Below are 286,748 nucleotides of genomic sequence, written 5' to 3'. Positions count from 1 at the left end.
GACGTTAACGTACTGGTTTTGAATGCTATTTGCACTGCGTCACTGCATGCTGACTTACCACCTGACATTGTTGAGGACCAGCTGGGAGCAGAAGTAGACGAGACAGGAAACGTCCTGCAAAAAAACAAGCAGCAACAGAGCACAGCGTGTTACACGCACAATAATAACACAAGTTCACGTTATCTAGCGAGCTGATAACGCTATCAGTAGTTACAGTGAGACAGCTCGGTTACCTCTTAGATATGATTACCTGTCATGTAATGTTTACTATAAAGCTTCGTTGGTAAATTGGGCTTTTCGCTTACGTTACCACGTTGACTACGCTGGTTTACAGTTAAAGTTGCAATTCAAAAATCCAGTTTAACCTCCGGAAACGTCACTAAAGTTTACCGTTAAGTTAACGGTTGTTACTTCAGTGAATAACGTTCGCTGTCAGCGTTGCACATGAATTAACAGAATACCCATTCAAGATGTTAGTTAGTAGAGACACTCTTTACCTTTGCTCGAGTAGGTAACGTTAGATTTTTGTTTCGACGTAACTGCAATTTCCTCAAAAGAAGGAAGGAGCCGCCCGCTTTGTGTGAGTGTGTCCTGTGTCGAGGGTTAGAGGTCCAAAGTCGGCACACACACACACACACACACACACACACACACACACACACACACACACACACACACACAGAATTGCTTCATAAGCCTTGTTTTACATCACCGTTATTGTAGAGCCAGTCAACATGCCAGCTTCATACTAAAAGCTTTGCTTAAAATTGGGGAATTAAACTGGAGTTGTCATTGGAGACCCTGATGGTCACCAGACTAGAACAAGGTTAAATCAGATATGTTTTATTCAAGTATACGATGTCAAAATATTACAAGTAAGTAATTACAAGTAAAAGTCCCATTATACATGTGTCTTAAGTAAAGTGAGCGTACAGAAGCTTAACCCAGTATTATAAAAGTACTACAGTATTTGTCATATTTGGTTCATAGTACTGATTAATTAAGGTGTAAGTATAATTTAAATGTTATAGTTGGAGAAGGTGGAGCTAATTTGGAGCTGTTTTGTATGATATTGTATAGTTTAATTTACTGCACAACAATGAATTGTATATAATAATGATCAGACGTTGTAGTGTGAGATAAAAATAGTGGAATGAAAAGTGCGATATTTCCCTCTGAAATTAGAGTAGAGGTAGAGAGTATTGGAAAAATGTAATTATTCAGCTAAAATAAAAGCCTAAGTTGTTCCTAAATACATTACAGACCAGCTCCCACTTGTTAATTCAACACAATGCACCCGTTTTTAAGAGGTGAATTAGCTGTAATTGGCCTTCCATACAATTGGTGAATTCCATTGATACAGACTGTTTGCAAAAGCAAACTGGAAGACTGCCAGTAAAATAAGAATGCGAACACATGTGTTTGCTGACTCGGGGCTTTCAAGACTGAAGTCCAACATTTCCTTAAAGCATGTGTGTCACTCGTGGTTGAAAACATTAACCATTATTTAAACCAACAGATAGAATGTTTGATATTTTAGTAAATTCTGTTACAATATGATCAGGATATGGTGATAATATATTCACTGGTACTGTACAATGTTTTCAATTTAAATTTTATATAAGAAGCTTTAAAAATAAGCAACATAGTGTTTAAAATGCCCATACTAACATCATCATTATGTTAAACAGTACAATAATTTAAATAAACTCAAAGATGGCTGTATTAGAAATCACCTTATTGATGTATTAGTTACAATGTAGGAAATAATATTAACCTTTTTGTGTTTGTAATGTTTTATTGTGCCTGTGTGTCTTATTCCTCTCTCAATGTTTTCTATTTCTCAGATCTCTCCTCAAGTCTCCAATACAATGTGCCTGAGAATGTGGTGGAAACAAAGAGATCATATTGTTGTTTTCTAGCTCTCTATGTCCTCATCCAAGTTTGTTGCTGCCACGGAATCTGGCTGCGACCCTCTTGTCCATCTGCTTTCACTTCTTTCTGAAAACCAGCGTCAGAAAAACTACTTGAGTCAATGTTTTTGTTCAACAACAGCATTGCCCTTACAGGACAAGGCCAATAACAATCACAGCTCATATGAGATTTTGAGAGAACAGCTTTACAGCGGCAGCAGATTACATCTCTCCTATGGTGTTCTAGCCACCACATAGTTAGATCTATTCTCCACCTTCTAATCTCACCTGAAGTTTCTTTGCGAAAACAAAAAGGGTAATTCAAGGATAAAAGTCTTAAAGTTTGAATGCAAAATCTAAAGATATTAAGGTTAAGCAATCAAAGATTACCAAGAAAAAAATCAAAGGTCATTCTAAACAGCAGAATGGAGAGGAGAGAGTTATTTCAGTTTACAGTTTGAGATACTCAAGCAAGCCAGAGGTTGTGAAAGAAATAACAACAACAAAAAAGTTAGCTCCGGTACAGAATGTATTTTGAGAAGTCTCAAATAAGGATGTCTTGTTGGATTCCCATTAGAGCACGCTCCTCCTCCCGCCCACTACAGCACTGAGAAATGTCACTAGGTAATAATTGCCATGGGGATGGCAGATTCTGGCGAAGCTGGGGGCGGTTAGACTGAGGTCCATGCTAAGGTGTGAGGCCTGTCACGCACCAGTGTCTTCCAACAGAAATCAATCTGTCTATCCATCCATCCATCCATCCATCCATCTATTTATAGATCCATCCATCTATATATTTATAGATCTATCTATCTATCCATCCATCCATCCATCCATCCATCCATCTATCCATCTATCCATCTATCTATCTATCTATCTATCTATCTATCTATCTATCTATCTGTCTTTTGACAGTTACAGGATATCTTTACTTTCTGATGAAGGTCATATCACTGGCTTTGGCCTTTTGAAGTTAAATGTTACCTTAAGGTCAAAGTGTTTGAAGTGTATCCTCCCACCCCTCTCTTTAATGGAATATGTGGAATAAATGTATTTGTGACATCAGCAGCCCCAAAATGTTGTTAAAATATGAGAGTGCATCCAAAATGTTTTACAAACATAGAAACTCTTTATTACAACAGTATCTCTCACTCAAGTTTTAGCCGTGTACTTTTCTAAAACTCATTCATATCATTGCAGTACAGTGGAAGTCATTCTTTTATTTTTTTATCACAGCATAAAAAAACAATCTCTGAACAAGTGAAAATCCTAACACAAACATACAACATCATTCACAGTTTGGGATATTTAGACGTGATGAAAAGAGGATTTTGATTTTGGATTGGCATTGTCACGCAAAAAATATCTTAAAAACCCTGTATCCACATTACATAAGAAAGTCGTTTCAATCAAACATCTCCACATATAGTTTATCGTATTTATCTGTGCAGGACTGTAAAATAATGATTATTTTTCCTGCATGTGAGGTACTGTAAAAACCCTGACAAGCAGGGTAGTCAAACTAAATCTAAATGTATTCTCCGTCCAGGATAAAAAATCTCCATAACTAAAAACCCCAAAAGGGTTGCATACCTATCAAAATACATCAGCCTCATTGCAATGAAATTCATAACAAATATGTGCACTCACTAAAAAAAGGAAAAAGGAGCATGCTGAGTGATACACACAACTCAAACAGGTTTACTAAACATAACATACAATTTGGTACATTTAACAAATGTAAGAAATAGAATAATATTTTAACGTAATGCAGTGCATCAAAAGAATACACATTTTTAAGATCTGTATCAAATAAAATGTGATAAATACATCACATGGCAGAAAGCTGGGTGACCCATAAGATGAGTCAAGTCAATCTGCATCCTAAACTGGGTCGAGATCTACTTTTTAGGAAATCAAATTAAAAGGAAATGTGTTTGAACAAGGGGAACAAAAAAATTGGTTATCTGTAAACAACTGGTAGCAATTCCATGAGTGTTAGGCCACAATATGTACGTCTGCTAATCGATTATCATCAGATTGGCATCAGGGTTAAGAGTGACATCACTGATGAAAGCACAGCTACCAATCAAAAGTGACAGAAGTGCTTTTCCCTCAATGAATCCCGTAAATACTCATAATTCTGTGTATTTTATTGCTGTTTTCTTCAATATTATTAAAAAATAATCAACTTACCGGAGTCTCAAAAATGATTGATTTGGCAGTTACAAATACAGTATCAGTTGGTTTTGTGCAACCGTTTCATTTTCATTTCTGAATACCAAAGGTTTCACCGCACAATAATGTAATTCATTTCAGCAATCGTTCCCTATTTTTCAGATAAAAAGGAATTTTCTTATAACATTAATTCAGTTACCTTCATAACATCAAACACATAATTAATGTTGTTTTTATCTTTAAAAAAAGGCTTTCACTAGTTACACCAATAGTAGTCATAAAAGTTGTTTACTGTACAGAGCTGAGTGGTTGTGTGGAAGGCCATTTTTGCCATTTTCAAAATCTAGCGGTAATTTCCCTGTTTACAAACAACAGTTTAAAATACATCTGAAACAACTGCATTTAATTGTGTAATTGATGAACTGATGAGGCAAAGTGCAATGATTCAAAACACAATTTAAAGTAATTTCAATTAAATGAGCTACCTGTTGGACAGCTTTCAGTATAGAAATAGAGAAACATGTTTTCACAGAAATAACTCCTGAAACAGTTTACATCTGAATGCTCAAAGTCAATCTTATTTTCAGTCATGAAAAACTTAATTGTCTGTATATATGTGGTTGTTTTTTGCCTGCTCAGACTCAACAAACTCTGAAGTCTCCTCCGCAATCTGTCCAGGGATACGGAAATCTATCGGTATGGACTGTGCTAGCTCCGGTGGTTGGGACTGAGCCACGGGGCAGCAGGCTTCCCCTTTAGGGCTGGAGGTGCTGTGAGAGTTTTGAGGATCCATGTTGCAGCCAGTGCCCTGAAGAAACTGGAGGAAATTCTCCTCTATGGATCCTTCACGGCTAGCCAGTCTGTCCTCCATCTCAACTCCTGCTCGATGAAACAGACAAGGCAGATGCTTGCCCAGCTCCTCCCGGATCTGTCTGTTGAGACAGCCATAGAAGAAGGGATTGGAGGTGAAGCAGAAGTAGCCAATCCAGGTGACCACCTCCTCCAGAGAGGCTAGTGTGGCTGGAGGGCTGGCAGACAGTGCTGAATACAGGTGGAAAGTAAAGTAGGGCAGCCAGCAACAAAGGAATTGCCCACCTACTGCTGCCAACACTGCTGCAGCCTTCCCTCCCCCAAAGGGACGATGCGGAGTGGCTCTGCCTGTCCCAGTCCCTGTCCCAGAGCTGGTAACCATCGTGGAACGGCTGCTGAGAGATTCTGACCGCTGCCGTCGAGGCGTGTCCATCCAGGTAGGCAGAGGCCCATGGTGCATGGCTGCTACCCGAGCCACTTTGAACATATTGCAGTACACAACAAGAATGACCAGTAGTGGACACAGGAAATACACTAAAGTAAACAGGGCCATGAAGGCCAAGCGGTTTGAGCCTCCCCCTGTCCAATGTAGTGAGCAGCGCCTGTGACCCTGAGCAGGTGGAGATGGGACTGCCCCACCTCCTCCTCCCCCCACCCCACCACTCTCCAGAAGAGGAGTTCTTCCACCTTGCAGGAACCAAGCGAGCAGCGGCAGAGCAGACATAGCCAGGGCATTGACCCATATCCCCACCAGCACTGACGCTACCAGGCCAACAGTCATTTTTACTTCATAGCGCATTGGGTGTATGATGTAGTAATAACGCTCAACATTGATGACGGAGATAGAGAGGATGGCAGCGCTAACCAGGCACACACTGAGAAAGAGGTAGCTCCGGCACAGGGCCTCCCCGAAGAAGGCTCGGTTTGAGATCATGCCAAGGGGCATCAGCACCAGGGCTGCCAGCAGGTCCACCACGCACAGGTGGAACACAAAGGCAAACTTGTGGAGCTGTGGGGCCTTGGCAATGACCGCCATGACAGCCACATTACCCAGCACAGCCAGCAGATCCATGAGCAGCATGGCCAGCAGGGCTAACGACTGGGACAGAGCCCAGCCCTCAGGCAGAAAGGAGGCAGACATGTTGGAGATGAGCTGTGGAGGTGGATGGGAGGAGTTCCACGTCGGCTCCATTGAAGCAGGCAGGCAGGAGCAGTCACAGGCCCATCACCCATCCTTCAAAGCCAGGAAGTACGACCAGAAAACAGCGGCTAGAAAATGAGGTCAAAAGCTGCCTTGTAGTCCGGATGATGATGCTGCATGAGGTTCAAGATTTTATGATTCCTGTCCATTTAGAAAGTCTTCATGTCTGCCGTCAGTCACAACCCACCCTAAAAACAAGAAGGACATATGGAAATAAATTGTGAATTGTGAATGAGTTTGCATGTGTATTCCCCTTATTTGCTCTTTCGGGTTAGATTAACTAATCCTTCCAATCAGTTGCTCATGCTGAGTTTTACTTTTGCCAGCTACAGTTAAGATTAATACACTCGAATTAGAAAATCCTCCTTAGCTTCTCAAATCTCTGTTAAGGCAATTTTTCTGTTAAGGTAATCCAATGCCATGTTCTCAAACCTTTTTAGCAACATGCTGAGAAAACTCAAGGAGTGAAATTATTTTTAGCTGTCATAAATCAGCATGCACAAGAGTTGAGCAACGTGATCAGATTATAGTTAATAAATCTGCAGCCAAATCATGATGCCCAAATCAAACATGTATGCTCATAATGATCCTCTCGAAAAAAAATAGCTTGAACTTTGAACTACCTTCTCTACACTAATTATGTAAAGACAAATCCAGTCTGCACCTTAGCTGAGAAGCTGCTGGTGATGAATGTTTTTCAAACAGACATCCTGTCAATGCACGAATGCATGCTAATTCCCCAAAACCAATTCTATCAACAAATAGGTGCCATTTCTACATCACATCTACACCTGCTGTGTTAGCTCTTGTTGGCTATACCCAGGGTGTAAACGGATTGTGTATGGCAAAAGAAAAACAACACGAAACACAACATTTTTACATGTACAACAGTATATCTGTCACTAAAGAAGCCCTGTATGAGTGAATGTAATGTTTCAATTGGAAAACTTGAGGGTATTCATGGTTTGCAGAGGCTGCGTGCATATTAAATATGCCTAGCTATTACAGACAACAAACAGACATGGTATGTGTCAGATCAAGGAAATCCAGTTGCTTACTGCTATAAATTCTCTCTGCAACAGATGAAACAAAAGTCCGGGATGGTCTGCCTTCTGTCTGCAGTGATTGAGGGTTAAAATTGAGCTCTAACCTCCCTCCTCACCTATGAATGATCGCCTTCAGTGAGCAACATCTCTAAATCACACATAGGGGTACTCCCAATTCAGTTTAACCCTCCTGCCAGGGTTAGTCATGACTTACCGCCTACTCATTTATATATTAATCATTAATGCATTACACCCACTGTTTAAGGCCCACATTCTATGTATCACATCACCATTGAATTGGAGTTATCGTTGCACTCAGCAGTATGTAACGAGCAGATTAGAAGAAGAAGAGGGTGAGAGCAAGCGAGAAAATGTGGTGAGAATCAGGGAGCGTGAGGGGAAGAAACAGAGAGAGAGCATCATGTACCTGAATCAGAGTATTTCCCGATGCAAGCTGTCTGCTGCTTTTGGTCTCTGAGGATGGAAACCTGGTGTAGCTCCCACTGCTGAGGTACACAGCGGACATCAATCATTGCACCTAGTGAATGCTGTTGAGGAACTGCCCACTAAACGAGCCTGTTTCTCTTCCCATCCCTTGATCTGCCCCGTGCATCCTCCTCCCTGGATGACTTGAGCTGTGGCAGCAGAGGCTTTTCTGAAACGATGCTGATGTAAATGCATGCAAAGGGACACCAGCTCACACTCTGCTTTCCCCCTCCACTCACACACAGTGACTGCAGAGATGGAGCAGGAGGCAGCTGGAAACAGGACACAGAGCTGCCGTCTCCACAGGGTCCTAATGCCCTCGATTGCTTTGTAAAATGTACCTTCAGAAAGTAGGAACTGAATATGATGGTGGGGAAATGTTATGTTGCCGCTGCAGTTATTAGCAGTGTAAGCTGATTTTTTTTTTTATCAGGGTGGTACGAGTGATGAAATATTCATGTTTGTCCAACACTTCTCAAAAACTACTGTAATATAAATATATGTGTTAATATATCTCAACAATTATCGGATTGTCATGAGTTTGGTGAGCACCTAATTTCCTCTATGAAAACATTCGTATAATATTATCATATATATTATTATTTATAATCTTAAATATAAGTATCCCTCAAATTCCACCATCAGGTCAAAATATCTTGCCAGACACCTTTCAAAACAAAGACCAAATTGCCTTCTTTAGCAATAGGCCTGTACTATAACTTTATCATATTAACATGCTAAATGCTGGTCTGTTACAATTCATGTCACATCCACAGTTAGAATGCTATACCATGCAAACTGTAGACCAATACATGTAATAAAAAACATGAGCAGGTTAGCATGCTGATGAGAACCAAACAGGGCTGGAAACCCTGACCGCTCCATTTTTCATTCACCCAAGGCATTATTTTCTGGTTCAGCCATGAACTTTTAGTTTTGTGGAACATCTTCATGAGGGATGCTTTAATGCTTCAGAGATGACCTCCTAACCTCTTTACTCAAAAATAGGAATATGCACGATTCATAGTAACTCACCCTCTCATCTAATCCCTTATTTCTTGCTCCTCTCTCGGTTTATTTATCTAAGTCAGCCAGTAATGATTTGGGTTGTAATTTCACGGATTTAAGTGCCCTCCAGTACGAGATTTACCGACACAGTGAGGCATTGATTAGGCCAGGCCTCAGCCTCCACAATCCCAGCTTCTCAAACTGGGGCTCTTGTTGCCACGGTGATCTTTTTCATATACAGTCCATCTCATTGCTCAATGGAGGACAATGAAATCTGGGTTATTATGGGTAAAGCTAGCTCCTCTGAAGGAGCAACCGTGGAGCTGCTTATAGGTGTTTTTTTCATTTTCATTTGTAAGGTTAATGATAACACACATAACATTTGCATTTCATAGAAATCACGTCTTGCACCTCTTACACCGTTGAAAAGCGTGTTTTAATTTGCAGCACCTCTCCTGAACTGACTGTTGAAAGTAGTTCCCTAAAAGCCTCATTATCATAATGCCACTGGTTAAGTCACTGTGAGAAGTGAGGTCCTAATATCAAACAGTTTGGTGCTTTCAGCCCACAAATCAGTGAACTTACTGCATCAGAACGTAGATGAAGTTATGGATGAACAATGGTGGAAGGCACTTGTTATTTGTGTTGCGAGCTTTGGTATTAACGCTATTTTATTTTAGCATTTTATTGTACAACACTGGATAATAATGCTGGAGCTGCAATCATTTGTTGATGCTTCTAAAGGCAAAAACTGAATTGGCAATTATTTTGAAAATTGATTGTTGGTGTCATCACAAATGTCAAAAATCCTCAAATAAAAGGATTTTCTGCTTTTCTTTGTCTTTTGTGATTGTAAAGTGAATATCTTTGCATTTCGGATGGTTAGTCGGACAAAATGCAAAAGAGAATTTTTATCATTCAGCCCAGGTAAATTGAGATGGGCCTTTGTCACTGTTACTGACTAATGGATTGATTAATCAAGAAAATAATCGGCAGATGAATCGATAATGAAAACGACATTATGATGTAACTTGCTGCCCTACATATCACTATGTTAACTTTATTTCAGACTCCAAATACCCTTTACCCTCAAAGATCTTACACATCACAAAAGTAGACGACCATCCCCATTTTTTGTAATCAGATTCCTCTATTTTGAATTTCATGCAAGCTTGTAGTAACCTATGATCTCTCAGACCTGACAAGCTAACAACGTCATCTGTCTCTTCCTGTCAACACTTCCAACACGCCTGGACGCCTGAACATAAGAAAACACAATGCAGTCGGGTGGAGATATTTAATGGACAGTGATTACTACTGTTGTCATGGTGAAGATGAATCAAGATATCTGGCACCGCTGAGGGGAGACGGGAAACATGCTTGTGTAACACATAACGCCTCTGAAACAGTATATATATATATATATATATATATATATAGACTGAAACAACAAAACAAGTACGTGGTGTGGTTTTGCGCATTGTGTGAGTGTATCTGTCTGTTTTCATCTGTATTCAGGCATGTACACCTGAGTGTGTGTGTGTGTGTGTGTGTGTGTGTGTGTGTGTGTCAGGTGTTGACTCATGACAAAAATAGCAGAGTCTTGCTCAGCTGGCAGCACCAATCGCTGCCACCACAAATACAATGGTTTCCATGGCAACCTTGAAAATAGACTCCGCATTCGCACTCAGAAATAGCAAACGGACGCCGCTGCACTAACCCCAGAGAGCTCCGACTGCCAATAATAACTACCCATAGATATGAGCCGCACTCAGAAATAATATAATGCCATCACATTTACCAAAACATAATTACCGCAACCTACACAAACAATCAAGTCCAATTGAAATGCACGTTTAGCACGGGTGTACCGAGGCATGGGAGAACATTAAGCAGCTCTGTGTTTAACAACATCAAAGCAAAAAGCACAAAGAGGTTGTTCAGTCAAGCTCTGCAACACCTGATTGAAGGACAGATTCTTTACAAATGGCTAACATACCTCACTAACAAACATCTGTCACATCATTCAGCTTGCATGTAAACGTGTTGGAGTGATGCTACTGGAGATAAAGGGTGAAGTGGTGCCTTGGAGAGACTTCGGGTGGAAGCAGATAGTGTGAGACAGTCACTGTGTGTATCTGAGGCACAATCGTATCTTTTGGGGTTATTCTTTTGTATTAGGGAGGCAACTAACGATTAGTTTCATCCACGAATAATCTGCGGATTACTTTCTAAATTAATCGATTGTTTGATCTATAAAATATCAGGCAACATAGGATTTCTTCAAATGTCTTGATTTCTTTGTCAAATCCCAAATATATTCAGTTTATGATCTAACAAAGAAAAGCAGTAAATCTCCATATTTGAGAGGAAAAACAGCTTTTTATGCAATTTATTTTTGCATTCGAAATTACTTTAATACTTTTTACACAATAACTTTAAACAATCAATCTATTATAAAAAATTGTTGCCAATTATTTCTCTGTCAACTAACTGATTAGTCGACTAAAAGCGCTACTTGTTATGCTTCCAGTTAATATTCACCAGCCTGGAGCTTTATGTATATTGTACATTGGAAATTATACAGGATGTTCTGAGTCATTCATAATGTTGCTGTATGTAATGTATTGTTTTTAGTATGATGATGGTACGGTTTCCTCTATAACAATCCAAAAATCTCCATTTATAGGAGCTCTTTGAATTTAGAAAGTTTGACACCAACAACTGCAATTCAGTCCATTTGTTACAATTGGTAATGCAGGGAAACAGGAAATGAACCCAAATGCAGACAGATGAGACAACAAGATGAATTCAGGTATTTGTATTCAAAAGCTGACAGTGATCAAGAGCCCAACTGGCAGTGTGTCCTGCAGAAAGGTAACAAGACACTGAATAGCAATGATGATGATCTGACAACACAACAAAGAGACTAAAGTCTTTGTGACACCATTAAAATAAGTCTGTGAAGCACTGAATTTACAAATGCTTCAGCATAAATAAAGTGAGTCCAAGTGATTGACAATGTGCACGTTTCTTTGGTTCTTTCAGTCAGAATTTATGATCTGATTCTCTATAAGTTTCTGGAGAGCAAAATATTTGCAGTAAGTGTTGAATGAAAGTACGTGTCATATTTCATGGTAACCGTGTCTCTCTGCTTCATAATATGTTCCAACAATATGGACGAGGGCGCGTTTATCGCTAGACTGCCATCTTCAGCAGCCAAAATAATTGCAGGAAGAAAAACTGCCCAACAAAAATATGTTTGAACTAATTAGACATTCTCCTCTTAGTCTGTCAGTCATTGCTGGCATGACGTCTGCTGCAAGAAGCAGATATACTGAGTTGTCTGGATAACAGCCCATGTTTAAGATGGTGCTCTGTTGTTTTATCCATATAAGCAAACCTGCCTCTCGATCAGGCCCCTGAACGTGTCGGCTATGCCAGATGGTGGCAGTGTGTCCATTATGTTGTGCATGCGCTACAGTAGCTGCCTGCTTCACCCAAAGTAACAGAGATTACAGTTATATCTCTAGCACCTGTTTTGGTAATGCATTATTATAAATAGCCTCATGCACTTATCCACATTAAAAAACTCATTTGAACATGCATGTACCTGAACACAACTGTGATACGCAGCTAGTTACCGTGTACATTCTTGTAAATAAACAGGCAATATTGACACATAGGACAAGGACATCCCATAAAAACACATGGAGTCACCTGCCAAACATTAAAAGATCATAATAACGTTTTACAACTGTAAAACTAGGATTCTATTGCTGGGTTTTGGCACAGATTAGGATACATTTTTATATCTTGTTCTAAAATCATATTTTGTGTGCGCAGGATTATACAGAACTTAATTGTTCTTCTCTAATACAAAGAAACTTAGTAAATGTTCTTGTCATGCTATTATTTTCTCACCGAGGGCTTTATTCATTTGTTCATCTCTCTGTGGCTTTGAATGAATTTCCGTGCGTGAAATAGAATTACGATGGATCGTTCAGGGAGGAAAATGAGCCTGAAAAGAAAAAAGTCTGATGACAAAATATGCATGATCTGCAAGCTCTAATATCTTTGTTGTTTCAATTCAGTGGAAGAGTTAAGATAAACCTACGCTCTAAATATATAATATATATATATATAATAATATAAGTCCATGCCAAACATGATATATGATACATATGAAAGCATCATGGCACATCAGCTCATATCATGAACAACATATATTATTTCTGCTCATCACCCTTACAGTAACAATGTAACATATCTAGTATCAGTTCTTACAAAACATTACATCCATTATTATTCCAGCTGTGAGCAGCAAGCAGCTCTTTTTGAGAAAAGACGTTGATGTCATTTAGCTGATGGAGCGTCGTGGGCTGGATTGAATATTGCCACAACATGCTGCCACTGCCCCAGAGCTTACCTCATTTATAATTCACAAGAGAGAACTATAAATCTCCAGAGAGAGGAACGCCTATCCACCAGGCCTCGGCCGAAATCAACCCCGCTACCTGATACCTCCTGAGCAAACGCTCACCAGGTTGAAACAGCCTTCTGAACATCGTTTCGGAACAGAAAACCACAACTGCCGAGAGACAATGATGAAGATGGAAATACTACATTCCTCATGACTGTATCTGTAGAATTAATAACTGGGATTTTGTTCAAGAAAAGGTTTTAACAGTTATGTCCTTTGTGAAGATTGTCTTCATAAATAAGATAGATGGATAGGAGAAGGGTGGCGATATGTTCAATTTTTTGTTATTGTCAACAAATCCCATAAAACCAACCTGAACCAACAGCACAGTAATCAATCTCTCAGGAGTTCTCAACTTCTCCAACCTGCATGTGGCTCTCAGCCTCAAGCTCTTCAGCTCCAGGATGCAAATCTTTAAAATGGGTCACAAATATTTAATTATGTTTATTAAAAAAGTGCAGTTATTTTCTAAAATAACTGCACTTTTATAAAATAGTGCTGGGCACTATAGTTTTTTTGGGGACTATTTTTAAAAGTGGATTAATACATATTTGGTGAGCTTGTGAGCATTTACAGCAATAAACTACAGTGCCCATGTACATCATAGGAAAGCAACATGTCAGCCAGTGCAACAATGTGACTCATTTACATGTTCTTAATCGATTTTTGGACAGCAATGGAGGTCTATGGCACAGAGGAAGAAGATATATTCGATTTTGACTGCACTGACAATGTTTGTACTGTTTGATTTTATTGTTTTATGGGATTCATTGACAAGTTGTTGGGATCTGAGCCTGAGTATATTGTACTTCCGAATTTTAATGTCAGAAAAATTCCAGAAGGCCACATTCCCTGCATCATAGCAGCTGCAGAAGTGGCAAAATGTGCCTGTTTTCATGTGCGTGTGTGTGTTTCTTGCATGTGTATTTCTGTGGTAATGATGGGTAATTACTGCTACTGAGACCCATGTCACATTATACAGTGGAGTTTGCAGATGCACTGCGCCTGAACAACTCAAGTGTATGTTTTTGTAGTCTAGTGAAAGCCATGCATTTCTATATTTGGTTATTTTCAGGTTTTCAAATAAGTAATTATAGGCTAAATGTTGTTTTGTGGCTTCAGACAATTCTCTTATGTCGTAGACTAAAACCTCGAAAAAAAAAATAAACTTGTTTGGAGAAACTTGCTTTCCATTCTGAAGTGGCGACTTTGTAGAGTGGAGTAAAACCTTGTTGTTCCAAGTTTTAAAAGCTAACTCTAAATTAATCATAATTTTTCTTTTAAATTTACACACAATGCAGCATGCTTTACACGTTCCCATAATGCTCAGCTGCTCCAGCATAAGAACAGTTGGATTCTCACCCTGAATGAAGGGCATTGCTTATGATGACGCACACACTGCAGGAGTATTTAGGATAAAAAAGATCCTGAGGTGTCCTCTACATCTCTCATAAATTCACCGATTAATCCTCAATGTCATGCAAACTAATTTAGGAGAGGATGTAAGCATGGACCCCTGAAGTCATCTGACCAAAAGATTTAATATATATATATGACATTCAGAGCATTAATATAGCAGCAAACAACTTGTAAAGATAAAGTGGAGGAATGTTTCCCTGAGCAGAGATTGAAGTCATTCTCCCTCTGTGTGTGTTGTTATCAGAGCTGCTCCTTGATTTGTTGTCAGGCCGGGCCGGGCCGTGCGCGCTTTTAGGGCATATAAGTGCATGTGAGCGTGCCCCCACTGGTTAGCTCTGCACTGCTCTCATACAGCGTCCATATATAATAACGCAGCCCTCGATCGACAGCGTTGTCGCACAGAAGAGTAGCACCAAACCTCCGGTTCCCCCTCAGGTAAACACTGTTAGCTCTATCAGCAAGTTTACTGTAGTGTGCTCCTTTACCGCTATTAGCATCGTTAGCTATAAGACGACAGCTCAGGCGTCGCCACATGTGGAGAGCTGTTGAGAGGCAATAGAAATGCTCCCAATCTCGATTTTATGCACCTTTAATGATGATAATATCAAATAATATTCCTCAAGTTGCAGCATTCCATGAGCTGATCCTTACACAGCATTCTCCAGAAGGACATGAAGGCTTTAGCCAATTTCTCATTTGTAAGAGTTAATAAAAGATATAAAGAATGTTTCAGAAGGGAGTAAAGGCTAAATTGTGCATTTGCTCGAGGTGGAAAGAATCCACATATACTTTTCCAAGATCTTTTTGTTTAAAGTGTCGTCATTCTTGCTTGTTATGTTAAAAGTGTTCATCCTCCATTAGTAGAAAGCTTCTAAATGTATTTTCAATGTAAAATGCTCATTTATCTTGTCATCTGTGGCTGTCAGTTTGACACTTTGGTCAGACAGATTTATTTTTGACTCTGAGTAATCTGGTAAATTTAACAGGAAAGCCATCATTTCTGTTATCACTGCAAGGCCGTCATGGCATTTAAATGTAAATAAAAACCTCTAAAAAATAGAGTACGAATTGTGTGACTTCATTTCCTTTACAAGTTAACATGAACAGCTTTGAGTAGAACTTTTCAGCCAATTCTGTAGATTGTTCATAACAAAGGAAGGTTTAATTATTATACAGTATTTTGACCTGTTCATTATTTCTAGTCCTGTAAGTGGGTACTCACAGTGTGACTCGATCCACCATTGAAATCTTGTCCAAAATCTTGTCCCAGTTTAATCCTTTTAATCACAGACCTGCATGTCAATGTCGAGTGCTGCACGTTGAACTTTTGCTCCCAGCTGACGTAATAAGGTCCCTTCTGTGTTCACTCTCTTCACCCATTACATGACAATCATTTCATACTGCACATTGTCTGCTTTCTCCACCATCACGTCCTACCCTTGGCAGCCATAGCAACCAGACCTGTGGACCATTTAATCCTCACATGTCTTCTTATGTGAGGGTGTCTCTCTGGTTTGACCTTGTGCTCAGAAGATTGATAACAAGGTATTTTAATGTCCATGAGCTGGATGGTCATATGTCATGTTGACTTCTGCATCGTTGCCCTTTTCACCTTCTTCGGCTTCAGACTCCAATCATAGTCCCGGCGTGTGTGTTCTGGCAGTCCGCTCGTCGTTTTCAGCACCAGTGCGTCGCCGTGCTACTTTATAGCCTTTCATGTTGATTTGTGCTATTGTGTCCTGCATGCTAATTTTCCTGTCTACTTGTCTGCCTGATATCAAATGTAACCCTCAACATGAGTCAAACTGCCTTCGACTATATGTGATGTGTTTTGAGTCTTCCTTACTGAATGCAAGTTATCTCATCAACACAATGAGTGTAGCCAGTTTAGTTGCAGTAAACGTGCACTGGACTATGTATAAACTATATCCCGGGCCAGCATGGTGTGAATAACATTGCACTACTATCACAGTCAGATTAACAACCGGGCAAAGCTGGCACCTGCCCTGCATGGGACCACAGAGGGCTAACTTTGTGTCACCTGGGTTGATATAATCTAATTCAGGACAATATCCACATATGTGACAAGGACCTTAATGTACTGTTGGTTCTGGTTTATTATATAATCTTGGGTTCTTGTGTCAAAATCAAATCTTAAAGCAGCTATATGGAGACGGGTTTATGGAGACGGGGAGTTTCAGCTCATTGTTTCGCTGTTGACCACAACTTTACTGATTTGGTTCATACTCACTGCTCTCATAGTGTCGTTTTCTGCAGGCAGCTGCCTGCAGAAAAAAAAGCCCTCAAAACCCATGTTCGATACCTGATCAGCACTGAACAGCAGACAGACACAGTTATCCACTAGATGGTGAACATAGTGGAGCATTTAGCAACAAACAACCAGAGCTTAAAGAGAGTGACGAGAGTGGACACAAACTCAGCTCCAAATGAATGATAATGTCAATAACAGCTGGATGTGTAAATATCACAACTGTTTGCTAACAAGTTCACCACGTCAACTTAAACGACGATGATAAGACAATGTTCAAAAAAAGACCTTCATTGTTTTGGTTTTGTGCTTAAATGTTGCTAAACTCCAACAAAGACAGGCTGGTCAACTCAAGGTGGAAAGAGTCTGAATTAATTAACTTAAATAAACGGTATACAAGCTATGGCCTCATGTATAAATCTTACTGATGTAATGAAGTGACTATTAAAAGCTCATGGGACAAGACCCTAAGCTATTCTTTAACAACTTGCTGATATTGATCCCTCGCACACTGCTGCATGCACATCACGTCCTGTGTTAAAGACTGCTGCGGCTGCAGTTCACACGCTTGCCCTGTCCTTCACCGGAGTGATAAGATGAACCACAGGGGAGGGCGTCATAGGTAAACACAACATCGCACTGAATGGGACATTGCTAGTTAAAGTGAAAGGAAAAAATGACATCATCCCTGAGGTCTCCCCTGTGTCTTAAGAAAGAGGCATCATGATAATGGAAACTGGAATAATGTAATGAGCACTGCATGGGGAAAGAAATAACCTACAGGGAAAACCCAGCCTGCATCGATCTGGAGCTCATCTCAAAGACAGTTCAGTCCCAGATGTTTACCACACTGCATGGGAATCATCATTTAACATTATATGTTGCTGTTATGGCTGTGAGCTTCATAACAGAGCACCTGACTATCTGAGGATGAAGTGTAGCCTTATATAGTCTATTACTTATAAATGCTGCGAGGGGCAGGGACACACCCCCTGCTCTGCTGTTTGCGCCCCTCAGATGTACTATCAGATGGCTGCATTTCCTCATCGGTGCGGACCGCACTGATTTCCGGTCATTCTGTGCGTTCTGGTGATCGCTGCCGCTGTGATGAAGAGGATGAGACATGTCCTGTAGCGGATCGCCTCCAAGACCGGACTGTTGAAGACTCCCCTCTTTTCTCTTCGGATCTTTAGAAACCAACAAAAGGTAAAGGAAACTAGCGGCGGCGGGACACCTCAGCCTGCTGGGACAAATGTCTCTGACACAGTGAGGAGATTTGATGATGTTCGGATGAGGCGGATCACACAAACTGCAGCATGTTATTAATCTTCCTGGATATCTATAGAATGTGTGTTTTTTTTTATTTATATGATGCAGAGATTAATTTCGCAAATTCATCAATTGTGTTATGACGACATGTTTTGCTGCCCTTCCATCATCCGTAACCTTTTGACCATATAGGTGCACCCATATCATTGTCAGCCAATTGAATGGGCGTTATCTAAATGCTTCTAACGGGCCACATTGCACCGAGCACGTTGTGAAAGTGAAACTTAATTGTGTGAATTGAAACAGAACAACTTTAGGTTTCGAAAACAAAGCTACCTGGTCAGGTTTAGGAAAAGATTGTGGTGTTGAAAAAAACCAAGTATGCTTGTTATATAACTTATGAATAAATACATTTAATTTAAATAAATCAACATCTGCTTTTGGTTTCACACAGGACCAAGCCCCCAGCCAGGGTCCTGTCTAGATGGTAGCCCTCGATTTTGTAAAACTCTGGCGAGATGGTTGAGGTTAGCGACTCAGGCGGTGAGGCTTACTTGAGTTTTCGCAAGATTTAGCAAATCTAACCGACAAACAACCCCAACGATGAGCTGAAAGCTGAAGCCAATTTGACATAGTGGCCAAAGCGTAGAATTACAACTTCAAGGCCCATCAAGTGTTGCCATTGGGCCCAAAAAGGTGTTCCCATAGACTTACTTCGCAAAAGAGACATCTGGTCCGAGAATGCCGAAGATTCGGGTAATTTTATACCCGGCAATTATGTTTTTTGGGCTTCATGCACCACTGTCCAACTTTCATTGAAGTGAACGGGGCCCCGCCTCTAATGCTGTATTCAGCTCCCTTTATACATTCATGCACAGGACACAAACAGCAGTCTTCAGCGTCAAAGTTCTGTGTTTGTTTCACCCATCCATCTCCCGTTTGTTTCACCCATCCATCGCTCCTGTCATAATTACTACGGTTTCAAGAGGTCGGCGGCATCTTCTTGTATCCGTATTGGTGATCAACTATCTGTGAATCGACGATAACGGCCTTCTGAACCTACTAGTAGGTGTAACAGGCTCCTTCTAACCCATATCTCTGAGGCTGACAGCCACTTATATCCCCCATTCAATCAGCTGATAACATTCAAAGCAGGTGTCTAGTGAAGAGCTTCTGAAATGCACCCCTGGGTGCATTAGAGCATGAGATGCAGTGAGCATTAAGGACAAAATATCTTTCATTTGGATCCTCTGTAAAACAGTGCTGATTTATTGATCTCATTATCCACACAGCTCCACGAATCTCCTCCGAAGACTAGAAGACATCCAGACTGCTATAGTTTATAATCCTGACACGATGGGGGGGTCACTCTGGATTTCCCATGGTGCTACTGAAGCGGTGTTCAGAGGAAGGAGCTTCATCACAGTTCTACCTCTGGCTTTATTGTTGCCAACAGTAAGAGTCAGTGCCCAATTAATAGGAAGCCCTCTGGACTGCAAGACTTGTGTCTGTGCCAGTAACATCGTCAGCTGCTCCAAGATGAATCTAACCAACGTTCCCACCCATCTTCCAGAATATACAGCTGTTCTGGACCTTAGCTTCAACACCATCACCAGGCTACGTGCTGAGTGGACCCCCGTCCCACTCAGCAGACTACACAGCCTGCTTCTCAGCCACAACAGCCTCACCTTCCTCTCCTCTGAGGCCTTTGCGAATGTGAAAAAGCTTCAATACCTGGACCTGTCCTCTAATTGCATCCGCCAGCTGGACGAGTTAATTTTTGAGCCGCTTGAGCACCTGGAGGTGCTGCTGCTTTACAGCAACCGCATCTCTCAGATAGATCGCACTGCCTTCTCTGGTCTCAACAGCCTGCAGAGGCTCTACCTGAGCCACAACCAGATCTCACGCTTCCCCTTGGAGCTGGTGAAGGAACGGAGCCGTCTGGACTCTCTTAGACTGCTGGATGTGTCCTCTAATCGAATCAAAGCCCTTTCCCTCAATGAACTTCAGGCTCTGCCCGCCTGGATCAAGAATGGCCTGTACTTCCATAACAACCCTCTGCCCTGCAGCTGTGAGGTGCATGAAATGGTGGCACGCTGGTACCTCAAGGAGCTCAGCTCTGCCACGGACTTTAGGGGCAGCCACACTTGTGTCTTACCCGGCCAGCAGAAAGAGAAAATTGCCATACTGGATCTGAACAAGGTGTTTTTGAACTGCAGTGAGGTCACGGCTATGGACAGAAAAGCTTTCCTGGAGCAGTTCCTAATCCTGGACTGTGACACCAGGGAGAGGAACATGACAAAGAGCTGGGTGCTACCTGGAAACATCCCAGTACCTCCAGCATACAAGACTGCTTTGATGCGTCCTGAAGATGGCAGTCTCCAGATTGGGCCCCTGAATGTGGAGGACTCTGGGGTCTACACCTGCTATGCCACCAGTGAATCCTTCAATGAGACCCTGTATGTAACTGTAATGGTGTTTAATTCCACAGAGAGTGGGGGGCTGGAGAACCTAAAAACAGCCTACACCACCCTCATAGGATGTCTGTTCAGTTTAGTTATGGTTCTCATCTACCTCTATCTCACACCTTGCCGCTCCGCTTGTTGTCCAGGTCAGGGTCTGGAGAAAAGTGACCCCAGAGACAGCCTCCACTCTTCAACCGTTAGCATATCTCACGCACACGTGGAGACGGGGCAAGAAAGAGGGGATGGCGGAGGCTTCGCCAACAAACATGGCGCCTTTCTGCAACCTAAGGACCAGCTGGAGCAGAACGGGAGGTTGAACCCAATAGGCGAGGAAGACGAGGAGTGGCAGGGGGACAACAGGGAGAGAAGGAGGTCTGACGCAGAGTCTGTCAGCTCTGCGTGCTCCGATACCCCTATGGTGGTGTAAAAGTCAGTGGCATCGCTCGGAGGGTAAGACAGTGAGGTCTCGACCCATGTGGCTGCTACGCAGAGAAATCTATGCTTTGATTCAAGATTCAAAAGTTAAAGCTTTAGTTGTCTTTCACCACTGATGGCATGTACTGTTGATAATAAATATACTGTCAGAGCGATGTCTTGATAAAAAACAATTTAGAAACGCCACAAAACATTCTGATAATGCGGAGAAATGTGGTTAGAATAATTTGTGACTAAAATATTTTAATGATTGCATTTATCTCAGTTGTCGTAGAGGATTGCAATTGTTTGTTATATTACTTCACTTAAATTGTCTTTTAAAAACGGCAACTAATGCTCTTAATATTTTCAATAGTGTCACTATTACAGCAAACTGTTGGCTGGCCCTGCAAGAAATTGCTATGCGCGTAAGAATGCAAGTCCCTCAAAAGAAATAAACAAATAGTAACTCTGAGCACTATTTACTCAGAGAAAACAGCGTGCTACTACTTAAACTGAGGCTGCGCTTTTTAATGCACTGGGGATCATGACACTACAAAGATTGGAAGTTTTGAAGATGTTGGACAAAAGTTGCTACTTGAAAGAGAAGCTCTTTTTATGCAGAGCTTGCAGAGCTCACCTAATTATCACTGCAAGATGTTTAAAATGTATGCTATGTTTTACATTCCGGTTTAGTTTCGTCGGCCTTTACGGGAGATGATACTGTAAGGATTACTCCTATGCAATTAATTTCTGATTTTAGTGTGATTCAATTAATAATACGTGTGTTTGCAGTAACTGAGCTTCTGTTGAGGTGCTTTCTTTTTAATAATTATTTGTAGTCTATTTTAAGTAATTTGGGATTCAGAATCATTAACCCAGCCTTTTGTGATACATCTTACTTTGACTGTAATTCACTTTATTCAGAATTCCTAATTTCTATCAAGAGTTACAGTTGGTACACAAATATTTGGATTTCCTATTTGCAACAAATCTGCTTATTCTAACCATTCAAGGCCTAATTTGCATTTATGCCATTTCTAAAGAGATCTTATTCTCATAACCTGTGGGGTCTGCAGAGATTCACAGTTGGCAGCTGTCCACTGTCAGTGTGGTAGAGTTCAGCCTCTATTTTTCAGTTTGAACTGTTAAGAAAAGCTTAATCATGTTCAGAAATGCTATAACCCCAATTCTAGTTTAGAACAGATACATGAAAAAAAGCACACACAAACAACCCTACTTTCAGACTGCTAACATAAATGTACATCCTGTCACACTGGACTGTTAATAGCAGCCGGGAAGCATCACCCAAGGGAAACAACTGAGAGCGAGTACCATCTACTGAATGCTGTAGTGCCCAACCCTCAACAAATCAGCAAATGCCAGCCAACCAGCCACCAGTCTCATAAACACAGTCAGAAATAGCAACAAGAAGTGCAGCCAGCACGCAGGCCTCCTGACGCAGATAAACTGTAAATGAAAGGTAGCAGTTTTCAAACACGTCTTCTTTCAGTTACATTGCTGAAATACCTTCAAGGTGTTGATTTTAGAGGCTCACATCATAACTAGAACGCTGTCGAACAAAAGCTTGTATATATATATAAAACTAGAAATACAAGGAGATCCGTTCAGATGATGTTTTCACAAACTTAAAGCCCCTCTGGCTCTGTCGCCGATTAATTATTGTCACACAGTTTAAAGTAACACTGCTAATAATAAAATGTAAACATAATTATTCATACTAATAGAATAATAACAAAACACAGTAATACCAGATGATAGATGTAGCAATGCACTGTAAATGTACTTTTATTTGGAAGGAACTGTTACTTTTATCCTGTCACTTCTCATGGTGCTTTTTCAAGACAATTTAGGTGAATCAACGCCTTAATTCAATTTGTCACTGAAAACCACCATGACAGCGTGGTTTATTAGTATGATAACGTAGCTACATCATGAGCACCTTCATTGATTTATGTCTCTCAAAAGGGGAACATTGCTACTGTATGCTAATGTTGTACTTATTTCCTTTGTCCTCTGAAAGTTACTTATAACCAAAGACTGTGTCATAGGTTAGGAATAATAACCTACTTGTTCAGTGTTAGTTATATTGTCATTAGTATGTTGAGGTTACAACTGTATTTATTTAGGCCACAAACGTGTATTTTAATATATGCAATCCTGTATAAGGACTTATTGTATTGTATTATTTGCTATTATATATTGTATATTATTGTACTGTTTCTGTATTTCATAAACTACAAAAATATGTCAACAAAGAGTGAATGATGTCGTTATATTCCTGTAAGGTGAATGCATTGAATCTGTGAAACAGAACTGCAGTCGCAGAAGTTACAGGGATAGTTTGACATGTAGGGAAAGATGCTGAGTCGCTTTCTTGCCGAGAACTAGCTGAGAAGATTGATACCAAGTACACATGTATTTCCCAAAATGACAAACTATTCCTTAAACTCCGGAGTCTCCAGATGCGACAGAACAGATATGATGATGACCTGATTTTGAGATCTGTTTAGTATAAGATCATTTCTCAGCTGGCTGCAGTTTCTGTATCACACTAACGACACAGCCTTGTTTACTTGAGGGTGAAATGGGAGACCTCGCTGGAGCGGAAAGCGTTCACCCGGGGAGTCGTATTTTATTGCACCTGCTGCTCAGACTTACTTTCTTCTGGCGACATTCTATGCTGCTGGCTTTTCACCCTTATTTGGCTTGTGGGTCGAGGATCTTTTTGAGTAGAGTGAGCCCTCTGATCAGTATTACACTGGCCTTCCTGATGTTTGACGTCTAATTTAGGCCTCAGGTTCCAGTGAAAAAAATGTCCTCTTAATGTTGTAGTTGTAGCAAGAAGCATAATCATTGTGTGGAGCATGTGACATCACATTGCTTTACAAGAATGTGCAGAATCATTATTTAGAATTAATTCTTTGTAAAGAAGTCGGTCGATCTTTTCTGACAGACGCCGCAGTGTGAAGCCTCACCTGCAGCCCTGTCCGTGCTCCTCATGTTACCATGTTTACCCACCATACATGCGACACCAGCCAGGTGTGTGTATGGAAAAATGTACTGCAGCACTCTGAGTTTAAAAGTATTTCATTATTAAAATGTAAAATGTAAATAATAACTTAAATAAAAGTGTTCAGGAGGTATGAGAGGGTTAATAATCTGTGTGTTGGTGCACATGTTGAAATGGAAAAGAGCTGAATGACACATGCCCGTAAATCCCAGATTATAATTAGAACAAATGCAGAAAATCTCAGATCACTGAACATCACAGACACAGATAGCATGAATGTAAGCCGGCGCCTGTTGACAATGAATGACGGGCGGTCGGTTCTGTGTTTTAGAGACTGAATTCTAAGTATGATGACTCATCCTCTCCTCAGGCCACTCCCAGGAGAATCACATGAACAGTGAAGGACTCACTGAGTCCTCTGCCATCTAGTGGCCACCAAAGCACAGATCCTTATTGGAGTAAAACATTTGGGTTGATTCTTGCCTTTGCGATATTCTGCGATAGCTGTACAGGCATTTGAGTCCCTGAATTCCTCCCTCACAACAGAGAGATGCTGTCTTTAAGGTCTGAAAGGTAATATTTTATTAGATTCATTCACAAATATGAGTGCTAACATAGGATAGTTTGTTTTGCAGTGAATCATGGTCATAAAAATAAAGTAAATTACTTTAAACTGGCCCAGCTCTTCACATGTATTCACACAGCCTGAGCAAAGCCCACCCTGTTGTTGCTGACGTCGAAGGCAGTGTAGAACTGCCGCATGAAGACCTCACCCAGGATCCAGGTGCCGGATGCAAACCCTGTTCTGCACCCAGACGCAGACTGAGGAGAGTGGACAGAGAGCAGGACTGAAGGCGGCAGATCAGCTTAATCACCTCAGTATGTCTAAATACTAGAATATTAACATAAATCTGCTGAAGCTACTTCTTGAACTGTTAAATTAAATTATTAATTTCTTAAAACATGATTTAATTTACATTGATAAAGCCATTAGTTACAACTATTAACTCTTTAAGTATGCCTTAGAAAGTGGTTAAAACACAAACCTGTACGACGTAGGCAGATGGAGGAAGAGCAAAGCTGTAGCCGTTGATGTTGAACACAATGTCTGGCAAGAGATTTGCGATACCGCAGCTCACTGTAGCCTGAGAGGCAGATAACAACATGTTACCTTTTTTTTAACCCAGAGCGGTTTACTGAAAAATGTAATATAATACAAAACAATAAAAACACTCACATCACCATTCGGATTTGAGGAGGCTCCCAACCAACCGTTGATGTTGTTAATATCTCTGTCAGGGCCAATGATAAGAGAAGTACCAGAGTCCACTGATGCTGCACAACTCCCGGAACATGCAACGGTGTTCCCGTTGATGGTGATGCTGCAACATGAAGGAAGTATCGAAACAAATGCATCCGTTATATACATCAAAGGCAAGAAGAAGACCTCCAAATAAAGTGAATTGTGATGTGGCCATGTTGTTTAAAACACAACAGAGACATTTAAACCGGAAAAGGAGACTACCTTTGTATTTGGATGTTCCAATAGTTAGTGGCCTTATACAGAGGGATCCAGTTCATGGTTCCAGTGTAATATGAGGAATCCATTCCTCCCAGAATCAACACACTGCCCTCTGCAGAACTAGTGGCACAGAGATTTTGTTATAAGGAAATGAGCACTGCACTATTCATGAAAACACCATCCAGCACAAGGAAAACAGTCAGTAGATTTGCAGCATTTTTGTTATTTCCCTGTTCGTGACTCAAATGAGACCTCACCTGCTCATGTACATGGAGAAGATGTTGTGGGGGATTTTGCCCTGGTTCCATAAGTTGTTAAATAAAGGTGTGCCTCCCTCATGGGACAAACCAGGGAAGGCCAAACCAAGAATCCCATCCCAGGGCACAAATTCCAGGAAACCTGACTCTGTTTCAGTGAGGCCAAAGATCTGGTGGTCCACGTAGAGGTCGCTTATCTGATTAGGAAGTGCAAGTTGTAGAATGTTATAGGAAACAGATCACGTACTGCATGGTACATGTACATGGTGGATGTCAGCAGCAGTGGTGGAAGAAGTACTCAGATCCTTTACTTTTGTAAGTGCTGATATATTAATGTAAAAACAAAATTATAAGACTTTACAATTACAGGACTTTAATGAAACCAGGTGAGAAGTTTAGACCTACGCATAGTAACTCATAGACGTCTTACACGTGTCGAGGAGCCCCAACTACAAACTGCTAAAAAGTTATTTTCATGTCAAATATTAATCTGTAAAGTAACTCTCGAACAAATACAGTGCAGTAAAAAGCACAATATTTGAGTAAAATTATATTTTAGTTACTTTCCACCACTGGTCAGCAGTTGGTAAAGAATGCAATGTGAATGTTTTATCCTCACCTTTATGAGTTCATACCCAGTATTCCCTGATATATATCCGCTGTAGTACGAGATGGTGAAAGTCTTAGTGCCGGCCTGAAAGGTGGAGGATGCCGAGCTGTTGAACCTTGAATGTTTGTCTGGTCACAGAAAGAGAGAGAGAAACAGCTGACAGAGAGTTCATCTCGTTACGCGTTGCTTCATACACAAAGACATCTTCTGCTACAAAGACTTCAGAGTGTGCACATACTGTCAATTCAGAAAATATAGGAAGAAGTCATTTTTGTAAAGTAAAATTATGTTTTATCATGAAACTCACCACAAGCAGAGCTGGTGCAGGTCATAGAGGGAACCCACAGGTCAGAGGAACCGGTGTCAAAGAGAACCTTAAAGATCTGAGGTGGAGTCCCGATACCAATCTCTCCATAGTATGTTGTCTTTGCCCAAAATAAGATTATCTAGTTAGTTCGTGTATTTCATGATTGCACCGGGCAGAGTACACAGTGGTATACATGCTACTCACATCTGGGTCGAAGGTCATGGGCACCACACTCTGCTCCTTCGTGGGGAGAAACTTTGCTGCAGGGTTGTGTGGAAACTTCCTCCTGTACTCTTCGAACAGGCCTCTCTCCTCCAGCTCCTGCCTGGCTGACTTCCCTCTCATCAGAGGAATCCTGAACAGGCAGTTCAACAGTTATCTGGACGCACACTCACAGACATTGTTTTGAGAATATGTCAGACCTCACAACTTATCCTAAAAAGGAGTTTCAGCCTGAGTGATTTAGGGAAGTAGGACGGGAAAATAAACGAAAGAGTTCTGAGCTAGAAAAGGTCAAGAGTTTGTCTGGGAGGGGTGGGCTGATCATGAATGCTGGATTTATTAAACGCTTTTATCCAAAGCAATTTACAGTTCGTTTCTCATTCACACACTGATGGCAGCAATGCAAACAGGTGCAGTTGCAGTAACAATAACTAATACTAACTAATGCAGTAACTAATTCAGCATATGGACCAAGTCAGAGTGTCACATGATGAAAATAATTAATCAAGTCAAAGCTTGATGCCTGATCATTTTCATCTTAAAAATTGCTGTTTTAATGTGCATCCAAAATAATTGTAATACCACAAATATGAATACTGCTTTAGGTTGTTTCTAAAGTATTATTTTTGTCTTCATTTGTGTGAATGCATTTCTTTTCAAAATATTAAACCTTTATAAAAGCCATCAAAGAAGTGAAAGAAAGTTATATTTTTGAGACGTGTTTTAAGTTAAATTTTACCTCTAAATTGTCTTAAATTCCTAGCAAAGTTTACCAGGATTTCATTACTTCATCTAACATTTAAAATATTCTTTAAATAAATCTTAGCGAGCATCATCACTCTATTCTGTACTAATCCGCTCTGAATTTCATCACTAACTCTGACATTTTACATCTATTGACATCGAAAAACACCTTCAGCAACAACACTCAAAGATATGGTAAATAGCATGTTTTCATTTGATCATAAGTGACAGTTTGTTGTATATCTTACCTGATAATCCCCTGCGAGACAGCCAAGAAGGTCAGTAAAACAAAGGCAGACTTCATTATTTCTAAAGCGACCCAATGAAGATCTCACAGAAGTGCACGTTGTTTTTATATGGAGGTCAAACTAGACTCAACTCCTCCTTCGTACAGTAACACTCAAAACAGATGAACTGATAAGAAACCACTTTCCAGAGGGCTGAATACGTGAATTCAGATAAAGGAAACAATAGAAGCAGAGTTCTTTTATCCCAATGCCTTTTAATCTAATGTCAATCAATTTAGAGTTATGCAAATAATAGAAGTTTACTCAGTTCTTTAGTTAAAGTAAACTTGGACCAGAAATCCACATTAAAAGTCAACACACTCAGCAGATAATTAAATAAAGTTATGTGTCAACAGTTTGTTTTTTTATATAAATGACAAAAAAATACCTTTCACCTTTTCCATTGACTGTTTCTGTTAATAATTCACTAAAATTAAGATCATATTTAAAAAAAACACAACTAAACTCAAATAGTTTCGAAAACGTCTATTATATTTACAGGCCTGTCTTAAGCCAACGTGTATAAACCTCACTGATGAAAACAAACCTTCAGCATCATGAAACATTTGGTCGTCTGTTAGTCTGTGTGATAAAAGGGAAGTCCGCTTCTGTGTTTCAGTTTCCGGTGGTGGAGAAACGGGCTGTTTGGAGCAAAGTGCTGCAGGAAAAGATCAAACTGATCGAACAAAAAAGGTTTTCATGTGTCAGGCTTTAAGGTGGCATCAAGCTTACTTTAGCAGACAATCGGAGGGTTGAAACATGCATCCTTCATTTGATATGATCAACTAAAAAAGAAAGTTTCATTGGGCACCTTCTGTGTTTTATAAGTGGTGACAGACTGGAGAGCTTTGACCTTTCCCAGACGGCGTTCTGAATGAGTTTCTGTTGACTTTTCTCATCTACTGTGTGCACTTACAGAAAGAAATGTAAACTATTATTGAATACATAAAAGTGTAAAGGTCCCTCTGCGTCATGAAATAGTGGGCTGTCCCATCGAGGAATGTTTCAAGTATTAATGGCTTTTAAAGGATAAAGAGTAAATCCATGTAGACCAAATGTTATTGGCATTAGTGTGAAATAGGTTTAACATTTAAAAATAAAGTTCCTGAGCTGTCAACCTTAAATCAACTGGATAAGCTTATCGCATTACTTTAAGAAAGGAACACTGATACTGTATCATTTCCCCCTGAACGCACGTGTTGTGTTCATGTGCTCTGGTAGTTTAACTCTGCCCTCTAGAGGACAGACAGACTAACAACCAGACAAGAAAATGAAGAAAGACACAACGTCAGAATGTGTTTCAAGAAAAGCTTCTTTTATTCAAGTACAAACGCAGTTTATATAACAACAATAGAATACCAACAGGTTAAATTTGAGAAGTGCATATTTTAAAACATTTAAATTGTACTCACCGAGGCCTCGTTCCTCTTGTCTGATGAGTTCCTTGAGTTAGACTCTTAACTTCAGCGTTCACTAAAGCTGCATAGAGCTCATTCAGTCACACTGCAGGTAATTAAGAGTCTTTTCAAAGAGTTTTCCTCCTTTCTTGTCTCCATACTGAGGTGACGAGACGACCTGAAATACTCAATAATTTCAATTGTGAACAGATCATTTTATTAAGAAAAACGTTTAGGCGCTGGTGGAAAAAAAGGTTAAAAAGAGTGAAGGAAAAGATAGTTTCATCATATTGTGTTCACCATCACATGCTGATCTTTGGGTTAGCGCTACATGTAGGGTGTATATCACACACAGAGCACATTTCTAGTTGATTTTATGAAATACACATTATACATTTGTTTGAAGTGCTCAAATTTTGGAAAGTGTACCTAATTTTGACAACGCAGGTTAATAATACACAGTAAATACACCATAGGTTGTTAGTCTGTGGTATGTTTTAGACTCGTTAAGTTCATTGGCAGCTTTCATGTATAAAACAAGAAAGTCCTTCAGGTTGTTGTGACTGAAGGTAAAGTCAGGGGCGGGACACAGAACAGAGAAGCCGGCGCCGACTGTGTTCACTACACCTTGTACAGCTCGCAGGTTAACTACAGATAAAGCGTGACGTCACTAACTTCTACCGTCTCACTGACCTTTATTGCCCTGATTTCAGTTATCTCGTGCCGACTTCAGTGTTAGCGCTCCGGCTCCTAGTTTCTGTTCTCATGTGACTAAAGGTCATCTAAACCTATCTGACCTCAAAGCTTTTACATCTTTTTCTATTAATGAATTCTCATAACTTTAAATAGCTTAACTTAAACTACTTCTTCCTCACTAGTGCAGTTTTCCTCTGGTCTCTCGTGTCTACACGTCTCCTTGCGCTGCTTCTTATTGACATTCAGCTATGACCGGTGGTGGAAGGTCACATTTCATATCAGACAGATATGGTTACTATGGTGAAGCATCCGATTACTTCTTCCACCACTGACTCGGACTGGATGTGACCAACGCTGCAAAATCATTTGTAATTTGACAAACAGAAGTGTCAGAAAATATACAAATATACGAAGTCCTACGTCGACCCTCATCAGCACCGACTTACAGGATATCTGCTTCAACTAAGACCTCAAAAATGTTGCTGTCCCAACAAAAGCAGTGCATTGTGGGTATTAGTTTTGTATGTAATTCAGGGACATTCATTTAAAAAGGGCCTGGGTGTGTTTGCAGCAGTCTTGCGCACTGAATACGTACCCAGGTCAGTAGTTGAGGTCATCTTGATACTTTACCTGTGCAGCAGGAGCGGGTCCAGCAGGTGAGACTCAAACCTTTTACAGCACCAGAACCGTGGATCCCGGCCGCGGCACCGCGTGGATAGTCGGAGCTGCTCGGCTTCCTCGTGTTTGCAGATGAAGCCGCGATGAGCAGGAACATTCTTGATGATAAACGTCCTGACTCAATGACTTCAGGACACTCTTCCCTTTGCTTTCATATGCAGTTAAGTGTGTTAATCAGATCAACATATCAACAAATTATTTTGAATCCCTTGCACGGGACTGTGGCCAGCTTTTCTCCTCAGTTGCGTTTCATCTTCTCCGGCACTGGATGAGACGTCTGGCCCTGGCACAGAGATCTTCTTCAAAACTCCAATGCTAGAACAACAAGCAACTAGACAAATGAACTCTACTCCTTTCTTGAGCGGCTGCAGACGCTCAAACAATACTCTGTGCTGCTTGGAGCCGGATCACAGACCGAGGGCCTCCGAGCGGCGCCGTGCTTCCACCGAGAGGCTTGTCGCATCGTGATTTTGGCGAAACTTGGCGAGCGGGCGACAAACCAGATGGTTTCTCAGCCACACCTCCGGACAAACGGGCCAGAGGAGGCTGAGGAATGAGCCACATATCTGAAGAGAGAGAGTGACTCTGGGTTTGCCTTTGCAGAAGGACTGAAAAAAAAAAAAAAAAAGCATTCTAGTGTGGCCAATTTCACTTTGAATGAAGCTCCTCACAAAGAAGTCATTCAACAAATGATGATCAACAAAATGAAAACTCAGAAGCGAGAGGCTGACCTCCCATTGCTTCTCTCCTTTCTGCGGGGACGGCTCCTGCTGTCAAAGTGATAAAGCCTTTAGAGTTTGAGAGACAATTCCAAGAACAGAAAAGGTCACAAAAGTCGTCTTCCAAGGCAGTCGTGTTTCCCACGAAAGAGTAAATTTATTGAGACAAAATCTATCAAGTGCTTGTTGCACTTTGACAGTTAGGTATACTTCTTAGGCCCGTGAGCACTGATGTTCTCCATTTCTCTTTCCAGATATCCTGAGTATACAGCACAAATCATTTCTGTTCTCCATTTGAAACACAGTACTCAAATCAAAAGCAGGAAAAACAATTATTAACAGTCCTTTCAGAGGGAGGCGGGGCTAAGGCCACTGGAGAATGGCCTTCTCTCCTCTCATTCGTTCAGAAGTCCACTGAGAGAAGCGCAACGTGTTGATCAGTCATTAGAGATGTGCATGAATAAACCTACATAGAGCCTTTTAATTTATAGGTTATATCATCTTCATAAACAGTACATACTTTGCTGGGGTAGTAATTGTTATTAATGGATTATAACATAAGAAAATTGAAGAATTTGATCAACCAATTACTGTTCAACTAAATTGAATACGATGCCAATAAAAGTACAATATAAAAGGGGCAGACGCAGAAGCAACCCTGTATAATGTGATCAGAAATACAATATATTGTCTCTGCACAGCGTGATTAGTCAGTTGATAGATACTTTATCTGCAACAGTTATGATAATTGGTCAATCAATCAGTTATCTGTTGATATATCTCTGAGTTTTGGACAGTTGGTTGGACAATAAAATGCTATTTGAAGACATTAAAACGTCACCCTTTTTATAGACCAAGTAATAAGAAAAGAACCAGTAGCTTATTCAATAATGAAAATAACCATCAGTTCCAGCACTAAATATTAGTTTATGATGCAATGCAGTTCAATAGCACACCTTGGGGTCGGAAATGAACATAGAGCTTAACATCAGCGCTCTAAATAAAAGTTAAACCAAAACTAAACATAATTAGCTTCATACGGGCAGTGCTCTTTGCAAGGTTGTTGTGTTGAACTGCATTCTGATGTACAGGTGACTGCTGCGTGTGTCCACCCCGACATACATCTACCAATGTCTAGTGGAACCGTCACCGTATGTCACATAGACATCCAGATGTGGCCCAGACAGAAGCATTGATATTAATGTAATCTATTGTACTAAAACCCGTAATGCTGTATTTTAACACAATTTATTTCCACAATTGTCTTTAGCTTTAAGCAGAACTGGCAAAAAGTGCCAAAAATAGAAAAGCTGTTGTATAATGACACTTTGAATCAAAACGTTTACTTGGTCAACAAAAAAGTAATACAGATGCACATCTGGAGTAATCCTATTAATGAGCAATAGTAAAGCTTTAGAGCAAATGGATATACATCCTAAATCATATGCATGAGTTTGATTTCATTTTTTCAAACGCTGACTGCACAAACATCATAGCACTACAAATGTGTCGACACTGGCCGGTTAAATCCATGTGGATTACAGATTAATTTAAAGCAAAATACTCATTGCATTGTATGAAATCATATTGTGTGTCTATTTAAAAGAGATATGGCAAAATATAGCATTGATTCACAGAACTGTAGTTTGCTCTGAATTACTTTAGCAGAGTACCCTTCGAGTAATGTACATTAATCTGATAACTAAAGAGCAGAAAGCAGCGTGTCGTCCGAATTAATAATGAACTGTATCAACTCATCAAAACATTTGAAATTCAACGTGCCTTTCAACTCTATAAACCTTCAACAGGACGAGATACAAGCTACCATGCAGGTTAGGGAATATAAAGTTATCATTAATCATCATTTCCTGTTACTCTGTTATTACTTCTCCCTGTTTTTACAACTCACAGTTTAACAGTTCATGAGTGTGAAAAGAGACATTTAGATTTATTTTTTTTTCCATCATGACCCTCCTCTGATAAAGACCATCACCATGTAGTCATCATCTGATTTGGCAAAGGCTTTGGCGGAGGCATCCACAAACTGCTGTGAGAATTCACACGGGGGGAAAGCGTGCAGGACTCCTCCGTGGTCCTTGCCACGGCTGCCCCCCACGGGGAGGCTGATGATGCCGGCGGCCTCCTTCTGCTTCAGGTAGGACACCAGGTTCTTCAGAGGTCTCTCCGCCGAGCTGTTGTCGTCCTGGATCCCTCCGTCTTCACATTTCCCGGGCACAGCTAGAAGGATGGCGTATCCGCTGGAGCCGGCAGCTTTGATGCGACGTGATACTTCGTCTATCTTGGGTTGGTCCAGTCGCAGGCGCTGGCTGATCTTCAGCTGGGACGCTTGGCCCCCTGTGGAGCCCTGCTGCAGCAGACCAGTAGCCACCGCCAGGTCCCCCTCCAGCAGGTGCAAGGATGTGGGAAAGCTGCTGTTCTTTAGCAGGAGGACGCCCTGCCAGACCTGACTCAGCTTTTGTCCTGCAGCTGCCGGCTTTGACTGCTGTCCAGACTTGGAGGAATAAGAGAAGGGAAGATTTTCTAAGCGATCCTCCTTCTTAGCCGGGCTCTTGGATGAGTCACTCGCTTTGAGTTTGCGGTCCTTCTCCGAGCAGGAGCCTGGCGCAGCCGGGCTAAGCGTTTTTCGCCTCTTGTCTCCAAAGCCAGTGTTCTGGCGCTCTCTGACGGGGGAGTTTCTACCAGAGCGAGACAGGCGTTCGGGGTCACCGTGGCGTGCCCCATCTCGGTTACCTCCTCCAGGGCTGCGCTCTAATGAGTTGCCACGACGGCGCAGACCAAAGTCGATGGTGTCGGGTAAATGCTCCAGCCGACCGCCATCATCCAAATGTCTCCTTTTGCGGCCCAGATCTCTGCCTTGTAAATCACGCTCTATGGGCCAGGCCTCATGGGGACGCCTCTCGAGACGATCTAAGGGATCAAAGCCTGCTCCTCGCATCCTGTCGTGGACGCCCAAGCCGGACCAGTCAGCACCGGTGTACGGGCCCCTGTCTCTGAAGCGAGCAGGAAGTGGAGGAGACCTGTCCCTCACTCTCACAGAGTCTGTAAGGCGGTGGGCAAAGGGCTCAGGAACAAAGTCATAGTGTGGCAGGGGGAGCGGGAGCTGCACGTACTGCTGCTGCTGCTGCTGGTAGCGGTGCTCTGTATCCGCAAAATCCACTCTTAGTCTCCTGTCGGGGCCACCGAGAGGGAAGCCTCTCATGTGAGTACATGCAGCCTGAGCAGCATCCAAACTCTCATACTGGATGTAAGCCCACACTTCACCTTTCCTGTAGTCTATAGTCCTGATGGTACCAAAGCGGTCAAACTCCTTGGCTAGTGCAGCAAGCGGAACCCAGGGTCCGAGGCCCCCCACCCACAGTCTGGTCGTGGGTGTGGGTTTACCATAACCAATTTTAATTGGGTTGTGACCCACCACTTTCCCTGACATCGCTACTTTGGCACGATGAGCCATGTCAAGGTTCTCAAACTTGATGAATCCGTAGGTGTTGCCCTGGCCTCGCACTGCCCGCTTTATATCCACTTCTGTTATCATCCCAAACCTGTCAAACGCCCTCCGCAGGTCGCTCTCCGTCACGCCGACGTCCAGATTGCCCAGAAACAAAGTCCTGTTTGCTCTGTGGTCATCCTCAGGGGTCATCACGTCCTCCTCGCGGAACACAGCACACTCAGGGATGAACGGGGGTCTATTATTCCTGGCATCGTACACTGAAAAATCTCTGTCTCTTTCCAGATCTCTGACGTGAGGAGGTGGTGGAGGTGGAGGAGGAGGAGGAGGAGCAGGGAGACGGCCCAGAGCCAGCTGCTGTAGTCGGTAGTCTCTGAATCCCATAGCAGTGGGAGAAAGGTTCCTCTGAGAGTGGGGGTGCCTGTGTCCTGGAGAGAAACTGTCTTTAGAAACAGGGGAGCGGCTCCTGAGTCTGTTCGTGTAAACCGTCTCTATCTTCAGAGGCCGGTCGTACAGCACCAGCTTGCCGCGTGCGTGTTTGGCTGACCGCGCGTCGTCCGGCCTCCTGAAGTTCACATACGCCACCCTGTCGTCGTTCTCGCGACATATTTTCACACTGACGTCCCCAAACCTCTTAAACTCGTGGAACAACCCATCCTCTATCTCCTCGTCGTTCAGCTGGTTGCCCAGTTCACTTATTTTCAGAGTCTTGTACTCGTTTTCGGGGGTTGACGGAGGCCGCGGGTCGCTGCGTGAAGCGGTCCTGGATGTTTCCGCGTCGACTTCAGCGCCTCCGTACGGCTTGTTCCCCGAAACAACTCCGTAGTCGTAACCGCTACTAGTCCGACTGGTTGAGTTATGTCCGTCTGAATCCCTCATGTCTCTTTTCTCGCTGTGTAAACTTCGCCTGGATGCAGCGCCGTTGCCGTTGTTGCTACCAACTGTCGACAGCGCTCCGCTCTTCTTGCTTCCTCCTCGGTCTCTGCCGTCATCTGGCGCCCGAGAGCGTTTCTTCACCGGGGACCGCTCTTTTCCCTTCATTTCCAGAAAAAAAGCCAATAATCCGCAGTCCACAAGCTTACTTCTTTTAATCTCCTCTCTGGCACTGAAATACGAACGTACTGGTCGTAATTTACGCGGTTTCCACTACACTCTCAAGCTAGCGACATAACCGCCATGTTGGACTACTTTGCACTACTGTACAGGAAGTCCCGCCTACGCGCCTGTAGAAGAAGGTGATTGGCTGAGCGGGTTAGACACACGCGTGAACAGGAAGTCTGCTTGCCTATCATAAACATGGGTGCGGCTCTGCTCTGGGGGGCAGAGTGCAGGCAGGGTTGAATAATTAGTCTGTCAAAGTATTTGTACAGGGTACATTGTGACCTTGACGTAAGGACACTGACTGTTATTGAGCAATACATGACAGGAAAACAACACTTCATTGGAGGAGGGCTAGACAGTTAGACTCTATATACAGCTAGGATCTATCTAGCTGTTTGCATTTTCTGCACGGGGTGGACCAGGCCTGTGTATAAGTAGTAGTACATAATACGTGTGTCTGTACCATCAACTGTATAGGTCTGTAATGGATAGAATAAGATGTGGAACTTATGAACTTTACATCTAGTGCATAAAAGCGTTCAGTATACCCCTCTTTCTCTGCAGTAGTTATCCAAAACACTGTATTATCCATGCAAGTGACAGTGTTAATACTGTGTGGCTTTAGTTGATATGGAATGGATTACTACTGCAGATAAAATACACTGTATACTGTAGGTTTTCATGCTTTTCTCTTTATTTTAACTAAAGAAATCTTCCAAGTGTTGTAATTGGTAATATTAGATATGTGCTATGTTTGTGTATAATGTTTTATGTATAAACTGTGCTCCTGTCAGCCTGCTCGATACTGAACAAACACGTGTTTACCAAATATACACCAGTAGGGGGCAGATGAGATCCTCCTAACAACCACATCAGTAGCAGCTTGTCACTGAAACAGGAAAGTAAAGCACTAACTATCTAGCCTGACTAAAAACTTGTGTATCCTGATTATCGACTGGAAGTCTCCTGAGAAACAGTTCACTTAGAAATCTCAGCCAGACTGTCTCTCGTTCAGTCTATTTCCTGGAAGAATATTGCCCCATCACTACTCAGAATAAAACATTAAAACACTATATAACTTAAATACAAAACATCATATGTGATTCTACAAAAATATTCAAACTCGGTTGAATTTCAGTTACTTTGTTTAAAAAGCGTAATTTGTTAGCTAAACTGTCGAAATTAAACACATTTCCTTATCACACATTAGAATCCTTTACATTTTATAATACTGTTTATTTATTGAGTATTTTCTATATTTTATTAAATAATGTAATGAAATACAGAACAAAAGATACACACACATCAAATGGATACATTACAGTAGGTCACAAATCATGAAAGCTTTACATTGCAGCTAATATCATATAATAATATCATCATAATATCATATAATACTGAAATACATTTCCTTCCTTTTATGAAATCTATACAAAGTCATAATTTCTGTTACATTCTCTCACAGCATCAGTTCAAGAACATATATAATGAACCTGCCAAAGTCTCCCCATTTAATCACATGATGACGTGCCCCTCAGATAATTTTGAATTACATTTTTTCTAAGAGGCAACCTTGAGTTAACTTCCATTTCAATTAACCTTTTTGCTCGTGTTTTTCTTACAGTAATTACACCGCACCAACCCACGCTGTATTGCAGCCTAGGCCATAATTCATACTACACAAATCTGTGTTGTGGGGTATTTTTGGATGTGTGGGCACTTTTATTATTAATGATAATACACAGAAATAAAATGCTGAAGCATGAATGTAGGGCGCTCCCACGCGTAGGATTACAGCCTGCATGACAGCAGGGGTAGAAGTGGTCGTCCAATTAAACTGTGTTGCTTTATGAACAGAAAAGCAGACAATTCAGTAACTTTTGTCACACACATGCAAAGATATACACACACCAGTGCATGCAAAAGACTGTTTCTTCCTGAGATTCTTAAAAACAGGGTGGGGGAATCCTGAAGAATCCAGGGAAATGTTGTTTCCTCTGGCCAAGCTATCACACATTATATTAAATAATCACCTCTTGATAATTTTCAACAAAAAGGTCTCCTGATTATGTCAGAGTTATTTGAATTCTTTGTTTTCAAATAACTTTTAATCTGGATCCCTTTTTGTCTCGCTGACCCTAGGGATATTTTAAAAGGATTATGTTGTCCAAAAAAAATGGGGACAGAAGCTTTGCCCTCAACCCCGTGAACTGGACTGGCCCCTCTTTGAGAGACCATCTGGTGAAGTTCCTCTATAGACTGTCACATGCCCACGCGCAGGCCCAGCAAAGCAATCTGCCACCCAGTATTAACATGGGTTTAAGTGTGTTTATAAAGATAGTATGAGCGGGGAAATGTAGTCCTGCATTAAATCTCTTCCCAATATCCAGGTCAGTTGTTTGTCCTTAACCAAAGCATTCATCCATCAGTGTGTGTCAACAAAATTGGGCTTACGTATAAAATGGTGGCAAACTTATTAAAGGGAACTATAGTTGCTGCTGCTTGTTCACACCAGTGAATAACAAACAGGAAACAAACCTTCACACAGTAATGTTTTCAGAGACTGCAGCAATGAACTCACTGAAATATGAAATCTTGAATATACTGCAACAGAAAGGGGTTTCATCTGATAACAACCGTCAAATACAGAAAGGCATGTGAGGGTTTTTGTTAATGAGCTATTAAAAGGGGAAATCGGCAAAGGATTAGAGCGGAAAATACAGCTTTTAATGAGTTTCTATTTTTGTGCGTTGCATTAAGGTGAACAGCATGGCCTGACCCACTGCACCCTGGCTTTCATGTCAGACAGATGCTTCGTAACAGATCTGTTTGGGTATTTCTGCCAACCAAGGGACAACCAATCCTTCACGTGTCTCACCTGAACCGTTACACAATCCTTGATGAATTCCCCGCGTCATGTGTGTGAAAATATGAGCCACCTACAGTGTCACATCACTTTACCGTATCAAGGCACTCAGCTGGTTTTTATTCATCTGTTAAGTTCCTCATTGTATCTTCATTTAACGACAATACTGCTCATGCAGTACAACAGTTTCTGATTACATCCTGTGTAAATAAACACACTGTCTTGGAGTGTTGCCGTATGGCACAGCACTGCAGTGTGTGTCTCTCAGAGCCCGACATGACCCACTTTCTCCACTGTCTGAACACCTGCACAACACCAGCGTGTGTCCCTGTGCACTGATGCACACTGGGAGAGCAGGATATGTTGCAACAACGTGAGATGCATTGACAGATTAAGCAGAAAGCCAAGACAGTTGAGTGTTTTTTGACATTAAAACCAAGTTATGCATGACTTAAATAGCTTTTTGTTAATTTTCTCATCTAAAGGAAAGACGAACAATACATGAAAAGTTCTTGTTTTTGTCTTTCCTCAAAACAATATGTTTGTATTAACAGGTTTTGTGTGATGCTGATGAAGTAGTATTGTGAGAGAACATGCGTCAGTGAATTATCAGTGCATCGACAAATGTAGACATTGATCGCTTTGAATACTCCATTCGCATCCGTCAAAAGTGTTCACATTCACTTGCTTTCAGCAGGATTTGCCGTGTAGTAATACGTTTGTTCAAGTGCTTGTACTCAGAATAATGGACTAGATAAGTGATACCAAAAAGCCTAGTGCAGAGTGAATCTTTTTTTAGTTACTGAGCGTGACCCATACAGCACAAAACACAAGGGGAGAAACAGGAGGGATGGAAGATGGGGGGAGGAGAGCAAAGCGATGGAGAGGGCGGAATATAAATGAGACTGGAGTGAAGGAAAAGTACTGGGCGGATATGGTGGTGCAGATGCAGAATGCATGAGCGCACGTGAGTGAAAGTGGGCGTGGGGGAGCAGAAAAGAAAGCGGGTGCTGCAAAGCGGCGGGGAGACAATGTGAAGTTAGAGGCGACTGAAGGTGAACAGCAGAGACGAGTGGAAATGTGCTGTGAAAGGGTGCTGACGTCAGACACCAAGGACCATGAGATACAAAAATCATGGAAGATATTTGAAGTAAAGATTCCAGAGAGAAATTCTTCATAACCAGAGGGAGGACACTGCGTAGGGATGGTGACTGTGACTGAGAAAAAGAATGCGGATGATAGAAATAAATATAAATATCTAAGAGAAAAGAATAACTGCATCACCCAGCCTAGAAAGCTTGTTAACAGAACATGTTAAAGAGTGTAAAATCTACTCTGACAGGAAACAGAGTCACTCAAGCTTCCCTGGTGTTTAGTTTACACGTATGTTAAGATTGTTGGTCATGATAGCAGCGTGGCTTTATGGATAGAAATGATTGATTAGGCTTCTACTTTGAGCTTAACTGAAATGTCTCTACAACTACTGGATAGATTACCATTATTTTGGACTGCTACGGATCCCAGAGAATAAATCCTACTTGCTTTCATGATCTCTTGACCTTGAAACGGTTTAAAAGAGGTTGACATTGGTGGTTTTGAGTGACATATTTCAATAACATAGATTGCTCTCTAAGGATGAATTGTAATAACTTTGGTGATCCTCTGACTTTTCATCAAGCGCCATCATCTGGTTTGTGTTTATGTGTGTTTATGACCAAAATCCCGCTAAGCTAATGCCATTCACATTAACCTCAGCTGTACTTTGTGTTTATTGATAATTAGCAACAGTTAGCATCATGTTAACATGTTAAACTAAAATAGTGAACATGGTGTACCTGCTAAACATCAGCCTGTTGGCATTTTCCTTGACTGACATTAGCTTTAGCATTAGCTCAAAGCACCACGGTTTCTATTTAGTGCAGCCTCACAGAGCTGCTAGCATGACTGTTAACAGCTGGTGCTGAATAAACAAGAACCAAGAAAAGATTTGCGGTTTAAACATTTGTATAATAAATGCGAGTATGAGTAAAAGGACACCAGGTAAATGAAAACAAGGCTGCAGCTCCTCCGTCCCAGATGGGACTGTACGGTCATTTGCTAACCAGAGAGGGCATATAGCGCTGCAGTGCTAACAGTCCCACAGGCCTGCTAGGCTCCTGATGCAGGCTTAATAAAACACTTACAAATGATGCGAGTGTCACACCACTGTCCACTTAGCAGATGCCCTGCAGCAGTTGAGGCGGAACTGCAGTGATCAAGAGCACCCCAGTACTAGTTTTTGTGCAAGAAGACCGTGTTTACTATCAATGTTCTGCTACATGATTGTCATTTTTGTTCTTAAATTGGCTTCATCAGACTTCATCACCGTGTTAGAGTTGTTCACGTCGAAAATGGGCTGTCTTAGACATGTCTTCCCTTTTGATCTCAGATGTTAATTGTCAGACATTGTCATGAGACGAGGTGACAAAAAGGTTGTGAAAGAAAAAGTGGGGTGAGAAAACAGATGATCATCTTTGCATCTCTAAAACATGTTGCAACAAGAGAAAAGTAGAGCTGAGGAGAGAGAGAGTACACACAGTGGGAGGAGAAGTTATCTGTATAGTACAATTAAAGTATTTGGATTTAAGAAATATTAAAATCACTCTGTTATGTATATGATCCCACAGAAACTTCAGAGACCATAGTTTAAGTCTAGGTCACACATGTGTGTGTGTGTGGATGTTTGAAATGCATTTAGTTGTTCCCAACTAAAGAATGAAGCAATTTATGCAGGGAGGAGTGCAGACGGGAGAGTGCGGAGATGAGACGAAGTCTGTCATATGATCCTGAGGTTGCTGTGGCAACTGCTTCCAGCAGTCAGCTCGAAGAAGGTGCGTCAAAAGCATCACCAAGGACCGGATGCAGAAATACTAAAAACAGATCAGAACCTGAAATCGTCTAAAAATAGTAACATCATAATAACAACATCCTACTGCAAGGCCTAAATACAAAGAGAATGAGATAGGACTATGTGGTTCAAAAGTACGGGCGAGGTACTATATAGTCAGTTCAATCTGTATGAATGCTTATTAATTTAACAGGCTTTTGTTCCCACTAAGTTTAAAGCCTCTTGATTCCACATGTTTACTCTTCTATGTTCTGTATCATCACTTAGACCAATGTCCATACTGATACATACATTTAATGCAGATGAAGATGAAGAGAAACGTCAAGAATCAAGTGAGAACAAACACATTTGAGGCAGACATGTTGGAACAAACAACGAAATAAAAACCACAATGTCACGATGAAAAATGACCCCTCGACAATATCTTCCTCCCCGATCTCGGTGGTGTTGAAGAATATTCGGGCAGACGGTACATGATTTATGATCCCCTGGGTGTCTGTGTCTGCTGCAGTCGTGTCGCATGTCCAATGTCTAATAGAGAAACGACCACCTGGTGAAAGTCCAAAGTTTGATCAGGGAGATAAAGATGTAAATCACAGATTATTAGAGTAGTCATCAATGAAGAAAATTAAATGTGTATTCTCTTAGAGAGTGGATATCTGTCCCAAAAAAGTATGAGTATGTCCATGTTCTTCTTTGATCTTCTACTCCACTACATTTATTTATCAGCTGTTTCCAGATGAGACCGCTTTTACATACAACACATACTGCTTCATCGGTTTATTAAATCTGATGCAATCATATAGATTTAACTATCCACACTGACTCTGTCACCACTTCTGCACTTTTTCAAAGTACATTTGTGGATGTATACCTTTTACTTGTAATTGTTTTACACTAATGTTAACTTTATAATATGAGTAAAAATCATACATTTACAGTAAGTAATGCTGAAAGGTACAATACGATATTCAGAGCATTAATAAAGCGGCAAACAACTATTTGCAATATAAAGATATAGTAGAGTAATACCTGAGCAGAGAATGAGCTGCTCTCCCTCTGTACATGTTGTAAGAGCTACTGTGCATTGTTTACATAGCCAGGCATGTGTTTAGTGCATGTTAGCATGTGAGCTTGTCCCACTGGCTAGCTCACATTGGCCTCTGCACTGCACTCATATAAAGCTGTACGACTGACAGAAGGTAAACACTGTTAGCTCTGTCAGCACTGGTCATGCTGATACTGCTTTGAATCATGGATTAAATCACCATTAGTTAAGTATTTGATTTAATCTTACACCCTAAATGTAGGCCAACGTCTTACATCACAAGTGCAAAATGTCATTTTCTCCCTTCCACTATTATTAATGTATTGTTCATATATGTATTATGAGTGTTACTCATTTATTAATGCTCATTCATTGTTGAGCAGTGAAACATGGCGTGTTTCTCTTACAGCCTCACAACTGTTTTTTGGGGATGCTAACAAAACCTCAACGCTAATTGTGTTACCTACCATGTGTTTTTTTTATTTCTGTATCGTGACACACCAGTGTCTTGGCTTGCATTTTTTATCAATTGAAATGACGAAAGCTGCGTCAGACCATCACTTCCTCAGGTAGGAGTGGATAACCTTGACAAATCCCTCTTTTCTCTCTCAGCATCCCACCTTCCCGTGCACAGATGTTGTGACGGGCGGAAGTCTCAAACAACAAGTGAGTAGCAGGTGATACATTTGTGATTGTTGATGAGCAGCACTTTGTGCGTCACGGTGCGCCCCGGACTCTCCACGCTGCATGTTAATTGTGGGCAGAGCAGCATGTGATCCTCCGTCCTCCAGTAGTCCTCCGAGCGCTCAGTCCACACCACACCGACACACAAGTGCTGCCCGGCGGATGTACTCATGCTTCTCCACTCATTTTCTGCGTTCATAATAAACCCTGGATATTGTTGATCGCTGCTAAAGACTCACGGTGAGAAATAATTTATTCCTAACATCCCTCCGCTGTGCATTGCTCTCTTCTTCGGTGTTATCACCTGCCTCGAAATAAAGAAAGTTCACAGACAGCTGGGAAATAGTTTCAATCTCTTTGTTTTACGTCTTAAACGCAGCTTGTTTTGAAGTCATGTCAAGTTCTGTAGCCTATAATTTGCATCGTTGTCGAGATGTGGTGTAGTTTACACAGAGGTCACTGATTATCGTCTGTGACCTTGATTGCGCGTGTTTAAAAGTCGTCGCATCACTCGTGATGAGCAGTAGAAATCTGAGATGAAAACACTAGGCTCTCACCATCAGCACCAGATGTGCTGACACGCGGGAGCAGTGCTGTTGTGATCATAAGTGAGAGCATTCCTAACCTGCAGCTTCTCTGCTCAACTATATTTTACTGTTAAAAAGGTTTTTATGGAGAAAAAAAAACTCTTTAGATTTACACTGGTCCACGCCATTATTTTCTTAAAGCTGTGAGATCTAATGAGCTGTTCCCAGTTAAGTATGAATGAGCTGGTTGTTAAAGACTGTTTAATACTTCCCAGTGTGAAACAGCTGATTAAAAGCCTTGTAAAAGAGGCTGGTAATCAATAAATTGTCGATTAATGGACACGTGGACATTTAAACAGGACTGATTATGCTGATAGCTGCAGGGTTTGCAGTTTTTCATCCTGTTAGTTGTGTGTTGTATTGTGTTACTAGAAGTGTTTAAACGTCATTACTCTCTGTTCAAATATCCCTTGTCTTACAGTGAAAACTGATGGGGAGGATACACAGCTTTACTTTGTCAGGTGACAGGATATCTTTGGGTTTTGAACTGTTAGTTGGACAAAACAATTTGAAGGCATCAACTTTGGCTTTGGGAATTTGTGACAGACGTGTTTTCACGTTTTTTTCGGGAGTTTTATTTAATGAATTTAGAAAATAATTTGCAGATAATAAAATAGTTGTTTGTTTTCACTCTGCTCTGGATACATCCATTGTTAGAGTGTCATGTCCAACAACATGGAGTCACAACAGAAGATAGCTGCATACACACGTGACAAACTGCTGTACTGTACAATAGAAGACACTATTTCCTAAATTAAACCACACTATTGTTGTACAGAAAACGACTCTACGTTGCACCCTCTGGTGTTGATGTGACATTTTGTCCGAATAAGCAGGAGTCCAAGTCATTAAGAGATGATGTACATTATGAGGTATCTTTCCCTTGTTATGAAGAATGCAAAAGAATAAATAGGTTATGTAGGTTATATTTTTAACTCTGTACTAGATCTCATTTTGACACAGGAGAGAGATAACATTGCAAGCACGGCCAAAGATTAGTTTCCTCCTGCCATGAAAAAACATGTCTTTACTTTGGCATGAAATGATTCCACACAGTCAGACTCTTAGTATCAGCTGGGTTCATGAAAACTGTGTGTTGGTGGGGTTTTTCCGGGCGGATTATATGTTGGGTGTTTTCATCTCTCAACGTTGGCTGGATGATGCAGCCTCTGATTGATATTACGTGTCTTGTATGCTGTAGGATGGGATTGAATGACAAGACAGAGAGGCACTGCCGGGGGCTTTACAGTTAATGCACAGAGGATTATGAAGACTTGTGAATGGACATGGATTATTGCATCACAGGCTCATCTTGGCATGCACAGAGGAGGAAATCTGGTGTGGGATGAAAAATGCATAAACAAGTAAACAAAATGCACATTCTGAGCACGAATGAACTTCCAGTGTGTTTGTATCATTCTTGTTACCCTTGAGGAGCTCTGAGAGTGTTTGAGTGGAGGTCATGGTCCTTGTGGAGAATCTGCTGGTGGTAACAGAGTTGGTTTTAGGCTGATGTAAGAAGTGAGTGTTGTGACGATGAAGGCTTGTGTGCATCAATGCTGTTGCGTCACACTCGGGGTGGTGCAGCATCTTCATTCAGCCCCATGTTTCCTTAGTCACACATTTCCCCTCTGCTTTGACAGGACTCAAATTGTGACTTCGTCTGTATTCATAGCCTGTTGTTTTATTTATCTTTTCCTCTGTATGTGAAACAATGTTCAAACAACCTAAGTTTTGCAGATGTGCATGTCAGTGGATGGCAGATTTTTATAATGGAGAAATGACTCACTCAATAAGTAATGAGCCTTGCACAGGGGCTCGTGATGTGGATCAAGAGACCACATGACGGCACCTGCTTCATCCAGAGCATCATGTTCACTTCCTCCATTTCGTTTGGGTTGAACCAACCACTCCCTGAAAGAGGGGTGAGGCTGGATGTTGCAGCCAGGATTCAGAGGATTAAGGGAATTACAGGGAAAAAAGCACTAAAGTTAAGCTTTGCCGAACAGGGAAATTAAATAGAACAATTTGCAGGATTGGGTATTTTTTTTTTTAAACCAAAAACATTTCGTGAGAGACAAAAAGCTGTGGCGTAAAAATGTCCCTGCTGAGTTTTGTTGAAAGAATCGGGTTAAGTTAACACACAGGTGTGACGAATGGTCTCCTGTCTTTATGTTGACATCCTTCATGGCTCTGGAGAGGCATAACCAGATGTTACAATCCATTGTCTCATTATGAGCCTAACCAAGCACTAAATGGAGGAATAATTGTGTCAACGACTGTGTGAAGTGTTATTTCAGGATCACAACCAGGAAAAGAAAAATGAAATGAGCCTTGACATGAGCACAAACCCGACAGCTTATTTGAAATGGAGACTATTTTCTTTATCCAATAATATCCAAAGATTATTACATTTTAATTATTGATGACAATTTTCTATTTGACCTTTCTGTCTTTCTGATGCAGGACTGAGGCCCAAACCAAAGATCCAGCTGTCACTGCTCAGCATCTCCCTTATAGCGACATCCATCCACCTCTTCTCCTCTAGCTGTCTGTATCACCTCCTTCTGTTCCCAACAGACTCGCCCTCTCTTTCTCTCACCACCCCCACCCCCCTCCCGACCCTCAGCCTCCCTGATGCCTAAGAACAGCAAGGTGACGCAGCGCGAGCAGAGCCATGAGCACATCACAGAGTCGGTGGCCGATCTGCTCGCACACGAGGAGACGCTCGACTACAAGAACAGCTCCCTGAACGTTGTAGGGGCCGCCGGGAAAAAGGTCCCGCAGATAGAGGTGCCTGAAAACGATGGACGCCCCGCCTGGAACAGCAAACTGCAGTACATCCTGGCACAGGTTGGCTTCTCTGTGGGCCTGGGGAACGTGTGGCGCTTCCCTTACCTGTGCCAGAAGAACGGAGGAGGTAATATACTCGAAGTAGTCCAAGCTGCCGTGTTGCACAAGGATCATCACATTTATTGTACTTAAATTCACATTTTACAGAGTTCCGTTCCGTTTTTAGAGGTTTTTGATATCCATAAATTCATCTTAACTTAAAGCTATCACAACCCTTTTTGATAGTAACAAAAAAGACAACATGACGGATTGTAATGTACGATAGTGTCTCCAACCCAGGAACACTGAGAATAAACATATAGACTGCTCCAATTTTGGTGTCTAAATATTTAAAAGATAGAAGAGTATAATCACATAAATATTCTAAACATAGCATCTTTAAGTATGTTTTCCATGAGGTGGAACGTGTAATAGATGTGACTTTTGACATTTACTTTTGACCGTTTTGCGGATATTCATGATCCCCTTCAGGATAATTTGCAATAACTTTGATCCGCTGACTTTTCGTCTAAGGTATTCATTTGTCCAATACTTTATGACCAAACAGCTGCAAAACGCTACTAAAGCATGCTTTAGTGCGTGGCTACCTTGCGATTGACAGTTCGTTACCACGGCGATGTCCGGTCTCGCTGTTGTCCGTGTTTTTGTCCTACATCTTTTACCCTTCATAGTGTGTTTTTTAGTTCATTCTTGGTGGCCTAAAAATGTCCTATTCAGTGTTCGGTTTTGCTTCACTTCTGGTTACAAAAACAGTTTTGACGTCACGATGACTACGTCCGCTTCTTGGGTTTGAGTCAAAACTAATATGGGTTCACTTCGGTGTTCATCTTTCAAGCATTAAAGTCCTTTTGCAGCCTTTGATACAAGGGTTGAGCAATATTTCCATATTTATCTTTATCAACTATATAGATAGATAGATATCGATCTTGAGACAGATAGAAATCTTTCAGACAAACATTTATATAAAGTCAGCATCTGTTCAGCTTCTTGTTTAGCTTTTCAGCTGTGTTACAGTTACCCTCACAAACAACATGGAGCTTGCATTCAGGACAGTAAACAGCAGTGTCTAAATATAGCTGCACTATTGATTACTGCTGCCGACAGGGCAGGCCGGGCTCCACTGATATTCTGGTAAACAGAGAAAGGCTTGATAAAAAATGTAACTGTATAGTGATGAGGGTTTATTTTGGTCTGGGGCTGCATGTAACCAGAGGTGTACACAGTGTAAACCTGAGTTCACTATAGGTGGAAAAACATCTTGTCATCATTGCTACTTTTCAAATGACTCCAAGTCTTTAATGTTGTGTTTGCTGCCTGTGTTTGATTTATTGCTTATAGGCAGGATGTATTGCGTATAGGATTTACTGAGAGTACACTCCCAAACCAGTCAGGTTATGCGGCCTGATGAGCAGCCATTTTTCACTCTGTAATTGTGTGTGTGTGGCAGCCAATTACAGACACATTAAAGGTCTGTGTTGTTCGGGAGTTATCGCTGTGGGGGCTTCTCTCTCATTGATGGTACCTCCTCATGTCTTTCTCTTCTCCCTTTAACATCCTCTATCCTTTCTCCCTCCATTGTCACATCTTAATGCCGTATTCCACTTTATATTATCTGTAATGCAGTGGATTTAAATATCCTGGCAAACTCATAATTACATTTAACCTCACTATTCTCTCTATTTCAGCCTTCTTGATTTAGCCTTTTGCCTCCTCTCTTCTCTTTCTGCCTCATTACTTCACCCACTATCAAATGTGTGTGCTACTGTATGTAATTCCCACTTTTGACGTATTAGTAGTACATGTCTGCCTGCTATAAGTCCCAGATGATGAATCGCCCTTCACATGGAACACAGTTGCAGCCTGATTATGCCGCGCTGGATTAAGCTGCAGAGAGACAAATTTAGACTTCAATCAAAATTAAAATGAAATTCTAAGAATATTCGTCAGTGGAGTCGAGGACCTTACGTTTGAGAGCTGGGTGTGGGAGGGGGTTGGGTAAATATATCTCAATGGATCACATTTAGTAAGTGATGCAAAATAGTTGAATTATTTACAAATGTCACTGGTATTAAAACAGCAACGTTTACACTCACATTGTTAAAAGATTATATCAGTATGGTTACATATTTCAGCCCATTTACTACAAATACACTCATTGGATGACCAGAAAATTATGTTTAAAAAACGGTTTGATGTGTTGCGGTCCTTTTAAAAATACAACATATTACTGTTTTAGAAAGTCGTCATTTCTTAGGACTGTTTGTGATGGTTCTGTCATATTGGATTTCATTGTATTGAGCGTTTTGGTCCTGGCCTGTAAATGAGAGAGACAAATAGCAGTCTAATAATACGACAGCGCCACAGACTACAGACTCAAAACAAATGACGTACTGTAACGAGCAAACAAAGAAAGAACTGATCTCAATATAAGACGTGGAAGAAATTCTACAGCAATATGGTTCACTGTAAAAAGTGTTTAGCTGTAATGTAAAATATATGATATTCAAAGTAAAAGATTAAATCTGTAAGGAAAAGTCCACTCTTACATTATCTCGAAAAAAGAATATTCTTTAATTCCCACAGCAACAACTGAATTTCCGTTAATTAATTAGATTGTTTTGTTTATTTTTCATTAGAAACATACTTTTGCGTCTTTGAAATTGTCAGACAAATACGACAACAATAAAAGGCATTACAATGAAGGACGGACATCACTTTTCTTTCTGTGTTGGGTTACCAACCAAACATTAGTCTCCATTTTTGTTTTGCACAAATTTACAAATTTACACATTTGCCTTGAAATGACTATGCGGGATGCCATGTGCCTCCGTGTTTTTCAGGTGCCTATCTGGTTCCCTACTTTATCCTCCTCCTCCTCATCGGCATCCCGCTCTTCTTCTTGGAGCTGGCTGTGGGTCAGAAGATCCGGCGTGGGAGCATCGGGGTCTGGAACTATGTCTGTCCCAGTCTGGGCGGTATAGGGGTGTCCAGTCTGATGGTGAGGGGGGGAAAGGCACTCATTTCCATTTGCAGAATAATCTCTGATCTCTACAGCAGTAAGCCTAAAACATACACTTGATAACACTTTCTTTAGTGTGCTGTTCGGAAAAGCAGTTTGAAAGCAGCGTGGTGGAGAGAAAAAGTGTGTGTCCTCTGATAAGAATCAGGGAGGTTAATGGAGGAAAGCATGCAGTTTAAAAGAAGCACATCTGCTGAATGTGCACCGGTATAAGTAAAAACCAGCAACTCTTCTGTCTGTGTGATTTATTTATAATATTGTTATGCCTTTTACCTGCCTGACGTATGGTTTGTGTCTCTTATGCATGTTTATAGCATGTAACAACCATGAAACTGATATGGCAATGAGCAGGATAGAGTTACAGGAACATCTGGAGTCACCACAGCAACCTTCACACTGCCTCAGGCTTTCTTGGGTTTATGGGAGGTATTGACGTGCTTGAGAATGAAAGGTAGCCTCTCGTTAGAGTTGCACTGCTGACGCAGAAGTAGCTATAAATATCTCGAGGAAGATCAGTGTTGAAAAGAGAGCGCTTTAATTATTCATGCTTTCCTCAGCCGTATTTAGCTTGCGACTGTCCTGGCTGGCAAGATTGCTCTGGAGATTGAAAGCAACATGAAAGATACACAAAGCATGCTGCCTCATCTGCATACTTTTCTCACATTGTATTATACAGTTTAGTTGAGGTATGAAAATGAAAACCTCATACTGTAAAATGTGAAATATCTGTCTGTCTGTCCTTCTGTCTGTCTATCCAGGTGTGTGGCTTTGTAGGTCTCTACTATAATGTGATCATCGGCTGGAGCATCTTCTATTTCTTCCAGTCCTTCCAGTATCCTCTTCCATGGAGCGAATGTCCAATCAGAAGGAACGGGACACTTGCCAGTGAGTGACAGTAACTTAGAGACAGAGGAAAGTTACATGTGGAGCACATTTGAAACACAGAGGCAATTTACTGTAAGGTGGTTTGCATAAAACAAATAAAACAAAGACAAACGTTAAATCGATTGTAGAATAAACTGAAATATATTAAAACTCAAAAAAACTAAACTAGACCAATGACTCTACAGCCATGCTAGCAGCTGTCTGAGGATGCCCTTCGACACTGCAGTGCTTTGAGCTAAATGAAAATCAACGTATTTTTACTGCCCAGCATGTTATCTACATGCAGAAAAGGTCTATAGGGAACTACTGGGTTTATTCTTCATGGATATAAGAAATATAATACTGACCAGTTTGTGTATTTTGTTTTCAGTTGAGTCAAATTCCATTACAATAGATGATTGCTTTAACTGTCTAATACCAAGAGTGCGTACATTTTCAGGATTATGTTGTGTCGTTGTTATAATCAATCTTTTTAAAAGCATCTACATGGTTCTCCTCATAATTATTCCTCAATGAGCCACCATGCTACAAGCTTTAGGATTACATTTGCAGCCTCAGCCTTTCGACAAACCTACAGCAAGCAGATCAGACAAATTGCGTTAACTTCCTTACAACTTTCTGTCACGACTTCACGGACATAATCCAGAGTAAAACCCTCCGGAGTTCATTTGATTAGAGGCGATAATAACATAATCCCGGGGCCAGCCGAGAAACTGTGAGTCAGCGAGGCTGAGGCTGCTGGCAGAAAGACAGGGAGCAGAGTAAAACATTTCACTGTATGTGTGCTCTGTGTCCAGTGTGACACACACAGCATCGTGATGGAACAAGACAGTAATCAATTTAGCAGAGGCCAATAGATTTCATCAGATGTAGATCATCACACATCTGAAGAGAGCTTACCTGTATGTGTTTATGTGGGTTTTGTACGTGAATCTGCACCATCCATTATGTGGAGAAACGCAACACTGTTAACTCTAAACTCACACACGGTATATATATAATACTATCATTTCCCTGAGGTAGGAATGTACTGTGTGTTCAGAAAAAAATCCCAGGTGTTGTGAATTGCAAGTTCAGGCTTTGCATTCTAAGCACACAGACGACCTTGTTCAGCTCCCTTCACGTCCGAGAGGTGTAAACCAGCCGGGAATTGCGATATTGACTCGAGCAAACACTCATTATATTTCTCCCTCTGCCCTCTCCAAGACATCCAAACCTCCCTGCTGCATCTTCACACCCCGTTTCTCTTCCTTCATACTCATCAACACCCGAACTAAAGCTCCATCTCCCTCTGTCTGCCAAACATGCAGTTGTGGAGCCGGAGTGCGAAAAAAGCTCGGCCACGACCTACTTCTGGTACCGTCAGACTCTGAACACCACCAGCACCATCGCAGAGAGCGGCGGCCTCAACGTGAAAATGACCCTGTCTCTACTGGTGGCCTGGATCATCGTCTGCCTCGCCGTCATCAGAGGGATCGCCTCGTCTGGGAAGGTAGTGGAGAGGATAAGGCGGAAATGTACGATGTGATGACAGAAAACATATAGCAGACCACCGGATTCCCTGACCTGAATGTATGTTTACATTTTCCTCTTTCCCAGGTGATGTACTTCAGCTCTCTTTTCCCCTATGTGGTGCTGTTCTGTTTTCTGGTCCGAGGTTTGATGCTGAAGGGCTCAGTGGATGGCATCGCTCACATGTTCACTCCCAAGGTGAGACTTTGTTCCTCGCAGTGTTGTTAATCAACCATGCTGACAAATGTTCAACAATCTGACTTTGTCTTTTGATATCTCACAGTTGGAGAAGATGCTGGAGCTGCAGGTGTGGAGGGAGGCGGCCACCCAGGTGTTCTTCGCCCTGGGGCTGGGGTTTGGAGGAGTCATAGCCTTCTCCAGTTACAACAAGATTGATAACAACTGTCATTTTGATGCAGTGCTCGTCTCTTTCATCAACTTTGTCACCTCCATTCTGGCCACGCTGGTAGTGTTCGCCGTGCTGGGCTTCAAGGCCAACATCATGAATGAAAAGTGTATCGTGGAGTAAGTTCAACACCTGAGGAAGCTATTTATTTAGCACCATTCATGGTGTATGTAAACATCTTTAAGCCAAAAATATAAAATATGAGCACAAAAACAAAGCGTGACCAACTCAGCCACTTGTTTGTTAACAAGAAATGGTTTATTTCCTGTTGCGTACTGTAGATTAACCAAGAATTTTAGCCTGAATTTTAGCCTGAATTTTAGCCTGAATTTTCACAACATACCACTAAAATTAAATAAAACAACATCACGATAGTAAAGCGGTTAAGGAAATCCTTTCTGCACATACATTTCATATATATTACAGTGTTATATAAACATTGTGCAATAATATGTACATATTATCTTGTTATTGACATACTCAAGTCCAAGCAGACTTTATATACTGTACATACTCACTTAATATATGCACACCTCTGTAAGTAACTTATATACAGTATTTATTGTCTGGCAGGCTAACCCTTCTTTTAAATCTCTTCTTAAGACTCACTTTTATCTTAAGACTTTTAATTAACTGGTATGTTGTTATTTAAATTATTTTATCTTGTTTATGTCTTAAGTTCTGGATCTTAATTACTTTGATCATGTTTTTATTGAAAGGTGCAATATAAATACATGTATTATTATATACAGTCCGGCCCTTGCCTGTATATAATATGTACCTTAAAGTTTGCTTGATAATCTGTGGATTATGTTTATTTTATCTCCGTAGGAATTCAGAGAAGATCCTGGGATACCTCAACTCTAGCGTCCTGAGCCACGATCTCATCCCTCCACATGTAAACTTCTCCCAAATCACCACGTCAGACTACGCTGAGATGTACGGCGTCATCAAGACAGTAAAAGAGGGCAGCTTCGCCCAGCTAGGTCTGGAGCCTTGTCTCCTGGAGGACGAGCTCAATAAGGCAAGTCTTCGGCACAGCCCCGCTACAGCCGACTCCTTAACATGTTCTGTGTTCGACTCTTTTTCCACCTGTCAGTCAGTTACTTGATTTCAGTCCTCTGACCGTCTCTCTGCAGTCTGTTCAGGGCACCGGCCTGGCCTTCATCGCCTTCACAGAGGCCATGACCCATTTCCCGGCGTCTCCGTTCTGGTCAGTAATGTTCTTCTTCATGCTCATCAACCTCGGTCTGGGCAGCATGATCGGCACCATGACCGGCATCACCACACCTGTCCTCGACAGCTACAAGGTCCAGAAGGAGCTTTTCACAGGTAGACCTGCCCCACTGACAGGACAGCGTGTGCTATCAGTAGTTGAATATCCTTACTCAGCACTGCACTAAAGCACACCTGAATGGGCTTTATATTATTGCTCCGAGTGCACTGAATGCAAAACACTCACAGTAAACAAACGTTTTATTTTCCATTTATTTTCCTCTGAAGGCTAATTATTTGTCTTCTGTGGGTTTGTTTCAGTGTGTTGCTGCATTGTGGCCTTCTTCTGTGGTCTGCTGTTTGTTCAACGCTCAGGGAATTACTATGTCACAATGTTTGATGATTACTCTGCCGGACTGCCTCTCACAGTAGTGGTCATCCTGGAGAATGTGTCTGTCGCTTGGATTTATGGCACAAAAAGGTACAACTGGCTGTATGTTTGTGTGTATGTGTCTGAAATTCATCACGCTCAAAAATGAAATGAAAGTGGAACATAGGAGTGTTAAATCAGCATAACATTGTACAAAGGGACTTAATCATTACTGTCATGTTTTTGTTGTTCTTTCTCTGTCAGGTTCATGCAGGATCTGGAGGACATGTTGGGTTTTCGACCATGTATAATCTATTTCTACTTGTGGAAGTACGTCTCCCCTCTGTGTCTCATTGTGCTCATCACAGCCACTGTCATAGAGATGGCCATCAGTCCACCAGGATACAACGCCTGGGTCGAAGAGCTGGTCAGTCTGTTTGTTTGTGTGTGTGTGTGTGTGTGTGTGTGTGTGTGTGTGTGTGTGTGTGTGTGTGTGTGTGTGTGTGTGTGTGTGTGTGTGTGTGTGTGTGTGTGTGCGTGCGTGCGTGCGTACGTGCGTGCGTGTGTGTGTGCATTGCCAGCTGCCTTGTTTGAGGTTTCTTTTCTGTTTTGATCTACAATTTTTATATTTTCCAATTAAGGAGTTTTCAGAGGACCACCAAAGTCAGCCAGATTCATCCTCTGGGAACCATGAATGTCTTTATAAAAGTGCATGGCAATCCATCCAATGGTTGTTGAGATATCTCAGTCTAAATCTGTTGGGGCGACCAACCAACAGATTGACTTTGCCACCCCTGCAGAAAAAAACACTATGATTCTCCATTACATAACAAAACAACCTGCTAATTTCTAGTTTGGATTCAAAGGCAAAGCATTTCATTCTTATGCTCCCCTCCGTTTAGAGAAAAGAATTCTTTGGAATATAAATAATCACTAGACCCCCTCTGTGTGTGTGTGTGTCTGCAGGCCCAGGAACGCTTCCAGAGTTATCCTCCCTGGGCACTGTTCATGTGCTTCGCTCTCATCGTCGTGGCCATGCTTCCTCTTCCTGTTGTCTACATCGCCCGTCGCTTCAACCTAATGTCAGACGGCTCCAACAAGCTGTCTGTCTCCTACCGTAAAACCATGATGAAGGACATATCCAACCTGGAGGAGCAGGACGAGTCCAGATTCATTCTCGGCGCCAAGCCCGGCGAGGCACCACCATCAGCGCCAGCGAGCAGGGCCTTCCTGACTCCAGGAGGCACCAAAACCCTGGACACCAACTCCCTGTCTCCAAACATCTGCTACGGTACGAGCTACCAGAACGCTGCCATCAGCCCCACCACCCCGACTACACCGACCACGCCCGCCACACCAGAGTCTGACTCTTGACTGCTGTCCAAACAACCCTCTGACACCCAGTCCTGTAGCACAGTTCACCGTCTAGCCATGAAGTCTCTACCGAGGGTCACTGCAGAGCCGAGAATCCCCACCACTGCCCTACTAACGCTACAAAACTGTATGTAGCCGCCCAATTTATCTGAACACACTCTTCTCAAGGAGGTTTTAAAAAAGTCTAAATTCACTCTAAACAGTAGCTCAAACATATCAGAATGAGATTGACAGTGACACACTGTACATCTGTATTTATTTTGTATATAACATCAAAGGGTTTATTAAGATAAAGTTCTGCGATCTGCTTTTCTTTGCCTTAGTATAAGGATCCTCCGCAGACACAGCCTCCCCAACACACACACACACACACTCACGCAGTTTAATGCACATCCCCGTCGGCACAGTTCAGAATGAATGTAGAGGAGCCGGTGTGGTCCTGCTGGTTAAATTGTTTTTTTTTCTGTACACTGGGCAAAGGGAGCCAAAATGAATGTGAGTTTAATTATTTTATGGATTAAAGCCTGTCCTCCGTAGTGGTACAGTGTGACAAAGCCATACAGTTCAACTTCTTTTCTATGAAGTATTATGCAGAGATTTCAGTCAGTACATACATTATGTCTACACAAGCACCTCTGTTCTGATGTTTGAGCGAGAAAACACTTCTCATAGGGCGGATCTGGTTTCAGGGCTCTGTGTATTGTAAACTATACTAAAGGCTGCTCTCAAGACATCCATTTATGTCCAATTCCCATTTCCCTCTGTGTTTTGTGTGTAGCCAGTATTGTAAACAGTGGTATGCAGTATAGTAATATGTAAATTATTTCATCATCTGTTACACAAACATTATAACTTAACTATAATCCCTCATTTCAGTTTCTCCACCAAAGAGTACATAGTAGACAACATTTGAAATCTATTTATTTATGTGTTGAAAGTGAACCACTTTCCACGCTTGTTTTCAGCACGCAAGACTCAAAAACAAGGCACTTGTTGTCATTCAGTAACAGAAATGTTCAAATTTTTCAAATTTCAGAATTTTAAACAAATGTTGATTCCTCGCTTAATGCAGTTTCTTCCTCCGAGGCCACAAAAGCACAAAAGAGATTTCACACAATCATTGTGCACAAGTGAATTACTAACACTAATTGTTGACGTATTGTTTTGAAGACTTATGCACACCAGGAATTAATATGTTCCGTACAATGAGTCAGCAATAAATATTTATTTTAGAGCACAAACTATATTCACTTTGGCCCAAAAACATAATGAATAGGAAATAGGAAAATCAGCAATGGACCAAAAGATTTAGGAACTGAAGGAACAAAAATCCAAATAAAGTAATAAACTCATCAAATAACTGAGTATGAACTTCTGTAAGCCTTGGACGAACTGTACATACATGCACAAACAACACATTAATGTACACATCAAATGCACACCGTTTCTGTATATGTGTGGAATAATAGACCTCATTAAGTCTTGTTGAAACAGACAGACACCACCACGTTTTCTTTGTGATGAACATCTTTGACTCCTGGTTGAAATGATTCATTATCGTACACACTGGTAGCAAATAGTTGTGCAAAACTGTCAACAAGTTCCCACTGAGCACACTCACGTTCCTGTTACATGGAAGAGGATACCTTTATTTATTTTTTTATCACAATATTCAAAGCAATGGATTAAATGGACTATATTTATATTCCTGTATATTTGCATTGTAGATGTGATAAACAACAAAGATTTATCTTTTAAAAGTGACCAGTATATATTTTCATCTTCTGTGGTGGTTATTTAAATTGTATATCTAAAGACTTGTCTATTTTGTAGTCTGTGTTGCTATTTATTTTTGTGCGATGTGAAAAATGCTGCTGGGAGGTGATGTGTGATGTGAAGTGTAGTCTTTATGGACAGCAGCAGCTGGTTGTCTGTTGTGTCCATGAGAGCTGTGTGTTCTTCTGGCTGCAACTCCATCACTTTAGCTTTAGCGGTCTGCTTGTTTTTAGCCACACTAGCACCACCTCCGTTGACCACAACACCATCCAGCAAGTCAAACTTTCCTCTTGTGCAACACACAAAATTCCTGTATTACTTTTAGCCTGACAAGATTATTATCATACTAACTAACCTAACATGTTAAATGTTTTATTAAATATCACCAAGCTAACAAATCCATTAGTTACTAGCATACATGTCAAGATGCTAACAAGCCTCGGCTCAAATTTTGCAAAAACAGTAAAACTTCCTGTTATTCAGACTTTGGAGTATCACAATTTAACCCCACTGTTTGGCTTATAGTCATTTAAAAAGCTTGAATTAGCTGTTACAGTTTTGCATATTTGAGCGGTTCATTAACAGGCGATATCAGACACAAACAAACAGTGTAGCTGTCAAGTTAGCTGAATTTATTCAATCAGTGTTAATATTGGATTTGATTTAGATACCAGACTGGCTTGCAGCCATTTTGCCAATAGTTTGGTTGTTCTTTTTTTTTATCACTATTCCTGATATCTCAGACTTGGAATAACTAACTTGGAGGATGACATGAACCTTAATTTCCAACTCGGTCACTTTTTATTATGGCCCAACTTCAGCTGAGACTGATGAGTCAGCGCTTTTAGACTGAAAGTTGAGGCAAACCAGAAGGACCACATTTCAGACATGTTTATTTCGATAGAACAGCCATTGTGTTATGTGTGTTTTGTGTCCTTATTCCTTCTGTCACATTACTGGAGATGGACTGAAACATCGAGGCCCACATGAGCACACACCACGCTCATGTCTTAACTTTGTATACAATCACACGGCATCCAAAATTCAAAACTGTCCTCATTCTTTGCCCCTCTAGAGCTACATTTCTTCCTTCAGCCAATCAACAGTTTTGTGTTCTGTGTAAAGAGCATCCCTGTCTTACTGTTTAGTGTGGCTCTAAACTTAAAGTTTTGTTTTTTATCTGGTCTTGTTTTAGTCAGTGTGAACCAGGCACTTCCTGCTGAGAGTGTGTCACGTAGAGCTCTCTCCATTGTTCAAGTCTGTAAATAATCTTGTGTAATCAAGATAGATTTTACCCATGTGAAGTATATCATTGTCTCAAAAGGTAACTGTTTTAGCAGTAAATGCAATATAAAGTAATAATGAATGTGATTAATGCACTTTTTTTCACTCGGACTGCAAAAAACGTTAGGGTGTGTTTTGTTGTCCTCATTGTGTAAAAGCAATATCAACTTATTACTGCAGAACAATTTAAGATTGACACATTAGTGTCAGATAATAGCAATGATTAGGAGCCCCTTATAGCCAAAAGGATGTTACAACTTTTGCTTACAAGTGCTGGAGTGTGTGTGCGTATGTAAATATAGTAAACGTGTGTGTGTGTGTGAGTGAACTATATATACTGTATGTGTATGTGTGTAGATTCCTTCTTTTACCTGTGGGTGCAGGGCCTAACTGAGCACACATTTCAAGCACTGCCTGTACAGGAGACACGTTTATAAATGTCTCTTTACAGGTTCTCTCTCTCTCTCTTTCCTCAGTATTATGATTGTATCATACTGACAATTATTGTAAAAAAGAAATGTGAATCAAAAATATTAATAATAAAGTGTGGACAAGCTGCTGTCGGATTTTGTTTTACTGGTTTGAAATGTAGTCAAAACTGTGTTACGGATTAAAAAAATAATAATTATAAGTTTACGTTGGGAATGTGACATTGTCAGAAATGTTATTAAGCTAATTAGTTAAACTAAGATAGTAAACATTTCACCGGCTTAACATCAGCATGTTTGCATTGTTATGAGTGAGTGAGCGTGCTGACATTAGTAACAGACTCACACTGCTGCTAGCATGGTGTGGGAGAAAAGTGTTGCGTGTACAATCCTATTCATTGTGTGGAATTAAGCCATGTATCTTCACAGTATCGCAGTCATGAAGTTATGTATGGTCAAATTTTGTATGTTCTTCACGCTCTTTAAAATCATGTAAGTTGACGTCGAGGCCTGTAGCAGCATCGCCTACGCAGCGTCGCATAAGAAACAGGATGTCTGAGTGCGAGGCCAGATGTCTAGTTCAGGCCAGGAGGTTAACAGCTTCACGGTGATATAAGCGGTTGAATAGTACGAAGCCTGGAACTGATTCAGCTGATTAAACAACGCACGAACCGAAATTATCATTGTAAGGATTTAAGTTGTTAAACCGTCTCCATGACAAACGTGCGTGAACTGAAGTAAATCCAATCTCTCTTGTGTGCTGTGGGTGTTCGTTACTGAGTTCCTCTTAGTGGGATTCTGTGGTATCTCACCACCAGTCAGATAGCAAACAGTTATTAAGCCAGCCGTTAGGTATTGAGTTTTAATATAAGTCATAAAGTCAAAGAAGCTGATCATCGACATTGAAAATAGACCACAACAATGGCTAGCTCTTGTTTAACAACACTTTATACTATATATACATATATTAATATAAAAACGCTCCGATGCTGTAGAAGCATCTCTATTTATTGCAGCAGAGGGACAAACTCACGGGTCTAGCCTCGTGAACTCCATAAACTCTGCATGAACTCAGGACATAAGGGAACATTGCTCACAGGTGGAAAACAAACCAAAAGTTAACAATAATTCACGAGGGTATTGCAGCTGTGTAGATGAGTTTGGCCATTTGGATGAAACATTAACATCCTCGGACACATAGGCAAAGCATCAGGTTAAATAACAGAGTCATCTTTCAAATATATGTACTCTTTTGCAAGGCCATCTACTCTACCAAGCGAGTAGAATCACAATCCTAATTAATGCAATAATCAGATATATTTAAGCAAGATAAATGAGGAAAAGATTAATACATGTGTGTGGGTTTGGATGTGTGTGTCTGTGGATGTCTATGTGGGAGGAGGGCCAAAGGTCAAATACATTCTTTTATGGCGTTTTACTCTACAAGAGGACTAGACCTGGCATCCTAAATGTCATCCCGATATCAATATGTTATGTTAGGTAAATATGGTATTAATGTCACTCTAAGTATGTGCGGGATGAGGTTTAACAAGTGTATGTATATGTGCAACTGCAGCAGCAGCAGGCGTGTGTGTGTGTGTGTGTCTGTCTGTCTACAAATAGAACCGGCCACCTGCATGCACAGGAAGGCCAGCAAATTGTCCAAGGGAGGAACCCATGGGTTACATTCCTTTGGTTACATTTATATTTTAATCGTATATGTGTATGCGTATATACATATATATACAAATACACATATACCACCTACATTCCTTATAGTTTAAAAAAAACAACAGCATGCAGACATGAAAATAATATCAAGTTAAAAACAGTATGATGTACAACGTGTAGAGAATGCTGTGTTTGTTAATTCATCTGATCAGTTTGATTATCGACAACAAGCTGATTGTTCAAGTAATACATTAAAACTTTAAGATGGTGGTCCCAAATCGGGTCCGGGCACCTGCAGAGGTCCTTGAGGTAATCCAAGGGGGCGCTTATAAAACTGAGATTTACTTTAAATTCATTTTAGTTATTTACTTATAAAAAAGCACAATGAGATTTTTTGATGAGGGCGGTTACGTTCTTCACTTTCCATTGTATTTCTGTTACTTCCAATGTCCACAAATATGTCATTTTGTCCCATTTCATCAACCTAACCATCTGTCAAGATGTGGCTCCAGAGGGCCTCAAAGGCATCTGCTGGGTAATGCAGACTATTTTGGGACTACTTGATGTTGGGAAATCCCATATGAAGACTACAAAGCATCAAAACCCAACCTTTCTACGAACCTCTTAGGTTCGTAGTCTGTCCGGTGTCAAATCACAGATACTGATGCAACATTTCTCTCCGAGCCAGAAGCCCGGATACAGAGGCTCTGTGAATTCAGCTTCCATCTTGTAAAGAAATATCATTCTGTCTGACACCTCGTAGAATGACAGAGCTCCCTCTTTAAAGTTCAGATAAACGCCGAGCCTGCGTTGACTGGGGCGTGTTGAGAGCTGGATGCTGTCAGCTCTGTGGCTCACAGAGTAGTTTGCGGAGCGATCAAGGCTCCAGGAATTGGCATTGGCCCCAAAAGCTGATCGTTGGGTGAAAGATTTTCTGTCTATTCCTTTGTAGGCGAGGGCGATCTCAGCCTTGTCTCCTTCCACCTCGATCTCATAGTAACAGCGCTCGGCCTGCAGTCCCTCCCGGCACAGCACCTGCCGTCGTTGGCTGAACCTCTGCGGGTAACGAACAGCTTGGCTCTTAAACTCGGAAGGGCTCAGCCTCACTACTTTGTCTCCTGCAGAAATAACCAGGTCCTCATGAGCCGTGGTGGGGTCCAGGCTGAGGCAACAGGCATCTGAGGTGATGATGACAAACATGTACAAATAAAATGAGCACTTTGGGAACACAGTTGTGGTTCACGAGGTCTACATACAGTAGTGGAGGAAGAATTCAGATCCTTTAGGTTAGTAAGTAAAGATTCTGACTACTTAAGTTAAAGTACAGACGTGTGAGAAGTACATGTTTCCCAGTGACTGATATATTATCATATATGACATTATTAGATTTGTAATACTAATGTATCAGTGTAAAAGGAATGAGTTACTGTTGCAGCTGGTCAAAGTGGAGCTAGTTTGAACTTCTTTATAAACAGTTTGTGGTTCTCAACTTAAGGGTCAACACGAAAAATCTGAGAGGTGAGATGATTAATGAGAGATGAAGGAAGAAGTTCTGCTGCAAAAATGTATATCTTTTGTTCTTCTTTGTTATTTTGTGGATTATTTACCTCGTTTATTCAGATTAATATCGTAAAATCATCTTTTTGTAGGATGACAAGCAGTTTCACAGTATGTTGTATTGTATAGGCTTATTATCTTTGGTAAAAACTGAAACTGAAAAGTGTCTACAGCTGTCATAAATGTAGTGAAGTGAGAAGACTCACACTGCAGGAACTCTGCTCTGGTTTTAGGCTCCACGTTGTGTTCAGTCAGGTTGTTAACTCCAGAGAGACCTACGAGACCATTTGAGAGCATCATTTAGTGTCACTGACAGACTCTCGACTTGTCATAGTAGGAAAAGCACAGGTGTTACTTATAACACTAACGAAGGCTCCATTCAAGTCTTTTTTAATTGTATTAATAACACCTGTCTAAAACATCTGTCACAATAAAAGCTTTTACCTTAAATAGGGTCAGTTCACCCAAATTACAAAAAAACAACAACAAAAAGGAAATTCAGCTTTTGGTAATGTTTTTTTCTTTCCCGGGTTTAGATAGATATAGGAGATATACTGAATGTCTTTAATATTTCTCCACCCCAAAAACTATTTGGATGGTTACAGAAAATAATTTGTTGACTTTTTAAAAAACATTTGTATTAAGTGGCCCTTCAAAAACCAATTCTTCCTGCTTGAATTAAGATTTTTAGTGATTACCATACTGATGCACCGTTTAACACATACACATAATGTAAATCACAAACAGCACAAATTATAATGCAAAACCTAATACCCCAAATCATCACACATATTCCAGAGGTTATAAATACGTACTGCATGCTGCACCTGGGGTTGACAGGATTATAATTTCCATCTATAACCTTTGGATTAAGTGTAATCATTTATAGTGTGGGGATTTCTGAAATAAAAATGCTGTTTAGACAAGTCCTGAAAGTGTGTTTTGGGCTTCACACCTCAAGCTACTGAGCCAATCAACAGGAGCTGCCTCCACTAAAGAAAGATTGTTATATTTAAGAATTGTAATGACTTTACAAAGGGCAGTGCTTCACATGGTGAATATGTTTTAATCTACAGACGAGGTTTACAACCTTCCTCTGCAGTTAAAGTTATTATTATAATAGTATTAATAATGATAATACTGATAATGCTATCAATACTATTACTACTAATAATAATAATAACAACGTTAGACTAGCAGTTTTAAATCCAGACCATGGGACTGTGTGTTACTGGCTTCACATCTTTGCTGCATGTCGTCCTCCTCTGACTCTTCTTCTGATTCCTGCTGCTCTCCACCGTCACCTACTGAATAAATAGTGAATAAAAGCCATGAAATATATAGCTACTGTATATATATTAAATGAGATTGATGTTAAATGATTTCCACATCAACAAAGACACACACCAGTTTGAGAAAGTGAAGCAAATTCTCTGTCGCAAACTTCCTCCAGTTCCTTCCCGAGCTGATTGACGGCTCTCTTTGTAGACTCAAAGGGGAGAAGAGGATCCCCCGAGTCCTCGTGGAGATGATGGAGATGGTCTTTTTTACAGAGGCGCTGCATTGAGGGCCAGTTCTGTGAAGAGAGAGGATTGAGCACCATCTGGTATACAGGTTCAGGTGACGTTTCTAGCGATTGTGATCAAAGTTACCTGCAAGAAATGAACATCGCTGTCAGTCTGTGCCAGACGATCCAGCTCAGCATCTCTCTTCTTTATTTCCTCCATCTTCACCTGCAGGGTCTGCAGGGAGCTCTGGACCTGAGCTGCTGCCTCCTTCTCATGTCCTCTGATCAGCTCCCTCACGGACATGTAATGTCTCTGGAGGGAGTCAATGATGCCGGCCAAGACGCTTTCACAGTAGTCCTGTGTCTCTCTTCCCTCCTCCTCCTGTTTTACACACAAGTGTGAGATCTGGGTCCTGTATCTAATCTATTTGTTCTCTGGGATACAGAGTACACTCAGTATGAAGCAGCCACATGTTCTCCTCACCTGAATCTGTTTGAGAGTCTTCACCATGTTCTTACATTTCTTTTCTTGTTCCTGGAGAATCTGCTTGGATTTTGCTTGTATGTCTCTCAGCTCCGTCTTCGGCGTGTGTTGGATAGAAACACACATTTGTTTAGTTTGATGAGCCTGGTGTTGTCAATATGGCATCCTTATCTTTGTGCCCATTGGAAGTGCATAATGTAGTTTGGAGGCCTTTTTTCTATGAAACAATTTCTACGCAACAAATTATACAGCGTGGCTGCTTCACAAACATCTTCAACCCGGCAGCTCAAGATCTGTACAATCACCACAGTTTCAAGTCAAGTCAGGTCTGTAATGAGCATTCTCTCATCCGTTCTGCTGTAAACACGGCATATCTAAGTAATTCAGAGCATGTACTGTATCATCACTCCTTTATCGGGATGATAAAACAACGAATCAATTCTGATATTGTAGCATACAGTATCAGAATTGTTGTTTTATGATCACTTTAAACAGGCTATTACAATGCAATGTGAAATGAAAACCTTCCTTTAAAAGCAAATAACTGTATTTTGCCCCTAAATATGGACATAGACTAACGTTACAGGGTTACACAAAAATATTGCTTACGTAACCTACAGTTAAGAGTACAAACGTATTGTATAATTACACTGGGTCTCCAACTAATGACAGTTCATAATCTACTGTAACTTAACACGTCCCTCAAGCCTCTCAAACCCAGAGATGCTCACAAGTCATTTTCTGAAAGTCAAGTCTCAAGTCACAATATGTGTGACTTCAGTGCGACTTGACTCCAAGTCCCAAGTCTCCATCTCTGTTTCAAGGACACCCGAGATTAGTGTCACCAGCTCAGTATCAGACCAAATGTGATGTATGATCACAATCTCGCCTTCTGTTCCTGAGTCAGTGTGACATTACATAATGGACAGAAAATAACATTATGACGTCACCGTGAGGTTGACCTTTCAGGTCCTTATGGATGTAAACTGTCATCACTTCATCCAAATATACATCTGTGTGAAATATTTCTGTTTGTTTGTTACACGTACCTGTTTCCTCCTCCTCTCCTCTCTCACACACCCAATTGTGTGTCCCGCGTGCTCTGCTGAAGGGCACAGCGCACATATGATCTGCTCGTCCGTGCAGCAGTAAATATCCAGAGGCCTGCTGTGAATCACGCACAGATTACTTCCTGATGAAGTGCTGGTCTCTACACAGCTCCGGGGTGCTCTCTTCGGGGTCTGCATGAACGGCCCCGAGTATTTCCTCTTGCCATCAAGCCTATGCATGTCCCTCACCAAGTCGGCCAGAGCGGTGTTCTTGATCGGCTCGGGTCTGGAGGGAAACTCGTGACCGCATTCAGGGCAGCTGCAGGCGCGGTTCTTCCTCTCGTCACGATCGAAGCGGTCGTGGATGCACCGCGTGCAGAAGCTGTGCCCGCAAGAAATAGTTGCGGGATTCCTGAGAAGCTCGCCGCAGAGCGGACAGCAAAGGCGGCTGGTCTCCAGGGTGATACAAGGCTCCGCCATGGATGAGTGGAGAAAAGGGGGGGGCGGCTGTCGAAAGTTTGGTTTCGATTCCTGCTTTTGTTTTGGTTTCCTGAAGTGAGAGAAGGGTGTGACTCAAATATTTGAGAGTGACAGAGAAAGGCCAACAATGGCGGTGTGGTAGTGCCCTGAGCCCTGCAGACAGCGAGGTGGTAGAGGATCACCTGCTGTTCATACTGTTATGATACATTTAGTTATGGGTAGAAAAGTTGATAAGTGTTCATTGACTTAATTACTTTTTTCATATTATCTCTGTATCCAACCATAATACTTCTTTAACCAGAATGTCTTCACAGCATCAAAGACCGTAAAGTACCATAAGCTGGCATTGAATACTCGGTGAGATCTTGTTTACATGTTCTTTGACTTGCTGATTTAACTTTGCCTATGCACGCGTTAAAGTAATAGTTCAAAGTTGTTCACCAGTTTCTCTTTTTCAAGTCCACACAAGTTTCACTCAAACGTGACGGTTCCATAATTGCTGAAAGGTCTGACATGTTGCCCTGAAAAGGCATGAAGCCAAAATTTGAATTGACAATTTCTGGCTGTTCAGAATCTACATCAGTTATTGAAGTTCATGTTTAACACGAGAGACTCGTTTTAACAGACTTAAACAATCCCCCACGTTTCCTGCCTGTATCTCTACTGCCACTATCAAACATCTAAAAATAATCTTTTAAAAAGAAAAACAAATGCTCCACGAATGACATCATTTTATTACAGTATTTAAGTCCATGTAAAACTAAGACAAAGCCATGATAAATAAGTTTCACAATTTACATGTATTCTCATTTCATTAACCTTTCTTATAAAACAAAAATAAAGTTTAAAAGAATGAAAAGACGAAGAGCGTTCAGTTCAGAGCAGCTGTCTGATGAAGCTCAGAAACCCCCGATCTCAAATCACAAAACTTAAATGTTTCTCTTTTCTCTCCCTCAATCACATCATGTTAACATGTGCAAACAGTTCTTCCACACAACAACGCTGATTAAGATACTAATGAGTTGAAAACAAAACGAGTTAAATCAAGGCTGTATTGTCATGTCCATTCAGCCTGGTGGTCAACGAGGGTTTCCTCCATGGTCCCAGAGTAAAGGTGTGTCGGATGAGAAACCCAGAATAATGCAAATCAAATTTAAATCATTTGCAAATGTAGCGCAACAACAAAGGGAAAGTCAGATGAAACACAACTGTGTCCTCTTCACGTGATAACTATTAAAAAGTAATGTTTTGAATTGTACAAACAGCAATTAAGACTAAAAAGCCCGGACCCCGTTCCTGTCGTATATATCTGAAGAAGATTAACTCATGAGATGTAAGCGAGTGGTATATTTATTAACATGTTAAATGTGCTGCCTCGACAAAGAGTTGAAACAGTTCCAATTTACTCCAAATAAATCTCTTTTAAGATAAAGAACAAACTGTCATGTAGTGCTTCAAGCTCAAACTTACTGACCTTCTGTAGCAGGTAAGAGGCACACAGAGCAAATACCTGCACATGTAAAGCTAGTAGGGGTCGGGTTTAAGTCTGATTGTAAGTCTACACCTTCCCCTTTAGAGAAAGAAATCCATCCCTCACCTTCAGTCCGTACACAACATGAAACTTAATGCTGAGAGCACTGTCGGTGTTTGTCTGAACTCCTGATTGAAACTTTTTTTTTTTATAAAAGTTCTTGATTCTCACTGTAACAGTTCTTCCCAGGAAATGGGTTTGGAGAAGACCTCCCGCTCCAGCCAGAGGTCATAGTTCATCTGGAAGTCCTCTGGCAGGTCCACCCGCTGTCCCAGTACGCTTTGCAGACAGTTGTCCACAGGCAGGAAGTCCGGGTTGATGTGGCTCTTGTCGTAGCGGCGGCTGTTGAAGCGCTCGATGTTGGCCCGCAGAGCGCACTCCTCGGCCTGGAAGTCCCAGGGACGGGCATCCAGATCTGCTCCAGGACAAGCAACAGCAGCAGGTCAGGTTTAGGGCCCTTTGGTTCTGACCTCGACTTTGACAACTAACGATTATCTTCACTACCGAATAATCTGACGTTCATCTTGTCAATAGTTTGGTTAATTTCCTAAACCCAAGCTTGTTTTGTCCAAAGCCCAAAGAAAACAATTTGATTTTTCTGCCATCTTTATTTTTTTAAACCCAAAAGATTATTTGATGATCTAAAATGTTGAGTAATTTTCTGTCACTCGACTACGTGTGTCAACTCTAATTAAGATCAATAATACAAATCAAAAAAAATTCTATAGTATACACACGCTACAATGTGATGATACAAATATATTTATCACAACTTCTATTTGATTGTGCTTCCTCCTCCAGGCTGAAGCTTCCATCACCACTGACCGTATACATACCGGCTCTTTGTTTGTGTTCCCACTCACCGTTCCCGTAGGCCCAGTCGTCGTTCAGCCGATGTCGGACCTTCTGGTAGATGGCGGACATGGTCTTCATGTTGCTCTTCCTCCACTGGCGGCCCAGGTATTTGGTCTGAACTTTGAGCAGCTTGAGGACGTAAAGCTGCATCATGGCCTGCTTGACCTTCAGCGCCCTCTTCAGGATGGGAGCGGACTTAAACACCACCAGCATCTGGGAGGGAAACGACGAAACGTTAGATTTGCAATTTGTGGAAAACATGATGCGATCTGTCACGATGAATGCTATCTGATGAGAAACGAGCTCACCATTGTTCTGGAGTGCTTCCACTTGGTCAGTTTGTTGAGGATCCTCAGCAGGTTAATACAGGAGAACAGATTCCTCCAGCAGAACTGATTATTGTCCCCCGCTTCCTGTAAAAGACAAAATGTCCACATTAAAGATGACTTCAGTTCTACTTTTCACTTAAAACTCTGCTTTATCAGGTGGTGAAAACTTAGAAAACAACTGAAAACTCACCAAACTCTCCGCTGTTAACTCCGGGAGCTCGTGCACCACACAATAAGGAAAGTCAAGAACTGAAATGCTATCAGGGAAAGGAAAAATAAGCACAGTGAAATAAAGGCCATTTAAGTACCCTTCAATGACAGTTATTGGTAATGAAAGTTGTGATTTTTGTCATTTAAAGAGGCCCTGAAAGTACCTGTTTTTAGCTGTGATGTAGGACATGATGTTCTGGTTGAAGAACTTCAGAATGAGAGGGATGCAGTTGGCAAACACCAGGTGCTGAGCCATGTACTCAAACTATGAGATAAGCACACAAAGACATGCTCAGTGGAGAAGGATATTTATTCATTTACTTCTATCAAAGTAAAATAAATAATGAGATCAAGAGGTGCTTTAAACGTTTTGAATATTAAAGGAAATATCTAATACGGTTACATGTAATCCTGACTTGTGATGTCTGTACCTGGTAGATGTGGTTAAGTTTGAAGTGCTTCAGAAGCAGCAGCAGGATGGCAGAGATGGCCTTCACGATGATCTCTTTGTGCCGATTAACATCAACACCAAGTTTCATGCTTTGCAACACTGTAGTCCTGCGGAACGAGATCACCAATGTTAAGTTAACCTATGATCCTCAGACGAACATCTACAAAGTATTTCACTGTGATGTGGTTTATTAAGGTCAGACAACCTTTCATCTCTTTTGTTCAAATGTCATTTTAAATCTTTCCATCACCATTAACCAGACCTTTGGCTATACGATCTTCAATCAGTATATCAAAAGTAAAGCAAACATTTAACTCGTTTTAAAGTTGTTACTGAAGTCAGGATGTTTTCCTTGTTCAGATGTTTTCCTGGAGACCAACTGGCAAAGCTGTTAAAGCCCTTTCAGAGGCCGTGCAGCACTTACGGCATCTCCTCCGGCAGCACGTCTGCCAGGATGTTGATGGAGTCCGTCTTGGCTTTGGAAGTCGGAGCTGCTGCCAGCAGGATCTTCAGCAGAGCGATCTGCCATTCAGAGAGACAAACCATGCAGTCAGTGACAGTCCGATGACATCGTGTCGGGGCTATACATCCAATGTCCAAATTGTCTTAATGCTATAACATTTTGCATTTGAGTTTTGACCACAGTGTATACTCGACCCCAAACAGCACTAACCATGTATTGAGGCAAACTGGGCAGAATTCCCTGATAGAGCAGCTCAGTGGAGGACATCTCCACCTCCTCTTCACCCTGATGATGAGGAGGGAGAAAACAAGAGACATAAAACACATAGAAATATGTTACCATGAACCCTCGGGACAGATTGGTCTTAAAACCTCTGCTATCCTTAACCTGAAGAAAGAGTAAAGACTTAAGTTACTATGAGGAACTTTCGTTTTGTTTTGAATTTGGCTGTGAATTTTCCTGTGGACAAAAGCACCAGATTCCATTTAGAAAACCTCTCATTCTTCTGCAGTAGGTCCAACAGTCTGCCCCGTACAGTCCTGGTTCTGGATCTCACTTGACTCCCTTCCCTCCAGCGGGTCCAGCGATACAGCTACATTGAGACTAACCAGTTTCATAACCAGTTAAAAGTTCCTCACAGTAACTTACTCTGTAGACATCGTCTACAGATATAATAATAATTCCAGGTTACGTGAATCATTAACGTGTTTGGTTCCACTTACTCCAGACAGAGGGGTTTTCTGAAACTCCTCCTCCTTTGAAATCTGTATCTCAGCAATGGAGACGTACTTGTGCTGAAAAAAAGATGAAAACTTGTGTAACTCTAGCAGCAGGATTGCCATTTAGAATATCCTCGAGGTATAAAACAGATTTCATGCAAAATTGTGGAAGGCAAATGCAATACCTGCTTTAACGTCCTTATGCTCTCGTGAATCGGCCTGGGCAAGCCAACGACTGTGTCTGTATCACTGCAAGACATGCACAAGATTAAACTCAGCACACGCAATACAGTCACAGTACAAAACATTTGTCTCAGGTTACTTTGTAATCAGAGCAAACGAGGAGAAAACTTACTTTCCAAGTGTGTAACCAATAAATTTACTTCTACTTGATTCCAGGAAATTTTCAATATCCTTTTCCCTGTTGGAGCAAAAACAATGTCAAGACAAATGAGACCTCAATCTTCTTATGGTTCTTTCTTGATTTGTGTACGTAAGGAAGGAATCAATGAATACCTGACTTTAGGAGCCCACGGCAGTCCTTTGGGGAAGGACACCCTCTCTGATGGAGGGTGTGGAATAGGCGGAGGCATCACCTCGTCCCTCTCTAGAGGGAAAGTCTCTGCCTCTATGGAGTTGTCATTGTCATCGTTGTCGTCCTCATCCTCACGAGAGTCGTCGGCCTTGTAAGGATCCTTTTCGTTGAACGCGTCAAGATTGTCCTGTTTAATCAACCCCTGTGTGAGAGACAAGGAGGACGTTGACAGGTAGAACATATAATGACATGCAGCTGTATTCAGGGCTCCACAAAGACAGTGGGAAAATCCACAAAGACAGTGGGAAAATGCACAACTACCACAAAGAAAAGCGTCAAAAGCTACTGAATGTGAGATGCTCAATATGTGCACACAAACACGGGCACTTAATGGCAGAAAGAAGGCTCGATGGCAGCATGAAGACATAATCAGTAACACAAAGATGTGCACAATGTACAGATTACTATATCAATTCATGTCTAAATGTAATCACTAGTCTCTCAGGGACTGAAATAATCTGATAACTGCCCTAATAAATAAGTACTCAAAATCTATTTTAAATGGTTGGAAACGGCTTGTAGAGCTTTTCAATTCAATACAATAAGAGGTTACAGATCCACCTAAAGCCTCAGATAGTCCTAGTCCAACTAACGTGCGTAAATGTCCAAAGTACCCGTAACTACTGAGACTTAAGTTGACTCTCCACTGCGATTGTATCAACGGTGCATTTTTTTTTAGCAGTAATGTCGACCTTGTGTTCGCGGCGCGCCCGTTTCTGCTGCTGCTCTATGAGGTCGGATGCAGACGCAGGAGGAGAAGCAGCCCTCATGCTGCGGATCACTCGAATGCTGTCCTCCGGGAGAGGGGGGAGACGCAGCTCCTCACGCTTGTGGACCTTTATGCTTTGGAGCTGCTCAAACCCTCCGAGTGTGAACTGAAACAGAAGAGAGGATTGGAATTTGTCTCTTGACTTCAGATAATACTTTGTTGTTGTGAGACCACGTGGAAGCATTTAATGCGTCTCACCAGTATGCTCTTCCACAACAGCAACAACACCTTCTTCATTGGAAAGTGAGGCGCATGACCACTGCAGAACTTGGTCACCATGCCGAAGAGCATGACAGAAATGGGCTCGTTGTTGAACAGAGGAGATCCTGGATTAGAGAGTTGAATTAGGAATAGTTCAGCTCGCAAGTTTTGTTTGTATCGGAGACATGACTGCATCTTTTCACACTTGTGAAACTTACCCAGCTCTGCTCTGAAGGTTTCCCTGATGACTTTCCATTCAGGCTTGTCGGCTGGGTCATCCTGTTGTATCGTTTCCACCATCAGGTACATTATGTTGAGCAGCACTCTGAGATCTGTGCTGTCAGCCAGGGAGATGGCTGGTTTCCTGACAGCACTACTGCAGGCAGCACTGTTACTGAAAGGGAGAATACGAATGGTTAAGATCATTTTACTATAATAATGTTGGTGGAAGATGTATACAAATGTAGCTTTGCAAAGCCAACCCACATATTTTTGTTATGTTCAAGCTCATTTTTCTAATCAACAATGTATCACTTTTGAATAAAAGTAGAAAACTGATGGAGAACATACTCAATCTCCATGTTGAGCAGCTCCAGCAGAGCAGAGAGAGTCCCCACATCCAGCAGCAGAAAGACGTTGTATCTCATCCAGTACTGCACCTCAGCCTCAGAGCTGCACTCAGCAAAGGTTCCTAGAGAGAAACAAAATGCCCCACAGTTACAAAGAGACAACCACAGATTGCCATTTTGATCAATGCCCCTCATGGTAAGAGTTCACTCTGTACAAAGTCATTCCATGCTGAACCAGTTTTAAGTAATGTGGACTTACCCTGAGCCATGTAAAGAATGGCTCTGGCAGCCTTCAGCCTCCTCTCCCTGGAAATCACCTCCAGACCATCCAAGAGGCGCATGGCGTGAGCTCTGTGCTGAGCAACATCAAGCTCGGTCCACTTCCTATCTGAAACTAAGCCACAACACGTACATCTCTTCTTAATCTTAGATGTAATAAATTGTTTATTATGAATTCATTACGATTTGACTGAGTGCATTCAAGTTGAACTACGTACCGTGTGTTCTGAATTCGACCTCAAAGCACTTCCTGTTGAGAGTAAACTCTGGTCCTTCAGTATAGCTATACAGCTCTGAAACATACATCAAATATATATATTATCTGAGCACACTAAATGTTGCAAGAATGAACTTCAGAGGAACAAATAGGAGTCAGGAAATCTCAAAGTCCATGACAATCTCTCACACACACACACACACACACACACACACACACACACACACACACACACACACACACACACACACACACACACACACACACACCTGAAAGCTCTGCGGCCCACTTGTCTGTATCAGCATATTTAAACTCGATGTCTGGAGACTCGGACAGCCCCTGCACACAACACATGACACATGTTATTCCCTTATGAATGAAGAAAGAATCACTATAGAGTAATAACCTGACTGACATCAAACTGCATTCATCTGACAGATAAACATAATACTACAGATATAAATATACGACCATTATATACAATATAATGCAAGGTTACACTATCTAACAGTATATACCACAGTTAAAGTCAAAGCCACAGGACCAGCTGCACTACGAATGATACAAAACTATAATATGCATAATAATAAAAACACAATGATGAAAACGTGCTTCACTAAAGCAACATTTTGAATGCAAAACGTTATCATGTATTTCCTTTTTACATTGCAGTGATTCTACTTCTTCCGACTGTTGATCATGCATCACTGTGTGGCACATAGAAACATCCCTCTGCATCACATTTACAGTGGTTTTAGATGTACGTTCTCATATCTTATGTTTGTGTCTGAATGAATTCAAAAGATTACATGAGGTCAAAGCAGGTAAACATGAATTCTGGAAGTGATTTTCTAGCGTATGAACTCGCCATAAACCTCCCACTGTCATGCTAGAATGAACTGGCTCACTGTGCTTTCGTTATAGGTATGTGAGGGCTCTATGGTGTTCATATAACTATATAATTAACTTATATTAATACACTAGAGCAGTGCGTTACAAAGCCCGTTTTCAACAGGTAGCAGCTGGACTCCTGACACAGCCAGTTCAGTCTGGCCTGTGACTAGCTAACATCAGCTAGCTAGCCCCTGCTAAGCTACCTCACTGTTCAACATAACACAAGTTAACAATGAACTAGAAGGGACACACTGCACACATATAGGTACTATACTTGAATACTACCAAGAACCGCAGTTGCTGCTGTTCGTGTACGTCGCCGAGTCCAATGAGGATTGATATTTAAGCTAGCCTGACAGAGCTAACGTTAGCTATGGTTGTGTCCCAGCAGCAGAAAGGGCCTCGTCTGTCTGTGATTAGTGAGCTGAAAATTAATTTTAAAAACTTCCGTTTTCGTACCTCTGAATCTTTTCTTGGGTTGCGGGTAAATTCTCCCCTGGCTTTGTTGGGTAGCATCGCTCTCTGTTTATTGTTTACAGGAAGCCCACCACTGTTCCCACCGACGTCCATCATTTCGTGTGCAGTGACCTCTCGCGAGAGGGTAGTTAATCCGCGAGAGTTGGATTTTATTCCGTCATTTTATACAGTAATTACATGGAAAATGCACACAAACACACTATTTGGTTGGTATTCCAGCCATGTATATAGTACTTACTTGTGTGTAGTACTTATGCATGTTGTACAAATCAAGAGAACTCTGTTGAGAAGTTTGCAGATGACACTATCGTCATCGGCCGGTTTACAAACAAAAATGAAACTTCACAGAGAGAGGAAATCAACTACCTTGCAGAGTGGTGCTCAGAGAACAACCTCCTGCTCAACGTCAGTAAAGCGAAAGAGGAGGCGCAGATGCACACCCCTGTCTACTTTAAATGAGCTGAGGTGGAGCAAGTTAACAGCTTTATGTTCCTGTGAATCAGCATCACAGACAACCTGACATGGTCATCACACACCTGCGTCCTGGTGAACAAAAGCTCATTACCGGCTGTATTTCTTAAGGAAACTGAAGAAGGCTAAATTCCCGTGACAAGTTCTTGTCAACTTTTACAGAGGAGTGATAGAAAGCATCCTGACTGGAAACATCACAAACTGGCATGGGATGTACGACACAGGACAGGAGGGCTCTACAGCAGGTGACTGCCCAAAACATCATTGGTACCCATCTACTGAGCATCAGTGATATTGGTGAGAAGATATTAAAAGACAATACCTACCCAGCCATAACCTATCGACGCTGCTGCCGAACCTTCAGACTTCAAAACAGCTTATTTCCTCTGGCTGTGAGACTACTTAACTCATCCTCCATATATCATTTTGTTTGGGGTGTTTTTCTTATGTAGCAAAATGGGACTACAATCTGAATTTCATTGTGCAACGACAAAATAAAATAACCTTGAACATATAGACAATGTATTTGCTCATAGGTGAGGCCTAACACTGATCATGTCTGTGAAATGATGCATCAGAGTCGTTTTTCAATTTAAACAGCATTTTATTAAAGGGATCTGTGCACAGAAGTTTAAAACGGTGTGTACACTGCCGAAATGATGTCCTTCAAACTAAAGATCGTCTCCATGTCAAAAACGTCAAACAATTAACAGTGTACATCAGTCAAATCACAGTGGTGCTTATTTATTTCAATTTGACAAGAGCCAAGCTGTTTGCTCTTGTAATAACACATTCATTTGTCTCTATAATAGAGGCAAAATGAGGGAAAAATGACTTGATTATTATACACATATTGTAGTATCCAAACCTTCTCAGAATGTAAAAGGCATCTTTTAAGTAACCAATATAAATGCCCGATTGTTACAAGAAATAAAACTGGGATGAAACATTAAAATCAATCAACAGAATAATGTCTAGAACCGTCATCTTACAGTAATGCATACATGTTGAGTGATGCTCTCCACCACTGGAGGTAAAGAACAGAAGAACCCGGAGTATGTTCTGCTGCATAGCCTTCACTGTATATTGCAGAATAACAACCTTGTTGGGCACATTCCCATCCTGCGAGAGGAGCACAGTTGTACATGTGAATATAAATGACTAAGTGAGTCACAAGGCACTGTCAACTGACCAGTAACCATGGTTACAGCGCTTTTCTCGCTGACAATGACGTCGTCACTGAATGTCTTTAAAGATGAAAACACCTCATATAGGAGCGTCCCGTGGGCTACTACACAATTAAACAGGAGTAAGTAACAGAAATGAATTAGCTAAAATTCACAAAAAATGAAATACAGGAATTAACCGTAACTCTGTGGGTACGGTTTGGTGAAGGGTGATGAAACAGGATACTGAGTAAACACATGTGGAACAACACCTGAAAAAAGGGTAACAAGGTGCCGAACCCTCGGCAGGTACAGTAGTACTGTCAGCAGTTTGGAGTAAGAGACCACCAGCGTGATAACCAGCATGTGGAAATGTGTCAAAAAGCTACAAGTTCAGCATAACACAACTACTACCTGCACACTACACTCTATAGTTTGAATGAAAAAAGAATCACTCAGCTAAGTTAACAAAAGGTGTGGTAAATACAGTAAGTACATATAGAGAATTAAAACTGTGCTAAGCCTTTTGAACAATGAAAAGCATCACGAAACCTAACTAAATATTGTGTTATTAGAAAAGCTATAATAATGGTGCAATGCTGCAAGATAAGACAGAAGGTAAAGCTAACACACGTGCCACGGTCAATGTGCTGACAATGCGTGTCCATGTCTGAGCATTTGTGGATTTAAGATGACTTTTCTGTTGTTAAAGTCTTCAACGGAAAGAGAGACAGCCTCTAGTTAACACATGACCAGGGTCCTGCGAGAAATCTAACAATGAACTCAATGTTGCACTTCAGCAAATACCATAATGAGAGCGGCTGGTCAGAGGCTGTAACACATACAGGATGTACTGCTCAACATCTATATGACTTGTGATATTTACACAGAATATAAATAGCTGCAATGGTCAATTAACTCTGAACAGGTGACATCGATTTTAGCATCAACATCTCCAACACAGTTGTACTGTAAATAATTATGTAATGAGAATGACAGTGAGACTCGACATGGACACTAAGTTCAGACAGTGCTGATCTGGTACAAATATATTTACAAACAATTTGAGGTATTTGAATGCCCTGAGGTGCAGATACTATTCTAACCAGAGACCAAAACCTCATAAATGGACACATATTTTCAAGAAAATAAATGCCAAGCTCTCCTCTAATGTTTGCTGTATAGTCAAAATATCCTGACGTTCCTCTTTTGCCCAGATGTGCCGATTGTTCGCAGTAATGTGGATGATACGAGAGAACATTTCTTCTCTATATTGTGGACGGAATGTATGAAGTAAGTGGACGCTGTCACATTGCTTTCAAGCTGCATCAAGTGATTTTTAACCACTGAGGGACAGAAACAAACTCACAGAAACACAGCCCTGATTGACAATCAGATCATCAAGTTGTTATGGCTCGTTTGTCAGCTAATAATTTTGCCTACTTATACCTCCAGCAGACACGCAACCACACCTAATTGGAGTCGGGCGTCTTGACACCTGACAAATTAAAGGTGATTCTGTTCACCTACACCTGAGAAACACAATTGGAGCTCGACTTTGTTCTTGGCTGCCAACGGTTCAATGCGAAAGGTTGATGAGAGAGACAAAACGAGGAGCTAACAGCGGCTAGGAGCTCAGTGAGCTGTATTCTTATAGGTTTGGAACTTCAAGTGGAGGAATTTAATATGTTGATGTCAAAAGAAACGCTTTGAGTAGGTTTTACTAACAACGTTAACCCTTCCCTGTCACAGTCATTTGGCACAATATATTGATCCATTGCTCACTATCTATCAGAACTCTGTAATAATCTAGGGGTCAGCAGATTTGGAAACTGATAATAATAATAATAATAATAATAATAATAATAATAATAATAATAATAATAATAATAATAATAATAATAATAATAATAATAGAAACAGAAAAAACTGAACTGCAGATATAAGGGATATATATTTAGGTGCGCTGACTTTTCATAGCCAGCTGGGTCTCATTTGCAGTTCTGAAGGAAGCAGCAAGTGAAGCAAAACCTGCTGTGGTCGGTAAAATACAACTAGATATAAGCCGTGTATCATATGAAGAGTATAAAAAACAGAATGCATAAATCGTTCTCTTGTCTTAGGGGTAGGTGATGGTAGAGTTCTTATTTAGGTGTGCTGAGCTCTGGTTCCCTTGCGGACTAATACCTGTGAATACCAAGAACAAGTTTAGTTATGAAATGCTTGATGGCTAAATGTTAACAGCACGCAATGCAGTATTTATTTCATAGCTTTTGGTTTTCATAGTTGCAACATCTTGCAGAATTGTACCTGTAGTAGTTGGGTTTAAAAGGGCCGTTCTTATTCAGGCCCAGGTATTTTGCCTGATCATCAGAAAGCTCTGTCAGGTGGGCATCAAAAGTGGCCAGATGCAGACTGGCGACATATTCATCTGGAATAAATGGATTTAGTAAGAAAGAGATACCCTGGGTACAACTGCCTGACTGAGATTACAAGTTACTAGTTCTGAGTAAGAACATTTTGAATTTCCACCTCTTGCTGTGAGGCGACAGTGCTAGCCACTACACCGCTGTGCAGCCCTGTCTTAAACATGTACTCTCAAAACTTGTAAGCTTTGAACATTTATACTGCAGGTCAAGGTCTATATATCCTCACCCATCTTCTTGGGAAGCAAGTAAACATCCTGCTTGTATCGTCCCTCAGGAGCGTTGTACAGCTCTATGAGGGCCAGCGCCTGAACACAAACATGGATAGATAATACTGTTGAAAATGGATGCACATTATGGATGAAATAGAGTATGAACTTCTGTAATAACGGCAGCAATAACTACTGTGCATCTTTAGCTGCTGTACAGTATAGCTGATTGCAGGCTGTCTGGTAGCATCAACTGGTACCTGAGTGGTGGCTGTGATGGACAAGACAAAGGTCGGAACAGTGGAGCAGCTCAGGTTAAGGAGACGCCCCTGTGGGAGAAGACAACGTGTAGAAAATAATCATGTTTAAGTATGTTCCAGTTCTATGAAACCATGCATACAAACATGTGGCCGAGTTCTTCACAAGCCAGAAACACTCAGTGAAGTCACTCAGTGTAAGAGACTCCATGGGCGGTTTTTACTCAGCACCATCAAAATGATTAAAGGAAGTAAAGGCAGTATTGTTATTATAAACAACTGTACTTATGCATCACACGTGTAGCCAGTTACCTCAGCCAGAAGGATGACCCTCTTGCCATCGGGCCAAATGACGTGATCCACCTGAGAGCGCACTCTCTCCCACGTCAGCTCGGAAGTCCTAAGACTTGCCTGCAATGTGAGGACAGGTTTATGCCCACTGTTTAAATATAGATCAAACCAGTCTGTAGGATGGTTCAACTCTGAATTCTTCCCTCGTAGCACAATTTACCACATCAATCTCGGTATTGGAGTGGCCCATGTTGCAGACAATAGAGCCATTTTTCATGCGGTCCAGCTGGTCTCTGGACACCACATTCTTGTTCCCTATAGAAAGACACCATCAATCAGCTTACATCGTCCGCCTCACAGGACATAATTAGCACAGAGCCCTGAGGAACAGTGCAAACGCCTGAGAACTAAAAGACGTTTGTTATGTAAGAAAGGTATAGATAGAAGGGCTGTATAATGTAATCCCTTGTCAGTACATCCCAATGAGCAGTTAACACCTGCAATGTTTTACCAGTGCATGTGATGATGACGTCAACCTGGCGAATGACCTCATTCAGCTGGACCACCCTAAATCCGTCCATGCTGTCAAAGAGAACAGAGGTTCAGCATTCCGCTCCAGGACACTATTTATTATTTACTGACACGCAACTCAATTCAGCTGCAGCGCTGGAGTCCCCGTTAGCTCAATGTGGCGTGTTGTAGTTTAAGCTGAACACCAGTCGTCTCACAATATGTTAGCAGGCTATGCTATGTTCATCCATCCTGCTGTCTGTCCTATTTATAGATTTTTTGACATTCAACACATTCAGCTTGGATCATCATAATCCCACTTCTTGTTTTCCTCACCAGGCCTGCAGGGCACAGATGGGATCAATCTCTGTAATACAGACGACGGAACCCAGAGCTTTCAGAGCAGCACAACAACCTTTTCCAACCTGCAAAGACAAGACAAGACAATACACACTGTGTGACCAGCAGACTCATCAGTATTTACAAGTCATCTTAACACAATCCTATCAAGTCCTGCAGATTTTTGATCCTTTAACATCATCTAGACTCAACAGTCAGACACGGTACATACTGTCCAATGAAATAGGATGACAGCTGTCTGTGTTATGAGTCCCCGGCCTGTGTTGTCTGAGGTATTAGCATTACAATGCATCATCATCATGAATGTTTTCACAGCTACACGATGGAGATTAATGTGGCATGAAAACGTTAAAAGAAGCATCTCACCTCACCGTACCCACACACGACCACCTGTTTGCCTCCGAACATGACATCTGTGGTTCTCTTCAAGCTGGAGAGGTTTGAGGCACAGAATTAGCACTTTTATGTGCACGTGAGAAACTGCCATTCTGAATCTGTAGGACTCCTAAATCTGTCATATTTACACCGATGTACAGTAAAAGTTCTGTGACAGTTCCACAGTTTTGGATAACACAACAAGTCTGTTTGGATAAAAGCTCTTTATTCAAACAGATCATTAGTAAATATCCCAGTGCATGAATCTAAAAGTCTAATGACGCCGACACTTAGTGTCGTAACTCATAATGGAACATCTGCTGCGAGACATCCGTGTGCCTTGCAGATTATTAATCAGAAGCAACAGCAATGATTTATGAACAGTCGGTGCAGAAAGCACTGACTCGATACAGAGATGTGCAGACGTTGTTAAAGAGTACTACACTGTTTATATGCTGCCGCGGTGATAATTAACAGGGCGGTAATAAATGCAATAGTTGTGTTTTTAGGCCGTTTGGCTCAGTGTTGAGCAGAGTCCAGAGAGTGTGCACAGTAGAAGAGCTCTTTAAAAAATGACTGAGATGTTATGCAAATGTGACCTTTTTTGGACCGGCTGACCTTTATGTCACTGCAGTGTCACAGTAAACAAAAGGTCTGATGTTGGGCATGTGGCAGCTGATAACCACTCGGGAGTGAAGGAAAAGTAATGTGACTCTTTCTTTGAATAGCTGAACTAAACAATGAATTGTGAATCTTAATTATTTGCAAGTGGCAAAACATTTGCTGACAAGTAATTGCTTTGAAATCATGAGCTTTTCTTATTTATCACTTGAGGGGAAAACACACTTTTAACTTGCATTTCTTTCAAACTTTTGTAACCATCAAGCTGTCCGATAAACAGTGTGCTAGAGTCTCAACATCAGTTCCACGTTGTTATTGTTCAGCCTTCCAACAACCAAATACCTGAAGCTTGAGCCAACTTACCCGTCCAGGATTGACTCTCTGCAGCAGTAGAGGTTGTCAAACTTCTGCTTTGTCACAGAGTCGTTTACATTCATAGCCGGTACGCACAGTTTTCCAGCTTTAGACAGCTGATACAACCTAGAGAGAGGCAAGAAGAGGAAGGTAGAAGCCTTTACCTTCATGCTGGTGCGTGTTGCTGTGGGTGTGTCACTAAATATTTTATAGGAAGTGTGTATCTGTGAAGCAGTAAATCACCTGTGAACCCCAGTGACACTCTCCTCTACAATGCCCCTGATCTTCTTGAACACATTGGGGTATTTTTTGTACATCCAGTGTGTCAAGTCTCCTCCATCATCAAGGATCTAACAGACAAGTGACAAATATTTACATATAATCATAGCTATTAATTGAACTAATTTGGAAAGCTATTTTAAGGCATTTGTTTGCCTACATCGTTCACATATCACAGTCTATTGCTAGATAAACTGTCCCCTCACTAAAGTTAGAAAAACAAACTCTTCCATGTACCATGTTAGGCTGCCAACCCTCAGTGTTGACACAGCGGTCAATACACCACCAGAAGTCGTCCTCAGACTCCCCTTTCCAGGCAAACACGGCCACACCTGAAACAACACAGATGGGCAATATCTTGAAGAATCTTACATCAACAACCCTGTATTTGTCTTTGAGCTGCACATATGACAGTGATTGAAACTGTGACGGTGAGATATTCAGGAAAACAGACCAACATGGTTCCAAATTCTTTGCACTCAATAACTCTACACTACATATAACAGTGGCAGACATTTAAGCTTTCTAAGTGCCCTATAGTTTCATGAAAATGTATGCTTTTTTTGGACATAAAACAGTTCAGTATGTAGTAAACCCACCCAAAATGCATGATGTCCTTAATCTGTTGTAACCCCCTCAGCTTGTCATGAAAGGTCTACAGTGGAAATTTAGTACATACTTAAACCGTCGCATAGCGACCACAGATAAAAGGCTGAAGTAGTGCTGCTCGTTCACTAAATGCCAAATCTTATGTGTTCCCATTATCTCTGCAGGGAGGATTCTTTCAAGAGTTTATTAAACATTTCCAAACAGTATCCTTGGATCTAAAAGACATGCTCACATGGAAAAACACATTAGGAAACACTTTATAATGGTCTGTTATAAACATGTTAAATATATAATATAAAACATGTATGATTTCGCCAAAAACAAGTGTCCACTGCCTCACAAAGTGAGCTGCTGTGTTTGAGCTCCAAAAATAAATGTACTTCACCGCATCTGCTGCTCACCCTTCTCGGACAGAGCAGAAGCCACTTCATTCTGTGTAGAGTAAATGTTACATGCAGTCCAGCGGCACTGAGCCCCGAGAGCCATCAGAGTCTCGATCAGCACCTGGAAACACAGAGGAAGTACAAGGAAAGGGTTAAATAAGACAAATCTATTCGCTGGTGAACGGCAGAGAGCAAATCAATCAAAAAAATCCCGTTTTCTAGACAGTAAGTCGTGCAGACAATTGACCTAAAACCCTATCCTGATTGAGAGGCACCATCACACTGCAGTCATTGTTTGGGCGTTGAAGCTCAGAGAGAAATCTTACTGCAGTCTGGGCCGTGATGTGAGTGCAGCCCACAATTTTGGCACCTGCCAACGGTTTCTCACTCTGCGCTCTCTTCCTGAGTGAGATCAGCGCTGACATATCTGAAAATTAGAGAAGATTTTTAAAAAAAGGGATGAGTGAGAAATACAGCAGATGATGAGAAAACTCAAGTTCTATAACCACCCTCCATTTTAGAAAATGTAGATAGATAAAAGCAAATATCTGTGTTTTTGCCTTTTACTATAATGATATTTTAAATGGTTCCTTTTTCTACACGAGTGGTGAAAGCGGTTTTATTTCTTTAAACGAATCAGTCAGATCAAAAATCTGAGGGGCACTAGCTAAAAAAACAGTAACTCAAGAGACAACTTTACCGATATTATCTAAATTGTGAATGTTCGGTTTATTAAATCTTACATAGTATGACAGATTATTTAGATTAAGATTAGATTAATTAGACAACATTCAAGAAAGAGTGGTGCCTTTGACCCGGCTGTGTCTCACCTTGTTCTGCGATCTCAATCTCACGTCTTCCAAATTCAGCCTGTTTGATGCTCTTGACACAGAAGTCGCTGCTGCCCCTGGAGTTCACCTGAGTTTTGTCCCGTGGTGAGGTCTCATCGTCAGAGCTATCCGTGTACGATGCCGCTGTAAAAGGAGACAAGGTTGTCAAAGAACTCGCTAAATTAAAGCCACCAAAGAAAACAAAAGTGGTTTAATGAATTTAGAGCTCCCTTTACCACTCTAAAGTTCAGCTAACATCTAGAACAACACCGTTTTTTATTTGAATTTGAATCAAAGACAGTCATTCATTCATGCAAAGACAAATTGAACCCTGCAGGTCAAGTGTTATCTTGCCGTCTCTCCTTCGTACCGGAGCCGTAGCTGTCTGTGGATGACTGAGAGATGGAGCGGGACAGGGAGCGACGGCCTGCTTTGGTGGGGAACCTGCTGAACTCCTGCTTGTCCTCCACAAACTGGATTTGCTACGTGAAAAAAAAAAAAAGTTACACGCTGTAAATGTTTTCATAGATGGTTTTAAGGTTCTGCTTTAGACTCGCTGTGGAGCTTGAAACACAGCACAACCATTCTTTCTAAAGTAAACAGGGGAGATGGACTGTTTGTATTTTTGTCTTGCTTGAGGTCTTGAGGTTGTTTATAGCCTTGACCAAATATGGAAGGACTGAAACTGAGAAAAATGAAGATCTTATCTTATTTAGTTGTGTTGCCAAAAACAAATTTCTATGTCATCATAGCCTTGATGCGATCCAAAAACTTTGACATTAACCTGAGAAACATATTATCATATTATATTTCAATGTATTACAGCATAAAAATGTTGCTGTTTGAAAGTGATGGCATGCACATCGGTATTGTAACTATTGATTGATTTCCACACTTATAACACTACCCGATTATCCTAATCAGAGTCAGCTTGTCTGTGTGTGTGTGTGTGTGTGTGTGTGTGTGTGTGTGTGTGTGTGTGTGTGTGTGTGTGTGTGTGTGTGTGTGTGTGTGTGTGTGTGTGTGTGTGTGTGTGTGTGTGCGTGCGTGCGTGCGTGTAAGAGGAAGGAACTGGTGTTTTTGTACCTAGCTTTATGCATGGTCAGCTAATCTTTTTGTTGACAGGGACTTTGCATGCATCGAAGCAACATGAGTGAGAAAAACAAAATCTTCCAGGTGCTGTAGTGTTATCTCCAGTTCAGGTATGGAGAAGTCAACAGGAAAATCTGTACACCTCAGCGGTTTCTAAAAATGTTTCTGGGTATTTGTCTTCACCGTGCCAGGTGAGATTTGTTTTTACAGCAGAAACTATATAAAGATATAAAGAATCAGCGTGTGGGAACATAACGTTAATAAATCACACAATCTGAATATTTTCCCTCCAGCGTACAGTGTGTCCCGCCCCCCCCCCCCGTCTTCTCATTATTGAAGAGGAGTCAGGTTCTTCATCCTGATGAACGGTCGCTCTCTAGCCGCCAGGTTTGGCCCGGTACTGAAAACCCTCCACATACCAGTGAAAATGACATGGCAACAAAGAGTACTGTGAAGCTGCTTTCTTAAGATTAAGATGAGAGACACCACATATTTCCCCCTGGACAGGATAGTGTGGGATGCAGGGTCTCAAAGCCAGACTCAAAGCCCGACTCAAAGCCCGACTCAAAGCCCGACTCATGCTGGTATTGGTTCCCGAATATCTGATTATTAAAGAGCCATATTGAAGATTGTGTGTATACACTGTATTACAAAGTGCTTCTTTTAGGTTCCAGGACTAATGAGAAACGATGGTGGTGATGTTGTTATAACCACTGATGATTGGCTTGAATGTGTTATGTTGTCACTTGATGTACATTCTTATATATGATCTGGTTTAAGCATTTGTATTAATATTCAATGTATTTACGTTATATTTAATTAACCTAATGTTTAGATGTGTGTGTGTTTGATGGCTGAAACTTAACTTAACCATCAATACCTAATTAAAAATACAGAACATCCTCAACATCTGCAGCATAACACCTTAACAGAAGCTAACCATGTCTGTGTGAAAAAGTCTTCCAGTGAGCGTTGACCCTGTATCCCTGAGCCACAACTTAATTCATTATTGCAGTCGTTGTTAGTACTGGAGGTTCTCAACTGTATTCCTCTCACCGTGTCCAGGATTAAAGCTTTGGGAAACAGTTGTTGAATAATTGAAATTTTACAAGGATCATACAAAAATAATGTGAATAATTATGTTAACTGTATTAGCATGAAGACACCTTAAACTATTCCACCAAACAAAACAAAATCAAACTGTTCTTTTGATCCATAGAATTACCCGCTCACAGCTGCTATAATTATTAAGTTCCTCCCTGAAGGAGAATGAGGATGTGAAACACTTCTATAGTGAGACTGTCAGGCTGACTAATCAATCCTGGCTGTTGAGGCTTTGCACTTGACAGAGTGCTGGTCTCAGTAAAGGGGTACATTTTGTCCGAAACTGGTATTCATTTGTCCGCTGCAACTTAAATAAGGTGTACAAATTCCGTTGTACAAAGTACAAATTCTGTACTTTCCGCTTTAAACCCCCAGGAATTCACGGTGCAACTCTTCCTTGTTCCTCGAAGGTGTCAGTTAACGTCCCTCTTTTGTGAGTGTTACATGGAGCAAATCATTCAGTTGTTTCCTTGAGTTGGATGAGGAAAGGAAATCAAAGATGTGTGCGTAACTGAAGAAAACTATGACTAAGAGGATAAACTGAACTGGTCTTTTCTGTTAAGAAGCACAATAGTGACTGAGGATTACAAAGAAACCTTCAAACGTCAGTCATTGTGCACATGTAGACAGTGGTAATGTGACTTTTCATTACTGATCTCCTATAATTTAATAATACTTTTCGGCTAAAGAAAGCTGCCAAAGCTGTCTCTTGTACTACTTCACAATCTGGGGTAAAGAAAAACAAACTTTTAAAATCCCATAATGTTTACTGTAGCATATATAACATATATCTAGGCCTATATTTCATACACAATATGAATCTGTCTGTCTCTGCAGTTGTACCTCTTTCTTGTGTATATCGGCTTTATTCTGCAACACAGATGGAGAGACAATCCACACGTGAATGATTATTTGTGTATAGTTTTGCTTTTAATGTGACATTCATTCAAATGACCTCATGTTGAATGTATTAATCTTGCAAAGGGAAGGTTAAGATAAAGTCTATTTCCTTTATTTACCAAAGGACTGGAGGACATTAGTTACAGCTCAGCATACTGCAGGCAGGTATTGATGTGAACCCAATTTATTGAAGTACACCTGACCCCGTGAATGAATACCACAGATACATGAGGTACTCTAACTACTACATACGAACTAAAAGCACTGTATACAGGTGACACACTAGATCTTACCTTTTTAACTGGTTTGTGAGTGGGCACCGCACTGGCGGCGGACGACAGCTCTCCCATGGTAATTTCGCTATTCTTGCTTACGGTCATTGCTGAATATTTTTCCGCCACGTTTTCGCTCTCTTTCACCTCTTTGCTGGCCTGTTTCACCTCCAGCTTCAGCTCCACGGCCGGATCCGACATGTTGAAGGTGTCTGTGGTCAGAGATACAACCACCGTCCAATGCCCTCTGGTAGTAAAGTCAGAGAAGCTAACGTCAACGATGTCCTCGCGCTGCTAGCTAACTACTCTACGACAACGAGCGGAAGAGAGGCTTTCAAATTAAGAACATGTAATAACTGTAGGTAAGAGCAACAATGGGGTTAAACTCTGTGTGTCTTCCCCTCTGATCTGTTGCAGACAGATGTCGTTATGCTGTGTGTTATGCTGCGTGAGTTGAGTCCCTGCTGGCTCAGCTGTCACCTGTCTGAGTAACTTTGTGGGCGGTACCCAACAGGCTGAGGGGGCGTTACAGTCTAAATATATATATATATATACAGCTGCGTTCAAAGTGGATGGGACAACAAAGAACTACAGTTATTGTATACGTCAACATTTCACTCGCAAATCAATCTCTGTGTGTCTGTGTGTGTGTGTGTGTGTGTGTGTGTGTGTGTGTGTGTGTGTGTGTGTGTGTGTGTGTGTGTGTGTGTGTGTGTGTGTGTGTGTGTGTGTGTGTGTGTGTGGGTATAGTGTGGAAGCAGTCATTTCCCAATCGTTGTAAATGCAGCATTAAACTCGTAGTAATCGCTGGAATCCTCATACACTTTTTACTTTTACCTTGAGATTGCAAATGATTAACTACTAAAACACTATATATCACGACACGGTGTATTTTTTTCAGCTTTTGTACGCAGATTTAACCCTCCTATTACCTTCAAATGTACTAACATCTTTTATCCTTGGGGTCAATTTGACCCCAGCAATTTAAACCGTTATGTTTGTTTGTTGACTACCTAAATATCCCTTTAAATAAAACCCCCCCCCCCCCCCCCCCCCCCTTAAACATCCAGAATACCTGTGTTACGCGACTATGGAGAAATATGCGGATCACCATAAACTCTCACTGATTGACCTAAAATTGGAAAGAGATATCTTTTTGGTGTTTTAATGGCTTTATATTATTTCTAAGTACATATTAGAATAAGTTATCTATAACATTTGGAATGAAGAAGAATTTATGTTATCAAGTAACATGTATTATGTTCGGGGTCAATTTGACCCCAGGAAAAACAAACACAATTTCAGTATTGTCTGAATGGACAGCGCCCACGAAATGCAACCAGACATTCATCCACATTCACATGAGGGCCTGGATTATAAAGAAAGGGTAATCGCTGAACCCACTCGTCCAATACATCCCATATTGCTACGAGTTTGTCAGACTCTCGTCGGCCCTGCCTTGTTTATCTGTCATCGGAGACACGGGAGAAAACATGGAATGTGTTTAGAGACATGGTGGCTGGAAATATTGCCCTTCCAGTGTCAACAGCCCAAAGGCTCGCTGTTGCTTCGCCTTTTGACTTGTACACTCCTGCCAACATGAGCAACCCAATAGGCCTGCAAGTGGGTCACATCCAAGTCTTTCCAACTGTCCCCATACACGTGCCTCCCCTCAAAATGTGTCATCTCAAGTATATCCTTTTCGATTGATGGTGTTATGAAGAGCTCAAATGCTGATTTTATGTCTGACAGTGCATCTGGTGGGGCCTGGAACCATTTTGATGAAATTAGCAGCACTAAGTCTAGTTCAAGTGGGGAGATGGACCATAATAATGTTCCATTTTTGGAAGGTATAGTGTGTTTGCTGCTGGTTGAGAGACAACAGGAGGATCAACACTGAGGGTCTCATTCATATCAGAGGAGGATGCCTCATAATCAGGGTCCTCCTCAACATCATGCTCATTCTCCTCTATGTCACTTTCATGGCCAAAGAGATGAGACAACACCTCATTGACAGAAAACCTTTCCTTACAATTCATTTTCAGTTCAGAGAGAGCAGAAAGAGAAAGCACACAGAGCACAAGAGAAATGGTTTAGAAGGCTGCTTTGCCAGTGTTTACTCCACCCCCATGCCGTGTGAACTATCAGTGGTTCTCGCACTACTACAGTTATGGTTATGTTAGGTTAGGGCCCTAAAGCTTTTTGAAGATTATAAAATTGCATGTGACCTCAATATCATCCAAAACAACCAAAACAAATGTGTGTAAAATGTTGATATTTCTTATATGTTTTATACAGCTAAAACAGCCTGGGGTCAAATTGACCCCAAAGAACACCGATGCGTACAGCATGTGTACAGGACATTGAATACATATTATCATGTTCATTTTATGTTTACCCAGTTGTCCCCATTTAATTAGGAAAAGTCATTAAATATGAAGCAAAAAAAATGATTTCAGTCATTTTTTTGGAGATGTTAAACATTGTATGGGGTCAAATTGACCCCAAAAGTAACAGGAGGGACAATAAACCGATTTGACACTGTTGGTTCTCACTATACTTACACTGTGCCTGTCTACCCACGGTCTAGAGCTGTAATGTAGTCTATCTCTACAGCTTGTGCGTGAAATGCCTACATGTTTATTTAAAAAAAATAGCTATTTAATATTTAGTTATAATATATCATTTAATAAATGCGTGAGAGAAGGGAGGTTCACATTATAGACTGTGGTTCACACAAAAATACTCTGATGGCCTGGGAGTGGCGCTAGCGGCAACGATCGCAGTGCATTGTGGGTGTTGTAGGTTATTTACCTTTTTTAAAAGCCCTTTTTCTATATTTTTCTCTGGTCGCGTAGCACCAATTTCAAACGTGTTTGCACTTGTGAAACTGCACAGGCAGCCTAGTTCCATAAACCGATCATATTTCTGGCGGTGAAATACTTATTTAACGTTTCCCCGCCCTCCCGAGAGCAGCACCCTAGTCAACCTACCGTAGACTGTATTCACCCGACCAACTGACTAACGTATGTTCCGTCACGCCATTTTCCATCGACGACCGAGAGGAACAAACCAGCCAGAGAAACGCGGATAGTCGGAGCTCTGAATTGCACCGAAAACGGTAGAGTTTGAACGAAATTCTAAAATGTGTGACATGCTGAAACTTTTTAAAGAATACCACATTTGCTTCGATTAATCGCATACATTTTAATCTAATGTTATTATGTTTGAATCCTGTGGTTGTTAGCAGAATGCTGCTCCTTAAGAGTAGGCCTCAGATAGGCGACAGCCATTTTAGCTACCGTTATAAAGCCGTTAGCTAGCATTAGCTTCAAAGTGTCTAAACACAATCTAATGTTTAATGTGAAACATTTATTGCATTAGTATACTTTTTTTAAAGGCGGGACATAGGCAGCAATGTACGGTTGAGCCGCTCAGGTAAACAGAGTCCTAGTACTTCAATCTAACGGTACTAACGGGTCAGTATTAGCTGAACTAACGTTTGCATGAATACTATTTCCTGTAACGCTAAAGTGAGCATAAATGACTCGAGGCCAAGCGTCTTTCTGTTGCTTTTAACATGTTAGATGTGTACACAGTATGTTGTTCTTGTCACGTGAAGTCAGCAACTAACAGAAAACTTTGCACATATTTTGACACGTTGGTGGAAGTTATTCTGAAAGGTTTGCGGGTGAATGCACATCGGCGCATGCCTGTTTTTTTATGCTGTAGTTTCTTGTGTTTGGTGGGTTGCTATGTAACGTATATTTCCACCCTGGTGGACAATATACATGTATTATATGTTAACGTTGCGGAAACGGGAGTATTACTATTATTCGACTGGTTCATGCTTATCTCATCCGAAAACAGGTGTGTAAGGTGTTGTGTTTTATCTGCTATGGGTCCTGTTTGTTGCATTAGCGTAGCTGTTTTTGTCAGATGAGATTGTAAACTAATGCTCCATTAAGATGTAAAGAAACCGGGACTTGAAAATGTTTCTTATTTGAAGGATAATCTATTTGTCTGTTGCATTACTAATCAATTTCCTTTCTTTATTATTTTCCAGATCCGGTCATGCATCGTGACTGTCCTCTTGACTGCAAGGTCTATGTTGGAAATTTGGGCAACAATGGAAACAAGACTGAGTTAGAGAGGTCGTTCGGCTACTACGGTCCTCTGCGCAGTGTTTGGGTGGCCAGGAACCCTCCAGGCTTCGCCTTTGTAGAATTTGAAGACGGTCGAGATGCTACTGATGCCGTGCGAGAGCTCGATGGAAGGTAGGCAGCCATTTAAATCTTTTTGGGATACAGTGAAGAAAGACCGGATTCATCTTGATACAGCTATGGTGGTTAATGATAACTGGTTGTTTTTACAGGACGTTGTGTGGTTGCCGGGTGCGAGTAGAGCTGTCCAATGGCGAGAAGCGCAGTCGCACCCGTGGCGCTCCTCCTCCGTGGAGCAGGCGCCCTCGAGACAGAGACGACAACAGACGTCGTAGCCCACAAGCCAGACGAAGGTGACCCATGTTATGATTTGACAGTGGCCAGCAGGGACAGCATATTTTCTATGTTGTTGTTAATTCCTGCTCGTGACCTACTGGTTCCACTCTCTTACCCAAAGTATATTTCCTGGTAATTGCTTATGTTTTTCCAGTGTGGGAATTTCTAGTGTTTATCTTTTCTGCTGATTATACATTTGTGATAGTTTCATCTTCATTGATATTATTTACGTAGGGAGTCAAACAGACTTTCATAACCATATGAAATAGGGCAATTTACTAGATCATGTAGTCTTTGTGTTGCAAATGCATCTTTAAATCTGGCCTGTAAAACCTCTGCTTTAGGTACTTGTGCTTATTTTTAAGTGTACATAAGTATGTGCACTCTCAAAAAGTTTTAAAGCTTTAAAATGACAAAATAGGTGTGTGAAATAGGAGGACATAATTCCTCAGAAAAAGTATAATCTGTTTAAAATTTTGGGGGGATAAAAGTGCCAAATGTGATGCATTTTTTCCTTTTGTTTGAGGATGCTTTTATTTTTCATCTATATTAATAAGAATGAAACCCGTTGCAGAGCCGTCACCATGCCTCCTCTCACCATCCTCTGAGTCAATCAACTAGTCCTCTTTCAGCATCATGTGACTGCTGACCATCGTGCACCAATCAGCTTGGCTGGTGCTGTCACATGACCAGGCATGGCCAGTCGTCAAGTTGCACCAACCCATTGGTTCCTCAGCATGCCGTTCTCAACCTCCTCCTCCTTCAACCTTAATCCAAACTGCAGCGGCCCACCTCACATTCCCGACCAATCAGCGTATTACGTTCCCAAAAGTCTACAACCTACCAACAGCAGCCTTCGGCTAACCAATTAAAGCAGGAAAAAAAGCCACAGCCAGCCCCCATCTGCCTGCCACCTAAACACCTTGCAGCATCTGGCCTGTCCTATTCAGCCAATTCTACCTACCCGGCCGGCAGTCTGCCTCCCTTTCGTCATATCTAGCTTGTTGAAAACCAAAAATACTAGTAAGTTTTCCTGCTTCATTCAGTACACTGCTGATTACAGTTTTGAAAGTGAAGAGACAGCTGGTCTGAAAAGGTTGTTTTAGTAATTATTTAAATCGTATGTCTGGAACTTGACATTTCCAGAGATTTCCATTCTAGACAAGCATCTGTATGGTATATATTGGGGCTCTGAGCAGAATTATCAAGTCACACAAATCAAAACTCTCCTCAACCCCCCAAATGAATATAAAAAGTTTTTTTTTTTTTTTTTTGCTGTATGGTTGGTTTTAGCAGATCTTAGCCTGGTGGCTTCTCAAGACTTATTCCCAGTGACCAGTATATTGTGTGTTTTGATATTAGCTTCCTAATGTGCGCCCTTTGGCTCCAGTGGGCCAGTTTCATACAGATGGTGGCCTCTGTGTGTGTGTTTTTATCCCCACACAACGTGGCCGGTCCACAGTGCAGCATTGAAATCCTCTGATAGAGCAAATGTTGCTTGTGAGCGCTCTCCGATTTTGTGATCAGCTCAGACACCGTGACAAAAAATCTCACATATTAATCATAGCTCGTAGGACACATCCTACTCCACCATTCCAAATGAGTAAATTGAACTTGACTTTATGTATAGATGCACAGCGCACTGTGGGATAGGTGAGAGATCATTTTTAAGCACCTGCCATCTTTATGCACTAGGTCCATTGTCAGTGAGTTCTATTTTTTGGATTGAGATAATTGTGTTCCTGGAAAAACACCCAAGTCTTTTATTTCCATTTTTGAGTAATTGATAGACAAGGGGCTGTGTTGAAGGAGGCCCATGTAAAGAAAGTATTGGAATAGTGTGGAGCTCTTCAGGGGGTCGATGCGTCTGTATATGTTCTTAACACACTTTTATTTTCCCCATGCAGATCCCCACGCAAGAGGAGCTTCAGCCGCAGTCGAAGCAGGTGTGTAGCTTTCAGGATGTCTTGTATGTACAAGAAACAGCAGTTTTTAGTGGTACCCACTAAATTCATTAACTCTCTGTGTGTGTGTGTGTGTGTGTGTGTGTGTGTGTGTGTGTGTGTGTGTGTGTGTGTGTGTGTGTGTGTGTGTGTGTGTGTGTGTGTGTGTGTGTGTGTGTGTGTGTGTGTGTGTGTGTGTGTGTGTGTGTGTGTGTGTGTCTATATATTTAATTATTAAGTTAGTCTACTTAACTACTTGATCCAAATACTAGTGATACTGATTCAGAACTACAAAGTTGATGAGCCCAAAATATTGATTCTGATATGCATCCATGTATTTTGCCAAATGGAAACCAGATTAGGAATCCAAACCAACCCAACAGGCATGCACCAAGCTTGATGATTATTTTGTAGAAAACATGAGTAATGTTGACTTGATGGTTTGATGTCTGCAGGTCTTTCTCCAGAGACAGGAGGAGGGAGAGGTCCCTCTCCCGGGACAGGAACCATAAACCTTCAAGGTCTTTCTCCCGATCAAGGAGGTACGAAAATCTTTTGAGCTGCCCGAAGATAAATGTAGTCTTGTGTCCTAACAGATATGTGACGGTTTAATGAGGCGTAGTAACACGACTCGCCTATAAAGCTATTAGTAGATCGCTCTTGGTTTTCTCTAGAGGACACTGCACCACTGAGAATACCATGCGTCCCCATCCTGTGCCTCGGTCTTGTTTGTTTGAGTTTGGTATTGAGAGTTTTAGTTTGGACTGTAATTGTTTTTAGCTTTAATGGATTTCTTTTTCACTCTCCACAGTCGCTCCAGGTCTAACGACAGAAAGTAGAGGAACACCCGCCGGGTGTAAAGGGAGCTGAAGATGAACGGTTGTACAGGCTTGGCCGTTTCAAATGATGGAATTCAACATGGCCGTGTCGCCGTTTTGTGTTGACTTTTTTTTGTTTTAACAATCAAGCGTTTTAGTGTCCCTTTCCTTTACATGTTATCGTTTTCACAGACATTGAGTGGGTGTGTACAGGTGTGACGCCTCACCTCGGTCCACCTCGTCTGTCCTGAAACAGTCGTGCCACCCAGCATTCCAGTTCACCAATTATTCTCTTACGAGTTTTGCTTTTTGTCAATGAATGTACTGTGTAGTTTGACATAGTGTGAGTAGTTGCTCTTTTTCAATGCCAGCATTTTCTTAGGATTGGGATGATTTATAAGAGTCTCTCCTTTTGGTTGTCTGTTTTCAATGTGCTACTTTCTTACTTCGCCCTGACGGTTTCCATCTGTTAAAGGTTGGTTTGAAATAAAAACAGCCTCACATCCAAGAGTCAAAACTGGCATAGATTTAGAAAAAAAAAGACTGATTTTTGTTCTTGAAGTTTTCCATAATTTTTCTTTTGTTTGATACAATGTGAAATGGTCTCTCAATTAAAGAAACCGGTTGATTACAAAAGACCTGCATTGTTTATGTCTATTTATTTCCTCTGGGAGGAAAGGTTATTATACTGTGTTATTATTTTCTACAAGAAGCACTTAACAGGAGCTATGGTCCAGGTCACAGTCACTTTCTCATGAAAGTGGGTTTAGTTGATTCCTCTGTTGCCCATCGGTGTAGGCTGCAATGTGTTTGGTTTGAGCTGCACTGCTCTCCTTTTGACATGTTCGTTTGATCCACTGCATACTGGCCTAATTTACATTTATTTTAGCATTTGAAATTATCAACTTACTATAAAATGACCGATAATTAAACAAATGAAAAGCAGATTCAGCTCCAAATAGTTGTTTTTCCTATGATATGTAATTGTATTAGTGTTCTGTAAGATATTTGGATCCATCTTCGCTTTACATCAAAGATTGAAACTTAGTCACATTTCAGATTGTCAAAACTGAATTGGTGACGTTTTCCTAAATTAAAGTTTTGCCTAAATGTAATATGTGAATCTATATTTTAATAACTCAGTGTATGAGGCTGTTTCTAAGTTGTCACATAGGAAATCAAGAAACGGTAACATCATGTCCTCAAATATCTTCCCAGATATCCCTCCTTCTCTGTCTTACTTTCTGTATAGTCTTTGGGTCGGTATGAGTTGGTTACGTAATCCGCTTGATTTGAGTTTAACTATTTCACCAGATAGATGAGCGACAATGCTGCTGATAAAGTCCCCGTATGTGTCTGGTGTATAACGCCTATCAAAAGGTCCCGAGGACTGCGGTGAGTTCGGAACTATTTTCATTCATTTGGAGACATGCTTCACCCCGTTATGGTCAGAAAAGGTGCTGTGTAAATGTACAGCTGGGTGGGTCTCTTCTGTTTCCCGCAGACATTTTTTCGCGCGCTTTTCCGCTTGTTACTCAGGCCCTCGTGACGTCATAGAAAGGGTGACTCACGGTATCCAAGGAGACGGGTCTCACAGTGAAGGAACTCGCGGGAATCCACCCAGAGACCTGTGGTATTTACATCCAGTAATGATCACTGACTCGTCTGAAGAACACAAAGGGGCAGCTTGTTGGAGCTAATTTTAGATTAGGTCGCATTAAGTATAATTTAATCTGTTTTAAAGAATGGTCCCGTGAATGTCTTTGTGATTTGGACAATTGTTCGGACGAAAACGTGACATTTTCTAATATGTTGTAGACTTAACATTTAAAGGAATAGTTTGACATTATTGAGAAATAGGTTACATTTATTAAGTCCACAGAAGCCGGTTAGCTTAGTTTATCTTAAAGACTGGAAATGGGGAAACAGTCGGTCTGGTACCACAATGCACCAACCAGCACCTCTTAAACTCACTAAAGTCCCAGTGAAATGAAAGATACTTTTTCACAGTTTTTATCAGGTTTTTATTCTTAATTTATTTATTGTTTTATGTAACCAAATTAGTATCGGATGGAGTCTTTTATTTTCTGTAAAACGGTTTCAAATGTTTGACTCATCCTGGATTCAGGGGCGATTATTAAAAATGATCCAAACAGCTGAGACTTTGGGCTGTACAAACAAATGTGTTAAATGTATTCTTATTAAACCGCACCACAATCATTCTTATGAGAATAGTCTGCAGCTTCTGGGATCATTTAAAGTAAATACATTTGTTTGTTCACAAAACCATCAGGTAACTTGAGAGTAAAAAGTCAAGTGTTTAAGGTTACGTTGTCGTGGTTAGTATTTCATTTTCAAGAAGCAGAACTCCCTTGACGAGCCTTTGTCTCTCAGTAAATGGTTAACTATGTGGCCACTGGCCTTGCATAGTGTCTATGTGCTTCATTTGGCGCCATTTATCACATGAAACTTTTCACGTTGCAGAACAAAGGCCTGAATAAGATGAAGCACAAAATGAAAAAAGATAATTTGATGTGGCTTGTAGACTCGCTGCACTGTGCAGCTGCCTTTGAGCTGAGAGACAATAAAGTGTCTACTCAGCTGTACAAATGTAGAGTCACACAGCTGCTGCTCAGCAACAAACAGTATGCGCTCATTGTATTGTTCCATTTAGTTTAAACTTCATTACCTACGTATCACCACTGAATCTCTTCTTATGTCCCATCAGTCTCCTACTCAACAAAGGACTCACTGTGGTGTCCGATCAGTTGGGCCTTTATACACTGCGTCCTACAGTTAGGGTTATTGTTGTTCTGCTGGCAATAGGCTCATGGTGTTGGGAAGCATGCGGAGTTGTCTCTTGGTTGACCTGTTCCCGAAATAAACAAGCTTCTACGACGACAAGAGGAATGAGTGGAACAGACTTTTGAGTCCAAAATGTAACCAATGTGAAAGTTACAGAGACTGAGTTACAAGCCCACAGAGTTATTCTACAGCCTCAATATGAAGTAACTTAAAGTTTAAATTCAATAAGACTTTATTGTTTATCTTGGTACCACAGTCTTACACAATTTTAAACTGTATTAAAACTTGAACTGCTTTTGAGAACAAATTATTAAAACAATAGAGGGGCACTTGTTTTAGCTGCCTTTACAAGTACAATAAATAGCAAGTAATAGTAAAAGCACGTGTACAATTTACAAATTACTTTGTCAATTGACTTTACACATAAAACATATCATGTTTTTTTATTGATTGATTTATGGATCTAAAAAAGGACATAAATTATGGGATAAGATGTTAAAATGATTGGTGAACATGGTCCCATGGTGTTAAAAGACAGATATTAAACATGTAACATGTCCAAAACTACATTAGTGCAAACCAACAAAACAAAAGCAATACTATAATGTAGAAATACTGTGTTACAAGTACAAGTCCTGCATTTTAAAGAAAAAAGTACATTACCATCAAAATATACTTGTACCAAAAGTAAAAGTACTCATTATGCAGAATAGCCTATTTCAGAATCATTACATTATTGGATTATAATTATTGATCCATTAAATGTAATCTAGTAAAGGTAGGGCTAATTTGAATTACTTTACATAGTGTTGGGAAGCTTAACCTATAGTAATATAGCATAATGTACTAGTCATAGTTCATATTTTTTATTAATCTAAAGCAAACAAACAAATGTAGTGGAGTAAAAAGTATTATATTTACCTCAAAAAAGTAGTGGAGTGGAACTATAAAGTAGTACTTTAGTACAGTGCTAATGGTAAACATACTTTGCACCATGGTGTATTTGTTACTTGTGGTATACTGTATGTACCGTAAATACAGTAACAGGTGTATCTTTTTCTTCCACGTATTTGTGTCCGACACTGAAAATGTGCCTGAGTTGAAATGGGAGGAGCCAAACCAAGACCCATCCGGGTTACTGCACAGTCAACCGGCCTGACATGCGCACTGAGAGGCAGCGAGAGTCGTCCGTGCTGAGGGTTCTTTTCTGGGTCGTCTTGAGATGGAACTTCCTCTCTGTACTCCAGAGCCAAACTCACGTGTGCTCATGTGTTTACCGGGACAAGTTTCACGTGTGCGAGCGTAGACAGACTCCGCCTCTGCACGGGAGAGGAAGCATCTCCGACGACCGGAGTTCATACAACTTCAGCCCGTGAGAGTACTTTGAGAAGTTATCAAGGAGAGTACTATTACCACTACTAGTTGTTTTTGTTTTATTTGAGAGGGCGGGTTGGATAACATAGGATTTTTACACCGAAGCGGATAAACGGACTAGCTTCATTCAACAGGTTGAATCAGAGGGATTTTATCTGTACTGGACTGATAATGTAAGTATAATGAGCCTGAACTAATGTTAATGCTTAAACTGTCTGTGATTTAGTGTTTTGTTTATTTGTAAGCATCTCTAGAAACACATGTCTCCGGTTTACAGTCTAAGTAACGTTTTATAGACTGCAATACAGTTGTTTGTGTCCATATATTGACAATTTTATTTATTTATTGTCCAGAAAATACTACTTTTGATGACTCATAGCTACTCAAATGAAGTTGGGTGTGACCTACATATCACAAGGTTTCAGTTTATCACTCTAAACTCTTCACAACTGATGCTGTCGGAGGTATTTTAATACGTGTGTGTGTGCGTGTGGTGATGGAGGGTTGGTCAGACTCCAGTGACAGCCCAGTTGTACTACTCGCCGACACGAGCTCCAGCCTCACGTGGAGCGCTGTAGTAAACTGGGCAGGGTCTATCTTTTAGCTGCTCTCTTCCGCGGGGCCCATGCCGGGGACTCCTCCGCCCATGTGTAGTGTCGTTCTCCCGCCACAGACTTGAATCACTCCGCCCCGCCCGGCTCTCACTATGACGTCGTGTCCCGCGAGGAGGGTGTGTGGAAAAGAAAAGGGAGGGGGGGGGGGGGGGGGGGGGGATGGTGTCTCACACTAGTGCCCCCCCCCCCCCAACATTTTCCCACACCCCTTTTTTACCCAACATAGATGAGCATTCAATGATCCATTCAAACAGTGGAATAGTCTTTAAAACGTGTTAAAAGTATAGTATTATTAAATAGAGACTACTAGTCGTCTTACATTTATGAATTCATATAATAAATACGAATGAATCTATTACTATTTATGTCATTTTAAGACACCAAATCATGTTACAATTGCGACATTACGTGACCTCAGTGCTCTGCTGTGTGGCTGCAGCTGAGTCACGTGACAGGACACGATCTACTTCTATTCATATCTATATAGATCTTTTTTTTAACTATTGGGTAGGGGTCATTTTGGGGAAAACGTTTGCTTAGTTTAAATGTCAGATATGCTTTAAAGTAGCCATTGGTCCATGTCAAACTGGAGTTAGTGGGTCTGACTGTTAATGAGGTTGACAGTGTCTCCCATATTATTATTATAATTAGAATGACCTCATCCTCTCCTCCAGTGCTGCAGCTGGATAATTAGGGTGTGCTGAGACTCCTGCCCAGCACTTCCCGGATGACTATAATGACTTATGATTCTCCTGAGACACAGCTGATTCCTTCCTGACGCTCTTATAGGAAAGTGCTATTACCATTCAACCCCTCTACTTGGAAACGTTTTTTTTATGTGAGTGCTGTATGAATATCCAGATGTGGAAAGTACTGATTTAAAACGATTCGTTAATCAAACCTCTTGTAGGACCTGCTTGTTAGCTGCTCACTGAGGTCTGAAACTTGTCTGTAGAAGATGTGACACTGCCACCTAGTGGGGCCTGCAGGGATCTCAGCCTCTGCTGAGGATTTGCCTTGACATGTCTGTCTGAGATTATGTCCAGACATGTACCAGTGATTCACCAGGAGGGCTCAGTGAGTCACTGGCTGCTCGGCTTCTTATAAAGAGCAGCCCAGTATCACCAGTCTGAGACACTCTGTAGTTACTATTGAGGATACTTTAACTGACCGGAGAAATGGTAAGCCTGAGAGAGAGAGAGAGAGAGAGAGAGAGATATATATATATACACACTTTTAAAATCAAATAGTACAAAAAACTTAAACAGAATAACGTCTGCGTTATGTTTTTGTTGATTCAGGATGGATCTTTAGCATGGATTAGAATATATTTTATTTACATGTTTGAATTATTTGGTGGAAAATTGAAGCCTTTTATTTACTTTTTATGTATTGAAAATGATCTGATGAGAAGTGTCTGAGAATTAGAGCTGCAGCCATTAGTTGATTAAATGCTGAAACGTTTTGGCACACTTACAGCTAAAGTTACAGCTCATCATCACTGTCTCAGCTTCTCCCAACTAACAGCCGGTCTGAACCTGTGTTCCCTGCAGTGTAGAACGATGGCTACTCACAAGCCCACCCTGATTCCCCCGTGCTCGGCCCGACGAAACCTGTTCGGCCCGGTGGACCGAGAGCAGCTGCAGGCGGACTACCAAACCGCCCTGCAGAGGGACCTGGAGGAGGCTCGCCTTCGATGGGGCTTTGACTTCCTCTCCGATACGCCTCTGGAGAACAGTGACTTCCAGTGGGAGGCCATCCCCGGCGCCACGGTGCCGCTGCTCTACAGATCCTGTGTGCTGGGTCTGGGACGCGCAGAAGGTGAAAGGGAGGCGGCGGTGAAGGAGAACATCCCATGTTCGCCGGAGAGATGTGCACTCAACCAGGAGAAGCTGGAGAAAACACCAGGGGGAGGCGAGAACACGGGGCTGAAGAGGAAACAGACAAACATCACAGGTACTTATTCCAAGTCTGAATGCGTAGAGTTGTGATTTCGCGTGGATTTGCATGAGCTGAATTTCCTGTTTCTTTATCTCGACAGATTTCTATCAGGCTAAAAGAAGAGTAGTTGGGATGCCACGCAAATCCGGCGAGTGAAGGAGCCAATATCCCAAGAGAAGCACACAAACAGTACTGCTCTCAGGAAGCCTTCTCTGCACAGACTGCACAGTCACTCACCACGAGGTCTTGGACCCAGAGAATCATCTGAGAACACAAGGGACCTCAGCAATACATCATTGTAATATATAACTATACGGTTAATTAGGGTTCTGTATTTACTCTTAAGGGGGGGGTGCTTTACCCAGTGGTAAGAAGGGGACATTTGAGCAGAGGAGATTAACGGTAATCTCTGAAATCAGTGGATTTATACTCATTTGGATCACGAGGATGCCAAAGTGTTGACGGACATTTCCTACTGTACATTCCTGCTTTGTAGAGACTCTGTACCTCCAGCGGTACGGGGGAATGATGGACGAACGCAACAGATGCCATGTTGGTTACAATCATTACGGAGTGGCTGTGATTTGAAAACGGTAGAGAGCGGGTGAAGCCCTTTGGCTCCTTTTGTTCAAATCCACTTTTTTTTCTTTTTTTTTAACAATGTGAATCATGAGGGCTAGGAGTTATTGTATATGTGTTATACTTAATATATTTATACGTACAGTCTTTTTTTCTACCATCGTGTAATCATAGGACAATGTTTAAAGAGTTTTGATATGCTGTACGTGCAGTTGCTTTGCTTTAGATTGTTATTGACAGAAGTGCCATCATGTCTCCATGAGGACGCTGTCTGGATTCTGACATGTGTGCAGCACCAGATATTGTAGGTTAGGAGCGTAGCAACATGTCTTTGGTACACTTAAAAACACTTATATTTAGGTCTATTTATGTATATATATATACATATATATCAGAGATGTATCTATAGAGTTTAATACAGCACTGTTAAGTAGCATATTCAGACAAAACATTGCAGTATTGCACATCTGATAGCTGGCAGCACCCAGTATCAAGTGCCTTTACGGGACTTCACTTGTTTGGGTATTTGAAGCTCCATTAAAGACAATCAGAAGAATGTGTATTATTTACTAAGCTAAAGTGCTTTATTCTTTTTTTTATTTGGAAGCATAGTGCAATTATAACAGTTACTGTATTAACTGCCTCAAACGTTCTTTTGTTCTCGACACTTATTTATGTTGGTAAATCCCGCTGCTATGGTTAATCTGAATGGGTGTCAAACAAGGTCACTGTAGTGTTCATTCTTACCAACTGCTTAGAAATGTGTAGCGCTGCAAATACAGAGGTAAACAAATAACAGCATTACCCCGAACAATGAATGCACTTCTGTTCGTAGATGCTTGTGCACAGGTCGCACATTTTGTTTTATGTTCAAATCTACAAATGTATAGATCTATCCTTATTTATTGAGAGATATTATGCCTCGTGTTCATTTTGTTATTGGTACATTATTATGACGATTCAAAATTCCAATAAAATGTTCAAATGAAACTAGTGAATGTTTTGCATTATTTGTGCATTATTTTCCTTCTCATTTGTATTGTGTTTATATGTATCAGCAACATTGGTGGAAGTATTCAGATCCTGAATTCATTCATTCATATTCTGCTAACTCACAAAGTAGTTTAACTAGCTGCTTCCCGGAGTCTTGCCAGAAGTATTGATTATTCTGAAGGTAACAGAAGTATTTCTGGTGTCACTTATAGTACTATTGTATGCAATTACAGCCAATCAGGTGCGTGGTTAACAATCAAAAAGTTTAAATATATTACACCAATTATATACACCATGGCATGAGTGTATTCATAGTTTAATGTTTATTTTATATTCTTAAACATCCACTTTGAATGTACTGAGTATATTTACTTCAGCTCAATTATGTTCTTGTGCTTAACTTGAGTGACTTTTTACTTCATCACATGTATTTGACAGCTGCAGATATTTACTCTGCTGGTGAACTTACAGAACTAATGATCATGAGAGATTAAACATAATGTAGTTAAAATTAGCTCCATTTCAACCAGCAGCATCATTTAAATGCTACTTTGATATTAATGCATTAGTAGTACATAATAAATATAGCAATACAGGGGCCTAAGTACTTTGTTTTGTATGCATTAAGTAGATTTTGCTGATGATACTTGTGTGCATCTACTTAAGTTTGAATAGATAACGTTTACTTTCCTCAAAGTAAAACTTGTGAATACTTCTACTACTGCACTTTTATGCAACACCCTGTGCGTGGATGAAAGCTGTTTTTCCTCTGAAATGTACTTCCGGTTTGCTTCTCAGATGGTGACGGCCTTCTGTTTGCAGATGGTATCCCTCCACAGACGCACGTGCCAGCACACACAGAGAGAGAGATTTGAAGTTGGGTGAAAACAACTTCAAGCAGCCCCAGCAGCTCAAACGGGCCTCTGTTGTTGTAACAATTCGCTCTCCTCCACTGTGAGGAAGGTAAATTAAGAGAGTGAGTCACTGCTCAGGCAGACGCTGTGTACTTTGGCACCACACCACTGCGGCCCCGCATCAGCACGCGCACACTGGGTGCATGTGTTTGTATTGAGGGTTTAGGGGATGAAGGGCCCGGAGCAAGGCCCTGCTGTGCTCCCTCCTCCCTCTCTCCTCTCTCTCTCCTCTGGCCTCAGCGGCACAGAGGCACCTGCACGCCTGCGCTAAGCTCTCCCATCCCCCCGCCCATTTCCCTCCATCATCTGTCCCTTAGCTCCACATCCATTATAGGCCAGGACAGCTAGCGTTTGCATTTAGACTGAGAGAGAGAGAGAGAGAGCGTGCGGGAGAGAGGTAAGAGAGAGACGGAGGGAGCATATGACACAAAGGAGAGAGAGAGGGGAACAGATCAGTGCATTAGAGGGAGAGAGAGAGGAGGTGGGGGGGGGGGGGGGGGGGGGGGGGAGGCTGCAGATATCGATGGCACTAACAATGGAGCGTTAGGATCCAGTGAGGTGATAGTCAGCCATATAAAGGCTGGGGGTAAAGATATTTGAGGAGGGGGGCTCCTCCTCGGTGAGCTCAGGGGGAGGAGGAGGAGGATGGGCCTCGAACACAGACTTGCAATGGCACTGCAAAAATTGGATTAAAGCAGTATGGTAACGTTTCTAATTTAATTTATTGCTGTGCTGCTTGTGTCTCATCCTCATGTGTTCGCATCCACGCTCGTTGACATCCATCTCATGTCACAGTCTGTCCTCCTGCCGAGTGAAGAAGAGACGGGCATGCCCCTTTTTAATACCATAGACATCTATCATCTCCATCCTCATCACAGCCTTCTCTTCCGACCTCCAGGGATTTTTTAAATTTTTTTTTTGGATCCATCACCAGATTCATCCCCGTTAGATTTGAGCATTTGCTCCGTGTTTGTTTCCTGTTGTTTGTTTTCACCCATATGTAACGCCGGACACCGCACCTCCCTTCTCGTATGAGCCATATTTCTTATCGCTGCTGCATATGAATCTCACTTCTGGGACCAGATCGGGGGACGATTAACCACCAGGGACTCTGCACTCATCTGTTTTTCATCTCTCTCCATTACAATGTGATTGTAACCTACTTTTGTTTATATATATAAGGTAACACTGCCTGCCTCGCGTCGCTCTTGCTCTGATTTATAATAGCACGAGGAGCGCGTGCTCCGAGCTCACTGTCACGCAATTGAAAGACAAATAAATCCCGTCTGTAGAAATTAGAGCAGCGCTATGAGATTTTTTTGTCGCTGTCATGTCTGAGCTCATGCTTGCAGGGTCTGATTACACTGTTTTGACGTCAGGCAGAGGGTCATTAACAATCCCGCCATCTGCCAAGATGCACATATAGATGATAGCCTACATACGAGGGAAGCCCCTCGTGCACCAATGAGATGTTTGCTCAGAGATCAATCCGACAGAATAATCCAGAACACACTGATATTAACATTCAGAGACACAACATAGAGCAATATCACACATATATTTAATCATCATTATCATTTCAACCGTACCATGCAGGGTGTTTTTACCTTCTTATTCCTCGTGCATGTATTTTTAAATGTATTTTTAACTGGTGAAGCAGAGTTTCTGAGGCAGTGCAGAGCAGGAAGCAGACTAATTATATGTCATCTAATTAATGCATGATGGCCTTTCGGTGTACTCTCCGATGACTCCACCAAATCAATTATAGGCGTAATTGACTAAATCTCATTTCAGAAGCAAAAGTGATTAACAGGTATTTATTTATAAGAGTCTTTCCAAGACGTTTCCTTCCTACAAACTCTGTAATTTGATGATAATCATAGAGAAAATATGGAGAAAGTTAAGAGTTTTATTTTTGTCAGTTGAGCTTATCAGCATTTGTTTCAAATGCATTTATTGAAAAAAAACCTGCTCTAATTACATCAAAGTGAATATCTGTTCATTGTTCATTTAGAAGTGGACACTTGAATCCTCATATTTGTTGTTTGTCTCTAGACAAATGTCACATTTTTGCATGTGCAGCTGACCTGCTACTCTTCACTAAAATACTCTGGATCACACTGAAACAAATGAATTAAAGTTGTACCAATTGAACTCGTTGTCTACAGTATTTTCCCTATAATTAGTTCTCGGAAATTATTGAGTAATGAGTGAGTTGTAAATGAAAGCCTGACAAAAACTAATAAGTAACCCACAGCTTAGTTTGGCTGTTTTGGCGCCATCAGATGGATATTAAGTTTGAGATTGACTTCTTTTTTCATGCAGGAAAGCTTTTTCAAAAAGAAAGCACAAATAATTTTAATCAGGATGTGACACTGGCCCTTTCACTGTGCCTGTTACTCAAAAATAATCGTCCTTTTTACTTTGACTTGAGTAGATTTCAATACATACAATGTTCCTTCTTCATGAGTAAAGTCATGTCAATAATACACTACTGTGTATTGTAGTACTCTCTCCACCCCTGATTACCTCCCTCCTGCCCTCTCGTCCCCTCAGCTGGACAAGAGCGAGGTGGCAACTCTTGGCCTACCCTCCACCACCAGCCATGGAGGCTCTGACAGTAACATCAGTGCGGACGGAGCGCCAGCACCAGCAGCATCAGCATCAGCAGCAGCAGCATCAGCATCAGCATCAGCATCAGCGTCTGGGGTCATGGCCTGTGGGGGTGCAGAGGGTTTCGGGGTTGGCGAGCCACAGCGGACACGTGCTGCCTTAGAGCATCTGCAGCAGAAGCTCCTGAAGGTCACCGAGCAGATTCGCGTGGAGCAGGAGGCCCGTGACGACAACGTTGCCGAGTACCTGAAGTTGGCCCACAACGCAGACAAACAGCAGGCGTCCAGGATCAAGCAGGTGTTTGAGAAGAAGAACCAGAAGTCAGCACAGACCATCGCACACTTGCACAAGAAACTAGAGCACTATCACAAGAAGCTAAAGGAGATAGAGCAGGTAGGTGAGCAAGTGTGTGTGTGTGTGTGCAGTTAGTTTGTGTACGAACATGTGATATCTTTGTGTGCAGCTGTTTCTGTACTGTGGCTGCTTTGAATAATTATCTCTCAAGGCTGACTCAAACAAGTGTTGAACTATATCTGTGAGGACAGTTGTGTCCAAATATAGACTGATGATTCTCATCTCCTAAACCAATGCATCATCCTGTGTCTCACCTTAATTCTCCACAGGGCCTGCTCTCCTCATCTATCTCCCTGCAGTTCTCTCCCTTAACCTAATCTCTCCTACCTTTGAGATCCTCCACTTCTCTGCTTCCTCATTTCTCTTCCCTCTCTACAGAATGGACCGGCCCGGCAGCCTAAGGATGTCCTGCGGGACATGCAGCAGGGATTAAAGGACGTTGGGGCGAATGTTCGTGCTGGGATAAGTGGTTTTGGAGGCGGAGTAGTTGAAGGGGTCAAAGGTGGAGTGACTGCCCTCACTCACACAGCCGTGGTCTCCAAGCCGCGGGAGTTTGCCAGTCTTATCAGGAATAAGTTTGGCAGCGCAGATAACATCGCTCACCTGAAGGACTCACTTGAGGACGGAGTCGGGGGCCATTCTGAGGACACCCTGACACCTCGTGCACTGAGTGGAAGTGCTACTCTGGTCTCCAGCCCAAAGTACGGCAGCGACTACGAGTGCTCCAGCGCCTCGTCCGGCTCCGCAGCAGGCAGTAATTCAGGCGGTGCAGGGGGAGGAGGGGGACTGTTGGGACCAACCATGGGGAGCCCAAGGCTGGATGGACACCACCATCACCACCATCACATGCACAGCTCTTGGGACTCTCTTCTTGAGGGCCTGCAGGAGATCAAAGCCAGTCAGGCGCACATGGAGGACGCCATCGAGGACATGAAGGGTCAGCTGCAGAGTGACTACTCCTACATGACACAGTGCCTGCAAGAAGAAAGATACAGGTACACATCTGAAAAAAAAAATAATAATACCTTGTCAATCACACTTATGAACTCTGGTGTATTCAATACAGTCCTCACATGTAGTTCACTTGAAAGACAAGACTGGCAGTATTCTATGCTTGTTGTTATTGCAAACAAGTACCATGAAAAGACCTCCATCCATACACTGTGTGACTTCTATTCCCAGGTTCATTTGGTCCTACTAAAGATATAAATCTTTCAAAACAGTCACAAATAGGATCTTTCTTTACAAAAGGACTTAATAATTTACTTTCCCAGCTGGACATTTGAGTTTTTAATAAATGTTTCTCAAACAAGAGCAAATAGCGAATTAATCTGCGGATGAGTGCACATTTTTGGTGTGCTTGCGAGTAATTACACTTCTTGTCTGTGTTTGTACTGTATATTCAGGTATGAGCGACTTGAAGAACAGCTGAATGACTTAACGGAGCTACACCAGAATGAGATGACTAACCTCAAACAGGAGCTCGCCAGCATGGAGGAAAAAGTCGCCTACCAGTCCTACGAGAGAGCAAGAGACATTCAGGTAAAATCTGATACACTGTTGAAGACAATGACATTATTTATCCTTAGTTGTCCTAAATTAAGAGTAAAGCCCTGAAAAACTCACAGTCACCAAACAACCCATCAACAGTCTCTAGTTTCTGATTTCAATTTCAAAAAATCTAAATCCTGATTGGTGCCCTGTAGTAAATTACATCTCACTGTTCCAACTGAGCCCCGCCCTCTAAGAGCACAAAGAAAAAAGCAGGAAAAAAGAAGTCTCTCACCTATGGCAGAAAATAATGTGTTCATTCATAATAAAAAGCTGATTTCAGGGCCTTATAATAACACTGTGGGTCCTCTGTGTGTGTGCACACAGGAGGCTGTAGAGTCGTGCCTGACTCGCATCACCAAGCTGGAGCTGCAGCAGCAGCAGCAGCAGGTCGTCCAGCTGGAGGGAGTGGAGAACGCCAATGCTCGAGCTCTGCTGGGCAAACTCATCAACGTCATCCTGGCGCTCATGGCCGTGCTGCTGGTTTTCGTCTCCACCTTGGCCAACTTCATCACCCCGCTGATGAAGACCCGAGCCCGGGTGGCCGCCACCGTGCTGCTGACCTTGCTGCTGTTCGTCCTGTGGAAGCAGTGGGACTTTGTGGAGCCGTGGCTGCTGCCCAGCTGAGCTCAATGAGAGACACTCCGATGGGGACCAGAGTCACAAACTCAGTCAGAGACCCGCTGAAGGATCCGGAGACTGAAATAGAACGAGGGCCTCTGTACTTGTTCCCTTTGAGTGTGAACGTGGAGCGTCTGAGGACAAAACATGGCACTTTTGGATGGATCTGGGAATGATCTGGCCTGCAGAGAGTGTTGAGAGCTGTTTACAGTGAGAAGGAACAAAAATGCTCTGCTTGCCAGTTGAGCGACAGAAGACATCATCTCATCTCGCCCAAATCTGCTGGTGTTGATGACCAATCATCGATTACATTGCTGTCACCAAAAACTGAGTTTCTCGCAAGAAATCTTTGGAATTGTCTTTTTCTAAATATTTATGATACATGAATTACAAAGACTAGAGCAACTTAATAATTAAAAATGCTGATCATGTTCGCCTTCATGTTGAAGCTATATTATATTTGAGAGGAGAAAGTGTTTTTTTCTTGAATGTTATTGCTCATGCATGTCCTCATATGTGCACTAAGATGCATCTAGCTGGCATGAGTTAACATTTCATTAATGACTAAATAAATCTTCTTTAACTGCTGTTTTGCTGTCAGAAATACAGTGCAGATATGTTGTGTCTCAACTCAGTGTCACTGGTTTGTTTCACATCCTGTTGAAGCAGTGCTTTTAGATGCATTTCTCTCTTTTTCTCCGAATCGAATGAACTGATTAAAAAAAGCTGCTGATATCTGCGAAAAAGTCACCGTAATAATTCAACCATGTGAAATCTGTTCTGTCCATAAATGCTATTTCATCATCACTATTGTAAAACTGGTTCTAACCACAGTGTCAAATTAATGGCATGTCAAATTGTATCAAAGTTTATATCCAGTTTGCAAAAAATAATTATTGCTGTTTTATTAAACCATGTAAGAAATAAATGATTTCATATGTTAGACTGACCTTGAATATATCCGGAGACTTTTTGACTGAAATGTTGTCAGACCGGGTTAGGGAGCAACATCTTCCATCACTTAGAAATTATTATCATTTATTGTAGCTAATGGTTTTGTATCAATAGTTAATGAAATATTTTCTAAAGCTATATAATTCCATTTTAGGCCTTTAATAAAAGCAACTTGTTTGAAAAATCCCTTTGACTGATTGGACTGCATGGCCACTTACCTTTTGAAAAAGGGCTCGGAGGAAAGGATCAACACCGGTCAAGGGGATTTTTTTTTTACAACCTGGCAACCCAAAATCTGTTTGTCTTAATGCTGCTCTATAAAGAATTAGTATGATTTATTTACAGCGATTAAAGCCATTGGATATAACTTGTAAAGCCTTGATGAAAGGTGTATTATTAGACAGTGTTGATCCACTATGGGGTGAAGTGCTCTTTGAAATACAAACAAGTGTTGCTTTAAGTAGCACAGCTGATACAGCAGTACAGTTAAATTAGCATTCAGCTAAAATGCTAAACTGTTAGAACAAAAGCAGAGACCAGCGGTCAGTGAAGTGATGCAAAATGTACCTTAAGTTTGATAACATTAGCTAACATTAGCCTGCTAAAGTGATTCAGCAGCATGTTTAATCAAATGAACAGCGCATTATAATCTAATGAAGACTTTTCAATTGTAAGAGGAAGAAAGTGATATTTCTTCTCTTCAAAGTTACAGTCTGGCTTTAAAGACAATAGCAGTCTCATAGTTCAGAAGTTATGAATAAAATCGTGAGATGTTTGATTTATATGATTTCAAATGAATTCAGGATAATCTTCAGAGATTATTTACATTTAATGACCTCCCATCGTATTTCTGAACCAGATTACAGTAATTCTAGGTTTCACATCTTTAAGGAGGCATTAGAGAAGCAGAATTAACAGATTTCAGATCATCCGTGTATCCATCTGCTAATCCTCTGATTCACTCAGTTCCACTTCACTGTATCTGTTATGATGCTGTGACATTTATTAATATTCACTGAACATGTACGTTTCCTCCTTTAATGCCGTCAACATAGATGTTGCAGACATTATGATGGCTAAGCTAGTGAAGCGACGTACAACATGCTCATGACCTGAATGAACCCTCCTCCATCTTTTAATTTAGACAAATGGTCGCGCTGAAGACAACATTCGCTCTAAAAATGAACACAAACCAAGAATCGTTTGAAATTAGTTTTGTCTTTTTAATAATCACCGTCTGGTAAAACCCATATGACCATTACATTTAGGACAGGTATTCTTACAGTACAAGACAGAACTCAAAGGGATCCGAGCCGGTGGCATGGCCACACCTGACCACTGAAAAGTAAGACATTCATCGTCATTAGATTGTTCCAACTTTTACATAGAGTTCACAAATGTATTTTGCGTTTGACTCCTATCAAACACAACAGCTCTTTCTTGATTACCTAGCAAATTCTAAGGACCTTGATAGAAACAGCAGAGTAGAAAAAAAACATTGTATAACAAGCAGAAGAATTCCTGATTTTATCTTAATTTCCTGTCAAGATGCAAGATGTACAATATATTGCTTTCAGGTGCTCAACTCAAAATGGGTGCCCCCAACACATTCTTCTGTATCGCAGTCTGGCCGTTCACTCGTTTCTCCTGCAGTTAAAACACAGGAGCAGTGTCTCTGACCCGGGCTCAGACTACCTAACCGTTACACCACAGGGGGAGCTGCCATTTAAACAAGATACAGGAGCGTAAAGATGAACAATCACAAAAATAGGCCCAACCGTAGTAGCCCCTCCTCAAAAGTGCAGCTTTCCATCACTCATCGAGTGTTTTCAATGAAAGTGAAACACAGAATAACTACAAAATAAACTAAAAACTATTCCTGTTCACTTGAGAGCGCAGGCCAAAGGCCTTGATCCTCAGACACAGTATCCAGTCACAGCAGTACAATTGAGGAGAGGACACGATGAAGTACAAACGACACAGGGATGAGCAGTAAAAGTTTCCATGACTTGACATTTCACCATAACTAAAAAAGCTGAACAGGAGGCGACACGGAGTCTGGACTTTAGTCACTAGATTCATTTAATTCCAGTGGAACTACACAATGATGTTGAAAGAAGTACCTCTTATAATATTTAGTGCATTGGCTATCAAATGTACGGTTATTTAAAAAGCACATTAACGACACGATTGTGATAGAAATGCTCTAAAATCCAGAATCCATGTGGCCGTTAAATGTGAAATGCTGTTTCAGGGGAGCGCCTGATTGGCTCCAGACTCAACAGACATGAGCCCGACCGCATTTAGAAACACGGACACACAACGTGGTGTTCAGCAGGACAGAGTCGGACCTGCTCCCACAGCCTTCGGGCCATTAACCGATATGCTGGTCCCACAGGCCAAAGGAAGCCGTGGCCTCATTTATGAAAAGGTTTTCTGATTTCTACAAACAAAATCCAAAGCCACCCATTAGAACATTTAAATTGAAATGAAATCCGGGAAAACGTTTTCATAAATGCAGCCTTAAGTTGCCAAAAACAGGTCGACATCACAGCAAGAGGTACCTAGGCAGACCTCTGGGTGTAGAAGAGGATATAGGCCTGAGTGTTGCACACTTCCTCCACACTGCAGACCTTCATCTCAGAGTCATTACAGTGGACCCAGAAACCTGAAGATACAAAGAGAAAAAGAGGTTACCAACAGAACCACAGGACGTCATAGTTTGATCTGAATCAAGTCCGGCCTCTTCCTCACCTCCTTCTGTATTGTAGCAGTATGCGGTGTAGTGCCCTGAGCCAAAGCCTTTCCCGTGATGCATAACAACAGCAGACAGATCGTAGGTGTAGCCTCCTCTGTGGACAGAGTGACCTGAGCCTGTGCAGCAGTATGGTTTGATGTTCAGAACCTGGTCGAAGGCCACGTGGACGCCGATTTTCTCCCTATGGTTCCGCCCAGACCATCTGCCAAACAACGGGGACTAGTCAGCCTCACAGGCACCACGATGAACACAAATGTACCGAAGCGCTCGTAAAACAGCCAGCAATGAACCCGCCTTGGTTTTCTCAAAGCTGTTTTTAAGACATTTAACAGTAAACATTAGAATAAGCAGCCGGTAGAGAAGCTTACCTGAAGCGTTTGAGGTGCAGCCGTAGAACCTGAGGTAAACGGTAGATCAGAAGCTGCTTTCGAGCCTCTGACAGAACTAAGGGTTTGTGGGATGATTTCCGTCTTCTTTCTGACAAAACACGACACAATGAACTGGTAAATTAATCCCCTATCAATTCAAATGACCATCACTGATATGAGGCTTTGTTTGAGTGCAGAGTTGACACACGTTGATACAACATATCAGACTTTGGCAGCAAACAAAATACATATTTTGTGTAGTTTTCAAGTCACTGCCTTCTCCACGGCTGTCAGCAGTTAACACTCCTCACTCATCCTATGAGTCATTGTCCGCTGCCTCTCACTCAAAACTGAATTAATTTTTATAAAACCATTTTGTACATGTAGTTATTTAAAAGTCAGTTTTTCTAATTTAAATTCATATCATTCAAACCAAATCTCTCTGGGCAGTAAATCCTGCACTCAAAGTCCAATAGTCTTTAGTGATGGAAGGATGTTTGCATAAGTTTGTGGCACACATCATTATTAACAAGGTTTGTTAGACATGTATTTTTAATTCATATGAAAGGCTTAAAAAGACTGAATCAGGTTTAAAAATCGAATGTTAAATTGTGGGCAGGCATCCTGAATTAATTCACAATTATCAAACTCCAGCTGTAGAGGGCAAATCTTAACAGATACGAAAATAAAAACGGTACTAACTGTTGCAGTGGTTGCAGGCATAGATGCTGCCTTCGAGAGCCTCCATTTCCGTAAACTTGGACAGCATCTCGGTGAGGGTGCAGCTGCGCTGGTACGCTGTAGCGCCCGAGCCTTTGTCTATGCTGTGGTATCGCTCGGGAAACTCCAAAGACAAATCCCAGAATGGCTCAACTGTGTTAGACTTGTGCTTACAGGACAGACACGTCACCTAAAACACACACACACACACACACACACAGCGGGAAGAGAAACAGGTAAGTGGGGATGTTAGTTGATGACACACAGTCTTAAGTCTAAAATTAATTGCATCTCTGAAAACAATACCATGAGATGAAAAAAAAAAGATATCACAAAATGTCTGAGTAATAGAATGTCTTGCAGTTGATTATTGTTGTAGGGACAGAAAAATAAAGAATATCATCAGCCAATACATCACTGTGGAACACATTATTTGGTAATTACACTGTCATATGTTGTTTATTCTTTTAAAATGACCTCTACTGTGTGAGTTTAAAGCTTTGGTAGTCGTACTATAAAGTGTTTATAGGGGCACATATCTCATGTCTCACCTGGCTGAGGAGCTGCCCATGAAAGATGGTGTTGAGAACCTTTAGCACTTGCTTGGACAGTTTCCTCTTTGTGATGGGGATGACTATCCTGCGTTTGGACCCCTCTGTGTCCAGCTCCTGCTGCACCTTGTCCAGCAGCTCGCACAAGAACTCCTGGGCGTCCTGCTGGTCGTAGCCACGGAAGGCCGGGATGAGGTTCCACACAGAGTGCAGCATGGCGAATGGAGACACTAAAGACCACCGGCCTGACCACATGACCCTGAAAAGTGTATGTAACTCATGGCACAGAGACATTTGCTGGCGGGTGGAGCAGCGAGGCTCCTTGGGCTGGACCAACTCCGAAGCCTGCGGGGAAGGCGGGGCGCTTTCCTTTTTGCCCGGGGCCAAATTCCAACTGCCTGGTTCCCCCATGCGTCCGAGAGGGCACCCTGACAGCGCGGTGTTACCACTGCTGACTACACCTCCCGTCACACCCTTCGTCTCCTGGGAGTTATTGGTCTTGGCCAGCAGCTCCTCGGTCTCACACAGGTCCAAAGTGAGAAAACACTCCCTGAATTTCTGCAGGTGGCTCAGCACTTGCAATATTGAGTTCATGTAACATGTGTTCCCCAAATTGCGCAGACCAGTGACACCTGGAGCGAGTCTCCGGCGGGTTACCGCGTGTGTGGAGTAGTACCTCCTCAGTTTAGCAGCTCTGCCGTTCTGAGGAGCCTTACGGGACAGGGTGAGAAGGGAGGGCTTCTTGGGAGGAGGAGGAGGTAGGCGTTCCGGAGGGTCGCGGAATTTGCGAGGAATGAGTGCGATAGTCGAACGTGGCGCCTGAGTAAGAAGCCTCGCACTCTTTCTGGGAGGGACATTGCCGAGCTCTTCCATGAGTCGCCTTTTCACCTCTTTTTTTTGTCTTCTAGCTTCCTCGAGTTTCTCTTCGCGCTGATTCTGCAGCTCTTGATGTTTACCGATCCACATCCGAAGCATCTTCCCTAGGAGTGCTTTCCTCCTGTGACGCGAGGCCAGCTGCATGGCGGGCTGTGGCCCTCCTTCCCCGACCCAGGAGGTGCACTCTCCCCCAGATGAGGAGCGCAGTGAGCGTCTACCTGGGCTGCGAACGGTGGAGAGGGCCCCTCTGAGGAGTTTGAGGTCTCCCTCTGCATTATCATTGAGCACATAGTCTCCACAGGCAAAACAGAACACATCCAGCTCACGCACCTCCATAGCCAGTGGGTGCTGTGACTCCTGAAAGTGTTTGAGCGAGTGCTCCTCCATGAAGCGTCCGCAGGCCACGTGGGAGCACTTGAGGCAGGCCCACACTGAATCGGTGGTGCTGCAGTCCACACAGTGCCATTTTTGCGGATTGAGGATTGAATGGTCTTGGCCCAGACGAAGGCGTCCCACGTGCTTACAACGATCCATCTCTCCCGATACACATGTGGCCTCAGTGAAAGGACACACGTCCTGGAACCAAGCAGCACCTCATTCTGAGGCGAGATTTACAGGGGGAAAAAATGAAAGATTAAGATCTGCTTGTGCAATCCAGTGAAAGGACTGAGAAACACGTATCCAGTCTGAATCATTCACTGAATAAGCATACACGCATTGTGCTGTACATAAAGTTACTTACTGTAAAAGTAGTTTGCTTGATCGGGTTTGGGATAATACATCACAACATCTGCAGAGAACTCAACGGCAATGATCGGATTGATCACCCATGTCCACCATCACCACCGTCATCAACGAGAACATTCTGAGAAACAGGGAGGAAATTAAGTTAATAGTGAATAGTTGCGTGAGAAATAATGAGACGATGCATCAAATCTAGGAAGATTTCATAAATATCAAATTTACAAACAACAAATAAGGCATTTTGTGAGAAGACAGGTCACCAAACAACTATCTTTCCACTTCAAGGACACCCAGCATGTAAGAGTATTCAAAAACACACACTAGTATCCGCTAGCGTGGAATAATTATAGATAATTTGCAATCGTGAACACATCAAATGGTTTGTGTTTACAACGCCTGTCAAAACGTTTGAACAACTTATCAAGAAAACAATATCAGATCCTGAGAAATGACCGTGACTGCAAAACTGCTTCACAAAATGGGGTGTCACAGTTTGACGGATGTTGTGGTGCTATGCTAAACAAGATTACCACAATGCGTAAAAACCACTGAATGAATGAGAGACATGGAACAGACGGTTTCATACAAGGCCTGTCTTCTCTTATGTGCTCACGGGTTTTATTTCTTGACTTCACGGAGAGCTTGGGCTCCATATGAGGGCCTGTAACGCCCATTGAGACATTGTAAGTAATATTGGGCTATACAAATAAAACTTAACCTCACGTTCCCTATGATTATTAGTACAGATCATTGAGAACTGTTGGAATGAAAACAAGAGTATGGTTGTTATGGTGTAAATACAGTATTTGTAATGTTATTTGTTATAATAAATACACAAATGATTGTGCTTTTTCATAGAGACATTATTTAAAGATCCTACACGGCCAAACTTTGAGGCAGAAATGTTGACATAAAGGAGGATGTCTGTCTGTCCATTCCAGTTATGTGGTGAATCCATGTAATTATCTACCTCGTCGTTATCTGCGCTGTACGACACCATTCTTCTTGCTTTTGTGGAAACCATCCAATACTTTAAAACTACTATTTTTATTGAAAAGACACCGTTAACTTGGTGCAACTGGTTTATAGTTGGCCGCATACAACTACATCGTGCTATGTTGTGTGTTGTGCTTATTGGAAGCGTCTATTAATGTGACGCCGATATTCACCAAAATGTTACAATATCCCGAATGCATCCGTCCCGTGTTTTTAAAGCCTGTCGCCAGGATCAGTGTGGTTGGCTCTTATCGCCATGCTAAGCTATCCCACCATCACCATGTTGAGCCAGAACAAAGAGCAGTCAAGAGAGCCACTCTCCAGGAACATCCAATAACTTTGTTGGTCGGAGGCAGCTCAGCCAGCCATAAGTTAGCTTACGCTGCTAACCGCTAGCCACGGAAGCTCCTGCAGAAGCTTAGCGTCGCCTACTCCTTCTGCTGTCTATTATAATTATGTACTTTGTTAAAACACACATGATTCGCTTTGTGCCAAGTAGCTAACATTTATGTTCTTAGCTTGCCATAGTAGCTACCGTTAGCTACGCGGCTAACGCGTTTTTGCGGAGGACAATCGAAGTTAACCTAACGGTTGTTGTTGGTCGCTAACGTTCACTAACGGTAACTAAGTGTTAACACGGCACGGCTTAGCTCGCTAGCGAACTGCGCCGTTAACCGTTTAAAAAAAAACTCCCCGGTGACTTTCACCACAGATAGCCGGTTAATGGGGTGTACATTACCACCGGGCCCCGTCTGTGTTCGTTACTACATTTTTGCAACATCTGATTAACGGAAAAGCTGGGGTAACGTTACCATCGCCAACATCCATCCATCCGGTACACTCGGAGCTGGTTGTTGTCCTCCTCGCAGATTGAACAACCCAACTCTCGATCCGAGCCCCAGACCCCGCCGCTCTCATTGGACTGGGACTGAGCGGCAACCGGGCTCTCATTGGCGGAAAGGCTGAACAACAGGCAGCAGAATGGACCGTCCGTCCACCCACCGGTGCCACATGGAACAATAACGGAGGCCAGACCGCACGTCGGGCTCACCGAAGACCACTGAGCCCCTGACCTCGAAAGACCCATGGTCGGCCATGTGTCAGCTGGTTTGTGCTAATCTGATCAAATGCATCATTGGATGTGTAACTTTTAAGCACAGTATTAGCCGAATGTGGTGTTGTAGTCATCACGTGGAAGGGACTACATCTAGATTTAGGGCCTCTTTAGATTTAAGTTAACACTGGATGAAACGGCATGGTGCTAAATACTAATCCAGCACAAGACTTTGCAAAAATACTGCAAAAAAATAAATAAAAAAAAATAATAATAATAATGCACTGGGTGGAAAGTCATCTTTCCCACAATGTATTGTAGTTTTTTTACTGACTAATTGTAATACCCCCATTCTGATATTAGAAAATATAATTTTTCAACATTGTATAAACTTTTACACACATTATACCGTACTTTGTAGAAGCACCATGGAAGTCCTCCTGCTTTTCATTCATTTATTTATACCTTCTTCCCTGCAAACCTTCCAATGTTAACGTTATTAGTAACACCTCTGTATTGTGCATACTGATCACTAGTACGGCCTAATAAGAAATTAAAACTGAACAGAGACCTCATTCATGTTTCCTGTATTTTATTTAAACAAGTCAAAATCTCAAATTAAAAGGTCTATTGAATAAACATAATTTAACTGAAATCTGCAGGTCTCGGCACAGATGAACAGACATCCTTGTGCATACATCAATTAGTTTTTTTTCTGTCCAAAGCCTTATTAACTAATCAAACATAAGCCTTTAGCCAACACCCACAACAGGAAATCTACTAAGAAAAACTCACAATTATCTGTTCTATTACTTTCAGCTAAAACTGTCTCTCTAGAAGAGGTTACAACCAAAACACATATTCTAGCTCCTGTTCTCCATTAAGTCTCTTTCATGCAAGATGTTTTATCAAATATAAAGGTTTATTACAATGTTGAGGCTCCAGAAATGGAAATAAAAAAACAGACTTTGTAAAACGCCTGGATAACATGCTGACCCACAGGACCAGAGTTAAAGCAACATTAATACAAACATAAAAAAAGGTTTTCTCCGATGCCACTGAAAACTCAACGCACGTTGCTTCCTGGAACTTGCATTTTACGAAGTTTGTTGAACAACTCCAGGTACTGAGTCATGGTGTCCACGCAGTCTGATGGTGCGAAGAGTCCTTCAGGCTTGGCAGCAAACACAGACGGCAGTTCGGGGACGCTGGGGCCAAGAAAGGATTGCATGAACTCCTTCGTGAGGTTCCAGCAGTCTCCTGGAACTACGCAAGGACAGTACTCCACCTGGAGAAACACAAAGAGTTAATGCAGCCACAGTGGGGGAAAAAAAAGTCATGTTTCCACTCTCACTTATATTCATTTAACTACATACCTCTACTGATATCCCTCTGGCACTGGAGCTCATTGTCACAGTACCCACTTTTATCAAGAAGTCACAGTAACGGTATCTAGAACCACGACACTCCACCTTGTGCCCCTTGGCATTTTGAAAGTGAGTTTTTAGCTTCACCATGAGAACGTCAAAGTTTGCGTCGGCTATCAGGCAGGGTCCGCCTTCAAACAGACCCATGCAGCTCAGCGGAGTTTCAGAGTTGTGCATCATGTATAAGAGCTTGGTGGGCTGACCTGTAACAGACGGGCAAGACTGACAGTCAGAGGTGTCAAGTAAAGAACTTTATTCACTCAAGTACTCTACTGTTTTGAAGTATTGATAACTAAATGTGTTCACTTTGTGAGATACTTTTAATTAAGCACAATGCAATTTGACTGTTTTCATAACGGAAAGGTTTGAGTTACAAGTTGATGATTGAAGGTCTAAAGAATGACACTATGTGGGAAATGTAGGACTCGGGATTTTGGGAGCAATATCATGGACTAAAAATCAGGATTTACTGCCTGCTAATGTCCAAATATATATATCAGAACGATTAGAAAAGTTACAGAATTGAATATTACCGCTGACGTTTCCTGTTGCATGGTATGTCTCACAGTCTACACAGAAGCTGCCCTGCTTCACAGCACCCAGCTGCTCCAGTTTCTTGTGCAGGACGTCCACTGTCTGCTGCACGCTCTTCCCCTCCGTCACAGGCACCTGACACACACTGCAGAACAAACACAAGCGCCACGTCAAGTTAGGAAAGACAGGTTCTGTAAGTAAGGACTGAGAAGCCAAGTACGATTGAGACGTGAGAAAGATGAGCAGAGCATCGCGTGAATGAAAGTGATCGATGAAGCGCAAAAACACGTGCGATGGTTGAGGCGAGATAATGAAGATGCGGTATGTACAATAATGACATTGTTTTCCAAACATTGTTAACATTTTAAATGTAGCTAAAACATAAAGCAATCATCTCACCAAGTGACCCCCATTGATGTTTTGTTTTCTTGGTCGTCGTTTGAGTACTTCCGGGTGAAACATGAGTCTTCCGCTAGTTAAATCAGAGTATTTCAAATGTTAAACAGACACGAAACATCCGTAATAATTGATTATGCTGGATATTCACAAATCATGGACAATAAAATAGTTTAACACCAACAAAAACATCAAACAGGACTCTAAAATCCTGCTCGGTTTCGACTTTACGCGACGCACACTACGTCACTTCCCCTCTGCAATGGACATCCGCACGTGTTGATAAAGCGACTGTTTACAGTACTTGTTAATTCTAGACCTCGGGTAGCTCCATAGCACATGCCAACCAAACACACTGATCGTATCGCTACATCTTCTATCAAACCACAACGATGCCCAAAGTGAAAAAATCAAAATCCAAAGGCGGAGGAGAGACGAGCGGAGGAGCGACGACGATGGCGCTGGCTGACCAGATCATGCAGGCGGACACGATGCGAGCCCAAGGCCGGGTGAAGAGCAGGGATAGCCGGGCGGAAGACGAGGACAACTACGTAGACGAGCGTCTGTCTCGGAAGATCTTACAACAGGCACGAATTCAGCAAGATGAGCTTCAGAGCGAATATGGCCTGGCACCAGAGAAGAAGAAGACACCAGTCACTGTTCTCGGTAATGTCGGAGGTCTGTCCTCCTCAATATGAACTGCAGCCATGTTATTGAAAGTCTATGAAGTTGTTTTACATGAAAGCCATTAGATTGAGAGATATTTGGATGGAGTCTTCTGTGTCAGGACTTATCTGCTCTATAATGTCTTACATTTAAGCACAATTTTAAGTTCATGTGAAAGTTCACGTTTGTGAGTAATTTGTAGTTTTACATGTTCAACATTAATTATACAGAAGTACAAATATATACCATCTGGAAGTGGGGAAGGAAACATAAATAAATCAGGAATATTTGATCAAAGGAAGAACTTTGACACAAGTATAGTGAACATGTTGAACTTGTTTGATCGTGTAAAGCTCCTTCAGATGATCGACTTCACTTCACTATGGAGTGTGTATCTTAAACAGTACCGTGTAATCTTATTGACCATCTTTGTCTTGTCATAACATATTAGGGCCTGACACCCAGGATGCAGACTCCGATGAGGAGTGGCCAGCACTGGGATCGGCGGGTGCTGACGACGACGGCGATGTGGTGTGTGACACCGAAATCGTCGTTGACGCCGACGACGAGAAGGCCATGGAGATGTTCATGAATAAAAACCCTCCAATGAGGCAAGATGCAACATAATCCCGGCTTTATTTTGAAACTTACCTGTTGAGTTTGAATTTGAATGAAGCGCAACAAGAGCTCAGTTCTTGCTTTTAATGCTTCGCTGTGTTTTCTCTTTGTGTTCTTCGTAGACGGACCTTAGCTGATATCATCATGGAGAAGATTACAGAGAAGCAGACTGAGGTGGGGACAGTGATGTCGGAGGCGTCGGGGCGTCCAATGCCCCAACTTGACCCGAGGGTGATAGAAGTGTACAAAGGTGTCAATAAGGTGAGTTACATCCGTCGACTTCAAGGGAAGAAAGTGTTTTTAGTGCCTGATTGTAAGTGTAAAGACCTCCTAGTAAGCATTTAAACGATAGTTTACATTTCTGTTCTTTTGCTTCAGGTTCTGTCTAAATATCGCAGCGGTAAATTGCCAAAGGCTTTTAAAATAGTCCCAGCACTTTCAAACTGGGAGCAGGTTCTTTATTTGACCGACCCTGAGACCTGGACAGCAGCTGCCATGTACCAAGCAACAAGGTGAGTCCCCAGATGGTTTGTTTTTGGCTGTACGCTGAGCAGGTTATCTCATTTACTGCAGGTATTTCAACAAGGTACAATGAAGAGTTTTTCTCCATGCCTTTGTTGTAGGATCTTCTCGTCCAATCTGAAAGAGCGAATGGCTCAGAGGTTTTACAACTTGGTGCTGCTGCCCCGAGTACGGGATGATATCGCAGAGTACAAGCGACTCAACTTCCATCTCTACAGTGCTCTGAAGAAGGCCTTGTTCAAACCAGGAGCATGGTTTAAAGGTGAGACCATTTTAAATGGATGGTTTTCATTTTGTATTTTTTCAGAGCGAGAAGAGATTGACATTAGAGCTGCAACAATTGTGGATTGTGGAACCGAAAATTAAAACTATTTTTCAACAATTTCTATTTGTCTAGCAAACATGCCGCCACTTTTTGGCACCAGCTTCTTAAATATGAGAATTTGCATACTTGTCCGACATGACAATAAACTTGATATCTTTGTTTTGGAAAGGATAAAACAAGATGCTTGATGACATGGTTTTAAGATATTATAATAGACATATATAACACAGTTCCTAATGTTTTATAGACCAAATGGTAAATCAATGAAACGAGAAAGATGAATAGATGATGATTAGAATAATTAGTTGCAGCCCTTATAGATATTAATCTCATGTTTGTTAAGTTGACTCCAGGTTCAAAGCATTGTTGAGCTGTCCTCTCTGATCACACTCAACATCACTCCTGACTCTGAAAAGTATCTTAGTCCACAATCAGGTTTACAGGTTATGCTGGTTAATGTGTTTCTCTGACCCTGATTCTCTTTATGTAACCTGTTTTAAGCATCTCCCAGTCGTGGGGGGGAATTCTGATTACGTCCAGCTTGATTATTCATCAACAGAAAAGTGAAAGTGCCTAAAAGCTGCAAAGTGTTTTTAACAATTTGTTAAGGACTCTTCTAGTTGTTATCAAAATTCTAAATTTGGATGGTGAATACATTTGTTATTTAGCAAAGTGCAGGCTGAGAGTAAAATCCAAATAGTGTTGAAGTAAAATAGTTACTGATGTGCCCTGCAGACCTGTAAAGTGTAGCCATCATGTTAGGCATCACTAGTTATTGTTTCATCAAATCCCCAGTGAATGCTGAGCTAAGCTGTAGTCACATCTGACCTTTTGAAAATAAAAAGTGGTAAAGTGAGGAATGAAAGAGAGGATTTGACAGCTTGTTGCAAAAGAAGGAAATGCAAGCTTTCTGGGATGTGTCACGTTTTTAATTCCAGCTCTAAATTTAGAACTTTTATTCAGAGGACGCTCACAGAGGATTAGTTTAGATTCGTGTCCACAGGGTAAATAACACCATCGGTTCTGGAAGCTCAGACATGAACAAACTCAAATTATCCTTATATGTCGAGCATTCGTTTGGCCAATGATTGTTTTTCTTTAATCCTTTTGTGAACTTACTGTTTACAAACTGTCCCAGCTTAATGTGACTTTTGTCCCCCAAACGTTCCATGACCCATATTTAAAGAAACACCAGTATGAGACAACTCCACTAAGTGGCAGTGTTGCTCACAAATACACTGAACTGTTTGTCACACAGTGAGTGAGAGAACTGACCACAAGTGACTGGCTTTTCCCATTAACTATTCTATTATTGGAGCGACTGAATACATTTAATATGTGATTAATGGAACTCAATACTGGAGTTCATTTTTAGGTTTTTCCATGTGATCACTGCACTCTGAAATAATCATTGTTTTTAAAAATATATATATTTTCAAATAGGATTTAGTGTATCATGTGAACAAACATGAAAGCAAACTTAAAGCACACAGTTATACCGTATTAAGTTTAATATGCTGTGTGCAATATAGTATAAACTGCCAACATCTTTTTTTTGTTTGGTTAACCTTTGTCACCTATATCCAAATTAGTCTGTTTCAGTTATTAAACACATTCTACAGGCCTGTCCATAAGTGTCAATATTGACTGTGTGCTTTTGAATCAAAATAGTTTAGATACTTAATTACTAAACCAACAGCTGTTAGAATAAAGGTTTATTTTAAAGGGGCAGTCTGCCAAAGTATGAAAATACCTAAGAATATAACAAACATGGATGACTTTACATCGGTCAAAGTCAGTCGTCAATGTAAATAAATCCCAATTTAAAGGCTATAGTTAACTTTAACATGGCTGATTCTGTTAATCATACAACAATCCTGAGTTCTCGGATGGTGTTAATGCTCCCAAGTCATAAACAAGGGAATCATTCCCATCTCTGCCATCCCTCCCATATGATGTGAAGAAGGCAAAACTGAAGATGCTTTTTTCTTGCATTATTTAAATGTGTAGATCCAGTGTTTTTGGAGCTTTAACCATCTTAACTGAGGAGTAAAAGTCAGGTGTATCACTGCCTCTGCTGCATCTGCGGTTGTGTAAGTACCGGAATACCCTTTTGATGTATTTTGCTTCTTCTGTCACACAGGTATACTGATTCCTCTGTGTGAGTCTGGGACATGTACTCTGAGGGAAGCCATCATCATCGGAAGCATACTCACAAAGTGCTCCATCCCTGTGCTCCACTCCAGGTAATGATTCCTCACTGATACACACACACCTGCAGACAGATGTCAGCGTCTCATCGTTATATGTAGGATTCAGCCAGGTGTCCTTTTGGCAAGAGAAGTACAGTTAAGATTGCATAACAATGGGAGGTTGCATAACATGCAAAATTGTTCTTGTCTTTCAGCGCTGCGATGCTTAAGTTGGCAGAGATGGAGTACAACGGCGCCAACAGCATTTTCCTGCGCCTCTTGCTTGACAAGAAATACGCCCTGCCTTTCCGTGTCCTAGATGCCTTGGTGGCCCACTTCCTGTCCTTCCGCAGTGAAAAACGTGTGCTTCCTGTGCTGTGGCATCAGAGTTTACTCACCATGGCTCAGCGCTACAAGGCTGACCTGGCTTCCGAACAGAAGACGGCACTGCTGGAGCTGATCAAGATTCAAACACACCCTCCGATCTCTTCAGAGATTCGCAGAGAACTGCAAAATTCCGGGTCGAGGGATCTTGAAATTGGGCTCCCTGTTATTGTCGAGATGGACTGAGGAGTTAGTCTGGTCTGGAGCTTCCTCCTCCTCTGATGCAAATGATTCACGCTTTCTTCAGCATGATGAAAATTGGGTTAAATCTAACTTTGTTATTCTTCCTGACCCTTGAAAGGACAGTTTCAAAGGTGGCAGTGTCTCAGGAGCCACAATTCTCTCCCCTACTTGGATGAGTTCATCAGTTGTGATGTAGTTGATGAAATGTCACATCAGGAATGTCTGAGCTTTTTTTCCTGCAGTGCAGTGACTGCTTGGGAATACAAAGACTGGTATTTGTGTTTGTTTGAATAAAGCAACTTTGTAGTTTTGATTAAAAATAACCGGAGTCCATTAAAAGTTGCTCAGGGAGAATGTTTCTTTCCATTTTATGTTGTCTTAACTGATGATACACAAGATAGATGGTGAAATACTTTCTATTTGCAGCCTGGTTTTAAAAACATTTACATTACCTACCTGGTATCTTGATATAGGAAATAAAAATGGATACTATTGGTATTTCTTCTGGAACATATTTAGTCATCCCTGACCTGTCAATTTAAAGTGGATCAGAAAACAGACTCATTCATTCATTGAATACACGAACATTGGAAATTAGTAATAAAACTAATATAATATTAAATAAAGGCAAAATAATTAGCAAAAAGTCAATACCTAAAAAAATGAGTTACTATTTTAAGGAATGTCTTAATGTGACAGTTCACCAAAATCAAAAGATATATATATATATATTTCCTCCTAGTGCTTTTTATCAAACGTTTTGGTGCGAGTTGGATACATGCAAATTTAATTTTGGGGTAAACTGTCCTTTTTAAGACTGAAGAATTGTAAATGTGAAATTGTCTTTAAGTTCTTAAAGACAACGAGTTACTGTTGCATTCAAATTCAGCATCATTGTTAAAATGTAGTTGAGGTCGGACGTCAGACAAGAAGTCTTCTCTGATCTGACATTAAGTTAACGTTAGGCCACAGAGCTAGACCCCGTTAGGTTCAGTTTATGATAGACCTGGATTAAATTTATCAAATTTAGTTTGAACAAAACAAACCCGGTACCCTAGTTGAGCCTGTTTGTGTTTGCTATTTTAAAGGCCTCTTTTAAACGAGGTGGCATTAAGTGAACGTCCCAGAAGAGTTAGCATAGCTAGCTAACGGCAGCTAACTAACGGTTAACAGACTTAGCGGAAGCCTCGTTGAACGCTTCCTCCTGTATTTAACTTCGTCGAATGGATCTTTGTGGATCCAGTGACGTACATGCCGGTGATACGGAGTGTGATGTGGTTCTCCGCGCGGGCAGCGACCAACCGGTGACCGGTGACCTCCGAACTCTGCACAACCTCACGGCCTTAGAGAAGACCTGCCGGGTAGCCCCAAACCTTGAACTGGTCCAGACAGACATCGAGCCTTACATGCGGAAGATACTGGCAGTGTGGATGTTTCAGGTATGCGAAGCAGTCAAACTCAAAGTACATGACATCTTTGCTGACTTAAAAGTACAACATCTGGCTGTTTTATAGGTGTGCGAGGAGCAGAAATGTGAGGAGGAGGTGTTTCCATTGGCGGTGCACTACCTGGACTGTTGCCTGAGCAGCTTCGCAGTTGAAAAGTCCACCCTGCAGCTTTTAGGCTCTGTTTGTATGTTCCTGGCCTCCAAGATGAGAGAGACTGTCCATCTGACTGCCAGCAAGCTTTGTATCTACACAGACAACTCCATTTCAATCTCAGACATCCTGGTAACTCCATTTTTATTTTATTTCACAAAAACTACACATTGTGTTTTGGGAACCAATGATTGGATCCTACCTACATTTCACTGTTCCTCCTCAGATAGCCATAGCTTTAATGGTTTATAATTCAACATTTTAATGTGCAGGCCTTTTGATGGTAGAGTGTGTTAAAGGAATGTGTGTGTTGCAGCACTGGGAGGTGGCGGTGGTTTCTAGGTTAGACTGGTGTCTGGCCTCTGTGGTACCCTCTGACTTCCTGGAGCCGGTGCTCCACGCTCTCCCCTTGGTTCGGCCCCAGCACCTTCCTAACATGCGCAGGCATGTTCACACCTATATTGCTCTGGCAGCCACTGGTAAGTTACATAACTGGGTTACCAAAGTAAATAAAGAAGAAGGCAATGGATACAAATATGGAAAAAGACATTTTACCATTTTCTTCCCCCTTGTGTTAAATGATTTCTGTGTGCTCGATTGTAAAGCTGTTTTATTCCTCCAGTGCAGTAAAAGCAGCTATTTTACATCCCTTGTTAGTGAGCGTTAAACGTGACAGTGAAGTTAAATGACTTTCCACACGGTGAACAATGAACACAAAGCGGCCACAACTTTGATTGCGATGTGTCAGCAGTTCATTTTGGAGACAGAGAGCTGAGTTTGTGTAATCCTGTATTGTCTGCTGTGAAAGACCTCCGTCCGACCATTCAGCTGGCAGATTTCCCACGAATCTCTGTGGTGCTGCCCGAGGCAACAGGTCATGGGGAGACAGTCAGTTTGTGCAGTTTTAGACACCCTATGACGTGACAGCCCATAAAGTTGGGACAATTACGAGGCTTCCACCATTGTAGCTCATTCAAAAAGGTGTCTCGGCATGGATTGAATGTCTGATGTTTTGTCTCAGCGTGTCTCCTGTCTTTAAGCCATTAGGATATTCTACAAGCTTATCAGGTTTTGGGAACTGTCTGCTTTTGAGTACGAGCTTTAGTCCAACAGGGTGTGTCTGCAGTGGTGGAATCCATTTCATTGTCTACATCTAGCCTTTACTGACGTTCTCACTGTTGCAGTTGGCTACACATACTTCAAGTGAACTGCAAGTGGCCATATTCATTAGGGAATATTGTACTAGATAGGATTCTTTCACTATTGAGAGGAAGTGATCTTCGTCTCTTATCGTCAGAATGCAGGTTTTCAGTGTTCTTGCCCTCCACCATTGCATGTGCCTGCGTGAGCCTTGCCATGCGGAGGCTAAAGTTAGCGGACGCTGCCATCGCCTCCGATTCGGTGATGACGTTTTTGGCCAACCTATTGGTCATTGATCTGGTAAGGTTAATGTTTAACTCACATTTTGATATAATATCTCTTTGACTTTGCCCTGTTGTCAACATTGACTGTCATGTTTGTGATCACGTTAGAAAGCTCCCTGATTAAACAGAGTGTCATGCACATGGAGTGTTGGTCAAGAGCCAGAGTCTGTCCACGACCCACTGATGAACTTATGGTTGTTTCTCCTCTTCACCTGACCCTGAACAGAGCTCGGTCCTCCTCTGCTATGACCAGCTAGGGAGTGTGTTGGAGCTCAGCCTGCCCTCTTGTTTCCAGGCCAGTCTTTGCAGATCAGAGGTCAGCTACAGCCCTGCTGACTTTCAGGATGTGTTATTCACACCAGTGACATCACCCCAGGAATTCAAGCAAAAAACACTCCTCCCTGACATTAATGGCTAAATTATAAATGTACAGCCATGAAACAGAACAACGCCATCACTCCTTATTGTTCTTGGCAAGTTCTTTTGGAGATCCCTCCGCGACATGTGGCGCTATTACAGTTTAAGATTTGTTTTAAATGTCCACCCTGTTGCTGCTCGTTTTAAAGGGTTATGCTAGGCAGCTTTGAAAGATATAATACATTAACTTTTAGGATATTGAATTGCACTGAATCCTAATATCAATGTTTGCACATTTTAAATGTTATATATATTCTATTCATATATATTGATATATATATTAGCACGTATCTGGATTCATTGAAAATGTTATATCTGCTTTATATCTGGACAGTTCTGATATGTTTGAATAGATGTTTCTACATATAGTCTCAAGACCTTAATGAATTCCCTTGTGACTATAAACCAGTACTGTTAAAAGACATTATGCATTTGTATGTAGGTCACTGATGACATTAGCCAGCACTAGAGTTCACTGTAGTTTTTTTTTATTGATTTTCTCATCCCGGTCACAACAGCATGGCAGATCACACAGTCATATAAATAACCCGGCCCAGTAACTTTGGCAAACATGGTTTTTGTTGCTGTTAAAGAAAACAAATATATACATGATCAGAGTCTGCATACCGGCAACTTCTGGGACAAGTGGGAGAGAGAAACCGTGATGAAATGCACTTTATGATGTACACAAAAATGAAACTGATGCCATTTTAGAACCTTCTTCCTCTGTCACACTTGAATAATAAATCAGTTGTCTGTGACAGATTAGAAATGAATGTTAAATTGGAATTAGCCAATTCCTAGTTTACTTTTGTATATGTTTTAAGCCTCATAGTGTGGCAGAAAGATTACCATAAATACCTGAAAAAACTATTTTTGCTGTTCTACTTTAATGCCAGCATGCCAATCCAATTAAGTAGCTCCAGTGTGCAGCATGACATTTCATACAGAAACCAGACATCTTGTAAAACGTAATCATTAGCCTGCATGATTCTACTTCTAAACCTGATATTTAAGCTTTTTTTGCCATTTAAAGGTCACCAGGTTAAACCGTGGTACTTTTTTTTTTTAACAGTTAAATGGCTGAACTTTTAATCTAGCTTTGTGAAATACTGTACCACCTTAGGCGTCTAGATATTTTAAATTAAAAAGTTCAACACAAGCTGCATGACGGATCTTGAAAATTCAGTACAAAAGGTTACATAGCATACAGTAGTTAGCTGGGCTGCATTGTTCGCTTTCAAACACCTCACTGTTTTACAAAGTAAAGTTTTTTGACCTTTAAAAAAAAAAGCCTTATGAGCCCCACCTTTCCTGTGAAACTGCCACCTGCACACAGAGTGAAGGGCCACCTGTCCATTGTGTTAGTGCAGGCTGAGGAGCATAAAGCAGGTTCTACTGGTTACGCTCGAAGTGAGTCAGATGTCATGATTATTATTCAAGTCATTATCCAAACTTAGAACGAGTCCTTTCAAGTGAAAAAAAAACAAGAATAAAAAAAAAAAAATGCTCTTTAGAGCTGAAGTCCCTGTTACAAACAAACATCTTGGCACCTTTTGCTGTTGCTTTAAATAAAGAAACAAAAAAACTCCAATGACATTAAAAAAAAAACTTACTCTTTGGTATCCACGAAATGTCACATCCTGAAGCACAGTAAAAGCTGTAGTATACCCCTCTAACATTGAACCTGTGCGTTATTGCTGTTCTTGATAAATAGGTTGACAGATGATCAGCTCTCACACTGCTAGAATCCTAAAGAGCCGTTAGGTCATAAACTCTTTATCAAACTGTCCTGTCGACAATAAAAGACACCGACTTTGTGGCTGAAGCGTTGTTCAAACAACAGTCCTATTGTGACTGTGAATGCCAGTTTCTTGGTTTATTGTCACTGAGCGATATGTTCAACAAACTTTACTTTTCGACATTGAAGACCAGTGTTTTGGTTTCAGGGTGACTTTTTGCTTTAACTACACTTTTGATAATAAGCTCTTAAGTTGAAAATGTAGAGCTCCTGATTGACCAACAGCTCTCTTCTCCTGAGGATCTTTGAAATGGACATTTTAAACTGCAGCATCATATTTGTGCTGTCTGGTTATTTTTAGCCTGTTTAACTCAAATTACAAGCTATTCATAAAGACACTTTTCACCATCTAAAATACAATCGTCGACATTTAACAAGAAGCCTCTGGCCTTTTTGGTACTGTGCAGTTCCTGAAGTTTGCCAAAATGATTATCACAACAGTGTGCTGGCGAGGCCACATATTGCACTTTGGCGAACAAGTCTTCAGTAGTTTAGCAGTCTTTAGTTAGCGTCCTTCACCAATAACAGCCCTTCAGCTTGCTGCAGAGCCTCGTATCACCGCGGCTTGTTTGTAAGCCTCTGTTACATTATCACAGTCTGTGATAGAAAAGGCACTGTCGGCCACTCCAGACCTGTAGCAGTTCCAGGCCCTCGGCAACCTGTCCCCAAGGATCCCGTCTTCTGTGATGTCCAGCAGGTTGTCGGCGGACACGCATCCTCTCATGCTGGACTTGGCTGGTTTATCCATCTGCGCTGGAGGCCCTACGCGGTCTGGCAGATCCAGCTGGTCAAAGGACTCGGAAGACAGAATGCTGTCCTCGCTGGTGGCCCCGCTTGGTCTCGGCCTGACGCCTCCGCAGGGTAAAGAAGCTGCCAGCTGGTCCAGAGAGCCAAACTCCTGCAGCCTACCCGAGGAGAACTTTCCATTGCGCTTCAAGATGCCTTTCCTGTGAGTTGGCGCTGAAGGGCACTCTTGAGTTTGCGGAGCCCAGCCAGAGTCGCTGTTCTCGGGAGAGGAGGAGTAGTAGCCCGACTCCTGCTCCCCTCGCTTCTTTAGGATTCCTTTGCGAGGCAGCAGATCAGCTGAAGGCGCATCAGCTGGTGCAGACAAACCCAAAATGTTCTGTGGCTCCACTGAACCCGCAGCAGGGACTTCACTCATTGCCTTCTGTTTCACGCTGTTGCGTCTCTTTAAAATCCCCTTCGAGGGGCGACTGTCAGTGCTTACTTCATGAATGGTCTGGGAGACGTTGTTTTCCTTTTGCGACCTTCGCAGAGAGCGCTGCCGGACGACATCCCCTCCACCGCCCTGTGAGCGCAGCAGGCAGCGTATCTTAGAGCCGTTCTCCAGTAAAGGCCTGGACGTACGGCGCAGCCAACTACCAACAAGGGCCAGCCCGGCAGGATGTGATGCCGATGGAGAGGCTGGTGGAGTGGTCTGCTCCACTGGACTGCTCTTTGTCTCAGCCAGTAATGGCTGCGGGTAGCCCCAGTTGAGCCACCAGTGTCCTGCAATCTCCTCTATTGTGGCTCTGCGCTCAGGATTTACCATCAGCATCCAGCGGATGAGCCCACAGGCATCTGAGAGAAAGAGAGGGGGGAGAAACAAACATGGTTACATTTTGACGAAACTAAATATATACACACCAAAATAAATGTGTCAAAGAATAGTTGAGCTGAAAGACTCACCAGAGGGATTGATGGGTTTACGATAGTTTCCGGTGCTTATCTGTTGGACCAATGCCTTGTGGTTGTTTCCGTCAAATGGCATAGTACCATGAACCATAGTGTACAACAGCACACCAAGAGACCAAGTGTCCACCTCTGGCCCGCGGTATGGCCGTCCATTGACAATCTCTGGGGAAGCGTACAGAGGGCTTCCACAAAAGGTTTGAAGGTACTCATCACCATGGAAGAGGTTCGACAGCCCGAAGTCTGCGATCTGCAAGAACAGGAAGTGGAAGTCAAGCTGAGCAACAGTCAGAGCTGTTGTATCATCATCCGATTACTGCAGAAATAACCTCTCAAAAGATTCCATTATGCATCACTATAAGTCATTGATTATTCAGAACACGTAATACTGTGATGTTAAAGGTTGCATAGTGAATCACTTTTCACAAGAACTTGAAGCAATGAAATCTTCTGTCAAATATAACATGTTATTTTGAATTACCTATGAAGGAACCACCAGCTGCTGTCATTTATAATCTTAATCATACAAATATCGAATAACCTAAAACTGCAGACTTTATGCCTGTGTGTGTGTGTGTGTGTGTGTGTGGTTGCGTGTGTGTGTGTGTTGGAACATGTCCCATACGCATACCTTCACATTGCCGTTGCCATCTAGTAAAATATTTTCCAGCTTCAGGTCCCGGTGTACTATTCCATTCTGACAGGGAAAAAAAAAAAATGTATATATATAAGTTATTAAGCATAACAATATCTTACACCCAGGCCATTACACGTCCGTTTTCTGGAGGTAGTCTATATTATATAAAAGGATTAGTCTTTACTGGGTCAGAACACATTCTTTTCCGAGTGAAGTGTTTTTTTCTAGTACGTCAGCTATGCCTCATTGTCCTCCACTCTGTAGGGGGGCATGCCTTTGACTCAGGCACAGTTTGAATGCGTTTTGCTTTCAAACATGCAGGTCAACTATTACGTACGGGCACTACTTGTAGCAACGGATTCATTTATTGTTACGATGTAGTCATGAAGAAACTATTGCGCGGACTTCTTTAGAATTCATCGCTGCACCACACATAACCAATTTTTTAAAAGTGTTTCGATGGCCTTTTCCCGACTGCTTTCCACGTGGAAAATTAAATATTTAACGAGACATCAGCACTCCATAAAACAGATGGCTGACACAGAATATGGCAGGGCAATTCACTCTGTACATACAGTCCAGCAAACATGTATAAAGGCTCTGCATAGTGCTGAACCACAACACTAAAACATAATGTGCTGTAAATGTAATTGCACAGCATCAACTGCTAGTGTGTGTGTAGAGCCCTTCTATTCCATCACACCCTCATTAAGAGTATGCGTTTGTTGGGACGACTGGCTTTTAGCCCCGACGCTAGCTCTCTTACAGACCAACTGTTCATTTCCCCCTGCATCGTTCTCACAGCTTCCCTGTTCAGATCAGCAGGCTCACAGTGAATAATGCCCATTATGTAACTTTGGGGGTGCCAGCGCTCTGGGAAAAAACAAAAAAAACAACGACGAGCGGAGCAGCTAGTCTGAGTGGAGCTCTGCGTCATTAGCCTCGACGTAGCAGCCATGCGTGAGGAGGGTTGCGATACTCGACCACAGCTACAATAAGCAACCTTAAGTGTTCTGTGTGGAGGCGTTGGATTGAGACAGACGACCTCACCTGATGGCAGTAGTGCACAGCCGATACGATTTGTCTGAAGAAGTGCCTGGCCTCCCGCTCAGAGATGCTCCTCTTGTCACAGACGTAGTCGTACAGGTCCCCTCGGCTGGCGTACTCCATCACAATCACAATTTTGTCCTTGTTCTCAAATACTGAAAGATAAAAAAAAACATAACTTTCATTAAAAAGGTTTCAAATCCAACTCATCACCCAAATGGAACTGAATTAGATTATCTCTGCAGTGCAAACACATGTCACATGTTTTAATTAAGAACGTTTCTGCATTGAAAGCCCATCATAGATCTTCCTGTGCGACCCCTAGTCCACTCTGATTAGGCTAAACGGGGCCCCATGATGACCGTATTGCAAACATGCACTGAGGTGGACAAACACCGACCATCTCATCAGGCGTGAGAAACACTGGAAGACACAAGAGCCCTGCACATTTTTCTTTCGGGGGTATGACCGGACGTCAGCGCTTATGTAACATGACATCGTTCTTCAGCACAAAAGACTTGCGTGACCAAACTCTGAATCTCCAAACAGAGAGTGATTGAGAGTCGTCTCTTTCCAGGTGTCACGTTTCACTTTGCATGTAGGAGACTAAGTCAGCTCTGAAAGGCGAGCGATGACACTAAACACAAACACAATCATTTTGAATACTGTACCTTCGTATATGGTGATGATGTGCGGATGGCAGAGTGAGGACATGATCTCAATTTCTCTGCGAATATGAACCAGGTCTTGCTCATCCTTTATTTTATCCTTTCTGATCGACTTTATGGCAACCTAGAAAAAAAGAAAAGAAAATTTGACTTTCAGAAAAATCTGTCATATTTTGCATAATTCTTTTTGAAAAGTGAGATTGCTTCCAGGAACTAATCAATAAAATAATACAGCTTTACAGTTATTAGGAGAGTCAAATAGTTACTTTAAAACAAGAGTGTAACTTTTGACGAACAGCAGCTGCTGTGGCCTTAAGTGACAGGTGCAGGAACAAAGTGTAACAGAACCAGTTGAGATGAGTCAGTAAACCGAGTCTGTAATGTCAGTTACAGAGCGATATCTATTTTCCACAGTTTGCTAACATTATCCACCATAAGCTCTTTCATACACAACCAAGTGAGGCTGCAGCAGCGAAACCACTGAGTGTATCGAAATGTGCAACGGTGTATTTTTTCATTTGAAAGAAGAATGTGTGTTATATAATGGTCAGCAACTGCACCGTTTTGGAATAGAAGTCAGTAAATAAATAAACTACATTGTGTCTGTCTATTTAGCAGAACAAGTGCACAAAAAAGAACAACAACAAAATGTTAATAAGTATTTCCTTCGCTCTGAAGCTCGTCCTCTTGTGTAACACTGGGCAGCGGAGCGAAAACTGTGCCACGTTGTTTCTAACAAGGCAGAGGCATCGCCGTCAAGCATTGTCTACTGTAAAGAAATCTATTGTCTGCTGTAAAGAAATCTATTGTCTGCGGATTTGTCTGTGAGACTTGTGGAATAAGGACATTTAAATGTGAATAGTATCGGTTGGGGACTTATCACCCACAAGCTTTGGACAAGTCTGTATGTCTTTATGTTGCGTTTGTCTAGTTGAAGCTCAGATGCCTGAGATTCTTCTGTGCACCGAGTGCGTCATCCGTCTACCCCAAGTTGAAGGGTGTCATGAGGCCCCCGATGGGCACTAGGTGGTGGGGTGTCCTCGTTTCCTCTCCTTTCTGACCCTCGAGGCTACAGACACAGGGGAAGTGAGTAAAGCGACGACCCGTCATATCAGTTTCTACACACAACTGTCTCCCGTCAGTGAGTCAGTGTCTGGCCTCGGGGCTCCTCCGGATCACACCACACAGAACCCTTATCCTGATTCTGGGAACTGTGGCTTCCTGCGTTTGTTTGCATATCTGTCAGACGGGCTGAACTCACACTCATGATGAGTTCACACCCATGTGTGGTCATCTGTTGGTGTGTATGTGTGTGTGTGTGTGTACGGCCTCTTTACTCAGTTTGTTCCACGCAATAGGCACGGAGGTTGAAATATTTGGTATTTAACACAGAATTCCACTTTCCGGTGTTACTGTTGCATAGCTCCCTGAACCAACTGACTTATATGTGACCCGTTTGGAGAGAAAAGCAAAAGAAGTAATATGACTTAACACATTACATTTCACAAAAATAACACAATATACCTTAAATTACCAAACGCATGTCAATAACTTTACCCTAAATGACCAAATAACGTTAGGTTAGCTTAATTCATTCTAAACTGCATGAAAACTACTAGCTAGCTTTGAAACATACGTATGTACTGATGCATTAAATACCTACATTTACAAAGGATTAGCAGTTATGTTTATAGTGTGATGCCACTCCAAAGCTGTTATTTATGGAACTTGTGTTTAAGTGTTTGATGCTACAGTGACTTCTTATTTACATAGTTGATTGGACAGCACGACAGATTAGAGCTAAAACAATTAATTGATGAGTTGATTGACAGAAAATAAATTGGCAACTATTAAATATAAATCATTTAAGACATTTCCTAGCTCACGGTTCTCGCTTCTGAGGCTTTTATGATTGGCCTTTGTGATAATACAGTTCATATCTATCAGCTTTGAATTTGTTATTTTTTTATTTTAAGAATATGTTATAGAAAAAAAGATTTGTTAATCAAGATAAATAAAGTAATGGCTAGTAATGGCTTTATGAATCGCTTGTTGTGGATACAACATACATGTCTATGTGAGGTCTACCCTACAGTCAGTGTGTGCTGAAACCACCCTCCTTTATGTCATCAAACATATGCATGTAGATAATGGGAACAGCTGTAGTGCCACAACGCGCGCAAGATGAAGCCATCCTTTGTGTTGGGTCACTCCCCGTGTCAAATAACATCTTTGTCCATTGTGTTGTCAATACTAACAGGTACGTAGATCAAAACAAAGCACATGAATGTTTCTCCCGTTTCCATTGTATGCCAACTGCCGTTTGAGCCGAGCTGAATTCAAAACATACATTTGGGCTGATCAGTATTTTGAGCTGTTAACATGGGTTTGAGGCATGACGACCAGGAAGATGCCTGCAGGGATGACATTCAGACGCCAACTCTTCTCCTATAAAAGCTGAGTGTAGCAGCAGCGAGTCACGTCAGACAGTGTCAGGGCAGAGAGGGGTGGACAACAAGGCTGAACTTGTTTTGCTGTTTACTGCAGGTAGAGAAAGGGGAATTCCTGAATAACTTCCGTGACTTCCATTCACTTTCACTCACAACATCTAAGAGCATTTCCGATCAACATGACCTGCTGACAAAAGGGAGTTCACTTCTAGGCCAAGTATCTGTGTTTTTGTTTTTTGATGAGTCATCATTTCTGAAGGCATCTATCCACACCTGCAATCAAAATGCAGTTACACTCTGGGTGTGCCTTTTGTTTTTGACAACTGGCCTATAATTTGTTGATTAAGTGTTGAATAAATTATCTTACGGAAACAAAACAAAAACAGATTTAGCAGAAAGCCAATTATCAGGTGAGGAGCACAGTTTGTAATATGTAGACACGCAGACACTCAGTTGCCATTTAGTAGGTACAACGTGGTAAACTGAGTGCAGTCTAACGCAGGAGCCCTGCAGTTAACCTTCAGGAATGTCATAGAGTTTCGTTTTTGTTAAAACTGCTTTAGAAAGTTGTTGATTCAACTTTATGGCCATGTTATAGGCTGTAGTTTATGGTGCAGTTGAATTATATTGCAGTACACTGACATGCTTCTACCGTTTAGTCTACCATCATTCATAGAAACTGTTACATCATCCATGTGTGGACGTTTAAGAATATAACCTCTGTGCTCCTTTTAAACGGGTTATCTGTGTCCAGTGTGTTTAGTTTAGATACCTCCCATTTCCCCTTAGGTCACAGGGAACTGGAATCAACCCGAGGGCTAGTTGCGGTTTCCCCCTCTCTCTCCACCAAAGAAAGAAAGTTACCTAACTTTCCCGTTTTACACTTCCTGCTGGGATAAAGTCACACAGGCTTTCCAAAGAAACACCTCCGCTCACTTCCTTTTAATCCAATAGGAGGTGACTGCGTAAAACGTCTTGTGTACAGAGTTACAGGAATCAATGTAGGCTTCAGTCTTTGTAGGATGATCTCACACAAGTATCGATTTAGTTGCCCAATGATCTACTTTAATGCACCACAAATAACTTGTTAAGATATTAGGTTTGCCACAGACACGGGAGGCCACCGTGGTAACTGGTGCTGTGTAAATACGTATGAATAGATAAGTGTTATATTTCATTTACACAGAGGACTTTCCAACCCCGTTAGCAAACATACGTTCTGAGAAAGGTGGTGAGAATAAAATGCTTAGATTACTATGCAAGACATTAAGACAGCGTATTCGGTGATTTTTAATTGATTTACCAAATACAGACTGGACGCAATGTTTAGAAAACAGAGACAAATAAGAGAAACCTAAACCAAACAAACAGTGATGTCTAACGTATGCTGGTTTGTCAACAGACACACTACAATGTAGTAGTGGCTCATCAATTCCTTACATTGACACATGTGAGGCCCCCTAATAAAAACCCATACCTGTGTGCAGACAGTACGTCTTCTAAAAATAGCTCTCTGTCGCTAAACAACAGGCGGCCGATAGGACAGCACAGATGTGGACACCGTCGATGAAGGAATTTCACATAAAAAGTGACAAAACAATGTTAATATCGGTCCTTACCAGTCGGCCGGATCTTTCCTTGGCCTTCTTCACTTTGCCATAGGTTCCTTTCCCGAGGGTCTCCAGAAACTCGTACCTGTGCTTCAGGTTGTGTTTGTGGTGGTGTCTCTTCACGGCTTGTCTCTTCACGGTCACCTGGGACGGAGCTCTCCCAACAGGAGGATGTTCACCCGGGGAAACAGCACAAACAGACGGCCAACGGGCACCATTTAAGCTCTCCATCCTGACACAACGTTGTTGTCTTCTTCTTCTTTTTGGCGTATTTTCTCGCGCACTTAAAGTGCATTCCTCCGCGCGGAGCTCTGTTGTTGTTGTTGGAGCAAGTTGCTTCCAAAAGTGCTCAGGTACAATTCAGATAGAAGTGGAAATACGAGCTGACTCGGGCTGTGCAGCAGATCACTACAACTAAATGTTTCAGACAGAAGGCTGAAGAGTGTCTGTGTATCTGTAGCGCTTGAGACCAGCAGCAGGTACACAACGTGCTGCGACACGAGCTCCGCGCTCAGCCTGCAGCCGGACACGTCAAATAGTCGAGGGGCGTTCCAGGTACACGGAGGAGCGTTTGATTTGTGACACCAGACGGCGCCGGTTAGAGCAAGAGCATGGATTGAGGTCAATTTGTTGTGTTGTTACTTTTTTGTTAATTAATGTCTGATTTTTTTTTAATTTACATGTTTTCTAGTCTCCAAGTTAAACCCTATGTTTAGTTTAATGTTGCTTCAAAGTGGTGAGTTATTAACAGCAATAGTAGTAGCTGTGATATTAACAACAGTAGTGATTTAAGGCGCATAGCTATAGTAGACTAGTACTTGTAATTTAAGTTTAGTGGTATTTAGTACTTGGTAAGCCAAGTTAGAACACATAATGTAGATCTCAGCTTTTGTTTTGTGTGACTGTTGTTACAATCGGTGTGCACGGACATGTACAACAAGCGCACCACAAAATGAAGCGTGAGGCAAATGTATTTTATACAGCCTTGCAATATGTAGCCTTATGATGTACTGTAATTTAGTAGCATACACTAATGCACTGTATTTAGAGATTAGAGGTACTTGTACTCCAGTACAATTCAGAGGGAAATACTACTTTTTACTCCACTACATTCATTTGACAGCTTTACTAGTTACTTTACAGGTTAATTTGACATACAAAACGTATGAGCTTGTAAAATATGATGCAATACATTTAGAGAAACAAATAAATATAAAACAAATACATACAAAATCAAACTACCCAAAAGTAGTCCTATATGAAATAGTAAAAGTTGCACATTAATGCATCAGTGCTAACAATGGAATATATAATAGTTTAACATTTTCAAGGACAATTCATTTGCATTGTGAATACTTTTACTTTTATACTTTAAGTTTTGCATGCTGTGCTTAGGTACTTCTACTTAAGAGACATTATTAATGCAGGACTTTTACTTATAACAGAGTATTTTTTAATTGCAGTATATTGCTACTTTTACTTGGCTCAGTAAAAGATTCCCCAATAAATATAACACAGCACATCAGTAAACCAAATAAGAGAACTATACTGCTGAGATCAATAATATCAAGTTGTTGATCATGTTGAATGCATTTATTGATAATTGAACAGTTGACACGCTTTATTGAATTTCTGGGGCCTTTTTCCTGAATTATCTACTTAAAAAATACTGATTAATGAGCTGGAGCTTCCTTTTCCAACCTAACCTACAGTTTACCTGATTAAGAGTGACTGGAATAACACAGCTACAGTTGCGTAGCTGTAACCCCCAGTCCTTCAGAGAGATCATTGTTGTCATCATGTAAAAATACTTCACATTATTTAGCTATTATATAATTGTAATTTAGTTTACACAGACTTCAAACTCCCTATTAACAAACAGAGCATTGTCCACATGTTTGTCGTCGGTAACAATAAAATGCTTAGATTATTTTATGGCCTACGGTTTGTAGAGAAAATGTATTTCAAATCCTAGCTGACTTGATGGAGCTAGAATATGTGTTTTTGTTCTCAACCATTAGTCCGACTTGACCTAAATAGGAAGTCTAGGGAACTGAGAGAAATACATTTTAGAAAAGAGCAAGCGGTTGTGGAATTAGTGTCATTACAGATGTAGGCCACTAGAGATCAGCATGCAGTCACCACTAACTAGATGTGGGCCGGCAGAAATCCTGAAACAGCCAGTGTGGAGCTTTAAGCTGCATACTACTAGTAATGAGGATATTCTAGTATGTTCGGCGCTTAACATCCTATATAGACTGTAATATGATAAGGGACAGTGCACATTAATAAAAACATTGCTGTAAATGAGCCAGAGTTAGCGAAGAGGCTATTTTTCATCTGTAGTCCCAAGAGGCAGATGCTACAAAGTAAACCTAAAAATAGAATATAAGATTAAATTAACAAGGTTATACAATATAGACCCTTTACGATGTGTGCACAAACAGTGAAAGAAGTGAGAATATTGTATATATATGTATATATGTAATACTTAGGGCCAATTGACTGCTGAATTTTGGATACGATTTAGAAAATAATAGTACGTAGACTAGGAGAAAAATATGAAATTAAAGACTTAAAAAGTAAACCACAAATTTAAGGTGTTGTTTATGTAATTAAGTAGATCTGCCAGTAGAGGGGGCTCATTAGTCGTTTGGAGTCCTGTGCCCCAAAATGGTTTATCTTGTTTCCTTCCTCAAATGTCTCTACAATATTTGCAATTTAATAGTTTAATTTTCTGAACAAATGTTTGTCAAGTAGGTTGATATACGTGCAGAAATGTGTTGTTAATATAAAACCAAGAGGTACATAAATGTGTATGAGTAATATGGAGGAGATCTGAGTGGTTTAGGGGGCAGAAGTTCTCAAACTGTTTGGGTCCGGGGATTCCTTAAAGAGGAGAACATTTTCCAAGAAGCCCCTCTTAATCATAACATGGATTAACTATAATCTCATTTGTACTCTTAGATGCCATTGGAACTATTTGTATTCTAAAACGTTTCAACCTAAATACTTCAAACCTGTTTCATAGTGATTAACAGAAACACAATACATTGAAATATTGTTAAGATAAGAATAGGCCACAGAGTCTTGGGGGTCCCCGGGCCACACTTTTAGAAAAACTGGTGAAGGGAAAGTGAAGTGGATTAACAATAAACTTTATCGTCTGTGGGGGAAAACCAGCTCTAGATTTCCTCCAGGGCACATGATCAGTCTTCTTATGACCCAAGTTAGCCACAGAAATTACAATTACATGCTGATGATGTATACAACCAAAATGATAAAGCGTTTTCCATTCATGCTCCACTAGAATTAATAATCTGCTGACAAATTAGTCATCGTAGGGAACTAATTAGTTATTCAAGAATATGAAACTAGTATTCTTTGTCCTCTAAGATTTATGATGGAAGCCCATTACTGATATTATACTGTATTCACAGGCTGAATAGTCTCTCTGTGACAATTAAACTGGTCTTCATGTGTAAAATGATTGGGGCGCCTCTTTAACTTCTAAATCAAAATGATGAGATACAAAGGTAAAGTTTGATGTTCATACTCATTGCCTGCTGTATTTTCATCTATCGAACTGATTGTAGACTATTTACCTGACAATGGTCAGCTGTATATATTGTCTATTTTACATTGTACATAACATAACCATTCTACTGTACACACTTCATTATGTTCATATACTATATCATTACATATTGACCACCTGTCTTACACAATTTATATATTTTTTTATTTTGTATATACAGTACATCCCTTTTTCTATCACTCGAGGACATTGGTCTATTATCCATTCTATACATTATCGTTATATATCTCTATACGTACTTTTGCTGCTGTTTGGTTACTAAATGACATTTTGTTATACTGGTACTGTGTGTGAAGAATAACGTTGAATCTAAGCTAATAATAAACCACAATTGTCAGGAAATAAATGTATAAAGTGAGACACTACGTCAAATTAATTAATTTTTTTATTATTATATAATGTTTACTGTACCATTAGTATTTCTATTTTTGTCCACCTGACATGAATTTGTTTCTGTTTTCTTGGTGGATTTAGTTTTCTAAATTGACTCCATTGTACTTTTTTTGCCATGAGAAACATAAACATTACACTTACTGAAATACATGAACTATCCATCAACAGACCAAGAAAGTCCTTTGTTGTTTTTGATAATGATGTGTATGATAATGCTGGAAAAAAGCATAAGGTGATCTTTATTTGCAGAAGATGGGGCACTGTGGAAAAGAGGTAGGAACCTGGAATATGCTGTGAAACAGATGCAGGAAATAATCAAAAGAGTGGAACAACGGTCATTGTGGGGATTTCAATTTTCTGTTGAAAAAACAAATACCCCTTTCTTTACAAGAAAGAAAAAAAAGTTTGATGTTTGAGGCTCACCTGGAATGTACATATGGATAAAATGGTAAATAAATGTAAAACGGTTTTAAATGTAATGAGATGCTTGGGAACAGAGTGGGGAGCTGACAGCTATATCTGATAAAATCAGTTTTAGTCCATGGCTGTGTGGCATATAGGTCAGCGTCTAAAACCTTGTTGGGAAAACTAGATGTAATACAAGCACAAGCATTAAGGACATAGTGGGGCTTATAAAACAACACCTGTGCCTGCATTGCAGGTAGAAATGGGGGAAATGCCATTGGAGTTAGGAAGAATGCAGATCATGATGACATATTGGGTCACTTTACAAGGACATAACAACCATCTGACAATAAGTGCTATTGAGCCATGCTGGGAACATGAAAAAAAGGCCAACAAAGAGCTTTGGTTGGGTTGAAATTTAAATTTTGCAACTCCAGAAGTAGAGAGGATTTATTGTATGAAATACAATCATTATTCAGAATCCATCAAATACGGGTGGCTGTTAATTTTGTGTGGGGCCCTGCCCATGTTGGAGTCGATGGGAATGAGAATGAAAATGTATTTTATTTTATTTATTTAAATTTGGTTGGTTTGGTTGTCGTATTAAGAGGGTAGTCCACACTCCAGATTAGTGGGTGGTGGTAATGCAACCGAAAGCTGTTTGCTAACCACCATTACAAGCAAAAGAAGAAGAAGAACAACACCATACTGGACAGCAGCCAGCTGTTGAGGATCAAATACCAATGTTCCTACATTTCCCATACTGCACTGCGTCATCCCGAACCCCGCCCTTTCCTCTCCCTAAACTTTGGTTGTGTCGACTTTCTGTTTTGCAGTGATTTGATTGCTCGGTCTCAGCTATGCGAGTTGACCCGGACTGGACACACCTCGCCCTGCACCCCCACTGACCCTCCTCTTCGTCTTCCTCATCATCATCAAAAGAGAGAGAAAGTTCGTGTTGTTGAGCCGCCGTCGCTCTCCAGGGTAGAATATGTCCGCTCGGGCCTGAGCAACTTTAGGAAGATCTCTTCCCACGGAGCCTCATCGAGGAAAACACCAACGTTTTTGTCGCGCGCTCAGGTTGTCGTACAGTGGCAACTGTCAAAGTTGCCCCCCCCACCCTCCTTAGACACGGAGCTGTATGGCTGTGAAACGGTTCCCTGGATTTCCGTGGAGTTAAACGTTATGTCTGCTCCAGGCCAAGAGGACGGACAGGAGATGCCTTCTGGCTAGCAGCGCTAACGGTATCTGGACCACAGCTAGGTCGTCAAACGCACATTATTCAGAATCACTTCATTGTGGTGTTGTTATTCTTTGTTTTTTAGACAGTCTGCAATCAGCCTGACAGTTGGTCTTTATAAGAAATATGCCGAAGTAGCGGTTACGTTGTTAGCTAACCATTAAAATCTGCCTTCGAGTCAACGAAGTTGTCAACGTTATCTTGCACGACATTAAGCTAGCTAGCAGTTCAAGTCAGCTTCAACATCATAACAACAAAAGCCAAATGTCTGGACTGTATTCACTGACACGAGCCACTGCAGGGACTGTAGTCTGTCCAGCACAACACCAGTGTGTTAACACGGACTACAAGTGAATTCATTATTTAACATAGCCTAGCAGATGGGTGAACTAACTTGGCTAATAACTAACTAACTAGAAAGCAAGGAAAAAAAGTTGTGTAACAGGACTGGTTGACATTCGAGCAGCTTAACTAAGACGTTTAAAGTACCCGCTGAACCTTGTAACCCACGGAGAGGAGAAGACTGTTGACCATGGAGGGAAACGTACAACAACAGAAGACGACACCTTTAGCTCGGGAACTGACGAGGATATTTAACAGCTACAACAAACACACCATACAACTGAAGAAGAACTTAAAGGAAACTAATGCGTTCTTCCGGGAAATAAGGCAAAATTACAGCAATGCTTGTGCATCAACCATGAGCTCGGATTCAGCTTCTTTTGAGGCAGGTAGGTTTGAACACATGCTGCAGCAACATCCCAAAGAGGTGCACCCAAATGTCACTGTGTTCAGCCATCTTTAAAGCATCCCATGTTATACATCTGTATCCTATAAGTAAAAGAAAAGCCATGAGGTTTCTGGTGCCCAGATATTTCACCCCCAGCAAATTAACTGGAAAAATGCAGTCATTGGGTTTGGGAAAACTAAACGGATTAAGCCCCCTTCTGAAAAGCATGAGTAGACTAAGTGCACCAAATATGCTGAGATTTCTACACTCTGTAGCTGATCGGCCTGGAATATCAGACACACATTCTTCTATTTTACATTGTGTGAGTGTTTTAGTGACTGGTTAGGTATGTATTAAAACCTGTGAGTCCAACTTTAAATTGATCGTACCCCCACGCCCCCCGTTTGATATGCTTTATAAAATGTTTATCACAACTCCTTATATCCTAACATTTCATGGAAATTGTTTAACCGCACAGGAGTGATGGTATGAAATGAAATGTGTCACATCTGCAGGAGTGGCTTCCTTCAGAGCCGGTGTGCTGTTTACAGAGATGGTTAAATGAACAATGTTAAGCCAAAGATTATTAGTAATCAACAGGGGGAAAAAAAAGAACCATAATGCTGCCACAAACACATCTTCACCCGCTATTTTAGATTCATCTTGCAAATGTGCATTACATGCTTGATCTAATATTTTGGTAAAGGTTATGCATTGGTTGCCTGTTTAGTCTTATCCACTGTGACGGGGTCATGCGGTCAAATGCTCAGCAGCGGTCTGTCTGAAACAATAGGCTTTAATGCGTCATGTTAGGTCAAGGGGTGGATACTAGTAGGGTAATGCTAGATTAAAGTAACAGTTACAGTAAAGCCATATGTTAGAAAGAAATGCACTTGTGTATGAAGATAAAGTAGGCCAATGCTGCTCTCTCCTCTCTTTGTTATATAACTGTTTTAGACTGTGACTCAGCATCAGTGAGGATTAGGCCTATATCTGATACCCTCAATAATACGGTTGAATTGGTTCCTCTGTGTGTGTGTGTGTGTGTGTGTGTGTGTGTGTGCTCCACATCTTAGTGCTGGATCAGGAAATAATAGGCCAAGGAATAATATCAGACTGTCAAAAAAGTACATCTCTTACAGTGAACAAGGATCTTCTGTATATTCTGGGAAATGATCAGATGCAACCGCTAGTGTGTCCTTAAATACCCTGCGCACAATGTTGTCCAAGAACTCCACAAAAAGCTCACTCAACAGGGTTGCTAAAGGTTCCTAAAAAGCTCCGCTTCCCAACATCATATACCTCTTTGTGTTCTGTCCGTTCCCTCAGGCCAGCTCAGCTGCATCTCTTTCCCCAGCCATGAGGAAGAGTTCCTGCGTAACACGGTGGGTGCTGCCCCGTACATCCTGGTACTAGGCCAGGACTGTGCCGCCCGCTATCGGCTGCTTAACAGCCTCCTGGGGGAGAGGTTGCTGCCACTGGGCCCAGAGTCCGGAGAGGCTTGTGAAGGTGTCCAGGGCAGCGTCTGCAAGAGGCGGAAGCTGTGTTTCACCCATGGGAGACAGACACGGCTCAGCTTGGCGCTGCCGGGCCAGTATGAGCTGGTGCACCAGCTGGCGGCTAACTTCGGTCGCTGGGACACGGTACCCCGGGAAGACCTGGAGATCCATGAAGAATGTGAGGACCCGGCCCACAGGCTAGCAGAGCTGGAGATCACCCTACATCACCCACTGCTACAGGTAGGCTTTAAATCGCAGGTAGCAGATTTTGTGGGAAACCTATTGGATCTACTTTCCATGCAGTGTCCACCCATAGTCCAAATATGGAGTTTGATATGAAAATGTTGCGTAGCAGTCATTACTTTTTTCCCCTCGTCATGAACTTTGACACTTCCCAGACATTTACAGTAAGACTGGGCAATGTGGACTTGTTGCTCACTGCTGTGTTTTTGAAAGGAGTTGTAGAATAAAGGTGAGATGATGAGACAGTGTGTGCTTGGATGAAGTTCTCTAAAGGCCTCTGGAAAAGCTTTTACCAGAACTGACATGAGGCAAAACTACGTTGATGACATCAAATGTTGGCACCAGGACATTATGAGTTTGTCTAATATCTGATACATGACACCCATGATATCACATTCAGAACTAAGTAGATTCATTTGCTATTAAATAAACAAGTTTTCTAAGATTTGACATTGTAAGATATGTATACACATCCTTCCATAGGCCAGTAGAGAGGACATCTCTGCAGAAAATTTAGCATTATTCTGGGGCTCCAGTTATTTCAGTCATGAAATAGTTCAGTCATGAAATAACTGGCACGTGTACTTAGAGAGGACACTTAACGTGGACCTGAAGACTTTGCATGGTCCTCCATTTCCTGTGAATATCTCTCGACAAGAACGGATTAATTGACATTACACTCATCCATTAGAAAATTCATATTTTGATGATATAATAATTACAAATTTGAATATGGTGTTTTTATGTCTCACAACAACTTTTTTTAAATGAAGTTTGGTACAGTTTACAGTTAAATTCCTGCTAGTTTTATATAGTATTCTGATTTAGCCGGTCATGTTGTGGTTTGCTGTACTAGACATAAACTATCCTTTAACTATGTCATTGATTTCAAACACATGGCTCATCCCTCACTGTTTATTTTTTGTGTGGTGGCATTTCCTCTTCTAGCCCAAAACAAAAGGTTTTGTTTTTTCATCCTGGTCCCTGGCTTGAACTAGCCTTTGTGTTCACACATGGTTTAACTCACAAACAGATTACTTCGGAGAGCTGATTATTTCCTGTGTTGTTCAGTCTTTTACTTTACCTGATTTGTGCTACTTTTCAGAAATGCATTCTTTTCCCGTTCAGGTTTTTAGCACTAAAACAGACTCACAGGTTACTGTGTTTACGGGAAAAAGGACAACTTGTTGGACACAGTGGAAAAAGTCATGCTGGTATTCGGCCAATGCGACCTGAAAATCCCAATATCTTGTGGGAGTGAATTGATCTAGCATGGTGTAAGGATTGTAGTCATTCCTTATCATGTGTGACACGTGGAAATTAGTCTCTAATCCTTTAGACCAAGGCTCAGAAACAAGGCCTCGCTCTGCCTCAGGGCGGCCCACCCGCCCAGCCCCCTTACGTAATGCCACTGGTCTGGTGCGTTTCACATGACTAGGCCATGGAAAAAAATCCCAAACCCTTCGCTGTGATGAAGGGGCCTTGGTTACACCTGAAGTCTGGGACAGTGGTTGTTCACGTCTTTAGAAAAAAAAACGTTCTTGTGTTTTTTTATAGTAATAAAAGTTATTTTTAGTTGTGAAATTGAAAAGACCCGTTCACAACTTTATTTCCCCAGCATCTCTCCTGAGAAAATCAATTTGTACAAATGTTGACACACATTAAACACATAAAGAATAATTAATCCTCAAAATATGTGTTTGTGACGAAAGCACACCAGTCAGTGTGTCTCAATAGTGATGTGGAAGAACTTAATTTTGTGAATTGTTATTAGTTAAAGTTAATGCTTGACTACTATTATATTTTGCATTACTGTCTTCATTATCTGTTTGTGATCAACAAATAATATGTTGATATAGTTGTCTTAATTTACATTTTTTAAACCTTTCTCACTGCTGCATCTAGATTTCCCAGTCTTATCCCAACAACAGAAAAGTGTGATAGGTAATCGCCTGGAAGGAAAATATTAGTGCTGGAAGTAAAGCCAGTCATTTCACACCGTTGTTCATTTCTCACATGTGACCGTGAGGCGGGGGATCTGCAGCCCCTTATTTGGGTCAAAAATGTGGTCACATTTGCAAAGGACATCAGAGGCGTTATTGTTCGTAGTAATAACACAAACATTATCACAGATGAGAGTGTTTCCATGCTCAAATCAAATTCAATGTAATATTTACATATCATTTTGATAGTTGTGAACATAGGTTTGTCACAAACTAAAAGCAGTGTGCCACTCCGATTTAGGTTTTGTGCTGAATGAATTAGAGATTACCGTGTTTAAGTGGGAGTAAATAAAGGCCCAGAATCTCTCGTGTCTCTGCGGTATTCACACCCTGCTGCCATAATCACAGCGACCTGCTTTAGTGGCCAACTTGCTAATTATCCTTCTCTTCATCCCAGAGTTAACCCCTGCTTCCCACCTTCACTTGAACCCCCAGGGGACAAAAAGGGTGATCTGCTATCGCCACGTTTGGAAACTTATTGTGGTCAATACTCTGTTATGTTTATTGCTCCATGAATTCACATAAGTACGTCTGGTGGTAACAAAGGCTTGTTATGTTAGCAGTCGCCCTTAAAATACGCTAATAGAAGAAAACTCGATTTTCCAACATGGCCATTTTTCATGACTGTGTTGCTTTGTTTAATGCTAACTCGCACTGACACTTCTAACAGACATAAGAAAAACAAAACAGTAACTTCAAAATAGCCAACAGAGATATTCTCAATGGGTTTATGTTGAAAAGTGACTGCAATAAATCAGTTAATACAGTGTCTTGATTTTGATTAGTTGTGAACAAATGTTTGTAGGCTATCTTTGTGCTACAGAGACTGCTCAGATGGGCTCTGCTCTTGTTTCTTGGAGACAGGACTGACTGTCTCCTTTGTGTAGCTGTTGGTCATTTCTGCCTCTTTTCTCGGGCTGCCCCCCCCCCCCCCCCCCCCCGTCATGGTCTCCCTCTCAAGCCCTCTCCGAGACTGTTTTTGTACAAGTCGTTATTTATCAAGGGTTAAGAAAACCTATCACTTGTGTCATTTTGCTGCCCTGTCGCAGTCATTCCCAAGACCACCACAAATATTTATGTTCACAAATAGAAGGAGCATGTGATGTGTGTTTTCTTCATTTTGCAGTTAAGGCTGTTTAGACATCTTCTAACATACATTGGCTCAAACTGTCCTCCAAGTGCCTAGAACACTAACAGGGGCTGTAGTTTGTTTCACCAGCGCAGGGTAAGCCCAATATTCACTCCCCATTTAGTTCTGTTTGTGGTCCTGAGGAGAATATCCGGCTGATTAACTGCTAAATGCACCACTATGTGTGACGCAAAACAGTTAAACCAAAGACAATTAGCTTGTCACCACAAGCAAAAGCTTTCACATTACACATAATAATTTGATGCATTGTTCTTATTAAAAAAATATTGATTTAAGCAGCTTTAAATTCCTTTGGCTTCCGTTTCTGGTTCAGTGGTAGATATTGCAGTAAAGATTCAGCAACTAAATCCAGCGGTTTCCTCCTAGTGGTGTCTGCATGGCTGGAGTTTACGAAAAAGTAAATGTGGAAGTATGTTTTTGTCAAATGTTGGTGAACTGGCCTTTCTTCACAGAACCATAATTCCTCATTATTGACTGTATTTAAAGCTTGAAATGAAATAAACATGTGTGTTTTTTTGTGCTTTGTCTTTAGGAAGCAAAGGTCATGGTGGTGCCTTGTCCGAGTGTCCAGCCCATAGCAGAGGCCCTGGCAGACTGCACCCGCACTGTCATCCCCATCATCCTCTACGCCATCAACCAGGACTCCCTGAGCACAGAAAACGTGGCTGAGCTCTGGAAGGTCAAAGAGATGCTCTCCTTTCCCATCTGTTTTATCCGTATTCCTGACAGAATGCCAGCGGTCTCCCCAGAACCCGGCCGCCGTGCGGAGAGGGAAAAGGAGAGGGATAGGGAGAAGAGTGCCCTCTATAAGCAGCTGCTCTCCCTCGGCTTCCTTAGTAGCCCAGTAGGAAACTGCTCCTGTGGGGCCCCGACACAGACGCCCACCCCGGGGGCCAAGCCCCAGAGCGTGCTGGGTGAGGCTTTCGAAAGGCTGCATCGGTTGCTGGTGCCTTTTACTCGCCAGGTGCTTCAGAACCAGCAGGTGGAGGCTGCAAACCTGCTTAATGGGGTTCATTGTCGCTGTCTAGATATTTTCATCAACCAGGTCAGAGGATGATGCAGTTGTTACTACCTTTTGCATGCACTGCTTGATCTCGGTCTACCCTTGACCCAGTGTGCCCATGACAAATCCCCATCAGACCGTTATCTTCTCCTCCCTGCAGGCCTTTGACATGCAGAGGGACCTGCAGATAACACCACGCAGGCTGGAGTACACCCGTGAGAAAGAGGGTGAACTCTTCACCTCCCTTATGGCCATCGCTAACCGTAAACAGGAAGAGATGAAGGAGATGATTGTGGAAACGCTCGGCAGTATGAAAGAGCAGCTGCTGGAGGATGCTGCCAACCTGGAGTTTACAGGTTAGTGAGTGAACACCCTGGATGAGTGCCACAGCGCAGGGTTTGTCATATTTCTTATGAAGATATTGTGTTATAAGTGGTGGAACGCACAAAGAATTCCATGATAAAAGTTGGTGTGTAAATAAGGAATACGTTTGCTCCTAAATTTGAACTTGTTTAAAATGAATTTAACCAAAATGAACTGCTGTTTTATAACACGGAGCGGGTTTGAGAAACATCTTGATTATTGCATTATGTCAAAATAGTGGTTATAGTCCTTATAGTTCACGTAACACTTCAAAAACAAAAGTAGTTAAGTCAGTTTTACAGTTTGCAAATAAGTGTTTGAGAGGATATTACCGTAAAAGATCACTAAAGGTCAAAATGATTATTTGGGACTGTTCCCCAATCGAGATCTTTCCATCTGTGTACATCCAATTGAATTAGCTCTTTTATGATGTAGTACATACTAATTACTAATTCATGTAGAAGCTTGTGATTCTAATGGATATTGTAAATACTTTGACATTATCAGCAGTGAGTTTATCATGTGCTGTGGTTTTCAGCTTTTGGTGTGCAGTCAACAAAAATGATTTATACGTTTCTGACTATTTATCACTGTTCTTAAATGCATGCTTTTAGTAAATAACAAGTTATGTTTTGAAAAGACCGTAGTCTTCATGACCATAAAGTAATTTGTGACAATGTGTTTGGATTCAGTCCAGATGTGGACTGATTTACTGATTTGGAAGAAGTGAATTTCCTCTTCAGATAAAAGTTCAAATATCAAAGGGTTTTTTAAATTTTTATTTCTCCAAAATGTGGTCTAATCTACTCAATTATCTTAATTTATGAAGATTTCTCTACTCATGAGTTCAACTAAATCATAACCTGACTCTTTCTACAATAAAGATGTTTTCTTCAGAAAATCTTATTCTAGATTGTTCGTAGACTTCAGTAACCTGGATTCTGTGGGTTCACATCGGATTACTCACAAATCACTGCATGTGTTCATTGTTTATCTTGCTGTTGAAATCTTCTACCTAATGAGAAAGGATTCCCTCTTTATTATTTTTCTATTTAATAAAAGATGGCTGACTCGTGGTATCCATTCAGATTATTTTATTTGATCCATTCGCTCTTAGACAAAACAGACAACTGACTTATCAGGCCAGGCTTGTTAATCAGCAGCCTCTCAAAGCCAGTTACTTTATGGTGTTTAGAGTCTAGTCAGACCTGCAGAGACTTTAGACCTGCAGAGACTTTAGACCTGCAGAGCCACCTGTCTCACTCATCTTGCCGCTATCCGCCTTTGATAAGTATCTGCTGATAAATGTGCAGTCAGCTTTTTCCTGCTCTAAACTATCACTATTATACTGGCCTTTATAAATCCATTACCACCAACCTCTAAAGGGTGCGAAAATAACCCAACAAAACAGCAAGAATACATTTTCAGTGTGTAACGTTAGCGTACCGCTCTGAGGTGATTCCATATTTTCTCCATTCTCTCCTTTGTTTCGCTAACACCGTGACGTAATCATCATCATGGCACCAAAAGGGTCGATACAAGGGACCTGCAATAAACCCTACCTTCTAGAAGGTTATAATGTTGATAATGAGAGGTGTTGATTCAACTGGGAGTTCACTTTGGAGGCTGCAGTTTGTGGTGCTGTTGAACTATATGAAGTCATACAGAGAGGGTTTGTCTAAGCTAAATGACAGTGACTCCTTTCTGTATATTGTAAAACTACACAGTGCTATAAATAGCCGACTAGGATGAACAGGTTTCTGTAGAGCACACAGAATCTATCACAACCCTCCAGAGGCACTTTGTGTGTCTGCATCTTCATACTAATGTCTGACAGCATTCATTCATCAGGAGTTCTGTGCTGTTGGTGGCTTACATCACATATTAACTTGATAATCTATTTTCCTTCAACTGCAGACATCATTGTCACAACGAATGGAGAGCCTGTTACGTCGAAGGAGATCAAATCGTGCATCCACCAGATCCAGGAGCTGATAGTGGTTCGTTTGAATCAGGCCGTGGCTAACAAGCTGATCAGCTCTGTGGACTATCTGAGGGAGAGCTTCGTAGGAACTCTGGAGCGATGTCTCAACAGTCTGGAGAAGTCACACATGGAGTCTTCTGTCTACAATATCACTTCCAATCACCTCAAACAGGTGGGCAGTCCGTTGTGAAAAACAGGAACCGTATTTAGTTTGCTTGTCTAGAATGTTTAATGTGAAGATGCTTAAATGTGAGCAGTAAGACCGTATTTATTAATCTCTTATATGCTTTGCATTTTAAGATACTACTTCTACTACTATTATTATTATTATTATTATTATCATTACTACTACTACTATTACCACTACGACTACTACTACTACTATTACTACTACTACTATTATTACTACTTCTACTACTACTAATATTAAAATGTATTTTTGTTGTTAAGAAAAGTTATATACAAAAGGATTTCTGACTGAGGCTCCAATATGACAAATGTCTGCAATCAGATTAGAAATGTTTTGAGGGGAAATTGTTCTGGGTCTACTGTTCATTTAATCATCTAAACCTAATTGTGAACCAGTAGAAAAGCAAACCAAAACAAAGGGTTCAACATGGGATCAGACACTTATTAGCAGAACAAATAATGAACAAAGACGAGTGACATTTTATGAAGCGCAGCCTTCATTATCCTTCGTCGTATCCGCTTACCTTCAGTGCCACAAGACCAACAGACGACATTCTGATATCATAGGAAGTGGATTTGCTGCATATTTACCCCCTCTTCTCATCTGCCACAGTTACTAAATGCTGCCTATCATGTGGAGGTCACATTTCATTCAGGATCCTCTGTCTCAAGACTCTTCTGGGAGCAAATCAAACAGGTGAGTGTCTAATACATTCAGCAGTAAGCCTTTCAAACCGCAAGGTGATCAGTGACTTCTGAAGAGGTGTTCTTACTCTGTGTCTCGCCTCTAGATAATCCACAGGATAACGTTTGTGAACCCTCCTGCCGTCACCCCAGAGTGGAAGCGTAAAGTGGCCCAGGACGCCATAGAAAGCCTCAGTGCTGCCAAACTGGCCAGAAGCATTTGCTCCCAGTTCAGAACCCGCCTTAACAGCTCCCATGAGGCCTTCGCAGCATCTCTGCGTCAGGTGAACTTTATCTTTCTCACCTTTCTCTCTCCATTCCTGTACCACTGTGCTCTGTTGCTTTCTTACGTTCATCTTGATTATATATAAAAAAACAGACCATATTCTGGCTTAAGTCTCTCACAGTCTGATGTTTCCGTCTAAAAATAATTTCCTCTACCATCAAACCACTAGTGGATGTTAAGTCAGGCTATGGCGGATGAAATCGTCTCCTTCTGAGCTGCTTACAGACCTATCCATGCAGAAAATAGTGCAATAAAACCTAGCTGGCTACACAACCACTTCTTTGAGAGGATGGTCTAACCCTCCAAAGGACGCCTCAACTGCTTTCTCCTGGTCCACAAAACACATGTAGACTGGAGGGGCAAACTGAGCTAAGCCTGCTACCCCTTTCTGAATCATCGAACGGTTTGTCTGAACTTACTTGAGGCCAACCAAAAGTCCTTCTATATGGACTCCTCAAACTCATCCCACACCTGGGTTTGTGCTCCGCGACTGCCACAGCTGCAGCTCCTCTGGCCGACCAGTACCTCTCTGCTGCTGAGACAAACCCGAAAGGCCTCCTTCTTCGCTGGCGTCCACCAGCGAGTTCTTCAACGTTGCCGCCACGACCGGCACTGATGACCTTCTGACCACAGCTCCAAGCTGCCGCCTCCACAATGGAGGCTTTGAACGCGGCACACTCTGACTCCATGTCCCCAGCCTCCTCCAGAAAGCACAAAAAATTCTTCCGGCGGTTGAAGACCTCGCATAGAGGCGACCCTCTCATTCCCCAGGGCTACACAGCTTAGCAATTGCCATCTCTAATCTCCAGTGTGAAAGGTCGATTAAGAAAAACAAAAACAGGGCTTTGTAAAAAGCACAAACAGGCTGAAATGTGGCAACAACCTATTCCTGATATAACATGACTTCCAGGACACCCTTATTAAATAAGACGAGGAGAATTTGCACGAGGCAACAGGTCTGAATGCACATCTTCATCACTTTAGACGGCTTTTATTGACTCTCAAGCCGTGCACAGCTCGTGGTTCAGCAACGTATTCCTCTTCACTTGAATTGCTTGGCCTTTAAAGCTCCAGTGTGCAAATGGCTCCGACTCCTTCCTTGGAGTCCCTGACAAATCAGTTCCAGTGAAATTGCTCTGATGATAATTATCACATGACAGACGGTGTGGGTCACATCACTGACTACATTTCCTCGCTTGCTAACTCTTCACTCCCAAAGCAATTAAAGATGCACATTAATGTAGGAAATGATATGGTGACGCTTTATGTTCAAGGCTATTGATGGACAGAAATATCCTAATTTAATTGAGTTATTTATCTGACTGAGTGATGGAGTGCGGGTCAAACACGGCAACCTCATAAAATATTATTATTGTTCTGTCATTTTCCTTTTAGAATCACAAGTAGAGCGAACAGTAAATTATAGAGATAGACACTCTGGCCTGTAGTGTGTTGGTACGCAATTTAATACGGAGGAAATGTAACGAATACAAAGTGTGCTGTAAAGGCAAAGTAGAGATTATTATCAGAGGGAAATACAGACATTTTGTTCTTATAGGCATTTAAAAGAGGGGTCCTTTATTCTGACCTGAAAAGAATACATAACAAATACACTCGCCACTTATTCTGATCCCCAGAGCAGCAACAATGTGATACATAATTGTTGCAGTTAATTGCCTAATAGTGTATCGTGAAAGATGCGTACATTTGATCCATTTCTCTTAAGCAACGCTGCATAAAACAATGATCAACTCACGTTAGACATATGAATGAATGAACTTGGCATATTTTACAAAGCAAATAAGTCTATTAAATAGCAAGTAATAATTTCAACTTAATAATCAGAGTGAACGGACTTATGATGGCTCAATACAGTTTTCAGGCCATCAATATTTTATTAATCTGATTATTATTGAACAATGAGAACTTTATTTATATAGCATCTTTCAACATTGTCGTTTCAAAGTGCTTCACATACGAGTCAACAAATATAAATTACTCCAGCAAACTGTACAGTATGTTCTGATGTTGTCTTAAAAGTATCAGCTGAGCACAAAGCAAACACCAGTGATGAGAACTCAAGCCTGTACTGTCAGCCTCTGGTTAAAAATAACTATGAAATACATCAAGCAGTAACTGTGTTGGCTCTCTGCATTAACGAGTCTGACAAATGACTACATAACCACCGAGGTCAAGGCAGCTGGCCTGTAGTCACTGAGAACCTGAGGGCAGTTGTAAAAGTATGGCACGTTAGCCGCTGCTCTACGATCGTGAAGTCTGATAAATAACCGTTAAATGAAACTAGTCTTTTAGCAGCTATTTTTTTATGCTAACCATGAGATATTATGTCATGTGTTGGCGTTTGTAGCTGGAGGAAGGGCACACGGGTCGTCTGGAGCGCACGGAGGACCTGTGGCTGCGTGTGAGGAAGGACCACGCCCCTCGGCTGGCCCGCCTGTCTTTGGAGAGCCGCTCCCTCAGGGATGTGCTGCTGCATGGTGAGTCACCACCAAATCCTCCCATTGTCCACACACAGGAAGGAAAAGTCAGGCAAAAATGTTCCCTCTTCAAATTGTACCTTTGGCACCTGTGACTCTGGGATCATTAAATATCCCACCAGTCAATTACACATACATTACACATTTGCAAAAGTTTTTTTGTCTATTTTAGTGTAAAAAAATGTTGTTTTATGACAGGAAAGCCGAAGCTCGGGCGAGAGTTGGGTCGGGGTCAGTACGGAGTTGTGTACCTGTGTGACAGTTGGGGAGGACACTACCCATGTGCCCTGAAGTCTGTGGTACCACCTGACGACAAACACTGGAACGACCTGGCTTTGGAGTTTCACTACATGAGGTGAGTTAGTGAGAGCGACTGTAAAAACATCACACACACAGGCACACTTTAGGACTTTAGAACTCAGCAGCAATCCTGTTTGTCTCTCAGTTATTTACACAACTCAGTACTCGAGAGCAGTTTCTGGAACAGCTGCATTCATCAAGTGCAGACATGTTTTCATTGGACATGACAGTTGCCTTGTTATAAAAGTCAGACTCCACCCAGTATATGAAAGAAATAGTTTTGACTGTTGAAGCCTTGTGCACAAGTCAGCATGTTGAACGTGTCTAATTAAGGAATGCGGGAAAACTGCTTTATGTGGACAAACAGACATACATCAATATACTGTGACTTCAAGTCCGAGTGGCAAGCTTTAAGATTATCATTGACATAAATGATGTTTATTTGGTATCTATCGCTGAAGGAAGGGGGATTGAGCCCACTGATGAAAGTATTGCATAATTGATGTATTTGTAGTTTTTTCTTTTCACTCAAATATAAATTCTGATCAACCAGGACTGAAATCTTAAGGATTACCACTTTATCATAAAAGTGATTCATTTTATGATGATGTTACTGAAGTAGGATGTGTGTCGCTTCAGGTCTCTGCCCAAGCATGAGCGGCTCGTGGACCTGCATGGCTCTGTGATCGATCACACCTACGGAGGTGGCTCCAGCATCGCGGTGCTGCTCATCATGGAGCGGCTGCACAGAGACCTCTACACGGGCTTGAAGGTGACTTGACAATGCAGAGATTGGAAAAAGAGACATATTATTGTTTTAAAGGTAATATTTCATTCTAGTCTCCTTTCTCTCTCCATCTCCACCAGGCCGGCTTATCACTGAGGGAGAGACTTCAGATTGCTCTGGATGTGGTGGAGGGGATCCGCTTCCTGCACGGCCAGGGCCTCCTGCACAGAGACATAAAGCTAAAGAATGTTCTGGTAAGTTCAGCAAACCTTTTGAGTCTGTGACTTCTATGGCAGCTATATCACAACGCTTCAGGGATGCGCTATACTCTGACCCAACCAGCGCTTCCCTCTCTTTTGATGTCTGCTGTCCCTCATTCCTTTTCCAGCTGGACAAGCAAAATCGTGCAAAGATCACCGATCTGGGCTTCTGCAAACCGGAGGCCATGATGTCTGGCAGCATCGTCGGGACCCCCATCCACATGGCTCCAGAGCTTTTTACAGGTACGATTACTCAGCAGTCAACGGTACAACTTCAAAAGGTTTAACAGGTCAGAACTGTCTGAATAATCACACGTTTCTTTACTTGAGAGGAGAACCCTGTAATGAGACCTTTTTATATACAAAGTGTTATCACAACTGGGATTTGTCATCACATCTTATGTCATTAATTACACTGAATTGTGCAGGAATGCTATATTTCTGTCTTTTTAAGAGTTCCTCTTCATTGTGACCCTTCTCCTAACAGGAAAGTACGATAACTCGGTTGATGTTTACGCCTTCGGGATCCTTTTCTGGTACCTCTGCACTGGTTCAGTTAAACTCCCAGAAGCCTTTGAGAGATGCTCCAGTAAGGACCAGCTCTGGAATAATGTTAAAAAAGGTAATAAATGCTTTCACACCTGCAGTGTGGTTTGTTTGGTATGGATTAATGGAACTAGATGGGTTATACAAACTGATGGGAACTCACCGATTGGAGATTTTTATGGTTTCATAAGGATCCATGCAGGGAAATCGTATTCCGGTGACCCTTCAATGCTTCTAATGCGTTTATTTATATTCTCTGATGTCACAGATCCACGAGGGAATTACTGATTATGTGTTTTAGTCAAGACCTCATGCTATGATGAGGACAAACAGGTGAAAAAATAAAGAAACTGAATGAACAACAGGTGTCTCAAACCATAATGTAATGATTACTGTCCATTTGTATATCAATTACTCGCCACATCTTGAATCCTGAAGAAAACCTTTTTCTCGCATGCCTCCACGGTGAACGGAGCATCAGAAAACAGAAAAGTCTTGAAACCCTTTCACATTAAGAGTCTTGGGCAGACGTGTAACTCATCAGCGTGAGTCCGGAAGAGTCTGAAGAGCTTTTAATAGTACGGTTTAAGCAAAGATGCATGTGCTTGGGATGTAGTGACTGTACAACTAAATGAATAAGACTTATTAAACACACGTCTAATTCAACTCATCAAGACGTTTCACTGTTTTTTAATCTCCGTTCATCGTGAAGACGTACAAGAAAAACAAAGTTTTCTTCAAGAATTCAAAGCAACATGGAGTAAGTGATTTACAAATGGTCAGTTTGAGGATGAAGTATTCCTTAAGATTGTGTCCTTGTTGATGGCCAGAAGAAAGATTTAAAAGTATTTTAGCTTTGAATTCATGTTAATTGTAAAACTTGTGTTTGGTTGCACCAGAGTTGGTTTGAGCAGAACAAACCAGATCAGCTGTTAAAGCACCGTAACTGTTACCTCTATGACTCACAACCTCAAATGTAATCCACCTGAGGCTGGCATACAAATGAGAAACCTTCCCTCGGAACGTGTCGGGCTTCAGATATGAAGCGCTGACGTTTTCACTATCTGAGGACTCTCCGTGTGATTCTGTCTGTTGGCTCACTTGTGTCCATGTTGCCTCCAGGAGTCAGACCCGAACGGTTGCCCACTTTTGATGAGGAATGCTGGCAGCTGATGGAGGCCTGCTGGAACGGGGACCCCTCCCAGAGGCCCCTGCTCGGTATTGTGGAGCCCAGCCTGCAAAGCATCGTGGTCCGGCTCTGCAACTGCGGCTCAGAGCAGAAAAGCAGCAGCCTCGACGACTCAAACTGAAAACACTCCAGACAAACTAACAAACGTGTGACAGGGATTCTGATCAGGAAACTGTTTTTCTTGTATTTATGAAGTACTGAGATGAACAGGTGACAAACGAATAATGTCCGAGATGTCCTCCTTTTGTTGGATTCACATTATTTATGAGGAGTTGACGCAGATCTGAAGTGACGCAGATCTGAAGTTTGAAAATATGTGTGTTTTATTGTTTGTGCTTTGTGCATTTGTATACAAACTCTTCAACGTGCTTTTGTCGTAGTTGCCGTGCTAATTGCTGCTTGGTCATAGAATTGTAACTTAGATGCAAATTGTTTTAAATGTAGTCCATTCCCAGTGTTATGAAAAAAATATGGATATATAAAAGATTCATTTTAGATTGTATTTAAACTGAACATGTCTGCATCTATACAAATACATCTTTTTTTAATAAAATGATCTGTTACGACTTGATTGTATCATACCAATGCTTTTGTCTGAGGTAAAGAAGTTTCATCATTATTTTTGTAAATCATTAGCTTGTGACTCGTTAAAACATTGTCGACTTGCAACTCCTCTTAACTGGCTGCATGTGGACACTGGTTGTGTCCAGTTTAAACAATAAGCAGTGATTTGTCTACAAAAATAATATATTTATTATAGAGTTGTTCTATCTTGTAAATCCTCTTGTGGTTTAAAAGATCTCAGATTTATCTTGTGACCTCCACGTTGGAAATCACTGCTCACACTGATTAAATTCTGGTTTCAAGTAGTAACAGGAGTAGAAACATTTTGTTTTTAAAGTAACACTACAAACTGAATCAAATCATGTACACATGTACAGCGGTGTAAGAATCTGAAGCCTCCTCTTCATTGTGAGTACAGCTTTTCTACTGTTACCTCTAGTTAGAGACAGTTTTACTAAAACAGTTTTACTAAAATATCTTTAATTCAATATTAACACTTCTTTATGGCTTATAAAGTTGTGTATAACATACTTTTAAAGTTAAAGACTAGTTTATTAATCAAAGATGAGAAGTTTATAAATTAGTAATGAAAGTATTCATTATACACTTCATTTAATGAAATCTTGACTTTGTTTCTATTTCAGAACCAGCAGGAGCTCAAAAGATAAATGAGAGGATGTTGATGAAAAAGGAACACTAAAGAGCAGCTTTAGCACCACCTAGTGAGTGTTTAATGCCTCGTCTCTCGCCTTGGTTCAATATGTCTTGATGTAATGTAAGCTAATTGTTGCTAGCACTCAAGTTTCCCATGACAGATTTATGATGATTAGAACATGTTAGATCTGTGTCACTCGAAGATGAATACTGGTATTATAAAGCATAAGATATCGACAGGATGAGTACTCGCATACAGTAGATGAGAGGATAGTTTATTGGTCAGATATTCGTGTCGCTTTTCCACTCAACTACAGATCGTAACAGTTAAATCATGACATCATTAGAGCTGGTTAGGATCCTCCACACTGATGTTCACAGTGTGGATAATAGGAGGATGGGAGCTGTCTTCATTTGGTTCAAAATGAACGTTTAAGATGGAGGTGGATATGAAACATGATTATATCAATCATGACACACTATCTCATGACTTTTAAGACATTTTCATGACACACTATACTGACTTTTTTATGACTTGTTTAATGACATACTACACTATGACTTTTAATGACATTTTGTAGGACATACTCTACTATGACTTATGGCTGGAGGCATTATGTTTTTGTGTTGCGTTGCCTGTTCGTCCGTCCGTATGTACAGTATGTACAGTATGTATGTATGTATGTATGGTGCATTCTCCTTCAAATTAGGCTCAAACATCCACTTGAACTAATGAGTGTAATTAATTAGTCATGAATAAATATGACAAAAAACAAATGTCCAAAATGATACAATAATGAAGTGAGGAAACTGAAAATGGATTTGTTGGCAGAAATATAAAACTGTTGTGCAGTAATTCTAGTTTTGGAATGTTTAATGACATACTATGACTTCTATATTTTTTTGTCACATACTATGACTTCTATATTTTTTTGTCACATACTATGACTTTGACTAATGACATACTATACCATTACTGTTTTTATTGCATACTATACTGTGACTTTTTTCCCCGCATTTGTTTGAATCACACTATGATACTATGACTTTTTAATGACATTTTAAAAACTATGACTCTTTATGAGCACTATTCTAACACTATTTCATGACATATTTTATGTAATACTAATCTATGATGTTTTTGTGAAATTTTTTATTTGACACAATATACTATTACTTTTTATTACTTTCTTATGTCATACTATGGCTTTTTATAACACTTACTACTATATTACAACTTTTTATGACATACTATACTTTGATGATTTTATGACATCATTTTTCATTGCATACTATACTGTGACATCTTTTATGTCATATTATAGCGTGATATTTTATGACAGCTATACTCGGACTTTTTATGAAATACTATACTATGTAATGTAAATATGTGTATTTCTCACAATGCTTAACTTTCGCTTCAACCATCAGCTGCAAAACAACAAAAAAGTGTCATTTATTTAAGAGAACACAAACATGTAACCACGTCCCCCTTTTATAGTGAATCATTATTCCACTTGTACAGTTGATATCAGCAGAAAGCTGTAATACAAAACACACACACAGTGAATTTAACTTGGCACTGATAAAAATTTTAGGCAAGATGGAAATGGTAGAAAACATTTTAATCAGTAAAAACAGGAAGTGGCAGAGTAAAAGAGATAATTCTCTGATGGGATACCAGAGTTGATATGATTGACCTGGTACGGTTGTTTCTTATGGCATCAAATCTTTACATTAAATTCATATGGTTGGTAAAATGGCATCCACAAATATCACATCATTTGACTGAAAGTAGTAACCAAGATAAAAGATATTTCCTCCAGAGGATCAAGAGTGATTACTAAAAACAGGTTCTGAGTGTTTTACATATTTACTTACATTTAAAGGTTTGTCATGATTCATTTACAGGCCACTCTGTACAGTAAAAATGGATTACAGCTCAAATAGTATTACAGCACAATTTCGCATTATTTTACAAATCACAAAAGCTCCATAGCTATTCTATAAAATACAGATGTTTAGTCACTGGACTCGAAATAATGCATTTATCACTCCAGGAAAAACGATGCAAAACGAGAGCCCTTTTAACGTCCATAAAAAATGCGCTCTCAGTGACTTACAAAAGAAATTCATCAAAAGTCCTTTGATGCAGCTTGGCCCCCTTGGAGGCTGAGAAGGCCGTCAGTCTGTGCAGCTGTTGCCTCTGGAAACAGCTTTCATTCATGAGAAATAGCTTATACGGAGCATCCACTAACAGGCAGCGAGTCTTTCCTCCTCCATATCAAGTTCAGAAGTCCATGAAGAGCCTGCACTAGACCGCTCTGTGCCTCTTTACACATTTGAGGCGTGTGAAGTAACTCAATAACCTGAACTCCTCAAACAAACTCAGACTGGCACAAACACCAACAGCTGGAACGGTAACAAAAGCAGGCAAACCAGGAAGACGCCACAAAGTAGTTAATGCATGAAAAAGGGATTTCCCTGAATGCTTGCAAGTCTAAAACTAAATGACCCACCCCCCAAAAAAACATGACCTCTATATTGTTCCAGTCTTTAAAAACAACATACGTGTCCTGGGACAAATAAAACAAATTCCAAAAATAAAATAAAAGAATCGACCGCCAACAAATTTGGGCGGTAAATTAAAAAAAAAGTGCATTGCTTCAAGTATGTAAACAAAATGATTTCTTTAAAGGGAGAGTGAGACTCGTTCTGTCGGTGTGCGTGAGCCTGGGCCAGTGCAGTGACTCCTGAGGTTTGGCACACATTAACACGCACGCACGCACACACACACACACACACACAGACAGACATGCACACACACACACAGACACAGACACGCATGCGCACACACACGCACACACACGCACACACACACACACACACACAGTCCTTCAGAGGATCATGATGACGAGGGGTAATTCTTTCTTTTTCCACTTTTTTTTTAAAGGAGAAGTCCTTTGCTCCCGGTTTGCATTCACTGTTGAGGAAGGAGGCTCTATGACCTGCAAAGACACACCCCTTCATCAGCGCGGTCACATGGAGGAGTTGCAGTTTCTGCCGGGAATCAGGGTGGTGCACGGAGGTTGACAACAACGACATGGAGAAGGAAGTGTGTGGAGTCATGATGGATGGAGGGGAATGTGTTGAAGATGATTGCAGCGCAACATGAGAAAGAACACAAAAGACAAAGAAAACAAACATGTGAGGCAATGAAACACTCAAACACACTGTGAGAGGGGTGACGGATGTTCAAATGATGCACCAATCGGAAGACGGTGATCCTGATTGTTTTGAATGAGGATCAGAGCTTCATGGGATAAAATTAAAGTATAAAAATCTATGATTTTTGGAAAGAGAGAAAGGGCAAAGAGCAATTAGTAACCTGCAAGTTATATTTTTACTAAAAGACCTGCTGTATTTCAAGAATTAAGCATTTTAAACCTTTAAGAGACTCAGAAATATACACATGCGTACAGTCGGTGCCTCCTGTGTCTTTAGCAAGTCTGTCCCTACTTTATACTCACCACCCATCTGCAGTTGATCATACAGTAGCTAAGCTTGAATGTCATAGTGAGCCATCATGTTCTTCATTTTAGACATTTGCAGCTTTAAGTGAGAGAAACTCCACCGGCCTTGTTTAGAGCTCATTAGTTCTTCTTTTAAAACAACAGGTTGAAATAGCATTGAAACTATACTGATAAAAACGCTGACACTGCATGTCCACAACGAGGATGAAACATCTGTTTCCATGTGCTACATGCGCACTGAGTATAGAATGAATGGACCAGTTGTCGTAATCAATCCCACATGTTTTGTTCTTAAAATAGCCGTTCCTGTTGCTTTAGCACTCTGAGCTACATTTGGAGTCACTGTTTTGTGTGCAGTTGAATCACAGCGTCGTTAGGATCTAGGATCTAGGATCTAGGATCCCGTCACACTGAATAGCCTTATGGGTGCTGTCTTCGTTTGGTTTAACATTAACATTTAAGATAATTAGGAGGAAATGAGACAGACTACAAGCAATGAAAACAACAATCACTGACGACGGCACAAATTGTGGTTTGACTCAGACAGTAGACCGAAAATGACACAAAATGACTTCTGAGACACACGATGGAGACAATTACAGGTAGAAAACAACACGTTTCTTTCTTCCTCCGGCTATATTGTCGTTATCTTTGGTTAATACTCACTCTGATCCTGACGAGTCACCGTCCACCGTCCCTGCCTTGATGCTCACAGCTACTCCATTCAGCTGATCCGGCCGCCTGGTTATAGCTGCGCCGACTCGACTGTCACTTGAGGAGGATCCCCGCGGAGACGACGTGCCGGAGGCGTTTTCACAAAGTTCATTGTGGATGCGGTTGAGACCGTTCCTCTCCACAATAGGAGAAAGCTGCTTCTTCTTTAGGATTCCTGCGAAGGATCAAAGCGAGATGTGATGACACAATGATAGACGGGGATTTATTCATGATAATTCTAGAAATTAAATGATATAATATAGTGGACTTTCTACATAATTCATTATTATAATCTGCTATATTATTACCTTTAGTATGATACACTCTACTATCACTTTTTTACGACCTATTATAGGATGACATTTTTTACATACTATAAGATGATGATGATATTTTGTATGAAATACTATAGTATAACATTTTTGAATGCTTTATTTCAACATTCTATACAATGGCATTTTTACATGACATACTATATGATGACCTTTTTTGATATCCTATACCGTGACACTGTTTTTTATGACATATTATACTGGGACTTTAATGTCTAATCTCCTGCAGCTCTTAGTATTGGGCTGGACTTTACCTTTGTGAGGGTGGTGGGCATAGAGGTTTGGCAAACTGGGCAGCAGCACCGTCATGGCATCCTGCATCTGGTCACCCGATAATGTCCGCATGTCACAGCCGAGACTCGGCTCTGGATTGGCCAGAGTGTCCGGCTTCATTCTGTCTGTACATGTGAGCTCTCCGTCACTCGCTGCTGCCGTGTAATCTCCTGGCCAGAACATGTTACCCAAACTGTTGTCTGAAAAACAGAAACAAAGAATTCCAGAAATGTGGGACAAACGCATGTAACTCATTTATTTTGACATATTAAATTCTGATAGTTTTATATGGGATTAAGCTAAAGAGATGGTTGGGATGGGTTTACATTCCACTCGAGTGTTAATGAACATAAGTGGCGGTAAAATCATTATTCCTGGTTTCTGAATGTGCATTGATGGTCCACACAGGTTAAGTATCATTGGCTTAAATTAGTCCCTGTTTGCGCCTCATGTATTAGCATTACATTCTAGTCACAGTGCTAAAAAAGCTTTTTCTCAAGTTGCTACATTATTCCCTTTCTAGGTCGCCAGAAAGGACATCTGTTCTATCTTGTTTTGAGAAACACAAGCAAAATTATACTCATGATTTTGTATGAAAATATAAGATATTGGAAAGACATTTACCAAAATAACTAAGAATAACTTTCAAAATGTTGAGGATGCACGTCATTCTGGCTGCCTTTGAACTTTATTTGGATTACGAAAAAGAGATGAGCATCTGTACCGTTTGGTTGTGGTCTCTTGGCCCCATTGGACGCCATGTTTTCCCAGCATTCCTCTGGGGGGAGTTGACACTCCTCGTCATCGCTGTCAGAGGAGTGTGTGGAGGCGTAGGAGCCGCTCTGGTCATCCTCCAGAGACAGGTCGCTGTCCGAGTCGCTGTCATGATCTGCATACAGACAGAGGGGAGAGGTTTATACAGTCGTACTGATCATTGCAGTTAAAATAATTAAGAGGTACTGAATGAGAGTAATACCATCCAGGTGCTCTTTAGTTTCATGGAAGAGGGACGCATGGTCGTTCAGAGCGATGTGCGCCTGACTGTTACTCAACCCATCGTCCCTGAAAAGACACAAGAAGTCAGTTTACAGCTGCTCCTGTCACTGTCTAAACAATACATATGAGTCTTTATTTTTCCATCACATTTAATTACCTGAGAACAAACGGCACATAGCTTTGCTGGCTCTTGCCGCTCTGCATGGTGCCGTTCAGGGACACACTGGAGTCTCCGAAGGGAAGGTGGTACAATCTGCCGTCCGTGTAGTTTGTGTTGCATTTGTAGCCCTGAAGTTAGAGAAACAAAAGAAAGGTGAGCGTTTTAAGAATTAAACTATTAACTATATATATATATATATATATATATATATATAACAGAGAGTAAGCGGTTTCTGTGATCTTGTGCAGTTGCGCTGCTTATAGAAACATACACTGTTGCTTTGTTTTTTTAACAAACTTAAATAGATTAAGAGGTGAATTTGAACTATTTTAACCAGCAGACTAATGCACTAGTTAGTATTTCTGACAGTCACCCAAAGCAACAGAGTGGCTCATGGTTGTACTTTTTTTTTATAGTTTTTGGACAACAATGGAGCTCTTTGGCACAGAGGAACAAGATCTTACAGGCTTTGGATACACAGGCAGAACCAATTCATTGTTGGTTTGTTGTCAATATGAATAACATAGAATATTGCCAGCCTTGTCATCTAAGGTGGAAAGAATATCTCAACACACTGCTATAGTTTCATGTTTTTGGGAACAGATGCAGAATTAAAATATAAAAATCGTATCTGACAGATGCAACGAACTAAAGCTGTGCTCTACATTTTAGAGAGCATTTGACTGAAAAGAGCAGTTTCTCAGAGTTTGTGACGAGGGACTCACAGAGGCCTTGGATTTGATCATATGATCCGGGCGCTTGCGGCTGCAGCAGTATTTCATGGCATTCCTTGCTTCCTTATTGAAGACAATGCGGAAGAAGAAAACAAATGGACCCTGTGGTTGGGCGACAGAAGAGGGTAAGGAAAAAAAATACAGAAATCAAGCGTTTCAAAGTGTTTCAGGGGGAAATGGATGGCTCACCTGAACACAGTTGAACCCAGCAAACAGGTAGTGGAAGATGATCATGTCGCTGTTGACGGAGAGGAGCGCGAGAAAACATGTGACTGAAACCAGGAGGAGAACGCCACCTGCGGTCTTTAGGCCTGAGCTGCAGAATCACATGAGAAGGCGGTGAGGTTCTGTCAGGACGATTTCTACACGTTCATTGACTTGAGACTGAGAAACAGAGCAGCACATTGTCTGAAACATGATCACGTAGTTGCGGTGAAATGTAAAAACATTAACACGGCAACCCTAGCGCGAATGACACTATCATCTACAACTGAAAACAGTCTGTTGTGCAATGCATTGTGGGACAATTATTTTCACAATGGATCAATTGTTTGGTCAATGAAATGTCAAACAGTCATTCAGTCGTCGTGTTCTGTTCTGATCTGAGTCAAAGTCCAAAACCCAAGTGTATTTAGTCTACAAAGAGAAGCTGGAGCCTAAGTATATGCAGCATCGTTTCCCTATTTTAGTTTGAAAACTTGCTGAAACAATTATTTGATTATGAAATAATTTCCCTCTTGTTTATCAATGTTAGTTTCTCTGTAATGACGTCCGGTCAGTCCAACAGGGACAGATTATTGAGCTAATTTTGGAACAGATCAAAGAAACGGTTTGATATGATGCCAATATCAACATTCTTTAAATGGTTGTTGGTCCAGTTTTACTGGTTTGGTTGAAAAGTTGGCAATTTCAGGCTGGGAACTTCCCCTCCACTAGACAGGCAAAATGACTTTGAGCACGTCAACAGTGTTAATATTTGATGAAACTGTTGGGACACTCACACACGAGGCTCTTTCTTCTCGATGCTGTGGTGTCTCCGTGTGCAGGAGGCTCTGGACGACAGGATGTACAGGAAGACGTTCATCTGTGGACGCAATGTTGAACTGCTTCACAACTTACAACATGGCAGGAGATTGTGAGAGTAAACATCAAAGTCATCTTTCTGTCATCTTTCTTTCTGAAGGGCGTGTTTACTTCAATAACATCTCTAGTGACGCTCTGATGAGATCATCATGAGTCAGCACGTTGGAGCGTGTTTATAAAAGTCCCTTTTAATCTCAGGGATCTGCAGGGACTTACCGACACCACCATGGCGATGGGTCCAGCAAAGCTCCAGATGAGAGTGTCGTACATAGACAGCCAACAGAAGTCTGGGTTCCCGTATCCTTCAGGGTCCAGTCCCACCGCCAGACCTGAAGACGCACCCAGAAAGACAGACAGTAGCATCAGACAACAGCTGCTGAGGCACATTTACACATTAAAGATAAAAGGTGACATTTTCTCTATATTTTCAATTACATTTTATGCCTTAAAGTAGATTTTCATAGCAGGCATTAAAGTGATGAGAATCAAGTTTTGGCCTGCTGCGGGAGATTTAAATACTACAAGACACACATTGGATGAGGAAACTTTGCAGGCTCCTCCCCTGCATTTTTGTGATACTATGAGGGTTCAGACCTGTGATGAAGGCCGGCACTCCCCAGCCAATCAGGTAGTAGAATCTCATGGGTCCATAGTTGATGTCTCGCACTTCGCTGATCATGCGGTAGACGTGCAGACCCTCCAGGAAGAGCCAGGAGAAAGTGCAGAGGTAGAAGAAGTGCAACAGGATGGCGATGACTGTGCATACGAACTGCACGGACAAAAATAAAGAGAAACAGAGACGGGTGATGAAAACATGAAGAGATGAAAGGAAACATCACAAATGAAGTTAATTTGATGAATTGATTACCGGGTTGTCTGCCTGGTTGATGCCCAGGATGAAGATGAGCTCGGAGAGGAAGAGCGCAACACCTCCATTGTTGATTATACTCGTCTTGTTGCACTGCATGGCTCTCAGACAGAGGAGGAAGATCGTGGTGAGGAAGAGGAAGCTCATCGTCACTCCCACTGTGCTCCACGTCAGGATTTTGATCGGCAGAATCTCTCCGTTCTGATGCAAACATCACGATTGGAAGAGCGATGTTTGAGTCAGAGAACAGAATAGTGGTGTTTGTGGTTGTAGTGAAGTCAGACGTTTTTGGCGTCACTCACCTCTCTCCTGGAGATGTCCATGAGGACAGCAAAGCTGGTCATGTGATAACACTGACAGCTGATGTGGGTGCTGTTTCTGAAAACCACCTCACAGCCCTTCGCTGACCAGCCGCCATTCCCGGCCCTGACATAAAACACAAAGACCGGAGGAAAATGTGAGAATACAACAACTTAATGCTTCATCATTGATTCTGAGTGTGTTGTTGTTCTCACAGTATGTGGTGGTTCCAGAAGACACAGATGGGTTTAGAGCGCTCCTCAGTGGCGACCAGGCGGAACTGCACAGTGATGGGTTTGTCCAGCGCGTGCTGCAGCAGCTCGTCGTTGTCGTGGACGGTGATACTGACCACCGGCGTGTTGATGACCGGACGTTTTGGCACCCTGCAGACAATGAAAAGTGTATTAAGTGTTGAGGACTATTTCCAGCAGTGGATTAATACATATTTGATCAGCTATTTACAGCAGCAGGAATGTGCATGTGAGACAAAAAAAGGACCAAAGTGCCCCCATGTTGACAAAGGAACGTATCACCCAACGCAACAGTGTGGCTCGGTGATGCGTTTGTTATAGTTTTCGGATGACATAGAGGTCTATGGCACGCAGGAATAGCCTATAATACTTTTCTCCATACACAAACCATTCTAGGTTATTTTGGATAAAGGTTTTCTTTTGAGTCTAAGATATTAATTGCAAGAAAACTTCTACAAACCAAACTAGATGGATAAATGTTTTTGATTCAATGTAATTAAAGTGCAGTCTCTCCATCTGGACATTGTGGTCGATTCTAAGGGGAATTCAAGTTATCAAGTAAAAAGCTTTCAGCCTGATTTTCAAGTCACAGTGCTTTATAAATCGTTCTTACCGCAGACTTCTCTTATCAGGATCATAGCTCTCTGGTAACAGCGAGGCCAGGCTGTGGAAGATGATCACACTGGCGATGGCGTCCGGCTGGCTGTCATCAGGGTGGCGTTTCTTCCTGTTGGCTGAGCGGTTCTTCAGGGAGGACTCTGGGAAGACATCCAGGTGTCTGTGGCCCTTGGTGTCCACCGGTACTTGGAAGACAGAATCGGGCAGCGTGACGGCCGTCTCAAGGTCTGCAGGACGGGGACCCCTCAGGGACTGGTACCGCGGGAGTTTGGCACCAGCAAAATTCATCTTTTTCAGACGATCCACAGAGATGACTGCGGAGAAAAAGAACACATGCAGAGAGCTCTGCTGCTGAAGACGGTCGCCTCCTTTAACCAGAGACTTGGAGCCCTCAAATCTTATATAATGAGTCAAAATAATATGAGAATCAGCTTTAACCAAATGACCATGTAAAACAGACCAAACGTTTAATTCATTGAGAAATAATCATAATGAAAATAATCATTAGAATTATTAGTTGCAGCCCTCAACACTACGCTTTACAGAGCAACTTTAAATATTTGTGCCTTCAGGATTGTTCCTCGATGTTGGAAGAGTGAGACAAAGCCTGATTCGCTGAAAAGTTCAAATTAATACCAGATATTTCCCCTTTTGAATCTGTGATTCGGACGAACAATTAACAAGGAAACCTCCTTTTTTAGGAAACGTAATGGGATAATGATATTCTTACTTTTTCTAATGTGCAGCCCATTGTTGTTGTATTCATGTTGTATTGTATTTGTACTTTGATTAGTTTTACTTATTCTATTGTTTTATGAGCCCACCTTTGTTCTGCTTTCTGTTCTTTAAAGACTTTAATGATCTCCTAATAAAAAACATTTTACAAACTTTCAAAACAGGATATGCACTTCATTAACATTTTTGAGTATGTATCACCAGAAGAGAAGCTCTATAGCCGTAAAAGTGTTACCAGCATGTCACACCTGGTGCTCCCAGGTAAAACGCTCACCTATGTGTGGTGTGACGATGGTGAAGGGGCTGAGGTAGGTCTTCCTCATGTTCTGTGCCAGTGTGTTTGCGTATTCCTCGTAGTGGCGCAGCAGCGCCGCTGTGCCGCCCTCCGAGTGCTGGATCAGCTCCCAGTGTGTCCGTGTGTCTGGAGACAGGATGGCGCTGCCCACACGGACCAGATTCTGTCAGAAAACAGAGTTTAGTGGAGAGTGAAATGAAGTGTGATGTATTCCCTGCACATACAGCATGAAATGCTGCGAAGTCTGGCTTGCTGTTAATAAACCAATTTAGTTGACAGCTAAAACTAATCTATTGTTCTTATTTAGTTCCATGCTGTGTTAAGAAGTTCACAGGGGAGATATACACTATATGGTTGTTCACCTCAGTGAAGTGGACGTCCTGTGTAGCTGTGAGGTTGAAGCCCTGCTGGTTGCTCTCGTGCTGCAGCAGACTCTGTGTGAGCCGATAGGCCACCTTCACGTCGCTGCCGTAGTACTTCTCTGTGTGCAAGGTGGCGTTGGCCAACATGGCTGCCGTCTGCTGAACGTGTCCAGAGTCCAGGAGCGATGTGTTACGGGAAAACCTTTCAGACTGGAGGAAGGAAAGGACATATTGATGCTTCATTAGTCAAAGATATTTTTAACCAGACAGATGACTGTTCAACAATGTTAAAGCCATTATTCTTGTTTAAATCATCTCCTGCCTCCACATCCTTACAAATGAGGATGGTATTTTGGGAATTGCACGGTTGATTTTAAAACTGACAGAGGGAGAAGCTACACACCAGGGCTTTCAGCTTGCTGAAGGTAACGGAGGTGCAGTTGAAGAGATTGGGAGGCAGCCAGCCCTTGTGCTCATCACAGTGGCGGATCGCTGTGCCTGAAAAGAGGGAGAGAAAGTTATCACATGACAGTTGAGGAATAGACTGCAGCTGAGAGAGGGCTTGAGGCAAGTTTAATATATTGCCATTATTATATGGTAATTTGATGAGCTGCCTAAAGAAACATCATACCGAGAGTTCCCTTGGGACAGTGAACTGCTGCAGGGAGACCAAACTTAGTCCTGGGCCACCAGATCCCAGCCTCGATGGCCTGAGGGCAGCTGTCATAGATTACTGAGTGAGGCGGAGCAGGAAGGAGAGCGATGATGAGGATAAAAATGGAAAATGATTTAATATATGTATAGCTATAATGAAGCAGGGATTATAAATTAAGCATTATAGTAACTTGATAGTAATCTGATTCATTCTGACCTTCACAGCCGTTAGGAGAAACCTCAGCGAAGGGGTTATCACAGCGGTCACACTGGCGTCCGATGACGCCGGGTTTGCACTGACACTGGCCGCTCTCTCGGTCACACGCTCTGGAAAAAGAGCCGACTGGGTAGCAGTCGCACAGCAGGCAGGTGTCACTGCCCTCAGGACGGTAGTGGTTGTCCTGGAAATGGGATTGGAGAGAGGAAGTTGCTGATTAACAATTAATTGCGCCATCGCTTACAGACTGGCTTATGCTGATGGTCTAGAAATACTTTTTCACAGCTAAATCTTTTAATAGTTGATTGATTTTTTCTAAATTGTACAAAATCAACTTTGAATGAATACAAAGAAATTCAAAAAGGAAGAAAACGATAATGCTGAAGAAGGGATCAACCTAATGAACAATGTTACCTTAATGGAGAATTACTGAGATCTAATTTATTGTGTACTGGAAACACAGAATACTTTGACAATTATTGTGCAGGACCCACAGTTTTTACACAGATCTAAAGCTTTAAAACTTTTTCCCTATTCATACGTTTTATTTTCATTTGTATGACTTTCATTTCATATTTGTTTTTTCAGCCCAACATATTATTAAACAGCTCCTTTGTTTGCACAAGTCTGTCTGTGTATATGTCTGTTTTTACTTGTTTTTATTTGCCAAGAATGAAATTGCCTTTGTGGATTAATAAAGTTGTATTGAATTGAATTCATCACAGAGCGATGAACCAAAGCTGCAGGTCGGCACACGCTCACCTTGCACCGGCACTCTCCGCTCGTCTTGTTGCAGTCAGAGTCGAAGCCCTGGTCTGTCTGACAGTTACAGGGGCCGCAGGTCTTGTGACCCCACCAGCCTCGGGGACACGGCAAATCCGTCCTGTAGACATAATACATTATCAATTTACCTGCAGAGTAACAAAACAACACAACACAGGAAGAGCTACGATCGACACACAAAAGCACAACACAGTTTTACATAAACGTGGAAAACATTTACTTTTTCTCGCAGTAATGGCCAAAGTAGCTGCTGGGACAGTCACAGGTGTAGCCACGAGAGGAGCTCGTCTTCCTGGTGCACGTTGACTCGTGCTCACAGGGGTTTAATGAGCATACATCAGTGCAGTTGGTGCCATAGTAGCCTGTGAGACAAAGGTGAAAAGAAAAATAAGCCGCTGTGCTCTCACAACATGGTGAACTGTGTTAAGTAGCGATAAGAAGAAAGGATTATGTAATACAGGATAACTGTAACACTATCCTTTGTGTTGGTTTCTCATGCATTTTAATGAGCCATTAGAAACATCATTTTATGTAGGTTGATTTTTAGGTAACCTTCCAGCCCTGCAAAATGTTACAGTAAGCAGACTGACCAGCGAGGCAGGTGCAGGAGTAGCTGTCCCAGTCGTCGCTGCAGTAGCTGCTGGCAGGACAGGGGCTGGAGCTGCACGGGTCGGGCACGCTGCAGCCCGGCTCCACGTTCACCTTCCTCGCATGAGACAGACTCAGAGCCCCGCCCACACGCAGACCCTGCAGGCAAACAAACAAACAAACAAATGTACGTATCCCCGGCAACACAACGCGGTTATGCGTTTGTGAGAAACACTCGGATGATCAAAGTAGGTGAAAGGAATGTTCTGGGAACACAGAGGTTGCTGTTTTGGGTGTGTCTAAACAGTATGAGGTGCCTTGTCTGTATACATGTTGTGTACTAGATGTCTATCTGCACTTCATCATAAGCTCAAGAAGTTAAAACCTTTTTTTTAAACACTGCTGAGTGAGCATGATTTTCATTTCAAACGGCAAGTAAAGAAGAGATAAAAGTAGCTCAGATCTGGTAGAAAAGGTTGCAACAGATTTTTAATGACCATGTTTCAACAAATAGTTTGAAATATAGTCATTAAAACATATAAATATAATCTACACAGCTGGAAATATATATATTCAATTAAATTTGACAAAATCTAAATGCTGTTTGATCTGCAAAACACTACACCATTGCTTTACAGATGTGCACAAATACCGATATAAGTGGTTTCTAGAGAGGGGACGGACCTGTATACAGCCACGGAAGCCATGCTGAATTTTCCCATCAGGCCTTGCCAAACCACCAACGCTCACGGTCTTCAGCTTGGAGTCTTGAAGCTTCCCGTCCACCTCCATACTCGCCTGAAAAGGTGCATGACAGACTTTATGGCTGCCAAATTACAGTAATTATATTCATGGTGATTTACAACAACTAGGATACATCAACTCACCAGGTAGAGCCCCTGATCTAAAGACAACACTGCTTTGTGGTGACTCGCTACTCCCCCCAGGCTGCTGATATCCAGCTGCAAATGATGCCAGTCTCCATCGTTCACCAGCACCTCCTCCACACGGGAGAGAGTTGAGTCTTCCCCTCTGTGCAGCCCCATCAACACGCTTCCCCCGCGCAGCTACAAAGGCAGGGAGAGAGCCGGGAAACAGCAGGAGGGAGATTGAACCGATGTTTAATAACAGAGGACAAAAAAAGACAACACCAAGAATCAGCAATGCATCACATGATGAACAGAAACAGAGAGTGCTGACTGTCAAAGTTCAAACCTTGAATTGCTGGAAATAGATTATCGTGCAGTTACGCAACATCAAAGAGGCGCCAGTCTAGAAAAGCTCAAAAGCAGTCCAACACAGACGCTACAATGAGAGTTTGATCATTGGGATTTTTGTCTCAACATCCTCTGATATTCAGTGACGTGCTGCAACTCAGATGGCCAACAGGTGGAGCCTCAATCCTAAAATGTTTGATCTTTAGGTGAAGACTGCCTTCAAGCTCACACTAGACCTCAAACCCATAGAATACAATTTATTCACGGTGTGTTGAAGAATTAAAGTTATTGCTCTTTGCTGATCAGATTAAGTGACCATGAAGAGGAAATAACCTAGACATTCTTCAAAATGTGACTTTTCTTCTAATGAAAGTTTCCCCTTGAGGATAAATTGACACTGCAACATTTCGGTGAGTGTGAAACTGTCTGTGGAGAGAAATAATGTGCCAAGGAGACCAGAATGTAGCCGGGAGGTGTTTTAGTGTGTATCCATGCGCAGTGAGAAAAAGAGAAACTATATGACGCTCTCACCTGCAGCGTGAGGTTGTGCTGCTGGCCGGCGGAGATGTGCAGCAGTGTCGCGCTGGCCTGACGTGTTCGGAACATGAGCTCTACATGCCAGGGGACGGAGGACGCTGCCGCCGCCATGTTGTTCCACTGCAACAGACTGCTACCCAGGAAACGCTGCGGGCTGGCCATCACTACAGATAAGGAGAGAGTAGGAAATTGGAAGAGGTGATGAAGATAAATGAGGAGAGAGAGTTTCGCAGTGAGTCATTACTGTCAACCAGCAAGTCCAGCATGTTCTCTGATCACTTCCAAGTTATCACAGATGAAAAATTAAAAAAAAACGTTCACTCTCTCTCTCTCTGTTTACCAGACATTTTACTTCGGCAATCTGTCAGCTTCTTGTGGATGTCTGAAATCAAATCAGGTGTTCCCAGAAAGCTCAGATCATTGGCTTCACAAGCTAATATCTGTGCTGTTAATTCACAGGGATAAGATACGAGGACATTGAGGTAAACATTTTGAATAACATTGGATCTGGAGTCCCCCTCCAGTTGAAAATGTGTTTTTCTTCTTGTTCGTTGAATGTGATGTTTGAGCTTCACTGTGCAGAATGATGATTGTACAGAGTTTGACACTAGAAGGCTGTTTTCACATTCAGCTGCAGAAGGAGGAAAGTTTCTCTGTCCTCAACTGAAATCTGAGTTTAAGACGTGGAAATATCTGCAGTATTAATTACTCTCAAGACTGAACTTCCCAGAACCTTTTTATTTTTGCATATTCATAGATTCTGTATTTTTCATTGAGGCAGATAAAGTGGATGTTATTTTAAGACTTTTTAACGAGAGAATTTAACTTTTTTGTTGTGTTTAAAGGGGATCTTTAACCCTAATGACTACTCTAAATCTTTTCGTGTAGCAGTTCAATTGTAATATCTATCAAATCATTTCAAATGTCGTGTTATTGGTGTCGTTTGTGAATCAGAAGGAAGTTCTGGTGTTTGTGCTCTCATGCATTGACTGAGAAGCTCTTTCAAACGTGAAAAGAAAGTGACAGGAAAGGACACTCTGCCTACTGTGAAACGTTTTCCCTCTCATTACGCTGTCTGTGTACAAAGCTAAGAAAAGCACCTGATCGAAATAATCGATTAGTGAAGGCAAATACACCTGATGCACTGTGGCTGTCATCGTTGGCTGGAGGGAGGAGTGAAATGCAAAGAGAGAAACTGCAGTGCAATTTCAGTCAAAAGGTTCACATTTACACAAAGCGATACAAACATAAGTTGGTCAACAAACAGTGCCAGATTAATTGTACTGTAAAAGTTAATGCTGGAGTTTAACCACACCTCCTGTATAAGTGTGGCCAGAAGACGCCAGCAAAGTCAAGAATCAAGTAAGAGAAAAGAAAAGCAGGATCCATTATCTTCATCATCAATGATCATTTCAGCTTGATACCCGCTCACATACACACGCAAACAACTGCATTTTAAAAAGGCACCTCTGGTGTTGATGATTGCTCTGAGTTGTTGGTGATTATAATGTACTCAAGTTATCAAAGCTCATTAAATTTCCTTCGGTAACATGTGATCACACTGCATTGTGTCCCACTTCTACTCTCCCATCCCCATCTTTTCCTCAGACTTGTGCACTCTATGAAACACACTCTCTACTTCCTTTTCTATCGGATCAACGGGAAAAAATGATCACTGACATAAATCTTTTTTTTACTCATTCTACTTCAAGCTAAACACAAGAGGTGTTGTGTAGTCGTTAAAGGGCTCATTCTTCTTCCTCTGTCTCTTCTCAAATTCCTGTAAACCATAAATCAGCACAGACAACAGCTGCAGTGGATCCGGTGGAACAGAAACAGACACTAGAGAACACCGGGACAGAAACATAAGTAATGTACTGTTTGTCTTTAAAAGCCAAAAAGCAATTGGACTTTAACGGTTCAACATCATCTGAACAAGAAAAAACTCAAGCTCAAACAGCTTGATTCTCACAAATGATACGGATTCTGTCATAAATCAGGCATTAAAAGTAATGCAGTGTAATCAACAGCGATGTTATGGCTGTGCACGTCTGAAATGAAGTCAGGTGTTCCCAAAAAACGGTGGCTGATTTAACAAACTGCACACCGTTACACTTGTTATTGTTAAATGCAAATGCAGCCATTTCTGCCTAAAAGAGTCTCTGTTACTGTTTCCACTTTCTTTTTTCCTTGACCTGATGGATGACAGCTTCAGCTTCATATTTGATGACAAGTTGAGTCTTGCGTCAATAAGACAAAGGACAGGCTCGGGTCAAAACAGCAAATACGTCAAAACGACAGACACGTCAAAACGACAGACGCACGTCAAAACGGAGCTTTTCTACTTGACTCACCTCTTTCACAGTTTTGTCCACCAAATCCGAGCGGGCAGTCACAACTGAAGGAGCCCCACAGGTTCACACAGGTTCCTCCGTTCCGACACGGGTCATTGTTGCAGAAGTGTCTCTTGGCAGAGCATCCTATGTAGGGCGAAAAACAAGAGGTTTATTTACCCGTTTGATCAGTCCAACCTCATTATTTCATCAAAGAGTCAGAGGGTAATAAACTATTCATAGCAGGTACAATGATCATTTCCCTCTGACTCTACTTCCCTGCGGTGCTCGTTATAGTCATTGCTATTTTCTTTGTAAAACAGTCACAGGTTCAAGAGATGAAGCAAAGGATAGTCTTTTGGTGCCAAACAGCAGGTCAAAGCGTACCTGGCAGAGTGCCGTTGTTAGCGATGAAGCTGGCCATGTCTATGTGCTGGTTGTCAATACGCAGGTTCTTCATGCAGCCTACGAACTGCCGGTTGCGAACAGGAAAGTCTTCTGGGAGTTTGGGAATCCCTCCGAGGAGCAGGGGGCCGGTCAGGTCCAGTGATCTGAAAACATAGAGCCCGTGAACATCTACGCATCCAGGGGTTTTTGCTCTGCCTTTACATCATCAACACATATGAAAAATTAATCACGGAGGTTTTTGCAGTGTTATTTTTCCCCCTGGAGATATAAAAACAGAAAAAGGATAAACATCCCAATGAAGGAAAAAAGCAAAGCTTAGTTAACACCCTGGAGATGTGGAACTTCATCTCAAAACAAGTTTACTCTCTCTCTTAATGAGCAAACCGCAAAAACAGTAATCAGTTAAATTACTGAAACCAACACAGAGGTAGTGAGGGAAGGTGAGAGGTAAAGAGTAAAAGCTTTTTATGAAATTCCTGTTATAACGACAGAACTGATAATCCTGCTGATGTAATTCCTGCGGACTCACTTTTTGGATCCTGATTGTCTGCCCTGAGCAGAGCAGGTGTAGTTTCCGATCATGTGACCGAACCGGAAGGCCACGGAGGCGTCACAGTTGTCCACCGTCACAACGACGACCTTCTGGTCCGAGGGGCCCTGCGGCAGGCCGGCCTGGTTTAAGATCGGCTGTGGAGCGAGAGACAAACTCATGAATATCAAGATAAATTATGGAGCACCTTCCTGATATTTCTGGGGAGGCTTTTGGTCAAAACAATGAGGATTACGAATACATAATGCCTGGATGCCTCGCCTGTGTTATGCACACTGAAGTCTTTGTGTACACTTGAGAACTAATGTTGGTTATGTTTTTTCTTTCTATCCAACTGAGGATTTAACCAAGCAATCTACTTTTTTTTATATAATTCTTCACAGAATAATATCACAGGTTTACGTTAACATGTTTTCATCACTATACACAGCCCGAAACTCTTGATTTAGATGGACAGAAAAACAAAGTTATTAACGTCCTTTAGTATCATATTCATTTGAGAATTCAAAGGTTTGTCAGCGTAAAGATCAACAAAAAACTGGAAAACAAATTCTGTGCTGCTATTTTTAAGACGCTGAAGTATTTTGGTAACCAAGCATTTATAAATAGGACTCAGAAATAGGTTGTTGTGAAAATATTTAACACAGGATTAATCCATGAAGCAGTGCAAAAACTTCTTGGGAATCTCAGCCAGTGCTAAGCTTTATGAGCCTGATTAAAAACTGGAGCTATGAAACTGGGAAACAACAACCAAATAAATGTTCTCGGTTCAATCCCGGTTCAGCTTTAGCTTGCTGTTGTTGAATATTTTTAATAATTCATATCATAACAGCTAGAGCAAAAAGGCAGCGGCTGGCAAGCACACACACCCACACACACACACACACACACACACAGGAGATGAGCTCGCTCTCTGCAGGACATCATCCCTGTCGACAAAGGATCGTCTTCATTGTCTGAGAAATCAATGTGGGAAGCAACAAAGGGAGGAGGGGTCTGCGGGGGAGAGAATGATGATCCTGTCAATAAAAGGTCCCGACCTCTTTTCAAAAGGCCAGTTTCTCTGAGGTCACGTAGAGCTCATGTTAACCCTGAGTGTAGGTTCAAGCTGGTGTCGCGAGCACTGACCGCTCCCAGCTCACAGCCGGCCGACTGGGCCGCCTGCAGGCGAGGACGGCCGCTGGGCTGTCAGCTGGTCAGACAGGATTTATCAGGAATTAGCTCGTCTCGTGTGCAGAGATGATATGAAGAGTTGGCTCATTGCTAATGCCTTGAAAACACATCAAGTGTTTTTTTTTTTTGCCTGGCAGTTTAGTTCTACACAAAGCCACTGTCTGCAGGAGCATCAGGAATTGTAATTTCACTGATAGCTCGTGTGATCCCTTAATTTAAAAGCTAATTTAAAACACCAGCTAAAGATATACTGTAGATTTCATTGGCTGGTGAAACAACTTTGGCAGGTGGATTTTAAGACAAAACACATCAAGCAGGACAAATATCATTTTCACCGACGGTACTTCTGCATTTTAATTTCTCTCACATGATTTTCTCATTGAGTAGATTAAATCTCTGTGAGCCTCTAATAATATGATTCTGTAACTGAGAGGCTGCAGTCGGTTACATTCCTGCACTCACTGTGTGTCTTGTGATCACAATGTGATGAGTGTTAGTGATGTGAATGAGATGAGACCAATAATATCCCTAAACCACCATCTGACTAGTTGAAACACAAATGTCAGTTCATTGTGCTGTGGTTGTATTTACTCTGAAATATGTGTGATGTAGAAAAGAGGGATAGAATAAAACTTTATCGTCCACAAGACCACAAAAAAACATGTAATATGATGGAAAAATACGGAAACAAAACACCATCAAAGCACGAAACAAACGAGTAAACAAGACTAAGAGTCAGCAGCTAGCGGCCCCCAGGATGTACAGGGGTGTTTTGAGCTAAATGCTAATGTCAGCATGCTAACATGCCAACGTTTTGCAGGTATATATATATATATATTTATTCTGTTCACCATCTTAGTTTAGCGTGTTAGCATGCTAACATTTGACAATTAGCACTAAACACAAAGTAGAGCTTAGGCTGACGGCCATTCGTTTTGCCTCATAAACCAAAGTAGGAAACTTAAAGGATTAACAAAGTTATGATAATGAGGTAATGTATGTACAAAATGTCATGGTAATCCATCCAACAGACATTTTAAACAAATCAAAAAGAGAGATGAAAGGTGAGGGGATCACCAATGTCAGTAGGATTCATCCTCTGAGGACCATGAATGTCAGGATTTAAAAATGTGTGTCAATCCATCTAATATTTGTTGAAATATACAAATGAGTCACAGTGAGTTCTGTTGAGTCACAGAAGAAGATAGGTATTTTCAGAGACACTCTATTGGCAGTGAGTTGTACAAAGACATCAAAACATTTAACACGTTTTCTAGTACAACAGGCCCTGTTGTCAAGCAATGTTCCCACAGGAAGTCTTATTATTTTCCTGACTGTGAAACATTAACTCACAGCTCAACACTGAAATGTTAAGTAGACGGAAGCAGAAACTGAATGTGGCTTTGACTTTTCAGTTGATAGTCCTTGAGGCCAATTTGTTACAAATTTGTTGATGATGAAACAAGCAAACATTCGGTGTGAATTGCCAAAGGTGAAATCACCCGACATGCTCTTTTCCACGGTTTTCCCTTCGCTGTGAAAGCTCTGAAACAGGCAGCGCTCCAGATTGGACGTTCCTTTCACTGACCTCTGCTGTCATCAGTCACGGCTGTTGACTCTCCCATAATGACTGTCTGTCAGGACGTCTTTCTGCTGCACAAAACCTCGTCCTGTCAGCACTGATTGGAGTGCACATATTTGCTCAAGACCACATTAAACACTCACTCTCACTCGCCGCTACGGGGGATTATGGGAATATGAGTTCCCTGTCACAGAATGGGACAGGGGTTGCGCTTGGAGGAGCATGGCAGCAAGCAACACAAATATGGGATCTAAGATTGACTAGAAAAACCATAGCAACAGGAGGGGTTGGCCCTGAAGCGCGGCGTCCCCGTTCAAAGCCCGAGTCAATACTTCTCTCGGCTTTTCTTTACCCTCCTTTCGCTCTTCTTCTGCTCCGCTTTTCTGTCCCCGCTGGAGAACAGAGAGAGAGGGGCACCTTCCCCGGGGCCGCATCATTCACTGCCCATGGTCCCAAAGGAAGCAGAGCCAAACACAAAGGCAGCGGTCATTGCCATTCTCCACAGTCCCCCGCCATCCTGAAAGCCACATTTCAATCTAAAATGACCCCCTCCCCACCTCATCCTGCCCCACCCCCCGTGGACAGGGACGGGTCAGAGTGGGCCACTGTGGGATACCTTCAGAGGGAGGAGCCACGTTTCTACCTCAGCAACTCACAGGATGAGGGACATTAGAGGAGGACGGGGAGGATTAGTTCAGCCAGAGCTGGGGGCTGGGCCCCAGACACTCCTGGGATGTTTAGTACTACAAGATATGTATTCAATGCAATGAGCACACTAGTTACATTTTATGATACAGGTACAAACCTATACAATCTAATATGATAGTATAACATATATATATATATATAATGCTAAATTAATTATTAAATGCAGCATATATCATGAATTTTTGAACGAGTGTGATTATTTAATGCTTAATGGATTATCAATTAATGAAAGTTAACTTCATACATTTATATTCTACCAAATTAGCCTCAGAGCAGAACCAGCACCTCTTCTCACGCAGAAATGAAGCTGTGTTTATCAAACTGGCAGTCAGATGCAGACATCTATATGTACTTGTACTGTACGTACAAATATCTCATTAAAAGTAAAATGTCCTCTTCAAACATGCAGCACGGTTACAGAAGTAAAACTACCAGCTCAGGAAAACTACAAGAAACAGTTTTGTATCAAAGTGATTAATGAGACTATAATGTCTTCTTGGCAGAGAAACAATTAGTTTTCATCCAAAAGTTGACAAGATTCCCCCCCCTTCATCACTTCTTCTGGCTAAAATCTGACACGGCCGTGTTATCATAGCCACTGAATAGAAAATGTGAGCAGCGGGGGTGTTGCCTGGCAACATCTTTATGATGCAAAGTGACTTCCTCAATAGACTAAAATGTGACATCCTGTGTGTTGGTCCTGGGTGGTAAAGTACTGAGAGAGCAGAGACAACAGCTCCACACATTCCTCCACAGATTGAGTTGTTGGGATGTTCTTACAGAGAAATGTATTAGTCAAAGCATATTTAGTCCAATCTGACCACGTCTGGAAAAACTTTGACTTCCCACTCACTGGTGTTCATTCATCTTCATCCCCTCCCCCCTCCTCCTCCTCCTCTTGTCTCTTCCTCCGTCAGTGTCTAGTTGGCTCCCTCCAGATCATCAGCAGCGGTTCTTTAGTCTGACAGAGCAGCGCTAAAGAAGCAGTACAACTAACGTACACAACAACATCCACGACAGTTCGTCCTCTATGGATGTGCTAAAGACAAAGCTTTTTATTGAGAAAGCATGTCAGTAATCACCGTCTTTTTACTGCAATAAAATTAAACGTTCTGTCTGCTGTAGCAGATCAAACCTGTGACCTGATTTCACTCTGAATATTTTCGGTAATTAATGTCTGGTATTTTACTGCCACACCTGACGAGGGGCGCAGCAGCAGACTGATCTAACCAGAGGTATGTCAGCTATTGTGAAACAATAAAAGGAAGGAAATTAAAAAAAATAATCAGAATAGAGTGAGTTTTTACCATGACCACTCTTGAATGGTTTTGGGAAACACACTGGCTTTCTTGTAGAGAGTTAGATGAGAAGACTCTTGTGTCTGTACGGCAAATATGACGCTTCAACCTGCAGTCCGGTTAGCTTAGCTTAGCATAAAGCTAGCCTAGCTCCGTCCAAGAGCAACATAATCGGCACATAGCCCAAGGGAAACCACAACGTGTCATTTTTCCATGTACAGTTTTTGTCGGCTTGAATAGAAAGAGATATAACGTGTTATTAGTGAGTTTTACTGGTGCTGGTAGATTCTTTTTGTTATCTTTGGCGAGCCAACAAACCAGGCTCTACAAACACATGGTATTTGAGGAGCATCTCGTCTGTTCGTTTATTCTGATCATACCTTGTTGTAGTAGTGGACCTCCACTACGTGCCACTGGCCGTCGCTGACTCCCCCGAGGATGTACGGTGAAACTGTAGTTTTGGTCTCACCTGGGAAACAATGAAAGAGGTGAATACACTCAGAAATAGTATGAAACTAAAAAAAAAAAATGTTTGCAGTTAATCACAATGATAAAGAATGAAATAAACAAACAACTGTCTCACCTGCAGAGAAGGTGAGCTGTATCTGCTCATTGATGATTTCCATGGCGAGGAAATCATGTTTCTCATTGAAGCGGCCGTTATAGAGTAACAAACCGTTGGGCTCTTTGGTCGCAAATCTGAAAAAAAAACAGACAATATTTTAATTTAATTACATTTATCACTATCCTATCCCATCAGTTATTTAAAAAAAAAATCCATATTCACCCAATAAATTAAAGGTTAAGGCTGGTGATAGTCTACACTGTTATTGTCAACAAATTCCATGAAACAAGGAAAACAAGGAAACAAGGGAGAAACAAGGACAGTCGATGTAGTTAAAGCCTGATATAGCTTATTGCTTTGTGCCGCAATTGTAATTTATTTTAACTAAATTTCACATAATACTTACTGGAGCACAGAAAGTGTATTTATCCGCGGCGGAAAATAGGCCCAAACAAATACAGTATGTTCTATTTGCTGAAAATTCAAGTTGTTCAACGAAATTAAAGAGCCTTTTAAAAAATATATATATATTTGTAACCTGTTTCTAAAAAATGATGCCTTCCATAGGAACGAATGGGATTGGGACTGAGTGCCACAGACAGGATAGATAAGTATTGAGAGGAGGAACACATTGTTGGTTTTGGTCTTTTCATTGAATTTGTTGAAATTAAGAAGAATATACTGTAACACCAGCCTTTAAACATTAGGACACCGAATAACATAAGTACTGACGTGTACTGTAAGAAAGCATTTGCTGTTGGCCATGCTTCCCGTTCACAGAGAAAAGAAAGAATGCAGTGACCTATTTAAAAATATCCATACCATTCCCTCACATTCACCTTAGTGTAATTCACTATCATGAAGACGGGCCACAGACTCAACAGTGCCCAGGTTTGACAAAGATCACTGAACAGATAATGAGGTTAATCATAAACACAAGGCCGAGTCAGAGGGAGGAGAAAAAAAGTAATATTTTCAGCCCGGACACAGTGAAGGAATGAAAAGACATCACTGAGCCACATTACGTGACACACTACACCACAGAGACAGAAAACTAGGGCAATGTCAAAGCAGCACGTGGGGGAACGCATTAGTAAAGAAGGAGCGCACAAGAAGACAGTTCAGTGTAACGATGACGACAGATTCAAAATATATTTTCTCATGGAGGAGAACACAGACAGCTGCCAGTGCTGTAACCACAGCCTCAGTTTCAGATTTCTGTCTGCATCTTGATAGTGAAACCAGATCTCCCAGGGCCATCGTGTTGCATGATCCTCGCATATTAATGCGCATTTCAGTATATCTGTGCACACACATGGTTCAAACTCTGGGATAGCCGACGGTGCCTCTCTCTCGATGTGGATCAAAGCATATGGTGGAGCATATGGTTTAAAAATATCAGGCTTTACCTGTCAGCTGTGGTCTGTGGTCGTAAATCTGATCCTGTGGAAATGGGTCATTGGGATGTGTGAAACTGAGAAAAAAGTTATTAATAAATCCAGCAATTACTACTGGATTTATTCATTATCCAACCCACAGGGGACCCAACAATGAGCCTCATGTGCACATCTGCCAACCGAGAGGCATGTGTGGTTTACTGGCGTTGGTATTTTCTGGACATTTACCCCATTAACATGCAGCTTCCTTTTCCGAAAAATAACTGAAGACTTATTTAAAAAAGATCTCTAACTGGCTCTGAAAAACTGAAAACCACAAAGGTGGTGCGACTTATTTCTTTTCTTTTTTTTTACCCTGAAAGAAGCTGCTTCTTTTTTTTTTTTGGGAGGAAGTTTGTTATTCATACATCCAAATATCTATACATGCTTTCAGACAACATGAGCAGCCGCCAACCCCCTTCTTTCAGACTTCAGGGTTTGAGGGTGTACTATACATGATGCTGTTTGTGCAGTATTCTTGAGCTAAAGAGGAGCCAGGGGGCACGGCACCACTGACCTGCATACTGAGAGAAGCGATAATCACGACCTCGGAGGAAAGAGGAAGCCGATGCTCCAGCTGATAATAACAGCAGAGACAGAGCATTCAGACGGCGTTTATATATCCAGTTAAAAATACAGAACGTCATCTAGATTCATGATCTAAAGTCTCTTGCTCTTCACTCCGTCAAAGACTAGGCTTCCAGTCTTTGATGGATCGATTTAAAGGGCTTCTCCACATTGCCCCACTGAGCCCTCTGAACTATGAGAGTAATCAGCCGGAACTAAATACTGACTCAACTGGCATCACTGCGTGTCACATTAGGCACCCATCAGTAAAAATAACAACCAGTCTGCCCTTATGTAGTGGACCGTGTCACGCTATGCTAACATGCCGCATTTGTGCAGTGGGCAGGAAAAGAAAATGTTGCCCCTTATTGATTTTAAAACCTAAAAGTGTGAAATGAAGATATACAATCTTTTTTAGATGATAGAATTTATATGATCTGCTGGGAGAAGCCTTAATAAATTAATACTTTTTAGAATATTTTTGAGGATGGAAGTGTTAGTATATTGATTCACCACTTTGATCCAGACTAAATATCTATTGAATGGATTCAGATTTTGAACAGACATGCATGGTCCCAAGAGGATGAATTCTACTGAATTTGGTGATCCTCTGACTTTTCCTCAAACGCTGCTTTAGGTTTGTTTGGTATAGCTGTCAGGGGATGAATCTTAATTACTTTGGAGATCCCCTGACTTTTCCTTTAGGGCCACATTGTTTTATGCACATTTTCAATTTGTGCAGACAAAAAACTGGAAATTAATTTAAAAAAAAAGTCAAAATATCACATTAACATTTCTGCACTTGGTTGGCAGTGGATATATCAATAAAACCAAAATGTGTCAAAGTGCAATAGAAACAGAGAATAAACCTGAAGCATGTGACTAAATCGTCTTAATCATTTTAAACCTTTTTTACATGAATACATAAAACAAACAAATATTTCCATCACATTTTCCAAACGATTTTCCATTGTTTGAAGATTGACTAGCGCTCTTTTGATTCCTTCCTCTTGTTGCTCTATCTTCTTTTGGTACGGATGGTTTAATGGCACATGAGTTTATCTTGATCTATCAGACTCCTAATATTTGCATCACAGTAATGGATGGAAACACAAGATTAATTTACATTTGCCGATTTTTGGGAAATGATTCAGGCTAAATTTAGATGGAAACTTAACTGATTAGGTTTAAATTTGTGTATTTGATTCATGTCTCAAAAAATATTTGATGGTTTAAAGCCTATTAGCTGTGACATGCAGTACATCCTCACAGAGCCGCTAGCATGACAGTAGACTTAGTTTCGTTCAACTCATGCTCTTGTATGAGATGAACTATGACCTGAACGTCAGTTAAGTTGCGTAATAGAGATTTCACGATGAGAAAGACATTACATCTTGTTTGTGCTGATCCCAAAACACTCTGTGCCTTTTTGTGAAACCTCAGAACTCAACAGCCAGAGCTGTGCTAGAAAGAGACTTAAAATGAACCGTCACTCTGAGTGAACTGGTTCCACATTCTGAGCCGTTCATCATAACAGAAGCTCTTTCTGGGGGAACCCGATCAGTGCGGGCTCAGGTAACAGAGCTTCTTGTTGACCTCACCTGCCGCAGGCTCTCAGTACCGGCCCCTTTTACACAGCAGCCACTTCACAGCTTCTGTGACTTGCCAGTGAAATGAAGACCACTTTCAAAACTGGTTTGAGCAGTTCTCCATCAAAAAAGACTGTCATCTGAACCTCGTTTAAAGAAGGGCAGAGTCCATAAAGCTCACAAGGGGATTTTATTTCACCGGCAGCCATTGTGAGCGTCAACACCTGCCAAACACGGCTAAGGTGACGGCTATCACAATGAGTAAAGCAAAATGGCAGGACACATTCCCTGTGATACCATCCGAGAGGTGATACTTGTTGTCACTTGTTGTGACAGATATCAAACAGAACGGACGGCTTTTATCGTTGATTACATTTCATCACATGGAGAATTCATGCAGACCGGAGGCCCCGCTGTCTTTGCATGTGTTCAGAGTTCACGGCTCATATGCTAATTTCTAAAGCTCCTCCCTCGCCACAAACCACCATCAAACGATCAACCACAGATTAAAAGCTACCGTCACAATGATGTCTATGGTTATGTTAAGAGGTACTGCCATAAGGTTAAAAACAGACATACTAAAAGTAAAACTGCCTACTTTTAAAACTAATGAGATAACATTTTCATGAGGCATTTTTCTTTTTGTGCAGTGTCGGAAAAAGAAGGAACCTTCGGCTCACATCGTTGCTATTTTTACTAAATGCTAATTGCGGCATGAGATATCACCTCCAGCTCTCAGAGAAAGTGCCAGCGTTAGCAATGACATCGCTGTTTGCACATCTCATGTCATAAATCCTTCAGAGAAAAGTCCTGAAGATAGTCTGAACTGAGATTTCTTTTTCAGTCTGCTAGTGTTCATCTTGGTAGTTAAAAGGAATAGTTTGATTTGTTGGGAAAGAAGCTTAAACAATTTATTGCCAAAGTAAATTGAGAAGATTGATACTTCTCTCATGTCTAAGGTAAATAATGAGCGACAGCCAGCAGCCGGTTAGCTTAGCATAAAGACTCCAAACAGAGGGTAACGGTTAGCCCAACTTTAACAAAACCAATCCCCTAAATTCACTAATTAACATGATATATATCTTGTTTGTTTAATCCGCACAAAAACGCAAGGGTAAAAATAAATCCCTGTTTTATGGGGGTTATTAGTTTTGTGCTAAATCGGCTGCTGGCTCCAGCTACATATTAGCATTCAGACATCAGAGTGGTATCAATCTTCTCATCTAACTCTCTGTAAGAAAGAAAAAAATCAATACATTTCCCCAAATTACTTTAAATAGGTATTAAACAACAATTGCACTTTTCAGTTCTGTTTTTTAGTGGGGTTTCCCATTATTTAGGGTCAAAGGACAGAGGGTGTCGTATGTTGTCGTACAACTCGTTAAATGCAAGATTTTGGGCTATCATATAAAATTGCAAAAATAATAGTACAGAATAAATATTTCTAAGAAATAAGGTAAAAAAATATGAGCTGATAATAAAAAAACGTAACAAATGTTGAATATTTGGGGATAAATAACACCAAAATGACCCTAAAATCTAACTTGAAACCAACATTAAAAATTAAGTTAGCAATAGCAATATTGCAGTAACAATGTTGCATACATATATAATGACTGCACATTCATCTAAAGATGGCTTCTTTTGGGCTTCACCTTAGTGAGGGAGACTGCAGGATTAACATCCGCATGTTGTGCAAGTCTCCTCTCCAAAAACACAACTCCTTCAGCTCACCTTCTGGCCAATTCTTACCTCACAGTACAGTACGGCTCTTATGTGCAGTGGTTCTGTACTTACAGCACAGTGACTATAATCGGATACCCCCGTGACTCTGCAGGAGATGGCTTTTGTTCAGTGAGCCCATTATTACTATTAAACAGCATTATGGTTACATAAATGTAAGGTGTGTGTGTATGTGTGTGTGTGTGTGGGGGGGGCACACTACAGTGGAGGAAATAGCTGGAGAGCTTGCAGAAGTAGGATGTGGGGGTGGATGAAGAGTGAATCACAGATTACTGAAAGGCGATGGAGAAGCGCAGGTGATTCAGGTGAGCTGCAGCTTGTAGCAGGGAGGCGGAGGCGCTTACGTGAGAGAGAGGGTGAAGTGAAAGCGCTGGCGGAGGCCCTTGAAGGTCAGGAAGGAGTGCGGGGGGAAGTTGCGTGTGGTCATCTCACAGTAGGGCTTCTCGTAGCCGCCCGGCGGACACTCGCATTTAAACCCGCCGACCAGCAGGTTGACACAGGAGCCGCCGTTCTTGCAGACTCCCGGAGCACAGCGGCCCGAGCGGGACGACAGCTCGCAACGCTCTCCTGGACACAGAGAGGCGGATGGAGAAGGAGGAAGGAGGAGAGAAATGAGGATTAATATTGTTTGTGACAAGCAGCATTCCTGTGACTTCCACCTCAGGGACTACACACTGCTATATGTTTGCTTTCTGTCACTGCAGCAGTCCTGCATGTGCCGTTACAGAGGTGTAACATTATCCACCTGAACATTATACAGCTCCATAGTTTCACACATGGAGTGGATGAAAAATACAATATGGTATTGTTAACTCAGAAGAAAATGGACTCAAGAAGAGTCAGAATTAAGAGCAGTTAGTTTTCTCTTCAACCACGTCTGCAGTTTCTCTCCATGTGTCACACCCAGCATGACTCCCCCCTCCTCCCTTTGGGAATATCGTTGCAGTTTGTGCTGCATTGACATTCAGGGGGACAACTTGGTGTCTCAAAGCAGTGAGTTGGAAGTGTTTATGATTTCAGACTTTGAAGCCATCAAATGCAATTATTGCAGCTTCTGCAGACTGTGGCGGCTTATGATGATTACATTCAGCTTTTTCACTCCTTACGGACATTTGTTTTCAAATTAGAATGACAATCAGAAATAAGCAGTTGTGTGTTCCTCCTATCTGTACTGCAATGTACAGAAAATATCAGAAGAATAAAATAAAATAAAATCTATTTTGATGCCCTTCTGAAATGCGAGCCAAAGGCAAGTAATGGGTCACAAATAAGGCTGCAACTAACGATTATTTACATAATTGATTGATATTGATTACGTTTTCTTGATAAATCAATTTAAAAATGTCTCCGAAAAACAGACAAACAAATGCACAACTGAGAAGCTTTCTGTCGATCTGACACTTTATAGACAAAACAATTGACCGAAAAAACTTCAGGTTATTTAATTATGAAAAATAGATCACATTGAGCTGAGCTGCAGAATGAGACAGACGACTATCGGTCATACCAGGCCAACAAAACAGTGATCAATTTGATGAGGAAGATCGGTACAGCAGCCAGACGTGCACAAAGAGACCGTGTCACCATCGGGCCTCCGCCCTTCTTGGCCCTGAAGCTCACATGTGCCGTTTGTCTGGATCCTCTGGATGGGGAGGCTGCAGCAGTTGCTCGGGAGAGACTGTACGCTCCCATGTGTGTGCTGGAATTTGTGTCAAGGCCACTCAGTCAGCAGAGTAGAATACTACTGTAACACTGACACATATACACACACACACACACACACGCGCACGCACAGCCCACATCTTCATCCAACACCACTGAGACACAGGCCTTTTATTTACTCTTTGACTATTAATCACTCTATTCACAGTGCACTGAAAGCAAGCTCCTTTGTTTTATCGCTGTTGTTGAGTTACGTCGATTCAGTCAAAGTGAAGTCAAGAGGCGCTGGATGAGACATAGAAGTTGCTGATAATGAAGCTGAACATCTTTTGATTTCAAAGAGATCATTTTGGACCACAGAGACAAACGAAACTTCATACAGGAGACCGTGATTAAACTTTCAGCTGCAGTTTACAACAAGGCAACTTATAGCATTATAAAGTATTTTAAATAGTAATTTTATGTTTAGAAATAATAAGAACTCCTCCCGTGAACTGTTGACCTCCCAGAGGAAAGCTGCAGAGCATCAAGGCAAAACCTTTAGTCAAAGATTTACTAACATTTATGACTGCAGCATCAATGGCTTATTGTTAACCCTCTGAGACCGCAGACATTACTGTCTTTAGGAGGCTGTAGCGGGTTCAGACTAGACTGAGTGGTATCATATGAAACTAGATGACCTAATGAATCCATTACATGCCAGTGGCACGGTAGCTTGTTGGGAAGGAACGCTCCAAAGTTAGGCGACATTTTGGCGAGGGGAACTGGCAATTATTCAATAATAACAATGAGGGGTTTTCTGAGCAGTTTCCATAACAGAAGCTCTCGTCATTCGGTCGCAGAGAAATGCAATTCTTGCAGAAATCTCCAAATGTTAAAGGTTTTTGAGACCAAATCATGGAAATACATTTTTTGATGGTGTTCCTCTTGTCTTAATGTGATGTTTTGAAGGGATTTTAGATCATTTTTTCAATTCTTGAGTAATCAATAACTGTGTAATAAATGGTATCAACTCCAAAATTGCTGCAACAACTTATGAGACATAACAGAGCTGGGGAATTTACATATCCATCATATTGTTCAAAGCCCTTTCACAATTTATTGTAATTAATTAATGACTGGAACAACTTGACACACATCTTCAGGTTCCCAGCTTTCAGACCTCTTCTATGTTGACCTGCTGTCCCCATAAGACAGAAAACTGGTCTATGTGGGTCTCTAGGCTTAAACCCTCATATATGATATGATATATGAAGGTTTTATTAATGGGGGTTCCTTTGACTTGTATGTTCACTACCTCACATCCCAAAAGGTATTTTTATTTATGCTACGTAAGGAGTACTGATCTGTAAGCCACCAATAACTTGTCTTTCAACCTGAAGCCATCATGGTGAACTTTATAAGTTTACCCGACTCTAAAGTGGTATTAAACCTTGTAACATGTCAGGGTGCTGCTGTGTCTCTTCCAAAAGCAATAAAATGGAGCGTAATAGCAGCACTACGCGGTCAGCTCATGACAATTTACTTCTTGCTGATGACAAACAGCTTCTGTTGGCCAGCCGGCTGGAAAATAAAGCCTTTCTGTGACAGAGTTGTCTGCCTTTTTATTAATTCAGCAACTTGCTGCAGGCAATAAACTACTTGTGTTCCTTTAAGCATCAGAGCTGTATGAAACAGAACTGCTCGGATGGTTTAGTCACAACAACACTGTGCTTTACTGAAGAAAATACATATTTAACAGTATATTTTGGGGCAAATGTAAACAGATCCGCCTCACTGATACCTGACAAAATGCTTTCGAGTGTTCAGTTCAGCCCTGTGGGACGTCTCCACCACAACAGCTTTATGTTGCCAGGTGAGCAGCACAGCGGGACAGGTAATGGGCTCACAGTGACAATTCTACAGAATATCCTGATCAATAATTCAAACATGTCTCCTCTGCTCTATTTTCACCCCTCTATAAGTCCATCCCAGCGCCCACACTGTGTTTGCTGCCAGCATGAATCATTAAGGCAGCAAATCACACAGAGATCCTGTTTTTATTTAGAGAGGAAGAGACACTTCAGCACATTGCTCTTCTTTTTTGTTTTTTGTTTTATAAATGTGATACTTGATTGAACTGACATTACATGAACTGTATAGAAAAAGGCACTGGCTGTGGATAAACAATTCTGCTCATAATTGTAATCAAGCTGAAAGTCAAGGTGCGACTGGATAGAAGACATATTCAAAAATCAGCATTAAAGCTAATTATAACACGCAATATAAATTTAGAAATCAACACCTCTGCCTACACGTTAGTCTTGTTTTTCTCAAACACACAATGAAACACAGCAGATGATAATTGATCTGCTAAATGGGTTTGTAGCATTTTATCGCTCTTTCAGTTAATCATACACTGATCCCAGGAGATCGTCACACACAGAGAAAAAAATAAATGGACAAAATATGACAAATGAGCCTAATAAGTGTGTGATTTGTTAAATGAACAACATCCTGTAATTCAAGCCATTGCTGGAGAAATCCACACTAAAAACAGCAGCTCTTATTTATCTGAGAACAGTAAACATCTAAAAGCCTTAAATAATCAGACTTGACAAGAGAATTATCAAAAGATGTAGTGTCACCGTTTGTTTAGAGATCAGCAGGTTTGTCCGAGCTGCTAGGTTACAAGTGAGCATCATCCAGCGGGCGGATCCCTCCAGACACGACGACAACAACAACAACAACGAGCTCAGGGAAGCTGAGAGCAAGATCCACTTTCACTACAGCACAGACTCAGTTTGTTCAAAGAGAGATAATTCATTTGATGACCAAGAGGTCAGTGTGATGATATTGAAAGAGCAACCACTCAGGATTGTAACGGTGAACGATGAGATAAGGCGATCAATAACAGAATAGATACACGACCTCGAGCTATAACTACGATGATCAAATCGCAGGTCGTCTAGAGAACACACTCAAACACTTAGAGTTAGAATAATGTTACTGCACTGATGAACTGATTCACCTTTTTGATACATTTACCACTTTTATCGTCTGAACGGTATCGCACCAAATGTGACCGATCCACAGTCAGTTCAATTCACGCCATCATCATTTCACACAGTGAGGTATACAGATTTTAAATTTGGTAAATTACAGGTGCTGGTTCAGGAATGCTGGCTGCTACTGCACGTGTCTGACAATGTTTGTCTATTCATGTCATCTCTCAGAGGCAAATTATAGTGGCTTTCAGCGCTTGGCTTTTGATCATTTACATATCGGTGTGAGGTGATGTGAAAAGAATTCACCAGTTCTTGCTGAAAAAGCATGCCCGCACATTCAAACACCACAAATGGATTCTTGATAGTTCAATGAATTACCAGAGAGAAAAAAGGGAATTTCTCAACACAGGTCAGCAGTTCGCTGATGAATGATCATCACGAACACATGCAGGATGATGCCATTCACTCATTTTCATACAAATGGAAAAAGAGTGAACTGCATGAGAAGTAAAGGAGGATAACATCTTGTGGTTCAGCATCTACAGAATGACTCAGCCAAATCATTCACTCTGTCCTTTTGAAAAACAACAAATATGATGGCTGTTATAACTATATATATATATATATAAATATATATATATATATATATCTTCTTTTTTTTTTTTTTTCCTGCCACCATCTGGCAACGCCTACGGTCCAACAGTTACACGCACGCACACGCGTCCATGCGCCATTAACACATAAACTCAGATTGTCCATCCAACTCTCTTACAAGCATAATCACAGCTTTTCAGCACTTAGCTATCCAACCGAATCACACAGTGAGCAATTTAGCACTCACACACATACACACACGCACACACACACACACACACACACACACACACACACACACACACACACACACACACACACACACACACACATACACGCACACGCACATACACACACACACCTTCCAGGCCCCAGCACAGTGTGGAGACTGGTGAACTCAACGCTCACTGAGGCAGAACAGTGGGAGTTGTAGATCACAGAGGAAAATACATCAAATAAAAACCTGCACGACCTTGTGTGATCAGATGGTCTGACAGCAGGATTCAAACTTCAAACCGATCTTAAATCATCGGCTACATAACCACGTTCACTCTCACATAACTCGACAAGTCCTGCATACTGGATCTAACAGCACCTGGGTCTAAACCCTTGACTAATGGAGATTAATGTGGCTGATTGTGATCCCTGCTGCAGGATGAAAATATGCCCACTTCACCCACTCACACAGTCGTTCTCCGTCTCTGCCGATTCACGTTAAAAGCCCCGCTAGTTCAGCTCCAACACCCACAGCTGTGCATAAGAATATGTAAGTGTCACTCAACCTGGACTCTGAGTGACTGAGCCCACACATTCAAATGCCTGACACTATTTCAGGCTTCACAAACAGCGGCATAAATAGGTGAAAAAACCTTTTAATGTTCGACGAGGAATAATGGAAGCGGTGCCATTACAGAGAGCACAAAGGCAACAGCGTGAATATATCTGCAATTTCTGCTTTCTGCTTTAGATAATTATTTTAACAGGAGGGTTTTCTTTTCACAGAAAATGTGACGGTAGTTTTAGTTGAAGTAATGGTTTATCAACTGATGTGGGAATCAGATTTTACAACAAGAGAAAGTAAAGTGATTGTCCATCAGCTCCGACTTCTGCTTTTAGATAAGATGAAGTCACAGCTGCTGAACACCTGCACATAAATGTAACAATTCTGCCCCAAAATGATTCAAGTAGCAAGTCAAACCACTATAACAGAATACATATCTTATTCTCAACTATATGCCCTAATTCATAGCACTTTATTTCATTTTTCAAAGTAAAAGTAGCCTACACATTATTTCAGAAGATTATAGAACTGGATTATAATTGATCATTCAAATGTGTAAGGAACACTTAATGTAAACCAGGTTATATATTGCTGGGTAAAATAATCTATAATAATACATCTGAATTTAATGATTGATTATATCTTGTATTAACAATCAGTATGATACATGTTTCCATAATTAACAATATGAATCTGTAAAGTAACTATTGACTCAAGCTGTCAAATAAATGGAGTGGAGTAAAAAAATGACGTACCTCAAAACAGCACTTAAGTACAGTGCTTGAGTAAAAGTACTTTACGTTACTTAACATCATTGCATTTAATAAACCAAGTAGTACTGTGCTTCAAAGACAAGATGAAACTCTAAATCACATTAAAAAGTCAGGGTTTGACCCACTTAACCTCTCAACAAAAAGATGGGGCAACTACCCGAATATGCATACTGTATAAATCAGCATATTTTAATTTGCTTCCTCTTTAAACTCTTTTTCAACATCTCCCTTTTCCCCTTAACCATAAAATGTGTGAGCAGTCTTTAACCCTTTGAGGACATGAAACATTTTCAGAGACTGAATAACAAGTCCTTCAACTGGTTAGTAATTCTGCTGCCAACAGTGATAAATTAATTCTTCATTATCGCTGCAAACGGAAGCTTCTGTTTTCTCCGTCTCGACATCTTGTGTGCTTTGTGATATATTTCTTTATCTCAGGTATTTGTTACCACAGGGCATGTTACAGCCAGGGGACACTCTCCATCTGTAGCCTTCTATAATTAATACTTTCCTTCACTTATCCCACTCAGCGACACGACTGCTGTGTTTTTCTTCACAAAGTAAAGATTTCTTTGAAATCCCGAGTCACCAAATAGACATCAGAGGGTAAACAGAGGTTTTTTATATCATCTGTCTTCCTGTTCTTTGAAACACAGTCCACACCTACAGCTCAGATTGATGTTTTGAGTGTAGGTGTGAATAACTACGTATGTATTACAGGTTATTCAATGGCAGCATAAATAGCATAAAACAAGATTTTTCCATTTTTTTTTCAAACCCTTCTATTTGATCTTGTAAATAAACCTGATCAAGAATAAACAAACTGACTAAATGTATGTAGCGTTCAGCTCCAATTAAGGAAACCTACATTTAATATTTACAGAAATGCATTGCAACTGACTGCAACAGTGACGACCAGATCAATAACTCATCACTCAGCCTTTGTCTGCAGAGCAACGGTCATCAGCGTACAGGACAGTCTGGACCAGGTTTAATAAAGAGCTGAAGAGGGGAGTGAATGGGACAGATGTAGACTTTAATGTTCCCATGGGATCTTTGTGAAGGAGCAGAAATTAACATTTTGAAGGCTCCATGTGGACACAGCTTGGCAGAAATCGTGCCCTTTCACCTTCTAGTGGCAGGACGTTTGAAGACAGGAGAATTATTCAGTGGGAACTCACGAAGGACAGATAGCATATCCCCCGGCCTCAAACACTGATTGTTCAATCATAGCTCAGACACTGTGGGCTAACCAGACAAGGTAGGCTTTGGGTTTCTCCACAAAACACTGTGCACGTGGCCAAAACACAAAACACAACAGCAAAATGTAAAGGGTTGTTTAGATGGTGTGATGATCTGCTCTAATATTAGCATGTCAAGAAAGACTACCATTAAAATAAAAACATGCCATTTGCTATATACTGTATATGAAAAGTCAAGCCTAAAAAGCTAAATTACACCAGTCTGATGTTAAATTTTTACTTCTCATTCTTATAAGAGTATGACAAAGCTCTACACTGCAATACAAGAACACTGTGGCTCCTTTAGTTGCATTTCTTCTACATGGACCATTAACTGGTGAGGATGCTGACTTTTATTTCGGGACGTGTAAACTTTAGTTTATTTTAGCATTATATCACGTATCCATCAATAGAGTATTTAATAGCTTTATATGAGTCAGCTGGAGACAAACTAACTAGCAAGGTTAGTGTTAACTAGTCAGCTGGTAACATCTGGTTACAGTTGTCATTTCAACCGGCAAGGTCAACATTTTCCCGCTAGAAATGAAAAGCCTGCTTTTGTCTACCTCTGTGTGAAATCAAGAACTGGTAAATCAATCACTGTTATTATTGTAAACTGCATCGTGTGCTGTGTGGGATTGGAAACTTTTGACAGTCATAGCAACAGAAACTAAGGAAGGTCAAGTGGTTAATGAAGCCAAAGGATGAGACTGGTTGAAAATAACACAGCACTGCTCCATCAGTAATTATTTGATGTTAAATGAGGGCTCTCACCTGTGTAGTCCTCAAGGCACTCGCAGGTGTAGCCTCCCTCTCGGCTGCGACACACACCGTGAGCTCCGCAGGGTTTAGAGTAGCAGAGGTCAATCTCCGTCTCGCAGTAGTCTCCTGTGAAGCCGGTGGGACAGCGGCAGCGCAGCCCGGCGATGGGGTGGATGGGTCTGAACAGGATGGTGTCCGATGCAACAAACGGCGCCAGGCTGTCGAACTTCAGCACGGACACACACTTCATGTAGTTCTCGCACGGCTCCCGAAGGCAGATGTTGTCGTCAAAGGGAAGAACTTCCTGCGAGGAGATCTTGGCGAGGAGGCTGCGGTTCAAGTACAGCCTCTCCTGCAGTTCCTCTGAGCCGAAAAACTCTCCTCCACCTTCAGCTGCTCTCCCAGGTCTGTCCCCTGCCTGGCCGAGCCCTCCGGGCCGCTGGTGTCCCTCCCCCAACGCAGGCACAGGAACGGCCACAGACAAGCTGACGTTGAGGATGCGAGCGCTGACGTCCGTGTCGTCTTGGATGTTAAAGATGACGACGTCCTCTGGGGCGGCAGACAGGACGCGCGCCACACCGTCCAGGAACTGGGCGAGCAGCAGCGAGAGGAAGTGCTCCTGGGAGGTGTTGGCCAGCCTCAACGTGATGCTGTTGGACAGCATTTCATCGGTGATGATGGTGACTTGGAGGATACACTGGGCTGATACTGAGTGGACACCATCTGAAAAAGACCAGAGGAAAAGCGAACGTCAGACTAATGAGCATCTTAATTCATATTTTGGATCAGTGGCTCAAAATAGTCTTTTATATAAAGGCAGTGAGGACGATGGTGACCCGTTGATGATTGGGTTGGATGAAGACGTACTCTAGGTTTTATGTTGTCACTTGATGTACATTGCTTCATGTGTGATTTATGTTTAGTTTTTTTACATATTCTAATCATATGTTTTATGCATTTTATTGTGTTTTATGTATCTCCGTGTCTGCTTCATGTTTCACCGACAGCAAGACACATTTCCCCTCAGGAACAATACATTCAAGAAAAGTTCTGATGGGGAGGGAAACAACTGACTAAAGTGAGTTTACAAACATATGACAGGAAGACTTTCAGCCATATCACATGGTCTTCATCATTTGTCATGGAGACAGGTCTGTTAACAGCAGCACTTAGTGGCAGTTATGTTTTTCATCCGCAACACTTTCTTTTTGTTTAAAGTCAATCAAACTCAACCCGTTGATGAAGGCAGAGTGATATGGTGGAAATAAATCCCATGAAAACATTAAAACCAACAATATGTTAGTCTGTCACTCAATACTTAGTAACGTAAATCTCTATCATCTTGTTGCTGTCTCTTTTCTCTCTGCCTTTAATACGTTCATGCTGCAGCTACTCGCGCCCCTCCACCTCCCCATCACCGCCCGGTCTTCATCGAATTCAGCAGCGTCATCTTTTCATCAGCCACCACCAGTTACTGGACTCAATGGGGGGGATTTATCTGGCTGCTGCTCAGAGCAGACACCACTCAAGAACAAATCCCTCAGTCTAAGCGCCAAAGGCTCTTAATCTAAAGTGGGTGACTCTTAATCAACTTAATCATCACACATCACCTGTGTATAATGAACAATTGTATTTTCTTCATCTTACTCGTCTCTCCTGATTGAAATACGATATATCAGGCTTTGGATACACAGACCATACTTGTTAGTGGGTTGAATACGTTCTAGTTTTTGTCCTTTTTGGTCTTGGGATTTGTTGATAATAAGAAACATAGAATATCACTAGACCCGTCCTTTAAATGGCAGGATGTTTTCATTTGAGATTGTATTAAAAGATGAGTTAATGATCTTGAGTCTGGCAAAAAAACACCAGCGATTGCAGCACCAACACACGTAGCAGCTGCTACAACAGTAAATGCAGGATTGGTGCAGGTACGGGCATGGTGGATGATTTATGCAACAGCTGCTCCTGTATCACTGGGTTCAGTTCAGCAACACGGTTGCTACTGTAAAACTGTAGCTTGTAACGTAGGACTTAACAGACCCACATTATACATCAGTTGACACATTAATAATTATCAACACTTTCTTTGCTCATATTCCTGGCTTAGACAAGTGTTTTTTTGTTTTTTTTCTCATGTGCCAGAACAGATAACACGTATGCCAAGACTATGTGTATGTTTTCTTTCAATACATTCCAAGTTTCTAATCAGCAATTTCACGCCTGTATTCACAACTCCCTTCCTCTTTGCTTTGTCCGGAAGCAGAGATGCTACTTGATTATACATGCCATACTGAAAGCCTTGAGTCTCAAATTCAACGGTTGCAGCATTTTTTCAGCGCAGTAAATCTCGTCTTTTATCTTGTCGTTTCGATCCTGTTAGTGTTTTATCTTCTATACATTCAGTCCTTTGGCTTTGACTGAAGACATGTAGTGTTTTGTCTGCTATTATACAGTAGCTCTTGACTGTACAATACATTAATACATTAATTCCCGTGTTAGGCCTTTATCAACCGAGTCAGCCTCGTAATCTAGATGTTGCTGTTGGTAATTAAAAAGTAAATTATTCTGTTTCATTATGTTGCCTTAAGCCTATGTGCTCCATTTACATCGACTTTGTTAAGCTTATTTTCTTGCTTGTTTTTCTACTGTAACCACATTTACAATAGAAAGAAAACTGCTCATCAGTTACTGACAGCAGCAGTCAGAGGCCTGCTCACTGAGGAGTGAAATTATAATGAAAAGGGACTCGATCCAAAACCATCCAATCACAAAGAGCACAAAGGGAAGTTCTGTATGTCGCTAACAAGCAAAAAACATTTGGATCTGAGTCTGTTGTCAGCAGACAGAGAAAGACTGCAACAAATGTACAACTTGACCTGGATCAGTGAGCCACAAATGTTAAAGTACACGCTGAGCTCTCTGCCCAGTGACAAGTCGTCCCGTAGTCACATAACAGTTTACTTTGGGCCGGTCTAAAGTGATGCTTCCCATTACCGGATATCATATCCCAGTTACCTCCAAACAATAACAAAACTTATTGTCCCTTTTGGTGCTGCTATTAGATACGTACTACACACAAATATAGCAGATGTACAAGTCAGAAAGAAATATCTTGGTTAAGTTTGCAAACATCCTCCTCCATACTGGTCATACCAGACCACATACAGTAAGGCTGTAGTAGTAAAATGAACAGAGAAATAGTGTGTTTTATTGCATATTAATTTAAGATTTGTATTTGTAAGTGGAGGATTTTGTCATTTCTCAGAAGTTAGTTTCTCTCTAAGGTCACAGAGAGAGACCGATATCATTTTGTCCGTGTCACCGCTGGCCTGCAGTTTTCTGTAGCCTCAAGCGCAAACACAAAACAGCCTTAATGAAATCAAAAGTGTCACAAAAACAAGCCTCTCCCTCTAAAATAATCAATGGGACACTTTGTTTTGGGGCGTCTGGACGCCGGCCAGAGAGCAGAACCTGCGAGCAGGACTCGCACAAACAAACAGCACGGCCCAAAGTTACCAGATCCCTGTTTTGGCACTGGGAGAGTTTAAACGCTGAGTGCCAAGGGAGGGGAGAGGAAAGGGAAGAGAGGTGTGTGTTGGGGGGGGTCATCAAGGAAAAGAGACAGAAGCATGTTTGACACGGCTTTAATCCTCCTGCTTTCAGTCAAGCGTTTCCAGCACAGTAATAATACAGGGCCTTAGCAGAGGAAGTGGGGATGAATCAAAGTACAGAGACGAGCTGGGTCACACTTTACTGTAAACACACACACAAACAGACACACACACACCTGTGTACACAAGAAAGGATTTGCATATAAGAGGAGAACATAACGGGGACGACAAAGGCAGAGCAGTTCATAGTTCAGGCTCTGTTTTTTCAAAAAGAGAGAAACAACTCAAGCTAATTCATTTTTTAGGCATTATTTACAACTTAACATGTGTTTGAAGAACACAAAATTCTAAATATTTGTAATTAATTGTATTTAGGGCAATGAATCAATGTGCTTATTATTTTTTCAAGTCAATTTGGTCTAAAAAATGTCTTTAAAAAATAGTTTAAAAAGCCCATTTCAATTGGCCAGAGCTCAAGTTGACAAATTAGTTTTGTCCAATTATCAGTCAAAAACCCAAAATTATTCAGTTGAATGTTATAAAATACTTCAAAAAAGCAAATAATAACATTTGAGAAGCTGAAGAAGAATATGTTTTCTGTCCATTGACTGATCATTTATTTGACTAATCGCGTTGGCTCTACTTACAACATAAACTTTGTGTATTATAGTACTTTGGTATCATATTTGTGACTGATCAATCAGATTTAAACAGTGACCTTAATGACCTGAAATAAAGAGTCTTAATCAGCCACATAGACAAATAAAAAAGGCTCATTGAAATCAAGGTGAGTTGAACATGCAGTTTGAGTCGGTCTGTGAAAACAGTTTTATTATTATGTTTCCAGGTTTCAGACAGAGGAGTGTTTCCACTGTCGAGCCTCATGGGAGACCAATATAATACTGAATGCTGTACAGTAACACAGGACTTTTATTACACGTTCACAACATTAAACTGACTGAAGACACTGAAAGCCTTTCTAACCTGAAGAAACAAACCAACAACAATCTAATCTCTCCCTCTGAAAGCGTTCTCTTCATCCATTCAGCTCATATTATAACCGATACTCTGCAGCAACAGTAGCCAGAAAACACACAGCTCTCAGAGAACAGGGGCTCTTAAAAGGTTAGGCCAAGTATAAGGACAGACATCGCCTTAATTATGTCCTCTGCCAACGCGCATTCTTGGTCTGGAGCTCGGGCAGAGCTCCAGACGTAGACGCAGCGCTGGGAAACTGAGCGCGAGGAGAATCTCCTCTGAAAGGAACCAGACCATCCTTCAAAGAGGTCATTCTCCACGGAAGGATCCTTCGCTCAGTAATGGAGGGTAAGCGGAGCGTTTTGGGCCAAAAAGGAGGAAGAGGGGGATGCTTAGTTGGTGACGAGACTATGGTGCCAGTTCTGAAGTGTGACACTACTCTCAGCCCAGAGCTCGACCCTCTCTGGGCCTCTGGGTGCCAGGAATGCTCTCAGCTAGGAAGTGGCGCCAGGGAAAAGATTAAACACACAGTGTGGCTGCAGGACTGCCAAGACTGTGTACGGTATTGTATGTGTGTGTGTGTGTGTGTGTGTGTGTGTGTGTGTGTGCGTGTGTGTGTGTGTGTGTGTGTGTGTGTGTGTGTGTGTGTGTGTGTGTGTGTGTGTGTGCGTGTTGTGTGGGTGGGTGGTGGCGGTGATCCATACGTCAATACAGAAGAGAGTGTACATTGAAGCAGTTTTCATGACATTCAAAATAAAAAAAACAAAGTCTGTATGAAAGACTGGGATCACTCATTCATAAACCTCAAAGGTCACTGATTTTTGTAAGTTTTGTGCTTTTATATCAGTTAGATGATCCAACAAAACGTGATAAAAAATGCCTCATCAAATACACATATCAAGGATGTTTTCGAGGCAGTGGGTCGTCTGATTTCAGCTTTTAAGCTCAAATCATTTAGCATATAGACAGCATACTGTGAAGGTTCATTTTGCTCATACGAAATCAGGCAGATGCAGAGCCAAGAAATCCTACAAGAGACCTCTGAAAACAAACATGTAAACAACACACAGAGGCCATGTTTGACTGCAGGTTGAGGCCTACACACAGAGAACATAAATGATCAGCCGGGGGGTTGAGGAGAGGAGGTGTACAGCTTTTTATCGCTGAAATATTAATGAAACCCAGTTTCTTCCACCAAGAGAATTATGAACAACAAATACTCCACTGACACAATGTTATACAAGCGCAGAGAGCCTTTAGGATGAAGTGATTGCTATAAAGACAGTAAAACCAGGATATATTGATTTCTGTTTGAAACCTATGGGTCTTAGTGAATGGTGATAATAAACTGCTGAGAGAGACAGAGAGAGAGAGAACTAATCAAGGAGACTGACCTAATTAGACCACAAAGTTACCATCAAATCTCTCAGTTGAATCCCAGAAAATGTCAACAAAGTCATTGTGGATAAAGATCGGAAGGACTGCGAGACCAAATTACTGAGGACAGAGACATCCCCCACAACATCCCGACAGAAACCCTGACTCTCTCCCTCAGAGCATTGCCTGTGACAGTTCACCGGTTATTCATGTTCTTCTCTCTCTGTTTTTAGATTGTACTGGGATTTTAGCTTTTTGTCTGTGTAGAGGGGAAAATGAAAGACAGAAAGAGACAAGAAGACAGGAAAGAGGCAGAGCTAACATTTATGTAAGTCTGAGCTGAAAAATTACGACTGTGTGGAACCGCAAACTGTGTCCCAATCCAGGACGAAGCCACCGAAGGACGCAGCTTCACCTTCAGAGGACTGAAGGTTAGTGGGCTGAACTTGCCCCTCCTCTAAAGATAAGTCTGCAGAGAATTGAACACAGCATCAGTGCAGGTTTCTTCTGCCAGCCTCACAGAGAGACAAACTACTGGAGCATTAAAGTGGTCTTCATCAACTAAAAACAAAAATTGCAGCAGAAAAATAAAATCCATGACACCCAGTTTAAGAGTTGTGATGTAAACAAGCGATGCACCGGGCTAATTTTAAATAGGCTTATAACTTAACAACTCCCGATCACAGTGAGTGTCTTGCTCAGAGGTACTTCAACAGGCCAGCTACTCACAAACACAAGACCTCAAAACCTGACTGCTCCGCCTCCTGATGTGCAGGTTAAACACTGAGCCAATGAAAGCACCTTCCAGTTTTTGTGGGGAGGGGAAACACATTAGAGACACTATAAAAATACCATTTATCATCATGACAGTGGAGGTACGATAAATAACCGCACTCAAGCAGCTCTCTCAAGCAGCCATTCATCACATGTCCAACGGTTCCACGTAAAGAGCGTCACAATCAAACAAAAACCCGTTAATTCTGTGATCCGGAGCGGCCGTTACTCCCTCAGAGGCAACTGTGTGTTTCTCCGCAGAAGTGTGTCATGATGAGGGGGAACCTCCGGGTAAGAAGGTAATGATGTTGAGCGGAGCCTGTCTTAGTTGTTCAGCGTCAGTACACTACAGTATGTGCAGCACGCACCGAGTACTCACTACATCAAAGAGCGCAAAGCCGGGGTCACATTTCCAAGATCAATAGGGAGATCATAAATTAAAAATCACGTTGGAGGGATAAGGCCTGTGGATGTCTTTGCAGTTCACAGCCTTTATAGCTCCAAACAGCGAGCCGCTCTGCAAACTTGAAAGCCTTTAATGAGTTTATGATTCAGAAATGAGCATGAAGAGTGTTACTTCCTGTTTGGTTGTTTGTTTCAGGAAGGATCAGATCTGGCTTTAAACTACTACAAGCTACTAGCAGCTACTCACAGTGACGAGTAAGAGTAAACTTCAAGAGCAGCTCAGAGCCAATCAGAGGCGGTGATTAACCCTATATCTGCCATATTTTCCTTCATTAAAAAATCCTTATATCTTACTTACTGATATGCAAAAACATATGCAAATTTATTTTTCTTTAAAAAGTTCCTCTTGTTTTTGTTAAATCCTTAATATCTCTAGTAGAAGTTAACGTGAAATAAATAGTAATGTAATGCAGAGTGAGATAATGTGAGAGTTGAAGGGAGAGACGTGAGGTAAAGATGCTGTTTGAGGTGAAAGGAACGGAGGATCTTGAAGCAATTACGGTACTTAAAATCTTAGTCTGTACAGCAATCTTGAAACCCATCAACTATCAGTCTGACAATGATAAGCCTCTGGGAGCAAAGGGCCAATATCTCCAAGTAGGTCTCTCTGCAGGTGCCCAGCAATACAGGAGATTCCCACCCCGAGATACGGTCCAGTTTGGTTTGGTTTAGGAGCAAAAACTACAGGTTGGTTTCGGAAAAGCTCGTCGTTTGGGTTAAAATAGCTACGTTGGACCTGGAAGATATCATAGGGAGCGTGTCATGTAGTCAAGTGGGTGTGTCATGTAGTCTGCAGATAGACCCCTTCTCAATATGTCTGGGCTTCCAGTAAAGCAAGCGGATATCTGGATGAAGGCTATCCAGCATGGCTGCATAAAGAGAACTGGATACAGCGTTCAAGTTGTAATCACACGATTTGGCCACAATGTGAAATTGGCTTCAAAGCCCAGCATTCTTCCAAGGGGCTTGCTATTTACGGGCCAAAACTTTCACTTCCGTAGGCCGGTCATTGTTTACAGTCTGATTAGAAATTTTAGATGCAAGAATGGAGTTGGAGTTGAGAGACGGTGTCTTAATTGCATTCATATGCAAATATGAAGGGGGGGGGTCTGCCGTGTCCGACTTTCAAAGTCTCTGGTCTAATATATTTATGATATATAAATACATAAATGGGGAGGAAATCAAAGGGAAATGGCTGACGTGGGAAGAAAACTAAATTGGAGCAGGGAGGAAACTGCTGCCAGTTGACAGGGTACATATAATAAAAACATAATAAAAAGCAATTAGTATCGCAATGACAATTGCAGACAATAAATATGTATTGAAAGTCAATGCAAAATAAATATTTGCTTTATTTTAGTTGTTTGCACATCAGGAGAATGCAAACGACCTTTAAATGTTGAAATCAAATTTAGACGTCTTAAACTTATTCTGAAAAATGTTTTTTATGACTGGAAGAACAGCCGTCTCTGCAGAAATGAACAGACATAACCACTGTTAACGAGCTACTACAGACTGAAGCTACTGTCAAAAGTGTCATGTTTGCATATTGCTGACAAACACCACTCCACCAAGTCCACACAAGGCCACAGAGAGACAACACATCCACACACACACACACCAACCAAACAAACCACCGAGTTGTGAGCTGAGAGTGCAGTCCCTGTGGGGCCGACAACAGGACACAGTTTAATTGAATTACTATTAAATACTCTGCTCTCGGATCAGCCTGAGAATACCACACATTAATTACTGATGCACTTCTGCAGTTACCTTCGTATTCAGAGATCAGCAGCTCAGTTGGGTCGTCACCTTGACATGTTTATGGCCAGTTTGAGATTAAACCTTACACGTGCTGGGACCCGTCAACTGAACTGTAAATCTGGTCAAGAGTGAAATGAGCCGAAGCCGAAAACACTCATTTAAAACTACAGAAAACAACTGGAGACACAACTGTTCAAACACGCACTAAGTTAAACAAAAGAAAGGTGTAGCGTATGTAATGTTTGTGAAACACAAACTATTTCCATGAAGGTTCATTGAAGAAAATGCCAAAATACAAACTGACTAATATAACCAAAGTATTTTTCTCTGCTTCTTTGCGTCTTCATGTGAATGGACTGATTTTGTTCCACCAGATTGTGGACAGGAACATAAAGCACCCAGCAGGACAACATGTTTAATCCTCATCTTCATACCAGTCAGCCAGCTGAGGTTCAATTAACACTCCAGTAAAGATGAAAGAGAAAAATCAGACACTAATGAGGGCTGATGTGGGTTAAAGACCGAGGGAGCAGGAGTTTAGTAGGATGTTGGAGCTCTGTGGCTCAGTGTTTAAAATAGTCTCATATCTTTTAGATCTTATCAGATGCATTCTTCATTAAAACCGAGTGCACTCTGGCCGGTGTCGATTTAATTTAAAAGCTGGAATCTCAAGTCCCGGTCATCAAAAGGGAAGCCGTAAAATGTGGCCGGTGGGGGGACGGCCTGCTTGAATTAACCGGCGCTGAAAGGTGAAACACACTCAACTGCTGCCTGAAAGGAGACTGATGACTGGTTGGGGGCTGGAGGTTGAGGGGCGGGACAGGTTTTTTTATCGCATTACCCCCAAACCCCCTCCCACCCTTCTCTCCTCTTCCTGACCCCCCACTAGACAAGCAACGGCCGACGCTGACACCCCACCACCACCACGCTCTGCATAAAACACTCCAACGACTCCCACCAGGCCTCCCCCTACAGCAGCACACATGACAATCGAAATCAAGACCAAGGCTCAATCGCCACAACATGCTTTTCATGTGGATTTTTTATAACACTGAGATTATGAGTCCAAATTCCCCCAGCAAAGCCCTCCTACTCACTTCACTAGAACATTCTTGACGAGTCACCATCCAAATTTGATAACATTTACTGAAGTTGTTCAGACTACGAATTAACTGGTCATCACATTTGATTAGATACATTTATCTTTACACGCCAGAGTTCAAGATGAGTCATCAAACACATGCTGATGTTTAACAGGAAGAAATGCTAAATCTTGAGTCGGAAATTTCAACTGGAACGCTGCCAAGAAGTCGGAGTTTTGACTCGGAAAGCCGGACGAACCCCAGCGACTCTTACCCCAAAAAAGAAAAGGAAACACAATTAACATTTCTGTCTGTCTTAATTAAATCAGCTGTCCAAGTTCTATCTGTGGACATGTTGCTATGGTGTTTTAAAGCGCAACAATACCAGCGTAATGTGTCAACTGGTATTATTAACAATGGCCACCAATGTTTAACTTGGCAGGAGAAAACCCATTAAGATGTTCACTGTACACTGTTGGCCCAGAACCATTGCCAGCACTGACTTCAGATGTACGAGTTAAATGGAATGACGCATATTTATTACTTTTATACTCTAAATTTTTGTTGTATCTTTTCAACCAGGCCTTAACTGTTTAAAAACACTAAAACTTTTTGAACAAAGCATAAAATGGGAGCTAAATCAACAAATAATAGGGACATACATTTTTTTTCCACTGCTTTATTAAAATACAGAAAAATATACACCATCTACTATTATCCACTCTTATTTAAACACTATTGTCTCGCTTTAGAAGCCAAGGCTGTTGAGAAATTAGTAGCCTGGAGGGTAAAACATGCCATGAGGGCTGAGACAACGTTAAAGCTTCTCTAATCACCAAAAACATTATTTAACAACTCCTGCTTGAGGGAAAATTTCAGAGCACAATGAATGCAGACCAAAACGGATTTGAGGTTTATTTGGGATAAAAGCTCCCCACCTCCGCCAGGTAGAGAACTGTGTTGTTGGTCTAATTTTTGGGAAAAAGCAGTAACACAAATTAAACACGTCTCAACACCAACAGCTCGCGTACAACAGAACTCGCTAATATCACAAGGAGCGAATGGACAGCATGCTCGAACTCCCACGCAGCAGATCTGCTGTTATCTGTTTCTGAGTGATGTCACATCAACACACACATTAAACCGAGCATCACAATGTGCACTTGCACTACGGCAAGTATGCGTATGTTTGTGTGTGTTCATTTGTTTCACAACATAAGAATAAAACGGTTAAATAAATATTCATACGTCTCTGACCTTGTTTTTGAAATAATAATTGAAAAAACAGTGCTGTGGCTGGCTGTTTTAGAACAAAGATCAGCTGTAATGATAACCACAACACAGCAACACCTAATTCTTTACAGTGCCTGTGAAGTCAATAATGAAAACTGCTGCTGTAGCTCAATGTCAACCCAAGGATTTCAATCCAGGGTAGTCTGAGCCAACCTACAATTCCTGATTCCTCCATTCAGGAGGAAAGCTGACTACGTCGAAGAGAGGCCATTCGTACTCATTTGCGGACCCCGCCACAGCATCCCCTGGTGACATTTTCTGCTGTATCGGAAAACCACAAGAAGAGGACATTCCTCAGATTCTTCCACTATAGTGAAGCAGCTTTAGAGCCACAGAAAAGGACCTGAACTCCTCCAATCAGAACATTTGCATGTCAAAGGAAAACTGCTGTCAGCGCAATAGTAAAGAGACATTAGCATGCATAGTTGTGACCAAGCATGAGGCCGTTATTCAAACGTACCAATAGTCATTTGATAGATATTAGATACTTAGCAACCAGCAGCACAATAACAACATTGTCATTTATTAAGAAACTTTAAAACGTAGGGAAACGACTCAAAGTCATGTTCCAGGTTTCAAACCAGTGCTAAAAAAAAACACCTCAAGGGCAATTATTTTAACTTATCCTGACAGTTTAATGTCTGAACGCTGACACAAGTAAACTATTTTTGGAAAGACTACAAATCAACAGAAGTGATGAAAGTTAACAACACCTCAAGGATCCACCTGCATCTGAGGGAAATTCATTGACTGCCACCAAACAGTGAAGCACGATAATACCACTGTAGCAGCTCACGAGGAGACCATCTGTTTCGTTAGCCTGACGCCTTCTTGTCAGTATTAATATAAATCAGACGGTGATGAAACATCTCAGTCTCCTGCACGTCATGGTTCACCACCTCTACCAGTCACACCTCTAACAGCCTAATTTTGACAGTTTGCACAGCAGAGTTGAAGCATATGAAACCAGGTCACTGTGAAATCTCAGTACTAAATGAGTGCAGTGTAGCGTAAAGGTAACGGCCTGCTAAAGATCCGTCACATTCAGTGTAAGAAGCATGTACTTGTCGTGATTCCTGTACTCCAGAGGAGGTCTGGAATTATTTTATTATGTCGTTATAGACCCACAGCCCTGTGAGATGAACTCAAGTACGCCTTCAACAACACCGCACGTCATGTTGTAAATGTGGTTCATCAAACTCGTATTAAAGGAAAACTTCACCCACAAATTGATCATTTGTTTATCAATTACTCAACCTGTGTTACCTTGAGTTCTCGCATGGCTCCGCGGTGAACGAAGTATCCAAAAAAGAAGAAAAATCTCGATGAATTGAAGTAAACGGGGGCCGTGTTTCACGGCAACAAAACTATTTCAAAGCATTGTTAAACCACACTTTCCAAAACACGTCAGACTCGCACGAACGAGTAACGCAAGTATGAGACTGTTAATGCAAAAGTGTTTTAAATAGTACATTTGTATGCCTTTGTTTTAGTTATGCTGTTGTTAAAAGCAGCCCCCATTTACTTCAATTCATCGAGACTTTTCTCGGTTTTTGGATTCTCTGTTCACCGTGGAGGCACGAGATCAGATGAGAAGACTTCATGGTAACACTGGGTGAGTTATTGACACATTTTGGGGGTGAAATATTCCTTTAAACATTAATATTTGTTATTATTTTCTTGGTACAATTTAACTGTCGGTTTGTTAAACTTTGCATTCACACTGCATTTGGAGCGGCCAAAATAGATACTTCAACCGTGTCCAGTACTTTTAGCTAATGATCTAGTTTTCTCTTCACACACTCAATCGCATCAACTGGTGTTTCAGGAGTGACAGCGGACTCAATGCATGGGTCTATTTCTTTCATCAAATCAGAATTTCTGTATTTTTTCAAACTAGTTAGGGCTGCTCCACAAAATTCAGTGTAGCCCCTGAGGTCTAAGAACCCCTGGTTGGGAATCACTGCACTAGAGCTTCATCATCATCACCAACATGTGCTCAGTCAGCGATTCGCTGAAGGGAAGACTTTAAAAGAGGCCTGCATCAGACTGTACAGTAAATAGGATAATTCACGGATGAATAGCGGGCCCGGTAAAACTGTCATGAAGACGGCAGCACCGGGGTAAAACAAGTGGACACAAAGAGAGGAGGGGGCAGCCCCAGACAGGGCCCACTCCCATTGTCTGCTGGGATAGCGAGGACAATGCAGGACAACGCTGAGATATATGCAAGCACCACATGGCCTCACCCCAGCGATGCACCAACCCTAATCCCAAACACGATTTCCCCTCCTAACATTATAGATGATGTCATCCTCCCCCCTAATCACCCGCACCCTCACCCCCACCTCATGTCCTCCGGACTTCAACGCGACCAAGCGTTAGAGGCCGACAAGGAGGAAGTTCTGCTGCTGAGAAACAAGGCGGCAGAAAGGAATCGGATACCCTTTGAGCGCATCTGTGTCACAAATCAAAGAGCTTAAAGACGACACTATCATATCACCAAGAGCTTAAACTCTCGGGGCCCTTCAAAACAAGGGGCCTCTGACATCTGTCACATGCGAGACTTTACGCCGCATATGGAAAGTTTCTGTCTGCGGTCAGGTGTCGGCTGACTTGTTGCATGTCCTGTAAAAATGCTTGCAGAGTGAAAGGCAGGACAGGTCAGTGTGTCCCAGAGCATTACAGGTCTAAAGAAAGCCTTACATGCTTCATTGGGAAGAGGGAGAGGGTGACAGTCGCTCTTTAGAACTTTATGTGCCTCCCCTCCCCCCCATCTTCAATTTACAAAAGGGACCTTACCCCTCGTCCCCACCCACAAGGAATTTCTCAGGCATTGCTAGGTTCACCATGACAACTGGGTGCTTAACAAAGCATTTCTCTTAGGCATTCTTCCTTTCACAAGGGAGAGGGGGGGACAACAGTCAAAGGAGGGAGAGACAGAGAGAGGGGGGGGGGTGTAAAGAGGGAGGGTGGAGGATCTTGAAATGATGGGAGGGAACCATGGAGGTTGCAGGGGTGAGAGCTATAGACCCGGGTAGATATAGGAGAAAAATGGGGAATGGTGACAGGCAGACAAAAAGGGGGAAAGAGAAACAGGATCAAGGTGATAGGTGATGTTAAAGGGAGGAAAGAGAAGAGAAACAGTGCTACAAACATTCCAAGCAAGCCTGCAAGTGTGACTAACGCCGTCCTGGGAGGCTCACGAAGAATGAAAAGAGCGTATTACCGTTGACTCCAGTCGCACTAAACACGGGCGAGCGTTTGCAAGCTGTGACTCTGAATCCTGTGAATCAACCATGAGGCAAACAGAAATGCATCAGCCATTAAGAACGCAGAAATCAAAAGGTGCGCTCCGCTTGAGTGAAATAATAACATGATGGAGAGGAGAAAAGCAATCAGAGAGGTCCAGCTGTTGGAAGCCACACACACACACACACACACACACACACACACCAGATTTGTGCAGCTTGATGGGCTAGTGTTACAGAAGACAAACCCCTGAGAAAGTCCCTCCACAGACGGCCTGAAGGTTTAATAGATTATAATGAAATTACGCTGGCTGTGAATGTCTTGGCTCTTACTTATACAATATGTAATGGAGCAGAGTCTCCTCCATTAAAATTCCAGTCTTCTAGCATAATCTTCAACCACATAGAATACTTGCATCCATCCTGTATCTGATTGGGGGAAAACTGAGAATATTTTAAACAAGTTATGAAAGCAGCAAGTAATCTTTGAAAAACCGACAATTTGATAATCTTATTTATTGTTTGCTCCAGTTGGTTGGGCTGAATGCCAACAAGTTTGGCTCAGGCAAGTTTGACAACGACGTAGTTTAACCTTGGAGCATCCACAGCCAACTTAGACGTACACTTGGAACTTAGAAGGGTCTCTCTCCCCTCCCCACAGAGACCAGAGCCAGAAAATATCTGCTGTCCACCATGTAATTTGAGCGTCTGTACAACCTGCAGTGTGATGTGAGCTGAATCAAACTGCCATCATTAGTTCTGGAGGCGTGTTTGTCTGCTATATCTCTGCATTGGTCTTTGCAAAGTAAGCATGCAGGGCACGGTATTGGCTTGGATTCAGAATTTGATTAAAACAAGGACAAAGTGTCCTCATGACAGTAATAATAATGTATATATTTTATATTTTCCAAACAGGAGGTGCGTCACTCCTACAGTCACTGTATTATGCAAACAGGAACCGACACATCATCATAATAATGACAAAACCATAAAAGACAACAAATCGACCTCAGATTTAAATTAAAAAGCATAACATGTTCAAAATGAAGGATAATGAAGGATTAGCAATAGTTTCTATATGGAAATTAACAAGGCTTTAAGGATGATAGAAGAGCAGGGGGAAAAAATTCTTTGCCATCAAATGCAAACACCTATTTATGCAGGCTCACGCTTGCCTGGGAGCAGTAGATCAGCCCCTGAGTATGTCAACACCGGCCTGACAGATCCCAGGATACAGATGCAGCGAATCTAATCCCTCAGACGACAACCAGCCTCTCAATTCTGCAGTGTGACCACAATTCTCTTCATAATACAGTAGTGACAAACGATGAATATTATCATCACATATGGCAGTTTTGTTGTCAACATGTGAGAAATGCGAGCTAGAATTCAACAGATCCCTAAAATATGGAATCAGTTTCAGTACAACACAAACTAATTCACACATTACTTGAATATGAGTTTGTCGTTCTCCTTCCTCGCATTTAGAAAGGAGGCAGGCCCGACGCCGGCACACTACTGCTGGAAATCTGACTCCTTAACGTCATTAAGTAGTTATAATCATTCATGTATGCATTGCACACAGCCAGTACACAATAAATTAGCAGGATCTCCGGGGTTATGTGATTGTCAGATGTGTTTTTAAGTGCCTGCTTATGGTGTTAAATGACTATAGTGCCAATCTCAATTGCAATATTCTGTGTTAGAGGATTAGTCAATTGATAAATAAAAAAAAACGTGAACATAAAAAAGGGATTTTCATATTTATTAACAGGCTTTGTTGCAAAGATCAATTCACAGTGGTTCTTGTACATTTTATTGTAATCAATGCAGTAAATTTTACTCACGCTGTGCTGCTTTAAATATGACGCAATGAGTGCACGGCCAGAGTGCAATCGGGTCGGTAGGCGGTTCAAACAGGCTTATTACAGTCCTGTGACAGCCAGAGATAGCCGACTGGATTTTTACCGAAAACCTATTGAGTTTGTGCCGACAGAGTTTGAACCCGGAATGGTCGCTTGTGGCCACATTTTTCTTCTTTTTTTTGTCAGTGCATTGGATTAATTGATTGGTGTTGATATGTTTGAAGAATTTCAACAACTATAAGAGAAAATGCCTCTAAATTCCATTAGGCCTAAAGTAAGATCTAATATTATCTGAAAACGAATTACTGTACGTCAAGGATTTGGGGTAATGCAATGAATTACAGTATACCGCATACAACTTTAAGAAGATCCTCCTAACCTGTGGATTATTTAAAGGTTACCCTCCCAAAGCTACTGCAGAGGACACTCTTTAAACTTGAAGCAAAGTGTGGTTACATTTGAACCGTTGCATCCATTTCAGTGTGAAGAGCAGTGCTCAGAAACGATGTTAATCACAGTCAAACAACATACAAAAGAGCCCATCAAATACCGTCCATCATAAGGGGCCTCTTAAATGGCTGCATGAAGAGAAAGATAATAGGAAGACTTGGGAGGTCCCTGGAGGGAGAAGCCTTTGAAAATTGGGGTCAGCAGCATCTATTGGAGGAGCTCATCTTCCTACCCCATCTCCTCCTCCAACAGCCCGTCTACAGGCTTTCCTGCTCCGTTACAGTACAACTGTATTTTCCAACATGCTCCCAGTTTACTCAACTGCAACTTCACACTTCCCCCCCTTCCCCCTCTGTCCTCCTGCCTCCCTCCATCTCCTTCTGTCTCCTGCAGGGGTGCTGACACATAAACCCCAGCAGGTGCTGGACGCGCTGAGGAGACACGGCCTCTAATTGGTCCTTGGTGGAGTCACAGCTGTTGCCCCCAACCACGGCCTGGTATGAGCTGTAGCCCCTGAATCGACAGCCCACTATTGTTCTCCAGAGAGGCAAAGCTCAGCTCCAATCCATTAAAACGACTACTCACTCAATCCATACAGTATCTGCTACTCAGTGTCAACTCATCAACCAATACGAAAACATTTCCACTCTTTCAGTGAAAGCTTCCTACCAGCCTTAATCCTCACTTTTCTTATCAGATTTCATCTTAAACCAACCTCTTAATAATGTTCCCTGGTTCCATTTCCCTCTCTCTCAGACCGTGCCAAGGTCAAAGAGAAGGCAGATTTACAGCGGTTCACACTGCGTCAAATAAGCTCCAACAGGGGGTTAAAAAAACACCCCCACTCTCTCAGTGGGTGTAATTCAAGTTCAGTCACATTTTTAGGGCAAATAAAACTCTGTAATTTGTGCTGGCATGTCAAATTAAAAGGTTCAAGGAACGCAGGCGGTTTAAGACATGCAGGTTAGGAGAGACAACAACACCAGCAACCGTTTTGGATCTTCATCACCCAAAACAGTGGACCAAATGGTGATTTAAATCGTAACCAACTCTTGTTATCTCTAAATACACCGTCAGACCAGAATCCTCAGCCTCAAACACATTTGAGCCGGGAACCCTGACAGCTATAATTCTCTCTCTGTCAGATTAGCACAAGAAAAAAACAAGCCAGCCAAACAATACAACACTTAAAGAACATCAACTATTCATTTTGACTCAAAACAAGTGATAGGAATAGAACATAATTGAATTAGGTCTTTCACTGTATGTGTGTATGTGTGTATGTGTGTGTGCGTGTGTGTGTGTGTGTGTGTGTGTGTGTGTGTGTGTGTGTGTGTGTGTGTGGGGCAATTATGAGGCACATCAGTCTGCCCACTGTAGTGTGGATGCCACAAGATAAAGACGTGCTCAGACAGCTATTTAAATCTATTCAATAGACGGAGCTAAATTAGGCTTGTGTAAACAAGAAAGCTCCTCAATGAGAGGTCCCAAAAATTACAGAGAAGCCCCCCCCCCCACACACACACACACACACACATTAACCAAATGAAACTATTTACCTAACAGACTTTGAATGCTTGAATATATCTTTGTGACTTGGTGCTCTGAGTGATTTTTTGGATGGGTGGAATGTGGAGTAGCTTACAAATATCCTGCAGTGAAAATGAATCCTCCTTCATGAATATTTCTATTATAGGGAAATCAATCTGGAACACTGAAGCTAAGAAAGACATAGTTAAGTCGCAATCACTTCCATTATCCGGTAAAGTGAAGCGGAAATGTAAATGAAGAGACAGGACATGTTAATGGCAATAGAGTAGGAACACATCTTCTCCTCTCACTGGGTGGAGCAATAACAAAGAGTTACAAACAGTCTCACCTGACACTGAGATCCTCATGGAGGCCTCCAGGGGCCGGTTGTTATCCAGGGCCGGGCTCAGCTGGATCTCTCCCGTGCTTTGGTTCAGGAGGACCAAGTTCAGCTCGTTTCCCACCTCGAAGCTGTAGTGGAGCTGGTCCGAGACGTCGGGGTCGTGTGCGGGGATGCGTCCGATCACTCCAGTGGGGAAGCTGCTCGATTTGTCCGTCACGTAGTTGTTGAAGATGATCTGGAAGTTTTTCAGCACGGGAACGTTGTCGTTCTTGTCGACAAGTTTGATGTGGACTGTGGCGCGGCTGACCAGAGGCGCAGAGGTGGCCTGGACCACAATTATATACTCAGATATTGTCTCATAGTCCAGGTCTATCAATGCAGTCAGTTCTCCAGAGAAGATGTCCAGCTGGAACGCCTCTGGGATGTTTCCCTCCACTATCTGGTACATAATCTGTGCATTGCTGCCTTCGTCTGGATCTGTGGCTAATACGTGTGCAACCACAACGCCTATGGGGCTGTTCTCCTCCACCATGATGTCAAACTCGTCTTTCTCAAACACAGGGGGGTTGTCATTCACATCTAGGATTGTTACTTGGATGTTAACTGCTGTTTTCAGAGCAGGAACACCTTTATCTACAGCAAACGCCTGCAGGCTGTAAACGGGCACGTTCTCTCTGTCTAATCTGCGCAGTGTGCGGACAATGCCAGAGGTGGATTCGATTATGAAATCTCCTTCGCCATCCTCACCCCCCTGGAAGGTGTAGAAGACGCGGCCATTGAGCCCAGAGTCTCTATCAGTGGCAGAGACCTGGACCACGCTGGTGAACACCGGCACATCCTCCATGACGGAGCCCACATAGTGGTCCCTGAGGAAGCGGGGCGAGTTGTCGTTGACGTCGTTCACCAGTATCTCCAGGTAGGTGGTATCGGACTTCTGTGGGATGCCGTTATCTCGAGCAGTGATGGCTAGCGTATAGGAGACCTGGTCCTCATAGTCCAGCTCCATCTGTGTGGTGACAGCTCCCGTGTCGGAGTCGATGTCAAACTGAGGGATGCTGTCATCCATGTAGTAGGTGATGCGTGCGTTCTCGCCTGTATCTTCATCCGTGGCACTTATTAACACAACAGTGGTGCCGACGGGCCTGTCCTCGTTGATGTTGACGGTGTAATGTGAGCTCTGAAACACAGGTCGGTGTGTGTTGGCGTCAGTGACGTTGACAAACACTTTAGCGGTGTCAAGGAGCGTGCCGTCACTCGCAGTGACAGTCAGGGCAAACTGCCGTTCTAGTTTGTAGTCTAACGGCAGCGCCAGCGTGATGAGCCCCCCTCCACTCTGACTCGTGATGGAGAATCTGTTGCGGGTGTTTCCGCTGGATATCTGATAGGTCACCACACTGTTGATGTCCTGGTCCACAGCTGACACTGTCACCACGCTGGTCCCCACGGATGCATCCTCATTAAGTCGCATGTAATACGCCTTCTGAGTGAACTCTGGGTTGTTGTCGTTGACGTCTAGAATAGTCATGCTGATGCTGGCAGAGGAGGACATGATAGGGTAGCCGTGATCTCGGGCTTCCACTCCAAAGTTGTAAAAATCGACACTCTCCCTGTCCAGCTCGGCTGCCACTACAATCCACCCCGTGCTGTTGTTGATGGTGAAGGGGAAGTTTGGCGTGGTTTCAGTGAGGCGATACTCCAGCCGGGAATTGTCGCCAGAGTCTGCGTCCACGGCTTGGATGTGGATGATGGAGTAGCCCAGCGGCACGTTCTCCAGCACGGTGGCCTGGAATGGAGTGCTGACAAAAATGGGGGCGTTGTCGTTGACGTCCAGCACCTGCACCGTAACCAGGCCACTGATGTTGGAGAGCGGGGGGCGCCCCCCATCCTGAGCCCTGATTCTTAGAGTGTATTCTTTGTTCGCCTCGTAATCCAGGTGACTCACCAGGTCCATGTTACCTGTCTGAGCATCAATATAAAACTGTCCCCGGGTGTTTCCGCTCATGATGCTGAAGTGAACGACGGCGTTGCTCCCTTTGTCCTGGTCTGTGGCGGTGACCTGCAGGATCTCTGTGTTAGGGGTCATGTCCTCTGGCACCCGGACCACATAGCGTTTCTCACTGAACTGGGGCGCATTATCGTTGTCGTCCTCAACCACAATGTTAACAGTAGCTGTGGCGCTGCGGGGCCCGGGGTCACGACCTTGGTCATTTGCCTCAACTAGCAGCATATAGGCTTCCACCTCCTCTCTGTCTACCAGGCCTTTGGTGCGGATTACACCAGACCTCGAATCAATCTCAAACACATCGTTGGACCCGTTGCTGTTGATGATGCGGTAAAGGATGTTACCATTAACAGGTGCGTCCCCATCCGTGGCCCTCACAGTTAACACCTCATAGCTTATTTCTAGATTCTCCCTGATGCTTTCCTTGTAGTCCTGCTGCTCAAACACGGGGTCATGATCATTGGTGTCTCTGACTGTGATAGTGAGGGTGGCCATGGCCGTGCGACGGGGCGTGCCGTGGTCGACTGCGGTCACACGGAACACATGGGTGTCTTTAGTCTCCCGGTCCAGCACCTCTACTGTGAACACGGCACCGTTGGCCGGGTCCACAGCAAAGAGATTGTTGGAGCGGCTATCAAAGAGAGCTTCTATAAAATACTCCAGCCTGCCCGCCTCCCCCTCATCCACATCTACTGCTTTCAAAAGAACAACCGAAGTCCCCGCTGGCTTATTCTCTGCCACAGACACTTGGTACATAGGAGGTTGAAACTGAGGGCTGCTGTTGATGCTTCTCCTCCTCCTGCTCACAATCCCTGAATCAGACCGAGCTGCCTTTTCCAACAGCTTCCCTAAGTGGCCCTGCCTGAAGGGGCCCTGCCCCACACGCCAGTGGACAGTGATGGGGTTAACTTTAGCGCTCAGTCCCTCTCCTGTGAGCACATCACAGAGCAGGTCCAGCTCCACGAGTGTGTCCTGCTTCCAGCACAGCGTCTGGGACACAAACAAGTCCCCCTCAGAGAAGTAAAAGTCCCGACTGTTGGTGACTTTGCAGCGGATCGGGGCTCCAGGTAGCAGACCCCCCACTGCAAATAAAGCAGAGCCTGCTTGGTGGCACTCTGTGCGTTGGTGGCTGTGGGTGCTCAACAAACTGAGCACCTCCATGTCCCACTGAGGTTTTCTTTTACGCTTGTTTGAACAGTTCCTACCGTGAACATGCACGTCGTACTGGCTGGTGAGGAGATGCCTGTAGCCGGAGTCCGTGCAGTCAGCCACCGTGTACACGCTGAAGGGGTTGGAGCGCAGCGAGGCGCACTTTACCGAGTCCGAAACGAACACAATGCCCGCCGCTGCGTCTGTCCCCAGAAAGCGCTCCGTGAATTTGGGAGCGAGTACCTGATCCAAAGCGCACCGTGCGCCCCGCTCCGCGCCGGCCACCACCGTCCTTGGCCCCACATCCTCACTGATGTGAACGGTGTAGCAACGCGCCAGCGACACCAGTTTACACCACCAGAAAATCAACAACAAATCCCATTTAACGAAGTGCATCGCTCCTCAGTTTGTGTTCTACCGGGTCTCCGAGTGGGAATCTCTGCAGCTCCCTAGTCCGTTAAACTTTCCGCCTGTGAGTTTCCCTTTGTTGCAGAGGAGCCATGCTCTCAGCGGGCGCAATTCTCTCCGGTCACTCCGGCTGATTTGAAGAGGTAGACCCGCAGTAACCTTGTCCGGAGCGGCTCTCACTCACTCACTCACTCACTCGCGCCGGCAGCAAAAACAGCAGCAGCAGCAGCAGCACCTCCACTCGATCCGCGTAACTCCGCTTGAATGGTGAAAATGGTTCCAGCTCCCCCTGCGCCTCAAGGCTCCTCATTATCATAAACCTGCGCGTGTGTTTGTGTGTGTGTGTGTGTGTGTGTGTTTGTGTGTGTGTGCGTGCGTGTGAGAGAGAGAGAAATAGGGGGAGAGAGAGAGAGAGAGAGAGAGAGAGAGAGAGAGAGAGAGAGAGAGAGAAAAAGCTCTTAGGGGTCTAAGGAATTGACAAGTGATACCCTGATAAATGGTAACTTCCTAAAAGCTTCAATCGTGAACCGAAAACAACAAAAACAAGACTTTCATGTAGTTTACTTGACAACATTGTATGTAAATATGCTATTGCTTGCCATGTTTGAATAACTCAGCTGTACTGTATGTACTGCCAGTGTTATCTTTACACTATTTTGATTTTATTTAAGTTTTTAATAGAAAAATACAACACTTTAAATGGCAAAGAGAGAGCTCTGTGGTAGCACATAACAACCCCAAACCATTAGTATTTCATCCGTAACAATATGTTCACCGATACTCAAAGGGTTTACTCATTAACTGGCAGACATTCCTCAAATGGTAGGTGTGTTTTAACCCAACATATTGAGAGTCAGGTTGTTCTTTCACCAGATGTCCAGCGTTCAGAAATCTTCGAAAAGAGGACAATTTACGAATTTAGTCCACGAATTTCTACTATTTTGAGTTCATCTATTGTTTTCAGATCACTTTTCTATTTTCAAAACGGGAGCTGTAAATATTATGAGGTAAACTCTGTTAGAGTAAGATACATATGGAATAAAACATATAACTGCATTTAGATCGAGTACAGACAAGTGAAATCTTTGATAAAGACCATGAAACTTGGAGCTTGGCTGATGTGCTGAACGTCACTGACACCTGGTGGACAAACGGCAGTCACACAGTTTGAGTCATTATTCGTGCTTTTCATCGTCTCTCTAGTATTTCCATGAAATTATTGTGTTGCATGAATGAATGAGGCTCTTCTTCAACTCTGTTAAAAAGTAATCTACTAGATGGTGCTTGAACGCTACATCTGGTCTTATTATGAAAAAATAATCCAAACACAAGGTCTAGTTGGAAGCAGTTCTGTCGGATAATCTTCATCAGCAGGTGGATTTTTCCTAGTTGTCACTGATAGATGTTGAAGTTTTCATTTTTTCTGAACACTAAGGACTTCATGATCAACTTGAAAGCTGGTAAAAGATGATTTTCATTTTTTTACCTTGGAAACCTTTTTTCTCTTGATGAATATTTGATGATATGAGTTTAGAGATGTTATTCTTAGTAAAAGTTGAACTCATCTTATAGGGATAAGTCAGGATTTAGAGCTGATATTTACTGTACAGTTTATTAACTGGTGGAGGATGTACTCAGATCTTTAAAGTAGCAATACCACAATATAGAAGTAATCTGTTACAACCAAAAGTTATGCATTCATAATTTCACATTAGGTAAAAGTACCCTATAAGTATTACCATAAAATAAAGTGAAAAGACCTTAAGTAAAAATACGTTGCACAATGGCCCATTTCAGAAAAATGTAGAATTTTTGATTATACTAATTATTGATATATTATTGTGTAATTTAATCACTTAAACGCTGCAGTAGGTAACGGTGGGGCTTATTTTAATTACTTTATATTGTGCCGTGTCGCTTGAATCTTTACACCTGCTAAACGTTAGCAATGTCGTCGTGAAGACGTTTCCAGTATTTACCTCGTTACATCCTCTCAGCAGCTTAGTCTTGTTAAAACTCCATCAGTCTAAAAAATATACAGTGTCAGTCCATTAACAGATAAAATAACATTTTAAAACAAATTTATACAATATAATGTAGTTATAACCATTTAAACAGGTTTTTCAATATTTTCTAGAGATCATTTTCCATGACATTTTCAGTGATGAGCTGGTAGACCAGCCATCAATCACTTTCTTCTTATCAGTTACATTAAGCATTGCTGCCTGGACACCAATATCAAAAATAGTAGCATACTTTTTGCCTACTGACAAAAGTAGACTAAACTTCACATAATGTTACCTAAATGTAAGATTTAAAGTTAGTGTCTAGTTTTCTATCATCACCTGCCACAGTCTCTTTTCAGTTCATCACACCAGACTTTATCACCCAGCTTCCCATTCACCATCCATCTCTCTTAACAATCCCAACACACATTTAATACCGTATTGCACCTATCCAGAGATGAATCACACACCTGGAACCATTGAGGAAAAAAACAGCATGAAAAGTTAACCGAACATGCTAACCAACTTAACATCAACATTGCTGCTCCGTGAAGTCACTTGGGTGTGTTTCAACATCATAACAGTCAAAATACTCTCACCCACAAACTATTTACATTTTAAGATGCCAATGTGTTTTCAATGATTTGAAAATACGTCAACTTTTTCCCAGGTTTTCCAGGACACCTGGAAATCCGTGTTACTTTTAAAGAGTAATTATACCAAAAATTATAACTAATCTCAGAAATATACTTATCACAACAACTGGGCTTTGCTACTTTATAGTGCATTATAAACAATAATTACATTGTAATACTCTTATAAATACTTAAGGTGGCTGCAATGGGAATGTAGTTTGTCAAGTTGTCCACTAGCTGTACTGTGCCTTACCTCAAATGAATACCTCATGAATAAACAAATAAGGAGCTTTTTACTGTTTTTATTGTTGCTGGAGGCTCTAATACAATATGAATCATAAGCTTTACAAAATAAAAACAAAACAAAAATACAACAAAAAGATTCCCCTCAAAAATGGAAACAGACAAAGGTTTCCACTGAGACACAATGACAAACTGTGACCCCCAACAAAGACGTAGTAGGTGAGGAGAGAGAAAAGTTGAATAAGCTGAACAGAGGGGAGGCATGTCATGTTATACACAGTGTAGGGGGGGAGAGGGGGAGGGGGGGTTGGGTTGGGTTGACGTTGTGGGTGTAATCACCCGGTGATTATAACAGTCCATCCCCCATGTTTGATAAGTCCACATGTCCACTCACTGCAGCCCCACACAGGCTCACATGCATGCGGACAAAGTGGAATAAAGAGTAAAAAGATTGTTACACAAACCGAAGGCCGCCCTCGTGGTTACACGTTTAACCATCAGAATGAAAGTTATACACCGACAGTAATAATTTTATACAAATATATCAGGGGGGGGGGGGGGGGGGGGCGTCGTAGACGAAAGTAGGTGCTTGAAATAAATTTGATGTACATAATAATGACAGCCCCGTCGAGCCTACGCCACCTACAGCACCGTGTCCGTTTCCTCGAGGCAGAGGAAGAGCTGGGCCAAAAATCGCTCATTTGAAACTGACCATTGACACATCAGCTGTGAGAACATCTGGGATTATTACTACAATGACCCTCACACTGTAAGATTATCATTAACCGTGGTAATACTATCATTATATCCATAACATGGGAGAGAAGAGAGAAGAGAGAAGAGAGAGGGGGTGAAGAGAGACAGAGGGAGCGTGAGTGAACGGCTTCATGGCAGATGAGACGCATGAAAACAAAACCAGACAGAAAAAAAACCAAAAACAAATAAAAAGCTATGCATTTTCTCCTTTTTAGTTTTTTCACAAATAAACAAGAGTGCAGCAGTGAAACAGGCGTGGAGGGAGAGAAGTAAAGAAACAGAGAACAGATGGCGGAGATGAGGCAGAGAGAGTGAGAGACAGAAGAAAGAAACAAAAAACAGTAGCAACTCTAGCTGGTATGTTTGCGTTTGAGTGCCTCCATCAGGTCGACCTTCAGAGCCTCCTGCTTTGACTTGTCAGCCAGAGTCTGAACACTCCTGTGTGAGAGAAGACAAAAATAGAGAAGAGAGACGATCAGCGCCGACAACATCAAAATAAGAAACAACAACCGCGAGAGAGACCGGAAAAGTTTCTCCAGCGAGACAGAAACACTGCAAGTTCAAGAGCAACGTTAGTCAGTCAGCACAGTCCGACTCCTGTGTGGAGAGAAGATGGTGAGGAATATGTATCATCACACATCTGCACACACGGCACGCATTAATGTCAGGCAAAGAAAAAAACAACAGTTAGTGATGTCATGCTGTTGAATCATGTGCTTTACCTGCCGACACCGTCTTGTTGCAGGATTCACTAATCTTTCAACTTTGTAGAACAACAAAGTTATTTTAAGATGAATAATTAACTGAGAATTACGTGCCAATATAAAAAAACTTCACTCTGCTTTGAAGGAATAATTCAGCAACAAAATGACTATTTGTTTAGCAATGACTCATCCCAGGTTCCCTTGAAGTAAAAGTAGCCACAGCCCGTCTTTAACAGCAACAGAATACATCAAAACATCCGTTTACAAACTCTCACAACTAGTGCAGTGTAGTCCCAGTCGCATTTATCCAGCAATGCACCAAATGTATGCATCTCCGCTGAAACATTACTATTTAAAACACTTCGTCCAGGCGAGTTGTGCGCTTGCACAGCGGTGAGCCCGTTTATGCAGAAGTGTTTTAAATAATTTAAATAGTTCTAGCACAGATCCAGATGTTTATGGAGTAGTGAGCATTTTACTGGTTAAATGAGACCCGGGTTATACTGCAGGAGTTGTGTGAGAGTTTGTAAACTGATGTTTTGAGATAGTTTTGCTGTTGTTAAAATGCTTCCCCCAATTATTTAAGTTAATTGACAGTTTTTTTTTATTTTCCGTTCACCGTGGAGGCATGCGATAAAAACAAAGTTTTAACACAGAGTGAGTAACTGATAGATGAAAGGTCATTTTGTGGGTAAAGTATACCTTTGAGTTTCTGAGGAAAAGTGTGTGTCACTCCTCTGATAGGACAAAGTGCTGCACTCACAATCAACACACCGTTTAAGGAAACCTTATTTGGGCAACAAACAGCAAAACATCAGGGGTGGTGACTGCTTTGAATACTCTGACATGGTTTGCGTGTCGCTCCCTCAGAAGGATCGTCTGTTAGACTACAAGGTAAACAAAACATGCACAACGTGGCTGCACAGCTGCTCAATGTTCAACAAAATGTATTCATAAAGCATACAGTCCCACATACACACTCAAGAGTCACCTGAGAGGCTGAACCCTCACACGCACATAAAGTACATCTAACCGTCTGATCCTGGAGGACACACCGTCTGTCAGCCTCAGTCTAGAAGCTCAAAGAACTAATGAATCTATTGGTACCAGCCGTGTTGGCTTGTTAGGGAGGAGGCTGAATGACGCTTCAAAGTTCGGCTTCGGTGAGGGAAACTGAGCGCGCATAGAACATTTTAAATGGTTGGTTTATGTTTAACATCGTTTTAGTTGTATTTGTTTATTTTGTGTTGGTCCAGGAAATGGTTTACATTTTGGGGAGCAACTTGTTTGAGTGTAACCCAAAGGGACAAAAAAAAAAATTTAAAAAAGGTTTAATGAAATCTTAAGTAAAGAGGTACAAATGAAACATGTATGTTTACATTTTATGCTACCTTGTCATTTGCAAGTGCCTTCATTTCAAGTGTTGATTGTAAAAGAAAATGTTATTTTCGTGGGGGGCCCCTGGCCTTACACCTTTAAAGATATCTAATGAAAATTAGATTTATAGGTACCTTAGACATGCCCAATATATAATAATCCCATGCAGTTTGAGGCAAAATCCATGCAGTTGTTTGCGTGCAGTAAAACTGTATTATTTTCGCCTATTCTGAAAAAGGTGTGATTGAATATTTCTGCATACTGGGGTCTCTAAACAGTCTTGGAATGACATGTGTGTGATGACGTTAGTCCTCATAGTAGACATTTATTTTGAAACTTAACGTCACAGTATAAAATGACCTGTTGTGATCAGACTTTTCTGATTTGTATCAACTTCTACTTTACTTTCACAGTTGGCTTGTTGTAGATAAAAGCTGTATTTACATCTCAACAAACAACCGTCTAGCGTTAAACGCCCCACGTGCTTTTTTGTGACGTTTGCCTAAGATCGAAAATCTTTAAAATGTTAATCACACAAACATCAGTCAATATAGGACACTACACCTAGAGAGATGAGGTGGACAGATTGGTCAGTTGATAAATTAACACAAATCAGCAGGTTGAAATAGTTTCCACTTGATATGAAATTGAACTGTTCAAAAAACAACAATGATGTGTTTAAGAAGGCAACGTCCAGGTTGTTTTTTCTTCAGGAAATAAAAGTCCTTTGATGTCTGTAAGAAGCTTTTAAATGTTTTCTAACAGAGTTACTCATATTTTATGATCTTGTATTTAGGGGTAACAGCATTACTGCAAATAATAAGAAAACAATTAAGATGATTATTAAAAATACTGGTTCCTTAATTGGATCGACTTCTATTGATTTATGAGAGACAGTTTTGGAGGATAGAACCAGGAGGAGAGTTCAGACCATACTTCACACCGTTTGGTGTTTTTAGAAGTTTAAAAAGTGTGTTGAGGGAGCGTCTTTGTTTGGAAATATCAAAGATATGTCTGAAGTAAATGAATATCTTCCTTCCTTAAAAGTACTGTGCAACATCTTAGAGTGAGCACCACGGACGGAGCAGTGAGGAATGAGCAACATTGTCCCGGGTTAATTTTGTACTTACCCATAAACACTGAAATACACACAAACACACACATGCCAGGTTGTACCTCTGACCCTAGTCAATGAAGATCTGACGCTGGGTGAGGACCTGCGACAGCTCCTTCTGGAGCTGCCGGTACTTTTGGTTATCGGGCAAAGACTCAATAGATCTGCAGCACAGAGAGGCAGCAGGGAAGGAGAGGTGACAGAGGATGGAGAGGAGGACAGACAGTGAGAAGAATGGCAGCAGACATGTGGGACAGAAGGCAATAAATAAAATAGGATCATAGGAGAGGGGTGGGGAGGAGGAGGTTAAGCGAATATGGAAGAATTTCAACTGAAAAGAGGGGAATCAAAGGTTTAAATAGAATTAAAAAATGACAGAAATTGACAAAAGATGTGAGAAAATGGCTGTTGGACAAGTCAACAGACGGTGATGCAGAAGTAAACGAACTCTTCTCTCAGTAAGACCGGCACAACAGACCCGGCTGACTGGAAGTCCTGTAAAAGGAGAGCGGGAGGCAAGTCATGGAAGCAGCTCATGTAGCGTTACCTTAGGCCGTTGACGATGTCCTTGGTCTTCCCAAAGTAGATTTCATTCAGTGTGGAGCGAATCTTGTTCTCCATATCCTGGAACACAAATCAAAACATTCTTAACTTAAAGTTGGGTTTATTCTCCGGCTATCAACGACAACATTATTAGATAATTACTTCATATAGAGGCGTGTGAAATGTGCTGAACATGATGCACAGTGACACTGGCTTTTCTCCATTAGTGTTGCACTATTTTATTATATTACACAGAGATGCGTTTCTGTTACTAGAAATACCCGTTATTACGATACAATACAAACCAACAGGAGTTGGTTTAAGACTAGTTTACGACTACACAGGCCTAAACATAATAACGGTGGTGTAGACAGGAGATACGATATAATGTATGCAACTATTAAATCCCAATGAGGATCTGCAGAATCCTGTGTAGGAGACCTTTTGTTATAAACAATTCATTGCAGGTGAGTTGAATTAATGATAAGCAGTCAAAAAAGTCAAACAAGCAGAACATCAGATATACTGACTTCGACAAGGCGGCCAATGTTGGCGATGTGGGGTGAGGACTCTCCAACTGTCTCGTCTTTTTCCATCTGTGAAAAGATGAGACGCATGGAGTTAATGGATGACCACAGAGAGGCTGGACGTGTCAGCAGTGGTCTAGTCCGACACGTACCTGTCTAGTAAGACTGCCGCCCAGGTTCATGGTGCCGGAGCCGGTCTTGGTTGTCTGGAGCCACAGCATGACGGTGGAGGTGAGTTTGTAGTGAGCAGTACGACCGCTGGACTTCTCCTGCTCGCACGACAGACACAGCAAGCAATGAGACAATACTCCAGACTAAAAGTGTTACACCGCATTGCAGTCTCAAGATGTATGATGCCTCATCTCCTATAACTGATGTTAACCGTCATCTGCAAATGTCATGCACAGTTTTCGTCTTTGCCCGTTCTGACTCCCTCTAAGAAAACAAAAAGTCTGGGCGGGATCAAATTCAAGTGTCAACCTATTTCACATCAGCTGATTCTCACCTGCACCTCCACCACATGGATGGAGTCCCAGCACCCTTTGATCTTCTTGGATCCATCCCCGGCCTTCTTGATGAGAATAACTCCAGCGAAGCCATGATCCAAGTCCCAGAGGTACACAGAGGACACGCCGCCCTCAAAGTACCTGAAAAAAAAAAACATATGAAAAAGGTCACAAGAGGGCGACATTGACCGGTTATTAAAACTTCCCATGAGGTTGCTTCCTTGGAACTCACAGGTCTCTGTACTGGTCAAAGGCGTTATTGGCTTCGACCTCGAGTTTCCTCAGGCGAGCTGAAGGCATTGCACCGTCTTCAATGGGAGGTTCATACTTATTACTCCACGGGGATCTGGTGATTTAAAAAAGGACATTACAAAACCCATTAAAAGCCAAGGAAAACATTTCAGTCACTGTCTTTGGTCTATTTGACAGATTAACTGAGCATTATGTAGTTAATGTTCCTCGGCCATGGCTGAAGTGCAGTCATAAACTCGACCTGTAGGAGTCGCCGTCTCTGTTGTAATCGCAGAGCAGATAGTCTTTCCCCACCACCTTGTCCCGGGCAATCTTCAGCGGCTGGTCCACAGAAGAGAGGAGGTCCTCACACAGACTGGGCACCTGGACAAACACACACGGAGAGAAAAAAAGCTCAACATCAACTCACTGTTCTCCACAGCACGGATACTTTCATGTGCTCAGCCGCAGAAACTTCCGCAAAAGCTTGTAACACATCTCAACTCCTCAGACACGTTATTAAAAGTGTTGTTTGTCTTGAAACATATGAGCAAGATACGTTTGCCAGTGCAGACTTCCTGTATGAGACGGCAACTTCTAAAACGTGCAGGACTGAAGGAACAGAGTAGACGGCAAAAACAAAAGCAGCCTTGTGTTTAATCCTCTCATTTTGGTCAAAAATGAGCTGGATCTTCTTGTCTTTCACATTCCAGCTCCAATCAATGAGCAGAGGTTACGGAATCAACGGGGAACATAATATCTAAAGGATAAGGTGGTACAAATTACTTCTCACAGACTGACATGAACTCCCCTCTCTATGTCCTCCAACATCAGAGTATAGACACAAAGGAGGCACTGTTTCCCTAAAAAAAAAATCCCCCCGAACACACACCTGGCAGCCCAGACTGATAAGACAAGGGGAGGAGGGGGGGGAACCCAGTGGGAAGAGTGTGGTAGAGGAGAAAATGGAGAGCGGATAGGAAGAGACGGGAGAGATGTGGGTAAAACAGGTGATTCTGAGTCACCAGGAAGAGTTTGAGCAGAGATGGTGGTGGAGCCACAAAGTGCCCGGCAGTGGAGGTGATTGACAGCTGCGATAATAGTCGCTAACAACCGGACACAGTGAAATGGGAGAGGAGAGAGACGAAGCCCGGGTAGAGAGGTTAAAGGTCAGGGAGGAGGAAGGTGAGAACACATATGCCCACAAAACAAGGTGTAATGCAAACAATGGTAAAAGTGTGGTTTGATTGTGTCTAATTTTGCTTAATTTGTCAGACTCAGCTGGCACTGCTCTGTTAAAATCCACCAAACAGGTCTAACAATTCAAAATATAGGAAGGAAAGAAATTATTAATTTACAAGTTATTCAAGTGTTGCACTGAGGATTTTAAAAAACAAAAAATGTATTTTGTTATATCAAATGCTAAAAATAGCTTCAGTTACCCAGATGTCACCCTGATGTGCAGCAACTGTCACATTGAAACAAGAACAAAAAGAACACTCTCTCTCTCTCTCTCCTGGAGAATGATCCCAGGACAGAGACCAGGCACAACTATTACTGTAACTGTACACAACTGTTTACTGGGTGACTAGACACACATGAATGAGTACAACTGTACAAATGCAATTTGAGCATAATTGGTTGGTTGATAAGTTCTTCTCCGTCCAACCACTGGTGTTACTTTATTAAAGAGAAAAGTGCTTCTTATTACATTATCTATGAGGGCAGGAAGGACGCGTGTGTGTGTGTGTGTGAGAGAGAGAGAGTTAGCTCATATCTTTATTGAAGGGTAACTCGTTTTGCTGCTGTTTTTTCAACAATAAAGAACAAAGTAATTTTAACTACTTAGCCTTCATCTTCCCACTACAGTGGGTGGGGAAGAGAGAAGTCGGCTTTGAGTCCGTTATCATTTAAGTATAAAATAATGAAGTTAAAATAACAGAGCTGCCAGCCGTTAACGGAGGCTCCGTTGAGTTATATTACAATGCAACGGTAAATTATAACGTGATCATGATGTGTTGAAATGGAATCTTATTTGTCAAGAAACTTGAATAAAAACAGTTTGAAGGAGATGTTTTCACAGCAATACAAAACAGATATTCAAGGAGCAGTTACGCCCGTTAAACTTTTTATTTTTGACGCACTGGTATCGGATCGGTACAAGTTTAGGAATGAGAATAAATATCGGGAAGGACAAATTGTTTTGGAACATTTTTCAAAATCGTTCAGCCTCACTTATGACTTGATATCTTTAAGCAAAAACTGACACCAACTTTGATCAAACATGAATGAGTTAAATAAACACCATCTACCATCCTTTCAGCTGGAAAAAACACTTTGTGGACACAGCTTTGTGCAAAAATGTGATATTGTACGACTTTTAAACATTGTGAAGAATCAATAATAGTAAACATAGAAAGACAGTCTCCTAAAATATGTAGGCTATTAAACGCATGATATGTATTATCTAAAAAGGTAAATCGAGCAAATTTATGACAATGGAAGATTATATGAAAAAAGTAGCCTCCATATTACTTCAGGTCGCTCCCAGTCACAAGAGGTTGGTGACCCCTGATCTTTATGAAAGACATAGTGAAGCTTTCGTGTACTACTGTGTGAATAAAATACTTGACAAATGAAAATTAATGACTATTTTCATTAATAAAGAACTTTAGAGCACAACCATCAGACTTTAAGAAATTTGAGTTGGAATGCGTCTGTTATCAATTTAGAAAACAATTCTTTATTACTATATCTCGCTATTTGATTTAATTGAAAGACGATAAGTTAACATATTTAATTATCAGCCAGCCCTGTTCAGAAGCCGACTGTGGTCCAATATGTAACTTATAGAAGTGTGCCCCCCCCCCCCCCCCCATTGTGTGAGGTGGTCTGTGAGGGACAAAGCCGGCTCTCCGTCTGAGTTTCCCCAAAAAGAAACCAGACGAAGACAGTAACTCACCAGGTCGATGAGGTCGCTGAGGTTTTTCTCGATCTGCTGAGGAGGCAGACGCCTCATCAGGTCCAGAGCACAGTCTAGCTGCTGGTCATTCTGAAAACAAAGAGACAACGGTTATAACATATACAGTTATAACACTGTACTATCATTTTATAGTGATATATAGCTTCCCTCCAGACTCAAATGTTAGCGTCACATTCAGTGAGTTACTGTATGCTGGTATGTTTCAACTGTATCTCTCATTAACTTACAGAAAGTAAGAAAATATTCATTTTAGCTCCTAAAATAATCTGCATTTTTACATTTTACAAATCCTGAAATAAAACAATTGATGACACCATGTGACCACGTTTCAAACAACTGTTATAACAATGTGGACATCGAGAGGCAACTTGACAGATTTAAAAATCTCTTTGTTGTTTCTAAAGCATCTAAAGGCAGATGCAAAAAGTGAGTTACTCATAAAACATTCTGTCGTGTAAAACCATGTACGTCAGAGCTGTAGTCAAATATTTACGATTCAATAATTGATAATACTTCTTTTAACTGAGAGCAAAGTTACAACACTATTCATTTGTTTTGTTTCTCACTACAGCCAACAGATCCAGCTTTAATGATGTAAGACGACAATATTAATCGTTTCATCATATTTAAAAATTGGTTTCACATTTAAGTGGAATGCTGCTTTCAATTAGCGTTTACATTCTCGAGCACTTGGTCTTTGATAGAACGTCATAGATCGGTGATGTTTATTGGTATTTTAAGTCTGATCAAATTCCATTTTATAAATGGCCAGCTGTTTAAAATGCCCACACTCACACTCGAGACAGACAGTGTTTGACGAGTTCACTTGAACTTCAGTATTATGTTCATGCTGAGGATTAACAATGTTTTATTCTGCAACAACAACACTAAACACTAGTGCCGGGGTCTCCACAGTCCCCCGTGTGCCGTCTTGTCTTGAGCATATTATGAGGCTTCAGCAGTCTCTTAGTCAAATCAAACGGGAATCTTGCATTTCAAGTTATAACCTTTGGAGTACAAAATGTCCTCTTTGAGTTACTGTCCCTCTTCTGCAGCTCAACAAGTAAACACTGCCTGAGAAAACACAAACTCTTGTACTGAAACTAATTCGACTAACTCAGACTGCTGAAGCTTCCCCATATCGTCACATAAACTCTGAAATGTTTGTTTTACGGAGAATAAGGACTATGGATTTTTTACGGCATCACTTACTTTGCAAGCGCATTAAGATGTTATCTCTTAAGGGTTAGTATAAACAGGAGGAATGATTTCATTAGACAAAACCTGCTTCCATTCATACGGACCTGACTATTGTTTAAAGAGACTTGAAACATTGCGAACCTAATTGTGAAAAGCCCTGCTGTGCTAATGAGGCTCTGGATTAGTGTGCAGTTGTATTCTGTAGGAACATACACGCAGGTATTGGATCAGGACTGAGTATTGGTATGCTCTATAAATAATGACAACCACAATCTCCCTCCCATCTCCAAACCAGCACAGTGATAAAGGCCCGCTACATTCTGGATGAGGGTATGAGAGGAAATATCCACACCCTTGAAGGCAAACTCTGCTTGCACTGAGAGACTACAGACAACGTTTCCAGCTCAGCAGTCTGAACAGCGCTCATGATTTGTCATGTGTGTTACAGATGAAAGAGCAATTGTCAAAAGTTTGACCTCATTGCATTTCACAGTGCAGAAATCTCTCTAACTATCTAACATGTGGCTCGTCTGAACATATCCAAATAAGTAAGGTCAGTGAAGATAGTCCATGAGCTGTCAAAGGATGCGTTCATCTGGCTGGGAGACGTGCGTCACGGAGCACAGGCGGCACATTTGAGTGGAATCGCTATCAGCTTATCGTCAAACAGCAGCAGGTAGAGAGGCAGAGGAAGAGTCGTACTGAGGTGAACTACAAACTGGTAAATGTAAAACACTAACTTTGGCCAAACTTCATTTTCATCTTTGGTTCTATACATAAACTGTATATAAGAAGTGGACGCAGTCATCGTGACGTAGTCATCGTGACATCACCCGTTGGTTAGTGGACTGCTGTTATGAAGCCTAGAGTCCGGCGATTTCGCCGTCGCCATCTTGGAATACGGCCGTCGCCATGTTTTTTTCCACAACCGATGAACGGAAGTTCCCATATTGGGATTGCGGATGAGGGAAATTAGCGGCACTGACCTGTCAATCACACTATGCCCGCCCTAAAGCATACTCCGCCTTATGGTCCATTTGATTCTAAATGGGACCATAAGTTACTAAATGAACATCAGGCTGTATAGACCATAAACTCATGTTTACAATGTTTACTGAGGTAATAAATCAAGTGAGACGTAGAGTCATTTTCTCATAGACTTCCATACAATCTGACTTTCTGCTGCACCCGGAGGAGTCTCCCCCTGCTGGTCAGGAGAGAGAATGCAGGTTTTAAGACACTTCTGCATCGGCTTCACTCGGCAGAACCGGAGGTTGCTGCCTGGTTTTATAAGTTGTTAGCAAAATTCAAGTAGCTTGTTATTTGTAATCAAACAATCAGACAAGTGAAATATATAGATTTACAAGACTAATATTCATCATGCTCTTGGAATGCGGGGTGTTTTCTTTTCTTGCTGCACAAAGCTGTCAATTCAAGTAAAGGACTCTTGACGTTTTAGTGTGTCAGCTAAGTAGGTGCAGTGACAGTGGAATAGTCCCTCATCCTTCCCACACGGTGATCACTCTCAACACTGTTCATAGCAGAAGACTTTAACTGAACAAATGGACGTTTGGAAGGCATGAGTTTCAGAGTTTCTCACAGGAAGTTGGTGAAACATGGCCCATGGTGTGTGACCAGGAATGCATTGTCAAGTGTTTTTCTCACACATTAGAACCTGATGGCTGATCGTGTCTTTCTGGGCCCGCTCCCGACATTGTGACATGAAGATCTGATTAATTACTGTTACAGAAATACTGTAAAGTGTGTTTTGTAACTAAAAACCTCACTATCATCACAATGAGCACAAAACTAATTCAGAATCTTCAATACAGACTTTTGGGTTCCTTTTTTGGTTACATGTTTGAGTTGTTTACTGAGGATTGTTTTGTTATGTACTCAGTCACCCAGACTGAGCTCGTGTCAGAGAGTCAATGTCCCCAATAAACTACAGTTTGTGAAGCAGCCGGCTAGTCTTTAACTCTTGCAGATAAACATTCCTGTATGTTTTATCCAGAAGGAAACATTCCTTTAACAAAACAGTCTTCCCTTTTACCGTTGTCTCTTTGTTGTGTAGCAGTTTTATGATAAATGAAATGTAAAATATTTCACTTTTCAGAAAAAGACGGGACTGCATTGCTCGGCCTTCCCCCAAGAATTTCTGTTTCTCTCCCTTAAATGTGCAGCGAGCAGCAGGATGTTAGTGAGCAGGGGAGGACAGACCAGCCACGACATGAAACTCTGGGGAATGTGTAAGAAGATGTAGGAAGTTGAGTAACACTAGAGGGACAACCCCATTATTAAGCTAACAGGTAACTATCTATGCCTCATTCATTTTCATCTGAGCATTATCAGACAGTCACTAAAGTCACTACTACCGTAGTGTAAAATGTTTTTACAGTACCTGAATCAAGGTTAACTTCAATGTTGTGTAACTGTGTTTACCAACTTCTGGTCACTTTTACCGTGTCATTACAAACGTCACAGACGGTATTAAAGCCCAGAGATCAAATTAAATAGTTTTTTTGCCCTGCTACAGTTGTTTGTTATACTCATTTTATTCACCTCGCTTTTAGATGTTGACAAAACTTTCCACCGTGTCTTATCTATGAAGTGACTCCTGTTAAGTGCAAAAGCCTGACAGAGTGTACTCGTGCAACTGCTTGCTGGTAAAAGGGCAATGACATGTTATAAAGTAGAAAACCCTTTTTCCATAAACAATTTCCTAAAGGATGACCCTGACCAGAACAGGAATTTCGAGGCAAAGTCTCCCGTGCCATTTCCTCTACTCAGAGTTGCTTTTTGACCGTCTTAAAATCTCTCTCAGCTGATGAATCAGTCTGCACCATCAGACACCTGCGCTCCTTGACACAGTGTTTACCGGTGCTCCCGTCTCTGTGTCAACAATAGCTCAAACCAACAACCCCCGGGGTCAGAAGAGGCGGTGAGGCTCAGCCAGCAGAATGGATGAGGTGAGGCCGATGAGATTGGGCGACCGCGGAGGAAAACCAGCTGCTCTTCCAAACAAACTCAGGAATAAGAAAATGTAGTCTTTACTACAAAAACACACCGCTGTGCTCCATTACGCAAGAACAGCTCAAGTCAAACAATGTACAATATATATATTGTGTAGTATTTATACGCAACAATATGTTTCAAGCATAAATACATGATGTCAATGCCATAAAGTTATTAGATAGGAAAATGTTTTTAAAAACAAACATGCAACAGTAAACAATAACTGCTGGTATGATTTGAATGGAATGTCAGAGTTTAACATTGTCCCATATTCAATTTAGGCAAAGTTAAGATCAAACTCGTCGGCAAGAAAAGCTTGAGGAGGTTGACAGCTTGTCGTGGTTAGGAATAGGAGGAGCAAGCAGTCTTATTTTAGCTACAGGCAACCAAGGGCTTGACTATATTAGCCCGTGTGTGCGTGTGTGGTGCACGACTGGATAACTGTGTGTGTGCGTGCGTGCGTGGGGGAGGAGGCACACCTTATATTAAGACTCCTCACGAATACTATACACGATCTTGTGTCAAACCCAAAACATCCTGTGCTAACTTTATGCCTACGGGGCATCTAGCTTGGCTAGCTGCTAGCTAACTAGTTTGAAGAAACAGCTGCTAGCTTAGCCACGGAGCTAATTCATTCGTATTCGGTACGGGGACGTTTTGCAAACACAGCAACTTAGATGTGTGTCGGTGATTTATACACTTGAATCCCCTGCTGCTGCTGCTCTCAGGTTACCACCCAGCACCTCCAGCTAGCGTTAGCCTAGCTTAGCACCGCTAGCCGTTAGCAGCAGCCCCACCAAAACCCTCTTACCCCGTCCCTGTCTCCTGCAGCTCTACCGCGGCCCTTACCATGTCTGCGGCGGTCTCAGCGGGGCAGGGGAGCACGATGACTGTACACCTTAGCTTTACTACGGTTCAACAAATCACTCCTCGCGTCTCTTCTTCTTATGTTGTTTTTATAGTCCCCCACGGAAGATGTTTTGTTCGCCTCTCCCTCACTGAACCCAGCCCTGTCAGCGAAATTCACTTCCTCAACCGGGCTACAGGAAGGAGGAGGCTGCAGTCAGAAAACACAGGCCTCGGTTGCACATCCGGGTCACTCCGGGCTTTCTCTGCAGCAGCCAATAGCGAAGGTGCAAGAAAGGCATTGCCAAGTATGGAAAGAGAGGAGTGGTGCAGTTAATGTGCACTCAGAGGGAAGGAGATAGACAAGTACAATGAATATAATCGGAAAAAAAGCCTTGCGGTGACAGGAAAGTGCTGTTAATGTGATGTTTACAGAGTTTTACTCCTTTTTATTATTGTTATTTTTTTTAAATGTCAGCAATTATGCAAATCAAAATAATGTATTCATATTCCTTTTTTATATTTACTATTTTCTACCTTTATTTTTGATTTAATCCTTTTAACACACACATATCGTCTGACATAAATTCTGTGTTAAGTGCAATTTGAATTCCTTTATTTTTTATTGCCCTTTGTCATTAAAAATGTTGGTATCAGTCAATGACGCAATATATAGAAGTCTCTTTATTTTACTATTACTTGCTTTTTATTTTGTATTTTATTTACATGTATCAGCTCGTATTCTGAAGACTCCCTCGGGTTTAGTTTGATTGGTTTTAAATGGAATAGCAATGTTCCTTTGTTTGCATTATGCCACAACGACACAAGTATACAAGCAGGTGTAATGATGTAGTCCATTTTTACAATACCTAAATGTGTTGATGGTGATGATCGATCATCGTTAATGGGCTGTTGTGGTGGATTTGGTGACACCTATAGTAACTGGTGATTCATTAATGCTTTAAAAAAAATATTAAAACAGAATGAAATGAGTCCTTGTAATGTAAAATCAAGTCTACTGCTGATTGCAGCGTTAACCAATACCCAACTCTTTCACCTGCCATTGAGTTAAATGTGTCGGTTTGCTGGTGTTCTCCCTCAGGATTAACCAACACTTAGTGAGTCACTATTCTGGTTGGATAGAGCTGCAGACTCATGACTTTGGATGATAAAATGCACAACTTGTATATTTTTTTAAGGATTAAAGGTGCAATCATGAGTATGATTTTTAATGTTTAACAGTTGTACATCACATATGAGTGAAAGTTCCCCAACTTATTGACAATAGGTAAGGTCATTTCTCTCCACAGTCTGGGTTAATGTCTTTCGTGTGACAATTTTTCAGGGGTTAGCGAGCAAGTATACTCCCATTTATTTTATTATTATTATTTAAAGATATTTCTGATTTATTTATAAAATTCTCCATATCAAAAACACCACCGCATTCTTCAAATATGCGTTCTGCCCTGAAGCTGCATGTGCATCCTGGATTGTTTGTAAATGGGCAGCCTGCCTGTACACCCCTCCAACATCTGTATAATATTTACTGAGAGGAAAGCAGCATCTTACAGCATGTAGTCCGCTGGAATTTCATAAGAGGAGGAGTAATCTAGCTACAATCTCAAAAATGTATGCTGTGAACACAATAATGTGTTTAAAAAAAACACAATGAAGGTGTGGCTCAAGTTCCTTCTCAAAATATATCACACCTAGATTATCTGTGAGGCAAAACATATTCAAAGAAAGAAGACTAGTCCAGTGTCAAATGGCTACTGTTACTGCCTGCATAGCATTACATTGAATCTCCTAGTTTTCTGTTCAGCATGTGCCATAGACTGTATGTGCAACACTTGCATGTATGCACATACATCCTAGGCCAGATAGGGGACACTTTCACCAGCACTGAAAACTACTGAGAAGTTCTAATGTACAGAACTTTTATCCGGTATAGTGAGACATATATAACAGCTTAATGAAATGACAGCAAGACAAGTTGGTTTTAAATATGTTATCTAAAGGATTAGCCCTTTAAAAGTATGTCACAGTGAAACATAAATTAACAGAACATAAATTCAGGGGGCCAATACATGTTATTTCTATCAAATGTGTGAACGTGCATTTGTGTAAACAGGAAGGAGCTGTTTAGACTCTTTGTTAACATATCAAGTTGAATGTCCCATGTTGCCTAATTAAATGAATAAGACATCAAAAAGAGATGTTCACTCAAAGTGGACGTTATTTTAGGAGCTGAATACAAATAAAAACCAAAAACCGGAAGGGCATAAAATCATAAACTGTGTGTAAAAACCATGGAGGTAAAAACCGGAAAATTGTGAGTTCACGTGAGTTTATATTTCTCTCGCGATACTTTGAGGAGCTTCCTGACAGTTAAAAACATGGCAGACGAACACGGACGGAAATGGGACCGCTGTCTTGCTGACACAGCCGTGAAAACAGGTTAATGTCTTTTCATAAATGTCATATTATTACGTAACGCGTCTATAATGTATCTTGCAGTACATCACACGTGGTAAATAAGCTGTGCGACCAGCCAGTCGAGGTCCTTTTCTACGGGACATGTGTCTGACCATCCCGGCACAGTTTACAAAGGTCAACCGTTAACCTGTCTGCTGAATGGGTCAAACTAACGTGTTTTGTTATTTGGGTGAAGAATGATTAGACTGAAGAAGACCACATAGCGTTGGGATACAAGCTGGGCTTTGATTAACGGACTGTACTGAGTGTGTGAACAGAGTAATCAGAGTACACGGATGGCGTAACGTTGAAGGATCATTCTGTCCACTTTCATCCTGAGACCAGTTCTCCTGACTCGGGCTGTCTCATCTCTCCATCGCCCACAACTGAAATCAACATTTTACAGTTAAATAGCAGCACGGAGCATTACAGTCATACTCTGGCTCTTAAAACTAAAGCGTATCTCAAACATACAAGGTTTTTGTTAAGACTGTCAGAGGTGCAGATTCAACTCAGACCACATGCACATGAAACTGGGAAGTCGGTCCCCCCGAAATCACCCAAACTATTAGAAACTGCTAAATCTATGAGTGGGAAGGACCACTTGATTACTCTGCTCAGTTAAACCACTATAAGTCCTCTCCTACTCCGTTTTCTGTGTTTTAATACAGCTGAAGTAGATAATTAATTGTTCTCATTATCAATTATGGTTCTTCTTCTGTATGAAATGCTGATTTAATCCTGTTTCATATGTGTAATTACAGCGTGATGACATCAGCTGTGCTGTGTGACAGATGGTTCATAATCTCTATTAAACAGATTATGCATTCATATGTAGCATGCTCGATAGCCGATGGGTTCAGAGATTGGACGGTTCATAATGTCCTTCCTTCCAGCCTCCGGGCCTGTCTGGGAGGACATATGTTATTGTTTTCCAGGAGATTTTCTCTGTCAACAGGAAAATGCAAAGCCGGCGTCTTCAGATTTATCCCCTCTGGAGAGAGAATGCTGGCACGGCATGGACTGAGGTTCCTTTTCAGAATTTCCCAGTTTAGTGTGGACGGACTCTTGTAGTGTAGCCGGTGATGGTCTACATGTGACCAGTGTTCCCCAATTTTCCACTTTTGTTTGGCATACGTTATGATTTCAGTCATTTTCAGTTATAACAATACATCTTTTCAACTGATGCACCAGCAGTTCAGACCCCAACATATGAAGTCTGTAGAAGCTTCATGGGCTTTGATCCAGGAATAAATTAACCTTACATCATTTAAGCATGGCCCAAACACCCTACAACCCGGATCAACAGATAAAGTCTACATCTATAATTATATTTGAGATATTTTGCTACATTTAGCCCATTATCAGCAGAAAGGGAAGTATTGAAGGAAGACAACAATCTGAGCAGTATCATTACAAGTCTTCTAACTGAAAACAGTCACTTTTTTATTGTCGTACACTCACTTCACATTGAAAACAGCTTATGTGTAACATTTACTTTGATATATAGCTAATACACACTACTCAGCAGACATGTTTGAATTTACTAGCAAAACCATCTGCTATGTTTAACAGGGATTTTGAGAACGTCAGATCAAAATGAATAGATGTTTCCTGGTTTAGAGATTTCCTCCATGGACTGGCCTCCTCTCAACCAATCGTCTCTGAACTACACAGCGTTAAGTGTCGAGCAGATCACCATGGGGTCTTTATGCAGAGTGTATATATATATATATATATATATATATATATATATATATATATATATATATATATATATATATATATATATGGATCAGTGTTGATGCAGCACTCAAATACTCAGGCTGGCAAACAATCTGTCCCAAAAGACACTCAATGACGTCAACTTTGGCACAATGAAATATGTTTCTTGCTGGGAGGACATTCTTCATTCTGTGTAGCAAACTGTCCGCTGTGCCAAGGTGTGTCTGTAGCCAGAGAAGCTCTGCAGCATATGTTCTGCTCAGGAGCTCAGGGTTCACTTTTATTTGTTAGCTCCATCTTTCCACGTTTGCTCAGGAAGATTATTGTGTATATCATTTTTTGTGTAGCATTGTTTAAGTGTGTTAATGATTCCAAATTGTTAACTTTAGACGAACCATAAACTAGATAAACGGTTGGTATCCTCTGGTGCATCTATACGTCATTTTACACACACAGGTTCAGATTATGTAGTAAAACTTTGGATATCCTACAAAGAATAAGCACTGAACATCAAAGATGAGAGGAGATATCTACTGGCCAGGGATAAAAGTGAAAGGAAAGCATGTGCCTTGATGTCAGGGAGGAAAATAATTACGTCCTCTTCATAACAGGAAACAACTGTCTTTATTGGAAACATTTAATTTGAGGAACAATGTTGGAGTGAGACCGGCCATTAATAGTCTTCACCACATGTATCATGCTCACAATGACAATACTGACATTCTAATGTCATTTTTTACCTTGTTCACTGTCTTAGGTTTGCATTTAGCACACTAACGCTTGCTTATTAGCACAAAGTGAAGCTGAGGCTGATGGGAATGTCACCAGTCTGGGTCATTCACCAAATGATTGCGCAAATTGAAATTTTGACCTGATGATGTCACGAGATGAAATGTCAGGGTACCAGAGGTATTGCAAATGATCCCAAGGGCTCCATTAATGCCTGTCAAAATCAGTAAGAATAGCTGCACAATTAAACCAACACTATTTATATTACTTCAGTTACAGTAATGACTGTCACCGTGTCATATTAGGAAAGATAATTCTGTGCAAATCCTGAACAATGTCCCCTTCATCACACGGAAACATCACAATCATTCGCTCCACAAAGAAATGTGCTGCCACGATCGTTTGAAACTTGCAATGTTTTACATCTGAAGCTGTATTTGCTGCACTGAATTCACAAAATGGAATGTTTTTATTGATGCCATTTCCCCAAAAATGCTTGAAATGATGAATAACAATAACATTAACTAGCTCTGGACTTCATTTTCTGGGAAACCAAATGAGTGTTTTGTGGCCTGTGGGTTATACAGTTTATTCTACTGCAGCACAAATGTTTTTGTTATAAACCATCTCCCTTGGAGACGTACAGACAAAGAGAGAGGACGCCAAAATGAGATGCTGATCAGCCCTCATATTCTGCCAATGCTTTTACTGTATTACTGTCAGTGGAAGATCGGGGGCTTCAAAGGGGCTCTGGCTGAAGAGCAAAGAAAGCCGGAGAACCTTAAATTGAACTAACTCTTTGCTTGAAACGGACGTAGACGACAATGGTTTGTTGTTGATCTGCGCTGAGGGCGTGCTGGGTCTTTTGTGGTCCTGTTTGACATTTGTAAGTCGTGCTAAAGAGAAAGAGTCTGAGGGTTCAGGCAAATAGGTCATGCTGCATAGCTTACTGAATTCAATTAAGAGTCGGTGGGGCCCAAATGGCTGTTTTTATTTTTAATATGTTTTCTGTGCTGGCTGGCCTGCTGTTGGGTGTGGTGTGGCCTGCAGCGAGGTGAAGTTAAGCGCACAAACACATTCCTCCTCAAGATCCCACTCCGGTCTGAGCACTTCAAACAACTGAGCTAGCTTCTGTGTCACTGAGACTCACCTCCTGCTGGACCACACCGGGTCAAGGCATTGCTTACCTGCACATGTGTGCACTCTTTGACCTATTACCTCTTCTGCCCTCCGCCTCATGGACTCTGGCCGCTCCTTCTCACTCATTTTCCCCCCTCTCTTGCACCCCTTTTACTGTTTCCGTTCTTTCTTGGAAGTTTGTGCTCTCTTGCTGCTTTTTGTCTCCCTCTCTTTTCCTAATGAGCAATGTCTTGCTAACTTGTGCTGTTTACCGACTCTTGCATCAGACATAATCGCGGCACCTCACTGACCTCATTACAGGCCTACATCTATGCCAGACAGTTTTTTATACTGGATCAGACATGGTCACATTACCTCAGTACTGAAGTTAAATCATTGTTGGATGTGTAGTTCAGTCACTTTACTTTACATGCTCTCTTTTTTTCTTCCCCTTTGCAGTAACTGGTCTTGCTGTGGGCGTTGTGTTCTCCGTCCTTCTCTTTAAACGTAAGTGCTGTTTCTTACTGTAGACTGGTAAATGCATTTTTTTTTTTTTGTAATTGCTTCTTTAAAACATCATTTATGGGTAAATGCCCCCCCCCCCCCCTTCTCAGGTCGCACATGGCCTGTCTCACTTGGCTCAGGTTTGGGACTGGGAATGGGATACGCCAACTGCCAGCATGACTTTAGGTCTCCGTACCTGGTTCATGGCAACATGGTTAAGGTGAGTGCAGAGGGTGAAATGTATTGTTTTTCAGAGGTTTGTGACACATCGTGCTTCATGTTTTTTGTGCTCATTTACAGGACCAGCAGTGAAGGACTAAAGATGAGCAGGATTTGCCATGAAGTTGTTCATCCGTTTTTTTGTGCTGCTGCTCCTTTCTGTCCCGGCACTAGCGTCCAATGATTCCCACATTGTGTTTATCAAATGCCAGTCAATGTATATTTAATAAAGCGATTATGGAAAACTTCATCTGTTTCTCTCTTTGTTTTTTCTTTGTGCATGTTTGAGGAGAATGAAATGTGGTTTGGGGGCGGGAGGCAATTCTGTGTGTTAATGAGCTGGGAGACTGGAACTCCTGCTGTTTTGGAATGAGGGCCAGGTTCAGCATCTGCAGCCCTGTTAGAGAGTGGGAGGAGGAAAAGTTGCACAGAATGATGGAATAAAGAACATAGAGTTGGTGGGAGACTTATCCATATCGTTGAAAGAGATAGTTATGTTTGCATACATGTGTGTAACAAGAACATTATCATATAGTTTAACTATTTATAGATGTAGATTTCTTCCAACACCATAACGTGTAACCAAGCCTGATCTCCACTCATGCTAGATCATGAATTTGCACAGAGTGATTTCTAGTCCTTTTTTTTTAAGTTGTGTGAGTTGGATAAGCGTGTTTAGCTGTGACTGTAAGTGTTCTTCCCAAAGAGTTGGAATAGCACACGTCTCCATATCAGGAAGAATCTCTTACGTGTTGTGTATTCGTTGGCCGAGAGTGTTTGGCGTGATTGTTTTGAGTGTGATTGATCACTTATGTGTGGTTGCATGGGCCTGCTAGGAGAGAAGAAGGATTGTTTGAATGAGCGTGTGCAGGCGCACACGTTTATCCAGACCCCTGGTGAAGCAGAATCTGTGGAATGCAGAGGAATGCCATTTATGGACTGGAGTCTGCTCTTATTACTAACAGGTGAGTTCTGCACTTTGCACTCTGAACATAACACATGGTTTACACTTTCACATCAAAGAAAACACTGACGCATGCATGCTACACACACACACACTCCCATTCCCCCTCTCCATCACACTAACAGATTTCTCAGCAATATAAGCACATAATGGGCAATGTCAGAAATTAAGCCATGTCACTCGTCCCGTGTCCATTCAAATATTTGTTTGCAAGTGAAGCATGAGACGGATGGGGGTGCTTATGGACACAAGCCAGGCTGAACACCTGTACACAGGTAGGATGAAGTGCAGGAATGGTGTGTGTGTGTGTGTGTGTGTGTGAGGGGGACCAGTGACACAGCTGAGGTGAAACAAGGCAGCCAAAACCCACGGGCCATACCTGTCTGTGCCTGTCTGAAACGTCTCCATGATGAATCACAATTACCGGTCTAATAATGATACATATCCAATTTGTTAATCTAATGGATCAAAACTGTTCAGTCAGTGTTGGTGAATGTCTGGCATGAAATATAAGACCAGACATGTGTGCTGCTGCTGCATGACTGGAGCTGCTGTACCTGATACTGCTGAACACAGATCTGCAATAACACTCTGTAAAAATATTCAGTTACAAGTAAAGGTCTGGCATCAAAAACGTTATTATCATTAGCTACATGTAGCCTGCTTTCTGGTGTCAGAAGGATATGCAGACATATGGCCCCTGTGAATGCTATGAAATAGATTATTGTTATTTGTGTATTCATTTGCAAGTAGAATTTGACCTTGAAGTGCTTTGCAGCATTTGCTTTGAGTCTGTGAGTGGTTTAAACTCCAAACTTATTGAGGCCTTAATTAGATCAAGTTGTCACGAGCACGTGATGTTGACATAATTTCAACTTCCTAGGTAAAACAAAAATGGATCAAAGCATTGGTCTGTTTAATGTGGATCTGTTTTCCAGTTGTGTTGCATTATCGCCGTTATTAGTGTTTTCATTTAAAAAGAAAAAGAAAACGTGTGAGTAAGACATTGCCAGATTGCAAAGATAACGCATGACACTATTAGTGTTCCCATTTGCATTTTTTCCCCTGTGAATCTGATCTGCGATCTGGCCTCTTTCCTACTTTGGGAAACATTTGAAACCTTCCCAACAGTCCCCCTCCTCCTCCTCCTCCTCCTCCTCCTCCTGCGTTTTCTTCCAGAAACGGCACAGCAGGACCCCTGTCTGGGGGCTCAACCGCGCCTAACCTCTGCTCCAGAGTTTTACAACAAAAGACAACAACTTGGAAAGTGTTTCTCGGCAGAGTTACGAGGGAATTAAACATTGGACGGGCAGAGAGAACAAAGGGGAGGGCCGGTGTGAGTCGATGGGCTCGGTGATGAGATAGCGCTCATAAGTAGGCTAGTAATCCCATCTCTCCATCCTTTCAACATCAGACGCACGGTTCTGTTTTCTTTCCGGATGATGTAACTATTTTATGACAGACTGGGTTCGGACGTATTTCCTTGCCTCCTGACGAAGTGCTCACATTGTCCTGACATTATCAGCAAACTGCATCCTCTGGTTTTAGCAGGAGAGGGCTGAGCTCCGCGGGACGTTGCGCAGTGCTCCACAGGCGGCTCCTCGCGCTGGTAAGTGTCTCCACGGGGTTCGTTACTCAGAAAGTAACTTTTACGCTATTACTCATAGTTTAAAAAAAGTGTAGTTTATTAGTAGCTTTCACTTGGTACTGTCGTTAGGCAGCCTCGGAGAGCTGCTAACGCGTTACGGTACTTCTCTAGGTGTAACGTTACTTTTCATCCGTTAGTGAGCTGCGACACTTGTTTAAAATGTTGCAACTTCTCCCAACTTCCGAAGTAACTCGATGAAAAAACATGAACTTGCCGGTGAAAAATCAGGGGAATCAAGTTGCCTAAACTATAAGGCTAGACCGAGTGCGATACAATAAAGTCAGAAGGGAAGATTTCTTGGCATCTCTGTAACCTGTGTCAACCGGACTAACTGACGTTGCACGTTAAATTACTGGGAACTGATTCCGTACCAGAGATTGTGGATAACACACTATTTAAATCATCCAACGAGTTTTTAATCACCACTGTATTAGAGACAGTAACTAACTCATAACTAATTCGTTACTGTAACGCGTAATAGCAAGACATGTTTGTGTTAACTCTTTATATTTCTGTGACCGTGAACAATGAGAGCAACACAACTGCCGGTGTAAGATTCCTGGTGTGTGAAACCTTCACATACCTGGGCAATAAAGCTGATTCTGATTAGCATAACATAATACAGTCCACAGCAGGGTGCTCAGTCTGCTGTGTTTGAAGAAAGTAGCCTGAAGTCTGTAAAATAAGATTAATACACTTTAAAGAAAGTCCTCCCCCCCTCAGAACAACACACCCCAGATGGCCCTTTATCTTTATTATCTATACACAATAGATAAGGAGAGCTCTATTGATTCTGACAAGGTGTCTTGTGTCACAGGCATATGGAAGTGCTGAAAGGTGTGTCTATGTGGGTGACCACCAAACACTTTTTTTATAAGCAGCAGGAGAAAACGATTTTGTGGGCTGTAAATGACGTGACTGGCTGAGGCATTTTTAAAGGAGAGTGTGAAACAGAGCAGACGACAGACGATCAGAGTCAGGTGGTAGGAGCAGACATTTGCCTGTCTCCCCCATTGTCTGTTTTTGGACACTATGAACTCAGTATAGTGTTGTTCTCACTGCAGCTGGTGATTCAGACAATTAGGAGGTTGTCTCTTTTAATCATTCAAATGAGTCAAACATGCGCCTGCAGAACATCTGAAGTAAAGAGCCCCCTGGGTTTCAAGCTGCTAATCAAATTGCCAATTTACATCTGGAAGAATATGCTAAGTCCTAATTTCACAGTAACTGTGAATCCAGGCAACATCCGACCAGTGCAGATCAGAGAAAAACATCAGGAGAGTTTGTGACTATACTCTTTTGAATGTGTGTTTGTGTGGAACAAGATCAACAGAGCGGTGAAATGCTGTGGTTTTCTGCCCCTTTAGGTGCAGTCATGTGGCAGAGGATTCAGATTTGTTGGGCACTGTTTGCACTGTATTCAGCGGCACCGCCTGCACACATCAACCGCCTGGCGCTGTTCCCTGACAAGAGCGCCTGGTGCGAAGCCAAGAACATCACACAGATAGTCGGGCACACGGGTTGTCAGCCTCGCTCTATTCAAAACAGGTCAGGATGAAGGCCCTCTCTGTCTCGCTCTTTGTCTGTCTGACAAGTTCTCTGCAGCTGAAAAAAGATGTGAACAGGTTAATGCAGAAATGTATTTTAGATTTTTGTATGTTTTTGCGTTACTGGTTTTCAGTTCAAATTCAGTTAAAATCAACTTGCATAGTCTCTAATCCATCCATTCCACGATGTTTCTTTCAATTCTGCATGTTGATTTCTGTACATACTTGAAATAAATGTGAATCAGTTGAAAAACTAACTAAAGAAATAATCTAAGATTGTTCAGGAAACTGCAGACATTGACATTAAAGCCGAACGCTGGTGATATTAATATGTTTCTTATTGTCAACAAATCCGAATGAAAAAGACCAAAACCAACAAAGCCCATCGGTTCCCACTGAGGACATAAATCTTAAGAAACGCGTCATGAATGTGTTCCTTCATGTAAAAAAAAAAAAAAAGGCTAAATAAAATAATTAAACAGCTGAGCGCTGTAGCTATTAGCAAACAACACTAAAACAGGAGTAAGTACTGCATTTATTTAGGGACTATTTTCAGCCAATGATTTGTTGCTCTAGTGAGTTTATACAGCAGCAGGCTCATGTTCATGTTAAAGACGGAACATGTCATCCAGTGCAACAATGTGGCTCAGTGATGTGTTTTTTTAATGGAGTAATACGCTATATCATGCTATGACGACACTGAAAACACTTGTTACAAGGATCAATTTGTTGTTTTGTTCTTTTAATGGTATTTGTTGACAAATAGAATACCACTGTGCTTGGTCTGTAGTCAGTGGACAAAACATGCAACTGTAACACTGTGACCCTTACAAGTCATTTCTATACCGCCTTTGAGTTACTCGTAACAGTTCTTTAGTTATTCTAGTATCAACAACTCAGAAAATATGTATACGTATTCCTCCTTAAGCTGCAGTCCCCACAGTGACATGTACATGTTTTGCACAATACTTTTTATGTTCAACAAAATATTATTTGGGAAAGGACACACTCTCATCTTATAAGGAGAAGTTTCCCAGTGAATAACTTCACATTTATGAATAACAAGTCTCCATTTTGTGATTTTGTGTTTGGCCTGAGGCTACCAGACATCCACAGCTCTTGCTTTCACAGGCGTGAATGCTCTGGCTGTGCATATGAATCATGCAATAATGCACTCTGTCCTCCTCACAGAGCGTGTCTGGGTCAGTGTTTCAGTTACAGCGTCCCCAACACGTTCCCACAGTCAACCGAGTCCCTGGTGCACTGTGACTCCTGCATGCCTGCCCAGACACAGTGGGAAGTGGTAAGATTTATGGCACATTAGCTCATAGCGAGCACACACCAACGCAGACTTTTCAAACTCAGACACAAAACCACAGGTTTCAAACATGAAAGAATCCCTGTTCACTGGCTAACACAAAGCAGAAGAAATAGAGAAGTTCTAATATATTTGTGCCACAATTTCTGCAGTTCCCTCTATGGGTTACCTATGACCCTTAATCCTGTATCTTATATTCCTCAAAAGTTCATTGTCAGTGTTAGCCAGAATGAATCCAGTCTTTCGACAACAAAGGCTTTGTAGCGAGGTGTAGTTTGGAAAGCTGCCAGGTAGGCTAGGCGGGTGGGACTTCAGGTGGGGTCGCCTCATGTTTCAGTGGAAAATATTGTATCTCTTGGAGTGCACTGCTGTTACCTGATAGATTAATTAATTTTGTTGCTTGAGAAAATCCAGAGAAAGTGTGTTCACAATCTCAGATTACTTCTAACTATCTGGAAATGGATGTTTTTGTCTGTGGTTATGATTGTTGTTGCAGGGCTTTAAACTAAATTCAGTTTGAGACCAAACTAATTCAGCTCTCATGAAAGAGGATACTGCTCCGTGCTGGTTTGGCACTTGGTGGTAGATCTTGATAAAACTGCTGAATTATCATTTTCAATGGATAATGGAAACCGTGAGAGGAAGTTGCGTGATGTCTTGAGAGCCTGAAGAGCTCGTGCAAAAGTGAGGTTTACAAGGTGCTCATATATTTTCTGTTCATTTTATATTCATTCCATGGCGCGATCATTTTCTTTACTCTAATACAACACCCTTTAACAAAGCAAAAGACGCAGCACTAAGGAGTAAGAATTTAACCAAAAACACACACACACATCATCCATTCACATATAGAGTAGCAGTATGCACATACTGTAAATATCAGATTTCCTTAGAAGGAAAGGTAGTAACATAACAAAATAGAATACCTAAATTAATACAGTTAAATAAATATGTACACCAAGAAAGAATAAATAAAAGAAGTACAGATGGAAAATAACCCAAGAAAATTCCCTCGCCTTAAAAAGTTCAGTAGTTTCGTGCCAGTGTCGCTTACTCATTTTATGCCTTTACAAAGTAGTACATTAAAAATACATATGATAACAACAAAAGCATCATACACCCTCAACTCTTATAGCTACAAATTCAATTGATGTTTTTGGTCAGAATATTCTTTTATTTAATTTTAAACAACATAATGTATCTCTCTTGCCTTTATTGTTTTAAATTAGTTGTATTTACTTTATTTTGTAAGGCAGGAAATATTGTTCGCATTGTGACTTACTTCAACTTATCCTAAAGGAAATACATACAAATTCAATACAATGATGACTATCTGTCATCATTGTCTATCTGAGTATCAATCTATCTAGCCTCAATCAATAGTCAAAGACAGAAAAGCGATAAGAAATATATTTATAAATATATGAAAATAATAAGTAAAAATGGAATATTAAAACTGTAAATATATCTATAACACCTGTATTACTTATTTATAATATAATAATTAATTTCCCCACTTTGGGACTAATAAAGGAGTATCTTATCTTATCTTATCTGTTACCGTTCAGTGTATAAAAAAAGTGGAGTATTTCAGACCACTTTGTTATAAAGTGGAAGATTTAAGAACAAGACCAAATATAAAGTTCAGTTCCTGTTTGTTAGCTTGCTGAGAGTACATAGGGTTTGACAAACCAGCAGAAATGCAGCAGCCATTGACTTTGTACCTCTAGATATAAATAAACAAAACACTCAACTCTCTCTCTCTCTCTCTCTCTCTCTCTTTATGCATATATGTATTTGTATGTAATTAATTGCATGTATGTGTGTGTGAACAGGTGACTCTGGAGTGCCCGGGCAGTGAAGAGTCTCCTCATGTGGATAAGCTGGTTGAGAGAATCTTCCACTGTAGCTGCCAGTCCTGCAGTAAAGAAGGTGGCCAGGAGGGGGCGGTGATGCAGCTGTATTCAGCAGACAACGTCCTGGATGCTCCGTCTGACACCCTCAGCGGTGCTCAGTCTCACCCTCTGCCCCCTTCAGACACACACTCTAAAAAGCATGCTCACCCACACACAGACCATCACACACTACCACACACATCAGATGGAGGATAGGTACGACTTTTTTTTTGCTCATCTTTCACGACCTCTCTCCTCCACACTGCATCCTTTGTACCGATCTGTAGTATTGTAAAGGCACTTTGAAAATATGGCTTCAGTTCAGTCAAAAAGTTTCTCTAAAGGCACGCACACACACACACACACACACACACACACACACACACACACACACACACACACACACACACACACTCTCTCTCACAGTCATGCTATCAGATTACACTCTATTGTATATAAACTCGTACAAACACACCAGGCTATGCATTCTTTTTGGGGGTTTTCTGACTAAACATGCAAATGTGTGCATCCAGACATGACATGTCTGTTAATCTGTAATCTGTAGTCTCATTACTTTTTTATCCGCTTTAATGCAATAAATTCTATTGTTGTAATAACTGCCCGTTTGTTTTATTTGTTTTATTCATCGTGCCAGGTAATGCTCTCCTCTTCCGTCACAGTGAGCGTCACAAGAAATGAAGTTGGAGAAAGTGTTTTTGTGTTGAACCAAAGAAACACCCACGTCTTTCTTTCACTGTCTCTAAAACTGAAGTAGTTTTCTTTATCATCATGCGGCTGTTGTTTGAATTTTTGGCCACGGCACATGGTGTTATTGTCTTTGATCAGCAAAACCACCGCCGTGACCATGCCTGCTTCATTGGCCTGAATACGATCTCAGTGTGCCAGACAGTTTAGTGAGATGCGGTGATGGATAAGCCACAAAGAAAGTTTTTTACGCATACTTTCACTTGTTTATGTTATTCATGATTTTTGTACTTTAAGAATAATGCAGAATTTAAAGGATGACATTTTTTCAAGTCTGTCTTAAAGCAATGCTCACATGCCCATAAAGGAGTTTTTTTTTTTTATTCTTAGCGTGTCTGCAAAGTAAGAGATGGGGGAAAACCCACTGTCCTCACGCTGTGCAAAAATGCCTTTAAAAGTCCGGCTAAAGCTAATATCAGGTTACAGTCTTTGTATTTCAACAGACAGCGTTTACTTGCCGAGCTGCTGCAGAAAGATAGGAACACAAAGAGGGAATCTCTTACTCAAAAGACCTTGGACGATGTCCACTTGATGTAACTCAAACCGTTGATTTTGTCCCCTCTGTCCATTGTAGTCATGTTACTAAGGGATCTCTTGACAGTAAGTATGGAGAGAAACAACAACCAATAACTCTAAAACTAAAAATGTGAATCTATTCTTTGAAGTATGTTGATTCACAATGGAAAAGGTACCCTACAGAGACTCAGTTTTGAATAATAATTGGCTCTGAATTGAATTGAATCAATGCATTAATATAAAAACGTTTTTTCTTTCTTTTTTGCTATAAAGTAAAGCAATTATTTTACAGGTCTGTGATTTCTGATTCATTCCTCCCAGAACCTCCTTAAAGTTTTCTGGAAAGATATATGTAATTTAATACAAACTTTAAGGAAACTAGAAACAGGTCAACTTTCAACTACAATTTCAATGTGTGCATTTAATTTAAGTGTAACTAGTTAATCACTAATAATAATATAGAGTATTTTAATCAGTGAACAGCAGGTCAGCTGAACTGAATTTGTCTACAGACAAGCATACAATTTAACATTAAGTTTCTAATAATAAGTTTTAAAGGAGCATTTTCTTCCAAGGAAATCTTTTTTCTATTATATTTAGTATTGAATTACATAGCTTCTTCTAATAACAGATTTTGTATAAATTCTGACTTGTAGTATTGCAATCTGGACTTCAATAGTGTACTTTATTGTGGAATGCTGACCTGATGTCACTTAATACGGTAACAAGAAATCATAAATAACATGAACAATACAGGAATAACATTCATCTAATCACATTAGTACTCTATGTTGTTCATGAAAATAGCACAGCTAATGAAATTGTAGTCGAACCAAAAATATGGCTGTTGAAATACTGACCTTATATTATCTTTTTAATAATGTGATAACAGACAGACAGACAGACAGACAGACAGACAGACAGACAGACAGACAGACAGATAGATGATGAATTGAAGTAGTGATTGAAGATGAATCACCATGGCAACCTGCAGGATGCTGTTCAGTAAATGAACAGTGACCTCGTATGGAGAGCGTTACAGGAGGAACATTGTTTGAAGTGGCTGCCAAATGATTAAATAAATCTGTGCTATGTTTAGTTTGAAAGTTCACAGAGAGTCCAGCAGATGTCAGCAGATGTTACAGGTGGAGAAAGGTTATATTTACTGTAGGCCTCTTTACTTACATGCCCCACTCCTACAGAGCCAGACACTAAACACACTGAGCCACAGCATCTCACCCGTAGACTCTCTGCAGCATCTCTCCTCTCCTTCATCAATCACTTCCTCATCTCTATCTCTACTTCCCCAGACAGTATCTATTCATCCAGTTCTCGTCAGCTCCGTCCCATATCATCTCGTCTTTTTTCCCTTGTTCCTTGTAATTAAATTTGAACAGTGAAAGGTTGACTGTCTGTCTGTGCTGCAAAACAAATCGATCACTGCTTATCTCCTGGCCACACATCTGATGCACTAAAGATTGGTGAAAAGCAGACAGCAGAGGGAAAAACTCAGAGGGACATTTCTGAACATATCTCAGCTTATTGTGATATATTGACTTGTTTATCAAGCTTTGACTTACTTATTTTCCTGCTTAAAACATGTACTTGTTCTGATCTCTTGCACACTGCAGGCCTTGATGCTTATCATCTTTCGCCTGGTACAAACTACTCCTCATTTCTTATCTTATAATATATGTTTTCTGATACAGTTTTGGGGGATTTATTTCATTGTAGCCTATTTTGATCATCTGTGACAGAGTCACTATTTAGAGTATGTGTGACCTCTATGATTTAAAGTGTACCATAATGTCATTTTACGGAGATGTTATCTGATTATATGCTAAAGTCGAATACACTTATGCCACTCTATTGGATCGATAACAACATGAACAGATCCAGGCTACGAGCAGCCTTTGTAATAATCCAGTACGGCCTATTTTAATTCTTGTTTAAACAGACAAACACAACATACTACCAACAATGCCTCTATAGAATTGGCATATTGTTAAAGAATAACTTAATACAACTAGTTCAACTGTGATCTCATAATGTAGTCCAGATTTGTCTTTTAGGACATTTTACAACAATTTAGTACATGGTATCAGTTATAAGCCATTAATAAGAACAACGACTTGGTTGCCAGGTTGTAAAAATCACTTTCTTTGGTTAGTGTTTATCCTTTCTATTTGATAACAATACTTTTAGAAATGTTGGTAATCTATAAATGAGTAGAAATGTCATTAAATGCATAAGTATTAGTAATTAACCCCATGGGGTTTTACAGCAATCCATCAAGTCTGCAGTATTAAGTTGATAAATTGATTTCAACATGTATCATAATGAAAGATTTTCCACAACCTGGCAACCCCAAAGTTGCTCTTAATGATGCATGTTACTGAAAACCATTAGTTACCTAAACACAGCCATAGCTGAAGCGTGTATCCCCGTTATTAGGGGTTATGTAGACAGAAAATGTACAGCGATGATGTAGAACTATCCTTTATGAACCCAGCCCAGCCCTTTGTGTTCATTGGGTCCGTTTCACACGTGTGTGTGGCACTACCCGTAGAGATGCGTTCACGAGTGTCTCGTGTCGTGTTGAAATGTTCGAAACAAAAATATTGCAATTTCAAATTGTTGCGAGACCGCGTGAGCGCGCGCTGAACGATAGTGCGCGCGGCCCGGAGTCGCTCGCCCTCACAGACGCGCAGAGGCTCCTCAAACAGATTCACCACAGCAGCACAGGGTTCAACTCACAGGCGCTCTCCTCCGCTGCTGTTTATACAAGTATATACACAAGTATTTATTTTATTTTGAGGTAAAATTAGGAGCTCTGACTGGATTACCGGGAGAATAACTCAAACACAAACACACCGGAGGGATTACCGGTATCTGTACTTGGAGGTAGGCAACAATATTTTCATTAATTTATAACGTGTTGTTTATCATATGATGTAGCGACTCTGTACATTAATGTTTGTGACATCAGGGTTTAACAGTTTACAGACTACACAGAGTAACCAAGTCTAAACTAAAATATAAACAGAAACTATAGCTACAGTAATATATCCATCAAGGCAAAGGACCATCTGAAGCAGCATGATGAAGGTGTGTTCAAACTGCTCTGAGAGGAGCAGGACATTTGTCCCGTCCGGTGTGATGCTCCTGGTTCGTGTCTTCAGCTCAGCAGCAGGTCGTTCAGGGTTAGCCGATAAGGCTCAGGGCTGCATTATCTTAAAATGCACCGTATTGGCATACAGGCCGGCTTTAGTGACATAGCCCTAATCGATGAGATCGACCGGAGGAGCAATGGGAAGACATAGGACAAAAGTGTGTGTGTGTGTGTGTGTTTGTGTATGTGTGTGTGTGTAAAGTATTTTCATTTACATAATCTAATGAGTTATTAGCTGCTTGGATTGAATAAAGAAGAGGGCGGTGGGAGGACAGGCATCAGTCTGCAAGGTTTTTAAATTCAGCATCTATGCAACAATTAGATTAGCTTATATTAAATAATTAACGTGTTTTTTGTGTGATTCAACATGAAAAAAGTGACAAGACATGGACTTATTTATCTTGCAAATATGTTTGAAGACCTCTTTTTCCATTTAATATAGATTTTCATAATATAACAATTTAAATTAGTAATGTTTTGCAAGCATAATCTCTTCTGTTAGATCTCTTTTAAATTCGTTACATTTAAGCATTAATAAGTCAAGGGATGTATCACTGCCTTTAACCACCCTGCAGTCTGAATCAGAACAATTCACCCTCAGTCTGCTTTAAACAGAGTCCACTCTCTCTCTCTGTCTGTCTCTCTTCTGGCTCAGGATGTGTGGTATGGACGTGGACTTGGACGATGGCGGTTCAGGCGAGGAGGAGAAAGAGGAGGAGTTCTGGATCGGGGAGGAAGTGAAGATTCTGCCCCCTCCTGTGGCCCACAGTGGGGGCAGTGCGTGGGGCAGCCGCAGGGGCAGGTTTGGCTGCGTGGCCTGCGGGGCAGCGCTCCTCCTCTGGGACCTGTGTATCATCTTAGCCAGTGCTTTGCTCCTGGCTCTGGTCTTCTCTGTGGTGCTGCTGCCTGCAATGCTGCTGCTGTACGCCGGTTTCCTGTGCCACTCCAGGGTGAGATATTACCCTGTTGTTTATTCTCTTTGCAGCAAGTACAAGCTGAGAGGAAAAGTTTATTGTTATTCTAGACCCCTTGAGTGTGATTTGAGCTACAAAATGCAAGTTGTAAAGTTGCTTCTGCGCTAATCCTGCATTTAGATGATCAGTCAGAGGATACAAGGTCCACATATTAATAGTAGGCACGGCATTCTGTGGCAGGAATGGCTCAATATTTTCGCAATGCGAAATGATAGGATACAAATTTGGGATATCTGTGTGGTTCACTTTTTCGCCACAAATTATGTTCCCAAACACTTTTTTAAATTTTTGTCTGTTTTATAATAAGATAGTTTCCACTCTTTTTGCATCTTGAATTCTTGAAAAACAACAATACTCTCTCCACTACACTTTACTGTTTATTAACCATTAATCCTCACAAGTTTAGATTTGGTTGCCCATGGCAAATCCGGAACAACTAATCACCATGCATTGTCCTTAAAAGCCTTGTAAATGCAGGTATTGGTCTAAGAAATTAGACACACATTTTTTAACTGCAACATCCCTGATTAGATTCCAGGTTGTGACCTCTTGCATTTCAGCCCTTTCCTCATTCCACGTGTTTCATGTCTATCTCAAATTTCATCTGCCAAAATAAAGGCAAAAAGGTACAAACTAATTATAAAAAAACAACTGTAATTGGGGAATCCAGGTGACAAGTTGTAAAGCTCATAACTTTAAATTGTTTTAAATTTCTATGACATCATGGATTTTTCTTGCAGTTCCCGAAAGTGGGAACTTTGGTGCACATTTTGAGGATAATTAAAGCTGCTATAGTCATTATTTTTTATATAAACAATCATTCAAATATATTGCGGGAAATGTAGCTCATAGTGACTAATCCAATTTAGTGTTTCCAGCATCTGCAAGCAGCTGTATTAAGCAAAAAACAAAAGCCACTGTTTGTACCTAGCAACAAATGAAGGACAGACACAGTTAGCGACTCGCTGGGGAACATGATGGAGCGTTAATCAGCTAAAGAGACAGATGTTTTTCTCAGAAGGTGATCGAGAGCAAAGCAGAGCTAAAAGCAGAGTGAATATTGCACTTTCATTCATCATGTGGATAATGAATGATAACGTTGCTCCATAACTGCAGGCTGTGTAAATAAGATACTGTTTGCTAACAAGTTCGACAACTTAAATTGTGATATGTTCATCGGTGTGTTTACAGCTTGTCTCTGCTGCCCCCAAGTGGCTAGAAAATTATTTAGCAAAGCTTTAAAAGGATAGCGCTCTGTGCCAACATGACATTTTATTGACAAATCATTAACAAGGAGGAATTTGCAGTCTGTGTTCTTTGACTTTACTGGAAGTTTAGGCAAGTAATCCCATGTCATTTACTCTCATTAAGGCTGGCACCTGGAGTCTTAGAGAAAAACATATAATCAAAGCCTGAAGGAAAGTCTTTTTGGCTGCACTAGTAATACGTCTGCACAAAGGTGTTCAGGCTTATTCTTCATGTTTGTACGTGTTGTTTTTTTAATTATCAACAACAAGCTCTTCCAAAAAAATGTAAATGAACAGATAGTGCTTCTTGTAATGAGGCGAGGAGAAGGGTGAGGCTGGTTTCTTTGTGAGTCACATGAAGAGCAGACACATCATCAGTAGAATATGGTGAGTCCTGGCATCGTGCCAAGAAGATCTACAGCTCTGACTTTGGTTTGCTGGACAGGTCACAACATCACAGACGATCTTTGGTACAGTTGGTCCAGCGGTTGGTTGCCTGTTGAATGATTTGGTTTCTGAAGGCACAGACGTATGACAGAATGAACAAATTAAGAACTTGCAAAGCGTGCGCATGCAACAAGACTGCGGTCAGATTAGGCCGGAGCAAATGTCAGTTCAGAGCAAACAATTACAGAAAATGTCAGTCAGTGGCGACAGACTGAACACGGAGAGAGGGCCCCACTGAGAAGACAAGACTGTCTGATTTGGTGCCAGCACCAGCTGTGCACAGACACACTGACAGCATGACAAGGAGGAATATGTACGCAGCGAAAGCACAGTGTTCACTTGACAGACGTGTGTCTTTGTGTCTGTGTGTGTGTGTGTGTGTGTGTGTGTGTGTGTGTGTGTGTTGAACACTGCTGTTGCTAGGGGGCGTTTTTTGAAAAAGCTTACAATAGGAGATCGCTTAAGGGCTTCAGACGTAATCAAATAATTCTCCGAGTGTGTCTGAGATAATGTACTTGTACTTTATGTCTCTGTGTCGTGTGCGTGTATTACTCTGGTGCAGTGGCGGGCGGTGGATTTTATACCTGGGCCTTCAGTGCTGTTCTACACTTCTAATAACCTCGTTATGACGTCACAGCTACGGGTTATTATTTGTTTCGTGTAAAAGCCGCATATTCACATAACACTGCAACATTTGACAAATGAAATAAAATGTTACATGAAGTTCAACACCTATCATACAAAACACGAAATGCAGAGTGCAGATACATGAATACGAGCATGACGGGACGCTGCGTCATTACCGGACATACAGTCCAAATCAGGGGTGCCCAATACGTCGATCGCGATCGCGGAGGTAGATCGCATGTCATTCTTTTCTAACACACGGGTCACCACGTATGCACAGTGAACCGCGCGAGCTACTGCAAAACTCCGCGAGCAAATTAGTCAGCCTGATGCAGCAGTCGCTCTCCTGCAAGCACCGCTCTCCCGCAAGCCCCCCCGCCCCCGCCGACGAAGGTCCGGCAACAGCCGCTCCTCTTGCGATCAGCAGCACCCCCATTCAAATATTATTCATAAAAACGCCACGATAGACAAGTGAACAGTAGAGGTAAACAAACGAAGTTCACTTACCAAATGCAGTCTATCCTCCTTTCTTTGTTGACAAAGAGTTTAATCCCAGTACATCAGTTCCAGTAAGAAGTCCTTCTCGACGCCAGTCGAGCCTCCCCAGTTATATTTCGCCGATGGTAGGCGCGCCGGTGGTCGTCTTCGGCCGTGGACCGGACCGGTGAAGGGCGGGCCGCGGTTGTGGAGCTGAATTCCCTGTGAACGTGGTCGTTGAGTTGTAGATCCACTCGAGTCTCTCCAAAAGTACCGACGCTCAGTTAAAATGAAACACATTCCCAGCCATAACATGTGCAACGCTTCTCGACGCTGCATACAAATCCTTTTCCTGGCTGGGTCAGGGCTGCTAGCTGTGGGGTCGTTTCTTACTGTCCAGTTTGTTCAGAAATGTCCTTCTTGAGAAAAGCGTTCCCAGTAACTCCACCACTAAATCCGTTTCTCCTCCTTCAGCCATTTGATATTAAAAAAACAAAGCTAGGTAAAATGTCTTTCAAATATTTCCACTTGAACTCTGTCTGCTACAACCAAAGCTCTGCTAGCAAACATGTTTCGCGGGCACATAGTCACGTGCCCGCCCACTGACCAATCACAGCACACTCTGCACCTTGCGGGAGAGAGGCATCAAGCTGCAGTAATGCTAACGTAACTAGGCCTGCAAACCGCTCTGGTGCGGCCATGAATCTCAAACTAAAGATCTGATTGGTTGAATCAACAATATCGTCCCCATTCAATTTAAACGGCACATGGCAGCACTGGGTGAGTCTGCAGGCTGGGGCCTCTCTTCTTACTAGAGACACAGAGGTGAAATCTGATTGGATAAAAGCTCTACTTAAAACAAGCTGCACTGGAAGCAGAGCAACTGAGGAGCACAGTAGCTGTGCAATGAGAAAATAAGATAATGGGAAAAATATTTTTATAAATTATAATACATATAAGAAAAAATTAAATGTATTTAAGAAAAAATATTAAATTATAAAATAGCTATAACTTTGTGATTCTGTTTAGGCCAGCAGAGAAGGCTTTGCAGGCCCTGACGGCCCGCCACTGCTCTGGTGTAATGTTCTTGTAAGGATGCAAGTGTGTACTTCTGCAGCTGCCCTTTTTACGTCTTACTTTAGTTTCCATCTCTTTCTCTCGGGCCCATCCTTCCTCTCGCTCGCCCTCACAAGGTGAATGACAGCTCGGAGGGTTACGCACAGCTATGGGACACTCCGAATCTGAACTGTAGAGGGAGGCTGGGAGAAACTCTGTCACAGCCCACTACTCACACCGTCCCACTTCTGCACCCCGTGCACATACACGATCATCAAATCCTACCTATTTGCTTTTTGACAGAAGAGAAGGAGCTCCTGGTGATGCTAAAATGATGATCATGTCCTCCTGAGCCCTCCTGTCTACTTTATGATCTCCCTCTGTGTTTGTCCTCGTAGGTCCTTGACGCCCCCTCTGCCATCTGTCGCTACCTTGACGATAACAGCTGCTCCGCTCTCATCATTCTCGGTTTCGTGATGATGTCGCCCCTCGTGGTCGTAGCTGCCGCCATCTTCTGCGGGCTGCTCCGACGGTTTCGACTCCTGCTGCTCATTCAGCCGATCACACGCGCCTGGTACCGAGGGCGGCTGCTGGACTGGGCGGGCAGGGTACACGCCTGGGTCTGATCAAGACAAAGCACGGGGAGCTGATGGTTGGGTATGCTAACAGTCGGGGGGGGGGGGGGGGGGGGGGAGATGTTGGTTTAACTAGCCTAGATGCTACGTTTTAAAGACGGAGTCTGACCTTTTGGCAAATACACTTTTTTCACATTCTTGCAGAGAGTTAGTTTATGTGTAAAAAGCTTTTTGGGCCTAAAAGGATTGTTTTTGTTGCAATACCAGGAGTGGCCACATTAATACATCGCTGGGTTTTTACGGCCTCGCTCTGGAGTAACTTCCGTTAGTTTAACAGCCTCCGCTGGTTGCCTGTCAACCACAAAGTGTAGACAAGACCCCAGGTTGTCAGTTGTCTATAGGTCCAGACCGTTGAATCTGCCCATGCCAGTTGACTGCTTCGTCCGGCATTGTGACATGAAACAGCCGTTACTCGATCAAAAAGCTACCGATCGTCGACCATCGTGGTTTGGTGATTGGTTAGGGAAATTCAAACCCCCCTCTGTCTGATACCAGGTAGTCAGTGCTGTTAGGGTACAACCACAAAGTATTGTGGTTACACCTGGGTTTTTGAACAAGACAAACAAACAAGATGTAACTTGTTAATTAGTGAGCTGCAGAGGTGCTGCTAGGTGGATTTTGTTATCTTGAGACAGAGCCAGGCTAGCTGTTTCCCCCTGTTTTCAGTCTTTATGCTAAGCTAAGCTAATCACCTCCTGGCTCAACCCTTGTACTTAACGGACAGATATGAGAGTTGTGTTGTTGTTCTCATCGAAACCTCGGAAAGAAAGAAAGTGAGTGTATTTTCCAAAATGTCTGATCAAGTTCTGTGATGTTGTTGTACTGGGTTGCTTATTGAAACGTGCTTTCTGCATTTAAGGTAATTAAATACAAAGATAACAAAACATAATCTGCACTCATTTGATCCAAAGGAACAAAACACATCACAGAAAAAATTCTACTCAAATCATTTTTGTAAAATGAAGGATAAATGTAGGATTTTCATATCAGTATTGCAATATCATGAAGGCTTTAATGCATGCAACACTCAAAAGAATTCAGTCATTTTCTTTTGACAAGGTAGCGGTTTCAAGAGAGTAACACATCACAAACTGGTTTATTGTTGGAGTGTTCAATTAGATTTACTGTATAAAATCAAAAATGTTGTGATTTTGTATTGCCTGTTTGCTAACTATGTTGACGTGGTTACATGTGGGACTTTCTCAGAAATATATTGCTGTGAAGGTATTTGTGGTTGTACATTAGAAGTCTAGCAAAAAGTCAGAACATAATTGCAAACATTAGATTTGTTGTTTTGAGTTGGTCCAGTATGTTGGGTTTCAATCCCCCGGCACCTTCAAACACTCCCAACAGGGTGAATAATGTACCTGGACTTTAATATCGTCTGTGAGGTGAATTAAGTGGACAATAATGTGTCTTATCTGATGTAGCATCATCAGCAGTCATGTCTTGTGGGAGGGAGGGAAATAAATGAAACAGAATTTTTTTAGATCCATTGGGCCATAATAAAAAGCTACCTTCATCATAAAAACAACAGACGTTGACAGTACGACAAAGTAATGGCTGTTCAGTGGAAGCCATTTGTTAAAGTGAGATTTGAATCATCAGACTGGGAGCTCATTTAAATTCAAATTTGTTTAAATTCATCAGCGACACACATCCTTTTTATCTGCGTGTCACTGCTCCGTAATTAAGTGTTCATATTTGATGTTTCATTTCTTAAATGAAAGCCTTGAGTCGTATTTCATGATGAGTAGTTATTACTTTTCCTCTACCAATGTTATCATACTGAAATATCTGTTTGAAATTGTTTTATTTGTTAACATCAGTCCTGTTATTGATCCTACATTGTATGTCAATTGTTTGTTAACAGTAATGAAGCCCTGTTTATTTTTGCCTAGTTGTCTGCTGGTAAACATCACACCTTAAATAAAGTTTTGGTAAGATTATGGCTTTAAAAAAAATATTGTTCAGCTTTTCATTTCAGTGCTATCAACAAAACAACAACAGGTCGTTATGTTCACACATTACAACAATAAAAAGAGGTTGTTTTTTTGGTCAGTGTCTCTTTTGTGTCGTGACCTGTTTGTTGATTCGAGTCCAGTGAGTGATGACTTAACATTTACTCTCTCAAACATACATGCATAACACATAAAAACGCACTAAAGGGCATTATGACCTAAATTTCAAAATAAAACAACGTGAAAAGGTCTCTGACAGAACTTGACCCAATGTTGCCATTGATGAATGGCCAGTCCTCCCTGATCATGTATGTCGTCTATTAAGCCACCATATTGAGAGAGCAGCATCCTTCTCTTGTTCAGAGAGCCTGCAGTGTTGATGTGTGATTGTTCTCAGTACACCAGCCCACAATAGGATGGTTGTGTTTACCTCGCAATTTCACAATGTCTGCTAACCAAAAGTATGTGTATCTGCCTGCCTGACAAATATACAAAAGCAAAATGCTGGTCAAATGCCTGGTCAGAATCTCGTTTCCTTATTATTCAATCGGGTAATTAATGGTTTTAAAATGTGGACTATATTCTTTTGACGCAAAGTTCTTGTACAGCTGATTGTGTGTAGACAGCTCGGTCATGCAGTGCTACTGGTCGGCATCACTTTGTTGCGTCTCCTCATTGTGTGACACGTTTCATTAAGCTTAGAGGTAATCTGTGTGTATACTGTTAACTGCAAAGTGCCTGAAGATGTGGCTGAGCTTTAGTGTGCTCCTCTGAGGTAGAGAGAGGAGACTAAACTGGATAGTTTTTTAGTTAAAAAGGAAAATCGGCTTATAATAAGGCTCAATCACTTGCAGCATTGATCTATGTTAAGTGGTTGGTAGAATAGTAGAATAGATGCAGGGCATGGGGGAGGAAGGACCAGACTCTGAGCTCTGAAAGCCAAACATTTCAAGTGGCAGAGTGAGTGCTGGGTTGCTGGTATTGATGCCTTTTTAAAACAATAATTACAGATTAAAAGATCCCTTGAAAAGGAGCCAAATTTACTTTTCATTAATGCCACCAGTTCATCATTATTCATTAGTTCCCATCCCATTGAGTCATTTAGTCTAATATTCAGCATTTGAAACTTGGACTGTTTCCATTTGATCTCTTTGAGTGTGTAATAACAGAAACAAAACAAAATAACTCAGAACACTTGATTCTATGCAGTTTATAAAATATGTTATACTCTACTGAAACCATGTGACATTAAGTCAACATATTAGTAAATATGTTGGCATTCAGAAAAATAACTGTTTTAGGACTTAGTGATACAAAATGAACAGTTAACTGGAGTTAATACAGTGTAAAGGATCAGGACTCTACAGCCATGCTAGCATCTTTGTGAGGCTGTACTATGAGGCACACCGATGCTTTGAGTTAAATGCTAACATCAGTATACTAACATGCTCACACTGACAATGCCAACATGCTGCTGTTAAACCATCTAAGTTTAGTGTTATAGCATGCTAAAAAAAGTACAGCTGAGGCTGATGGGAATGCCATTAGTTTTCCGGGAATTTGGCCGTCAGTAGGATTTATCTCACCTGCACCAAATTTCATGAAAATTCATCACGTAGTTGTTGAGTTATTTCAGTCTGGACCAGAGTGATCAGCTGACTGATGGACATTCCTCATTCCTTTAATCAGGCCGCTAGCACAGCTAAAAAAAAAAGAAATCCTATTTTAGAGAAGTGTAATGGTAATTGTTTACGTAGTATATGTTTCTACTGAGTATATTGTATTCATGCATAAGTCATTTTGCTCTGAACTTTGTTGAACTTCACTGTGTCTCTGTTGTGCAAAAGAAGAATTCTCCCTGGCCTGTTCACAAAGATAACTAACTGTGTTGTATGAGAACGTTCCACTGCCAAGGCCTTTGGGCCTCTTGTTTTGGTTGCTGGCCATTTGTTTTTACTCTGTTGTTTCTATCAGTCTGAGACCAAAAGTCTGAGACCGAAAAGTCTTACATTGGCCGTCGGCCCCCACCTTTGCTCATTCTGTATAAAGAAAGCTTGTTGACGTTTTTCTTGGTTCTTCCTCACTGAGGCTGTACGCATTCTGTTGTGATGATTGAACCATCTCTGCGCAGAGAATAAATACATAAAAGACAACCTGGTTTTTGGTATTATTTATGTATAGGGGGTATAGGGATATTTTCCACCACAGAAGTTAAAGTGCTAAATTATTTTTGTTGGAACAAGTTAAGTGAGGTTTCAAATGCAGCTGATCCAGGCAAATTCCAAATATTATGGTATTCTTACTTCGTAGTACCTCACCGACTCTTTAGACTTGAATCCATTACTGTAAAGGTCCTTCACACTGCTCTCACAGAGCGATGAAAACGTGGCTACTCAATGTTTGGTTTTCAAAGTGGACTCTGCAATGGATGCTTCTGTCTGCCTGAGTGCCGCTTTTACGAAGAGAGTCTATTAGACAACATTTCAGAACAGATGTATCAATGAGGAGAATGCATAAAAAGTACTGACTGCAACTGTTAGCGCTCATGTTTTAATCCAAACACTATACTATTATACTATACTATACTATACTATACTATGCTATACTATACTATACTATACTATACTATACTATACTATACTATACTATGCTATACTATGCTATACTATACTATGCTATACTGCTAAGATCATTAGCACCTGTGAGTCTCTTAAGGACATTTTATTGTTGTCGTCAAAGTAAAAGTAAATGACACCCTCTGGGTCGTGATTATTTCTTTAATCTATATATTTATAGTGTTGCAACTTTCACACAGTTCTCAATGAGTGGTCTCCATGACAACTTGTATTTTTTCTGTATTTTCCATGGCAACCAAATCATAAGTGGGATTACTGATTAAATGTAATTTATTATTTGGGGAGCGGAAAACTGTTAAATTACCAGCAAGTTTAGCTAACGTGTGTGTGTGTGTATGTGTGTGTGTGTGTGTGTGTGTATGTGTGTGTGTGTGTGTGTGTGCTCCTGATGTCATTGCATCAACTGTCTGGAGCAAAGAGGACCGGGGCCTTTGAGTAATGAGGATGTCACAGTGAACTGCAGAAGGATAAAATAAGCAATGATCAGCTTTGTGTTACTTTGCCCCAGTCAGGCATGAGAGTGGTATCGTCTCTTCTAACTTTCGGTAAGTAAGCAAATAAATGCACTTCCCAAAATCTATATTACTCTAAAACCGCGAGTCACTACTAATACCTCGTACTTACCAAAACAATGAAAAACACATCACTGTCCTAATACATCCTGGTTGCACACTTTGTATCAGATAAAAAACCTTTTGGAACGTTTTATGAAAACCATTTAATTACTGAAAATGTCAACAAGAAAAGTGAGTTTCTGAATTAATTCCAAAGCAAACAAAGGAAGACGACAATTACACTGTCAACAAATTAATCTGCAGGATAACGAAAATGTAAACACTGATCATGTTTAATCAACCAATGCACAAAGACCAAACATTAGTTTCATCCCAAATATGCAGCAGGATTAGATGAAGATGATGTTAGCTGTCAGCGGCGGTGATGTGTGCTGCAGCAGTGAGTTTGTTTGTGACCATCCTCCCTCTGCATCCCCTTGTCCTGCAATCTTACTCTCACTTATTCTTCCATCGTAATACTACTTCGATATAAAGGAGCTGTATTTAACAGAGCATTAATATAGCAGCAAACAACTATTTGTTATGTAAAGATACAGAGGAGTAATGTGTACCTGAGCAGAGAATGAAGTCGCTCTCGCTCTGTGTGTGTCTGAGCCTCTCTGAGTTTTGTTGACATAGCCCGGCCGGCCTCACTTAGTGCATGTTAATGTAAGTGAGCGTGCCCCATTGGCTAGCTCATGGCCGTCGCTCTACACTGCTCGCATACGGCGGTTACAGTGGAAGCGTAGCCCCCACCCTCCACCCTAAACACTGTTAGCTCCGTCAGCACTTTTGCGTACTTTGCACTGTTAGCGTTGTTAGCACTGTTAGCTATGATCCATCGGCTTGCCCTTAACATGTCCAGGGCCGTTGAGAACCTGTTTTTCTGGGCCACCGAAGGGCAAAATATATTACAAGTGGCTGCAGGATCGACACTTAATTGAATCTGTCTCTATGGCAACAGGTGTTTGTGGTACGTGTGTTTATTATGTATGTTAATAAGTGGTGTCCTTGTTCATAGCGCGCTGGCGGTGTCAGTGGGATGTATGTTTGTTTTTGTGCTTTCACTCTGCAGTATGATACCAATATTATTTGTGCTGGAACTGTACCACCGTGTGCCTCTGTTGTGGGCACGAGTGGCTAAGCAAATAACCACCGTGTTAGCACACAGCTGTTTCCGCTGGCACAACGAGCAAACAAATTCAGATTCCTCAGTTTCTCGGAACATCCTGTGGCAGCCAACTGCTGGTGATGAAGCACGGGAATAAAGAGGGCTAATTACCAACAGGCAGCCAGGCGCAGCGCCTACAGCAGGCTGTCAAGTGTTGACAACACTTCCAGGGCAGGGCTGTGTCGTGGAGAAGTAAAGTGCTTTAAATTGGCGTAATCACCTTTTTGTCATATAGGCTTCATTTATACACACTCATTCAATTAGCCGCTCGAATGAAGAAGGTATGGAAATCCTCCAGGGTTCTACGAATTACGGCACATTATCTTTTTGTAGGTAGAGGTACAAATCCCTTTTGGTCGTATCTATTATATTTTCATGTTGCACCAGCTAAGGGGAGAAAACTAGCGTGACCATCTTGCTGTTATGTTTCCATCGCTGCTGATTGGAGCTGGAGCCTATAAATACCCTCAAACACTCACGAGTCACTGGTCCCGGAAATTAGTTTGTAACCTTTTCCACTGAAGACAAAAGCCAGGCGTAAGTGGGTGTCAGTGTTTTTATTGTCCTGTGGGAAATAGGCTACAATTAGGAGTTTAAAGGAATAGTTTAAGTTAATACACTTATTTGCTTTCTAATTGAGAATTAGATGAAAAGATTGATACCATCCTTATATCTAGACAGTGTGTCAAAACCGTGGTGTAATACCTTTAATCTTACAGTTGACATATGAATATATGGTGCATGTTCTTTAATAAATTGACATTCAATCAACTTATTACTAAACTAAATTGAGGAACACGAGGGGTTCAATAGAGGCCCACAGCTCACTTTTTGCCCCACGTCCTCATGGTTAGGATTTTTTTTAACACCGTGACTTTTTTCCTTAGGAATATGCCTCTTATACATATATTGTTTTTGTATTCAGTGATGAATCAGATTTTTCTTGTCTAGGTTGTGTAGGTTCACAAGTTAACCAATCAGCGTGTCAAAGCCATCAACACCTTCTCCAGGCTTCCTCTTCATGGCTGGGTGTCTGATTTTCAGCAGCGGGTTTGTAGAATACAAGGTGCTTTCCTGCTGGTTATAATGACAGAGCCGTATCATCCATTTTTAGGTTACAGAGGTAATCACGGCTAATCATGCTCAGTGCTTAGAATCAGTGTATTTTGTGTCACTATCACGGGAGAGCATTCCCAGCGTTGGTTGGTGTAATGCTTGTTTGTCTGCTGCATACATGCGGACATGGCTTTTTAAAATGGAAGGAGATTTAACATTATGATAGCAGGAATCATGATTTACTGCTATCATAATGATTTTTGCCTCATCTGCCCTTTCTCTCTCTTTGTCTTTTTCTCTGCTACTTTCTGAGGCACTCATGTGAAAATGAATCTGTCCTATGAGCCATTAGGCTCTTTCCGTCCATTTTCCAGATTGCTCTCATCCCCATCTCTCGCTCGCACACACTCAGCTTCTTTGCTCTCATTCCTGCAACAGAAAAGTACAGCTCTCCTAGTATTTACCACCCCATCTATCATTTCTAAAATCTCTCTTTCTATACCTCTCTGTCTGTCTTTTTGTTTCTCATATTTCTCATTTGTTCCTGAAAAATAATGTCTCTACTTTGACTGTTTCTTGATTGTTGTACAGATTGGTTTCTTTCACTCACTAACCTCAAATTATTCTGGTTTCCTTCTTTTCCTTTAAACATCTGTGTGGTTTGTCTGTTGGCTGGTCAGTCCACCGCTGTGTGTCAGGCTGAAATATCTCAACAACTATTGGATGGATTGCCATGACATTTTGTCATGTTCCCCAGACGATGAATCCTATAGACTTTGGTGATCCCCTGAGATTCCCCCCAGCGCCACCATGAGGTTTAGAAGAAGTTTAGCTCCTAACCCGGGATTTCTGGTAAGTAGACAATGTATGGCCTCAATAATATGGTTAGTTAGTTACAGTCGCTTAGCAGCGTCAGGCACAACCTACTTACACGTCCTTTAAGAGCGCCTGACGGACACAGCTCACAATTTCCAGGCAGTAAAAGATGCGGCATACTAAATAATAGTCATTATGCGAATATCCTCACAAAATATTGTCTGTGGGACAGATCATAAAGCCCTGGGTAGCCCTGCACTAAACTCAACTTCTTTATATTTCCAGAAGACAGTAAAGATATCTGCTTTAAAAAAGTAACGCTTCTCTCTCTCTTTTTTCCCACATTACCACTGAACCAAATCTCAGCCCCCGTGTCAGCCACGCTCCGTCTCTCAGTGCCCCCCTCCTGGGAGAAGAACTCCCACTATTAGATATTATCTTTTCCTTCTCCCCCAGCTTCTTTCTCATCACTGTCCTTTTAGTTCACGGCTTAATAGTTTGGTTCTTTAGTGAGCACTGCTGTCCTCCCTCGTTCTCCTCCGATTTTCTGAAAATTAAAATCCATTTTCCATTGTTCCGCAATCGTTCCATTACAGCTTATTCCCCATCTCCTGTGGCTGCAGGATGAAAAGAGGAATCAACAAAGGCTTTTCATGAACACTAATTCCATCTCCTGCAGGAGACCTGCAGCACCCAGGAGGGGATTTCAGTGCACCTCATGGGGTCACTCAGGCCATAACACACACATTATCTTTGTGCCATCGGTGTGATAAAAACTGGACAGCCTTGTGGTGTGACAGCAGTGTACTGAGGATAATCTTCTCCTTTGCACATGATTAGTTCAATTCTCTTAGCAATCTTAAAATTAGATTTGTGGCTGGTGAAATTGAACAAAATTCAAGACATAAAAATGTTCCTTTGACAAATGTTCGTGCTGCAGTTTGTGTGTTTTGAGCACTAAAAGAAACGAGGAGAATCGTGTGGATTGTTTCTGTTTTGAGGAAAGGACTCATGATGTTCATTTAGATAACTGAGTGTTGCTGAATCAATTTGCCACAGAAGATTAGATTAGGGTTAATTTAAGTGATTAAATGTTAAACCTTAAGGTTAGACATGAAGGAGCTGAAGGAGACACTGGTCACTGTGTCTGAATTCACTTATTCAGGCTACGTGTTCATTTACTGAATGTCAAGTGGGAATTATTATACCCATGTAGACTGAAATGATCCCGTAATGCAAAAAAGGTAGTGTAAATTAATCTTAAAAGGTTCTGTTAATAAGATGAATATTTCCTACAAACCTTTATTTTGCTAGTTAGCTAAGATAACCACCTCCTGCAAGCTTTTATTTTGTAAGTGCTTTTTTATTTTTCTGGTCCTTTATTTTGAAGCCCTTTTGGCGGAACCGAAAGTAGATGCAAATCTCGTAGAGTAGTAATTTCGCATGAGAAAGGTGAGATAATTGGCGGTGTGTACTGAAACAAAAAGTGTTCTTAAGATATTGCTCTGCAATATAAGGGTTACTTTATGGACGTTAGGCACCTAGCTGGAGCGGGAACAAGGCATTGTGTGTTTTATTGTGATTTATTGCATGTTTAGTAGCATTTTATCTTCATTAACCTGTAAAATGGTCAAATGTAATATTGTTGTAACAAGATACTAATGTTGGCTTAAAAAATTGCTAAAGTTGCAAGATGTAATGTCATGCTAATGCTAGATTTCAGCCTTTACATGTGCTTTTTCAGAAGAATATATGTGAGAAAATGTTTTGATTAATGCCCACATAGTCGAATGTCATTTAATGAATGTTTATACTCTCAAGAGCTCATTTATGTTGTATCTGTTCCGTAGGTCTTACGGTGTTTTCTGGACATTGGTTGTGAAGGAGAGAAAAGTAAATTCATGTTCATCCAAATAAGGCTGACGGTTGAACATGAATAAAGGCCTCTGGAAACATCAGTATGTGTCACCATTGTCCGGCTTGGGTTCACCAGCAGTGTGCAATCAAGGGTCACCAATCAAGACCTACCATCATGCACAATTGCAGAATGTGATTCATCACCGACTGCGTGTTCAAAAATGCTTCAAACCATCTGATTTTCTAGTCCTCTGATTCCCTGAAACAGTGAATAAGTGGACAGTTTCAGACACATGTTGCAACTGCATTTTTCAGAGAAGACGTTCGTTTTCGTGCAATGAAGTTTCGTCATGAGTTTGTCTGACTGGAGTGCCGGTAATGTGTTGAAGCGGTGCCTAAGTGATATCCTTGTTTCGTTGCCATCAAAGAAGAGTTTCCGAGCAACGCCCTCATGAGATGAGTGCGCTCCAGGGTGGTAGAAAACAAACGGGCTAATGAAAAGTTCAACATATGAAATTGTTTCTGTGCCATAAACTGCATTAAGCACAAATGGTTGGAACATTTTTTGCATTGTGATAATGGGCACCCTGAGGAAATCTTGACTTGGTTATTGAGCCCTCTGGAGCCACCTGGGTGTAATTCAGTAGAACCTCTGAAATGAAATGGGAGATCCCTGTATTGCAATTGTCTTAGTATTATAATATTAGTGCATGTATTAACATCTGAGTATGAGCACTGGAGCGAGTTGAACCTTGAATCAGTAAAATACAACAAAAACCTGAAGCTTTGTTGTTCAGCAATGCCGCTGAAGTTTATATCAGTGTTACACAGATCTATTCAGATCATTTTGTTGATGAGAGACATGCTGGTGCCACTGCATCAGTGTCTCAGCTGTGGTTCAACAGCTTCGTGCTTCGTGGGTAAATGCAGGCTTTCCATTCAGATTTGCAGGAGTTGGCGTGATTGACAGCGGATGATAATCTGGAGGCTCGGAGGCCCTGGTGTCTTTGTGTAGTTTCACATTGAGACATGCCTGCACACATTCCTGACAGAGGAGCAGAGCTGCTGCTGTGAGATTAAGTACCTCTGGGATCTCGTCATGTTCCTGTCGGTTTCGTGGTAAAGCCACCGCAGAAGAGGGCTATTAATGGATTACAGTAACAGAAGTGATACAATCAAATACAATCACATCATAGACAAATTATTACTTGTTATACTTCTGTTATGATATATAAAAGCAGAATTAAAGAATATAATAAACACCTTACACTGAAAAAGAGAGGTTAATTTGACTTAACTTACAGTGAAAGACAATGAAAATCCCTTTCATCCACTCGGCTGTTTACACCAGGAAGAAGGAGGTGTTTTTTTAAAAAGTGGAGAACAACTGCAGATTGAGGTTGTGGATGAAACATCCGTTGGATGGTGTTGTTGTGTAGGTCTGGCACAAACACAAAATAAAAGTGTTTACCTTCCCTCAGGATGATAAAATCACCACGAACGGCTGTTTAAATATTAATATTGTAGCTAGCAGCTACACTACACCTGGCACTGCTTCCAGCACCAGAATCATGAATGAAGTCAAGACTTTTTCAAACAAATAAAATAAACATAAAATATGTATATATTTCCTATTACAACATAGCAAATAACACACAACTGTCACCTTCCTTTCCATAGTAAATAAAGTTTAACAAATACCAACAAAAAAGAGCTCTAAATGTAAATGCATGAACCTAAATTAACATCACATTTGCTTTCATTGATAAACACTTCATGACAGTCAATATTGTATTTGCATATTTCACTTAAAGAGCATTGCCTTTTAATGCATGCATATGATTCTCAATTAAAAATGTGGTGCAGGCATCATGCAGGCATCATGGTCTCCAGAGCGTGAACCCTACTGACCTTTGTGATCCCCTGACCTTTCCTTTAGCCAGATAGATGACCACCAGTTTTTATCAACTCTGATCTTCTCTCGTGTGGATTATTGCAGCTGGATATTACTGTTCAGAGAGATATAGTATGTAAGTCAATCTGAAACCTTAAAAACTGTAAAAGTATGTGAGGGGGTGGAGGGTAGGGCAAGATTATTAAAAGTCATCGGGTAATTATGTCTTTGGAGAGGCCGGTACTCTCTGCGATTATCCATTTAAAACCACAACATTAACGTGCAGAAACATGCTCTGATCCCAAAACATGTTTGATGTTAACTCCCACAGACACGCAGACAGAAACAGGCTCTGTTAAAGTCAAAGCATGATAAGCCATCTTCACTCTCCTCAGCTTGTCTTCACAGGAGTCCCAGTGACTGAACATCTTTTATCGCCCTCGTCATTCGACCTGCCTCTGCAGTGCCTCTATCAGCAGCCCAGTCCATGTGACCTGTGTGTGTGTGTGTGTCTATAAAAGGGATGCGCTTGGCAAATTTGGCATTTGTGCCATCGGTGCACACACACTCAGCTATAGATCAACGTAAAAACACACATAAACATTGTGAGAGGGAGATAAAAAAACAAGATGAGAGGAAAGTAAACACAGGTTTGAGTTTACTGCAGAAATTCGGTCCTGTGACTGAAAACAAAACTCAAAGCAGACTTCAAGGCTTTTTATTGCCTTTATTAGTATAGCATGGAGAGTCACAGAAAAGGGGGGAGAGAGGGGCGAACGCTCTCCTAGGTGATCTTGAGAATGGCCTAAAGCAGACTTGTAGAAAAAAAATAATAACACTTTCTAAAAAGTGTTTAAAGGTTGTAATTGATGGTGTTGTTATTGTTGTCAATTTGACTATGCTTTTCAGATCTGTTATAAATAAACCATTGATACATTTTGGTTGTTAGGTTCTGAAACATCCCTTTGGTTGGTGTTTAAACTCAGCACTATGAGTGTCTTTCACTCTTTAATCAATCAGGAAAGACCCCAGCCGCGTTCCTTGACTCATCGCCCACATCTCCAGTTTTAAATCAAATTTTGAAATAAACAAAAACGAAATTGCCATTCAGTCTGATTATCAGGCAAAGAGGACCTCTCCAGGGGAGCATTCGACCACTTTCAACACCTTCTAAGAGCTGCAGAGAAAACTGAACCATAATAATAATACAACCAGTGACAACTTAATCAGTTTTATAATTGCAAGCTTGGATTATTTCTTTATTAATTACCTCTTTTAATGGTTTCATGTGAAGCACTTTGAATTGCCTTGTTGTTGAAATGTGCTATACAAATAAACTTGCCTTGCCTCTGATGTATTATTGACACATGTATTAGCATGTGTCAACCTGGCAACCCAAAAGTTGTTCTTACTAATGGATTATAACCGATAAGTAATTACTACATCATTGGTAAAGCTATGAGTTATGAGTTAAAGACCCTTTATAAAGGGTGCCTTATGTGGTTGGCTCATCCCCTCTGTACTGCCACAGTTAATCTCAGCTGATTAGACTCAGCTGGTGAAACATCGGACTGGACAATGAGATGCAGCACAGCTCTGAGTCCTGCAGAGGACTGACAGCGTGACATGTTCAGTGCTGCAGAGTCATGAGGGCTGTACGTAGTCAAATATTCTTCTTGAACACGGTGATGGTGGAGCAGAATAACAATGAATCTGACAGAGAAGCAGCGTGTTGAAGATTGTAAACTGGGTAGTTATGTTGTCACATATTGGCGTTAATGTGAAATGCTATTTATAGCCAACCATAGAAACAACCCAACATAAAAAGTAAGTTTTTTCTTTAGATGTTGTTGGAGAAAGAGTGAAAGTCTTAGTCACATGTGGAAATAAGGATTGTCAGGTATAAACACAATATGATAAAATTCCATAAGTTGCCGTTGTTTTCACTGGACCCGAGTGCACAGGGTCCTTCTGCCACATGTTCTCAGCAGTAATGGTGTTTTGACATAATTTTCTTTCAGCAGCGTACCTGCCCTCCGCCACATGAAGATACATACAAGCCTTAGAAATATATCCTTTATCTCCATAAATAAATAACATATTAACAATCTCCACAAATATATCGGCTCCCTCGCTGCCATTTCCCTCTCAATATGAGAGCAGAGCCAGACTCCTCTGTTTACCCCCAGGGGCAGATGAAAGAGAAATACTGATGAAGGTAAAGCAGCTGATGGACGCCAGAGACAGTGAGGAGAAGCTGGAAATTGGGAATGAAGTTGAGAGGAGTGAAAGGTCAGACAAGAGGAAAGGTCAGACGAGAGGAAAGATCTGAAACATAGTACACTATTCACCAAACACAGCAGGAGGCTGTTATCATCCTTTAAACTGTTCAGCACACTCCCTTGAGTGTGGACACATCTGCCACATGATGGGCCTGAGCCACATTACCTCAACGACACAAACGTTTTTCAGACTAAGATTAAACACAATGTCACAAATACTCACAATGTCAATTCTTATTGCTTGTGTTAACCACAGACTTTATTTCAGGCATCAAACAAAAAACCCAATTCAACACGTCCATTGAAGTGCAAAACTGCTGACTCATGTCTGGGTTTTAGGTCTGATTCCTGCAGCACAAGAAATGAGGAAGGCTAGGATATAATATTATTATTATTATTATTGATAATAATAATAATATTCACGAAGTAAGACAACATTGTGATGCATTTATAGTCACTGAGACATGCTTACAGTTACCTCCTTAGTAAGAGGTTAATTAGTACCACTGAAGATGTTTTTCAATTAAATTTACTTTTTGAAAATTTGTTTTATGAAAATCAGATAAGCACACAGTAGCTACGTTATTTGTAAGTGTGCTGAGAGCAGTATAAGTTTCATCCTTTAAACATCCATGAAATTAAGTGACACTAGAGGTTTTAGGTCTGGAGGCAGAGATTATAATTTAGATTTTCTTTCTAATCCTTTTAAACCAACAGTAAAGGTCCTCAGTCTGCTCTGTGTTTCTGCCTCAGGCAGAAATAAATACTGCTTGGCACCTCTCTTCCTCCCTCCAGTCCTCTAAATGTCTGTTTATTGCTTCAGTCAGCACTAGAGCATCAACGGTGTGTTTGTGTGTGCGTGTGTGTGTGTGCGTGTGTGTGTGTGTGTGTGTGTGCGTTCACACATTTAAGACAGGTAGACACTGCATGACAGACAGAAAGTAGAGCAAAAGGTGTGTATTATTGGGGCGTTAATTATGCTGATTTCTCACGATATCAGGGAATAATCTAGACAATTTGACCGTGGACATGTGGGCTATGTGAACTACCTAAAACTGCACTAGTGTCTTGCACAGAGGGACGATTTATATACTAAGGTGAGGATGGAATCCCATTTGTCAACAGGAAGTGTATGTCCCAAATAATGTTCCCAAGATGTTTTCATCCGGTCCAGGATACAAGTCAGCATGGAAATGTTTCTGTACATTGCTGACAACACACCCTCAGAAAGCAATGTCTCACTATTGTTGATGTCAGGTTCTCCAGGAAAGCTAGAGATAGAGCGCACAGTGTGTGACCTGTAAATATCAAAAGAAATGTGTCTTGGATAAGTTGTATGATTTAGAAAAGATGAAACTGTTATCTTTGAACATATATCTTTAAACCATCTGATGCCTTTTCTGTGCCGGTCCTTAAAAGTTGAGTCGTGTCGAGATGGTATGAAAAGATGGTTGGAGGCAACAGGAGTCAAAAGGGAGAAGTGCAGAGACACTGGGCTCACACCTTTTATATATGTGTGTGTGTGTGTGTGTGTGTGTGTGTGTGTGTGTGTGAGGAGATAATTTAATCTAGTGTAACAAAAAATGGTATAGTCGTGACATTTTTTATTTATTTATTTTTAAAGATTTTTGAATTGCTGTTTGACTTTTTATCCCAAGAAGATAAATTGTCTTCCTTCAATTGTTAATATGTTTTGGTCTAAATCAAAATGCTTCTTTGTTCATTGGGAAGAGTTCACTTTTGTGAAGGTTTGTCTTGTTTTGACCCAAACTGGTTAACCAGGGAAAGAGCTGCTAGGAGAGAGATTGTTGGGGTGCCTGTATTCTGTCTTTTCTTCTGCGTTGGGGACAGTTCTAGGTGTCAGCAAAGAGCCTTTGGGCACCACGTGGGGATGTAATCCCCAGTCCATAAGCAGAGTGTGCAACCCGTGCTCATGTCCAAGTCGTCAAACATCGCTTTGTCAAACCCCTGGGATATGATACCGACGCACAAGGCACGCTTGCGTCTCTATGACACAAAGTGGTGGATAATGGGTAATCACATTGATGTGTGTTGTTATGTGCCTCCATTTTTCTCCTGTCTGTCTTCTCCTCTGCTGTGTGCAGAGTGGCTACTATCGGTTTATCAGTTTGACCAAGTCTAACCACACATACACACACACACACACACACACACACACACACACACACACACACACACACACACACACACACAGGGCAGACAAGCCACAACAGGATGAATTGGCGCTTCAGCTGCATTCATTCAAAATCTGGCACCTTCCCGCATGTGGAGTTGTGGGTGTATTTATTTATGCTTTAGAATGTAAACGCTGTGAAACAATCACAAAATAATGCTTTATTTCTCACTACTTTGCTCTTTCTATCACTGCTCCTTTCTCGTTTAGCTGGGCGAACTTTGAATGCAGTGTGTTTACCAACAGCAACCAGCAATGCACACCTTGAACAAATAAAGTGTTTTTTTAAACAGAACATAGACACAACAAGGCAAACAAATAGATTTGAGAAATATGTTAAGTCAGTAGTGTAGCAAGTGGCTGAGGGGAAATGCGCTGCATGGCGTTGGGCTGTAAAAACAAGAGAAAAGGACCAAAAGCTACCCAACAAAGAGATTTGAGGAGAGGAGATATGCCAAGAAAGGATTGCTGCCGCTCAGGCGCTAATGCATGATGCAGAACGAGCCCAGGTGTGTCCCATGCTGCTGATTACTCTCAATCAGGTCTGCAGCCCAGGAGAGAGAAAACAGTAAAGCCACCAAGCAGAGGGGCTGTCACATTACTAATAAGCTTTGGATTCTAAATGAATGTGAACTCAAGATAACGGAGCCCACATGAGGTTATTGTTTTAGAGGATTACGTGATTAAACCGATGATTAGCTCTGGGCAGATATCAATTTATTGAAAAGCAGCAAACACTGAAATGCAAAAGATTTGACTGATAAATATCCGGCTGCATTAAATACAATAAACAAACAGAGGCCCATGAAGACCCCCAACCAACACAAACGAATAAAGTAATATAACCAACATGACCCAACAAAGGAGGGCCAACTCCTCAGTGTGATGCTGAGCGGTTCCCATGTGAAGACACAACCTAGTCACAAAAAGACAGATGGCTTGATGGAGTGAAGGAGAAGTCCGTGTTAGACTGGATCAGAAATCAGAGGAGGAAAAGCTGAGACACCAGCTCCCAACAATACTTTCATCACATCCTTCCCAGGTGGTCTCATACCAATTTACACCTTGATTCATGTGACTCTGACAACCCTCAAGTGTCTGTTATATGACGCCAACAACTCACATGTGGCTCTCTTGTGACATCATGGCATGAATGATTCCTGGAAGTCTCCAATGAAACCAGTGCTGGCGCCTTGTGGAAAGAAAGAAAGAAAGCAAATACTGTACTATTATGCTGACATAAGTCACTACTTTGTAAAATATTTGTACAATTATTTATTATTATTGGAGCAAGCATATTTACCAAAATGTCAAACTATTGCTGAAATGAAAACTGTCTAAAATCATGAAGGCAGGTAGCTGACCTCTACAAGTAATTGCAAAAGATTTTCTTCTTTGTTATTCTGTTTTTCTGTGTTTACTGGTGAAGAACGAAGGCAACTATTTTGTGTGGTGCCTTGAGCAAAATAAGTCAATCAAAACTTTGGCTTTAGCACCACAACCATAAAATGACACAAGAAACTGTGTAAACAGCTTAACACTGTTGAGCACTTCAACAAAACTACTGGAATAAAGACAATAAGAAGAATGCATGAAGAGCCCCTAAAGGCTCACTGAACAGCAAACTGAGCAGATGTCTGAGAATAAAATACAACACCAGTTCTACAAACAGCTGCGTGATACAGAAAGCCTGGATGAGAACTGAGAGAGAAACATTTATGACTCATCCACACCGAGCGGCCAACACAAACATATAGCTGCTGTTAGTAATACTGACAACAACCTGCTGCTGCCGCCATCTTCGAGCAACAAGGCAATGTTGTATTGATAAGCAAATGTGGACCCATGCCAGACCATTAATTACTAATTACAAAAGGAAAGTGCTGCAGCGTCAAATACCGACAGGAAACTTAAAATTGAAGGTAATTATTTTTGTATTCAGCGCCACAGTTGAGCCATTGTTAATATATTGATACAAATATTGATTATGGCAGCTTTAAGTACAATTGGAAAGTAACTTTTGGACTTAATGACCCAATTTCCACCAGGTCTTTAATGACTAAAAGTATTTTTACGTTATATTGTCCTATCTTACCATCTAATTCCCTCATTTTTCTGTGAAATGTTCTTTTCATTGATTCCATGATAATTCAATTCTATGTCTTTTAAGAAACATTTGATTTCACAGATATTTGAAGGTATTATCACCGTGAATCCTTTAAATCTTTAGATTAAACACAAGATTTAAAGGTTCAAACCAAATTGTCCAAAATTCACTTATATATTGATGACAAATGTGACAGGTGCCACAATACGCCTTGCAATCTATGTATGTATCAATTATACATTTTTGTCTTGTCCATAACTTTATACTAAATATTGGGACTGTTCTTTCAAAGAAACAACAAAAAGATTTTGACGTTCAGTCAACAGTTTAATCAGCGTCCTAAACCACATAGGGCACAGAATATGTTAATGATATTATCGGTTGAGTGCATGTAAAACATTTTAATATTGTTTTCGGGTTTGGTTTAACATCTTGAAAATAAAATTGTGACAACAAAAGATCCTGTCTTTGGATTCATTTTTTTATTTAATAATGTGCTTGAGATACATTTTTCAAGCCGTTAGACGCAAATACATTTGAAAGCTGATGATTGTGTACTGTTGGACTCTACAAATATCTGGAGCAGGAGTCAGAAAGACGACAGCAGGCCTTATCCTGTGCACCGGTCCCCTTTGTTAGATACGACATATGCATTGTGTGCAAAGACAACTTTTTTCATTTGCATAATGTTTGCAGATGGTAGGCATGGTAGACCTCCAAAATATACCAACAGCTTCGAAAACAGCCCTAATAGCCACAGGGCAGTAGAAACGGTGTTCCGAGCACTTCCAGCAGAGCCCAGCAGCTCCAGCAACAGTGAAATTAAAGTCATTTTAACAATTGATCTACGAAATATATTTGCCTGTTTTGTCATTAATGTAAGGGCAGTAATCTCGGGCTGGACAGTGATGCTTTGGGGCGAAAAACATCGGCACACTAATGGCCTCCAAACGCTAACATGCTGATGGGAAGCAGGTTTTCCGTGTTTAGCTTAGAGTACATGCTGACACCATATTAGTTTAGAGTTAGACATTAAATAACAAAGTACAGCTGAGGCAAATGGGCAATCGTTTTTTAACTAATCTAGATTTTGACCCGATGAGGACGATAGATGAAATATTTTTCCTGAGGAGAACATAAACACACAACATAAATGCCTGTACAGAATTTCATGGCAATCCATCCAATAGATGTTGAGACTAAAGAATAAATGTCAACCTCATGATGGCGCAAGAGTAAAAATCAGAGGGTCAATGAAAGTCTAAGAGTTCATCTTCTGGGGACCATGAATGAACAAGGTGCAACAGACAGCCTGACTGGAGCATCAGTGATTTTGCTGAGGTGCCTGCACAGAGCCTAAAGGACACTTAAAGGGCAATAACCTCCCTAACAACAGCCTGTTCACCCTGCTGCCGTCTGGCAAGCGGTACAGAAGTATTTGCTGTCGTACCACCAGATGACAGAACATCTTCTTTCCTCAGGCTGTCAGACTTCTCAACTCATCCTCCGTACTCCATCATACAAAATAATTTGTTGTGTTGTGTTTTAGAATGCCAATAAATTAACCTTGAACCTAAAATATTTTCGGAGATATACTCAGAAAACTAAACTGGCGGACCGACAAACCAACAGACCAAATTCCCCCCCTTGAACCATTTTGCTACATGGCTAAAAACCTTCAATATATCCATAAATCCATGAAAATGTTTCTGGATTTGGACAAAAGAGTAATTACTTTTTGTTTGTCCAGTTGCTTACCTTTCTACCAAACGTTGCTGAAATCTGGGAACAAGTGTTTGATGATGTACTGAAGGTGAAATGGTGTGTGACCATGCTATTGACATTACTGCTGTTTTAATGGAGTGATTCTCTGCAGTCTGCCAGAAATCTACACCTGCAGGTAGTTGATTGTTTCCCCCTATGTGGCAAGTCTGCTGAAGAAGATTGAGACTAAAATCCAGCAAAGAGTCAATCCATTAAAGCACAGTTTGAAACTGAAGGCACATTAATCTCTCTTGTGTTTCAAGCAGCAGAAGAGCGAAAGAGTTTGAACACTAAAAGCCGTATGATGCCTGAAAGAAAACACCACTGTGTCTAGTTTATTCTTCTCATTGTTTAAAGAATGATTCACAGTATCTTTCATGATTTACTTGATTCCCAACCTTTTAAACTCAATATTACAGCTCATCACTCTCAAAAGCATTCTGTGCTGTTAATGAGATTTCCCACCTCCACAGAAGGCATTAGTGTTCAATGACATCGTTACAAAATCAAGCTGCAAAGACTTGATTGAGGCAATTCATCCATCACAGTGAATCAGCTTTTTTTGTAGTTAAAATTATTTTCACAGTATGACAATAAAGCTTAGCTTTAGCAGGATTTATAGAGAAATGATTGGAATCAATGCATTAAAAGGATCTAGAACCTGTTTAGCTTGTGAGCTTGTGGGTCAATGTCTAGTTGTCACCTTGACATAAATTGAATTTATGTTCCATAAACCGTCCAGGCTTGAAGCGTGTAGATAAAAGGTTCAAACTGAATTTGTCTTTATAAATTAGAATTCCACTGTCAGTAAAAACTAGAGAGCAAGTGTCATTTATATTGGACATTACTTACACTGGAAACTGGGCTCATGTTACTGCACTTGTCCCATTAGGGAAGAATGTGTGTTTCAGTATTTCATAACAGCGTTACATGACTCCTCTGGACCCCAAACCACAATGCACACGTTCTGCAACTCCGACACACAAATGAAGAAACAGAGCAGGTGTCGATGTTCAATAAGTGTCATTGACTGTTGGCCCTAAACATATTTTCAAACCTCATCTGAGCCTCAAGTTTAAACCAGAAAATAACTGAATTTATAAATGACATTTAAACACTAATGTATGACCACCATATTCCCGCTGGTGCTTTCAACAAATGTCATGGCAAAGGTCGTGTAGTACCCAGAGGTGCCCACAAAAATTGATTGTATTCAAATACATTTCTCTGTCCAGCGTTGGCTCTGCTGCTTTTTTCCAGGCTCATTTTCCAGGTCTTGCGTCAGAGGAGAACTACTTGCCGCTGGACCTCGCTACAGTCTTGACTCTCTATGTCTCTGTTTTCTCCCCCAGTTGACTCTGTCACAGCCTCCCTCCCCAAAGTGCTTCATCGTTCCTCATAAATGACCGCTGTAATCGCATTAGAAATGTGACTGGCAGACATTTAAGTCAACTGGAAAATGCATTCCGTGAAGAAAATGCGTGTGAATGCTGACAGCGGAAATGAATTGCCAAGCAAAGAAAATACAGAAATCTTAAAGTGCAGAGATGGAAGCTCTGCCAGTACCAAGTCTATAATATGGAGATGAGTTTCTCTGCCTAACGTGTTAATGTTAGTTTGTGGCGTCAAAAACATGAATAACAGAGCAGTTCAGAAAACTGCCGACGTCTGCTGTTCTACAGAAATGTATAGTTATAGTCGAAAAATATACAAAATAAATATAAGTTGATTAAAGATTTGGATCTGAACAGTGTAAATGCTGCTGAATCAGTATTCACACAGTATTCACACAACTTCAGCTCATGGTGACAGAATCAGAAACCTGCCATCATCTGTGACACACCAGTCGAACAAATCCGCCTCCACACGAATGGATAAATGAAATTTAAGAATGTCGGTTCAAGTTTACTCTGTGCCAGCTTTCTGACGCACACAAAAAACACACACACACACACACACACACACACACACACAGAAGTCATTTCACACTTAATAAATTGTGTTTTCTTTCTCTTTTCCCTCACAATCTATACGTCATTGTATGTGTGCATCAATTCTAATTTGATAAACAATATTTAAGTTGGTAAAGTTATAAAATAGCATCTCTTTCTTTCTTGCATTTTCTCTTTTTCTGATTCTCCTCAGCTCCTCACCATAAAGATCAATTATTGTATTGTTCAGCCCTTATGGGGGTGTGGCATTGTCAGTCAGCCAGCGAGTCAGTCCACCCATCTCAACAACTGTTTGACAGGTTGCCATGACATTTATTACAAATATTAATGGTCTCCAGAGAATAAATCCTCATGGCTTTGGTGATCTCTTAATCTTCATCTTCACCATCAACAGGTGAAAATTATAATTTGTCGAATACTTTCCTTTATTATTATTTTGATAACACAAAAGGCCTTTAACAGGTAACTTTTCTCAGTCGGTAACAACATAACGTAACTTAGTTATTTTGTAATGGCAGTAACGTTGTAGTTTTAAAAGTAACATTACCCAACACTGATTATGATTGTGTCTTGTTGGTTTGTGTCAGGCTCTCGCACAAAGACAAATGAAACAATGATTTACCGCTATTCCACTGATCAACAGTTGGCTGTAATGTGCCAAGAAATGCAGCATGAATTTAAACAATGCTAGATTTTAAATCTTTTTAAGCAAGTGATGTAGCCTAAACATAACATTTGTTTGTCCACAGGGGAACCGTTAAGTACAGTCTCACGGAGCCGCTAGCATTTTTCAATGAGAACATGAAGAGAAAGTTGCCTTTGCCAAACTCTTCTTCATGGGAAATTCCAGTTTTCCATCTTAAAGGGAGGGCTGGTGATGTCGCAGGCCCGGACATGCACCAGACAGTGGATAAAGACGAAGGAAGTAAGGCTCCATCCTTATTCCTCTGTCCTTTGAGTCAGTGCCTCTAATCAATACCTATGAGTGCTCTGTGTATTTAGTTTCCCCTGCTTTTACAAGGGAGACGTTGTGGTTCCAAAGCTGTCCTTGAGGTCTTCTTCACCAATGTTCAAACTTAGAAACACTATAAGCTCAAGCGTTCGCTCCACTTTTTCAAACACATGCTAATGAAAGCATTCCGTCTTGAAGGGAAATAGGTTACCACTTAATTATTGTCTGTGGTGGTCAATATTATTGTATCTCTGTGCTGTTGTGATAACAATCCCTGTTCATTTGTGTGGCTGACAGCACATTAATCTGGAAGTTAATTAATCAGCTGGACTCCTCAACAGAGGCAGAGCTCATCAACATGGTGTTAATAAAATGGCTTTTTAATAGCACATCTCCCTACTTTGTGCACAACCAGGCAGTGTATTTTTACACTATGAAGAATGAAGCGCTGGTAGTTTGTTAATCATGTAAATCTTCATGCTTCAAGCACAGAATTTATAATAGACTACTGCTTAGACAATCTTCTAATTGAGTTGGGAGCATGAACACACACACATAAGTTGGGGGCCTACAGTGGGAGTTAATGACTCGCTTAACATAACCTTGAAAATCAAAATGAATGTTTCAAGTGGAGGTAAAAACCACCTGCGCCACAGTGAAAGTAACTATAGCAAGCTGCTACTGATGGAGAAGACGACACACATCACTTTGAGTGGGACCTCTTAACTAAATCTTCTTAACATGAAGTGTCAGACCTTGTAGAAATATCTAGTGTAGAGTATGAACTACATAATAACAAGCTGTGTCCCAAATCCATATTAACATGTTATATCAGACCTGTGTATAATTCGTACAAAAACCAGAGATTTTTGTGATTTTACAGGGCGTTATGTGCCGGGCCAGGCACAAGCTAAGATAACCATCTGCTCGTAGTAGCCTCACATTTAGCCTATAGACATGAGAGTGGTATCTATTTATCTACACCTCTAACTCTACACAAGAAGGCAAATAAGGGCACATGTTTCCTCAAAATGTTCAACCACTCCTTTAAAGTGTAGTGCTTTGAGAAAATCAAAGCAGTCATAAAATATCTTCCGACCATCATCATTAATTAGCCTTCACCAAAAATTAGAGGAACATCTAGACTTCAGCATCCATGAACCTGCAGACAGACTGTTTGTCTTTGTGAACCGACTGAACTTTAGTATCTGTCTACTCTCTATATACCAGACTGGTATGTTAGCAAAAGTGGTTTGTATCATAAGGTAATCAAAAGATGTCCTCTTTAAAACATTATCTTTCTACAATCTGTCTCTCTCCATCCCACCTCCCTCCCATCCTGCACAAGAACGCTGTCACATACAAGCAAATCATCCACATTATTTCCAGCGGAGTAGCGAACGTCTGTCTTGGCACATGCAGGGCACTCTCATCTCAAAAGAGGGAAATTCAATAAGTGCCCTTTATTGATAAAGCCTTTTATCTTAATCTGTTGGCACACACACACACACACAACCACAGACTACAATAAATGCATGGCAATAGCCTGGCTTCATCCAAGTTATCTCACTGATAAGTAGCAGCTGTGGTATTTTCTCTATAATACTGTCTAATGGACTGGATGAATGGATTTCCTTGTTGTTCCTTGATCCAAATGGGTGCACTGCTGCTGTTTTCCAAAGTTGGGTCCGTTTTTGTGGTCAGCTTGAG

General features: G+C 41.5%; 22 protein-coding genes across 28 annotated transcripts; 11 read left to right on the top strand and 11 right to left on the bottom strand.

Annotated features, from left to right (window-relative positions):
* Window positions 1-4,689: 4,689 nt before the first annotated feature.
* LOC306694115 (G-protein coupled receptor 61-like) lies at window positions 4,690-6,306 on the bottom strand (the record flags this gene model as incomplete). The annotated part of the gene is made up of 1 exon (XM_079156832.1): window positions 4,690-6,306. The coding sequence occupies exon 1, from the start codon at window positions 6,091-6,093 to the stop codon at window positions 4,690-4,692; it is 1,404 nt and encodes a 467-aa protein (XP_079012958.1). The 5' UTR covers window positions 6,094-6,306.
* Window positions 6,307-19,438: 13,132 nt separating this feature from the next.
* Window positions 19,439-20,974, top strand: LOC306715480 (amphoterin-induced protein 1-like; the record flags this gene model as incomplete). Its single annotated transcript, XM_079185872.1, has 1 exon — window positions 19,439-20,974. The coding sequence occupies one exon, from the start codon at window positions 19,439-19,441 to the stop codon at window positions 20,972-20,974; it is 1,536 nt and encodes a 511-aa protein (XP_079041998.1).
* Window positions 20,975-24,691: 3,717 nt separating this feature from the next.
* Window positions 24,692-27,961, bottom strand: LOC306694155 (pepsin A-like; the record flags this gene model as incomplete). The annotated part of the gene is made up of 9 exons (XM_079156886.1): window positions 24,692-24,817; window positions 25,042-25,140; window positions 25,233-25,377; window positions 25,521-25,637; window positions 25,775-25,971; window positions 26,394-26,512; window positions 26,692-26,809; window positions 26,896-27,046; window positions 27,906-27,961. 9 exons carry the CDS (start codon window positions 27,959-27,961, stop codon window positions 24,692-24,694), a joined length of 1,128 nt encoding a protein of 375 aa, XP_079013012.1.
* A 3,232-nt stretch (window positions 27,962-31,193) lies between these two features.
* Window positions 31,194-36,079, bottom strand: LOC306715944 (RNA-binding protein 15-like). The gene has a single exon (XM_079186450.1). The coding sequence runs from the start codon at window positions 35,939-35,941 to the stop codon at window positions 33,398-33,400; it is 2,544 nt and encodes an 847-aa protein (XP_079042576.1). The 5' UTR covers window positions 35,942-36,079; the 3' UTR covers window positions 31,194-33,397.
* Window positions 36,080-46,710: 10,631 nt separating this feature from the next.
* LOC306714289 (sodium-dependent neutral amino acid transporter SLC6A17-like) lies at window positions 46,711-55,707 on the top strand (the record flags this gene model as incomplete). Its single annotated transcript, XM_079184272.1, has 11 exons — window positions 46,711-46,993; window positions 49,767-49,924; window positions 50,704-50,830; window positions 52,141-52,322; window positions 52,430-52,540; window positions 52,626-52,867; window positions 53,580-53,772; window positions 53,888-54,080; window positions 54,285-54,444; window positions 54,598-54,760; window positions 55,300-55,707. The coding sequence occupies 11 exons, from the start codon at window positions 46,711-46,713 to the stop codon at window positions 55,705-55,707; spliced, it is 2,220 nt and encodes a 739-aa protein (XP_079040398.1).
* Window positions 55,708-60,041: 4,334 nt separating this feature from the next.
* On the bottom strand, window positions 60,042-66,291 carry LOC306716027 (tripartite motif-containing protein 16-like). 2 transcript variants are annotated; one of them, XM_079186561.1, is made up of 7 exons: window positions 65,464-66,291; window positions 64,415-64,510; window positions 64,076-64,312; window positions 63,831-63,999; window positions 63,638-63,727; window positions 62,630-62,698; window positions 60,042-62,044 (listed from the first exon to the last, which is right to left on the bottom strand). In XM_079186561.1, exons 1-7 carry the CDS (start codon window positions 65,941-65,943, stop codon window positions 61,491-61,493), a joined length of 1,695 nt encoding a protein of 564 aa, XP_079042687.1. In that variant the 5' UTR covers window positions 65,944-66,291; the 3' UTR covers window positions 60,042-61,490. The 2 variants fall into 2 exon arrangements, with proteins under 2 accessions (XP_079042687.1, XP_079042686.1); XM_079186560.1 differs by having other exon boundaries at window positions 63,638-63,730; window positions 65,464-66,289.
* Window positions 66,292-66,659: 368 nt separating this feature from the next.
* On the bottom strand, window positions 66,660-74,684 carry strip1 (striatin interacting protein 1). 2 transcript variants are annotated; one of them, XM_079186556.1, is made up of 20 exons: window positions 74,485-74,684; window positions 73,401-73,470; window positions 73,133-73,207; window positions 72,895-73,029; window positions 72,637-72,757; window positions 72,285-72,460; window positions 72,064-72,191; window positions 71,789-71,971; window positions 71,018-71,238; window positions 70,857-70,922; window positions 70,687-70,750; window positions 70,505-70,576; window positions 69,993-70,067; window positions 69,744-69,841; window positions 69,300-69,426; window positions 69,033-69,133; window positions 68,849-68,915; window positions 68,638-68,742; window positions 68,338-68,542; window positions 66,660-67,889 (listed from the first exon to the last, which is right to left on the bottom strand). In XM_079186556.1, exons 1-20 carry the CDS (start codon window positions 74,596-74,598, stop codon window positions 67,642-67,644), a joined length of 2,451 nt encoding a protein of 816 aa, XP_079042682.1. In that variant the 5' UTR covers window positions 74,599-74,684; the 3' UTR covers window positions 66,660-67,641. The 2 variants fall into 2 exon arrangements, with proteins under 2 accessions (XP_079042682.1, XP_079042683.1); XM_079186557.1 differs by having other exon boundaries at window positions 72,895-73,023.
* An 892-nt stretch (window positions 74,685-75,576) lies between these two features.
* LOC306716040 (S-adenosylhomocysteine hydrolase-like protein 1) lies at window positions 75,577-87,463 on the bottom strand. The gene is made up of 17 exons (XM_079186582.1): window positions 87,033-87,463; window positions 84,014-84,125; window positions 83,644-83,787; window positions 83,140-83,240; window positions 82,832-82,934; window positions 82,059-82,153; window positions 81,786-81,892; window positions 81,552-81,668; window positions 80,559-80,622; window positions 80,169-80,257; window positions 79,834-79,904; window positions 79,543-79,637; window positions 79,344-79,442; window positions 79,035-79,103; window positions 78,795-78,873; window positions 78,450-78,570; window positions 75,577-78,326 (listed from the first exon to the last, which is right to left on the bottom strand). The coding sequence occupies exons 1-17, from the start codon at window positions 87,210-87,212 to the stop codon at window positions 78,320-78,322; spliced, it is 1,653 nt and encodes a 550-aa protein (XP_079042708.1). The 5' UTR covers window positions 87,213-87,463; the 3' UTR covers window positions 75,577-78,319.
* Window positions 87,464-90,070: 2,607 nt separating this feature from the next.
* Window positions 90,071-94,891, top strand: srsf3b (serine and arginine rich splicing factor 3b). Of its 2 annotated transcripts, XM_079183709.1 has the most exons (7): window positions 90,082-90,132; window positions 90,412-90,449; window positions 91,078-91,288; window positions 91,387-91,527; window positions 93,418-93,456; window positions 93,909-93,995; window positions 94,265-94,891. In XM_079183709.1, the coding sequence occupies exons 3-7, from the start codon at window positions 91,086-91,088 to the stop codon at window positions 94,290-94,292; spliced, it is 498 nt and encodes a 165-aa protein (XP_079039835.1). In that variant the 5' UTR covers window positions 90,082-90,132; window positions 90,412-90,449; window positions 91,078-91,085; the 3' UTR covers window positions 94,293-94,891. The 2 variants fall into 2 exon arrangements, with proteins under 2 accessions (XP_079039834.1, XP_079039835.1); XM_079183708.1 differs by lacking the exon at window positions 90,412-90,449 and having other exon boundaries at window positions 90,071-90,132.
* Window positions 94,892-98,403: 3,512 nt separating this feature from the next.
* Window positions 98,404-102,568, top strand: cdkn1a (cyclin dependent kinase inhibitor 1A). Of its 2 annotated transcripts, none has more exons than XM_079156803.1 (3): window positions 98,404-98,623; window positions 100,618-101,020; window positions 101,106-102,568. In XM_079156803.1, the coding sequence occupies exons 2-3, from the start codon at window positions 100,627-100,629 to the stop codon at window positions 101,159-101,161; spliced, it is 450 nt and encodes a 149-aa protein (XP_079012929.1). In that variant the 5' UTR covers window positions 98,404-98,623; window positions 100,618-100,626; the 3' UTR covers window positions 101,162-102,568. The 2 variants fall into 2 exon arrangements, with proteins under 2 accessions (XP_079012929.1, XP_079012928.1); XM_079156802.1 differs by lacking the exon at window positions 98,404-98,623 and adding an exon at window positions 100,189-100,245.
* Window positions 101,910-108,636, top strand: tmcc2 (transmembrane and coiled-coil domain family 2; the record flags this gene model as incomplete). The annotated part of the gene is made up of 5 exons (XM_079186327.1): window positions 101,910-101,918; window positions 106,048-106,497; window positions 106,837-107,453; window positions 107,865-108,000; window positions 108,337-108,636. 5 exons carry the CDS (start codon window positions 101,910-101,912, stop codon window positions 108,634-108,636), a joined length of 1,512 nt encoding a protein of 503 aa, XP_079042453.1.
* Window positions 108,637-110,794: 2,158 nt separating this feature from the next.
* On the bottom strand, window positions 110,795-117,542 carry usp49 (ubiquitin specific peptidase 49). The gene is made up of 7 exons (XM_079183634.1): window positions 117,410-117,542; window positions 115,600-115,722; window positions 113,982-115,456; window positions 113,413-113,620; window positions 112,711-112,819; window positions 112,339-112,544; window positions 110,795-112,252 (listed from the first exon to the last, which is right to left on the bottom strand). Exons 3-7 carry the CDS (start codon window positions 115,389-115,391, stop codon window positions 112,149-112,151), a joined length of 2,037 nt encoding a protein of 678 aa, XP_079039760.1. The 5' UTR covers window positions 115,392-115,456; window positions 115,600-115,722; window positions 117,410-117,542; the 3' UTR covers window positions 110,795-112,148.
* Window positions 117,543-118,235: 693 nt separating this feature from the next.
* Window positions 118,236-120,154, bottom strand: med20 (mediator complex subunit 20). The gene is made up of 4 exons (XM_079186103.1): window positions 120,012-120,154; window positions 119,612-119,757; window positions 119,028-119,281; window positions 118,236-118,939 (listed from the first exon to the last, which is right to left on the bottom strand). Exons 1-4 carry the CDS (start codon window positions 120,023-120,025, stop codon window positions 118,718-118,720), a joined length of 636 nt encoding a protein of 211 aa, XP_079042229.1. The 5' UTR covers window positions 120,026-120,154; the 3' UTR covers window positions 118,236-118,717.
* On the top strand, window positions 119,892-125,320 carry bysl (bystin-like). Of its 2 annotated transcripts, XM_079186102.1 has the most exons (8): window positions 119,892-119,933; window positions 120,432-120,674; window positions 121,126-121,285; window positions 121,415-121,553; window positions 121,671-121,804; window positions 121,916-122,076; window positions 124,283-124,385; window positions 124,547-125,320. In XM_079186102.1, the coding sequence occupies exons 2-8, from the start codon at window positions 120,464-120,466 to the stop codon at window positions 124,899-124,901; spliced, it is 1,263 nt and encodes a 420-aa protein (XP_079042228.1). In that variant the 5' UTR covers window positions 119,892-119,933; window positions 120,432-120,463; the 3' UTR covers window positions 124,902-125,320. The 2 variants fall into 2 exon arrangements, with proteins under 2 accessions (XP_079042228.1, XP_079042227.1); XM_079186101.1 differs by lacking the exon at window positions 119,892-119,933 and having other exon boundaries at window positions 120,262-120,674.
* An 801-nt stretch (window positions 125,321-126,121) lies between these two features.
* ccnd3 (cyclin D3) lies at window positions 126,122-128,338 on the top strand (the record flags this gene model as incomplete). Its single annotated transcript, XM_079186326.1, has 5 exons — window positions 126,122-126,337; window positions 126,413-126,628; window positions 126,813-126,975; window positions 127,794-127,936; window positions 128,147-128,338. 5 exons carry the CDS (start codon window positions 126,122-126,124, stop codon window positions 128,336-128,338), a joined length of 930 nt encoding a protein of 309 aa, XP_079042452.1.
* A 465-nt stretch (window positions 128,339-128,803) lies between these two features.
* nuak2 (NUAK family, SNF1-like kinase, 2) lies at window positions 128,804-138,719 on the bottom strand. The gene is made up of 6 exons (XM_079157127.1): window positions 138,252-138,719; window positions 134,186-134,306; window positions 133,518-133,669; window positions 132,462-132,527; window positions 131,828-132,080; window positions 128,804-131,719 (listed from the first exon to the last, which is right to left on the bottom strand). The coding sequence occupies exons 1-6, from the start codon at window positions 138,471-138,473 to the stop codon at window positions 130,671-130,673; spliced, it is 1,863 nt and encodes a 620-aa protein (XP_079013253.1). The 5' UTR covers window positions 138,474-138,719; the 3' UTR covers window positions 128,804-130,670.
* A 4,760-nt stretch (window positions 138,720-143,479) lies between these two features.
* On the top strand, window positions 143,480-160,103 carry dstyk (dual serine/threonine and tyrosine protein kinase). The gene is made up of 14 exons (XM_079157118.1): window positions 143,480-144,609; window positions 145,938-146,347; window positions 150,036-150,548; window positions 150,667-150,862; window positions 152,787-153,025; window positions 153,656-153,739; window positions 153,834-154,010; window positions 156,381-156,510; window positions 156,709-156,865; window positions 157,450-157,582; window positions 157,678-157,791; window positions 157,926-158,040; window positions 158,285-158,419; window positions 159,466-160,103. Exons 1-14 carry the CDS (start codon window positions 144,411-144,413, stop codon window positions 159,651-159,653), a joined length of 2,790 nt encoding a protein of 929 aa, XP_079013244.1. The 5' UTR covers window positions 143,480-144,410; the 3' UTR covers window positions 159,654-160,103.
* A 2,265-nt stretch (window positions 160,104-162,368) lies between these two features.
* Window positions 162,369-221,085, bottom strand: celsr2 (cadherin, EGF LAG seven-pass G-type receptor 2; the record flags this gene model as incomplete). Its single annotated transcript, XM_079157046.1, has 34 exons — window positions 162,369-163,810; window positions 164,950-165,172; window positions 165,584-165,802; window positions 166,327-166,491; window positions 166,579-166,664; window positions 166,756-166,886; window positions 167,484-167,594; window positions 167,682-167,808; window positions 168,494-168,576; window positions 168,792-168,904; window positions 169,170-169,344; window positions 169,444-169,644; window positions 169,746-169,869; window positions 169,959-170,126; window positions 170,608-170,926; window positions 171,622-171,805; window positions 172,005-172,214; window positions 172,408-172,502; window positions 172,636-172,737; window positions 172,876-173,059; window positions 173,638-173,758; window positions 173,879-174,020; window positions 174,249-174,405; window positions 174,931-175,044; window positions 175,134-175,313; window positions 175,995-176,164; window positions 178,355-178,480; window positions 178,721-178,884; window positions 179,271-179,428; window positions 184,433-184,521; window positions 184,636-184,751; window positions 190,297-190,519; window positions 198,765-199,475; window positions 217,545-221,085. 34 exons carry the CDS (start codon window positions 221,083-221,085, stop codon window positions 163,789-163,791), a joined length of 9,054 nt encoding a protein of 3,017 aa, XP_079013172.1. The 3' UTR covers window positions 162,369-163,788.
* Window positions 221,086-224,024: 2,939 nt separating this feature from the next.
* On the bottom strand, window positions 224,025-238,016 carry capzb (capping actin protein of muscle Z-line subunit beta). 2 transcript variants are annotated; one of them, XM_079186441.1, is made up of 10 exons: window positions 237,787-238,016; window positions 232,702-232,791; window positions 230,002-230,123; window positions 229,741-229,854; window positions 229,508-229,649; window positions 229,155-229,271; window positions 229,006-229,071; window positions 228,480-228,556; window positions 227,995-228,096; window positions 224,025-225,175 (listed from the first exon to the last, which is right to left on the bottom strand). In XM_079186441.1, exons 1-9 carry the CDS (start codon window positions 237,787-237,789, stop codon window positions 228,003-228,005), a joined length of 825 nt encoding a protein of 274 aa, XP_079042567.1. In that variant the 5' UTR covers window positions 237,790-238,016; the 3' UTR covers window positions 224,025-225,175; window positions 227,995-228,002. The 2 variants fall into 2 exon arrangements, with proteins under 2 accessions (XP_079042567.1, XP_079042568.1); XM_079186442.1 differs by lacking the exon at window positions 227,995-228,096.
* Window positions 238,017-240,164: 2,148 nt separating this feature from the next.
* LOC306693896 (MICOS complex subunit Mic10-like) lies at window positions 240,165-244,804 on the top strand. Its single transcript, XM_079156558.1, has 4 exons — window positions 240,165-240,240; window positions 244,291-244,338; window positions 244,446-244,555; window positions 244,636-244,804. Exons 1-4 carry the CDS (start codon window positions 240,180-240,182, stop codon window positions 244,645-244,647), a joined length of 231 nt encoding a protein of 76 aa, XP_079012684.1. The 5' UTR covers window positions 240,165-240,179; the 3' UTR covers window positions 244,648-244,804.
* Window positions 244,805-246,753: 1,949 nt separating this feature from the next.
* Window positions 246,754-252,538, top strand: nbl1 (NBL1, DAN family BMP antagonist). The gene is made up of 4 exons (XM_079157037.1): window positions 246,754-247,127; window positions 248,534-248,714; window positions 249,905-250,016; window positions 251,867-252,538. The coding sequence occupies exons 2-4, from the start codon at window positions 248,542-248,544 to the stop codon at window positions 252,140-252,142; spliced, it is 561 nt and encodes a 186-aa protein (XP_079013163.1). The 5' UTR covers window positions 246,754-247,127; window positions 248,534-248,541; the 3' UTR covers window positions 252,143-252,538.
* A 3,414-nt stretch (window positions 252,539-255,952) lies between these two features.
* Window positions 255,953-261,847, top strand: tmem88bl (transmembrane protein 88b-like). Its single transcript, XM_079186251.1, has 3 exons — window positions 255,953-256,111; window positions 257,035-257,329; window positions 261,606-261,847. Exons 2-3 carry the CDS (start codon window positions 257,036-257,038, stop codon window positions 261,831-261,833), a joined length of 522 nt encoding a protein of 173 aa, XP_079042377.1. The 5' UTR covers window positions 255,953-256,111; window position 257,035; the 3' UTR covers window positions 261,834-261,847.
* Window positions 261,848-286,748: the final 24,901 nt, after the last annotated feature.

The sequence above is a fragment of the Pholis gunnellus genome, assembly GCF_910591455.1.
Source record: "Pholis gunnellus genome assembly, chromosome: 3".
NCBI lineage: Eukaryota > Metazoa > Chordata > Actinopteri > Perciformes > Pholidae > Pholis > Pholis gunnellus.
Note: the sequence above shows the minus strand (reverse complement) of the source record. Positions and strands in the feature narration are given on the sequence as shown.

Excerpts from the sequence above, each read along its gene's own strand:
- LOC306716040 (XM_079186582.1), bottom strand. The coding sequence starts at position 87,212 with ATGTCGGATCCGGCCGTGGAGCTGAAGCTGGAGGTGAAACAGGCCAGC. Across the intron at positions 83,241-83,643 it reads GATTGAGATCGCAGAACAAG|ATATGTCAGCGCTGATCTCA; the intron begins GTGAGACACAGC and ends TCTAATTTTCAG. Across the intron at positions 79,638-79,833 it reads CGTCATCATCACATGCACTG|GGAACAAGAATGTGGTGTCC; the intron begins GTAAAACATTGC and ends GTCTTTCTATAG.
- tmem88bl (XM_079186251.1), top strand. The coding sequence starts at position 257,036 with ATGTGTGGTATGGACGTGGACTTGGACGATGGCGGTTCAGGCGAGGAG. Across the intron at positions 257,330-261,605 it reads GTTTCCTGTGCCACTCCAGG|GTCCTTGACGCCCCCTCTGC; the intron begins GTGAGATATTAC and ends TTGTCCTCGTAG.
- cdkn1a (XM_079156802.1), top strand. Across the intron at positions 101,021-101,105 it reads GAAACAGACAAACATCACAG|ATTTCTATCAGGCTAAAAGA; the intron begins GTACTTATTCCA and ends TTATCTCGACAG.
- srsf3b (XM_079183708.1), top strand. The coding sequence starts at position 91,086 with ATGCATCGTGACTGTCCTCTTGACTGCAAGGTCTATGTTGGAAATTTG. Across the intron at positions 91,289-91,386 it reads GTGCGAGAGCTCGATGGAAG|GACGTTGTGTGGTTGCCGGG; the intron begins GTAGGCAGCCAT and ends TTGTTTTTACAG. Across the intron at positions 93,457-93,908 it reads TTCAGCCGCAGTCGAAGCAG|GTCTTTCTCCAGAGACAGGA; the intron begins GTGTGTAGCTTT and ends TGATGTCTGCAG.
- bysl (XM_079186101.1), top strand. The coding sequence starts at position 120,401 with ATGCCCAAAGTGAAAAAATCAAAATCCAAAGGCGGAGGAGAGACGAGC. Across the intron at positions 120,675-121,125 it reads GACACCAGTCACTGTTCTCG|GGCCTGACACCCAGGATGCA; the intron begins GTAATGTCGGAG and ends ATAACATATTAG. Across the intron at positions 121,805-121,915 it reads GCCATGTACCAAGCAACAAG|GATCTTCTCGTCCAATCTGA; the intron begins GTGAGTCCCCAG and ends CCTTTGTTGTAG.
- nbl1 (XM_079157037.1), top strand. The coding sequence starts at position 248,542 with ATGTGGCAGAGGATTCAGATTTGTTGGGCACTGTTTGCACTGTATTCA. Across the intron at positions 248,715-249,904 it reads CCTCGCTCTATTCAAAACAG|AGCGTGTCTGGGTCAGTGTT; the intron begins GTCAGGATGAAG and ends TCCTCCTCACAG. Across the intron at positions 250,017-251,866 it reads CCCAGACACAGTGGGAAGTG|GTGACTCTGGAGTGCCCGGG; the intron begins GTAAGATTTATG and ends GTGTGTGAACAG.
- LOC306716027 (XM_079186560.1), bottom strand. The coding sequence starts at position 65,943 with ATGGCGGAGCCTTGTATCACCCTGGAGACCAGCCGCCTTTGCTGTCCG. Across the intron at positions 64,313-64,414 it reads AGACTCTCAAACAGATTCAG|GAGGAGGAGGGAAGAGAGAC; the intron begins GTGAGGAGAACA and ends TGTGTAAAACAG. Across the intron at positions 62,045-62,629 it reads CAGAGCAGAGTTCCTGCAGT|ATGCCTGTTGCCTCAGCCTG; the intron begins GTGAGTCTTCTC and ends TCATCACCTCAG.
- usp49 (XM_079183634.1), bottom strand. The coding sequence starts at position 115,391 with ATGGATCGTTGTAAGCACGTGGGACGCCTTCGTCTGGGCCAAGACCAT. Across the intron at positions 113,621-113,981 it reads ATGGGCAGCTCCTCAGCCAG|GTGACGTGTCTGTCCTGTAA; the intron begins GTGAGACATGAG and ends TGTGTGTTTTAG. Across the intron at positions 112,820-113,412 it reads TGCCTGCAACCACTGCAACA|AAAGAAGACGGAAATCATCC; the intron begins GTTAGTACCGTT and ends GTGTTTTGTCAG.
- LOC306693896 (XM_079156558.1), top strand. The coding sequence starts at position 240,180 with ATGGCAGACGAACACGGACGGAAATGGGACCGCTGTCTTGCTGACACA. Across the intron at positions 240,241-244,290 it reads TGACACAGCCGTGAAAACAG|TAACTGGTCTTGCTGTGGGC; the intron begins GTTAATGTCTTT and ends TCCCCTTTGCAG. Across the intron at positions 244,339-244,445 it reads CTCCGTCCTTCTCTTTAAAC|GTCGCACATGGCCTGTCTCA; the intron begins GTAAGTGCTGTT and ends CCCCCTTCTCAG.
- med20 (XM_079186103.1), bottom strand. Across the intron at positions 119,282-119,611 it reads TGCAACAGGAAACGTCAGCG|GTCAGCCCACCAAGCTCTTA; the intron begins GTAATATTCAAT and ends CGTCTGTTACAG. Across the intron at positions 118,940-119,027 it reads CCAGAGGGATATCAGTAGAG|GTGGAGTACTGTCCTTGCGT; the intron begins GTATGTAGTTAA and ends GTGTTTCTCCAG.
- dstyk (XM_079157118.1), top strand. The coding sequence starts at position 144,411 with ATGGAGGGAAACGTACAACAACAGAAGACGACACCTTTAGCTCGGGAA. Across the intron at positions 144,610-145,937 it reads TTCAGCTTCTTTTGAGGCAG|GCCAGCTCAGCTGCATCTCT; the intron begins GTAGGTTTGAAC and ends CCGTTCCCTCAG. Across the intron at positions 158,420-159,465 it reads CTGGAATAATGTTAAAAAAG|GAGTCAGACCCGAACGGTTG; the intron begins GTAATAAATGCT and ends TGTTGCCTCCAG.
- capzb (XM_079186441.1), bottom strand. Across the intron at positions 229,650-229,740 it reads TTTGACCAGTACAGAGACCT|GTACTTTGAGGGCGGCGTGT; the intron begins GTGAGTTCCAAG and ends TTTTTTTTTCAG. Across the intron at positions 229,072-229,154 it reads GCGGCAGTCTTACTAGACAG|ATGGAAAAAGACGAGACAGT; the intron begins GTACGTGTCGGA and ends ATCTTTTCACAG.
- strip1 (XM_079186556.1), bottom strand. The coding sequence starts at position 74,598 with ATGATGGACGTCGGTGGGAACAGTGGTGGGCTTCCTGTAAACAATAAA. Across the intron at positions 72,758-72,894 it reads CATTCTTTACATGGCTCAGG|GAACCTTTGCTGAGTGCAGC; the intron begins GTAAGTCCACAT and ends GTTTCTCTCTAG. Across the intron at positions 70,751-70,856 it reads ATTGGTTACACACTTGGAAA|TGATACAGACACAGTCGTTG; the intron begins GTAAGTTTTCTC and ends CATGTCTTGCAG.
- LOC306715944 (XM_079186450.1), bottom strand. The coding sequence starts at position 35,941 with ATGAAGGGAAAAGAGCGGTCCCCGGTGAAGAAACGCTCTCGGGCGCCA.
- nuak2 (XM_079157127.1), bottom strand. The coding sequence starts at position 138,473 with ATGGAGAGCTTAAATGGTGCCCGTTGGCCGTCTGTTTGTGCTGTTTCC. Across the intron at positions 132,528-133,517 it reads CTGTGCACTACTGCCATCAG|AATGGAATAGTACACCGGGA; the intron begins GTGAGGTCGTCT and ends TTTCCCTGTCAG. Across the intron at positions 131,720-131,827 it reads TAAACCCATCAATCCCTCTG|ATGCCTGTGGGCTCATCCGC; the intron begins GTGAGTCTTTCA and ends TCTTTCTCTCAG.